The sequence below is a fragment of the Lynx rufus genome, unplaced genomic scaffold (assembly GCF_022079265.1).
Source record: "Lynx rufus isolate CCGP_SWC_20201006 ecotype Redwood Valley unplaced genomic scaffold, mLynRuf1.p SCAF_3, whole genome shotgun sequence".
In the NCBI taxonomy this organism is placed as follows: Eukaryota; Metazoa; Chordata; class Mammalia; order Carnivora; family Felidae; genus Lynx; species Lynx rufus.
In genome coordinates this window covers 91,257,166-91,539,851 of record NW_025814845.1, presented here as the reverse complement: position 1 = coordinate 91,539,851, position 282,686 = coordinate 91,257,166, and the positions used below count along the sequence as shown (strand labels likewise).

The following is a 282,686-nucleotide window of genomic DNA, read 5'->3' as shown; positions in this document are numbered from 1 at the left end:
TGAGATCATACAGTATTTGTCTTTCTTGGACTTACTTAATATTATGCCTTCAAGGTCCATCCATGTTTTCACAAATGGTAGGATTTCCTTGTTTTTTATGGCTAAATAACGTGATATTCATATATGATGTACATTCATATTCATATTTACATATGATATATGTATCACAGCTTCTGCCTTTTTTAAGTAAACTCTGCACCCTTTTTGGAGTTTGAATTCATGACCCCAAGATCAAGAGTCACATGTGCCACCAACTGAGCCATCCAGGCGGCCCTATATCACAACTTCTTTATCCATTCATCCATCAATGGACACTTAGGTTGTTTCCACGTCTAAGCTGCTATGAATGGTGCAGATGACTTTTTGAGTTAGAGTTTTCATTTCCTCTGGATATATCTCCAGAAGTATATAATCGCTGGATCATATGGTAGTTCTATTTTTAATTTTTTTTTTTTTTTTTTTTTTTGAGGAAACTCCATGCTGTTTCCATAGTGGCTATACCAATTTACAATCCTACAAACATGCACAAGGGTTCTCTTTTCTCCATATTCACACTAACAGTTGTTGTCTTGTCTTTTTGATGATGGCTATTCCAACAGGCATGAGGTGATAGATACCTCATTGTGGTTTTAATTTGCATTTCCCTAATGACTAGTGATGTTGCGCATCTTTTCACATACCTGCTGGCCTTTCATATATCTTCTTTGGAGAAAAGACTTAGTTCTTTTGCCCATTTTTTTTTAACTGATCTTAGAGGAACAACTTTCAGCCTTTTATCATTGAGTATGATATTAGCTGTGGGCCTGTCATATATAGCCTTTATAATGTTGAGATATGTTCCTCTCTGCCTAATTTATTGAGAGTTTATTGTGAATGGATATTGAATTTTTGTCAAATGCTTTTTCTGCATCTATTGAGATGATTCATTTTTTTGTTCTATTGCAGGGTATCACATTGATTTGTATATATTAAACTGTCCTTGCATTCCAGGAATAAATCCAACTTGATCATGATGAATGATCCTTTTAGTGTGCATTTAAATTAGGAAAACAATGTATGAACAAAACAAGAAGTTCAACAAGGAAATAGGCACCATCTAAAACAAAAAACAAATCTAGAGTTAAAAAATACAACTGAAGAATTCAATAGAGATTTTCAAAAGTAGACTTTGCCATGTAAAAGAAAGAATTTGTTACGTAAAGGACATTGAAAGGGATATTGACAATTCTCCAGAGAAGCAAAAACTAAAAAAGATTGAAGAAAGCCTTTGGGAATTATGAAACACAAAAAAAACACTATTCACATTATGGGAATTCCAGAAGAAGAAAAAAGAACAGAAACTGTATTTAAAGCAATCAGAGAATGCGGGGAGAGAAATGGACATTCAGATCTATGAGGCCCAAAGGATAAAGGATCCCAAGTAGGTCAACACAAATAGGACTACGCTGAGACACATAGTAATTAAGTTGTTAAAAGTCAAAGACAATTTTAAAAGGAGCAAGAGAAAAGAGAGAAGTTATATACCACGGAAACTCCATAAGACTATTGACCAGTTTCAGTTTCTCAGTAGAAACTTTTCAGGCCAGGAGAGAATGAGATGACATATTTAAAATACCAAAAGAAAATAACTGTCAACCAGAAATTCTATAGCCAGTGAAGTCCTTCAGAAACAAAGGGATAAAGAGTTTCCTGAACAAACAAGAGCTGAGGGGGGTCCTTACCACCAGACTTCCCTCCATAGGGAGTTCTTTGAGCAAAAGTAAAAGAATGCTAATTAACATAAACACAGGTAGTGTAAATCCCACCAATAATGGTAAATATATAGTCATAGTTAGATTCTGCAACATAGTAATAATGGTACATAATTCACAATCCTAGTTTTAAAAAGGGGGGTTATGTCTCTGTTAATTTGTTTGATGGTTGCTATTCCTTGTCAAACTTCTTGTGGGTTTTTTTCATGCATTGTTTTCCTAATTTCATTTATTTGTCTGTGTTTTCTTATAGTTCACTATACTTTAAGAGGATTATTCTAAACTCTTTGATAATTTATAGATTTCCATTTCTTTAGGGTCAATTATTGGAGCTATATTAGCTTTCCTTGGTGGTATCGTATTTACCTGATTTTTCATGATCCTTGATTCTGTATGTTGTACCTGTACATTTGAGTAATCAGGCTCCCCTTCCAGTCTTTAAAGATTTGCTTTCGCAGAGACAGTTCTTAACCAGTCAGCTCAGTTTGGATTTCTTGGCGGTGTTGTTGGGCAGGTGGGGCATGCTATTGTCTGTTTTGGGGTGAGGTAAGGGTTTGAGCTCTGAGGATTAGGTGGGGGGTTGTGCCACTGGCAGAGAACATTTGGATAGAACGGCTGGCTCAGTCCCCTACCCAAGCGAGGCTGTAGGATGGTCTCTGGGTTGCCTGCGCAGTAGGAAAGGATCCAGGGCCCAGACGGCTCATCGCTGAGCGACCCAATCAGGTCAGACTGTACACTGAATTCCCTGGTCAGGTGAGGCCACTGGCTCTTCTCTGCAGAGGGTGGAAGCCTGGGCTGCACTCTCTGTTCCAGTGCCACAGTAAGCAGTGCTGTTGAATGGACTGTGTAGCATCTTGTGTATTAGGTTCCTTGGTCAGACGTACTAAAGGCTATATTCAGCAATGAGCGGAGTTGTGAATTAGATTCTCAAATGCCGTGGGAGATTCTCAGATGCTCTTTGTTGTCTTAAACCAACCCACATCCCACGTTCCCTGGATGAACAGGACCATGGCTTTGCTTGTCAAATTATTGGCTCTGCGGTCTACCTCTCAGTTTGAGTTCTGCTGGGCCACACAGTTTCCAGGAGTTCCCACAGCGCTTCTGGTCAGATGGGGTCGAAAGCCACTGTTCACAGGGATGGGGCTATGTTGAAGCTCCTTTGTCTGGGTGGGAAGGGGAGAGGCTACTTCAGGCTACTCTGAAGTTTCACGGGGAAGAGCCAGAAGTTACCCTCAGTTTGGGCTGTGAATTGACCCCTCCGCTTGTGTGTAGTGTGGGAACACTCCACTCCCAGTACTGGCTTTGTTCCGGGGACAGTCAGCTCTGCCCATCCACTTCTCTGCTCTACTGCTGCTGCTGGACCGCAGATTCCAGTTGTGCCAGCCCTTCTGGTCAGATGGGGCCATAAGACACTCCACAGAGGGTGGAGCTCTGATTCAGGTCCTTGGCTTGGGCCTGGGGCAAGCCAGGCTTTAGAGCTGGCAGAATTCATTTGAGGAACTAAATCAGGCAGATCTCCTACCTGCTGAGCTCCCTGGTCAGGGTTTTGCAGGTAAGCAAAAACCCCTGGTTGGGATTACTTCTTGGGCTCTGCAGGTGTGAACTCAGTCTGACTGTCCTGTTTGTTGTAAGCCTCTGCCTCCTTTGTCACGGTCAGATTCCCAGTGGCTGGGCCCTGCAGATTCCCCAGCAATCTCCATGGAGTGAGATCAGAGTAGGGACTTCCTTAAAGTGACCCAACGCTGGGGATGACTGGCTATTCCTCTTGGGTCTCTTCTCACTGGAAGATCCAGAGGTTCAGGGGAGACCTCTCCAAGTGGTGCTGTGCTATCTCAGGGGAGGGGCAATGTGGTCAACATGTAGTCACTTCTTACCCTTTGAATGCAGTCTCTCCCGGTGTCTGTGATGTGGGGGTGTTTCAGCCTCATTTTTGTGTTCTAGGATTCTCTCAGTGGGTCTTATTCTTGAGTGGTGGTTGTTCTGGTGTGGGGGAGCAAAGTCAGGAACAACTATGTCACCATCTTGTTGACGTCACTCCTAAATTTTTAAAAAAATGTTTATTTATTTATTTATTTAGAGAATGTGTGTGCTCATGTGCACATGAGCAGAGGAGGGGCAGAGGGAGAGGGAGAGAGAGAATCCCAAGCAGGCAGCATGGAGCTCAATGTGGGTATTGATCCCACCATCATGAGATCATGACCTGAGCCAAAATCAAGTTGGACTCTCAACCGACTGAGCCACTCAGGTGCCTACCCCCTCCCCCAATTTTTTATTATGAAAAGAATACATTCTCTTTGTAGAAAATTTGTAAAATACAGCAGAGTATACAATAGAAAACAAAAAGCACTTAGGGATCCACTACCCAGAGATAATCGTTACAAACAACAGTGTATATATGTGAATAAGTTAACCCATTTGTGGTATGATTTTAAACATTAACAAAGGAACATTTACTCATTCTATATGGAAAAATGGCAAGGGCTTGATTATAATTAATAGCAATGAAGTGTTGTCTTTATTAGTTAAAACAGAAAACCGCTTACTTGAATTATTTTATAATAAAAAATGACCAGTCTACTTCTATAAAACTATTCTTTTATGTTTGGGAAAGAAATAAAGCCACTGAAGAAACGAAACTTGTTTCATAATTCTCCAAGCCTTGTCCCAAATGTGTTCCTGAGTTTAACAGCAATTGCACGCTTAAACATTCATCCAAACTGTGAAGAAATCAGATTGTTGATTGCTCTTTGAAGGTCTTTGAAGGTCTACATTTGCTACTAGGATCCACTTTGCTACTTAATGCAAGAAAAACTGATTACCAGCAAAGAAGTTTAATAGTTGAGCTGGTGATTCCTAAAATCCTTATTTTCAAAAGTTGACTTAAAAAGAACATATATGTTTCATACTCTGCTGCCAACCCCTGTCCTTAGAAATATGCATTTCAATATTTGAGTCGTTTGTGAAAAATCACAAGTTAAAATCTGAGATTATGAAGCCCAGCTTAAAACTTCACAGTAAAATGTAACGTTTGGTATTGTTCTATGATATTGGAACAAAAAGAATGTTTGATTTGGCAATGTTGCGTGCTCTTGACTATGGTTTAATTTAAAGACAGCTGTGAAATAGCTTTCTACTAATTTGATTTTTTTATATTAAATAAGAAGGAAATGGAAATTGGTGATTTACTCGACAGATATTGGACCTTGAAAATTAAATAATTGTTCTAAAAACATTAGCTTAATGCTGACTTGAAATGCCTGCTTCGTAATTAGTCATGAGTGAAATGTGTGTTTAGCTCAAGTTGTGTTTTTGGTTTATATTAGCATGACTTGATGATAGAATAAAGGAAAAATACAATACAAATATCTCTGCAAGGCCCTGAGTTCTTTTCATCCTGAAATACTAGATAGGTTAATATTTTTAACTCTTCTGTTTTATTTTTATTTTTTTAATTTAAAAAAATTTTTTAATGTTTATTTATTTTTGACAGAGCATGAGCGGGGGAGGGGCAGAGAGAGAGGGAGACACAGAATCCGAAGCAGGCTCCAGGCTCTGAGCTGTCAGCACAGAGCCTGATGCGGGGCTTATCCACTGACCGTGAGATCATGACCTGAGCCGAAGTCAGATGCTCAACCGACTGAGCCACCCAGGCGCCCCTAACTCTTCTGTTTTATTTAGTCTCTTTATTATTGATTTTCTCTCCTATTCTTTTCTTCTCTTTCTTTCTTTTTTTGTTTTTTTGTTTTTTTTAGTTTATTTATTTATTTGGAGATATAGAGAGAATGAGTGGGGTAGGGACAGAGAGAAAGAATCCCAAGCAGGTTCCATTCTGTCAGTGCAGAGCCCAATGCGAGGCTCCATCTCATGAACTCTAAGATCATGACCTGGGCTGAAATCAGGAGTTGGACGCTTAATCAACCAAACCACCCAGGAGCCCCTAGAGTACCTCTTTTACAACAGAAACTTTGAGTACACTTATTTTATTGGCTGGATTATAATGGATTCGTGGCTTTGGGGAATAGAAATCATTTCTTGATTCAGTTGAAGTCAGTGCATTCATTGAGCATCTACTCTGTGGCTGGCCCCATATTCAATGGAAAGCAGGCTGGTTCAGTATTCGGGAACACGTGTGTGCAGCTTGTCTTATTTGTGAGCCCAGGCATGGAGTACAGGTGAATTAGTTATGTACCACCTTGCGCCTATGTGGGGCAGGCTAAAGCTCTCCCTGATAGAGAAACTTGGCAGAATTCTTGAGGTAAAAATATCAGGCTTCTTTGACCATTCTTTTGGAGTGTCTATTTCTAAATAAAGCAAGAACTACCATGGCCATGATGATGTTGGGAGCTCAGATACATTGTTACCTACATTTCCAGATTCCTTACTCCTAGAGTAAGGCAACGAGAAGTAGAAGAGGGCTGGATGTGCATGGAGGGGGGTAACTGATAGGGAATATTCAGGGTTGACAAATTCTGAGGCATGAAAAGATACCAAGTCTCACAGATGGGGTGAGTGTGTGTGTGTGTGTGTGTGTGGTGTGTGTGTGTGTGTGTGTCTAACCAGATGGCATCTCCAAGTAGTCTATGACTCTTTTCACGTATCATGGGCCATATCCAGTGTTTTGAATGCATAATGATGACCTTCCACATGGAGACATCACATGAGTACAGAATCAGGGCATCAGACGAAGTATAATGGACAGCATTTCAGGGAAATTGCTGAGTCTAGACATTGTTGTATGAGACCTGCTTTCACATATCAGGCATACTGTGTAAGCAAGCTGACTGAATACAAGGGGCTAAGGACAAAATAAAGAACATATTGCAAAGGGTGCTATATTCATAACTTTAGTGCCTGGCTTTTCAAAAGTTATTCTGCATTTCTAAATTAGGATCAGCACCACCACAATAGGTTCTCAGTGTTTACCCATTGAATAATATAAAATCTAGAATGTCCAGGTCGTATGTTTTCCTTTCTTCTTTTTAAACATTTTCTTCTATGTTTTTAAACAAATCAAATTGAGCTTATTTCTCTCACCTTCTAGTATTTGTCCATATATATGCCTAATTTGTATACTTAAAGCATGAATACCTCACTTTGTATTCTGTGTTTATTCATTATATCATATTTTCTTTTCCCTTCCTTTTGTCTAGGCTTATTTATATATTTTTGAGCAGGTAATAACATACACATGATTCAATATTCAAGAGGAACAAAAGGGAGTAGAGTGAAAAGTCTACCTCTCTGTCGTGTCCCTCAGCTACCCAGTTCTCTTCCCCAGAGTCAACCAATATTATAAGGTTCTTAAATTTCTTTCCAGAAATATTTTACTAGCATACAATAAATATTAGTGGCGTTGCCCTCTGATGGTACTCTACTATACACACTTTCTTGTACCTTGCTTTTTTTTTTTTTAATTTTTTTAACGTTTATTTATTTTTGAGACAGAGAGAGACAGAGCATGAACAGGGGAGGGACAGAGAGAGGGAGACACAGAATCCGAAACAGGCTTCAGGCTCTGAGCTGTCAGCACAGAGCCCGACGCGGGGCTCGAACTCACGGACCGTGAGATCATGACCTGAGCCGAAGTCGGACGCTTAACCGACCAAGCCACCCAGGCGCCCCGTACCTTGCTTTTTTTACTGAACAGTATTGTCTTCCAGTTCATGCCATGTTCATACTTATAAACAATCACCTGAGATTTGTCATCAGCATAAATTACTCCAACATGCCACTGACCACAGTCTCTCCTCACTTCCCCAACATGTACTCCCTGGCTTCATCATGATCTCTCATCTCCTGACTCCTTACTGTTCTGCCAACCCTATTGCATCCTTTGATCTTTTCCTGTCTGCCTAGACACCATTGTGTTAATCACACTCAACTGCCTTGGTACATTGACTCTTCGCTGTGGGTTTTTCCAGCTGACAAAACTCTAACATCCTTTTCCATTTCTCATACCTGGGCTGCTGCTGGGTGCTCTTGAGAAAATTATACATGAAAAGATGAAAATTATACTAATATGCAAATGGGTGCCACAACATGGCTTGATAGCTTATTTCTTTTTGTCATTGAATAATATTCCATTGTTTGGATGTACCACAATTTATTTATCTACTTACCTACTGAAGGACATCTTGGTTACCTCCAAGTATTGGCAATTATGAATAAAGCTTCTATAAACATCCATGTTCAGTTTTTTGTTTGGACAGAAGTTTTCAACTCCTTTGTTGAAACCCAGCAGTGTGATTGCTGGATCATATGGTAAGAGTATATTTCGTTTTGTAAGAAACTGCCAAACTATCTTCCAAAGTGGCTGTACCAGTTTGCATTCCCACCAGCAATGAATGAGAGTTCCTGTCACTCCATATCCTCACTGGCATTTGGTGTTTTTGTTCTAGATTTGGGCCATTTTATAGATGTGTAGTGCTCTCGTTTTTTTAATTCACATTTCCCTGATGGCATATGGTGTGGAGCATCTCTTCATATGCTTATTTGTCATCTGTATCTTTTTTTTGGTGAGGTGTTAAGATCTGTGTACATTTTGGATACTCTTTATTAGATGTGTCTTTTGCAAATATTTTCTCCCAGTCCTGTGGCTCATCTTCTAATTCTCTTGATCTTTTCTTTTTGTGTGTGCCCAAGTTTTTAATGAGGCACAGATTATCATTTATTTCTTTTATGGATCATGCCCTTGGTGTTGTATCAAAAAAGGCATTGCCATACCTAAAGTACTCTAGGTTTTCTCCTATGTTATTTTCTAGGAGTTTTATGGTTTTGCATTTCACATTTAGGTGATGGACCATTTTGCAGATTTTGTGGAGAGTGTCAAGTCTGTGTCTACATTCATTTTTTTGCATGTGTATGTCCAGTTGTTTCGGCATCATTTGTTGAGACTATCCTTTGCTCCATTTTATTGCCTTTGCTCCTTTGTCAAATATCAGTAGACTATATTTATAGGGGTCTATTTCTAGACTCCATCTGCTCTGTTGTCTATTTTTTTTTTTTTTACCAATACCACACTGTCTTGATTACTAAAACTTTATAGCAAGTCTTGAAGTTGGTAGCATCAATCTTTCAATTTTGTTCTCCTTCAATATTGTGTTGGCTATTGTAGGTCTTATGCCTGGCCACATAAACTTTAGAATCAGTTTGTCAATATTCATAAAATAATTTGCTGGGATTTTGACTGGGGTTATATTGGATTGGCAGATCAAAGTGCAAAGAACCGATACCTTGATAATATCGAGTCCTCCTGTGCGTGAGGATGGAATACCTATTTATTTAGTTCTTTGATTTTGTTCTTCAGAGCTTTGTAGTTTCCCTCAAATAGATCTTATATTTTAATAGATTTATACCTAAGTATTTCATTGAATCGGGTACTAACATAAAAAGTATTGTGTTTTTAATTCCAAATTCCACTTGTTCATTGTCAACATATAGGAAAACAGTTAACATTTGTTTATGAACCTTGTAACTGGCAACCTTGCAATAATTGCTCATTAGTTTCAGGAGATTTTTGTGGACTCTTTTCTACACAGATCAATTATATTATCTATCAACAAAGACAGTTTTATATCTTCTTTCTTAACCTCTTTGCCTTTTATTTCCTATTCTTGCCTTATTCCATTACCAAGGACTTCCAGTATGATGCTGAAAAGCAGTGGTGAGAGGGGACATCCTGCCTTGTGCCTGTTCTTAGTGGGAAAGCTTTGAATTCCTCACCATTATGTATGGAATTAGCAGTAGGTTTTTTTGTAGCTAGGCTTTATCAAGTTGAGAAAGTTCCCCTCTTTTTCTAACTTACTGAGAGTTTTTATCATGAATAGGTATCGGATTTTGCCAACTGCCTCTTCTGCATCTATTGAGATGATAATGTGATTTTTCTTTCCCAGTTTTTGAAGTGGTGGATTATATAAATCCCACTTGGTTGTGGCATATAATTCTTTCTGTTTTGGATTTCATTTGCTCATAATTTGTTGAGGATCTTTGCATCAATGTTCATGAGAGATAACTGTTTTGTAGTTCTCTATCCTTGTTATATCTGACTGGTTTGGATATTAGGGTAATGCTGGCCTCAAAAAAAAAAAAAGAATTAGGAAGTATCCCCTCTGCTTCTATCCTCTGGAAAGAGATTGCAGGGAATTGGATATTTGGTATAATTTCTTCCATAAATGTCTGGTAGAATCCACCAGTCAACCCATCTAGGTCTGGTACTTTCTGTTTTGGAAGGTTATTAGTTATTGATAAAATTTCTCTAAAAATATAGGCCTTTTCAGATTGTTTTTCTTCTATGAGTTTTGGCTGATTGTATCTTTCAAGGAATTGGTTCATTTCTATGGGATCAAGCCCCACTTTGGGCTCCACGATGAGCAAGGAGTCTGCTTAAAATTCTCTCCTTCTCGCTCTGGCCCACCCTTGCTCTCTCTCTCTCTCTCAAAATAAACAAACATACTTTAAAAAAAAGTGTATTGTTTAGTCTCCATATATTTTGGGATTCTTCAATTATCTTTCTGTTACTGATTTCTAGTTTAATTTCACTGTGGTCTGAAAGTCAATATTGTATGATTTATATACTTTTAAATGTGTTACGGTGTTTTATGGTCCAGAATATGTTCTAGCTTGGTAAGTGTTCCATGTCTGAGAGAAATGTGTATTCTGCTATTGTTGAATGAAGTAGTCTAGAGATGTCAATTATATCCAGTTCATTGATGGTGTTGTTGAATTCAACTATGTCCTTACTGATTTTCTACCTGTTGGACTGTTCATTCCTGAGAGGGGTGTTGGAGTATCTAATTATATTAGTGGATATATCTATTCCTCCTTACAGTTCTATAAGTTTTTGCCTCCCTTACGTTGATGCTCTGTTGTTAGATGCATATATATTAAGGATTGTTATGTCTTTTGGAGAATTGATTCCTTTATCGTTATGTAATGCCCTTCTTTATCCCTGATAACTTTCATTACTTTGAAGTCTGTTTTGTCTGAAATTAGTATAGCTACTCCCACTTTCCTTTGATTAGTGTTAGGATGGTGTATTTTTCTCCTTCCACTTATATTTAATCTATAATTTGTCTGTAGTCAAAGTGGTTTTCCAGTAGACAACATATAGTTGTGTTCTGTTTTTTCAATTAGCAATAATCGCGCCTCGGATAAACCTCATTGGCTATGATACTGCCACTGCGCAAAGCGTGTGTTCTGTTTTTTGAATCACTCTGACAGACTCTGTTTTTTAATTGGTGCATTTAGGGCATTGACATTCAAAGTATTGTTGATATATTTGGATTAATATCTCCCACATTCATTATTGTTGTTGTCCTTGATCTTTATTCCTGTTTTGTCTTGTCTTTTTCTACCTTTTATGGTTTCAATTGAACATTTTATATGATTACATTTTCTTTTCCTCCTTAGTGTGTCAGTTAGACTTCTTTTTTTGTTTTTGCTTTTGTTGGTTTGTTCTTACTTTTTTACTTTTTTTAGTGATTGCCTAGAGTTTGCAATATGTATTTATGACTAATCCAGATCCATTTTCAAATAACATTATACCACCTCACAGGTAGCATGAGTACCTTATAATAACAAAATAAACCTAATTCCTTTCTCCCATTCCTTGTATCTTTGCTTTTATTCATTTCACTTATATATAAGCAGACATAAGCATATACACATAAGTATACATAACTCAATACACTGTTGTTATTATTAATTTGAACAAATTGTTTTCTGTTAGGTCAATTAAAAATAATTTAAAAAAATAGGACCTAAAAATAAATAGGTCAAAAAAAAAAAAAAAACAATTTACCCTCACTTATTCTTTACTTGGTGTTCTTCTTCTTTATGTAGATCTGAATTTCTGAACTATATCATTTTCCTTCTCTCAAAAGAGCTTTTTTTTAATTTAATTTTTTATTTTTTTTAATTTACCTCCAAATTAGTTAGCATATAGTGCAACAATGATTTCAGGAGTAGATTCCTTAGTGCCTCTTACCCATTTAGCCCACCCCCCCTCCCACAACCTTTCCAGAAACCCTGTTTGTTCTCCATATTTAAGAGTCTCTTCTGTTTTGTCCCCCTCCCTGTTTTTATATTTTTTCTCTTCCCTTATGTTCATCTGTTTTGTCTCTTAATGTCCTCATATGAATGAAGTCATATGATTTTTGTCTTTCTCTGACTAATTTCACTTAGCATAATACCCTCCAGTTCCATCCACGTAGTTGCAAATGGCAAGATTTCATTCTTTTTGATTGCCGAGTAATACTCCAGTGTGTGTGTGTGTGTGTGTGTGTGTGTGTGTGTGTATATATATATATATATATATCACATCTTCTTTATCCATTCATCCATCGATGGACATTTGGGCTCTTTCCATACTTTGGTATTGTTGATAACGCTGCTATAAACATGGGGGTGCGGGGCGCCTGGGTGGCGCAGTCGGTTAAGCGTCCGACTTCAGCCAGGTCACGATCTCGCGGTCCGTGAGTTCGAGCCCCGCGTCAGGCTCTGGGCTGATGGCTCGGAGCCTGGAGCCTGTTTCCAATTCTGTGTCTCCCTCTCTCTCTGCCCCTCCCCCGTTCATGCTCTGTCTCTCTCTGTCCCAAAAATAAATAAACGTTGAAAAAAAAAAATAAATAAATAAACATGGGGGTGCATGTGTCCCTTCAAAACAGCACACTGTATCCCATGTATAAATGCCTAGTAGTGCAGTTGCTGGGTCATAGGGTAATTCTATTTTCAGTTTTTTGAGGAACCTCTATACTGTTTTCCAGAGTGGCTGTACCAGCTTGCATTCCCATCAAAAGAACTTTTTTTTTAACATTTCTGACAAGGCAGATTTACTGGCCAAAAAATGCCCTCAATATTTGTATTCCTGAGTAAGCCTTTATTTCACCTTCACTTTTGAAGGATAGTTTCTCAGGGTACAGAATTTTAGGTGAGTGGTATTTTTTGTTTGTTTATTTTTATTTTTATTTTTTTGTCTCAACACTAAATATTTAGTGTTAATAAATAATATTTAGTCCAACACTAAATATTTCACTCTACCGTCTTCTTGCTTACATGGTTTCTGAGGAGAAGTCAACTGTAATTCTTATCTTTGCCCCTCTACAGGTAAGGTATTCCCTCCTGCCCCAACCCACCTTCTTTTAGTATTTTTTCTTCATCTTTGATTTTCTGAAATTTGAAAATGATAAAGCCTCGGTGATTTTTAGCAGGAGGTGGGGGGGGGGTGGGAATGGGGCATTTATCCTGCTAGGTACTCTCTGAGGTTCCTGGATTTGTGATTTGGTGTTTGGTATTAATTTGGGGGGAAATTTCAGTCATTGTTTCAAATATTTCTTTGCATTTCTCAAGGGAAGGGCATAGGCTTGGAGTTCTCAAGTCTGGGTATACAGTGTGACAGATCTAGTCTGTGACTGGGATCCTGACCTTTAATTAATATGTGACCTTGGTGTGTGTGTGTGTGTGTGTGTGTGTGACAAAATAAATAAATAACTTAAAAAAAATGGAGCACCCGGGTGGCTCAGTTGGTTAAGTGTTAGACTCTTGATTTTAGCTCAAGTCATGATTTCACAGTTTGTGGCATTAAGCCCTATGCTGACAGCATGAAGCCTACTTGGGATTCTCTCCCTCTCTCTCTCTCTCTCTCTCTGCCCCTCTCCCACTCTCTAGTGCTCTCTCCCTCAAAATAAATAAACAGGGGTGACTGAGTGACTCAGTCGGTTAAGGGTCCAACTCTTGATTTTGGCTCAGGTCATGATTTCACAGTTCATGAGTTCAACTCCTACACTGGGCTCGGCATTGTCAGCGCAGAGCCTGCTTGGGATTATGTCTCCCTCTCTTTCTGCCCCTCCCCAACTTGCTCTCTCTCTTTCAAAATAAATAAAAATAAACTTGAAAAAATAAATTAACAAAAAAAAGAAGTAGTTTCTATTTTCTCAGTTTTCATCAGGTATCAGCCTGAAAACACTGTCTTCCCTGGCTGTTCACTACAACCAAAAAATATGGGGAAAGATTAAGTGGAGAAAAAACTGCCCAAGAAATCATTCCTTTAGAACACAGTTTTGGGGCATCTGGGTGTCTCATTTGGTTACGCATCTGACTCTTGATTCCTGCTCAGGTCGCGATCTCCCAGTTTGTGAGATCAAACCCTATGTGGGGCTCTCCATTGACAGTGCAGAGCCTGCTTGGGATTCTTTCTCTCCCCCTCTCTGTGCCCCTCCCCAGTCATGCTTGCTTGACTCTCTCTCTCTCTCTCTCTCAAGATAAACAAATAAACTTTAAAAAAAAAGTTTTATCAAGATCACTGATGTTGATCTGACACAGCCTTGATACATCTATCAACTACATATTATGTAATCAATATTGCTTAATGAAAAGAAACAAGAAGAAAAAGTGATGGTCCTCATCTCTGTGAATGCTGTGTTAACCTAAATTTTGACTTGACTTTCTACAATGATTAAATTTACTCTGTGTTCTCTAGTTACAGATTTATTTCTCCATAAATATTAAGTTAGAATTTCAGTTGCCAAATTATGATTGAAATCACCTAGGTATCCTTTCTTGGCCAAATGCTTGGAACCAAGAAATGTATTACTGACTTCTTATTAGACTGTGTGCATATATTTTAATTTGTTGTATTTATTATTTAAAAAATCTGTATGTCTTACTTGCTTTTATTTCTATTTTATGAGAAGAAGAAAAAGCACTTTGAGCTTTTCAGTTAAGAGGGAAGGAAAAACCTGTTACAGTAAAACCTTAGATTGCAAGTAACTTGTTCCGCGGGTGTTCCACAAGACGAGCCAACATTTCTAATCAGTTTTAACTTGATAAATGAGTGATGTCTTGCCATACAAGTAGTAAGTGCTGACAAATGTCACATGATCACAACTGAGCCAGTGGTTCTCTCTCTCTCTCTCTCTCTCTGCTACATTGTGGGTGATCTCCCCTGCTCGGATGCTCAGTCTCAGACCGAGGTGTTTGGCAGATATCAGTTAACATTTTCAGAACACTGGAAGGTGCCCACAATTGGCACTAGTGTATTTTTTATCACTTCAAAGCACCTATGGACAGTCCTTTGTTTTCCATACAAGAGGAAGCTTAGGAATGCTTTGCTTCATTCTGGGTCAGGCTGCCTATAGATATAGACCCTTTCCTCTGCTGCCTTGTTGCCAGTTACATTAAATATAGTATATGACAAGCGTTTATTAATACTGTACTCAACATCCGTGTTAGCATATACAATGGCCCCCATGTAGAAAAAAGGTGAAAAGAAAGGCAGTAAGGAGATGATTATGGTGGAAGTTAAGAAGGAAATCATCAAAAAGTATGAACAAGGTATGTGAGTGGCCGAAATTGCAAGATTTTATAAGAAGTCTACATCTGTGTCTTTTCTGCAGAGAAGGAGAAAAAAGCAGAGGAACCCCTCCCTTCAAATGCAATTAGGGAGATGTGTAAAATGTGGGAAACAGTGCAAAATTTTGTATAAAAAAAGCACCACCAGAATAAGGCTGTAGCAGTGTGAGTGGTGAATCTGTTTAACGACAATGCAATGTCACATTTCGGCAAAATCCTCAACAGGAGGCAAAAGCAAATGTCCTTGGATAGGTTCCTTGTTAAAGCTGCACAAAAAGAAAAAGATTCCACTGAGCCAAAAGATAGCAGTGATTCCATTAGTGATAGTGAAAGTTGTCCTACACAATAATCCTTCTCTCTCTGTCTCCTTCACACCAGCCACAAAGGTTTTCAAAGATAAGTACAGGTTAATTTGTTTATTTTTCTTTATATTTTGCATTTTAAAAATTATTTGGTATTATATTACAGTATTGTAATCATTTTTTATATGAATATTTTTGGGTTGTGGAATGAATCATCTGAGTTTCCATTATTTCTTATGGGGAAATTCACTTTGATACACAAGTGCTTCGGATTACAAGCATGTTTCCTGAACGACTTATGATGACAAACCAAGGTTTTACTGTATTTTAATAAGACACTACTCCTTGGTTAGCTTATTTTGAACAAAGAATTGTTTCCAAGCATCACCATGGGGGTAGGTGAGCACTGTTTATGCCTATTTTGTGAGACCCTGTGCCAAAGGAATATTCGGAGAGAAAACCAAATACCATGTGATTTTTCGGGAGCAGCCAGCAATTTATTCTCAGAAACAATGCACTTCGTCATAAAACAACTTCCTTTAAGCCTTCCAATGACTTGTTTTCTGAGAAACTGTTGATCTCAAATCCAATGTAGCCCAAATAATTTGAAGTATAAGGATAAAAGGTGATCAGATTCATGCAAAAAATAAACTGTATTTTCCTCCAATTTTCAGGGGCATATTAGATCCAGTGCAGCTGGGAAATTTAAAAAAGTTTTCTTTTTCAGAAATTTCTTAACAGACATTTACCATAAAAAAACTTTAGAAAATATCTCTTGATTTTTTCTGCTTAATATTGTGAAATTATTCTTTTCCTTTCACCAAGAGAAAATGAACTCTCAAATCCTCAAAAATAAAAAAACCTTGGAGAAAAAGAATTTGCTGAGAAGAATGCCATTATCCTCTGGCAAATCCTTTCCTTTCTCTTATTCTCAGTCATGCTGCCTCATACACAGACAATAACACAACATAGTTTCAGTGTGATGATTGGTGCTATAAAAATGCAAAGTTAAATAGAAACCCACAATAGTCTCCTTCAGGGTAAAGATGGCTTCTGTCAATAAAGCCAAAGCCCTAATAGCATCAGAAAGCAAAATTCAGAATTAAACAATTTCTGGATCCCGACTGTTTTTTAAATAGAAGTTTTAAAGGCCGTATTTTCAAGCACAGAATGTAAGAGGAGGAAAGTTTTTAATCACTACTAAGAACAGGTCAAGAAGAAGTACATTTAAGGAAGATTAGACACAAAGAATTTTCTGTTAACAAGTGCCATTTAAAAGGGGGATATATTACTTTGATACATGGTTAAAAAATCTTTCTTTAGATATCCATCAAAACACTATCTGTGATGAGATCTCATCTCTTTGGGAAAATTATATGTGATTTACCCAGAATATAGAAAACAATAGCATCAAGGAGATTTCCTTTCCCTATCCAACCCCAAGAATTGTGATTTACAAAAATATTGAAATTAGCACTGAATGTTTCCTATACAACAATGTTTACACTGTGGTTCAAGAGCAAGTTTTAAATGCTGGTTTTCAAGTTACAGAAGCCAATATCAATCAATATCAATCAACCAAAGATGGATCAATCGATCCATCTGTGTGATCCTTAATTTTAACCGTGAAGGAGTTCTATGATCTAACTCACCCCGGTTCAGGCATCTCTGATCTGAAATTTACCCCCAATCTTTGACAAACACTACAAAAGACAAAGGTGAACCCCAGAAGGTCATTAGCTTTTAAATAATAATTTCTGATTATAAATGTCCCCAAATTTACCTGGCAAACACAAAGAAGAAAATTTCAATTACCACTACCCAATGGCAAAAAAAAAAAAAAAAAGCACTATGAATATTTTTCTTTCCAGGATGTATGTGTTTTTATGTCCCTGCAATCCTTCAAGTATACATATTGTCTACAAACTAGGTCATACTAAGAATTATGTCATGATTTTAAAGGTGAAATATCTGCCAAAAATATGTTAAAGTTTGCACGACATTTTGTTATTGTGGTAATACTATAACTTATTATTAGTCAGACTCTACATTGGTAAATATGGTCAAACTTAAAAGAATCACAGGTGAAGTGCTAAAATTATAAGTCCTTAAGTTATCTTTGACAATTGGAAAAGCCCAATTTGCCTGACAGAGTTAAAGACAAGTACATTCTAGTGGGGAAGAAATGAGAATGGGTAGCAGAAATTGGAATTTGAGCCTCTGAATCCAAGGGATGAAGCTTAAGGCAATTGGCACTGTGTGTCTCACAGCCCCCTCTCCCAACATACATGATATCCAGCTAAAATGTGTATCGAATATCAATTTGGAAGAGAAAAACATATACTAGGGGAACGGCAAGCTACCTGAGAAGGAGTCTGGAAAGTGGCTCTTTGTGTGTCAGGAGAAACATTCATCTACACCCTTTATATAATATACAGATATAGTGTATGCTCAATAAGTGCATATGAAGTCCTTTCAACAGTCTGGAATTCAGGCCTTTTCCTTAGTCTACTGCATCTTGGCGTCACTTCTAGCTGGTGAATAGAGAAATCCTCAAAACAAAAGTCTTGGGGCCTAGGCCCCCTTGTTCTCAAACTTGGCCGCCATCAGAATCGCTGGGGGAGGTGCCTTGTATGTTTACTTCGGCTCCGAGGCGCACACACACTACGGACGCTTTTGAGTCTGATGGTTAGAAGTGGCCGGGTGCCATGCGTTTGTAAAACAAGTCCAGGTGAAGGCACCAGAGGGTACCACCGGAGGAACTGCGAAGTGACGGACAGCCCAAAGTCCTGTTTGCAGCCGGCGGACCCCGGGCCCCGCCGTAGTCCGCCCGTAGTCCCGCCAGGGGGCGCCAGGACCTCGCCGCGCGCCCAGCTCCCCTGGACCCTCTGCGCTTAACTCTAGGTGTGACCGGAAGGGAGCCTGACCCCGGGGGTGCGGCCGGCGGTAGGGGGCGCCTCTTCCAAACCCAGCAGCCGCTCGCGTTCCCGCGGATATCGCCCTCGCGTGAGATCTTGTTTTGTGTTTTGTTTTAAAAGCCTTCTCCGTCCCGGTACTGCTTGAAGGCGTAAATGAGAGACGGTGGGAGGGGTGGGAGGGGGAAACGGAGAAAAGAGGCGCTGGGGGACTGAATGCCTTCTTTAAATTACTGCTGACACCTCGGTTCCAGGCCCCTAAAATCTCAATCAACAATCCATTAGAACTCAACAGGAGTAAAACGAAATCCTCGTTTAAGTGTATTTATCCGATCTCCTTTCTCTCTTTCAAATGCAAAATCCATTTCAGCATATGCCCCCTTCTTTCTCTGGCCTTTCTCTCAAGACTGGCAGCCCATACCACTCTTGTAAATATGAAAGATGCTAATCATATGACATATCACGTCTCCGTCGGAGCCGGAATAAAGCCTTCAGATTTGGGATCATTGCCTCCAGACAACAGCTTCATCAGCCGGAAAGTTGGTTTTTTTCTCCTTTCCTTCAACTCTCAATCCCTTCTTTGTCTGGAGGAAAATGCAGCCGACTCGAGCCACCCAGGCCATATGGTTCACTCTGTATTTTCTTAGTTGAATTCTGTATTGTTTCTGTGACTTGCGAAGTTTTTTTGGAAATGCGTATAAAGACATAGACGAGCTACTTGTGCAGGGAGCGCTGCCCGGGCGCGCCGCGGCCGCCCCCTCCCGGCCTGGAGACCCGGCCGTCGCCGCTCCGCGGAGTGCGGTGTCAGCGATGGCATTAGCACACTGACGTGACCAACCACCGAGCCGGCCGCAGCTGTCTGGTTCGCTCGAGGTGCGTACTCTGCGCCTTGCACGGCGCCTGGCACACAGTAGGCGCTCGAGGAGACTCGGGGGCAATGAAAGAATGAATACATCAGCGACAAGGGTCGACCCCGAATGTTTTCGGTTCTAAAATATACTTTGGGTCTCTCAAAAGAAAACGTAGTCTCGCTCTCTCTTGACACTAATAACACTGTCTTGTCCCCACAACACACGTTTTCCTGGTTTCTGCAACTCTCTCTCTCTTTTCTTGCCTACTTATTTGAATGCAAGCTTTATGGGAGTAGAAATCGTGTCTGTCTTGCGCGTCGCACTGTTCCCAGGGGTTGGTACAGTGCTTGGCACACATAGGGTACTCATTAAGTGTATTTTGAACGTAGGAAGGAGGGATGATTGAATGAGTTAAAGCGGTAAACGGATCCTCCTATTCCCCAAAGATACGATTAAAGAAACTTCTCTCCTAAAGATTCGAATTTATTTAGTGCAATCTCACCCTTTTTAAAAATCTATATCAGCAACAATGAAAAATGCATTTATCTCCAGAAGAGAATTCGGTGTTTGGGGGGTTTTGTTTTTTTCTTTAGTGGGGAAAGCAGAGGGGAAAATCAGCTTTCAGATCTTTATCCATCGCTCTGAATAAGTTTTGTGTTTTCCAGGTTCGGTACTGTCCGGGCGAGGGAGCAGGCTGCCAAATTTCCTTTCTCTCGGTCTAACTCCTTATACAAACCCAAAGGGCCCTTTCACCAAATCATTAAATTCTACAGAGGTGGTCAAGCTCGCACTGCTTTTCATGAAACGGAGAAAGAAAAGGGTCCTTGAAGTTTAGAAGATGCCCAAGGAAAACTCCTTGAATGACATCAAAAGAATGAGTTTCCATAGCTGTTGAAGCACGAGGGCCGTGTATCCGCACAAAGGGGGACCGGGGCACCGGGACGGGCCCAACGCTCTGTCCCAGGACAATTGGGTCACTGAAATAGGGAATTAATTACCATTGGAGAGTGGGCAGCCCATTCACCACTGGCTGAGTTTTATTAAACGCCAATATAAATAACAAAACAACTCTTGTGGCTGCACTATTCCTACACGCCAAAGGAAGGATTATGCTGGGGATTAACATCTTAAAGTCTATGAGACTTTCTGACTCAAGGCTCGGAGCTGGTAATCGTGTTTGTCTCCTGGTTCAGCGATTAGTGCTCTCTTTCTTGCACTTTCCCCTGGATAGCCAATGTCCCTTTTTGCAGGCACGGAGGGTTAGGGTGGGGGAGCCTTCTTTCACTAGTGGGCCCCCAGGTCCCCATTCACGCGCCGGCTGTTCTTTTCCTCTTACCTGAAGAAAACAATCAGAAAGCTGGCGTGGATTGGCAAAATCTTCTAACAGGGATTTCTTTCCTTCCCGGGAAAGCAAAGGGGCACTTGGGTCGTTTAAGGAGTGAGGAGAAGCCTGTAGGGCACTGCCTTTCCAGAGCTGATGGGGACAGGGTTAGGGTCCGGGCGGAAGAAAGGGAGCCTCCCCTCGCTTGCCGGGCAGATCTCGCCGCCTTCAAGACGACCTCGTGCGTCAAGATGGGTTCGCTGAATATTTGGCTTGAGGGACCAAAGCACTTTGTGCGGGCTTGGAGCGAGGATCTCGGGAATGGGGCTCCGACAGGAAGTAGGGTGGGGTCGGTCGGGTGGGGAGATGGTCTACCCTGCCCTGGATCTCCTCCCGTCGATTTCTCCGCGACTACCAGTTTATGGAAGAGAGGGGCGGGGGCGCTGGCGTGGTGAAGCTCCTAGCTTGCACCTCTCCAGTACGGGGGTGATGCCCAGTCCTCCCCGGACAGGATCCGAGGGGAAAGCCGGGGAAGACTGGGAATTCCATGCAGGGGTCCAGGACGAAAGTGGGGCGTGATTTCACATAGTTTTGTTTTGTTTTTTCTTTTTTTTTTTCCCCCGGAAGGGGACCGCCAATATACCCGAGCTCACACTAGCTGCCAGCGCTTGTCGTCACAAATAACGAACTCTGGCAGCGCGAGGAGTCCTCGGCGAGGAAAGCTAACCTTTTCCAGCCCGGCCTCCCCGGCCCCGGAAAGGGCGTTTGCAGCCCCCCAGTGAAGAACTAACGATTTTCAGGATTGGCTAACTTTTTCTCTCCATCTTTACGCCTTTCTGAGCGCTCCCTCGGGGGATTAGGCCATTAGGCTATAAAATCCCTTTGGCAGGCAAGGCACCCTATCCTTTTAGCAGGGTGTAGACGCTCCCTCTCCTTGCAGGCAGGATGGTTTACTGGGAATTGGGGGACAGCCTCGCTGGGCAGGCAAATTTTTCCTCCTGCACTCTGGGAAAAGAGCCCTCCCTCGCGGCCTCTCCGCCCACCCTCACCCCGCATTCACCTGCAGCAGCGTGAGTTTGGGGAAGAGACCATTTGCCCTCTTTGGCCACTTGTGAGGTCGAAGTGTGGATGGGATGTAGCCTATGGCCCCACAGCAACACCTACCCTAAACTTTAGGGCTTTTGGGTCGCCTCAAAGTTCAAGCTTCTTAGAGGCAACAAAGACTTTCTAAAGATCTCCACCCTCTCACCCCTCCCCTTACTTCACTTTTCTCTCGCTACACGATTCGACCCCCTTTCTTTCGACGGCTTAGGGATGAGTTTAAATCATTGTGCTCCCATCTCTTGATAACTGCCTGCTTTGAGCTTTTGTTCTCTTAAAGTAGGATTGCACACTGAAAGAAGGGCTGAAGATGAACAGTTTGACCCTTCAGGACAGTTCACGCAGTGGACAGGAGCGGCCCTCGGTCACCGTCCTCACTGATGCTATTCACGCGCTCCCCTCCCCCTTCGCATAACATTTCAGCCTCGTTTCATCTGGACAATCTTTTAGACCACACAAGTGCCTCTTGAATTTATTTAAGTTAAAAGAGTGCTAGAAGAGTCCAGCTAAGGATATTTGGCGTCGGTCACGTCTTCGCACATCTGAGTACAAATTAAAATTTCTTTCTTTCAGCAAAACTGAGCAAAATGCTGAACAAAAAGAATTCTGCAACTGAGTGTGAATGGTTGGTTTCTGGACTTCACTAGCGTTGTTAGACTGTTCTTGGAGTTGTTTCTTTTCTTTTCTTTTTAAAAATAATATTCTTCATAGTGGGAAATATTTCCAGAAGTGCTCTATTACTGAGTGACGATTCTCTTGAAAGCTATAACACAAACATACAACCAAAATTCTTAGAATTCCAAGATGATATAAAGGGTGATTTTTAAAAACTCTGTACTTTGCACAGTAATCTAAGATACACCACTGCATACACCCAAAGAAGCCCTTATTTTAAAGAAAAAATTCTATGAACTCCATGATATCCTTATATTTATAAAGATTAGAAGCTGATTTACGTCTATGTTTGAAACCTTAAGTTTCTCCGCAGAATTTTTCCTTTTCAAGGAAATTTCTGGAATCCAAAATGTGCAGTTTACCCTCATGATATTTTATCTTTACTAAATATCTGCACAGAACATGCTTAAATATGTATTATTAACTTCTTACAGCGTAGAAAGTTTGGATTTTGACAAGAGAAAGCATGCACCCCTTCGGTGCATCATAAAAACATAAAACCTGGGAGAACATAAAAGCTGGGAAGTCAGACACCCAAATGCTGTTAACAATCAACTAAAGAAATCCATTGTGTGTTTCACTAGCACTAAACATTAGACCCAGTTTGATCTCTGTGTAGAGTTATACAAGATTTACCAGATTTTCCTTTAAGCTTCTTCTTAACTGGATTCTGATTCTGTTCTTCACCCAAATATATATTATCGTATCAACCCAGCACTTTCTAGCCAAACCAAAAATTTCCAACAACCTGTCCAAAGGGTACGTTTCTACTGATACCGAAATAAACCTTCCTTTGCTTTCTGTTACATTAACCAATTGGCTTGTCATTCTTTGTGGGCAACTCCTACATGAGATGTATCTATCTAAAGACTGACACTCCGTGCGTGGTTCCTCCCATCATCCCAGTATTTCTTTTTAGCAGTCTTTGATCATTTCCTCAGAACCCAGCATTCTCATCCTCTGTTTCACTCAAATTAATACAAAAATCTTGCATCCACTGCAGTGTTCCTGTGTTCCTTCAATCTTTACCTGCTAGCCATGACTTTGAAGGCTTTCTTTTAGAGGGACTGTGAAGAGTATTCACTTGTTTGGTATCGGTGAGCATCACCTACAAAATAATGTTAAGATATACATGCAACCATGGTAAAGCACTTCTGGTAACTTTTACTACTGACCTATCTTCTGCTTGATCAAACTCTTTTACGAAGTTCTGATTCTGTAGGCTCATGATCCAGAATCAGAGACCCGAAGAAGTGTGAGAGAGGCAGATGCTGTATTCTGGAGACTGAAAGTGTCTCTCTTCTTTATAAATGTTTGCACTGCTAACACATGAAATCAAGCTGTTCTGAAAAGATTGAGGGGGCATCTGGAGAAATAATGCTTTTAAGCGTAGGGAACTTGCTCTTTCCAAGGAGAAGAGAGGCAAAACACAAATATCAACGAGCAAAGTGAAAATTGAGGCAGTTTTCAAATCATTTCAAGACAGAAGGGAGTCTGGAGGTTGGAGGGCTGCAGTGGGCACAAGTCTCTTTCACGAGATTCTAACTTTCATTTTCTTTACTTTGCACCTTCCCATCCTGCAGTTACTCCATGCAGAAAACATTAAACAAATTGAAACCATGCCAAAACACTAACAACCGCTTTCATCATGCCCTTCTCTGAAATAAATGTTTCCAATTCCTACAACCTGAGTGACACAGAGACCTGCAGACAAGAATCTTTTCTCTCTTGTCACTTTTCAACTTCCACCATTCCAAATACGCCTTGCTTAAACTGAATTTGCAAAAGGGAACTCAAGGGACTCCTCTCGTATCTACCGCAGTCCAGATTCTTGTCAGCTACTCTGGCACGGTCTGACGCTCCATCCGGCACACACACTTCTAGGGACTCTGGTTCTGTCTCTAAGAAAAGTCAGTCAAGGCGACAAGAGGGTGGGCGTGAGCGTGGGGGAGGAGGAGAGAGGGAGGGCCGACGAGCAATTCAGAACAAGTTCCCTCCGAAGTCCAGTAGCCCTCGGCTCTATTTTCCCGTTGAAAAGCGCCGAGTATCGGGAGGACGGGCCCCTTGTCCCTACAACGCCCCCCAGCGCGGAGCAGAGGTCACGGAAATGTCAGCTCAGCCCAGGCGCTCACAGGCGCTGCAGGTCGGCCGCTCCTCCCACTCCGCTGGCTGCCACCCTTGCAAGGAAGCCACCTTGTTGTCTGGCTCTGCCGTAAACCGGGGTTAACCCCCAAAACAAAACAAACAAAACAAAGCAAACGAACAGACAGAACCTGCGTCGGTTCCCGGAGACTCCGTTTGTCACCGGCAAAATGAGGAGGGTTTTAGCTTTAACCTGTGAGTGCGTTTATTCTCACATCCTCTAAAAGCCCATCTACCGCTCCCGCACTGGATCTCCCCTTCTAGGAGACGCCTCGATGAACCTTCCAACGTCCTCTTCCTTCACCCTTCCACGCCATTCTCTCTGGAACCTAAACACGTTTGCCCACCATGTGCCCACAACTCGCCACCCACACCCCACTCCTCCCTTGACCAAATGAATGCGTTTTAAAACCATTTACTATTTGGTACAGCTCCTAAGAGGCTTTGCCAAGAGACGCCGGGTAGCACCAGAGGGTTGCTGCTTTCCCCGAGATTCTGACCCCCATTAACTAATTCCTCGGAGCTCAACGTCCGGGAGCTGAGAGGCCGGGCAGCGCCTGGTGCGGTGAGCGAGCGCGCGCCGGGCTGGGGGTGGGGTGCGGCCGCAAGGACGGGGGCGGGGGGAGGTAGCCTCCGTCTCCCCAACGGCCCCCGGCGCCCCGGCCCCTAATGAGCTGCTGAAAGGGAGCGGGCTCCGGTGCGCGTGGCTCGCAGGCCTCCCGGAGTCCGGGGCGCCCTGATTGGCCAGCTGCGCCTCGCGACCTCCATTCATTAATAAATTAGCGGCACGCTCCAGCCGAGCGCGAGCCACCAATCACAATGGGCAGCGGCGGCGACAACAGCCGCAGCTTGAGCTGAAGCTGCCACCGCGGCTTCAGCCGCTCCGACCGCAGCCTCGAGCTCCAACAGGAGCTTTAGAACCATTTTATGCTGATTAGATAAAGGGGGAAAAGAGAGGCGGGGGGCGATGGGAGGAGGAGGATGGATGGCAGGGCCAGGGAGGGGGGAAGTGGGTGAAGAAAGAGAAAGAAATGAATGATGATAATGCAATGAAAAGAATAAGCCGGGGGAGGGAAAAGCGGGGGAGAAGGGGGGCCTGCACAGGGGGGAGGAGGAGGCGGCGGCAGGGGTTGAGGGGGAGGTGGGGGCCCTGGGGGCAGATCTGATTGTTTTCTTGGTGGTATATAAGGGGTTTTAAGGAGAGTCGTGTGCCAGACACGCAGCCACTGAACCACAAGCAGCTTCGCTTTAACTGGAGTGCCCGGGAGTCGCGTGCCAGGAGCTGCACGGCCGAGGACTGACTGACAGACAGACACGCACCACCACCACAACACACGAGACCCGGGCGGATCGCCGCGGCCTCCGGGGCTCTTGGCAAACTCGCCAGTCGGAGAGGTCCCCCGCGGAGCCGCGCCAGATCCGCCGCTTTCACGTTAAGAGAAGGACGCAGCGCTGCGCTCCCGGCAGCGCGGAGAATCGCAGCACACGCCAAAGTAATAGCTTCGCCGAGACGCACTGAGGGAGCGAACTACGTAAGTATCCGCCGGTGTCTTCCAACTTGGAAGGGTGTTTCCGGCACTCTTTTCCGGCACTCCGTTCCACCACGTCCGAGCACCCTTTGCAGGCACAGAATCTTTGTCCCAGGGGCTGCTGTCTCTTTCCGGGCGGGAACACAGCCGCGAGGTCGACCAGCCGAGGGCGGGACCCTGTTGGCTGGCAGCGGGGACACAACGAGGGGCTCTCCTGAGCTTGGAGAGCACTGGCGGGGTCTCCTCCCTAACTACGTTCCTCCTTGGCGCCGCCCTTCCGAACCAGTCCTAGTGGGTGCGCGCAGGAGTACTTTCCGCTGGCACCAAGAACGTGCCTCTACTTCTGTATTTACATCTCGTTTGGTTCTTTCTTCCTCCCCGCTCTCCCCGGTAGGATGTTTGTCAAATCCGAGACCTTGGAGTTGAAGGAGGAAGAGGACGTGCTGGTCCTGCTCGGCTCGGCCTCCCCCGCCTCGGCTGCCCTCACCCCGCTGTCGTCCAGCGCCGACGAGGAGGAAGAGGAGGAGCTGGGCGCGTCGGGAGGGGCGCGACGGCAGCTTGGGGCCGAGGCCGGGCCCGGGGGGCTGGGCGGCCCGTCGGCCGGAGCTGAGGGCTGCCGGCCAGCGCGGCTGCTGGGTCTGGTGCATGAATGCAAGCGGCGCCCCTCCAGGGCGCGGGCCGTTTCCCGCGGCGCCAAGACAGCCGAGACCGTGCAGCGCATCAAGAAGACCCGTAGACTGAAGGCCAACAACCGTGAGCGCAACCGCATGCACAACCTCAATGCGGCGCTGGACGCGTTGCGCGAGGTACTCCCCACGTTCCCGGAGGACGCCAAGCTTACCAAGATCGAGACCCTGCGCTTTGCCCACAATTATATCTGGGCGCTTACCGAGACCCTTCGCCTGGCGGACCACTGCGGGGGTGGCGGCGGAGGCCTGCCGGGGGCGCTCTTTTCCGAGACCGTGTTGCTGAGTCCGGGAAGCGCTAGCGCCTCCCTGAGCAGCAGCGGAGACAGTCCGTCGCCTGCCTCCACCTGGAGCTGCACCAACAGCCCGGCGCCGTCCTCCTCGGCGTCCTCCAACTCCACCTCCCCCTACAGCTGCACTTTATCTCCTGCCAGCCCGGCTGGTTCTGACATGGACTATTGGCAGCCCCCACCTCCCGACAAGCACCGCTACGCACCTCACCTCCCCATAGTCAGGGACTGTATCTAGAACTGCCATCCTTGCTACCCGCGCCAGGCCTTAGTGGGTTCCCTTTCCTGTCCTGGACCGAGCCCTCCCACCCCTCTCCTGTCCCCACTTCTATGCCCTGGAAACCATCTCATTTCACAGGGCAGATGTGGCCGTTCTGACTCCTGGGTTGTTTGCTGCATTCCTTGGCCAAGGGTTTCCTTCCGTCAGACGGTCTCTAATTTATTGAAGGTGTGATGGAGCTTATTGTCAAAGAGGATGGTAGAGTTTGGGGGGGGGAGGGGGCGTTTCTTAAGGCTAAAAAGATGCTGGGAAGCAAAGAAGGTGGCCAGTCTAAAGAGTTTGCAGAGCGGACTGACGCTCCTCCCCCTCTCTGTAACACCAGAGGGACCCGGCGCAGTGCGTGTGAATCTCCCTGGGGGAATGCAACTGGTTCCTCTGATCTCTTCACCTTTGCTTCTACATAGAGATGTTAATGTCGAGTAGAAAGAAATGTATCTTAGCATCTGAATGATTTTACCGGTAATAATATTATCCACAGATTTGCAATGGCTGGCATCTGCTTTATTCCCATTGCTGTCTGCGGGCTGTGGGAATTTCACCTGTCAAACCAAACTTTCCCTCTCTGATGTGCACTTTGTTCTGTTTCCCAGATTCGTCACAATGCCTATTGTCCCGTCCTTCTCTTTCCTTTTTCTTCTCCATTTTGCCATCTGTCTCTTATGATTTATAAGGGGGAAAAAGTTGTTTTGTTAGAGGGCCAGGTTAGAAGTCATTGTATAATTTGTAGGCTTTGTAATGATTGAATGCAAGCGTGGAAATTTAGGCTGAACTCTCTATCAAAAGGAAAAATGTGGAGGAAAAGGGAAAAATCAGGAGGGAGGATTGCTTCATGCATTATTTATCTCGACCTTTTAGGGGAGAAGGAACTCCCCCAGTCTTTCAAGAGATTAAAAATAAATCAACAGACTGAAAACCTAAGCAGACACGGAGCATTATCAGGATCAGCCACACACGTGTTCCCTTCTATTTATTATAAAGAAATTTTTCATGGGAAAAGTATGTATTTTTTGTATATTCAACAGAGTTTATTCTAGTATGTATTTACATCTTGAACAAAAAAATTGTTCTTGTGATTAAACTATAAATAAAATATATAATTTTCATAATTTCTGTGTGTTGTAACTTTTGCCTGCTTATGTGGTTTTTAGAAGAATGTGTTGTGTCTTTGTGAAATTCTCCTTATAGCAAACTGAGCAGAGTCCTTGTATTTTTCATCAGTGTTTGTGTGTAGAATTTCACTGACATATAAGGTCTAAGAAATCACAAGAAGCTGAATCATATTTGAGACATTAACACTGACATCAGAGTGTTGCTCTGCATACAACCAAAATTTGATTTTTAAGAAATCAATTTCTGAGTATACGAGATCAGTAAAAAAGGGGTGGGGATTAAAAGATAATTAAATCACGGTAATTTCCAAAGTTCAGAAACCTTGATTTAAAAAGAGACAGTGAAGTTGAAATTTCTTGTTAGAATGTGTAAAAATGTGGTGCCTACACTTTGAGTCTCAATTATTATCTGTAAATTGTAGGAATTAGACAGTGACTTCTAAGGAAGGCCCCTTCCAGTTCTAGCATTTGTATTGTATTTATAATTCATTATCAGAAGCTGATTTTGTATTAGCTGCTTTAACAAGCTTGTTGGTTTGAAAAGCAAACTCCTGGAGAAAAAATACTCAGAGTGAGCTGGGATAAAATTGTATCTAAGGGAAATAGCTCAGCTTTCATTTTTTGTTAGAATAATTACATAGCCAAAACTTCTTCAAAGAGAAAGCAAAAATGGTTTCCTAATCTCCAAAGCACAAAACTCTATAACTTGCACTTCAATCTCCAAAGCAGAAATGAATAGCACCATGGGTCAAAGATGACCGACCAAGTGGGATGAGCACTGGGTGTTGTATGGAAACCAATTTGACAATAAATTATTAAAAAAAAAAAAAGATGACCAAGTGAAGGTTGACCCCATTCTAGATTTAAGTCCCTTCCTTGGGGGGAGGGTGTCCACTGGACTACACAAGCTTAAAAAACACCTTAGCAAAGAAATGGTCATTCATGTCCAACTCCCCCACTGCCCATGAACTTCATATCTGCTTCTGGTTTGGTTAAATCCTCCAGTCCTCTGCTTCAAGCAACAATAATTTCTCCTGAGATATCTATATGAAATGACTCCTCCTGTCTATCCATATGGAAAATATTAAGTGTTTAATATCTTAATGACTCCATTTTTTATCAAAGGAAGAACCGAGCCAGGGTTTTGCTTTGTTTTCATAGCTGGACATAACAGAGACCTGTTGGAATACCTTTCTATTTTCAAGCCTGTTATTCCTAGGCACTCTTGATTATCTGATATGAGAAAAAAGTGCCATACCTCATATTTACATTTGTAATTCTAATGTTTAAGAAGCTAAACAATTGTAAGGAAAACAATTGTAGTATGTATGGGCGTTTTAAAATGTCAGTGTTAGTGCCAAATAATTGTTCTCATCATGACGCGGCTTATGTTGATACAAGATGCTGCTTTCAGAAATTTGCCAAAGAAACAGTTCATGGCACAGGTCTGTGGAGGCAAACTCTCAGGTGCAGTTACTCTCCCAAGACTAGGGGAAACCTCCTCAGTTGGTGAGGTGACCCCATAAACAGGTGACACTCATTGTTTACTTGGAGAGGCATGGTCAGATGGTCCAGTAATCACAGCTTTGAGTAAGAGTAATACAGCCAATGACTAGACCCGCTACTTTGCTCAGCTTAGCAGCCACCTCCACACGGCACCAGAGAGACCTGTTTAGCTGGAGCTTGTCGGTCCCCATAGACGTCAGTGGTCACACATGGCCAGAATTCCATCCACCATTTGTGATCTACACTCAGGCTTTCCCTTCCCCATCTAGAGCAGACCTTATTTTACACTAAATTGGTGTGCAATTATTTTTTATAGCGTCCAATCTCTCTTAGTGCTTAAGAATGATGTTCTTTCTGCCTCACTTCGCGCTGGAAGTTCTCCTCCCCAACCTACAGCAACTTCCACAGCGCGTGGGCTGAGGCCCCACGGCCCTTTCCTCGCCTCTGTAGGAATGAGAATTACACGGTTGAAGCCGCTGCTTCTGCAGTAGCGAGTGTAGTCGCTCTTCCAGTTTCTCCATTTCCACCCCACGCTTTGACCACACCATGAAGAGCTGGTCTGTCTACACCGAGAGGGCTCGTGGGCCGCCGAACGGCCATTCTTTTCTGGCAGCTATCTGATGGCATACGTTTCAAACTAGGCCAAGGCGATGTTCTTCCGATGCCAGTCCCGCACCAGCAGAGTTGCTAGGTCTTTCCAGCGCGCCAGCCCGTGAGCTGCGCGTGTTTACCTAATGGCTGAGAGGTGTGAAGCCTGGTTCTGTCCTCTTTGGAAACGTGGCTTCGACGCCGTCAGGTTTCCGGCACAGGTTATATTTATTTGCTCTGAACTGCCCAGGATTTGTTAACAGCCTTATTATTTCTTCACCAGATTTTAAATAAATCCAGCTGAGGGCCAACAAGGAGGAAAAAAAGCAGAGAAGTGGGCTGCCAACTGCTGGGACCGCCGCGGGACCCCGGCCCAGGCCCAGCCGAGGTTAGAGGAGCCCGGGGTCCCGCCGCTCCTGAGCAGGAGTTGAGCCTTGCAGGCTGAGGCTAGGGCAGCCGAAGGCCCAGGGCGGCCTTGGCCCGGAGAGGGCGAGGGGTCGTCGGTCCTTCTCCGAGTTTAGCCCGATTACGCACGAAGGACATCCGGGCCCAAGGCCCGCTTTAGCCGCGCACACCCCCGGGTCCTGATGGCAAGGGCTTCTGGCTGCGGCAGGCCAGGGCTGCGGGAGAGGCTGGGAGCTGCGAGTCCCCCACCCGTCTCGCCCTCCGCCTGCCGCCGTTCGTCGGGCGCACCCCCTGCATTGCACAGCCTTGGGCAGGTTCTGACTTCTGGGCACCGACACCTGGAACCCGTTAAAAGCGCCTCCTCCGCGTGCCGGGCCTCCTCACCCCCCGCCCCCCACAATCCCCCGGCGCAGCGCCCCCTCAGTTCTTGGGCTCCCAGGCGAGCTTTGAATGTATTAATTAAATAAAGCAGGCAGCCCTTGAATCGCACCGATGCAGGGCGCTCCCGGGAGCGTGAAAGTCCCGGCCTCCGAATCCGCAAAAGAAAATGTGTGAAAAGAGAATTAGTGAAATTAGGTTAGACCAATAAAACGTGAGGGCTCCAGCACCCCCCTTCCCGCTCCCCCAGCCTGGGGCTAGAAGGGCTATCTGGTCTGATCTATTGTTTCCCTCCCTGGCAGGGGGTTCATTGTGTGATAAATAATTCCCCTTCCATTTTATTCTTAAAAATAAAGGGGGGGGGTATTTGCATAATCAGTGCTTTGATGTGGCCAGAAATCGGAGGCTTGGTCTCCCCAAGTCTGCTATTGGTAGCGAAGCAACAAAGCTCGGTCCACATCTTTCACTTCGCTAACAGTGTGTGGGGCAGATTGTCAGAAACGGCGGCAGCGTTAAGCTGCTGCCTCCCTTTTTTAAAAATTCATTTTAATGATTACACTTAAGGAATGTCAAAAAAGGGGTGTGTGTGTGTGAGTGTGAAAAACGAGGGTTCTCACCCCCCACCCCCTCTCCCTATCCTCTAGGGTTCATTGCTCTGGGCAGTTAGTTTCTTTTCCAAAACCTTTGGGGGTGGATGTGGAGGGAGGGGGGCGGTGCGGCTCGCTAGGGGCCGCCCCACGTGGCACACAGTGGGCACCCGCAAGGTCCGGCCGGGCGGGGAGGAGCGAGAACTGCAGGAGCAGTTCTCCTTGCACCCCCACCCCACCCCTACCCCCTGGTTTTCTTTTTCCAGTTTGCTTTATTCAGCCTGGATGAGCTCCTCTTACCGAGGAAGATGAAGTGAGTTACTCTTTAGTCCCCGAGTCGGATCCGGGGGGTCTCCTGGGAACACCACTTGGGGGCAGTTTTAGATGGTCCCCGACAGGAGAGAGGAGCAAAGAAATGCAGTCATCCGGAAAGCAGAACTGGAAAGCCAGTGTGGCCGAAGCTATTATTTTCCTGCAAGGTGGCGTGAGTCGGGAGGATGGAGTGGGAAAGGATCCCGATGGTGTGTGCACTACAACAAATGACCCCCCCCCCCCCCGCCCCTTGGTGCCACGGGCGGAGGAAGAGGGAGGGCGATAGGAGTGCTCCTGTCTGCTTTCGCTCGCACCAGGCTTCTCCGGCCACTCACAGCGCAAAGGGGCAAAGTCAACTTGGATTATCGACCGGGAACACCCAGTGAAGGCCGGGACTCCCTGAGCACCCGGACAGGGGCCAGCTCTGCGCTCCACCCAGCAGATCTCTCACCTTCCAAAAGGGCTCAGCCTCCTGGGATCAGAGCGCCGGAATCCCTTAGGGTTGGGGGTGGGGAGCTGCAGGTGGGAAGGAAGATCCGCAGGGCTTTCCTCTCCCTCTCTAGCCCCCGCCTCTCACCGAGCGGACTCGGGGCCATTACTCATCAGGTGTTCTAACCAGCTTTGGGATCTCAGAGCTTCAGTGGTGGTTAGCTCATTATCAATCCTCTTTTTACTTATTTTTCCCTTGTACTTGTCAAGGCTGTAACTGTGTCAGCATTAGGTTTTCATGTCAAGTTTCTCACCGTACAAAAGTCGCATTTCTTAAGAAATAAAAGGATTTGGGATCTAAGATTCCTCCCAGTGGAAGCATACTTTTAATTTTGGTTGGACTTTGGGGGCAGTGCTTTTAGATTCATGTGACCTGGTGGGCACTGTAGTTAATAGTGTACATTGAATTCCAGGGGTGTAAGAAATCTAGTTGCAAAAAGTTAAATTTCTTTCAAAGGACACGTCTCCAGGAGAGGCTGTTTGCACTGTAACTGGCTTTTCAAAGGTCTAGAAACGAGGGCGTATCTTCTCTGATCTTGTTGAATTGCAGGGAGCAGACTGTGCCACCAAGGTCTTTCCACATTCCTCCTTGCTTTCTCGTGATACCATCACCACCTCTTTCTCTTCCCTCCAGTGCCTGGACGAGTACCTGGAGATGGTCAACAGCGGCGCCAAGAACCAAAACCTTTCACCTATTTTATTTGATCCAGCAACAATTAAATAGAAGTGCTGAAGTCCATGTAATATGGAAACAGGAACCTTCAAAATAAGCAGAGGGAAACTCAGGGCTGGTTTCCATGGCAGCAGCTTGCAATAAAGCCTAATTCCTTGTGACAAAGAGGTCATCTTCCTTTTCAAACGTGTTTATGATCCCTTTGTGCATTGTATTTTGGCATAAAAGCTTCTCCGCACCGTCAGGGCTCCACGGGCAGCTCCATGACTCTCAAGGGGGTTTATTGCCTCCTCGGTATAAGAATAGCAGAAAGAAGCCAAACTAGTGCCAGTGTGACAAAAGAGTAAGCCCACAGGCTTGCCATGGCTTGCTTTCTGCAGTACATAAATCTTGGTGTGCCTTGAAACAATTAAAAATGAGGGATTCTGAGTATAACTTTAATTTGATTTTGCTTTTTCAAGCTTGTACTTCTAACGAAACACAACATGCAAACAAATACAAGAAGACTGATTCAATGTGAAGATATAATTTTTTTTCCAGCTAATTTTGAAAAAAGAAATCATGTGGGGTTAAGACCTTGAACATATCTTTGAAACTATGTGGAGGAAAGTGTAACCATAACTTTGGGTAAGTATGGTATTAATGCATTAATACTTCTTTCATATCACAGTGCCTAGAACATGATCAAACATAAAAAAAAAAATCAAAAAAAATCAAAAAAATAAAAAAAATCAAAAAAAAAATCATCTGAACTAGTTTTATTTTCCTTAACTCTCAAAGATTGCCATGGCAGAAACTTGGAAGTAGGGAAGTGAAACATCGTTTTCCTGGTGGAGCAGGAAAAAGAATCTTGAAAGTCCTGAATTCAAATCCAGTGCTTCTCTTGAGTTGGAAGAAAAATGATTTCACCATATCCACATGGCAGGGAGTATGTACACAGGCAAGCCTTTCCCAAGCTCTTGTTGGCATTGACAAAAGACGCTCCTGTCCTGTGCAGGAAACTTAAAGAGTCCACCTGACAACGTCTTCGGTCTGGGAAGTTCAGAAAGAATGCAGTGAAAAATGAGTTTTCTTTTTTATGACCAAATCATTTAAAAAGCGTTGAGTTCTCCTCATGTAGAACAGTTCTAGAATCTTAGACTATTCTGCTCTCTCATACCGGGGGGAGTTTTCTAGACTCCCTAGAGTTTTTTCAAAGCAAAAGGTTCTAAACTATACAGAGGAAGCTGATCTAATGATTATTCAAAGCCCGTTATTTCATTTCATTCCATCTGACAAAACCCTGCTGCTGGATATTGTGGAGGACGTGCCTAGTCTCCACCAGTATCTGATGTTCTAACCTTATTGGGCATGTTCAGGGCCCTTACCATTGGGTGGGGCCCCATCTCTGGTCTCTAGCTTCCTCTTCTCTTGACATGGTGAGGACAAATAGTAAAGCTGGTTGGGCTTTTGAATGGCCATATAAGCAGCAGTGGTCCTCCCGAGTCACCTAAACTTGCAGTGGATGTTGAGTGACAGAGAAGAAACTTGTGAGTTAAAAGCCACTAGGACTTGGTGGTTGTATGATTGCATTGTAATAGCCTACTCTGATTAATACGCATGTATATTTATTTGGGGACTACATAACTTACTTGCAGCAAAACAATGTCTTATAGTTGACTAAAACTTGGTAACTAATCTCTGAAAAGCTTGAAGATTCTGTTACAAAAACCATTCTAATTTTTATTTACAGCCATACAAAAAAAGCTTTAATGCCTGGAAATCTATAGCCATCCTAAAAGTGATTTTTAAAATCATCTTAGCCATTTTGTAAGCCTAATAGCTTTAAGTATATTTACATTGTTGTACAAGTAATCCCCATACTTGTGCATTTTGCAAAACTGAAACACTGTACCAATCAAATAACAACTCCTATTTTCCCTACCCTGGAAACCACTATTCTTTCTATGAATTTGAGTATGTTACATACGTTATATAATAAAAGCTGTTTTCATTTTTGAAGCACACGTTATCCCTGTCCCTACTTTTCTCTATCTCATTTTAATAAGATTTAATTTTATTTCTCCACACTGCTGATGTAGAAACGAACATTGTATAAAGTTCTATTGTTTACCACACCTGCTCTTTCTGCTACATTGTGGGAAATAATTATTAATATGGAGCTGTGCTCTCCTTTGTGTAGTAGTGACTGATTGAGGGCAATTTTGCAGGGAGGGCACCCATTATCTGGGTACCTGTCCCTCTTGAATGAAGCCACCTATTCTTGAGAGAGCGTATGTTTTTGCCTCATTCTATCAGAATGTGATTGAAGTGGTTTGATAGGTTCTGGAGATTCATTTGAAGAGTAGATTGATTCCTGGGACACTATGGATAAAACTCACTGTCATAATGTCATTTGATCCTCTTGTACCCAAGCCTAATAAGGGGACACACAGGTAATTAAAAAAATTTTTTTAATGTTATTTGTTTTTGAGAGAGCGCTCAAGTGGGGGAGGGGCAGAGAGCAAGGGAGACACAGAATCTGTAGCAGGTTCCAGGCTCTGAGCTGTCAGCACAGGGCCTGATGCAGGGATTGAACTTGTGAACCATGAGATCATGACATGAGCCAAAAGTCAAATGCTTAACTGACTGAGCTACTCAGGCACCCTTTATCTCAATGTATTTTTTAGAAAGATTTACTTTTTTAAAAAAAATTTACTTTTTAAAATTTATATCCAAGTTAGTTAGCATATAGTGCAACAATGATTTCAGGAGTAGATTTCTTAATGTCCCTTACCCATTTAGCCCAGCTCCCCTCCCACAACTCCTCCAGTAACCCTCTGTTTGTTCAGCATATTTAAGAGTCTCTTATGTTTTGCCCCCTCCCTGTTTTTATATTATTTTTTCTTCCCTTTTAGCCCAGCTCCCCTCCCACAACTCCTCCAGTAACCCTCTGTTTGTTCAGCATATTTAAGAGTCTCTTATGTTTTGCCCCCTCCCTGTTTTTATATTATTTTTGCTTCCCTTCCCTTGTGTTCATCTGTTCTGTGTCATAAAGTCCTCATATGAGTGAAGTCATATGATTTTTCTCTTTATCTGACTAATTTCGCTTAGCATAATACCCTCTAGTTCCATCCACGTAGTTGCAAATGTCAAGATTTCATTCTTTTTGATTGCCGAGTAATACTCCATTGTATATACATACATTTGTATATATATACATATATACCACATCTTCTTTATCCATTCATCCATCGATGGACATTTGGGCCCTTTCCATACTTTGGCTATTGTTGAAGGTGCTGCTATGAACATTGGGGTGATGTGCTCCTTGGAACAGCATCCTTGTATCCCTTGGATAAATACCTAGTAGTGCAATTTCTGGGTCATAGGGTAGTTCTATTTTTAACTTTTTGAGGAACCTCCATACTGTTTTCCAGAGTGGCTGTACCAGTTTGCATTCCCACCAGCAGTGCAAAAGAGATCTCAGATTTATTTTTAAAAGAGCCATATTGATTTCTAAAAATGGATGGAGAAACCAAATTTTAAGTTGCCTTTAATAAATGGGTCTTCAAAAATGGAAACTGGAGGTTTGAGGAAGACAATTGAAAAGTCCCTCAAGCTAGGCTATTATTTCACACTGACACGTAAGACTTGCCATGCACCTTGAATCCGATCTTTTTTTTTTTTTTTTTTCCATTCAACACTTGGCACTGAACAGAAGCCAATCATTTTAGGTGGGGAAGAAAAGCAAACCTTTAAAAAAGATTTCTGTCTTTTAAGCTGCGTCCAGGCAGAGGATGACTATGTCTTTTATTCAGGGACTCATATTCCTTCATCTGCCTCCTTTATTTCTCATCTTTAAAGGCGTCTCTTGATTTGGACATCATGGATCTATAAACACATCACATAAGTAATTTAAAATTGTTCTTCTTGGGGGGAAAACAGATTAAGTCTCAGGTCCCCATGAATAGCTCTGCTCTCTCCATTTTAATAAAGAAGAGTTGGACCAGTGCTGATGGCATATTTACCTTCATGAGTTAAAAAAGAAAAAGAAAAGAAAAAAAAAGAAAGAAAGAAAAAAAAAGTTAATTACTGCTCCGAGCAAGTTAGTCTGGCTGTCCTGAGCTGTCTTTTATTAGCTGTCCCCTTCATTAATTTCCCTCACTGGATTTGCTGCTAATAGCTGCCTGGTCCCAGTCAGCTCAAAGCCGCATCTGTGCCATTGAGCAGAAAAGTAGGAGCCTGGCCAAAGGGGGGTAGAGATGGGGTGAGGGAGACGCTATTTACAAATCAACTCTTATTAACATGACGGTCTGGTTTGCTGAAGAAGGGAGAGGGTGGGCCTCAGCGCAGAGAGTTGTAGAACAGAGAGAGGTAGTGAAATCTGAAGTAACCAGCCCCAAGCAGGTCAGTTACGGTTTTTACTTCACTCCTATGAACTAGTGTTCACCTAGCATCAACTTAGAATAATACTTTGTTTCCAAAGGTTAGATGAAGTCCTCTACTCTGTCACTGAACTTCATGAAAAGTAACAAAAGTATCCATCTTTTCCTAAGGAGGTTTGATTTTCCCTTCATGATGCAGAGACTTGGAGAGCTCCAAGTCAATAAATGACCTTTATAAACTTGTAGCTTATTTTTAGGTACTGATTCAGTTAGACAATATATGAAATACATCTATGATTTTTTGTACTCTTGTTCCAGTTACATTGTACCCTTACTTTGGCAACGCCCACCCATCGTTATTTTTCTTACATGAATCACCAACAAGTAACTCGTTTACATTGTCTTCCCTCATTAGAATGCAAATGCCAGGAGGACCCGTGTTTGTGCGTGCCTACGTGCATGCGCGTGCTTTGTTCGGTGCTATCTCCATCACCTATAGTAGTGCCTCCCACACGGTAGGAGCTCAATAAATATTTGTTGTGTTAATGTTGATGAAGAAATTTTTTTTAATGTTTATTTATATTTGAGAGAGAGAGAGAAAGTGAGCACGGGTGAAGAGCGGGGGGAGGGGGGGCAGAGGATCTGAAGTGGGCTCTGGCTGACAGTAGAGATCCCAACGTGGGGCTCAAACTCAAGACCTGCGAGATAATGACCTAAACCGAGTGGGATGCTTAACTGACTGAGCCATGCAGGCGCTCCATGAAGTAATTTTTTATAGACAAAGAATAGTCAGTTCTAAGTTCCTATTTATCTATATACTCAATTAAGACACATCTCAATGTCCCTTCCCCCCATTGATTCCTTGATAAGAAGAAAGTTTGTTCAAATGTTAACATTTCACCCAACCTCTGTCATAGATGTGGTCATAAGTGGGTCTGCCTAAATTCTAGTTTTTCTTCTTTACACAATAGTTCATCTTTTCAAGCTGCATCTGGAATCTTCCAGAGCTAAGAAAAGCATACTTACAATAATATTGTGAAGTAGTGAATGAGGTGGGAGTTAGGGGCTCAGATATATTCTATATAAACACAATTGTTTGAAGACATTAAGAGTCCATAGCAATGCCTTTCTACCTGCATTTTAATATACTTGAGTTTCCATTCACATTGCTATCACAACAAAATAAAGTTAAATTTGAGGGGTGCTTGGGCAGCTCAGTTGGTTAAGCATCTGACTCCTGATTTTGACTCAGGTCATGTTTTCACAGTTTTGGGATTGAGCCTCCCCCTTCCCCATGGCGGGCTCCATGTTTGGTGTGCAGCAGGCTTAGGATTCTCTCTCTCCATCTTTCTTTGCCCTCCCCCCACCTTGTGCTCTCGCTTTCTTTCTCTTAAATAAAATAAATAATTTTAATACTGTGAGTATTACATGCTTGGTTTGGGAATCAATCAGCTTGAGTTCAAATCCCACTTCTAATGTATATTGTCTTTGTGGTCTTAAGCACCTTAATTTTGAGCTTAGTTTCCTATTTCTTTTTAAAAACATTTTTTTTAATGTTGATTTATTTTCGAGAGAGATACACACAGAGTGCCAGCGAGGGAGGGAGAGAGAGAGAGGGAGACACAGAATCCGAAGCAGGCTCCAGGCTTGGAACTGTCAACACAGAGCCTGATGCGAGGCTCAACCCACAAACTGAGAGATCATGCCCTAAGCCAAAGGTGGACGCTCAACCGACTGAGCCACCCAGGTGCCCCTAGTTCCCTATTTCTAATAGTTAAATGAGCTAATGCATGTCATGTGTTTGGCACATAGTAGGTCCTAATAAATGATTGCTATTCCACTATTTTCTTGAAAATTATGAGTACCAAATGTACATGGTATTTTAAGTATAAAATTATACAGGCTTTAGAATTTTAGTTGTTTCAAAAATTACATCAGGTTTATGAAAATATCAAAGAAAAATGTATACATTAAAATCTTGGATTGCAAGTAACTTGTTCTGCTAGTGTTCCTCGAGACAGGCAAGCATTTCTAATAAATTTTAACTTGATACATGAGTGATATCTTCCAGGAGTAGTATGTGACACCAAACACCACATGATCACAACTGAGCCAATGATTCTCTCTCTCTCTCTCTCTCTCTCTCTCTCTCTCTCTCGCTGCTGGGTTGTGGTGATGGTCTCCATGCTCAGATTCCCGGTCTCAGGCCACAGTGTTTGGCAGAAATCAGTGGTTTTTCAGAACATTGGTAGGTGCCCACAACGGGCACTAGTGTATTTTTTGTCACTTCAAAGCACTATAGACAGTCCTTTGCTTTTCCATACAAGAGTAAACATAGGAATGCTTTGCCTCATTCTAGGTCAGGCTGCCTGCAGATATAGACCCTTTCCTCTGCTGCCTAATTGCCAGTTACATTAAATACAGTCGATGACAAGAGGTTAGTCAATATCTGTGCGAGTGTATACAATGGCCCCCATGCAGAGAAAGGTTGAAAAGAAAGGCGGTGGTGAGAAGGAGATGGAGGTTAAGTTGGAAATTAAGAAGGAAATCATCAAGAATATGAATAAGGTACGGAAGTGGCCGAAATTGCAAAATTTTATAAGAAGTCTACATCTGCCTCTCATCTGCAGAGGAGAAGAAGAAAAAGGCGGAGGAACCCTTCACTTCAAATGAGATTAGGGAGATGTCTAGAATGTGGGGAACAGTGCAAAGTCTTGTAGAAAAAAACGTACTACCAGAATAAAGCTGTAGCAGTGCGAACAACGAATCTTTTAACGACAATGTCATATTTCGGTGAAATCCTCAGAAGGAGGCAAAAGCAAGTGTTATTGGATAGGTTCCTTGTTAAAGCTGCAGGAAAAGAAAAAGATTCCATGGAGCCAAAAGATGCAGTGGTTCCATTAGTGACAGTGAAAGTTGTCCTGTACAATAAACCTCTCTCTTGTCTCCCTCACACCAGACACGAAGGTTTTCAAAGTAAGCACAGGTTAATTTGTTTACTTTTCTTTATATTTTGTATTGTCTTTGTTATTTTGTATTATATTCCAGTACTGTAATCATTTTATATGAATATTTTTGGGTTGTGGAAAGAATCATCTGAGTTTCCATGATTTCTTATGGGGAAATTCGCTTGATATACAAGTGCTTTGGATTACAAGCATGTTTCCTGAACAAATTATGTTTGCAAACCAAGGTTTTACTGTAGTAGTAACAATTTAGAATAATTGTAACTACCACTGACTTTATATTGAGGTAATTTACAGTTAATAACTACAATGAATATAATTCTTTGGAGAGGTGAAATAAAATACTTCATCCTTTGATAATATATTATGGGACAAGATAGGAGTCTATATAATGTGGTTCTGGACGAATTGTTTCAAAAATCAAAAAGCATATACTGTTAGAAGCAGAAATTCCATTTTTAGGAAGTTATCCTACAGGAACTCTCCCATTGTCCCTCTGTTCTTCACACACACACACACACACACACACACACAAATATTTATGATAGTGTTGCTAATAAAATAAAAAAGTTTGGAAGCAATTTAAATGTTCATCAGTAGGGAATAAGTTACCTCATGCCTGGCACATTCATGTGCTGGAAGAGTATACATCATCACAAAAGAATGGAGTATTGCTAGGTGAACTGACTTGCTCGGATAATCACGAGCTCATCTCCCACTACTAACACCAGTAACATGTTCTCCAGGAAACACTGACGGTTTCATTATCTACAAACCTGGCTGATTGCCAGAATCACTTGTGTTATATTTTGTATTTATATGTGTTATGTTTTATAAATTCCCAGCCCTTTCCTCAGAATTATGGGATGACTTTTTTGAAGCAAGAACCCAGAATCTGTATGGTTTTTAAAAAACTGAAATGATTTTGAGGCAACCAGTTTGGCATCAGTCTGGGATGGACATTCAGGAACTGTGAAATAAGACAATAAAGACACATATGAAGGGCTATTCCCAGATGGCTTTAGTGGAACTACAGGTATGCAATTTGGGAGGGCTCTTTTGCAAGAAAGTTGTATTAAGTTATGGTAATGCTTCCCATTTACATTATTCCTGGGAAAGTCTACCTTGGGATAAACTGGGAAGGGGTAAATTGCCCGCAATATCTTAGTAGATGAAAATACCAAGTTGTAGAATATTATGTATGGAATCATCCAATCTTTATTTTTTTAAAGAGAACTTTTATTCACATGTATTCCATGGCATTCTAGCTAAGAGTACAGAATAGAGGCTGGACAAACAACAAAGCGAACATAGCCCAGGGGCCCTCTGCCATCCAGAAAAATAGAACAGCTTCTAAATCGCCATATAATCCCCCAGTTAAGGGAAACCACTAGAACACACTAGACCCTTAGCATTTGGGGATTTAGTATTTCCAGTTCCATCACCTGTGAATGACTCCAAGGGTTGAAGACATGTTTTTGAAACCTAAGTGCTGTAAGGCTGGAATGTGGACAAATCACCAAGCTGATGAAGAACAGACCCACTGTCAACATGGACTTGTTACTTTCTACCTGTCTTCACATGTCAGGAGACCACATTGTCACTATAACCACGCACCTGAGAATTCACAAAGAACTAGATGATATGCTGCCCATGAATGTCACGAGCAACTGGAAATCAATTGGTTCCAGTTGGTCATGATCTCACGGTTTGTGCATTTGGACTCTGTGCTGACAGCTCAGAACCTGGAGCCTGCTTTGGATTCTGTCTCCCTCTCTGCCCCTCCTTCGCTTGTGCGTGTTCTCTCTCTCTCTCCTCCCACCTCAAAAAAAAAACCTTTTCAGATGATAAACACACTCCCATGATAATATCCTCTCTATGTGGATCCACTTGTTGTGGTCGCAAAGACCTTGACCCTATGTCAAGCATACGCTCAAGGGACATTACATACACCTTAACAAAGGGAAGACACACAAGTGGAATAAGTGTCCAGAAAGCAATGACAGAGAACTAAACTTAAAAAAATTTCGGGGCGCCTGGGTGGCGCAGTCGGTTAAGCGTCCGACTTCAGCCAGGTCACGATCTCGCGGTCTGTGAGTTCGAGCCCCGCGTCAGGCTCTGGGCTGATGGCTCAGAGCCTGGAGCCTGCTTCCGATTCTGTGTCTCCCTCTCTCTCTGCCCCTCCCCCGTTCATGCTCTGTCTCTCTCTGTCCCAAAAATAAATAAACGTTGAAAAAAAAAATTAAAAAAAAAATTCCAAGTTACTTTCAACAGCAGTTTCCAGAACAAGGCAATGTTTCTAATTATATTCTGTGCTTTTTCGTATCAACTCCAGACTACCACACCCTTTTCCAAAACTGTCAGGGACACACATACACATTCATGTCCTGCACTTTGGATCTGCCTATCAGGCAATTTTAGCCAGCCATTTCTCCAGGTCCTGGTTATCAGTGGAGCCAGTGTCCCTTCTTTCCACCCTCGGGCATTGCACTCCAGGAACTCTGGTTTGAGGGGCAACTGTGAGAATTCAAATTCTTTGCCTTTCTTTCCCTGCGGGGGGGGGGGGGGACAGGGGGAGGGGTGGGGGAGAGGTGGTGGGCAGTGCAGGGAACTGTCCGGTGTGCTGGGGGCAGCGGGAACAGTAACTCAGTAGTGTTGAGTTCTTTCTTAAGCTGCGGCTGAATTAGCTTTGTGGATTTTGTCATTGTAATGTCTCGCTTAATGCAGGCATGGGATCATCCAATCTTAATAAAAATAGCCACATATTTTTATCTATATCCACTTGTTCACATGAACATAGGAAAACATATGAAAGAATATACACCAAATAGTAACAGTAGCCATTGGGGAGTGGGATTGCATTGGTGGGGTAAAGGAGGCCCGTATCCTTTGTACTATATACAATAGGGTATACAATCTTGTGAGGTTATATCACCCAGGTAATTAAAAAGAACCAATAAACACATGAAATATAGTCAAGACAAGCCTCCTAAGCTTCTGTCAGCACATATATTTGGTCCTTGCGAGATTGGGGTATAACTCTCTCTTTTTTTGTTTTTATTTACTTTGAGAGAGAAAGAGCATGTGAGGGAGGAGAGGGGCAGAGAGAGAGAATCCCAAGCAGGCTCTGCACTATCAGTGTGAGCTGGGTATGGGGCTTGAACTCACAAACTGTGAGATAATGACCTGAGACAAAATCAAGAGTTGGACACTTAACTGACTGAGCCACCCAGCAACCTGGGGTTTGACTCTCTTCTTTAAGCCAGCCTTACTTTGCTTTGACAATTAATAAAGGGACAGCAATTTCAGGACACCCGGAGACCTGGAGACCAGTCAAGGGATAATCTTGCTGCCCCTTTATTTCCTGCTTTAAAATATTCAAATTAATCCAATCAGTTTTAGCCTCTTCCTTGAGAAATTTCTTTCTTTCTCATCTATCTAAGCAAATCTAGACTCTCCAGTAGGGTTTGCTCTTAACCTGGCATCTGCTTCAAAGTCACCTTAAAGTCATCCAAATGCTTTTGCTCCAGCAAATAGGATTAGCAATGAGAACATCTAGTCCAAACTTCATTGCCTCATTTGAGTCAAGGTGAATGGACAGGTTACTCTCTCTCTTCTTTGGCAGTCACATTAAGCTGTAAGTTGGTATAGTTTTTGGAGAAGAATTACTCAAAGGAACTCGACAAATATTACATTCCATTTGTTGCCATGTTGTGAATTATTTTTCTTTCTGAGGAATATGCACAGTGATCATGGTGGGATTATCCTGAAAATAGTTTACAATGTGTTATTTCATTTTTTTATGAAAAAAGGGAAAAAGTCATTACATATATTTTGAATATTAAGGGGACTTTAGGCCTATGAAGGGTTATTTGACAAAAGTTCTTCCAGGATAAGGTGAACACATATTCAAAACATCTGTTGTGCACAAGGCTTCTGATCTGATGAGGATTTGAGAATAAAGCAGGTACATGTGTTGGAAGAAGGCTCTAACAATGGGTTTCTGCTGGGACAACAGGTAGAGGGGAGAGTGAGAATTCCTACAAGCTGAAAAAAGTTCTAAAGTTTTATCTCTCAAAAAATTCGATGTCTAACAAAAGGCCCTTTTGCCTATACTGTACTGATGGTTAAAGTTTTGATAATCAAAAGGAGTATATTGAGAGAAAACGCACAGCATTTGTAATGAGAAGGTTGGGTTTGGGTTTGAGTTCTTTGTGTAATTCTGAATAAGTTCTTTAGCCTTTCTGAACTGTTGGTTCTACACCTGTAAGCTATATTTCCTATCACAAGGTGTTTAGACTATTTGCAGTTTTTCTCTAGTTGATACAAAGCTGTCATAAATAATAGCACTGTAGCTGAACTATGCACTCACATTAATTTTCTTACACTGAAGAGTGCACAGGAATAAGACACCATGTGTCTTTATATTCACATCGAAGTTTCTTTTCAATATATCATAAGATTAAAAGGAACAGATTACAATAATGTGTGCAAAATTGTCACACACTAGGTGTAATAATATCTAAATTTCATCATGTGCTTACCACGTGTGAAGGCCATTGCTAAGTCTTTTACGTAGATAGTTGTGTAAAAAATCTTCGTTGAAAAAAAAAATTAAAAAAAAAAAAAAAGGGGCGCCTGGGTGGCGCAGTCGGTTAAGCTTCCGACTTCAGCCAGGTCACGATCTCGCGGTCCGTGAGTTCGAGCCCCGCGTCAGGCTCTGGGCTGATGGCTCGGAGCCTGGAGCCTGTTTCCGATTCTGTGTCTCCCTCTCTCTCTGCCCCTCCCCCGTTCATGCTCTGTCTCTCTCTGTCCCAAAAATAAATAAAAACGTTGAAAGAGAAAAAAAAAATTAAAAAAAAAAAATCTCACAGTAGGCACTATTGTTATTCCTGCTTTATAGACGAAGACATTCAAACTTTATATATTCATAGTAATCTGTTTGGATTATGAATGTTTAAAAATTTATAATTTTTGTTTATTCGACATTTTCTATTTTTCAACATTGAACCCATATTACTTTTTAAACATAAAACCTATATTGTAACCACTTTTAAGTACAATTAGCAGCATTAAAAGATTCACAATATTGTGCGACCATCACCATTATCCACTTGCAGAACTTGCCCATCATCCCAAACAGAAACTCAGTACCCACTAAACAACAGTTAAACTCTCACCATTTTAAATTTTTAAAACATAACCAGAAAGACAGAACCTCTGTTTCCTTACAGGCTGATAGAGGAAGTACTTTGTACCAGATGAACCATAACAGAACATGGCTACATAGAACTCTCTGTATCAGCTCTATAGCCATTAAAGTGATTGAATGTGCATCTCACAACTTGCTCGCAAAAACAAACAAACAACAAAAGAAAATTCCAGGCACAGTTTTTACTCATGAGTTCTTTCAAACATTTAAGGAAGAAATAATCTCAAATCTACACAAACATATCCAGAAAATAAAAGAGATTGGGATACTTCTCAACTCATTCTGTGAGACCAGGATTGCCCTGATAATAAAACCAGACAAAGACATTACAATAAAAGAAACTTATTTCTATTAGATAATTAGTTTTTAAAATGTATTTTATTAAATACATAATTAAGTAAAGAAAATAAATGACAAATACCCTGATGGATATTGACACAAAACAGCTTTACAAAATTTTAGTAAATTGAATCTAACAATATATATATATAAAATACCTCAAGACCAAATAGGGTTTGTCCCAAGATTGCAAAGTTGGTTTGACATTTCAATATTCATCAATGTTATTCACCATATAAAGAAACTAAAAAAGAAAATCCTCACGACCATTAATAGATGCAGAAAAAGCATTTGACAAAATTCAACATCAATTCATCAGAAATGTTTCCAGAAAACTAGGAACAGAAAGAAATTATGTTGGCAACCCAATAAAGGACCTCAACAAAAACCCTACAGTAATTATAGTTAGTGATAAAAGGCTGAATGTTTTCCTTTTAAGATTGGAACAAAGCAGGGATATTTACTCTCACCACTTCTATTCACTATCAAACTGGAGTTCCTAGTCAGTGCTAATGGCAAGAAATAGAAATTCAAGGCATAATGATTAGAAGGAAAGAAGTGAAATACCACTATACACTGTTGACATGTTACCTCTCTACACAAAAGCTACTAGAACTAAGAGAATTTAGTAAGATCAGAGGACATAAGCACATTCTACAGAAGTCAGTTATATTTCTTTTTTATATTTTATATTTCCTTTTTTATCTTTATTTTACTTATTTTATATTGATAGTAATCTGTACACCCAATGTGGGGTTTGAACTCACGGCCCAAAGATCAAGAGTCTCATGCTCCACTGACTGAGCCAGACGTACGCCCCTCCTTTTCTCTTCTTGTGGTGAGAACACGAGCTTTACTCTTAGCAAATTTCGAATATACATATTGTATGATTAAGTATAGTCGCTATGCTGTATATTAGATCCTTAGAACTTATTTATCTTATAACTTCTACCCTTTTGCCAGCATTACCAACATTTCCACACTTCTTCTATCCCTCAGCTCCTGGAAAACACTATTTTACACTCTGGTTTTATGAGATTAACCTTCCCCCCCCATCCCCCACATAAGTGATAACCATACAGCACTTATCTTTGCCTGGTTTATTTTACTTAATGCCCTCCAGTTTCATCCATGTTGTCCCAAACAGATGGGCTACATCAAACTAAAAACAAAAGGAAAAAAAAAAACCAAAACAAAATTAAAAGGTAACCCATGGAATGGGAGAAAATATTTGCATACCATATATCCAATAAAAGGTTAACATCCAAAATATATAAGGGATTCATACAACTCAGTAGCAAAAAGATTCTCATTTTTATGACTGAACAATACTGAATTTTCTGTCTATTATCTTCTTTATCCCTTCATCAGTAGATGGGCATTTAGGTGGTTTCCATATCTTAGCTATTGTGAATAATGCTGCAATGAACATGGGGGTGCAGATATCTCTTCAAGATACTGGTTTCATTTCCTTTGCATATACACCCAAAAATGGGATTGCTTGATTATATAGCAATTCCAATTTAAGTTTTTTGAGGAACTTCTATATTTTTTCTATAATGGCTGTACCAATTTACATTCCTATCAACAGTGTACAAGGGTTCCCTTTTCTTCATATCCTCACTAACACTTGATAATCTCTTTTTGATCCTAGCCATCCTAAGGTGTGTGAAATGATATCTTATTTTGGTTTGATTTGCATTTCTCTGATGATTAGTAATGTTGAACATCTTTTCATACACCTATTAGCCATTTGTATATCTTCTCTGGAAAAATGTCTAGTTCTGCCCATTTAAAAATAGTATTATTCTTTATTTATTTGCTTGTTTTTTGCTACTGAGTTGTATGAATCCCTTATATATTTTGGATGTTAACCTTTCATTGGATATATGGTATGCAAATATTTTCTCCCATTCCGTAGTTTACCTTTTAATTTTGTTGATTTTTTCCTTTCCTTTTTAGTTTGATGTAGCCCACTTGTTTATTTTTGCTTTTGTTACCTGTGTTTTTGGTTTCCTATTCAAAAAAAAAAATCATTGCCAAGACCAGTTTCAAGGAACTTTTCCTATATGTTTGTTTCTAGGAGTTTTATAGTTTCAGGTCTTATATTTAAGGCTTTTAAGATCCATTTCAAGTTAATTTGGGGAAGTAGAATAAGATAGAGGTCCAGTTTCATTCTTTTGTATGTGAATATCCAGTTTCTAAAACCATTAATTGAATAGACTATCCTACCTCCATGTGTGTTCTTGGTACTACTGTTAAAGATTGGTTGATTGTATTTTATTTCTGGGCTCTCTATTCTGTTCTAGTGGTCTATGTATTTGTTTTTATGGTACTAACATAAAATCATAAAATGGTAACATACCCTAGATTACTATGGTTATGTGATATAGTTTGAAATCAGGAAATGTGATGCCTCCAACTTTGTTCTTCTTTTCCAGATTGTTATAGGTACTTGGGGTCTTTTGGGGTTCCATAAATTTTTTAGGATTTTTTTCCTATTTTTATGAAAAATGCCATTGGAATTTTAATAGGGATTGCGTTGAATCTATAGGTTACTTGGGGTAATATGGACATTTTAACAATACAAATTCTTTCAATCCAAGAATGCAAGATATCTTTCCATTTATTTGAGCTTTTGATTTTTTTCATCAACGTCTTATGGTTTTCAGTGTACAGATTTTTTTACCTCCTTAGACTTATTCTTAAGTATTTTATTTTTTGATGCTATTTTAAATGAGATTATTTTCTTAATTTCTCTTTCAAATAGCTCGTATTTCTGCTGAACTTTTTATTTCATTCCTGTGTTGTTTTACTGAGTTTATTGTATTATCTATCTGTGTTGTATCTATCTGAGTTGTACTCATTGCGCTTCCTAAAATAATCATCTCATTGAATTCTTTGTCAGGCAATTCATAGATCCCATTTCTCTGGGGCCAGTTGCTAGAAAATTATTGTGTTTCTTTGGTGGTGTTGTGTTTCCTTGATTTTTCATGTTCCTTGAAGTCTCACATTGCTGTTTTTATTTTTAAAGAAGTGGTTACCTCCTTTAGGAAAACGACTGGCTTTTGGAGAGAGATACCGTCACGTATTAGTACAGCTAGGGATTCTGAAGCTGTTTCAGATCTCCTCTATGGGTGTGCCACTCCATACGTTTTGTTCCCTCCTAGGGACAAATTACTAAAATTGTATGCCTTCTCTTAATCTTGCAAAACTGGGTTTTGGGTGCTGAGAATCTCCCATTTTTCCCTGGGACGGTGCCCTGAAATGCATGCAAGTGTACTCCTAATCTCGCACAGAGTTAGTCTGGCTTTCTGTGCTTGCTTGCTAGTCAGCTGCAAAGTCTCCTCACTGTCCATGGAAGCTGGCCATGCAGGGAGAGAAGAGTGTGGATGATGCATGAGAAACATTAGAGATGGATGTGGGGCAATTGGGGCCCACGTTTGGGGCATCCACGGTTTTTTGTGAGTAGGCTTCCTAATGGAGTTTGTGAATTGGTTAGTAGCAGAACTATGAAGCAGTTAGTAAGATCGTTTTGATGAGTTCAGAGCCCTGGCCGCTTATACTCTTAACTTCTTCCAATTCCTGAGGCTTGCAGATCACCTCAGTAATCTGGGTGAGGTAAGAAAGAAATGGGTCTCTTGGGCAGCATCCTGCATGGCTAGGGAAGGCAGGAACTCCGTTACCTATTCTCAGTTTTCCCTGTGGGAGGAATCACATCTGCAGAGGTGTCTCCTGGCACTGAGCCAGCCTGCCTTGGGGGACGAGTGTTGAGGGCAAAGTGAAACTGTTCCTCTTACCTTCTTCAATGCATCTATTCTTGGATTATTCTGCTCTAATTGTATGCAACTTCTCTGCTGGACTCCCAGACTGCCATGAATGGACTCTTGTCTATGGGTGACCGCCAAAATTGATGTATTATGGAGGGATGAAGGTAGAAAATGTTTACTCTGCCATCTTGCTGATGGCATTTGAAGTATCCTCCATGAACTATTAAAGAACAATTGAAGTTGACATAAGAAAATAACACTATGTGCAATACCATAAAAAATATAAACGACTCAAAGACAAATATAACAAAATATAGGCAAGATGTGCATGCTGAAAGCTAGAAAACTAAATGTTTTATGGGAAACATTAAAGAAGAGTTAAATAAATAGAAAGATGTGTGGTACTCATGGATCAGAAGATTTGATATTGCTACGATGTCAATTCTCCCCTATTTGTGATCAGCCTGCAGATACAAAATTTGGATGTAGAGACTGATGATGCCACACATTCACCAAGAGTGTGAAGAGAGTATCACTCATATAATAAAACTTTCTGGGGGAAACAAGTCAGGCTTCCAAACGTGTCTAAAATGGCTTAAAAGAATGGGCTTAAAGTTATGTGGTGTTTAGAGGGAGGGGCTCGTTAAAAATCCTTTTAAGGGGTGCCTGGGTGGCTCAGTCGGTTAAGCGTCCGACTTTTGGTTGTGGCTCCCGTCATGATTTCACCGTTCATGGGTTCAAGCCCCGTATTGGGCTCTGCTCTGGCAGTGCAGAGCCTGCTTGGGATTCTGTCTCCCTATCTCTCTGCCCCTCCCCCTCTCACCCTGTCTCTGTCTCTTTCCAAATAAATAAATTAATTAATTAAAAATAAAATAAAATAAAACCCCCTTTTTTTTTTAAAGTTGGAATTGGCATACTTTTAACTTCTTGCTGGTGCCAAAAGAGAAAGCACCTGGGCTTTCTGGTTGCCTTCTCTGGATGGGAAGCAGAAAGGTAAGAGAGTGGTGGGGCTTCAAAGCGGTCAAGTAACAGCTCAGAACCTGGAGCCCGCTTGGGATTCTGTGTCTCCTTCTCTCTCTACCCCTCCCCTGCTCATGCTCTCTCTCTCAAAAATAAATAAACATTTAAAAAAAAAAAAGGAAATCATCCTTTACATATACATTTATATTTATTTATTTCTTCTTAATTAATTAATTGATTATAAACATTTCTTCCACTCTTTGGTTTTTGTAGATTCAGCTTTCTGTCTGTATCATACTCCTGCATGAGGAAATTCCTTTAACATTTCTTGCAGCGGTTTTGCTTGTGAGGAAATCCTTCAGCTATTGTTTACTTGGAAGTATCTGTCTTCATTTTTAAAAGAGATTTTTGTTGGGTATAGAATTCTGTTTAACTGTTTTCCCCCCGTACCTCAAATATATTTCTCCATTGTCTTCTGACTTGTATAGTTTCTGGCCAAAAATCTACTATAATTCTCACCTTTGTTTTTCTTTATGTAACACCCTCTCCATCCCACCCTACTCACACTATCTGCTTTCAAGACTTTATCTTTTTTTTTAAGTTTATTTATTTATTTTGAGAGCGAGAGAGCAGGGGAGGGGCAGAGAGAGAGGAAGAGAGAATCCCAAGCAGGCTCTGCACTGTCAGCACAGAACCCAACGGGGGGTTCAAACCCACAAACCATGAGATCATGACCTGAGCTAAAACCAAGAGTTAGATGCTCAGCTGACTGAGCCTCCCTGGTGGCTCAAGGTTTTATCTTTATCTTTGGTTTTAGCCATTCTACTACAAGGTGTCTCGCTGTGACTTCTTTTGGTATTTATACTTTGGGGGATTCTCTGGGTGTCTGGATCTGTAGAGTTTTGTCTTTTATTAATTTTGGAAGTTTCTCAGAACTTATCTCTGCAATATTTCTTCTGCCACATTCTCTACTACTTCTTTTTCTGGAAATCTAATTACATGTATATTATTAGTTCTTTTTTATTTTTTTTTATTTTTTTTTCAACGTTTATTTATTTTGGGCACAGAGAGAGACAGAGCATGAACGGGGGAGGGGCAGAGAGAGAGGGAGACACAGAATCGGAAACAGGCTCCAGGCTCTGAGCCATCAGCCCAGAGCCCGACGCGGGGCTCGAACTCACGGACCGCAAGATCGTGACCTGGCTGAAGTCGGACGCTTAACCGACTGCGCCACCCAGGCGCCCCAATATTGCATACCATTTCAACGAAGTCTTGATATCATTTATCGAAGAGTAAAGGGAGCTGAGGGAAATAATATTTAACTCTGAAAATAGACATGCCTCTTTTGTGAGGCTGTCATGTCAGAAGTTGAGTTAGTCTGGTCAGAAGCTCAGCTGGTTTTGGGTTTCGTTGTTACTCTCATTTTCTTCATTGCAGAGGTGGCTCCTGCGCTTTGTGCCTGGAGCTGGGCGGGCCTGGGCTCCTGGAGGACTGTGGGTTTTCATTTTTTGTTCCTACTGCTCCTGCCCCATTTTCAGCGTCCTGTACTCCCTGCGTGCCTGTTTCTCTTTCCATGTGCTTCGTCCTCCTTCTACCGTGAGCTAACATTTCTTGTTACTATGCACTAGTGTTGCAGGATTTTTTACCTCCATGCCCGGGGTTCGTTGTCTCCCCACTTCGAAGAATGGAGAGGTGGACACAAAACAAAATGAGCAGCAGGCAGAAGTTTAGTAGAGTATAAGATCAGAAGGGAAGAATAGTATGAAAGCTGTCTTTACAGAGAGGGGGTATTTGAAAGTAAATGCCTCGGCTATATGCAAGGGACTTTGCTCTATAGGATTTTGGTCAGGCCCCTCTCTTTCCCCCTTGTTCCTCCTCAGGTTTTACCCCTATTGGCCAGGTAAGTCGAAGTGCCTAGTCATTCCTTTTTGATTGGCTCGTTTCCATTGTATGAGGGGTGGTCTATGGCCATATTGTTCCTTGTGGGTCATATATCTTATGGTCTACTTATTTTTAGCCAGGTCTTTTGTCAAATTCCTGAGGGAAACCTGAGGGGGATAGGCAATGTCTGTCACATTCTTAAGAGGAATTTACACCTGAAGGAGTTTGCTTGAGGATGTTTCCAGAGGAAATATTTTAAAATATGTGTTTTTCACCACCCAGGGACCTTTAAGCCCTAGCCTCTCTCTTTCTGTCTACTGAATCTTATCTTTCCCTGTCATACTAGGCTTATGGTACGAAAGAAGGAATCTTTATTTTTCTGGGATTTTAGTCTTTGGCAGACTCCCTGTGCCTGATTGTCAGGAATAGGATTTTATCAGCATTTCTTACCCCTCTTGCCAATGCCTGCTGAATTCTTACTTGTAGGTAATGGATAGAAAAGAGTTTCTTGTGTATTCCTGGAAGTAGTACACCCATCCTCACACCAGGGCAGGATCCTGAGTCCAAGAGTTTTCCTGCTTTTGTGTAGAGGCATAGGACCTTTGCTTCTATTTATTCCCTAGAAGCAATAGGTTTGCCCCTTCCTCCAGTAGGTTCAGCCTTTTTGCTTTTTATGAGAGAACCAACCAGGTTGCTGGGTGGGTTTTCACACTTTTGCCACAGTGACAGCCAAAAATTTCCTATATGTCTACACCACTGATCACCTCCTGCATGCCCGCTCTGACTCTAGCTTTTCTCATGAGACTCCAGTGGAAAAGAACTTGTGGATTAGGGCAAAGTCCTCTTGTCTTCAACTCCCAGCCATTCCACACTGATACTCTAGTCCATACTTGTCCTTTAAGACTTTATCAAACTTTTAATTTTTTCCTTACTGACTTATATAGTGGTCATGTATTTCTTTTCTGTTTTGCCAAAGGTAAAGGAGTTTGTGTTTCCTGTCTCTCCTTGGAAGGGCTTGCAATTATTTGGGATTTAACTTGTTTGATTGGCTTGTAGCCTCAGCTCTCATATGGGCTCAAGAAAAGTTTGTAGATTTTCTAGCTTTGTTTGGTTGCTAAGGTGGGAACTGTGTTTCTCTTCTGATTTTCCACCTCCTAAGTAGAAGCAAACTCTAGAAATCTAAGCTTAAAGACAGAAAGAAGTCAATCAGTGACTTTACATGAAACTACTTCCTTATCATCTCATGTGGACCCAAATTAATTATCTTTAAAGAGTGTCTGTTCTTTGCAACTGAAAATTTTAAACAATGTCATGACATCCAGCATCTCAAAATCAGGAGAACCAAACTCACATTGTGTGGTATGCAGGATTTTAGAGACAGACTCCCAAGTTTCTCATACCTTGGCTATTCAAGCCCTTATCTAGGTACTGCTCTAAAGAGATTTCACAGATATAAAATCCCAAGGCAGCTAACATTAAGATCTGAAGATTTTCAAGGTGAGCGTGACTCAATCAGGTGACTCTTTTTCAAATAGAAAGTTTTCTGCAGCTGGTAGCAGGAGAAGTTGGAGAGATTTAAAGCATGAGAAGGATTTCAGTGTACTTTTGTGGGCTTTGAAGGTGGAGGGGGCCCTGTGCAAGGATTGGAGAGTGGCCACAAGTAGCTGAGTGCAATCCTTAGCTAACAGGCAACAAGGAAATGGGATCTCATTTCTACAGCTGCATGGAACAGAATTCTGGCAATAACAGGCATGAGATGGGAAGAGGGACTTAATCTCCAGATGAGAACTTACCTAGCTGACACATTGATGTTAACCTTGTGAGATCCTGAGCGGAGCTCCTAGCTACACCATTCTGTATTTCTGACCTATAGAACTGTAAGATAACAAATTGCCTTGTTTTAAGATGCTAAATTTGTGGTAATTTGTTACATAGCAAAAGAAAACTATCACATGTTGATTTCAGGGGAACGGAATCCTTAGAAGCTGTGCAGTCCTGCAGCCCTGATCATAAATGACTGTGTGACCCTATATTAAACGACCCTATATTACCAGAATAAGAGGCTTTTGGAAAGACAGGTTTTCATAATCAGGATGGAAGATTCATGATGTTGAATGGGCTTACAGCAGAGACTGAATCATAGCAAACATGCAGGAAATACCATGAAACCATATGTGGATGACTGGGGAGGTAACTATGCAGAAAGCAGATTCTATCAGTAAACGAGAACTAGAGCAACTGGCCTTCATCTAGAAACTAGCCTTAGCTCTGGAGGAAAGCAAAGCTAAAGTACATAACGGTGGTTCTGCTTTGGTTTAGAGAACGAAAATATGGTGAATAAATAATGATGATGAAACAAGAGCAACCATTTATGGAATATTTACTCTGCGACAAACACCGTTGTAATAACTTTATGTATGCTTTTTCTAATTCTTAAAATCTTTCAGCTTGATACTATTCATCTTTTAACCCTTGGGTGTAGGTAATGAAGAATGATCCTGAGATTAACCAGGAAAAAACCAGGAAACAATGATAACATCTTGGGACAGAAAATTTAAGTGCCTGTTGTAGTTTTATAATGTGCCCTTAATCTCAGTAATGCTTATCTCCTCTGGCTAAAGAAGGAAGTGAATTCTTTAATTCTTAAAACTGAAAAATACCCTTCTTTTTTATTATTTATTTATTTATTTTTTATTTATTTTTATTTAAAAAATTTTTTTTAACGTTTATTTATTTTTGAGACAGAGAGAGACAGAGCATGAGTAGGGGAGGGACAGAGAGAAGGAGATACAGAATCTGAAACAGGCTCCAGGCTCTGAGCTGTCAGCACAGAGCCTGACGCGGGGCTCGAACTCACAGATGGCGAGATCATGACCTGAGCTGAAGTCGGACGCTTAACCGACTGAGCCACGCAGGCGCCCCTCTTTTTCATTTTTTAAGTTTTTATTCATTGATTTCGAGAGAGAGAGAGAAAGCATGAGTTGGGGAGGGGCACAGAGGGAGAGAGTATCCCAAGCAGGCTCTACACCGCCAGCACGGAGCCCAACCTGGAGCTTGAACCCATGAACTAGAGGATCATGACCTGAGCCAGAGTAGTTCATGCAACCGACTGAGCCACCCAGGCGCCCAGAAAAATACCCTTCTTAATGCACTTAAAAGCACTTGGTGTCTGAGCCAGCACCAATAAATTAGGCCTTCTTTATTTCTAAAGCAATTCATGCTTTATTGAAAGCATATCGTATAATACATATAATGTGAGTTTATAGCAACATTTATTGATCACCATTTGTTTTTTAAGAACGTAGGGCTCCCAATGTAGGGCTTGAACTCATGAGCCTGAGATCAAGAGTCACATGTTCTACTGACTGAGCCAGTCAGGTTCCCCTATTGATCATCTTTTTTTTTTTTTTTTTAACATTTACTTATTATTGAGAGACAGAGAGACACAGAGTGTGAGCAGGGGAGGGGCAGAGAGAGGGGGAGACACAGAATCCGAAGCAGTCTCCAGTTGAGCTGTCAGCACAGAGCCCGACACAGGGCTTGAACTCGCAAACTGCAAGATCATGACCTGAGCGGAAGTCGGTTGCCCCACTGACTGAACCACCCAGGCGCCCCCTTTTTTTTTAATGTTTATTTTTGAGAGAGAGAGAGAGAGAGAGCATGAGCAGGGGAGGAGCAGAGAGAGAGGGAGACACAGGATTCAAAGCAGGCTCCAGGCTCTGGACTATCAACACAGAGCCCAATGCGGGGCTCGAATTCACGGACTGCGAGATCATGACCTGATCCGAAGTCGGGCACCAACTGACTGAGCCACCCAGGCGCCCCTCCCCTATTGATCATCTTAAAAAATTAGATCACTAACACGTTTTGCCCGCACAGTTGTAGAATACACCTAGAGATAATTACACCTTATCATTAGAGTCCAAGAACAAATCATAATAAATTCTCCAGAGTTATCAAATTTGCAGATATACAAAATAATAATAAAAATCAACATTAATAAAAGGAGCCATTGTCTTTTACCAAGTTTAATTTGTATACCGCAAATAGTTCGATTTTCTTAATTAAATAAGTAACTAAAATCAAAATCATAGATAATAAGAGGGGACTGAATCTCCCTAAATGATGGAGCACTCAAGCATTTTTACTTTTGCATGCAGACAAAAAATCCAAAAACAAATAACAAATAAACAAACAAAAAAAACCCCTGTCCACCCAAGAGCTAATCCATTTTCCACGCTCATTATCATTCAGATGAGTCTTTTGTAAGACAAAGATGTCGGCATAGCTTTTTCAGTGTCTGAGAACGCCTTTCTTATTTGGATTGTACAAATAAAGAGGACCCTCTGGATCTAATTAAGAGATTTTTCACCTGCCATCATTCATTCATTCAGTTCACAAACATCTATGGAACACGTGCTATGTGCACAGCACAATGTTAAATACTGTATTACACTAAGAGATATGCCACAATGGGCCAATCATAAAACTACAGTCTTAATTAATCTTGTGATTTTTAATGATTTACTTCTTTCATTCAACAAGGCCTTATTAACAACCAAGTGCTAGGCTAAGCCTTGAGGCTGACGAAATGAACTTGGTCCCTGCTTTCACGTGCTCATAATCTGATGGGGGAGGCAGATACATAAACAAGAAGTTACTGTGCAGCTGAGGTCCCACCATAGTGGTTTGTGATGGTGTAATGGAGCCTCTGTGTGTGTGTGTGTGTGTGTGTGTGTGTGTGTGTATTACTGGAGGGAAGTAGGAGAAGAAGGGCCAGGGAAGGGCTCCCTGAAGAAGTGACAAGACCAGGGTCTTGACTGACAAGAATTTCCAAGGGGAGGGAGGGGAAGATCTCCCAGGCACAGGAAAGGGCCTTGGGAAACATTTGTGGGAGGGCAGGTCACACGTGGGGAGCTGCAGCCAGGTGAGGCTGGAGGCTGTAGGATAATCTGGAAATGAGGTTGGAGAGAGATCAAATGAGAGGATCATGTTTGGGGATTATTTAGGTTGAATCATATGAACTTGCCAATATAAATTATTTAGGCTTAAAACAGCAATTTGATATGGTTTAAATGATATCTCAAGATGACATAATGATGAATGAGCATCAGTAAATAACTACCTGAACTCTGATTCTATTGTTGGTGGTGCTGTTATTTGCACTTCTCACTCCCCAGTCTGATCAGAAAGGGCTCGTCCCTAGGACCAAGACTGTTCTGGTGTCTGAGGGAGATTCTGAGGTTACATGGAAGGAAGTGGTCTTGGCCGCCAAAGTCAGTGAGAGTGGGACTGGGAAAATGAATTCTGCAGGACTGTACTGGAGAAAGAGCGCGCGTAATAATGGCGATAAAACCCTATTCCTTACCGAACACCAACGTGTGCTGGCTACTGTGCTAAGTCCTTCACATGCGTTATCTCTTATCCTCACAACAGCACCCCTAGGAATGTCCTCTTATACCTATTTGACATACTGGAACTCTAAGGCTCTGAGAGACTGGGTGCCACCTTCCTAGCACTCAGCAGAGCTAGGGTGCCTTCCTGTGATTTCACTCACCTTACCCTTTGGGGGGGCCTCGCGAGAGTGACCGCACGTAGAATCAGAAGGGACTGAGCACCAGTTAATGTTTATGTATTGCCCAGAAGAGCGACGATGAGAATACAGGTGTAGCCACATGAATAACTTCGGTGTCAGAAGTCCATACTTTTTAATTTGAATTATTTTGGCCCCAGGGAGGTAGAAAGGGGCAGAGGGGAAGCAGCAAGAGATGAGGATGCGGGTGTATAGGGTGTATTTTGGTGATATGGGAAGAAAAGGGAGGCAGGCTGTTCTTTCCTCTCTAACCTCCCTGGCAAGCCACCAGCTGGCTCTATAACGTAACTCTTTGTTTACCGTGGCAAGAACAAAGCACATTCTGCTTAGTGAAGTCCTTCCTGACAACAGCTACATAACAGGGGGAGAAAACTGTGTGGACATCATTTGATGAAACCATTTCCCTCGATTTATTGCCCTAATAAATGTGCATAGAAAGGAATAGGTTGTCAGGAAAATGCAAGACCAAAACTTGAAACATGTTACTAAAGGAGTGTTCTCAGCTGGGAAATTGGAAAGTCAGACGTCATTTCCATCACTTTGGGATGGCCATCCAGTTGAGACTCTGTGGTTCCCTGTGGCCTTGTCATCTCTAAGCCACCCAGCACACTACAATGCACAGTGGGAACAATGCCTCAGGGGGCCCTTGCGACCCATGAGTACAGCATCTCATCTATTATCCAAGTGGCCTATTCGAGAAACCATCTTTTGGGTGTGTCTTTTCATTTGTTTCTTCTGTCCCACATGCTGAGAGTGATGACAAGGGTCATTTCTAGTTAATGTTGTGGACAGTGCACTCAAAGTGACCTTTCCAACTGTGAAGCAGCCATTCATAGTCTGGATTTTTAAACAGTTTTCTCAAAAAAAAAAAAAAAAGAAAGAAAGAAAGAAAAAAAAGTGACTGTATTTTCTTAAAGTTCACGTGTTTGGATTGAGACTTAGGTGCCTGTCTGAAGCTTATCTCTTTTCATAAGAAACATATGATTTTGTGAGAGTTTGAAAGAGAAAATCACTGTAGGGTTATTTTGCAGGGGCAGAAGAGAAGCCATTTTCAGCGGAGTGAATATATAATTAATTCTCCCAATGGAAAACACTACAATAAATATGCAAACTTCTGAGTAGGGTCCTTCTCTCTTCTAGAAATTCCATGAACCAGCTATACCAAACTATAAAATGCTTTCTGAAAACAATATTTTCTTGATAACTTGAACTTCAAAATTTATAAAACATTAACTTTCCTAAGTACCTTTTCTAGTTCATTTTTTTTTTTTTTAAGCACTCGAGATATACTCTGGTTGATAGATGTTCTGAGCATGGTAGTTTGGGCACGTTTTTCAAACACCGTCAAGGCAGTAGAATAGTTGACATATACCAAATGACCAAGCACTTAATTCATCTTGATCTGTATTTTAATTTAATTTTTAAGTTACTGATGACAAACCCTGGCATTCTCCTGACGTTCAGAGTGATTTGGAATTTTCTGTCTCCCAGTCAGCACATACTGTGTAGCCATTGAAAAACAAAATTGTTGTCAGCCTATGTAGGATGAATCTGTTTTTAAAAAAAATGTTTGTGTGTGTGTGTGTGTGTGTGTATGAGAGAGAGAGAGAGAGAGAAATGTGCTAGTTGGGGGGGGGGCAGAGAGAGAGAGAGAGAGGGACAGAGGATCCAAAACAGGCTCTGCACAGCACAGAGCCCAATGTGGGGCTTGAATTCACAAATCGCCAGATCATGACCTGAGCCGAAGTCAGATGTTCAACCAACTGAGCCACCCAGGTGCCCCTATGTCGGATGAATCTTAAACAATACTCCTCTTTTTGGTTGTTTGCATTTCCCCCTCGTTTCTGGTAACCAAGAGTTGAGTATAAAAAAAAAAAAAAGCTAGTGCTTGGCAATGCAGTTTCAGAGATGTCAAGTTTAATTCACTTTTATATGTGATCACACTGTCTCCAGATACTTAGGAATAATTTTTGTTTGTTGAGTGTATGTCCTTCTTTAGCTCAGACAATGCAGAGGCTGTGTTGCTGGGATGGAGGGACAAAAAGAGATGGGGGGGTGGGGGGAAGGGGATGAGCTTAGATCTGTTTTGCAGTAGGTTGCCATGCTGGATTGTAAAGCTTGCTCTAGTATCCAGCTCAATTTCTGGTCATCTTCCTTGGTGCCTGTTGAAAGTCCTAGGACTTGAATATTAAAAAAAATTTTTTTTCAGTGTTTATTTTTGAGAGAGAGAGGAAGAGAGACAGCATGAGTGGGGGGGGGGGCGCAGACAGAGGGAGACACAGAATCTGAAACAGGCTCCAGGCTCTGAGCTATCAGCACAGAGCCCAACACGGGGCTTGAACTCATGAATTCGCAAGATCATGACCTGAGCTGAAGTCAGACGCTTAACCAACTGAGCCACTCAGGTGCCCCTTAGGACTTTGATATTTTAAACTGCCTTTGCCAGAACAATTTATGGCTTTGAATCCTTGCACAAGGCATGTTTTAAAGGCTCTTGGGCTCCATTGCTCTTAACCTTTATTTATACCCATTGAGGGTTCTTGCTAACTTGCCTATGGTGGGGCAAAGAGGACAGCCACCCAGATGGATGCCCGTGTGCCGATCTGGCCTGGCCTGGCTCCTGCACAAATATGCCCTGCAGGCTGGGGAAGGATACAGCTGGCCAGAGGCTCCTGTCCCTCATCTACCATCCTCTCTGATGCAGGTGGCTCAGTGACTGCTGTCCAGCCCAAGGGAACGCTGCACACGACCCAGGTGCTCAGCTCAGAGAGAATGTTTCCCATTGAAAACACATTTGGGAACACGGCCCCTCAAAGCCAGTCGCTGTGGGTCCTTCTGTTATTTGGAAAAGACCATGTCAAATGTCTAACAAAAGTGTTTAAACAGTCCTTCTCCTTTCTGGTGATTTGTGTAGAAAAAGAAGGTTAAATCTGGTGTCTGTCCTTGGCAGAGAAAACTTACATATTCCAATGCTCTCATGTATTCTTACAGAACACTTACATAACATATAGCTGGTTATGGATGCACAATGTTTGAAAATTTAGTTAAAAGTAACAAAAGAGGGCATTCTCTGATTCTAAATCCCTTTGACTAGAAAAATGGTCTGTATTTTAAGAAAGCATTTGGCAACAACAGTGCTTCCTAAAATCCATCAGAACCTGAAAGAAAACACAGGTCTTTTCTCTTTAACCTGTGTCATTTACGATGTAAGGTCTAAATGGCAAAACACATATTAAACTTTAAAATTATTTTAAGTTAAAAAAAATTTAATTAGAAAGAAATGGACTCTTCATATATTAATTTTTATTAATACACTTATTTAATCTAAAATTAAATAAACCTTTGATACTTATCTTTGTCTTCTCCCTTTTGAAAATCACTTTTTAAAAACAAATCTAACAGTTACGCATTCAATTATTTCAAAAATACTATTTCTGTTATATGGTAAATATCTGCCTGGGCTTGGTAAATGAAGGCAGTCCATTGTGAGCTCATTTCTGTATGAGATTCATCTAAAATTTTATTACTGTGTGGGTCACACAATGGAATAACAGTGTTAATAACTTGATTCTGTAGCTGCAACCTTCTCTTATGAAGCAAACTGCCTCAGGGCCAGCGGCTGCTCATTTATTTCACTATATTTAAATCAATTGCGGAGGCAGTCAGACAATAAATTGTGTGTGCTCTCTGGTCATAAAATTGGCATCTCAAACTGCAAAGGCTTCTACAAAGATTTAACAGCTCCCCCTTTCGGGACGGATTCTTCTTTGTACCATCATGTGCAGGGAAGGTGTGGAGATGTAAATAACATTCTTTTTCTGTCTTCTTGTTAAATTCTGTTTTACCATTGTATAGTTGGGTCCAACTTTTCAGCCTCCGTAAAGCTCCCACTTATTGCTTGAGGCGAATTCTTTTGTCTGGGCAGCGGAACAAGATAACCGACTTAATCTTCCTAGTAACACGTGAGTCGCCATGTATCATTTTAATCTGCAAAACACTAGGGCTGAGTAGTGTCACATGCTGATTTTACTTTTCTATGAGAAAGTGACTCCCTGGTTCAATGATGGATTGCTTGTTCTCTTTAAACAACAGTCAAGATGGTGAATGCCCTGGGGTGATAGACAGAGTGTGCAATGGGAATGGGGGCAAATCTGATGGGCCGGTTCAAGTTCACCTGACAAAGCTGGAGCAGTCTGCAAGCAGCATTCGAGAAAGGATTATTCACACTGGCATTATGGTTTTGAATGCATTTTTCTCCTTGTGCAGCTGCGAAGCTCCCTCACACTGAAGGTTTATACACCATAATAAAGAGATTTATTTTTTTTTCTCTCACTCTTGCTTCTTACACTTTACACCTAGTTTCCACTGAACCGTTCAGGCAGAGGACATCTGTATAAGCAAACCATACAGAACAAACATCCTCTCCAGACAATAGCAGTGCTAAAAGACAGTAACAAAAGCCTGATATTTCTGATGTCTGAAGGGACAAAAATTACATCTCCTGAAGTTGAACACAACTCCTGAAACTTAGCATTTTATATATTGTCATGTGATGCTACACACAAAAGATTAAACTGAAAGGTAATTATTTATTCAGATTTAGCAACATGATAATGGAAGTTTTCTAGAATTGACTTGAAAATATCCCAGTATCCGTTTTGCTGTGGGCAATAAGCATTAAAGAATAGGAGTGGGGGAAGAAATTAGAAAAGTTTAAACATAAGGAAGCAAAATAACTTTCTTTATAAATTAGAAGTACAACTGAGGAAATTCTATTTGTCTTTCTTTCCTTCCAATTTTCCATCCTTGTCCATCCGCTTATCTATCCTCATCCTACCTCGTTGTAGAATGGTTTCCTGAAGTCTGGAGAGCTCAGACATTCTTCTGTAATTGGGACATAAATCCTTATTGCCTCTTGCCTTATGTAGCAAGAAGTAGTTAGCTAATAAGCAGTTATTGGGTATATAAAATGCATAGAATTAGCATTTGCTTATTCATTTAATTTACTTATTCATTCAATTATTTAAACAGAAATGAACTGTTTAAGCACCAACTATTAAGCAGACGCTAACATAGGCAAGTGCTGTGGTACAACGGGGCACAGGGCTCCGTTTAGGCTGGTCAGATAGTATACCCTCCAAGCCAGCCTCTAATGATCCCTGATCCCTGCCTCCTGGTATTCATGTGCTTTTGGTCTCTCCCACATGGTATCACAGTTGGTCTGTGTGACTAATAGAATATAGAAGTGATGGCATGTCACTTCTGAGACTACATTATAAAAGACTTGTGACTTCTGTCTCTCTCTCCTTTGGATTTTTCACTGTGATTGAAGCCAGCTGCCATGTTGTGATATGGACTGGCCCAGGTGATGAGGAACCGAGGCCTCTGACCAGCAGCTAGCAAGGAAGAGGCCTCCTGACCACAGTCACATGAGAGAGCTTGGAAGTAGATCTTTTGGTCCCAGTCAAGCCTTCAGATGACTGAAGTCCCAGCTGATATTGTGATGGCAACCTTAGGGAGACTCTGAGTCAGCACTATCCAGCAAAGCCACTCCCCAATTTCTGATCTGTGGAAACTTCAAGAGAATAGCCTTTTATAATCTTCTGTATATAATGATCCTTTGTCATTCAAAGCCTCTGAGTTTTGGGTTAATTTGCCATGCAGCAATAGAGGAATAATATAGCCAATAGTTATAATCCAGCTATAGTGTAGATAATATGACATAAATGTATATTAGCTTCCATGATAACTGTGCAGTGATAGTTGCACAATTATTGTGGTAGATCAAAGGAGGGGTACTTAGGTTGTAGAGAAAAAAAAGAATGGGAATAAAGGATATCAAGGAGGATTTTTTTGAGTTTACTTATTTATTTTCAGAGAGAGAAAGAGAGTGCATGTGCCAGCATGAGTGGGGGAGGGGCAGAGAGAGAGAGGGAAAGAGAGAGTCTCAAGCAGGTTCTGCCCTGTCAGTGCAGAGCCTGATGTGGGGCTCCATCCCATAAACCCTGAGATCATGACCTGAGCTGAAATCAAAAGTTGGACCTGTAACTGACTGAGCCACCCAGGCACCTCTCAAGGGGGAGTTTTTGAAAGAAGTGTTGGTTGAGGTGAGTCTTCAAAAATGTGAAGACATAGGGGTGACTGTCCTTGTAGGCATAAGCATGAAAACAGTCACCAAGTGACAAAAAACACTGTAGTGGGGTGGGCAGAGGCAGGGTGCCTTTGGACTGAAACCATTAAGAGTTCAGTGTTTCTACAGAGAAGACTACAAGACTAGGAGGAGTGTTGGGCTAAAAGAGAAAGCCCTATATCCTCATCTGATAATGTGGACTTTCTACTAAAAAAGAGAACCATTCGAATTTCATATTAAATACATTTTTTGGCTTAAGTAGTACCTGCTTAATCCAAAAATTATGGAAAATATAGATGACAGAGAAGAAAATATAAGTCCACTGCCAGAAATTCACTAGCCAGGGAAAACTACAATAACCAACCCATACATTTGTATATTTTTCTATTTACATATACATACATACTGATATTGGGAGCAATACTATAAATTCTGCTTTATAGATTGCTAGTTTTTACTTTAAAGTTTATATACAATTAAATATTTTTGAAAACATAAAAATTTCAATGGATGAGTAACATTTAGCCATGTGGATGCATTATAATATCTAATACTATTCCCCTACTCTTTAACTTTTAAATTATTTCATTTTTTACTATCATGAGTAAAGATATGATAGACACATTTGTATTTGTTCACATTTCTGTTCTTTCCTTGTTAGAGATTCATGGAGGTACTAGTGGGTCCAAGAATGGACAACATATGTTGTCAAATTCCTTTCCATAAAGGCTGCTGTAATCCATATTCCCATTGTCAGAGTTTCTTCCAACCTTTCCAGAATTGAGTATGAACTTTTAACATATTTGCAATTTGATAAGTGAAAGTAGTATTTCCTTTTTGTGAATCCTCTGTTCACATCCTTTCTCTTTTTCCCCTTATTTGCGTTTCATAGTAGGAGTTAAAGCAAGTTAATGACCTAGGAAGATTTGTATTTAAGAGAGACCACCAGTATCTCGGAGGACGATGTGGGGCAACACCGGAGTCTGAGATCATGCAGATCTCAAAGTACTGGTCATAGAGATAGAGAAAGAACTGTATTCGAGAAGAGCTAGACTGAAGAATGCAATATAGGGGCACCTCTGTGGCTCAGTTAAGCAATTGACTGTTGATTTCAGCTCAGGTCATGATCTCATGGTTTGTGAGATCAAGCCCCACCTTGAGCTTCTCATCGACAGCGTGGAGCCTGCTTAGGATTCTCTCTCTCTCTCTCTCTCTCTCTCTGCCCTTCCCCCACTCACTCACACATGCTCTCTCTCTCTCAAAATAAATAAACTTAAAAAAAAATAAGAAGGACGTGATCAATTGTGTCAAATGCTGCTTATAGATAAGAAGAGTACTATGAATTAAATTATTGGCTAGTAAACTTGAGGTGAGCAGATATAGTTGAGTACTAGATGATAGACCTTCTCCATGTTTCCTCCAAATCTTATGTTCTTTCTTTTGCTTTTTCCAACCCTTTATCTTTCTTCTGCATGTTGGCTAGTTTCTTCACATTTACCTTGCATTTCAATAATTCTTTCTTGAATTATGCCTAGTTTGTTGTTTAACCTTTCTATTAAATCATAAATATCAATGACTGTATTTTTCATTTTCTCTAAAGTCAATCTGGCTCTTTTTAAACCCTTCTGGTCTTTATTGTATTTATACAAACCTTAAAAATATTTTAAAAAGTCCCTTTATTATTACTTTTATATGAACATAAATGTATAACAACATTTAATAAAAGTAAATGTGTAACAACATTAAAGGGAATGATAACCAACACTTTCTAGGTAGTGATTGCCTCTGGGCAGAAGAGGAGGTGTAGATTAGGGAAAGGTCTACTGGAGGCTTCAACATTAGTATTACATTTAATTTCTTAAGCCAGATGTTGGATATATTGGTGTTGGTGTAAATATATAACAATTTAAAGAGATTCTTAAAATGTAATTTTCTGCAAATTCCCCTCAGTAGTACAATTTGTACTTAAAAGAAAAAGTTTATTTATTTTGAGAGAAAGAAAAAGCACAAGCATAGAGGAGGGGCAGAGGGAGAGAGGGAGAGAGAGAGAGAGAGAGAGAGAGAGAGAGAGAGAGAGAGAATCCCAAGCAGATTCTGCAGTGTCAGAATAGAGCCTGACAGGGGGCTTCATCCCGTGAACCTTGAAATCATGACCTGAGCCAAAACTAAGAGTCTGACACTTAGCTGACTGAGTCCCCCCAGGAACCCCTATTTCTGCTCTTTTTGATATAGAAATATGCATTATTTCACAACCTTCCCTCCACTCAAATCCCTCATGTTGTTAGCCTCATCTCATTCAACAGATAGCCTAGACTTTTGACTTCACAAAGGAAAGGGTGCTCTGATACGTGCTTTTCATCAACTTCCTTCTTTATCACCTCAAATTTCCAATTTCTTCATCCATTTGTGTTACCTGTTTTTCTTTTGTGTTGGTAGAGATACTCACATTTTCTTTGTAAATGTAAAAACCTGATCTTTATTCCTGATCTCTTCTTCTACAACAAGGGTTAACAAACCTTTCCTGTAAAGGCCCAGGTAATAAATATTTTTGACTTTGTAGGACACACAGTCTTTGACGCAACTCCTCAGCTCTGCCATTGTAACACAAATTCAGCCACAGATAATATGTAACTGAATGAGTGTAGCTCTGTTCCAATAAAACTTGGAATGGTGGCAGGATTTGACCCAAGGGGCCATAGTTTGCTGATCTCTGTTCTACAATATCCAGAGGGTCATTCTGTCAATCAATGGCTTGTTTTAGCTGTCACCAATCTCTTCGTTATCCTCAGGCCCTCACTCAATACATATTCTATTTTTTCTTGATTTTTCTGCAGGACTTCACACTGTTGAACACTCTTTCTTATATTCTTTCTTGATTAGCTTGTTTGACAAATCACAGTTTTCATCATCTCTACCAACCCATTCTTTGGTTTATCTTTGGTATTTCTTCCTTTTTATCACCTTCCAATGAAAAAAAATGACATTTAAAAAATATATGCAAAATGAGAAAGGCTAATATAATGAATACTCATGTACCTGTATCCCTGCTTCAACATTACCAAAAAAGAACCAAGCTTTTTTCACTTCCACCTTCACTTTTTTTTTTGGCTTTAGTATTGTTTTAAGATACCACTTCACTAATTTTATCTAACACTTAGTAAACATTAAAAATCCCTTATTGTCTCCAAAGTGTTATTATATCATTGATTTATTGTCCCGCTTTTAGTGATACAGTTGATTGAGGTGTAACATCAGCCTGATTCCTCCATTGTAAAGTTCTTCTATCAGTGATCTATCAGTGATTTTTTTCCCAGGTCTATTATTTCATTAAGGGGTGTATGGTGATTTCCTTTTGTTTTTTTTCTTTTTTTTGAGAGAGAGAGAGAGAGAGAGAGAGAGACCGTGCATGGGGGATGGGCAGAGGGCTAGAAAGAGAAAGAATCTTAAGCAGGCTCCATGCTCAGTGCAGAGTCTAATGCGGGGCTTGATTCCATGACTACAGGATCATGACCTGTGCTGAAATCAAGAGTCAGATGCTCAACAGACTGAGCCACTCAGGCACCCCCATGATATTGCTGTTTTTTAAAACAAAATTAGGGGAGCTTAGATGGCTCTTAGTTTTGGCTCAGATCATGATCTAATGGTTGGTGGGATTGAGCCCTGAGTCAGACTCTGCCTGCTTGGGATTCTCTCTCTCCCTCTCTCTCTGCCCCTCCTCTGCTAGTGTGCATTCTCTCTCTAAAAATAAATAAACTTAAAAAAAAGTTAAAAAAAAACCCTTTATCAGATCCAGAAAGCTTTCCTTTGTGCTTAGTTTGCAAAGAGATTTTTACCATGAGTTGATTTTCAATAAATAACCTTTTTTTTGCATCTTTTGAGACTATGATTTTCCCTCTTTATTTTTTAAAAAAATTTTAATGTTTATTTCTTTTTGAGAGAGAGAGAGGTGGGGGGAGGGGCAGACACACACACACACACACACACACACACACACAGGATCCAAAACAGGCTCCAGGCTCTGAGCTGTCAGCACAGAGCCTGACGCAGGGCTTGAACTCATGTAGCACTGTAGCACGAGATCATGACCTGAGCTGAAGTTGGACACTTAACCGACTGAGCCACCCAGGCACCCCTCCCTCTTTATCCGTGAATAGGATGAGGTTTTTCCCATTTCTTTAATAAACTTGTGTTGGTTTGGGTTGTTTAGGAGGCAGATGCCAAAAAGGGATTAGACATATATGATATTTATTGGGAGAAATGACTGTACAGCCTCAGCAGTGGGAACAAGAGTACACAGGTCTGACATCTGTGAAAGGAGAAGGCAGACAAAGGAGGGTTTGGCAGGAAGAGTCTTAGAGGACAGCAGTGTTAAGAAGTTTTTGATCAGGCCAGTGGGAAGACTTCATGTGCAGTTACCTGTTTAAAGTGTCCTGGCCTACTCCCTCTCTCTCTGCCCCTCCCCCGTTCATGCTCTGTCTCTCTCTGTCCCAAAAATAAATAAACGTTGAAAAAAAAAATTAAAAAAAAAAAAAAAAAAAGGTGCGCCTGGGTGGCGCAGTCGGTTAAGCGTCCGACTTCAGCCAGGTCACGATCTCGCGGTCCGGGAGTTCGAGCCCCGCGTCAGGCTCTGGGCTGATGGCTCAGAGCCTGGAGCCTGTTTCCGATTCTGTGTCTCCCTCTCTCTCTGCCCCTCCCCCGTTCATGCTCTGTCTCTCTCTGTCCCCAAAATAAATAAACATTGAAAAAAAAATTAAAAAAATAAAAAATAAAGTGTCCTGGCCTTGCTGAGTCAGTGGCTGAGAGCACACTGGGGAGCGTGACTTCACCATGAACTCAGCAGTGGACCCAGTGGAGTGGAAGCTGGATTCCCAGTCAACCACACTCCCACAGCAGCAGATCTGAACTGTTCTCACTTGCCCTGACGCAGTTGTGAACAGATGTGTGCAGTAACCCCTGAGAAAGCTCTATCAAGCATCCAGAAACTTCACATATGTAAGTCTGAGTCACATCACCAGGTAAACACTAAGACTTGCAGAAGTAATACTAAAGAATGAGGGAAATTTAGAATGAATTGTGGAGGAGGGAAAGGGTGAAAACTAGTTGCAGCCCCAAAGCCTAACTTCAGGAAAGGAACATCTCACCAATATCCATATCCATTTTCTAAGTTTTTTTTAGCAAGATCCTGGATGAGCTGCCCCCCCCCCACCTGTGTGAAGAAGCAGATCTGTGTGCTGTAAGGAGTGGACTGTTGTGGCTGTTAAAATGCACTATTCTTCATTCACACCTTTCACAAATGTAAATGCACTAGAAGAAAATATGGTGGGGGAGGGCCCTGGGTGGCTCACTTGGTTGAGCCTCTGACTCTTGATTTTGACTTAGGTCATGATCTCAGGGTTGTGAGATTGAGCCCTGCATCTGGCTCAGCAGAGCCTGCTTGGGATTCTCTCTCTCTGCCCTTCTCCCCTACTCTCATGTGCTCTCTCTCTCTCAAAAAAAAAAAAATATATATATATATATAAATATAAGTATATATAAATATATATATAAGTATATATAAGTGTATATATATAAGGGTATAAGTATATATAAGTATAAATATAAATATAAATATAAATGTGTGTGTGTATATATATATATATATATATATAGTGGGATTAAAATAAACCCATGGTCAGGAGGATCTACATATGACATGCAACCTAGGAGCCATAAAATAAAAGATTAATGAATTCAACTGTATTAAACAAATTCTGCATGGAAGAAAAAGTTTCATATGAAGTCAAATGTCAGATGACAAAGAGAAAAAAAACTGTAACTTCTATCACAATGTCCTGAATTCTTTAATATGTACAGAGAACTCCTAAATATTGCAATAAGAAAAACACTCATGGTATCAGCATTGATAGTGACAAAAAACTCCAAAATCTCAATGGCTTAAACACAAAAGTTTATTTCTCATCTGTTTTGTGTCCATGATGGGTCACTTGGGGGCCTTTCCTGTGTTGCCCTCATTGTAGTACTTATGCCGCTAAGCAGCTGTCTCCTGACATATTCTTGGTAATTGTGGCAGAAGTAACTCCATAGCAAGTCACACTGGCAATTAAGTATGGGCCTGAAATGGATAGGCACTAATTCCTCTCACAAGTCATTGGCCAGAAGTAGTCCCACAGGCCTGCCTAAGTCTGAGGGGACAAGGCTTCACTATACCATGTGTGCCTGGGGGAAGAGGAAGACCCAGCTCCCGTGAGTGGCACCAAGCCCATCCCATTACCACGCCAGATAGTCTATGACTTATTTGGTTTCTCAGCTGAAGGTCTTGTCAAAGAAAGACGATGGCATATTTCATTACATTTCAAATGCTGGTGATTAAAAAAGTAAAAAATTCCCTTCTTTCCAAAATTGGTAGTGACATCGTTCTGATCAAGAGAGTGAATCTGGGGATCTGTCAGATAGATAAGCCCTTTTCCATTACTAGTCACCCAACCTAAAAGAGAAATAAATATGTATGAGAATTAAATCCTCTACAAATGTCAGTAATGTGTTTCAGAGAAATAAAATGTATATGCTTAAAGAGATATTTTAAAAACCTGGTCATAATGGTTTACTTTTAATAAATTTCTGCTAAGGGATTTGGTATTGCATACTCCAATAATTGGTTTAAAAAGGGAAACTAAATGCTGAGTAATTAAATTTGTCAGCTATGACATACCTAGATCACCAATTTTCAAGGAATTAGAGAGCAGTAAAATGCACTTAGTTTAATTACTAAGATCACAATATATTGAATATTTATTTCATGATGCATAAGTTTATTTAGTGCCTAACTCATTAATTCATATATTCATCTGTTCATTTAACAAATACTTATTGAGTATACATGCTGTACAAGACACTATTTTGAGTACTGGGGATTTAGCAATGAACGAGTGAGTCAAAAATTCCTACACTTGGGGTGCCTGGGTGGCTCAGTTTGGTGAGTGGCTGACTCTTGATTTTGGCTCAGGTCATGATCCCAGGGTTGTGTGATGGAGCCCTGAGTCAGGCTTCGCACTGAGTGTGGAGCCTCCTTAAGATTCTGTCTCTCAGGGCCCCCGGGTGTGTCAGTCGGTCGGTCCGTCGGTCTGTAGGTCGGTAGGTTAAGGGTCAGACTTCAGCTCAGGTCATGATCTCCCTGCTCATGAATTCAAGCCCCACATAGAGCTCTGTGCTGACAGCTCGGAGCCTGGAGCCTGCTTTGGATTCTGTGTCTCCCTCTCTCTCTGCCCCTCCCCTGCTCATGCTCTGTCTCTCTCTCAAAAATAAATAAACATTAAAAAAATTTTAAGATTCTTTCTCTCTCTCTCCCTTCCCCACTCATGCACATGCACTCTCTTTCTCTCTCTCAAAAAAAAAAAAAAACCAATAAAAAATATCCCTACACTCATTGAGCTAATATTCTGGTGAAGTGGGACAGATTAAGAAGCAATATAAGGGGGCGCCTGGGTGGCTCAGTCGGTTGAGCGTCCGACTTCGGCTCAGGTCATGATCTCACAGTTCGTGAGTTCGAGCCCCACGTCGGGCTCTGTGCTGACAGCTCAGAGCCTGGAGCCTGTTTCAGATTCTGTGTCTCCCTCTCTCTCTCTGACCCTCCCCCGTTCATGCTCTGTCTTTCTCTGTCTCAAAAAAAGTAAATAAACGTTAAAAAAAATTTTTTTAAGAAGCAATATAAGTACGTAAAATATATAATATGGCAGAGAGTGATGATAAATGCTACAGAAGGGGAGTAGACAAAATCTTGGGGAATGGTCATGGAATCATTATTAAAAATAATTATAATAAACCTCATTTATCATTTAAGTGAAGTGGAGAGTATTGGCTCTTATATCAGTATAATAGTTCTGATAAATAAAATACTAGATGAACTGAAACAAAATTAAAATATAAATGCAGAAAATTTTTAAAAAGTCAGATTTTTGTACACACAACTTTCTGTTCCATAATGATCACCATTTATGAAACCCAATATCACACTTGTAATAAGGGTAAAGGGCTGAAGAAATGAAAGAGTGGAAAGATTTTCACATATTAAAACATGCAATATTAAAAAACCTACATCACTCAAATACACTTAAGTGAAATTTTAAAAAGCTGTTGTGGATTTGCTCTAGAATTAAGCTCAACAGAATGTGAGGCAGATCTTCTCACTGATTATGTATTACTCTAGACACTTGTAGAACCTTTACACATTTTTTTTCAGACAGCACTTGCTACATATAGTAAAATCAATTTATTAAATTTATTTATTTATTTTTAAGTTTATTTCTTTTGAGAGAGAGAGAGAGAGAGAGAGAGAGAGAGAGAGAGAACAAGTGGGGAAGGGAGAGAGAAGGAGAGGGAGAGAATTCCAAGCAGGCTCTGCACGATCAGCACAGAGCCCGATATAGGGCTTGAACTCACGAACCATGAGATCCCGACCTGAGCCGAAATCAAGAGTCAGATGCTCTTTATCCACAGGATACAGGTGTGCTGTTTTGAAGGGACACATGCACCCCCGTGTTTATAGCAGCACTATCAACAATAGCCAAAGTATGGAATGAGCCCAAATATCCATGGATGGATGAATGGATAAAGAAGATGTGGTGTGTGTGTGTGTATATACACACACCACCCCCCCCCACATACACATTGGAATATTACTCGGCAATCAAAAAGAATGAAATCTTGCCATTTGCAACTATGTGGATGGAACTGGAGGGTATTATGCTAAGTGAAATTAGTCAATCAGAGAAAGGCAAAAATCATATGACTTCACTCATATGAGGACTTTAAGAGACAACACAGATGAACATAAGGGAAGGGAAACAAAAAGAATATAAAAACATGGAGGGGGACAAGACAGAGGAGACTCATAAATATGGAGAACAAACTGAGGGTTACTGGAGGGGTTGTGGGAGGGGGGATGGGCTAAATGGGTAAGGGGCACTAAGGAACCTACTCCTGAAATCATTGTTGCACTAAATGATAACTAATTTGGATGTAAATTTTAAAAAATAAAAAAATAAAATTAAAAAAACTAAGAAAAAAAGTCAGATGCTCAAGCGACTGAGCCACCCAGGCACCCCATAAAATTGATTAATTTAATTACACATAGTAGTCTAGGCACTGAACAATCTATTAAATAATGACTGGAAGAGCTAGTTACAAGATCTCATATTTACATATGAATAACACTAAAAGTAAAAAAAATAATCCCCAATTTCACATACCTTGTAAATCGACCACAACATCTCTATGATTAGAAAACTCGTAGGAAAAATGGCCGTATGCCAAGCCATAGTCTGTAGCTTTGTATTCTGTTTTAACCACTTTCGCATTATTTGATAATTTTACAAATTCTCCCAGGATATAAGGTTCCACACTTATACATCCCTTTATTGTCTTGCCTTCCAAAATCTGAAAAATAGAAATGGGAGACAATATACCACAATGGCTAGGAAGGCTGCAGGCTCTGGGGTCCAGCAGACCTCACTTTGAACCCAGGCTTTGCCACTTAGGAGCTTTGTTATAGATTTTGGTTTGCCCGCTTGTAAATCAGGTATTATAATAATAGCCCCTATAGGAGTGTTAAAAGAATTATATGAGAAAAATGCATGTAGGGTGGTTAACACATTATGTGATATATAAGAGAACCTAAAATTATTATTATTCTTTAAAATGCTCACATAAAAATGAGGCCATGATGGGACCTATCCCAGGGAGTTAGCCCGTTAGGATATGTGGATAGATCATGTGCTGGGACACGGGACTGGAATGTCAGCTAAGCATTTGTGTGTATCATCTATTTTTCAGAGTTGTTTCAAAGGTTAATGTGTTAAATGTCTGGCATAGTGCTTGACATAAAGAAAGTGAAAAATGGATGATAGCTATTATTAGTGGTAATAGAATATGGGTCTAAAAATGTCTCTGGCCAAAGTAAAACAAAATCCTTTAGGTGTGAATGAGCTAAGGATTCGATATAGTTGGGGAGGCAGAATATTCTTGATCCAAATAAGAGAAAAGTCAGTGGAGGCGGATTGTTGCCTATCTATATTTAAAGAGATATCCTAGTGAAAACACATTGGTTTCGATGGCCCCAGAAGGTAGAGCTGTAATTCACAGGTAGAATTCAGAGGAAGACAGATTTGGGCTAAATCTAAGAGCTTTCTAACAACTAGAATTATTTGAAAGTGAAAAGGTAATAATTATTTGTCCTTACTAAAGGTATTTAAGCTATGACTTAGTAATCACTTGGTCACAAGGGGTGGGGTCCAACAGATGTGAAACAGGGAATGAATGCATTGTGCTGAGGGAATAATTTGTACTACATATGATCTTCAGGGTCCTTCTTCTCTCGTTGAAAGTACAGACAGTACACAAAGAAAGGATACTACAAATGCCAACTTGACCATGTATGCAGACCAGATACCAAAATTAACAGAGTGATTTGGGAGATCCAAGATCCAAATTGTATATTCAGGGTAGAGAGGGTCTTAGTTCTGACATGTCTAAGTGGATAAAGCAGACGAAGTAGATGAAGGAGTCTGGTAACTGAGTTTACTGGATTTTACCAGAAATCTCACCTGACATATATTTATAGGCCTGTTTAAGCAAACCCTTACTCCCTTTAATCTCACCAGTAATACTGTGGATGGGATATAGAATATCTGTGTTGGGATCTTTTGTTCATAAAGCCTCTTGTTAAATTCTGTCACGTAGTGCTGTGCGGTCATTTGCCGTTCCACATCAGCGAAGTGGTGCCAGAGCCCCTTCTGCTCCTTATATTCTTTCCCAACATACCTATGACCAGAGGAAAAAAATACAAAAAGAAATGCAAAAGTGATCCTACCATAGAGTAAGACAGCAAAGACCAAAGAAGATACACAAAACTGCTTGAAAGATGTTACTCTTTCTCTACCTTAGTCAATATTATCTTGAATTCTCCTATGACTCAAATAATCTTGTGAGAGCCTCCTGAACAACAGAACATAATTCATGCTAGCTGACTGTGATGGTTAATTCTATGTGCTACCTTCACGTGGACATAAGGTGCCCAGATATTTGATCAACCGTTATTATGGGTGTTTTTGTGAGGTTGTTTGGGGACGAATTTCACATTTGAATCAACGGACTGAGTAAAGCAGATTGCTCCCCCTAATGTGGATAGGCCCAATCCAATCAGCTGAAGGACCAAATAGCAAAAGACTGACCTTCTCCCAAGATAGACATTCCTCTTGCCAAACTGTCTTTGAGCTGGACATGGGTCTTTCCTGCCTTTGGACTTGAAGGGAAACATCGGCTCTTCCTGGGTCTTCTGCCTGTTGGCCTTGGCAACTACACCATTCGTTGTCCTGGGTCTCCACCTTGCCAACTACACATTTTGAGATTTTCCTGCCTCTATAATCATGCAAGCCAATTTCTGACAATAACTCTCGTCTATATATGTTTGCATCTTCTTGGCTCTGTTTTTCTGAAGAACCCTGTCTGATACACTGCTCCAGGATAATACTGATTATAGAGGAAATCTCCCCTTAACGAATCAGCCTGCCAGGCTTCCTTGGTAAGTCAAGGGAGCCAGGATGGGCACCAGAAAGTGCAGACTCTGCAACCAGATCTTTTACTACCTGCAGCGTGGTCTTAAACAGGCTAACTAAACAATCTGAAGCCTTCCTCTACCCCTTCCCCTTGCGAGTCCTTCATCTCTACAAATATTTGTTTGCATCATCACCTATTACGTGTATAGCATTGTGCTAGTCAGACCTGAGTGTTTCAAAGAAAGTATGAAATATGTATATTTCAAGGACTTATGCATACTTGGAGACAAAATAAATGAGGCAGTAAATGATTAAGTGTTGAAAGGAGCAAGAAGTAACTATCACACTTTACTGTGGTTTATATTTGCTATACGTTGGTGTGAATTCATGAGTAATTCACATGCGTCCAGAGCGACCTCCAAAAATCAAAGGGAACTGTTAGAGTTACAGGCCTCAACTAGAGAAAACTCTCTCCAGAAGTTTCTGCCAATAAGATAATGAAATCCACGTTGGCTGCAGTTTTGGCCATTCAGCCTCCTGGGGATCCGAAAAGAAACCTGACAGGGGTGGCTGCAGAGGAGGAACCCACATGGCATCAGAAAGCAGGCTGCAGGGGACCAGCTGTCCTAACAGAGGTATTCCGTCAGTGCTGTGAGCATTTCTGCTACAGATGGACCTCTGGGCTGCAAGAACTTTGAACCCGTTTGGAACTTTGAGCAAACCTTGGTACAGGATCATTTCCCAAGCATTCTTGCAGAGGACCTCCAGTGCTAGGCACAGGATCATCAATCTGGGAATGTAGACCCATTCTTTCTGGCATCTTATGCCATTTTGCTGGGGTCATTTTTCTTCAGTAAAGATTTGTTAGTAGTAAACTCTTTTTTCTTTGACTGCTTTTTAAGATTGTTTCTTTGTCCTTGGTGTTCTGAAGTTTGACTACAATGTGGCTAGAAGTGGACTTATGATTGTCTCCCTTCCTCCCTTCCTTCCTTCCTCCCCTCCTCTCTTCTAGTTTCTTCCCTCATTCCTTTTCTATCCTGCTTAGGATTCATTGTGATTCCTGTATTTGAAGATTAATGGGTTTTGGCAATTCTGGAAAATCATCAGATATTATCTATTCAAATAGATATTTGCTTTGTTATCTTTTTCTGATCAGACATATATTGGACCCTCTCACTCCATCTTCCATGTTTCTTATTCTCTTTTATTTCCCATCTCAGATCCTCCTATGATGCATCCTGGTGTATTAGCTTCTTAGGGCTGCTGCAACCAAGTGCCATAGATTGGGTGCCTTATACAACAGAAGTAGATTCTCTCACAGTTCTGGAGCCTAGAAGTCCAAGATCAAGCTATCAGCAGGGTCATGTTCCCTCTGAAGGCACTAGGGAAGAATGTTTTCCGGTCCTCCCTCCTGGCTTCTGGTGGTTCCTGCCTTATGGCAACAATAACTACAATTTCATATGCATTCTCCTTGTGTGCATCTCTCTCTCTTGTTTTTTAATGTTTATTTATTTTTGAGAGATAGAGAGACAGAGTGTGAGTAGGAAGGGGCAAAGAAAGAGAGAGACACAGAATTGGAAGCAGGGTCCAGGCCCTGAGCTGTCAGCACAGAGCCCGACGTGGGGCTCCAACTCACCAACCGCAAAACCATGACCTGAGCCGAAGTTGAATGCTTACCTGACTGAGCCATCCAGGCACCCCCACGTGCATGTCTCTCTTTAAATTTCTTTTTTAGAGCGGTGCCTGGGTCCCCTCTGTCCCCCTCTCTCTCTGCCCCTCGTGTGTGCAGGTACATGCACATTCTCTCTTTCTCAAAAATAAATGAACATTAAAAAAATAAATTTCTTTTTTATAAGGATACCAATCACAGTGGACGAAGGGCCCACTCTACTCATCTTAACTAATTAATCTGCAATGACTCTATTTCAGTAAGATCCTAGTCTGAGTACAAGGGGTTAGGGCTTCAACGTATGAATCTGAGGCTGAGGGCACACAGCTGTTAAAAAGTCATTCAACCCATAACACACGGCTCCATCATTGGATGCAAGTTTCTTAACATCTCTGCACCTCAGTTCCCTCATCTGTAAAATGGGGATAATAATATTAACCTCATAGGGTTTTGTGATGATTGATTAGATTAGTATAAAAATGACTTAAAATGAGGCTTGGCAAGTATATACTTGGTAAATATATTTATTGTTTCTACTATTATTATCATCAACAACCTTTTCAAGAAATGTACTTCCATTTTTTAAGAATCACCCAATTTCTCTCTCTCTTACTTCCTCTCTTCCTACTTATTTCTTAAATTATTTGGATTTGGATAAAGAGCAGGGTTCACCTTAAAATTCTTGGCTGATAGGTCTTTTCCAATACACAGATGATGTAAAAGTAGGCCTCAGACTCCACGGGGAAAAATAGTAACATGGTTACAAATTTTTCAAGTAAGTTTTTGCTTAAAGTTGTTGTCAAGAACTAAGGCCAAATTAAAAATTTTCCAGGTGTTTACCTCAATGGGGTGAGTATTTTTTTAAGAAAACTTTTTCCTTGGGGCACCTGGGTGGCTCGGTCGGTTGAGCGGCCGACTTCAGCTCAGGTCATGATCTCGCGGTCCGTGAGTTCGAGCCCTGCGTCGGGTTCTGTGCTGACAGCTCAGAGCCTGGAGCCTGTTTCAGATTCTGTGTCTCCCTCTCTCTGACCCTCCCCCGTTCATGCTCTGTCTCTCTCTGTCTCAAAAATAAATAAACTTTAAGAAAAAAAAAAAAAAAGAAAACTTTTTCCTTGAGGACGTATCCATTCCTGAATCCTTGCTCTATATGGATGGATGGTATCTAAACTCACTCCCTTCCATGTGTAATTTTTATCACTAGCTGCCGTCTCATCCTACCCCACTCAAAACTTGTACAGAGTGTCCTAGGGGCTCGGTATACATTTATATCCCTGGATATGCTTCATATCTGTAGGCTCAAAGGATTTTCCTACCTTTTTTGCAGGCTCACTTATTACTTATAAGTGGGGCTTTTGTAGTTTAACTAGATTTTTTTGTCAGCATTTGTTAGTGGGAGCGCTTAAGGCTCTCTGTCCTGCCACATGGTCAGAAACTCCATTTTCTTATCTGTACGATGGGGATAATAATGTTTCCCTGATAGGTTTGACATCATGTATGTCTATGTAAAATGGCTGACATAATGGTGGTCAATGTGTGGTAACTGCTATTAATTAATTAATGAGTTGGAGGAAGGAGTAGACATCTGAAATATGTATTTTGGCCAAATTTTTCAGCTCTTTCAAAATTTCATAAATGATTAAGAGAAAGGCATAATTAGCCCATTTTACATTAGTGGTATAGATGTTTTAAAGAAATACCTCCCCAGAGTTTCTTCTTGATGAAGATGATGAACCCAGAAAGCGTTTCTTTGTCTGCCTTTCTTCTTCACATTCAGGTAGTTCCCCAAATACACAACAGTTTCCTGGGCTGTCCATAATTCTGATTTTTTAGAATATTTTAATAAAAGAGCATCTGGAAAAAAGGTAAGAAAAAATGGATGTTATTTGTATTTTAAAGTTTATTTTAATTTTTTAATTTTTATTTTTTTATGTTTATTTTTATTTTTGAGAGACAGAAACAGAGCATGAGCAGGGGAGGGGCATAGAGAGAGAGGGAGACACAGAACCCGAAGTAGACTCCAGGTTCTGAGCTGTCAGCACAAAGCCCAACATGGGGCTTGAACCCATGAACCGTGAGATCATGCTGAGCTGAATTCGGACACTTAACTGACTGAGCTACCCATTTATTTTATTTTGAGAGAGAGAAAGAGAGAGAGAGACTGCACACACACAAGGGTGGGGGGCAGAGAGAGAGGGAGACAGAATTGAAGCAGTCTCCAGGCTCCAACCTGTCAGCACAGAGCCTGACGTGGGGCTTGAACTCATGAACCAGATCATAATGTGAGTGGAAGTCAGACGCTTAACCAACTGAGCCACCCAAGCGCCCCTGGATGTTATTTTCAAAGGGATGTTACAATTCATGAATAAATTTGAAGTGACACAGATCCTAATCCAGCTTGTCTGAAATCATTAGCTTCTTTAGACATTTTCTCAAATTTTAGCCTTCTCTATGAATACTACTAAAAAGTTAGTGAAGTACAATAAAGAAGTAAAGCTTTGCAAATATAATGAAGATTCACAAAACCTTTCTCTTGTGATGGAGAGGGATTAAGGCTAGAATTTCTGTATGAAAGCAGTGGAGGGGCACCTGGGTGGCTCATTCGATTGAGCATTCCACTCTTGATTTTGGCTCAGGTCATGATCTTATGGTTCATGGGACTGAGCCCTGTACCAGTTTCTTCACTGTCAGTGTGGAGCCTACTTGGGATTCTTTCTCTCTCTCCCCTGCTCCTTCTCTAAAAAAAAAAAAAAAAAAAAAAAAAAAAATATATATGTATGTGTGTGTGTATATATATATATGTATCTCATATATGTGTGTGTGTATATATATATATATATACACATATATATATACACACACACATATATGAGATACATATATATATATACACATATATATACATATATATACACATATACATATATATACATATACATATATATACACATACACATATAAATGTACACATACATATACATATACATATGTACACATATATATACACATACATATATATACACATACATATATATACATATATATGTACATATATATATATACACACACACATACACACATACATATACGAGAAAGCAGTGAAAAATAAAGGGCTTTTTAAACAGTAAAATGCCAGAGTTCATATTGGAACAGTGATACATGTTTGCATCTTCTAATTATCTGGGGGGCCCAGATAATGGAGGCTACTACCTGTGCCAGACCACATAGATAGAAATAAATGAAACAATTATACCTCAGAGATTCCTGGAAACTCCAGAAATCATGGTTACATATTAAAGTGCACCTTAATTTTCTCTGAGTTGTTTTGTTTAAGCTGGGAAAGTCCAGGAATTACTTGAGAAAATACAGCTACTGTACGAAGATGCTACTCAATTGAAAAAGGAAAAGATAGGAAGGAAAAGTAAAAACTGTCTCCACCAGAAGGAAAGGAGGAACAGTGCTAGCAAGAAAGCATTTCTTTGAGGGGGAAAGACATGAGCCCTAAGGAAGAAATGCAACATTTTGGGATCCAAGTTAAGATAAAGTGAACAAGGACCTTCTGCATCCAGGTCATGTTAATGGATGAATGAACAGAAGACTCAGGAGAAAAAGTACTTAAAATAAGATAAACTCATGGGTCTGGGGTTGGGGAGGGAGATGACTGGAGGCTGGGGAAGATAGTGACGAGGGCTGGGCAACTCAATCAGAGAAGCTGGGGTTGGAAACAGAAGGTGGGCCTCTTGCACACATACATAGGAAGGCTAAGTGAATTGAGGGAAGAAGAAAGGAGGAAATGTACAACTTGTTTTGTTTTTCCAACTTTGGGCTTCCTCTCTTTTTCTTATCTGTACACCGGGGATGATAATGTTTCCCTAATGGGTATGAGATCATGTACATATGGCTTTTCACCTGTAAACTGGCACATAACAATAAAGCAGTTACTTAACTCTAAGGAATGTGATTCGGAACCTTCAGAGTCCCTAAATAGGGAATAGAAAATAGGGAAACCCTATTATAGTGGAACGTTTTGCCCTTTTTTGTAACAACCTGAACTGTCTTTTTAGTCTGAATTCAAGGCAGCAGGCAAAACACGGGAATACCCTGAAGCAAAGGTTATTGACATTGGCTTTATACAAAGCCACTGGAGGGCTCTTAAAAAATACTCATGCCTGGATCCAAACCCCAGAGCTATTCGATCAGAATCATAGATACTTCCTGAGGCTGTACCTACTGGAAAGGTTGTACTTACTGTATGCTTGGTGCAGTTGATTGGGCTTAAAAACTCCTGTATTCTCCAGTCTCTGTAGGAGCCAATCATGTCTCACCCCTGCCAAAAGTTTTTCAAAGTCATCAGGGAGCAGGGTTCGAGCCTCTAGGATCTCTTGCCTTGTCATTCCCGGCAATGAAACAAAAGAACTTCCACTGGAATTCAGAAAGGACTGCGGGTTTTCCCCCTCAGAAGAACCGCTGGAAAATGCTGGTGATTTCAACCACCCTGCCGAGGACGAGGTGGAGTTCTGGCTGCAGTTTAGCATGTTTCCTAGTTTGTTTCCCTCCTCCATGGTAGTGCAGTCCTTGCTAAAATCAGAGGAGGGAATGTTACTGCTTACAGAGGAGTTGGGGGTTTCAGGCCATTGACCATGCGACTGTCTCAGAGCACATAGGCTGTAAGAGCCACGTCTGCTTGTGGGGTGAACATCTGTGCTCTCGAGCCATTGGCCCTCCTCATCCACTGTGGAGGCATCAGGGTCGATGCCCTGCTCTTTGACTGAGCCACTGCTCTTTCCTGAGTCAGGATTTTGAACAGGCCAATGAAGAGTGGAAAAGCTACGTGCTGTCCTGGAACGTTGGCCCAGGGGATCCTCCATGACTATGTCAGAGTCTAAGGGCATATCCTCTTCTTTTTCTGCTGTTTCTCCTTCCGGGTCAACCCAGGCGGAACTTTCTTTAAATGTAAGGCCTGTGCCTCTTTTGATTTCCTCTCCATGCCTGTCTTCGGCATCATAGTTGATTTCTGGAAATTCATCAATTAGTTCAAAGGTTTCTTCTTCTTGGACCAAAGGGTATGTGGCCGTGTTCTTGGGCCAACCAGCATCAAAAGAGGACAAAGAAGCAGAACCAAACGAGGGTCTGGAATGAGCAGAAGTATTTCTGGATCCCCTATTTCTGGCTTTCTGCACATCTTCTGGAACTCCTTCTAACAGCCCCGCCCCAGACGCTGAGAACATGCCTGTTGTGTTATGAGGATGGGAGGTTTTCAAGGGCACGTGGCTGTGTCGTTGACTTTGCAAAGACTCTAAATTGTCATCCTTGGACATTTGGAGAGAGAGACCGTGAAGCTCTGAAGATAGTGGATGTACAGGTCTGGTTTCCTCATTGATGTCTTCAGACGGGGCAGCGGAACACTCAGTATCCACAAGGTGCACTTCTTTGCAAGGCTCTTTTCTGGTTGACCTATCGTCCACATAATTCACTTCCTCCCAGCTGGTAGAAGAGCTAACCACCGATAATTCGCTCCAAGAACTGGAGCACTGGCTGTCACTCAGAGACTTGTTCAAAACAGCTCCTTCACCATGGCTGTGATCTGATGACTCAACCTCAGTTCCCCCATCTTGATCCAAGGAGACTCGAAAGGCATCAGAACGGGTCCAGTTTTTCCTTGCTATCCTCCTGAGTTTCTCCTGACCATTCTTAGCCTTGTGGGAGGAAGATATTACGGTGCTTTTTTGAAAATGTGGTTTGTCTTCAGTGGTACACACAGTATCTATGTTTTTTGTCTCTGTTTCTAGAGTAGTGATACAGACTCCCGTTTTCATATCTTTCTGTTTATCTTTGTTGTTCCCACAAGAGCCCTCAAAAACTTCGCACACTGAAGTGTGGTGCTGTGAATAGGTTTCAAGGATTTTTTGGAAATCTACTTGCCCATGCAAGATGGGTTTATCCAACCCGTGCTTGAAACTCTCTGGAACATAAGACTTGTCATCTAAGTTTGAGAAGCTTTGAATTTGTAAATGATCCTTTACCTGGGTGATAACTGACATGATCTCCTGAGAGAGAATTTCTCTCTCCTGACTTTCAGAGGAAGTACTGAAACTGTACAGCTTTCCCATAGCTTCATGACAGAGCTGACTTGCTGTACGGACCACCTCTGTCTCCCCATACAGTCTTTGGTGCACAGTGGTGAGGCCAAAAGCAGCTTTGAGAAGACTGTGAAGCTCTTGTTTTCCACTAACTCGTTCATCATATCTCTTGGTGAGGAGGCCAATTTCAAAGGCCTCTTTGGCTTCACACAGATATGAATTTTTCATTTCCACAGGACAGTCATTAGAGCTAGTATAGGACAACAAGCACGTGCCACGGATATTCTGAGGAAAAAACCAAGCACATAATCAGACACTGAAATAGAAACTGGAAGTGAATCAGGAAACACTTCATTCCTGGAGGACAGTGATTAGAAATATTATAGGAAAATAAACACGTGGCACAGATATTCTAAGAAAAATACACAATCACATATTGAGTCGAGGACCTAAAGTCTCTTTGGTGAATCAGGGAAAGGGACTGGGATGGATGTGATTGGCTGGCATGAAGGTGTAAGAGATTAGTTTTAACTACCATCTTACTATAGGCCTGATACTTTTTTTAAAAAAGTTTATTTATTTTTTTAGTAATCTCTGCACCCAAAGTGGGGTTCGAACTCATGACTCTGAGATCGAGAGTCACATACTCTTCTGACTGAGCCAGCCCAGGTCTGATACTTTTTGATCAAAGATGATAAACTTGTTGTTGTTGTTGTTACTGCTGTTGTTAGTTTCAGCAAACAGTCTATACATGGGACAGGGACACAGTAAGTTTCTCTATGCAAAAGAGAAATAAGACTGCTATATATAAACACATCATTTATTTAACAATAATCAAAACAACAGAGTAGTGGCTTCCAAACCCCTCTGTGCACCTGGGCAGTATTTCAGAATAAAAGATTTCCGAGTACTAATCCCAGACATTTGCATTTAGTGGGTCTAAGGTGGATCAGGAATGTGCATTTTGAGAAGACTCCTTGTGTGATTCTGCTGTGCTTGGGAACCATTGGCCTCAGGCAGACAACATCAGACCCGCAGGCTGAATTAATTTAGCTTCCACCAGGATGTCCCTACCCTGACTGATAAAACCTTTCCATACATGAGGTCTGATTACAATTCTCCAATGAAGTGCACAAAGCCTACTTTAGGTTAGCCCTTTTCCTCTCACTGGTAGCTTCCATCACTGGGGAGAGGTAGAGTGTGGGGCTGTACCCTGCTTACCACAGCCGTGAGCACAAAGAGGGGTGTGTAGGGACTGAAGGCAGCTGCCAGTTTGCAGGCTTCTGCAGCTGAGAGCAAATGGTGGTCAAACTCCTTCAGCAAACCCTGTGAGAAAACAGGCCAAGTGTTGTGTTGACAATTATTTATCCATTAGCAAAAGTCAGGCTATGAAATTCCTTTACTTTTCTTTCAGGATTCTGAGGGACACCCTGCCCTTTACCACAACAACACCTGAACAGTGCCAAGAAAGAGTTAAGCGTCTCAAAGGACCCTAGGGAATTGAGTGTCCTATCCCCCAACACCCATACACAGTCCATCCCCCTCCCTCCCCAGAGTGGGCCTAACGTGTGCAAAATAATTCACACAAGTTTCTCTGCAGGATCATGCAACTCTTTGTTCACAGAAATCCCCCACATTTTGCAGCCAAATTAGCTGATGATTTCTGCACTGTTCTTGGCAAAGAGCCTTTTAATGTATGATTTCACAGCAATTAAGATTCATTCATTCATCCTAGAAATATGCATTGAGAACCTCCATGTGCCAGGCACTGTTCTAAACACGAAGGAGATAGCAGACAGTTGAGCCTGCAGTAAATAAGCTTGCTTCCTATTGAGCGGAGGGGATCAGTCAATACGCAAAATGAGTAAAATGCATATTATCTGACACGGTGACAAATAGTCAAGAGAAAAATAAAGCAGGAAAAGGTCAAGGAGCTCCACGGTGGGGAGGCAGTTAGCAATTTTTTAAAAATTTTCTCTTTCTTTCTTCCTTTCTTCCTCTTCCTTCCTTCTGTCCATCCTTCCTTCCTTTCTTTTTTAAGGTAAGCTCTATATCTAACGTGGGGCTTGAACTCATGACCCTGAGTTCAAGAGTCACATGTTCTACCGACTGAGCCAACCAGGTGCCCTGGCAGTTTACAATTTTAAACAGTCATCAGAGACAACTTCACTGAACTAGAGATATAACCCTTTTCTCGTGTGTTGGTCTGACAGCACAAGCAACATTTTGTTAAAACTCAGATTGTTAGCAGCAAGCTGCAAGCCTTCTTACGCCACACTCATTACTATTAAGTATGGTTACTATTGTCACTTTAGTATTTAACAAAAAATGCCAATCTTTGTGATACTATTAAAAATCTCAATATCGGGGTGCCAGGTGGCTCATTCTGTTAGGCATCTGACTCTTGATTTTAGCTCCAGTCATGATCTCACCATTTGTGAGTTCGAGCCCCGCATTGGGCTCTGTCCTGCCAGCGTGGAGCCTGCTTGGGATTCTCCCTCTCTCCCTCTCTCTGCCCCTCCCCCATTTGTGCTGTATCTCTCTCAAAATAAATAAACTTAAAAAAATAATTTCAGTATCAGTGCAGTGCAGGAGAGCAGCTCAATGTCTATGTTGATGCTCCAAACTGGACAGAGACCTGAGTTCTGCTCCTAGTTTCCTTCCTACCTAGTGTGCAAACTATAGAGGTCACTTAATTTGTCTGGACCTCAGTTTATTTTTCTCTAAAATCGGAATGATATATTTTGCTCTACCTACTTCATAGGGTTTTGTGGAGCTCATATACATATATACATGTGTGTGTATATATATATATATGTGTGTATATATATACACACACACACACATACACTCACATACTTTTTGAATTATAAAGGAATATATAAAAATTAGTAATCATTATTTAAATTTTTTTAAATGTTTGCTTTTTGAGAGAGAGAGAGAGAGAGCGTGAGTGTTGGGGGGGGTGGGGGGGAGGAGCAGAGAGAGGGAGACACAGAATCTGAAGCAAGCTCCAGGCTCTGCTCTATCAGCACAGAGCCCAACGCAGGGCTCAAACCCACAAACTGTGAATTCATAACCTGAGCTGAAGTTGGACGCTTAACCCACTGAGCCACCCAGGCGCCCCAGTAACCCTCATTATTAAGAATAAGAATCTAGACAAGTGACAGATGCTCTGATTTGAACAGAGGGTAATTAAAGTTTTATAATTGTTATCCCTTTACTTTATCACTGAGATGGGCCAAGTGTGGAAACTGAATTGTGTGATAATCTGAATTAGAGGTCACTTAATTTGTCCGGACCTCAGTTTATTTTTCTGATTTCTTTCTGAAAGAAATTAGTGGGGTTCAAAGCATTTATCACTTTGATGATATTTATTCATTCTTTTACTTGTCATTTTTAATTTTTTTAGTACCCTCTGTATGTGTGGTACTGTGCTAGGTGCTAAGATAATCAAGCCAAATAGGACACCATAGAAATTGTCCCCAGGACTGTTCATGTTACTTGAAGAGGGGAGACACTGTGCTCCCTGACTCCCGGAAAGAGAATGAGATTGATAAACCAAGCACCAAGAACGTTGGCAGTTTTGTAGGTGATGCCATTCTGGACCAAGTGATAATTACCAAGTTAATTTGTGGATTGTTTTTAAACTTCTCATAATCATTTTTGCTCATGGAAACGAAGATGTCTGCCAGTATACCTAGTGATGTGGAAATACCCTGTAAGAAAAATACAAACAGAACACAGATTAGGAATTCAAGGTCCATTACTGGTCTCATCTCAAGGCCTGAAGGCCATGACTAGTCCTCCATATGAAATATTATTGCTGCTGTTGCTGCTTCTGCTTCTCCTCTCTTCCCCCTCCTCCTGCTCCTCTCCCTCCTCCTCCTCTTTCCCCTCCTCCTCCTTCTTGTTATTCTGACAGCGGAAATACTTCTAAACTGGATGCCACAGGCTTGAAAGATCATCAGATCCTGAGTGTAAACACAGCTATTTCTTAGTTGGGCTTTACTGGACTGTCAACACTAACTTCTTCATACTGCTAGAGGCTTAAAGGATTGGCCCAAGCATGCGTCCTCGCATCCCATTCTGTCTGTGTGGGAAAAGGGTTGTAGGCGGTGGCATTGCTGATACAGGTGATAACGCAGTGCTCCAGTTAACGAGGAGAATACTCTTACAGAGCTACAGAGAATGAAAACATTAAGTAGGGAAGCAAATGGTGCCTCTCAAATTTCTTGGATTGGAGTCTGCTCACTCAACGGAGGGAAAATGATTTTACATATAAGCAGCTTGGTTATCTCAACTTTGCTGTGGAATCAGGCAAAGGCTAAATATATAATAAAAGAAATGGATAAGTGAATAATAGAAATAAAAATATAAATAGATTTGGCTCAGTCGGTTGAGTGTCCGACTTCGGCTTGGGTCATGATCTCACTCTCCGTGAGTTTGAGCCCCGCTTCGGGCTCTGTGCTGACAGCTCAGAGCCTGGAGCCCGCTTCAGATTCTATGTTTCTCTATCTCTCTGCCCCTCCCCCACTCTGCTCTGTCTCCCTCTGTCTCAAAAATAAATAAAAACATTTAAAAAAATTAAAAAAAAAGATAGTTAGAAATAAACGTGAAAACACTACATACATGCCAGGAGTCTGGCTGTGAATGGGGATGGAGCAAGACACAAGAGGAAATTACCAAGTGTTCGTGGTCCTATGCCCATGTAGAATCAATAAAAATAGGACCAATAAAATTGATAAACAATACACTGCATTATGCCACAAGGAGATAATCAGCCAAAGACAAATGTAGGATAGGAGAGGAAAAAAAGCACTAGATAAACCACCTTTCTATCTGGCTGAGGAAGGGTCAAATACCCTATGATTGAGGCCCATATTACCTCTGCTGCTTCGTACCACATCCCTGAAAAAAAAAGGGAGAGAGATGAGACAAACTGCTAGTATCTGTGCATTGTGCTAGAAAATATTTTTTTTTTTAAACAATTTTAACATTTATTCATTTTTGGGACAGAGAGAGACAGAGCATGAACGGGGGAGGGGCAGAGAGAGAGGGAGACACAGAATCGGAAGCAGGCTCTAGGCTTCGAGCCATCAGCCCAGAGCCTGACGCGGGGCTCGAACTCCCGGACCGCGAGATCGTGACTTGGCTGAAGTCGGACGCCTAACCGACTGCGCCACCCAGGCGCCCCTAGAAGATACTTTTGAAAACTAATACAGAAAGAAGATTCATTGGCTCCCGTTAGGAAAATTTAGGGCTGGATTAGATTGAGAGCAATCAGCAAATGCCAATCTGCTGGAAAAACAGCAACATATTTTTCCAGCTGATTTAATACAGATAATGCTTCCCTTTCACAGGAAAACAGTGAAAAATATTACATATCATATATAATACTACATTAACATAAAAATAATTAAATACACTATTTACAAGAATAATTACCATTCTATGCTAACATTTTCAAACACCTTAGTTTGCATTTTATTTAATTAAGTAATTTATTTAAGCACCTACAGCTCCTTTTTATTTTTCCTTTTTGTTGTTTTTTAAAGTCTTCTACGTTCAGGTGAGCAAAGGGCTTGGGGACAGTCTAAGAAGCCCACAGGGCCCCCAGCGGCTCCCCAGTAGTTCCTTCTTCCCTCCAGCTGACAGCATAGCCGCTGCCCTGTGTCCCTCCTCAGGACCCCTCCTTGGAACCTCTGATGTCCAGGTTGCCCTGTCTGTGGGGACAGTGCCAGAGACCCTTTCGTGGGCTGTTGGCAAGCCACTCAGGCTTGATGGACCATAAACAACAGGGTAGGGCCATGCATTTTAAAGCACAACTAGCATTCTACGCATTTCAGGTGTACTTGCCTCGTGGCCCATCTGAACCTGAGGTCTAACAGTTCTGAGCCTATTACCGCAGAGCTCTTGGTAATTGCTGGCCGTATTATCTTTTTTCCTTGTTTGTTTTCCCTCCTTTTAACCATCCTTTGGGAGCTTTAAGGGCATTTTTTTTAAGGTATACCCTTAACATTAAAAGAGAGAGAAAAAAATAAAGCACAACTAGCATTCTATAAATTTTGCCTTACAACCTGAGGAATGCCCTCTGAGGAGTGAATGGGTAAGGTGTCAGGGTGGTTTAGAATAAGGTGTCCCTCTTATCACATAGAGTCCTGTAGAACTGAAAGTCAGATGCCAGAATTATTACCAAGAATCCTACGGTTAATACCACAGTGTACAACTGTACATTTCTTTAACACAATTCAACAGAAAATATTTTGTTTTATTAATGTTCATAACACTCCTGGGATCCCAAATGTCATTTTCTTTTCGATGAGGAAACTAAGAAAAGTGAGGATTAGCAATTTGAACCAGATACAATGAGAAAATTCCACAGTAATATCTCGTAGCCAGACTTTGTAAATGAGCCCTGAGAGCAGCGAATGTTTGATGACCGTACCTAGCTTTTGCAGAATTTGCCCTCTGATCTGTATGCAGACTGACTGCACCAGGATCTTGTCACTTTCGTTTCGGTACAGCCAGGTACCTACAACAAAAGAGGGAAAAAAGAAAAATAGTTTCAGCTCCTAGTTATCAAGTAAAGAGCCTGGTAAAACGAAACTAATTTCACCGAAGCCTTCATGAGCACATGTGATACAGGTTTGAGAGACGATCTCTTCTCTACATTGAGAAAGGTCCAAACTCCTTGCTATAACATACAAGCCTTCACAGAACTTGTATGTGAATACCAAGAATCCTAGTTCTCACTTGAACTCCTGTCTGGTCTCCAAGTCTCCCAACTGACTGTGCTCTGCCATGGCATGGTTCCTGAGGAGACCAGCTCCTTCTACTTCAGGTCTCAGCCTCAATGCTATTGCCTCCAAGCCCCCCAGATTGATTTACCATAGTACTACCCCACTGTCTTGTGGTTGCCTAATGGAGGGTGGGATCCTTCCTATCCACCCAAAATTTAGTTTGTAGGTTGAGACTGATGGTTGTGCGTGCTCACACACACACACACACACACACACACACACACCCCAAGATATGAAAAGATTTAGTACTCACATAATGAGTCTTTCTGAGGAGAGGAGACAGGCACCCAAGCTGGTTCATTTGACTTGTGTGAAGAGAGTGGTGAGTGGCTTTGGTTTTTATTGTGATTAGGGTGTGGGCTGGGGTAAAGTCTCCCACAAGCTATGCCTGGTTTACTGCTGAGTAGGTTTAAAACAAACCAAAAGACAACCCTCCCCCCCCGCCCCAGCCTGTCCAGTTGTGGAACAAAGTGGGTCGCAGAAGGCTGGGGTCTGAAAACTGTCAGTGGGCAAACACCAAAAACAGAGTCAAACTCATTACTATACCCCCTTGATTCTCTATCACATCACCCTTTCTGTTTTCTCCCCAGCTTTTAATCTGTGTGTGTGTGTGTGTGTGTGTGTGTGTGTGTGTGTCTGCATATGTGGTGTAGAAGATGGAAGTGTGTATATCATAGGTTAGTGATGGTGGACACAAATGATGGGTATGTGGTCAATATCGATATTCCAAACCGCCTCTCCACTGGAATGTCTACAAGTTTCAAGGTGCTTGGGACCTTATATCCAAGCAGACTGAGCTTAAAAGTCTACTGGAGGTTGTGTTCAACTTACTGGGAAACTTGTTGTCTTTAACGCCCAGAATTTCAGACAAGATATCTGAAGGAATAAATGATTTGTTGCCCAACTATTAGTACTTGCTTCCTTTCATGTATGCTTAAATATTGAAAGAAATCCATTTCAAAATAAGTTTTTCTGAAAGTACATACATAGCAAAATCAAATTTACTTTCCAAACCATTTAAATACATAAAGCCATAAATATATTTTTCTCAACTTACAGACTTTATCTCCATTTACAATTCTCCTAAAGGCTGCTACTGAGCCCCTCCTGAGGCCCACAGAGTTACCTGCTTTAACAGCATATTGTCCTTAGATAGTACACTCTACAATAAGCCCAGAAGTTTAGGAGCTTTGGTTGTTCTGTTTTGCTTTCATTTTTAATTACAGAAAATGAAGACACAGAGAAATAAGCTCCTTGACCAAAGCCACTTCATTCACTAACGGCAAAGTCAGTCCTAGCTAGTTCTGGAGACATCTGGTCTACAGCAACTATTAGGTCATTCAGGTGCTTGTAAACTAGAACTCCAGAAGGGACTGCAGGTGAAGGTCGTTGTGAAGATAGGAAAGCACCTTACCTGTTGCTCCGTTGTTGCTTATTAGACTGCTCAGGATATATTCTGCTTTTAAAAGTTTCCCTGAAAAGAAGCAACCAAATGCCACACAATTAGTACCTGAACATGTGCCTTCAATACTACTAGTAGTTTAAGCTCTAAGGTTAACACACTGTTACCTCTCTTGGAAACATTCTATTTTAAAATTTAACAGCAATAACGACATCATTGTTATGTGAATTGAAAGTGAAGAGAAAGATGACATTTCCAGGAATCGGTGAGATGGGAAGTTGCACAGTATCTGAAATGGCAATTAGATTTACACACACACAAGCACACACACACACATTCATATAGAATGAGGCTTGAAAAGTAAAGATAAACCATTGTAAAACATTGTGTCTTCTTTCTGTGAACAAGACTATTGAAAAGAAGGAAGGAAGGAAGGAAGGTAGGAAGGAAGGAAGGAAGGAAGGAAGGAAGGAAGGAGGGAAGGAAGGAAATAAAGACGGAAGGAAGGAAAGAAGGGGAAAACCACTTTCTGAAATCATGAGTTAGGTCCTGATTAAAATTTATTCATTCCAATGTTTGGAAAGAGAGCAATAACTTGAAATACCTATGTAAATAAATTTTACCAAAGGTATCTTTCTTCTTAAAAGTTATATTTTCTAATTAGGTTTTGCTGATATATAAGGATGGGTAGTTTTAAAACATATTGATTTGTATTCGCCACATTTGCTGAATGTCTTAATTCTAATAATCTGTGTATTTCTTGAAGTTTTCTATGTGGGCAATCACACTGTGCACAAATCCTGCTAATCGTGTTTATTCATTTCTAATCTTTATACCTCTTATTTCTTTTTCTGTTTTCATTGCATTGGGAGGACTTCCAGTTTACGATCAAACAGAAGTGATAACAAGATGCATTTTTTTCTTGACTTGATTTTAAAAGGAATATTCCTAATTTTCCATCAGTAGTTTTGCCAAAGGTTTCCAGTTGCTTCCTTTTTATCAGGTTAAGAAGTTCCCTCTTGTGCAGCTATCAGCTTATTGCCTTTCAGCTTCAAATTCATCCTTTATTGCCTGCTTTGCAATAATGGGAATGGACCTTGTAAGTATTTCTCCTTTGCCAGCTTTGTCATTAGATGGTGTGGAGAGAGGGGGCTCCTGGGTGGCTCAGTCGGTTAAGCGTCCGACTTCGGCTCAGGTCATGATCTCACAGTTTGTGAGTTCGAGCCCTGCGTCGGGCTCTGTGCTGACAGCTCAGAGCCTGGAGCCCACTTCTGATTCTGTGTCTCCCTCTCTGCCCCTCCCCTGCTCACACTCTGTCTGTCTGTCTCTCTCTCAAAAATAAATAAACGTTAAAAAAAATAAAAGATGGCATGGAGAGACACTGCAAGGGGAAGATGCTTCTCTTCCTCATGTAGTGTGCCATTCTTGCCAGGCTCCTGCCGTGCATACAGCTTCTCCAATGCCTGCCTCCTGCAGCGATCCTGGCTTCTCCTGTGCCTTCTTCCTACAACACAGGTGGCTTCTCCAGCACCTGGCTCCTCAAAGGTCAGCGGCACCCAGCAGCCAGCAGGTTCCTGCAGCATCCTCTCAGGTGACTTCACAGTGGAGTGAGTGCTGCCTGCCAGTGAGGCACGGCTCCATGAATGTTTCCCCCTGGTGTTCCATAAAAGCTGCTTTGTGGTGGCACCTCTCTGTGGATGGCGTCCCTCGGCACCCCAGAGGGTGGATTTCCAGTGAGTTCTGCTGGCATGGAAACTCCTTGACCTCTCTACCATCCAGTGAGTCATGGCGGTGCCTTCTCCAACAAGGTCTTGATCACGGCCCTGGTGTGACTGGCTGTGCGCTTGTGAACTTTTTCTCATATGCTTTCAGTATAAGGGATAGTGGCTGCTCCTTATAACTGCTTATCCTGTATTCTTCAGAGTCTTCTTTACTACTTACTAGCCAATCCCTCATTAATCTCCTGATATAGTTAATAACTCTTTTATACTGAACTTTCCTTTTTCAAATTATTGTGTTGTTTCTGACTCCTGACTGGAAGCTGACCAATAACATCTCTAACTCTAGTTTGTATTTTCAATCTAAATGGGTTAACATTTTATAAAACACTTCTCACATCAATTTAGGTGAACACATAGTTTTCTTGTTTATTCTGTCCATTAGGTGAATTGAATGAGTCAATTATTATTATTATCATTTGTAGTAAGCCCTACACCCAATGTGGGGCTTGAACTCATGACCCCAAGATCAAGAGTCACATGCTTTACCAACTGAGCCAGCCAGGCAACCCTGAATGAATCAATTTTTATTTTTTTTTAAAGAAATTTGTTGTTTATGTATTTTTGAGAGAGAGAGAAAGAGAATGAGTAGGAGAGGGGAAGAGAAAGAGGGAGACACAGAATCCAAAGCAGGCTCCAGGCTGTGAGTTGTGAGCACAGAGTCCAACGTGGGGTTTGAACTCACAGACTGCGAGATCCCAATGAGCTGAAGTATGATGCTTAACCAACTGAGCCACCCAGGAGCCCGTGAATGGATCAACTTTTAAACATTAACCATCCTTATGTTTCTGGAATAAACAGATAATAGCCTTCCTTTACTGTAATGTATTATTATTAATTTAATACAATACTGGTCAATTTGATATTAAGATTTTTGCACCTGATAAATTATGTAAATGATACTACCATATAATTTCCTTTTATTTTGCTTTTAGTTAGTTTGACCTATGCATTTACCAATTCTTTCTTTACCATTGCTTTTTGAATCTCCTACTCAATCTGTATAGATTCAACTTCCTCCTTAACAACACACGTTCTTTAATGTGTGTGTGCGTGAGAGAGATGTCTTGAGAATAATAATTATTTTTAGTCTTTGTCTGAAAATGTGAATTTTGTCCTCACTTTTGAATGATGATTTTTGCTGAGTATAAAATTCTAGGCTGAAAAGCTAGTTCCTCTCAAAAAAATTTTTTTTTTGGTAGATTTCATTGCTTTCTGGACTCTTATTCCTGATAAGATGCTTTTTTCAGTCTAAATATAGTTCCCATATAAATAATCTGTCTTTTCTTGTTTCCTTTAAGATTTCCTCATTGTTTGATTTTCTGTAGTTTTGTGTCTGGGTGATTTTTTATTAAAAATTTTTTTTGCTCAAGGTTGGGTCCACCTTTTCTGCTCAAAGACACATTTTTTCCTTCGATTCCAGTCAATTCTCCCAGAAGTCCCATTATGTTTTTTACATTCTATTTCTCCAAGTTTTTAAAATGCCGCTTTCATATTTGCATCCACCTAACTCTATATGCTTCATTCTCAGGATTTTCCTTAAATATAACACCCAGGTCCATCATTTTCTCTCCCACCGTTTGACCTGCTGCAGGAACACATTTGAGGTAGGTCAGTTAGGGGGATGGAACACCTGAGAAACTGGCCTAGGAAATTGATCTTTACTGGGTGGTTGTTACCACTCACCGGGAGCAGGTGGGCGCATATTTAGAGTCTTTGGATAGTCCTTTGCTGGTCAAGTGAGGTTCCAGGAACAGCAGCATCAGTGTTGTCTGGGGGCTGGTTGGAAACGCAGACTCTGAGACCTTGACACAGACCTACTCAATCAGGATCTGCATTTTCAGGAAGCTCTCCAGGTGCCTCATCAAAGTTTAGGAAGCACCACCATTTGTGAGTTTTTATCATTGGTCTGAGATGAGATTAAGTGAAAAATGGAGAGTGAACATTTAGAAATTTTTTTTTTATCTTTTGCCAAAGTAATGTTGTGACTCTTCAACCTAATAATAAATACTTTGGACTTAAAGTTTTAGGTCTCTTTTTTTTTTTCCTTTCATTTTTCTAATAATCTATTTTATTGAATTCACCTCAGTTTAAGCAGCTTGTTTGGCAGGTGGTGTCCTTATCAGCACTTGAAATTCGGAAAAGCATCACCACCAACTGGGAGAGCTGCTGGGTTTTTGGCTCTTTCTAGCCATCACTGTATGGTTGCACTCTTGTAGCCTGTAGCTACAAAAAAAGAAACTTATATGCTGTGCCTGCCTTGTAGGCAATTTCCTACCAATTACTAAACTTTCTGACAACCACACTGATTTTTAATTGCTGTATTTTTTTTTCCTGAAAGCTCTCTTAAGTTCTTTTTAAAAACAGTGAATCATTTTCTTTTCCTGTTGTGTTCTTTTTATTATTATTTTTTTGTTTATTTACTTTTTGAGAGAGAGAGAGAGAGAGAGAAAGAGAGAGAGAGAGGCAGAGTGAGAGTGGGCTAGGCGCAGAGAGAAAGGGAGACACAGAATCTGAAGCAAGCTCCAGGCTCTGAGCTGTCAGCACAGAGCCTGACACGGGGCTCGAACCCGTTAACCATGAGATCATGACCTGAGCCGAAGTCAGACACTTAACTGACTGAGCCACCCAGGCACCCCTGTGTTCTATTCTTTAAACATATGATTTTTTAAAGTCATATGAGTCTTGGGGCACAGGGGTGACTTGGTTAAGCATCCAACTCTTGATTTGGGCTCAGATCATGATCTCATGGTTTGTGTGTTCAAGCCTGATCCACGTTGGGCCATGCTGCCAGCACAGAGCCTGCTTGGAATTCTTTCACCCTTTCTGCCACTCCCCCACTCACACACTCTATCTCAAGATAGATAGAGAAATAAATAAATAAATAAATACATAAATAAACTTAAAAAAAAAAAAGAAAGCCATACAAGGGGCTTTGGGCTCTGTGCTGACAGCTCAGAACCTGGAGCCTGCTTCAAATTTTGTGTCTCCCTCTCTCTCTGCCCCTCCCCTGCTTGTGCTCTCTCTCCAAAATAAATAAATAAATAAACATTAAAAAAAAAAGCCATATGAGTCTTTTAAGTTGTTCTACTTTTATATTTTGTTCTGGAGTGCCACGTTTCCTGTGTATGGTACACAATGTTCTTCTCTCCCATGTTTCATTTCCTTCGTTGCTTATACAGTTTAATCCGAGGGCATCTTCAGCAAGTAATATTCTCCTGTGGAATTCCTACGCTCCTGGACTGTGGATGTTTCTCTAGAGCATAGTTTTGTACTTGATATTCTGCTGGGACCCCAAAATGTAAGTACTAAACTGTTTTTTTTTCTGTTAATTACTTGGGGGGATTCCCTCTCTTACGGGTAGGGTAAATTGAGACTCCATACTCATGTTTGGCACACTCACGTCTTGGGGTTTTCATTTGTTTGGGGAGATTTTTTTTTGGCATCTACCCAGAGCTTGGGCAGAGAGCAAGCTTCCTTGCCACTTCCGTGGGAGAGCTGGTAGAGCTGTTCAGTCCCCACACAGAGCTGTGCACACCTTTAAGAATTCCAGCTTTATGTAAATATTTCACTCCTCACATAGGCCCAAGGTGCTGTCTCTTGTCCTTGCATGAGGATTAAAATGACAGTCCCTTCCCTTAGGACCACATCCAAGTGTGAACCCCTCCAGCTATAGTGTCATAAGCAGTAGTCTACTGTTATAACTTTGAACACTTTCTGTATTTCCAGCGCTTAAAAAAAAATTATTCACAATATTTATGTAATGGGAGAAGATTCTATGCTTGCTTACTGCTCCATGTTGATGGAACTGGAAATTTTAACCTTTATCTCTAATTATGGCTTAAAAGGTTTGGCCTCCTAATTTTAGGCAAGGGTGAGCTGAGCAGGCTCACGATGCCATCCATTGCCTCTGAAACCCCACATGTTGAAATGCCCCCAACCTTGGAATGTGTTTTGGGTGGATATCAGGAAGGGTAACAGTAGGGCTGTGCCGTCCCCTCATATTACCTTTATTCCTCTTCCTTACTCCTTATAATATCATATAGGCATCTTACTCTTCTGACCCAAGAGTCCCAGGTGCTGAGGATGGAGACCCCTTTCCATGGCACCTTCTTTACCAGGACACCACCCCTGCTCTAAGTCTCTCTCTCTCTTTGAGACATCTGGTGTAGGGGGAGGCTCAAGAGTTGTTTGAGGGCAGAAATTCACAAATACAGTAAAACCTTGGATTGCAAATAACTTGCTCTGCGAGTGTTCCCCAAGACAAACAAACATTTCTAATAAAATTTAACTTGATAAATGAGCAATGTCTTGCAATACAAGTAGAATGTCACATTATCACAACTGAGCCAATGGTTCTTCTCTCTCTCTGAGGAACTGTGGGTGATCTTCTCCTATGGTCGGATGCTGGGTCTCAGACCGCAGTGTTTGGCAGAAATCAGTGATTTTTTAGAACGTTGGAAGGTGCCCACACCTGGCGATAGTGTATTATTTGTCACTTCAAAGCACCTATGGACAGTCCTTTGCTTTTCCATACAAGAGTAAGCTTAGGAATGCTTTGCTTCATTCTAGGTCAGGCTGCCTGCAGATACAGACTCTTTCCTCTGCTGCCTTATTGCCAGTTACATTAAATACAGTATATGACAAGAGTTTATTAATGCTGTGCTGTAGTCAACATCCATGCGAGCATATACAATGGCTCCCATGCAGAAAAAGTTTGAAAAGAAAGGTGGTAAGAAGAAGGAGATGATTATGGTGGAAGTTGAGAAGGAAATCATGGAGAAGGTCAAATGAGGTATGCGAGTGGCCAAAACTTCAAGATTTTATAAGAAGTCTGTGTCTTGTCTCATCTGCAGAGGAGGAGGAAAAAAAGGCAGAGGAATCCCTCACCTCAAATGAGATTAGGGAGATGTGTAAAATATGGAGAGCAGTGCAAAATTTTACAGAAAAGCACCACCCGAATAAGGCTGTAGCCATGTGAACGATGAATCTGTTTAACAACAATGGGATGTCACATTTCAGCGAAATCCTCAAAAGGAGGCAAAAGCAAGTGTCCTTGGATAGGTTCCTTATTAAAGTTGCATGAAAAGAAAAAGATTCCATGGAGCCACTAGATAGCAGTGATTCTGTTACTGATAGTGAAAGTCATCCTACACAGTAACCCTCCTCTAGTCTCCCTCACATCAGCCATGAAGGTTTTCAAAGTAAGTACAGGTTAATTTGTTTTTCTTTATATTTTGTATTTTCTTTACTATTTTGTATTCTATTCCAGTATTGTAATCATTTTTATATGAATATGTTTGGGTTGGGGAACGAATCATCTGAGTTTCCATTATTTCTTATGGGGTAGTTCGCTTGGATATACAAGTGCTTTGGATTACAAGCATATTTCCAGAACAAATTATGCTCACAAACCAAGGTTTTACTGTCTTCACTTAACCAAGGCTGTGTTTGTGTTCTTGTGGCTCTTTTGGTAGCTTCTTTGAGGAAAAGACAACCCAACTGTTGGGGAGTAAGATCTAGGATTTTATCTAAGGTGTACGATATGTGAACAGAGGAGCATACTGCTCATGACGATATCTAGGCTTAGTTGTTATCATAGTTGGAAGCCTGAGAGAAACAACAAAATGAACCAGCGAAAAGTTCGGTTTGGCTGTGTAAAGCAAAGCTATCAACAGGCCTGCTTACCACTTGACCTCAATTTCTATGTCCCACCATAGCAATTCCGTATACCAGAAACGAGGTCACATTAACTCTTCCAAGTTCCAACTGAGAAGAACCAATATGGAAGTCTGCCTGTGCACGCCCAGCCTTCATCATTCTGTCCTCCCCACAGAGTGCTACACACACACATCATCGCCATCTGATGCCATCAGAAGGAACATTAGTTGCTAGGTTTTCCTCATCCCCCAAACATTATAAACTCAAAACACTGTAAAATGTCCAAGATCAGGGATTTTGGAAGGAAGGAAGTTTTCCTAAGTTCCACTCCGTCCCTGCAGTTACTCTAGAAGAGTAACCAACATGGACACAATTTACGCACAGCTGCAAGAACTTGAAAGTGAATGAACTTGGGCTTTTGAAAAGTTAACCTCCACAAGCCCATTTCTCTCATGTCCTTTTATCTCTGTGCCTCTCTGCATCCAACAATTGTCCCATTTAGTATAGTTAGTACAGTTCCTTTTCAAAGGAAGTGAAGTAAAGATATTTTAACTCCTTGCAGGCCAGGCTTATTAAAAACAGCAACAATAACTAAAATCAGTTTTAAAAAGGGAGTGAAGTAAAGATATTTTAACTCCTTGCAGGCCAGGCTTATTAAAAACAGCAACAATAGCTAAAATCAATTTAAAAAACTGAGCCAGTCCGGGAAGGGCAACTTGCTTTCTACTTCTGTCCTTTATTCTTTCACTCTTAGAAGTGAGAATAGCAGGCTACACATTTCTAAACCTCATGGTTATCAGTAACTTAAATAATTCAAAAATGCTATAGAAGTAAACTTCACTGTAATGCATAGCAGGTCTCTTTCCCCTCCAATCCCCCTCTACATTACATCCTAAGTTAGAATGTCAGCCTCATTTTTCATTTCATTCAAAGTGACAGAAGGAAAAAAAAAAGATACTTTAAGGCCTAATCAGGTACTGTACCGGTGTTCCCAGGGATGGAAAAAACCCTCAAATTACTTCAGTGGGTTTGTCAGCTCTATTGTTAGCATAGTCAAGTGGCCCTGCAGAAAGGAGACAGGAGAACTAAGAGAAAATAGTAGAATTTTAATCTGCTTTTTAAAGGCTCTTGGTCAGAAGTATAGCAATTCAGATACCCCTGTTTGAAAGCAGCAGGACAGATTTGTTAGAAGACAAAAGCTCCAATTAGTATTTTCCACACCCTTTCACAATTTTCTCTACCGCTTTTGGCTCTGAAACCCTTTATGCCAGGGCCTTTGTGCTGGCAAGAGGCGGGTGGAAGGGCATCGCGGGCCGGGGGCGGGGAGAGCCCGCAGCTTGAAAAGATGGCCCGCGGGCCCGGGTGCCCGCCGCACTCCCCCGCGGAAGTCAAGTAGTCCCGGAGGGAAAGCGAGCCCGCGGCTGAACGCCCCGGGCCGGCGGGAGGAGGCCTACCTGCGTTGACCGAGAGTCGGGCTTGGCGAATGACCACCTGCGGGGCAATTGGCGTTCCGGGCTGCAACTTGTGGAGCCTTTTGGCGACCTGCAGGAGCTTGCCCGACACGTCGAGCCCGTACAGGAACCGGTCGCTTAAGAACACAATGGCAGCAGCCGTGGCGCAGTCGCGGGCGAGGATGGAGGCTTTCAAGGACGCCTGGAGGGACATCCACGGGACGTCATGAACCAGACAGAAGCCGCGCCCGGCGCAAAAAGAAGGCAGCCGTGACACCAAGCTTAATCTCTAGGTGTTTTTGTTGAAACAAGAGAAAGCAAACCTAGAACTAGGGGAGAGACATACTTTCTTGGGCGGCCGAACTAAAAGAAAAAAAATAAATTTTTTGGAAATGGAATAATGGAAAAAAGGAAAAATCGAATTCAACTGGGACAGAAAATATTTCTTTCATTTCCCCCACTACGGTTCTAAAATTATACAAGTGCTAAATGCATATTTCCTGTTATTAGAACATTCAAACACAAGGTAAAAATGAAAAGTGCCCTTTAGTTAGTTGACTCTTTACATTAGTTTTTACCCTCCTTGCCCCCAAGCTCATTCTCATTCTTCCTCATAATGGTGTGAGAGCGATCCTTCTAGAAACTTCTACCCTTTTATGTGTGTTTAGGCATTAATTGATTCCTTGTCTTGCCTTGCTTTCTCCCCCCCCCCCTTCTCTTCTCCCTCCTTTTCTCTCTCATAAATGAGATTACACTACACATATTGTTATGCTAGCTGGTTCTTTCAGTCATGGTAACATCTAGAAGAGGGTTCCACATCAATTCACCACACTCTGCTTCATTTAATGCCTACATTGTAATTAAGAGGAAATACAAAATTTTAGGTAACATTTTAAACATTTGATTTATATGTAGTTAACGAATACAATAAGAAAAAGAAGAAAACAGGCAGGAAATGAAAGTGTAACATAAAGAATGAGATAAATGAGGCAGAATTATGGGAAACATCATCTTTTGGTCTTGTGAGGTGTTACATTAAAGACACTCAAAGCCTTGTAGCTACTAGCATAAATGAGTTTCCCACCCAGCAGTACTTTCTCCGTTTACTAAACTAAATCAAGCTGTGTTTTCTGAACATGTGAACTCACATATAAAGCCCTGAAAGCCTTGCTTATTTTCCTAGCACGATGTTACTACATGAAGCACTGCTACATAATCTGAAGTACTAACATTTCTTGGATAAAAACTAGGTACTGGGCACAGTGCGAAGTGCATGCCATGTACTAATTCACTCACTCTTTACAACAATCCTAACAGGCAGGAAACCTGAGACTCACAGGGGTTAAGTAACATGCCCAAGGTCGCATGACCTCTGACTAAGAGGGAGGATTTGAACACAGGAAGTCCAGGTCCAAATCCCACATGCTCAAGTCCCATGTTGCACTGACTTTATTTTAAGAAAACAGGAGTTGGACATCAATTATCTGATACTTGCAGTGATGCCATACATACCAAATATGTAATCAATGTTGTTAGAGTTGTGGTCTGAAGCATGATTTACTTTAACAAATTTAAATTTTTTAAAAATGTTTATTTATTCTTAAGGGAGAGAGAGACAGAGTGTAAGTGGGGGAGGGGCAGAGAGAGAGGGAGACACAGAATCCAAAGCAGGCTCCAGGCTCTGAGCTGTCTGTACAGAGCCTGACGCGGGCTTGAACTCACCAGCCATGGGATCATGACCTGAGCCGATACCGACTGAGCCACCCAGGCACCCCTACTTTAACAAATTTAAGGTAAGAGAGGATACATTCAAACTGGGAGAGAATAATCTCTGCTTTTCAAAATCTGCTTGGAACAGTGCTTTCAGAGTTGTAATTTGATACTTGTGTATCTGTGAGTAACACTGTTCTAAACTTTTATATCTGGCCCATTCCAGAATTCTATCTATGGTGCTTACTCATGTGATTTGGCTTTCGGCATATATGGTTTTATGTGCTTATCTATAGCATATAGAAAATAACATTTGTATTTATAGGTATTCATCCATCAGGTAAAGCCTACCAATAACCAGTACAATAAGCCCTCTATTTTCATACTGATGCTCTCAACTCATTAAAGCTTTTAAGCTATCGCTGTGTTTATGAAGTCTGGAAAGTGATAATTTGCATTTATATTTATCCTTTTGTTAAAATTGATCACTGCTCTCATTGTGGTATTGATGCCATATTTTAGGGGGGACGATGTCTTCTTTTGATGTTTTTTTTTCCACGTGAAGGGAGCTTACTTACTGTAGCACACCTGGCCTCTTTCTTTACCCACTCTGCCCCAGGGGAGGTGGAATGACTAATCTGGTAAATTTGGGAAGAAGAAACTGGGCATGTCTGGCTTACCTCCTCTCTCTCTCTCTCTCTCTCTCTCTCTCTTTTGTTTCCTTGGGAACAGGTGTCTAAGGGAAACAGGATTCTCTGCTCTTTCATATCATAAGTCTAATCTAGAAAGCCACCCTTTATGTGGTGTTCTGCTTGCCTCAGTAATTTCTGTGATTGAATGAGGATGTCTACATAATTTAGGGGTTCAGCTAGCAGACCCCTTGTACTCTAATATGAAGCTATATCTTTCTTTCTTTCTTTTTTTAAGTTTATTTGTTTATTTTGAGAGAGATAGCCCGAGTCGGGGAGGGGCAGAGAGATGGGGTGGGGGTGGGGTGAGAGAGAAAGAGAAAGAGAGAGAGAGAGAGAGGAAGAGAGAGAATCCCAAGCAGGCTCTGTGCTGGCAGCACATGGGGCTCAAACTCACAAAACCATGAGATCGTGACCTGAGCCGAAACCAAGAGTCAGAGGCTTAACTGACTGAGCCACCCAGGCGCCCCTGAGGCTATGTCTTTCAATTTAGTCTTTATCAGAATTAAAAGTAATGTTTAACCTGATTCTGCCTACCTTTTTTTTTTTTTTTTTTTTTCTCTCAGCTTGCTCAGAATCCGGAGGGAAGGAATCCTGGATCCTCTCAAAGATCCCAACATTAATTATTGCCTGATATATCATAACCCTTTCTGAGGAAAACTGCTTTGCCCAGGGTCCCTGCCTTTGAAATAAGCTATGCATTTTGCTACTTGCCCTTGACTCCATTTCCCCACCCACGCACCAGCTCAAAGTTAACCCAAGAGTACCTGGCCCCACGACTCTGTGGCCTGGCTTGAAAAAATGAACTTTCAAATCTGAACTAAGAAATATAGAAGGGTAGAAAGAAGCAGAAAATAGAATATAGCTAAGTCATATTTATGGGCAATGGCAGAGTGAAGATTGAAGAATGATGGCTCTGAATCCAAATTTACCTTTTCATGAGGGCCATTTTTAGAGTTACGGGACTCCTTTATTGTTCCATTATGTTTTCATAATAATGTACACCCCATTTTGTGAATATGTTTGAGTGAACCTCTGTTCTTTCCAACCAAAAAAAAAAAAAAAAAAAACCCGAACTAAAACTGCAATGCTCAAAACTTCTATTGAGAATTGTCAAGTAAATCATCAATCTGAAAAACACAAATCTTGAAGCAAGAACAAGTCAGCCATTTGACATGCAGAAACTGTAAATCAAATGGAAAGGAAAATGTATGGTGTTATGTATGCCTTACTCTCTTCAGTAAGGCCTGTCCCTGATCAAGAGTCCTTCCTATGTGAGGTGTACGTGATACAGTCCATGAGTTTGCAAACTCAGCTGTTCCCTGCACAATTGGCAGCCTGTTCCACTTCCAGGCTTCCTTACAGGTCTGCTTGGAAAGTGCAGCACTCTTCCTGCAACCCTGCTCATGACTATGTATCCTGCAGGGTACTCAGCAAGCTACAGTGGGTTCCCTCTCTTTGACGTTGCACTTCGGTGTATGCTCAATGTTTAGTTCTGTTCTCCCTTCTCGTAGGTGCCCCACTTCAGCGTTAGGGTGATTGTTTACCTACATGGGATGCAATGTTTAGTGACAGGCTATTTTCCAAGGGTGATTCTCAATCCTTACCTCTCTGATAAAAATGGTTTCCATCATTGTAGCACCATCCAGTTTATGAAAAACATTCACGTGCATTAGCCCAGTTAAACTTAGAGTAACTATAAAATCTAAGTAAGGTAAGGAAACTGAAGTTGAGAGGTTAAGTGACTTTCCAAATTTATAAAGTCAGAGGGTCAGGGTCAGGCAAGAACCCAAATCTGCATCTTTAAAAATATTTTTTTTATTGTGGTAAACAATATGTAACATGAAATTTACCATCTTCATCATTTTTAAGTGTACAGTTCATTAGTGTTAATCCACATTGTTGTGGAATAGATCTCCGGAACTTTTCCATCTTGTGAATATGAAAGTCTATACTGATTAAACAACTCCTCTTCCCTGTCACAACCCAGTCCCTATAACCACCATTTTACTTTTTTTTTTTTTTTAAGTTTATTCACTTTTGAGAGAGAGAGGCAGGCAGAGGAGGGGCAGAGAAAGGGGGACAGATGATCTGAATCAAGGTCCATGCTGACAGCAGGGAGCCTGATGCGGGGCTCAAACTCACGAACCTGTCAGATCATGACCTGGACCAAAGTCAGAAGTTCAACTGACTGAGCCACCCAGGTTCCGCTTACTTTCTATATCTATGAACTTGATTATTCTAGGTACTTCAAATAATTGGAATCATACAGTATTTGTCCTTTAGTGGCTGGCTGGCTTCATTTAGCATAATGTCCTCAAGGTTCATCCATGTTATAGTATGTGACAAGATTTCCTTCCTTTTAAGGCAGAATTTTTCCACTGTATATATGTACCAGACCTTGTTTATCCATTCATCTGTTGATGGACATTTGGGTTGCTTCAAACTGTTGGCTATTGTGAACAGTGCTGCTAATGACATGGGCATACAAATATCTCTTCAAAACCATGCTTTCAATTACTGTGGCTATATATCCAGGAGTGGGATTTATGGGTCATATGGTAACTCTATTTTTAATTTTTTGAGAAAGCTCCAGGCTGGGTTTCCTTAGAGATTCCACCATCTTACAATCCCACCAACAGTGAACAGAGTTCCAATTTCTCCATATCCTTGGCCAACACTTGAGGAATTCAAATGTCTAAAATGTCAGTTTTTCTTCTGTTTTCTCCTTATAGTCTGATCAAGGTGATTTTGCTCAGTGCTTGATCTGGGCATAGGATACTGGGTCTTTGGAGCTAGGGCTACACTCATCACTCACTGAACCCAAACAGTAGCTCTAAGGAAACCATATCCTTTATTATGATGAGAAAATTCTAAGTGGGGGGGGGGGAGGGACAAAAAAAAAACCCACAACAATTGAAAAGAGTGTTTTTGTTATGTATTTAAAAAAAGAAAGAAAAGAAACTTTATGGGAGATGGCCTTCACTGTCACTGTTTTGAAATTCTCTAGTTAAAGTTGGTGCCATGAGAGCAAATGATGATTTGGTGATTAGCTAGAAATTATTCCAGCTGGACATTCTTCACACTGAGCTGCAAAGACACTTTGCAATTCCAGTAGTAACTTCTGTGAGGTGGTCTTCCTGTGTTGGAAAGATGGAGTTTCTAGGAGTCTGGGTAGGTCAAGGTGGCCAGAGTTCACAGAGAAAGGAGCACAAAGCAAGAAGTCCAGAGATCTGAAAAGGTCCTTCAAGTTTTCAGGAGACCTCATTCATGGAAAGGCACCACACCAAGCTGGAGAAAGAACTACCTAAAAGGACTAGAGGAAACAGTCCCCAGGCTTCATGTAGGTCTTATATTTCCACCAATCAGAAATGAAAACTTTGTTGTCCACAGGGCATGGAGTATTCAGAAGGGTATCACTTCAATAGTGAGTTAAAATTAGAGTAAAGTGGCTCTTGGTCTACTCTGAAAGTTTAGAAGCAAGCTTGAAAAAGAGCAATTTCCTAACTTGACTGAGTCCCAAAACAAACCTCGAAAATATTTACAGGCGGGACGCCTGGGTGGCTCAGCGGGTCAAGTGTCCAACTCTTGATTTTGGCTCAGGTCATGATCTCAGGGTTCCTGAGTTTGAGCCCCACATCAGGCTCTGCACTGACCACATGGAGCCTGCTTAGAATTCTCTCTCCCCCACCCTCTGTCCCTCCCCTGATTGTGTGTGTGCTCTCTCTCTTTCCCTCCCTGTCAAAGCAAATAAATAAAACTTAAAAAATTAAGAAAAAAGTGTTTATGGACTTGCAAAATACCCACCATCCAATGTGGTAAAATTTACAATGTCTGGCATCCAGCCAAAAATTGCCAGGCATGAAAAAAAAGCCCAAACTGCAAAGAAAAATAAATCAATAGAAACCGACCTCAAAATGACAGTTACGATAACTGTATTTCGTAAGTTTCAGAAGGTAGAGTAAAAATTAGGTAGAGTTAAAAATATACAAGGGAGATGTGAAAGTTGATCCAAATCAAACTTCTAGAGATTAAAAAATATATAATGTCTGAAATGAAACCACAGATATCTGAATTTGTTTCTTAGCTGGCATTTATTTGTCAATGGCAAATTACTTAACCTCTCGGAGTCTCAAAGACTTCATCTGTGAAATGTGGATAATGTTTATTTTCAGTGCTGTATCAGGATTAGAGGAAATGTGAGTCAAATGCTCAGCACAGGGCCTGGCACATGGTGGGTGCTTAATAAATGACAGGGAATACTGTGTGTGTGGGGGGGGGGGATAGGAAAAAGAAGTCAGTTCATGCACTCCTTTTCTCCTTATGGCAAAATAACAAGAAAAGACAGGCTCTGAAAATAACCGTCAGCAGAACTTTCAATAGAGTGAAAAGGAAATAATCGATCATGTGTATAACATCTATAAGGCTCATCTCAGAATACGACTAAGCCTCTAATTTCTTTTAATCTCTTTCTTCTCTTCGCCAACTCTAAGGAGGGATGTTGCTAGAAACTGAGAAAAAAAAAAAAAGGAAAATGAGCACGCTTTATGGCAGTTGGTGAAGGAAAGCGGGTTCCTGAAAGGGAGCCTTCCTAGCACGTGCGAGTTGCTTTTGGCTGTCGCCAATGGAGGAATCCCTCCCCAAGCACCTGTAAACTGATGCTGCAAACACCCCATTCTGCATCCCGCATGAACACGCCATATATTTGAGCAGAGAACATTGCCTAATCTATTTTTCCCCCTTCTACTCTTAATAGATTGGAGCACAAAAGCCTGAGAGAGGGTGACCTGCCAGACAAAGGCCCTTTGAGTTCCTTGGAAAAGTAGACTTGGAGGAGGATGGAAGGAATCCAAGTGGCCCTATTATTTCCACTTGCACTAATTAGACATTTTTCTGTCAGCTATTGAGCACTGCTGAGAGGCCAAACTCACTGAATTCATTTCTAAAGTGTTTACAGAAGTTTGCATCTGTTTGTGTCTCTTCAGGAGGAAAATAAGCACTTCAATAGCATTGTGGAAAATCTAAACGAAGCATCCTATTCTGGAGGACCTGGCATCCCCACAGCTGCATAATTTAACTCCGTTTGGGGCTGAGCTTCTCGCATCTCTCTCCAAAACCTAACGATGCAAAATGCAGAGAAGTCAACTCAGGAGAATCTTTTCTTTCTTGCCATTGTCTTTTCTCTCCCTCTTTTGAAACCTCGGCATGCTGTGCACTACATACAGATTTAGGTGGGTATCATTCTTGTCGCCCCTCTCTCGCATTTCTACCAGCACTCTGAGAAATTAATACCCACTTTCATTTGCTGCCAAGTGAAGGGATAGTAAATTCCTCAGCGGCAACGCCGAATACATCACCATCCTGGGAATCTCCCCCAAATGTACGCCCCGGGAGCACTCTGACTTCAGGAGGAGGGTAATGAAAGGAGGCCAGAGTGTGTGGCAAGGAAGGACACTAAAAGAGAAAGTTTCCCTACATGGTAAAATGTGCCTGGGTTATGCACAATTAGATTAACATGAAAGAGAGTCCCTCCCCCACCCCCACTCCCCAAAAAAGAAAGAAAAAGAAAACAACACAAAAACCCTAACCCACTGCCTACATGGGCAGTGCCTTTGAAATGCATATTGGTCTACATGGAATTTGATTCAGGGTTCTTTTGTTTGGGTTTGTAGGCCTATGACTGACCTGCCATCACAGAGCACTCAAAAATATGATCTTTTTAGACAATCTCACAGTAGCAGAATTTTAGTTGTTGGAATCAACATAGGATAACTCAAGGAAAAAAAAAAAGGAACAGGAATTCTATTCCTTTATCTTTCTTCAGAGCCTGACTTAAGGGCTGTCAGATTGTTCAAATAGCCACCAACTTGTGTTTTTCTTGTTGAGTGATCATGTTCAAATAAAAATATGTGGATGTAGATAAGAGAGTGCTGGATTTCTAGAGACAGGCTTACAAATGAGTGTGTGCGTGTGTGCGTGCGTGTGTGCAACAGCCCCACAGTTGTTTTTTCACATCTGTTTTCAGAATGGAAAATATGGGGTTCTAATTGAGTTTATGGCACAAAGGGAACTTCACGGCTAGAAAGCTGAGTCAGGTGGTAAAGGAATTAAACTCCACAATGAGATTTCAATACACAGATGATTGAAAAAATGCTAAAGAGCCTTTTCTAAGGGCTTTTGCTGAACAGCAGCAAGGAAAAGTGTGTGCCGTTTTCATGGTTCCTTGCATTAGTGCTAGCCCCTCCCGGCGCTGAGCATCAAGTTTGGGTCCCAGCTATGGGTTCAAAGCCATGATGCGTTTGCAGCAATGACAATGGCAGCTGTTCTCTAGGGGGGCTGGGTGAGGGGACTCAGAACTGAAGCCATCTGGCATTGCAATTGGCAGGAATAGTGGAAAGGGAAATTATTGCTGCATAGCAAATTGGGAGATTGGAAAAAGGCAGGGGAAAGTGGGGGAAGATGTCCTGAGGTGAGGAATTAGCAGAATAAACAAATGAAAAATGATGATGCCTGCATAGTTATACATCAATAAGGAAAGCAGAGTAAGAGTAGAACCTGTCCAATTGGACTACTCAAGGTCAACGGAGGACCAAGCATGTCATGCTCTAAATTTGTCCACCCGCTGAAATGTGAGGAAAAGAACCGAACTTTCCTAAGGTTTATGCCCAAGGCTAGTTAACATTTCACGGATCTTCTTTCATTTTACCAGTAGAACATGCAAGTCCTTTTTGGAAAATAGTTGCATATCTTTTTCTGTATATACCTAAAGACAGCATTTGCAATCATCTCTCCCCGCTTTTCATCCTCTCTCCCTCATATCTACCATAGATGGAGTTGGCTGTCTTTTAGAAGAAAAAGAAAGCAGTTTCAAAACAGATGACCACTTGCCCAGGATCCTAGTGAATCTCATGGTCCCTGAGAACCAGGGACCTGCATGCCTTAGTCTCTTCCAGGTTATGATGGCCACTATCACTCCAGTCACCACTGGTCATTTCAAAATCCACATCGATGATTCACTTAGCACACTGATCTCTCTTGCCACAGCCTCTTTATCTCCAGTGATCTTGCTCTACACCAAGCCTTAGTCCCTATGACTACGATACTCATGACTCCTATGGTCAGTCATAGCCTAGAACTTAAAATTTTGATAACAGCCCAGTTGGAATCTCAACTTAACCATCTGATTCTCTGATCTTTATCTACTATTCTAACTGCCTTTCTCAGTAGCTCAACTCCAACAATTCTGCAACCCTTCAGGGACATCCACACAATCCATTGACCCCTACTATTGTTGTGTAACCAATCCCCTCATGTTCTCGCTTGACTCTTTAAATTCCTGAGGTGCATTGGGGCACCTGGGTGGCTCAATCATTTAAGCCACCAACTTTGGCTCAGGTCGTGATCTCACAGTTTGCGAGTTCAAGCCCTGCATCGGGCTCTGTGGTGACAGCTCAAAGCCTGGAGCCTGCTTCAGATTTTGTGTCTCCCTCTTTCTCTGCCCCTCCCCTGTTTGCACTCTCTCTCTCTCTCTCTAAAATAAATAATAAACATTAAAAAAATTTAAATTCCCACAGTGCATCCAAGTAATGACTTAAAAAAAACCCATTCTTGATGCCTTTGTCACTTTCTGCTTCTGTCACATAAATCTGGCAATTCCAACTATATTTATTGTTAAGGAAAAATGTTGGCCTCACACTAAAATCACTTAAGGGAGGGGCTCCTGAGTAGCTCAGTCGGTTGAGCCTTCGACTTCGGCTCAGGTCATGATCTTGGGATTCGTGAGTTTGGTCCCCACATCAGGCTTACTGCTGTTAGTGTGGAGCCCCCTCTCTCTCTGCCCCTCTCCTCTTGCACTCTCTCTCAAAAACAAAATCTCTTAGGGGAACTTTAAAAAGTTCAGATGTCTAGATGGCACCCCAGACCAGTTAAATTGAACTCTCTGGGAATTGTATGCAGGCATTGATTTCTTTTAATATCCCCAGGTGATTCAATGTGCAGGCAGAGCTGCGAATCCCTGGGGTAGCCTGACTGTTAGCCACTTTCCTCATCCCTCAATTCCTTCTCCTGCTAAAGGTGGAATGAGTTATCTGATGGGAGGGGGCATACCTGGCTCAGACCTTTCCTCTCCCCTCTCTTCAAAACTTCCTCCCTGTTCGGGGTTCCTGGGTGGCTCAGTCGGTTGAATGGTTGAGTGTCTGACTTCAGCTCAGGTCATGAACTCGTGGTTCGTGAGTTCAAGCCCCACATCAGGCTCTGTGCACAGAGCCTGGAGCCTCGTTCAGATTCAATGTCACCCTCTCTCTCTCTGTTCCTCCCCTACTTGTACTCTCTCTCTCTCTCAAAAATAAATAAAGATTAAAACAAAATTTAAAAAAAAGGGGGGAGGGCGCCTGGGTGGCTCAGTCGGTTGGGCGTCTGACTTCGGCTCAGGTCATGATCCCACAGCTTGTGAGTTCAAGCCCCGTGTTGGGCTCTGTGCTGACAGCTCAGAGCCTGGAGCCTGCTTCAGATTCTATGCCTCCCTCTCTCTGTGTCCCTCCCCTCTGTCTCTCTGCCTTTGTCAAAAATAAATAAAGATTAAAAAAAAATTAAAAAAAAAATCTTCTCCCTGTTCTACAATAAGGGAAGGAACTTGCCAGCAACAAAATCAGTTTGGGGTAGAGAATTTACCAACACACTTGTCTGAATACCTAAAGCTACATTCTCCTATCCATTTTAGAATAATGAAGGCTGCTCTTTTGTATCTATCTTTCAGTTGGCTCTGAACACAGGAGGTGACAATGAGTGTTATTTGTTGCTACTTACAGTCCCCAAATTATATCTACTTTTCTGCCTAACCTGAGCTTCTACCCAAGTAATTGCATGTGGCTGGAGAAAAACACACAACCATGACACTTTGAATTTATGACCTTAACATGAAGTTGGCCCTCAGCACATCCTGACAGTCCAGCTACACTCACACCTTCTGCTCTCTTCTCAAGGTGCCACACTTTCTGTGGACAACCTGGCTTCTTCTTTCACTGAGAAAACAGTCAATGAGAAGAGACCTTTCTTATTGTCTTACCCGGATTTATCAACCCTCTTGCAGTGGAACCCATGTTTCTGCCTACTGTCCCTTTGCCACGGTTAAGGCCAACCTCCCATTTATATACTCAGTTCTATCCCTCCCTCTTTGCTCTAGGACACGATTCCTGTAAACACCCTTTTTCTCTTCCACATCATTAATTTCCTCGTCTCTACCGGATAATTCTCATCAGCATACAGACATAGTGTCTTCCATCTTAAAAAATTTTCCCTTAATCATATGTCTTTGTACATCTTTGTCTTAGTTCAGGCTGCTATAACATAAAATGCCATAAACTGGGTGGTATAAACCTTGTTATAAACATCAGACATTTATTTCTCACAATTCTGGGGAAGTCAAAGAGCAAGGCGCCAGCAGATTCAGTGTCTGGTAAGACCCTACTTCCTAGTTCACAGACGCCATGTTTTTCCTGTGTCTCCCTGGGGCCTCTTTCATAAGGGCATGAATCCCATTCATAAGGGCTCTGCCTTCATGGCTTAGTCACCTCTCATAGGCCTCACCTGATAAAAACTTCACCTCGAGGGTTAGGAATTCAACATATGAATTTGGGGTAGGTGAGGGGATACAAGTACTCAGTCCACGGCAATCTCTCCCCAGCTCCTATGCCATGGTCTCTGTCTCTGTTTACAGTCAATCTCAAGAGTTGTCTAAACTCACTGTGTTTACTTCCTCATTTCTCATTATTTCTTAAAGCTATATCTTTCATCCCCAACACTCCACTGAACCCATCCTTTTCAAGGTTGCCAACAGCCTCCAAATCCAACGACCATTTATTAATCTTCATTCAAACGCCTAGAAGCATTTGGTTGAGTCAGTTAATCCCTCCTTTTTATTCAAGTGACTTCTGGCATTTCGTTCTCCTGGTTTTCATTCTACTTCAATTGCTTCTTTTCTTCACTCTACTTTGCTGGAGTATCCTTCTCCAGCCTCTGAATGTTGAATGCCCTAAAAGTTCTAAAGCTGCTTCTCTTCTCTAGCTGCACTCACTTAGACTCTCCCATAGCCTCAAATATCATTTCTGTTGGTGAATCCCAAATTTGAATACCATCCTTGGTCTCTTTCCTGAAATGCAGCCTTGTATATGAGATTGCCTAGATAACAGCCAACTTGTCAATTAGGTATATCAAACTGAACATATTTATTTTCTTTTTTAATTTTTTAATGTTTATTTATTTATTTATTTATTTTGAGAGAGAGAGAGAGCGAACAGGGGAGGAGTAGAAAGAGAGAAGGAGAGAGAGAATCCCAAGAGAGAGAGGGAGAGAGAGAATCCCAAGCAGGCTCCACACTCAGCACAGAGCCCAACATGGGGCTCTATTCTACAACCTTAATATCATGACCTGAGCCGAAATCAAGAGCCAGACACTTAACCAACTAGGCAACCCATGCACCCCTATTTTATTTCTTAAGTAGGCCCCACACCTAATGTGGGGCTCAAACTCATGACCCTCAGATCAACAGTTGCATGTTCTACCAACTGAGCCAGCTAGGTTCCCCTCAAACTTAACATATTTAAAACAGAGCTTTTTATTTTCTATACTTGCTTGCTTCTCTCTTGGTGTCTCTATCTCAGTAAAACAAATCATCCATTCATTTGTTTAGGACAAAATTTTAGAGCTTTGACTCCAAGTTTGTGACTCTTCTCCTTCTCTTTTCCAGTATATCAGCAAATCCTATTGGCTCTACCTTTATGTACAAATGTCTACAATATTTATTATTGATACCAATGTCATGGTTACATGTAATGACAAAGAAATGTCAGAGAAGCCTGAGAAATTAGAATTCTTATTCCTTCTTTTTTAACTATGAAAATATCTCTAAAATCATAGCAAAACTATTTTCTTGGAGAGTGCTTAACCTGGAAATAAACGAAATGAAAAGAAAAATCAAAAGTCTATATTAGTTGATGTGACACTTGACTGTGGACAGAACTCAACTGATTTGGGGCCCATGAGCTTAATCTCAAAAATGAAGGGGAACTCATTATTGCAATACACTCCATTTATAGGGGAAAATTTTGCACGTGAAGCTTTATAATGTAGCAAATGATTCTTCGCATATGATTTACTGAGAATTTATTCATTCACCCAACAAAATATTTAAGATATAAGATGTATCTTATAGGCATTGGATATACAATACTAACAAAGACAGACATGGTGTTATCTGATCTTCAAACATTTTGAAGATGAAATTTCCCAGCTCAGTGTATTGGGTAGTTTTTAGAAAATACAGAAGAGATGAATGTCAGAGTTAAAAACAAAAATTTGGGCTGCCTGGGTGGCTCAGTCGGTTAAGCGTCTGACTTCAGCTCAGGTCACGATCTCACGGTCCGTGAGTTTGAGCCCCGCGTCAGGCTCTGGGCTGATGGCTCAGAGCCTGGAGCCTGCTTCCGATTCTGTGTCTCCCTCTCTCTCTGCCCCTCCCCAGTTCATGCTCTGTCTCTCTCTGTCCCAAAAATAAATAAACGTTAAAAAAAATTAAAAACAAAACAAAAATTTAATATTTAGGGGTGACTGGGTGGCTCAGTCAGTTAAGCATCTGACATTAGCTCAGGTCATGATCTCAGAATTCATGAGTTCGATTCCCATGTTGGGCTCTGTGCTGACAGTTTAGGGGCTGGAGCCTGCTTTGGATTCTGTGTCTCCCTCTCGCTCTCTCTGACCCTCCCCCATTCACTCTCTCTCTCTCTCTGTCTCTCTCCCTCTCTCTCAAAAGTAAATAAACATTAACAAATTTAAAAAAATTAATATTTAGACCAAACATTTAGCATTATAATCTGAGTCAACACATTGAGTTCAAGTCCAAAAATAGGTCCCCAGAAGAAGAGCTATTTGATGAAGAAGATGCATTCTTCTCCCTTGTCCTAACCACCATGGCTCCTGAGGAGATGTCTCCCTTCTCAAAGAGTACCAAGTCAGGTCAAAAGCAAAAGTTCTTATCTAACATGGAACTGGAAGACCTTTGTAACTGATGTTCTTTTGTTTCCTGGGAACCGTGTTCACCTCATGTGGATATTACTCCTCTTAACAGCTAATGGGTTCCGTGAGTGGTAATAGCAAAGGAGTCTCAGGTTTTGCCCTTAAGGCACTCCAGGGAAGAATCCAGAATATCGGTTCATCACCGCTTATGATTCTTCTATCTCAGTGGCTGTCATCAATGGTTGCAGAGGAAGAGGCCAGCTTGACAATCAGTTTTGTAGTCTGGGGTTCTTCCACAGGTACATTATTTTCTCTCCTTTTTTTTTTTTTTTTTTTAATAGTGGTGGTGTGTGACTGCTGGTACTGGGAGAGGGACTCATGAAGAAGTTCAACTGTCAGATTCACTAACATACTGTTTGGAATGTTAAGTTCTTTGCATTGTCTGAAAGGTTGCCTATATACATTAATAGATAAATCTGAAAAAATTTCAGTCATTTTTGATATCTTGATAGCAAAATTCAGCTAGAGTCTTGATTACTCTATTTGATCTTAGCTTCTGTCTTTTTTTTAAAAAATTACATTTCATTTATTTTTTTGTGGAGGTAGTATATTCACATAGTTCAAAATGCACTTGGGGATATAGTGAAAAGTCCGACACCCTGGGCCCAGGCTCCTTCCTCCCCTCTGAGAAGGTGATTGACATTATCTATTTCGTATATGTCCTTCCAGAGAATTTTTTTGAATGATAATTCAGTTTCTTTTTTTTTTTTTTTTTAATTTTTTTTTTCAACGTTTATTTATTTTTGGGACAGAGACAGAGCATGAACGGGGGAGGGGCAGAGAGAGAGGGAGACACAGAATCGGAAACAGGCTCCAGGCTCTGAGCCATCAGCCCAGAGCCTGACGCGGGGCTCGAACTCACGGACCGCGAGATCGTGACCTGGCTGAAGTCGGACGCTTAACCGACTGCGCCACCCAGGCGCCCCGATAATTCAGTTTCTTAACAGCTAAGTGGTATTTTTAAAAATATAAATTAATACTAAAGGTAATACTGTAATGTCAAAAGGTTTAAAAATTCATAAAATATTTTATATTTGCTTCCTTTTTTTATGTTGTGACTTTTATTCTTGTGACTTATTCATTCCGTAACTGAAAGCCTATATCTCCCTCTCTCCTTCACCCATTTTTCCCATCCCCACACTCCTCTTCCCCTCTGGCAACCAACTGTTCTCTGTATTTATAGGTGTGATTCTGCCTTTTTTTGGTTTATTTTTTCTTAAAGATTCTACATATGAGTAAAACCATATGATATTTATCTTTCTCAGTTAGCATTACACCCTCTAGGCCCATCTAAGTTGTTGCAAATAGCACAACCTCATCCTTTTTATGGCTGAATAATATTCCATTATATATAAATATAAATAAACACATACACACACACACACACACACACACACACACACACCCTGCATCTTCTTTATCCATTGGTCTATTGACAGACATTTAGGTTGCTTCCATATCTCGGCTATTGTAAATAATGCTGCAATAAACATAGGGTTGCAAATATCTTTTTGAATTAGTGTTTTAATTTCTTTGGATAAATACTCAGTAGTTGAATTATTCGATCACATGGTATTTCTATATTTTTAACTTTTTGAGAAACTTCCATACTGTGGTTGTACCAATTTACATTCCCACCAACAGTGTGAGAGTTCCTTTTTTCTGCATATCCTTGCCAACACTTGTTATTTCTTGTCTTTTTTATTTTAGCCATTCTGACAAATGTAAGTGGATATCTCATTATGGTTTTGGTTTGCATTTCCATGATGATTAGTGATGTTGAGAATATTTTCATGTGTCTATTGGCTGTTAGTATATCTTCTTTGGAAAAAAAATGTCTATTCAGGTCCCCTGCCCATTTATTTTTCCATTTTTAATCAGACTACTTTTTCTTCTGGTGTTGCATTGTATAAGTTCTTTGTATATTTTGTATATTAACCCTTGCAAATATCTTTTCTCATTGAGTAGGTTGTCTTTATGTTTTGTTGATGATTTCCTTTGCTGTGCAAAATCTTTTCATTTTGATGTAGTCTCAATTGTTTATGTTTGCTTTTGTTTCCCTTGAGTTTCTGTCTTGCCTCATAACTATAAAAATCTCATATCTGGCCCTAAGCCATGTCCTTTTGTCAATTAGCTTATAGTAGAATAATAGCTACCATTTATTGAATGCTAGGCACAATTCTAAACATTCCATGTTATCCACTCACTTAATCCTCCAAACAATCTATGAAGTAGGTACTGTTATTACTATCATTGTAGATGCTGTTTACATAGGTTGCCCATGATGACAAAGCTAATAAGGGGCAGCTCTTGGATTCAAACCCACGCAGTCTAGATTTTTCTTTTAAAGTACATGTTCAGAGGTCTCGGAAGATGGCGGCGTAGGAGGACGCTGGGCTCACCGCGCGTCCTGCTGATCACTTAGATTCCACCTACACCTGCCTAAATAACCCAGAAAACCGCCAGAGGATTAGCAGAACAGAGTCACCGGACCCAAGTGCAGTCGAGAGGCCCACGGAAGAGGGTAGGAAGGGCGGCGAGGCGGTGCGCGCTCCACGGACTGGCGGGAGGGAGCCGGGACGGAGGGGCGGCTCGCAGGCCAAGCAGAGCCCCCGAGTCCGGCTTGCAAAAGCGGAGGGGCCCGACGGACTGTGTTCTGACAGCAAGCGCGACTTAGCGTCTGGGAGGTCATAAGTTAACAGCTCTGCTCGGAAAGCGGGAAGGCTGGAGGACAAAGGGAGGGTGAGCTGCGGAGCCCCCGGACGACAGAGCTCAGTTTGGCGGGGAACAAAGGCGCTAGCCAGCGCCATCTCCCCCGCCCATCCCCCAGCCAAAATCCCAAAGGGAACCGGCTCCGGCCAGGGAAATTGCTCGCTCCGCGCGAACACCCAACTCTGTGCTTCTGCGGAGCCAAACCTCCGGCAGCGATCTGACTCCCTCCGGCTGCCACAGGGCCCCTCCTGAAGTGGATCACCTAAGGAGAAGCGAGCTAAGCCTGCCCCCCCTGCCGCCGTGCACCTTGCCTTCCCACCCCAGCTAATACGCCAGATCCCCAGCATCACAAGCCTGGCAGTGTGCAAGTAGCCCAGACGGGCCACGCCACCGCACAGCGAATCCCGCCCCTAGGAGAGGGGAAGAGAAGGCACACACCAGTCTGACTGTGGCCCCAGCGGTGGGCTGGGGGCAGACATCAGGTCGGACTGCGGCCCCGCCCACCAACTCCAGTTATACACCACAGTACAGGGGAAGTGCCCTGCAGGCCCTCACCACACCAGGGACTATCCAAAATGACCAAGCGGAAGAATTCCCCTCAGAAGAATCTCCAGGAAATAACAACAGCTAATGAGCTGATCAAAAAGGATTTAAATAATATAACAGAAAGTGAATTTAGAATAATAGTCATAAAATTAATCGCTGGGCTGGAAAACAGCATACAGGACAGCAGAGAATCTCTTGCTACAGACATCAGGGGACTAATGAACAGTCACGAGGAGCTGAAAAACGCTTTAAAGGAAATGGAAAACAAAATGCAAATCACCACGGCTCGGATGGAAGAGGCAGAGGAGAGAATAGGTGAACTAGAAGATAAAGTTATGGAAAAAGAGGAAGCTGAGAAAAAGAGAGATAAAAAAATCCAGGAGTATGAGGGGAAAATTAGAGAACTAAGTGATACACTAAAAAGAAATAATCTACGCATAATTGGTATCCCAGAGGAGGAAGAGAGAGGGAAAGGTGCTGAAGGGGTACTTGAAGAAATAATAGCTGAGAACTTCCCTGAACTGGGGAAGGAAAAAGGCATTGAAATCCAAGAGGCACAGAGAACTCCCTTCAGACGTAACTTGAATCGATCTTCTGCACGACATATCATAGTGAAACTGGCAAAATACAAGGATAAAGAGAAAATTCTGAAAGCAGCAAGGGGTAAACGTGCCCTCACATATAAAGGGAGACCTATAAGACTCGTGACTGATCTCTCTTTTGAAACTTGGCAGGCCAGAAAGAATTGGCACGAGATTTTCAGGGTGCTAGACAGCAAAAATATGCAGCCGAGAATCCTTTATCCAGCAAGTCTGTCATTTAGAATAGAAGGAGAGATAAAGGTCTTCCCAAACAAACAAAAACTGAAGGAATTTGTCACCACTAAACCAGCCCTACAAGAGATCCTAAGGGGGACCCTGTGAGACAAAGTACCAGAGACATCACTACAAGCATAAAACATACAGACATCACAATGACTCTAAACCCGTATCTTTCTATAATAACACTGAATGTAAATGGATTAAATGCGCCAACCAAAAGACATAGGGTATCAGAATGGATAAAAAAAACAAGACCCATCTATTTGCTGTCTACAAGAGACTCATTTTAGACCTGAGGACACCTGTAGATTCAGAGTGAGGGGATGGAGAACTATTTATCATGCTACCGGAAGCCAGAAGAAAGCTGGAGTAGCCATACTTATATCAGACAAACTAGACTTTAAATTAAAGGCTGTAACAAGAGATGAAGAAGGACATTATATGATAGTTACAGGGTCTATCCATCAGGAAGAGCTAACAATTATAAATGTCTATGCGCCGAATACCGGAGCCCCCAAATATATAAAACAATTACTCATAAACAGAAGCAACCTTATTGATAAGAATGTGGTAATTGCTGGGGACTTTAACACCCCACTTACAGAAATGGATAGATCATCTAGACACACGGTCAATAAAGAAACAAGGGCCCTGAATGAGACACTGGATCAGATGGACTTGACAGATATATTTAGAACTCTGCATCCCAAAGCAACAGAATATACTTTCTTCTCGAGTGCACATGGAACATTCTCCAAGATAGATCATATACTGGGTCACAAAACAGCCCTTCATAAGTTTACAAGAATTGAAATTATACCATGCATACTTTCAGACCACAATGCTATGAAGCTTGAAATCAACCACAGGAAAAAGTCTGGAAAACCTCCAAAAGCATGGAGGTTAAAGAACACCCTACTAACGAATGAGTGGGTCAACCAGGCAATTAGAGAAGAAATCAAAAAATATATGGAAACAAACGAAAATGAAAATACAACAATCCAAACGCTTTGGGACGCAGCGAAGGCAGTCCTGAGAGGAAAATACATTGCAATCCAGGCCTATCTCAAGAAACAAGAAAAATCCCAAATACAAAATCTAACAGCACACCTAAAGGAAATAGAAGCAGAACAGCAAAAGCAGCCTAAACCCAGCAGAAGAAGAGAAATAATAAAGATCAGAGCAGAAATAAACAATATAGAATCTAAAAAAACTGTAGAGCAGATCAACGAAACCAAGAGTTGGTTTTTTGAAAAAATAAACAAAATTGACAAACCTCTAGCCAGGCTTCTCAAAAAGAAAAGGGAGATGACCCAAATAGATAAAATCATGAATGAAAATGGAATGATTACAACCAATCCCTCAGAGATACAAACAATTATCAGGGAATACTATGAAAAATTATATGCCAACAAATTGGACAACCTGGAAGAAATGGACAAATTCCTGAACACCCACACTCTTCCAAAACTCAATCAGGAGGAAATAGAAAGCTTGAACAGACCCATAACCAGCGAAGAAATTGAATCAGTTATCAAAAATCTCCCAACAAATAAGAGTCCAGGACCAGATGGCTTCCCAGGGGAGTTCTACCAGACGTTTAAAGCAGAGATAATACCTATCCTTCTCAAGCTATTCCAAGAAATAGAAAGGGAAGGAAAACTTCCAGACTCATTCTATGAAGCCAGTATTACTTTGATTCCTAAACCAGACAGAGACCCAGTAAAAAAAGAGAACTACAGGCCAATATCCCTGATGAATATGGATGCCAAAATTCTCAATAAGATACTAGCAAATCGAATTCAACAGCATATAAAAAGCATTATTCACCATGATCAAGTGGGATTCATTCCTGGGATGCAGGGCTGGTTCAACATTCGCAAATCAATCAACGTGATACATCACATTAACAAAAAAAAAGAGAAGAACCATATGATCCTGTCAATCGATGCAGAAAAGGCCTTTGACAAAATCCAGCACCCTTTCTTAATAAAAACCCTTGAGAAAGTCGGGATAGAAGGAACATACTTAAAGATCATAAAAGCCATTTATGAAAAGCCCACAGCTAACATCATCCTCAACGGGGAAAAACTGAGAGCTTTTTCCCTGAGATCAGGAACACGACAGGGATGCCCACTCTCACCGTTGTTGTTTAACATAGTGCTGGAAGTTCTAGCATCAGCAATCAGACAACAAAAGGAAATCAAAGGCATCAAAATTGGCAAAGATGAAGTCAAGCTTTCGCTTTTTGCAGATGACATGATATTATACATGGAAAATCCGATAGACTCCACCAAAAGTCTGCTAGAACTGATACATGAATTCAGCAAAGTTGCAGGATACAAAATCAATGTACAGAAATCAGTTGCATTCTTATACACTAACAATGAAGCAACAGAAAGACAAATAAAGAAACTGATCCCATTCACAATTGCACCAAGAAGCATAAAATACCTAGGAATAAATCTAACCAAAGATGTAAAGGATCTGTATGCTGAAAACTATAGAAAGCTTATGAAGGAAATTGAAGAAGATTTAAAGAAATGGAAAGACATTCCCTGCTCATGGATTGGAAAAATAAATATTGTCAAAATGTCAATACTACCCAAAGCTATCTACACATTCAATGCAATCCCAATCAAAATTGCACCAGCATTCTTCTCGAAACTAGAACAAGCAATCCTAAAATTCATATGGAACCACAAAAGGCCCCGAATAGCCAAAGGAATTTTGAAGAAGAAGACCAAAGCAGGAGGCATCACAATCCCAGACTTCAGCCTCTACTACAAAGCTGTCATCATCAAGACAGCATGGTATTGGCACAAAAACAGACACACAGACCAATGGAATAGAATAGAAACCCCAGAACTAGACCCACAAACATATGGCCAACTCATCTTTGACAAAGCAGGAAAGAACATCCAATGGAAAAAAGACAGCCTCTTTAACAAATGGTGCTGGGAGAACTGGACAGCAACATGCAGAAGGTTGAAACTAGACCACTTTCTCACACCATTTACAAAAATAAACTCAAAATGGATAAAGGACCTAAATGTGAGACAGGAAACCATCAGAACCTTAGAGGAGAAAGCAGGAAAAGACCTCTCTGACCTCAGCCGTAGCAATCTCTTACTCGACACATCCCCAAAGGCAAGGGAATTAAAAGCAAAAGTGAATTACTGGGACCTTATGAAGATAAAAAGCTTCTGCACAGCAAAGGAAACAACCAACAAAACTAAAAGGCAACCAACGGAATGGGAAAAGATATTTGCAAATGACATATCGGACAAAGGGCTAGTATCTAAAATCTATAAAGAGGTCACCAAACTCCACACACGAAAAACAAATAACCCAGTGAAGAAATGGGCAGAAAACATGAATAGACACTTCTCTAAAGAAGACATCCAGATGGCCAACAGGCACATGAAAAGATGTTCAGCGTCGCTCCTTATCAGGGAAATACAAATCAAAACCACACTCAGGTATCACCTCACGCCAGTCAGAGTGGCCAAAATGAACAAATCAGGAGACTATAGATGCTGGAGAGGATGTGGAGAAACGGGAACCCTCTTGCACTGTTGGTGGGAATGCAAATTGGTGCAGCCGCTCTGGAAAGCAGTGTGGAGGTTCCTCAGAAAATTAAAAATAGACCTACCCTATGACCCAGCAATAGCACTGCTAGGAATCTACCCAAGGGATACAGGAGTACTGATGCATAGGGGCACTTGTACCCCAATGTTCATAGCAGCACTCTCAACAATAGCCAAATTATGGAAAGAGCCTAAATGTCCATCAACTGATGAATGGATAAAGAAATTGTGGTTTATATACACAATGGAATACTACGTGGCAATGAGAAAAAATGAAATCTGGCCTTTTGTAGCAACGTGGATGGAACTGGAGAGTGTGATGCTAAGTGAAATAAGCCATACAGAGAAAGACAGATACCATATGGTTTCACTCTTATGTGGATCCTGAGAAACTTAACAGGAACCCATGGGGGAGGGGAAGAAAAAAAAAAAAAAAAAGGACGTTAGAGTGGGAGAGAGCCAAAGCATAAGAGACTGTTAAAAACTGAGAACAAACTGAGGGTTGATGGGGGGTGGGAGGGAGGGGCGGGTGGGTGATGGGTATTGAGGAGGGCACCTTTTGGGATGAGCACTGGGTGTTGTATGGAAACCAATTTGTCAATAAACTTCATATAAAAAAAAAATAAAAAAAAAATTAAAAAAAAAATAAATAAAATGAACATATATTACATAAAAAAAAAAATAAAGTACATGTTCACTTTAAAAAAAAAAAAAAAAAAAAAAAACCCACGCAGTCTAGCTAGCAAGTCAGCTTCCTTACCCCCTACCTATACTGTCTTAATTTTATCAAGATTGTCATTGTCATTGTTACCAAAAACATATGCTAGAAGAGTAGTGGTGTATAGCACAAAAAGAACAGTTTGGACCTCATTTCCCTTAGGGCTTTCTACTGGTTCTTAAACTATTAATTATCAGTGAAAGGATTAAGAGTTTACTTGTCCTGTTGTAATTTTAACAGCTATGCATACTTAGAGAAACAAATGGACTCACCTGTCACTTTAGAGTCCTATAGTCCAAGGGAATCACATTCACATAAGCACAGCAGAAATAAATGTCCAATCAGTATGGGTTAGCCTTGCTTTAATAAAACCTCATTAAGGAAAAAAATCTCAGATTACTATACTAGGAAATGTCAACCTAAGGAATGGTTATGCATTACATGAGGTAGTCTTCATGATTCACTATAATATTCTTAAATAATGAACGTCTATAATCTATTTAAAATATGATTCAATTACAGAAAATGTTATTAATGACAAATAAGATACTTAAAAAGGGGAGTAAAATAGTGGTACTTCAACCAGGTTGTACATTAGAATCAATAGTGATGTTTTATTAATACAAGTTCTTAGGTCTCAATAGAGATCTAAATCAGGATCTCCAGGTTAGAGGTGCCTGGGTGGCTCAGTTGGTTAAGCGTCCGACTTCAGCTCAGCTCATGATCTCACGGTTTGTGAGTTTGAGCCCTGCATTGGGCTCTGCGCTCACAGCTCAGAGCCTGGAGCCTGCTTTGGATTCTCTCTCTCTCTCTCTCTCTCTCTCTCTCTCTCTCCCTCTCTCTGCCCCTCCCCTGCTCAGGCTCCATCTCTCTCTCTCTCAAAAATAAATAAACATTAAAAAAAAATAAAGAATCTCCTGTTATATTTTAAAGAAGCTGCCCTTCTTTCCATCCCCCAACCCATAATCTTGATTCAGTCAGCTCATTAAACAATGTTTGTAATCTCTGGCATAAGCCATTAAAGTCTTAAACGGGTATAAGTAAGGTGCATTTTAAGCATATTAGGCAAAGATATGGCCTTATACAAAGAGTGAAGGGAAGCTGTCCACAGTCTTATGCTCAAAGTAATAAAATGAGAGAGCTATTGAGAAAGAATGTTAAGAGTATGACCTCTAAGCAAGCCCTTTTAAGGTTCTACCTGACAATGATTCCCGAAAGCCCAGAGATTTCTAATTCTTATACAGTGCCAGTGGGAGTAATTTACGCCTACTATGATGTTTTCAATGTCCATGAAAGAAACATATTTTGCTTCTAGTCTTTAATGGTTAATAAATATACAAAGTTCCATGACTGAGTTGGTAATACTTCCAAAATGTGACAGATTGTACACATATAGAGAAAAAGGAGCCAACTTGTTGAGGCTATTCTCATGAGGAAGCTAGTCATAGCAGTTGCTACAGGGAGACACTGCAGGACAGTGCAAAAAAAAGGGGGCTTTGATTGTACTGAGGCACTACCCCTTTGGGGTAACTTTTTTTAACTTTTTAGTTTCAACTTCTTATATATTAAGATAATAATACTGTACAGATTACTGAGAAAATTAAAGAGAACTTATGTAAAATGCTCCATAATAGATGCTCAGTAAATAGGAACTCATTATTTTGAGAGTGGATTGGGAGTAGATCTGTGGAATCACTGTTTCAGTTCTCCCATCCAAGTACTAACCAGCCCCGACACTGCTTAGCTTCCGAGATCAGATGAGATCAGGCACGTTCAGGGTGGTATGGCCGTACACAGTCTCTCTGTTCTCAAAACAGAAAGACAATTCAAAAAGACTCCTCTGAAGTTTACCAGTAAGAAAGAAATTAAGCTTTACTGACATTTTAAAAAGTAGATGGACACCAGCTCCTTACTTTGCCTGTGTGTCAGATGGCCACTTAGTACAGATGTTACCTGAGGAAGCCCTCATCTTGGAGGGGCCAACAATGAGAACTCTGAACTCAATTTTCAGTTGCTTGTATTGCAGTTTCTACATATCTGGTTAAGTAGATTGACAGATGATAGTATTATAAATCATGGCTGCTTTGAAATAACTCATAATAAGAGGGAGAAAGACTATAAACATCTCAAGACAAAGTTCTTTAAAGAATTGTCAACTTTACAGGGTTTAGATTTTTTATAAACAGACAAGTTCTCCAAAATTTCCTTTCCTGTGATAAGTGGCTGACAACAGTATGCTATCCAAAAGGTATTTTGAAAATGTTTTTCAGATCATGAGGGCTGGAAATGTTTTCATCATTGTGACTTCATACCAAATAAAGCATCACGTAAAGATAACTCACACAAATGGGAAATTTTTAACCTGTTTAAAAATCTTCTGCATGAAGAAGAGCTTTTACATCCTTTGTGAAAAAAAATAGTATCTTCTGATTAACTTGCAAAATGTGGAAATTTGCAGCTGAATTTCAGCACATGATGTTTCAGGATTCATGGATGGATTGAAATATGGGTAGTATGGATTAGCTGACCTCTTTTATTTGGATCTGCTTATGTTGGAAGCATAAGGTTTTTCAACTATGACAGCCATTAAAAAAACTAAGTGTTAAAAAAACCCTATCCTACCCATATCTTCAAGGCACAGTGCTAAGATGTTCAACATAACATCTAATTAAACATATTCAATTATAATTTTAAATTGAACAAGAAGTTCTCATGCCAATAATGTAATTTAAAAAATTATTCTAAAGTGGTCATTTAATCTTTGTGTTGTTCTTAACTTTCCATTCTATAGAAATATATATACATATGCATAGTACGTGCATATAACTTATTAAATGAAAAATTAAACGGGGACGCCTGGGTGGCTCAGTCGGTTAAGAGTCCGACTTCGGCTCAGGTCATGATCTCACGGTTCGTGGGTTCCAGCCCCGCGTCGGCCTCTGTGCTGACAGCTCGGAGCCTGGAGCCTGTTTCGGGTTCTGTATCTCCCTCTCTCTCTGCCCCTCCCCTGCTCACACTCTGTCTCTCTGTCAAAAATATATAACCATTAAAAAATATATAAAAAAAGAAAGAAAAATTACGTGTATATCAGGGTGCCTGCTAAAATGTTTTTCCTGATGGGGTGGGCAACAACAACAACAACAATCAAAGGCAACTGATGCAGAATATATTCATCAGCGGGATAACATAAGTTTTTCTTCGGTGCTGTACCAATATAGTCTAAAAAAGAAAGGGCTAATCCCAAATATCTGCGAAATTTGTTGAGCTTAAAAATTTTTGGTGTCTGCCCTTGAGAGTGAGGCAAGTTGGTTTAATAAGCTGGGTAGATGATTTCACATCATGATAGGATGATGGCAGGCAGAGGGAGGCGGCACGTGGGGAGGTCTGGATTATATCTCAGCCTAGCCACACTCGGTAATATAGTTTAGGAGAGTCTCTTGAGCTCCCTGAACCAATCACCTCATCTGCAAAATGGGCATAATCAAATCTACTTTTGAGGGTTTTTCTCAAGATTGTATGTTGTGAACATGTCAGATTGAATCCTATGAAACTGCCACGGTTTGATGTTTGTTGACATACAAAGACGATATTTTCATATTGTTTGAGCTAATAGAATCCGTGTCAGATATAGGGAGATGTATTTTTAGAGATGATATTTGTAAGCTCCTTAGTTTTTTCACCTATAAGATTTAGGAGGTGATGTTATTCTTACTTGCTGACAGGACTGAATAAACACCCCCCCAGGATTTATCCTTTTCTGAAGGTCACTGCTTTCTTCTGTCTGCCCGGGGACTGCAACGTGTTAATTTCCTGCATTTTGAACTTGGCTCCTCTGTCTGCTCATCTTATTCGGATCAACTCTTCCAAGACTTGGCTCAGCCTTGGGGTTTCATTATGGGGAGACATGAAGCTCATGCCATAGGGTTAGCCCTCATCAAAGGGATAACTCGCATGCCCGATTCTGTGGCAGCTGAAGTTTCGTTGGTAGAATTTTAAAAACAAGTCATCGTTTTAATTTAAAACTTGAAAGTACCGTATTAAAAGGGGCGGTTTTTGGCACAGTTTTAGAGCAGGGTTTAAATCCTTGGTGATTTTAATCAGACTCTATCTTAAAGTCTGAAACTTCATAGGCCTTGGGGCTAATATTTGTCTTTTAAGGACTCCATTCTCTGGGTGCCTAATTTTCACTTATTGAATGAAATTTATTTTTGATGAATCTGAACATTTTGTCTGGTTGCTTTTCCAAAGAAGAACTATGAGGTTCAGCAGATGAAGCTAAGGTTTTAAGTGTTGATAATAGGAAATTATAAAATTTCTGTCTTAATTAATTCTGCTCTGAGTAAAAAAGTCCCATGATGTTAGCAGAGGGAGCTCAAGGCAGATTATAGGGCAGCAGAAGGGATAGGAAGGCGGCAAGGAAAGGCTGGTCCAGTTCTACCACAGGCCCGTGTGAAGTATGGGGGTGTGCAGATTCAGGGAGATTCAGGGACCTGGGTGTCATATCCTGTGGCTCTTGCTGATGGGGTCTGTGACTTACGGTGAGCCACCTCTTTCTTTCTCTGGGTTTAAGTTCCCCACTGACCAAATGATGAGCTTGAAAGAAATGATCTCTAAATTTCCCTCCAGCTTCAATGTTCTATCATTTGATAAAGAAAGAACTTGTATTGGGGCGCCTGGGTGGCTTAGTAGGTTGAACGGTTGACTCTTGATTTCAGCTCAGGTCAAGATCTCATGGTTGGTTGTGAGATCCAGCCCTGCTTTGGGCCCCATGTCGAGCCTGCTTAAGATTTTCTCTCTCCCTCTCCCCCTGCCCCTCCTGCACTCACACATGTACTCTCTTGAAAAAAAAAAAAGAAAGAAAGAAATTGTATTCATGAATACCAATTATGTAGATATATACACATATATTTTCCATATGTGTGTATGTGTGGGTACACAGCTGTGTGCTAAAATAATCTCCAAAAACATAACAGGAGAAGAATGATACTTAGCTTATGGCAGGCCATTAAATGGGAAGAGAAGATTCAGAAATAAGAACGTTGCAATTTCAAATCCTTCCTTTATCGGCAAAAGATGCTTTGTCCGAGTCACTTAATTAATCACCTTAGCTTGTTCATTGTTAAGATAGAAGCAATTCCGTATCTGTACTTGGTGTGAGAGAAGTGGTGCAGCATAACCTTACTACCCTTACTTAAGTTTTTCTGAACATTTGACCTGATCTGGATTTAACCGACTGAGCCACCCAGGAGCCCTTGACCTGATCTGGATCTAAAGGGGACTGATCAACAGATACTCTTCTCTCTCTCTCTCCTGCCTTTTTCATAATGGTAAGAGATGTTTATGGTGAAGAATAAAAAAATGTATAAAGAATAAAAGTCAAGTAAATAAAAGTAAAATCCCACCACTTTCATGGAAATGCTCATCCAAATTTATGTAGATTTTGTTGTTCAGGATTAGTATTAGGTAATTTTGTAAGATGTACAGTTTAAAAGAGTCTTGTTTTCAAATTAACTGAGATTTCCCCCAGAGATTTAAGCCAGAAGAAGTAGCGGATTGCCATCTTAGAAAGATGGTTTTGGTTGCAGCGTAGAGTAAAGCTGGTGGGTCATGGTGATAATGAGTACTACCTGCCAATCTATTTCTGTGTCTTCCCCTCCTGAGCACATGGTAGAATGGTGTTTTCCAGCCTTCTTGACGTCAGTTGTGACTGCATTGCTTACTGTGACCTATGGTCATTTCTGTATGCACGTATATAGAGCCACTGTGCAATTCATCATTTCCTTTTCCTCCTGCCATGGTAACTAGCAATATTCTAAATGGTAGGTATTCCATCAAGCTGGGTCCCTGAGGGGAGTGACATGAAGCAGAGCTCTCTTTCCCCCCCTCAGATGGACATAGAGAGACATGAAAAATCAAACCTTTTTTGCTTTAAGTTTTGGCATTGCTTTTTCTGCAGCCTAACCTTACTATTCTTGTTTATACAGGGGACATGACTAGAGGTAGGGGAAGGGTTGGATATAATCTGGGAAGGAGGCGTCATGGTCTGAACCAGCACAGTTGCAGTAGGGTTGGAGAAAGGAAGATGTATTTGAGAGATATTTATGAGGAAACGGTGGGACTTGATAATTAATACGACATGAGGGTTGATGGGAAGATAGAATTAAAGATGATTCCTAGGTCTTGACTTGGGTAACTGGGAGGTTCATGATACCATTTACTGATATTGTGATCACTGGAGGAAGAGACAATGGGGTGGACGGAGCGAGCAAAAGTGGGGAGATGATGAGCCAGTTTGGGCCCTAGGGGACTTGAAATATCTGGGACATCCAAATAGAGATGGTTAGTGGACTGTTGACTGCTCGATAGCCCTGAAACTGAATGAAATAGAAAGAGTGATTGGCTTTTTCCAATCTGTTTTCTCCAGCCACGTTTAAGGATGAAATAATATAGTAAATACCCTACCCTACTTTTTTTTTTCTTTTAGAAACCATTTTTTTTGAAATGTCCTTTTGAACAAATTCTGTTCTTGATTGTGGACTGTGGTATATTTTGCCTTCTTCTCTATAGAGGCATAGGACCACATACTAAGAATCTTGAGGTCATTTGAGAGTTTTTTTATTGCATTATCTTCCACATGTACATTAGCCAGCTTTCCTTTAGTGTATTAGTTTCCGGTGGCCGCCATAACAAAGCACCACAAACTGTGTGGTTTAAAGCAACGAAGATGTATTGTTTCAAAGTTCTCAAGGCTAGAAGTCCAAAATCAGGTTATCAGCAGGACACACTCTCTCTAAGGTTGCACGCCTCTCTCTCGGCTTCTGGTGTTGCCAGAAGCCCTGGGCATTCCTTGGCCGATGGCTGCAAAACCCAACCTCTGCTGCTGTCCTCACATGGCATTCTCTCTGTATCTCTGTGTCTTCCCATGGCCTTCCTCTTCTAAGGACACTAGTCAGATTGGACTGAGGGCTCACTCTACTGCAGTATAACCTCATCTTAACTAATTACATCTGCAATGGCCCTATTTTCAAATAAAATCATACTTGGAGGCACTGAGGGTTAGGACTTCAATGCGTCTGGTGGGGGACAAATCAACCTATATCACTTGATAAGACTGTGATAACCCGAAAATTTCAGTACCTTTAACAACAAAGTTATTTGGCTGTTGTTCATATTTAGAATTGGCTGCAGTTTGGCTCTAATTCTGAGACTCTGCTCCATGTATTTTGCCCTTTTCAGAAGCCAGGCTGAGGGAGTAGCCATGATCCTGTTCATGAGGCAAAGGAAGACTTCCAGTGGTAGAACTACACAATGGCTTATAAAGCTTCTGCTTGGAACTGGCATATGTTACTTCTAATCACATTTCATTGGCTAAGACAGGTCATATGGCCGAGCCTGTAAGAATTAGAAGAATATGTATCCAGCACCTGCCACATATTAAGTGATCGATAAATGGGAGGAACTGTTCCAACCAGCAGGGCTTTTGACAAAGGTTGGTTGACCCATCTCCTCATTCTGGTGGTTTTTCCAGGACGTAAACTAGGTCTTCCACTTCCTTTGCCTTTCTTTCAGTGTTCAATATATCAAATGTGTGGCACATGTTAATACTCAATAAAGTTTTCCTGAGTAAATGAATGAATATGCAGCTTGCATTCATTTTGCCTTTTGCATCTTAATGAAAAAGATCTCCACTATTAAAACCCCAAGGCACATAGTTGAAGATGAAACTTCATTTGAAAAAATCACTTGCTGAAAGAATCACAGTCCAAAAATTACCTATTACTGCTTTTGAATTCTCTATTTTTTAAAAAATATTTTTTAAACATTGATTCATTTTTGAGAGACAGAGAGAGACAGGGCATGAGCAGGGGAGGAGCAGAGAGAGAGAGGAGACACAGAACCCAAAGCAGGCTCCAGGCTCTGGGCTGTCAGCCCAGAGCCTGATGTGGGGCTCGAACCCATGAACTGTGAGATCATGACCTGAATCATGATCTAAGCCAAGAATTCTCTATTATTAATATGAAAACTGACACCTGAAATAAATGTTTTAAAATTAGTTTTAAGAACTTCTTAAACCCAGAGCTTATTCATGGAGAAGAATTTTATTGCTTCCAGGGATAGCATCTCACCTTACCTAGTCCTCACACAATGTATCTTTCTTGAACTTGACTTTTCATTTCCTAATACATTTATAGTCATCTTTTGCTAAATACTATTCCTGTCCTCTCTGCTCTTAGGTTAATCACACTAGCCATTTTAAAAACCTTTCCCCATAATATTGTAATGAACAACTCTTATCTTTATTCATTTTCATTTATGTTTTAATTTTTTTATATATTTTCTAAATGCTTATTTATTTTTGTGATAAAGAATGCCAGCAGGGGAGTGGCAGAGAGAGAGGGTGACAGGATCCAAAGTGGGCTCTGTGCTGACAGCAGCTTACCTGATGCAGGGCTAGAATTCATGAACTGTGAGATCATGACCTGAGCTGAAGTCAGATGCTCAACCAACTGAACCACTCAGGAGCTCCTATTTATGTTTTAATTTTTGACCTCTTAGTACTTTAAGTAGTTTAAAAATAACAATATCAGGGTGCCTGGGTGGCTCAGTTGGTTAAGCAGTCGACTTCGGCTCAGGTCATGATCTCGCGGTCCGTGAGTTCAAGCCCCGCGTCGGGCTCTGTGCTGACTGCTCAGAGCCTGGAGCCTGTTTCAGATTCTGTGTCTCCCTCTCTCTCTGACCATCCCCCGTTCATGCTCTGTCTCTCTCTGTCTCAAAAATAAATAAACGTTAAAAAAAATTAAAAAAAAAAACAATAACAAGTTAAAGGCAACAAGATTATCTGCAGACATATAAATATTCTGGAAGTTAAATCTATCAAACTTTGTTCATCCACAAAGCTTTTTCACCCAAGATCACATAAGAAAACAACTACTTATTTATGTAGTCTCTCTTCAAATTACTGGTAGCACAGATATTTCCAAAAAAATTGTGGAATAAAAGTTATCATATTATCCATTTTCATGGTTATACAGTTAAAGAGAAAATGGGGAAAAAAATCCTCATTTTGAGACTGCTTTATCTCCTTGCACCTTACTCTAGCCAACCTCTAAAAATTACCCCATATCTCTTTGCAGAGACACCCCACTAAACTTAAGTTCCCTTTCTCCACAGAAACAGGGCTGAGGAGAGGCCAGATCCTTGCCAAGATCAGGATGCCCAAATCTGCAGGAAGGCTCCAAAGCAGGGCCTGGCCAGCAACTTCTCTTAGCCCGGCAACCCAGCCTGCTCTCAACTGCGACAGACATGCGAATCCAAACATGTCCTTAATCTCCTTTTTAAAAGTTTTGTTTTCATATTTTCTTTATTTGTGCAGAAAGCATCCTCTTTAGAAGTGTAAAAGTTACTGGAAAAGTTACAAAAGGTGGCATCTACACAGAGGCCGGTGCCTTCGTTCCCTGGCATCTCAGAAGCAAGGAGAGTTTTACTAGTAAGAACGCTACTGTGCCCGCCCAAAACCAAGCTAAACAGAAGCTAATGGTAAATGCCTTCAATACTTTTTGGAAAAAAAAAAAAAAATCCATCAAAGGTTTTGCTGAATGATATTTATAAGGGCCTTACTGTTCTCTTTCAAAAACTGAAATGCCCTTCTCCGACACTTGAAAAAAATTGCTTGTGCTTTTCATCTTTTCCTCTTAGAGTGTAAACATTGTTTTGAGTGAAAAGAGCTGAAGGAGCGCTCACTTTCCCTTGAAATTTTATTTTTAAATAAGAGAGGGAGAAAATCCTTTTTCTGACTAATACTAATAATACAGGTCAAAGTGTCAGGCGATATACAATTAAATGGAAAACAAAAAAGGTTCCCCCTCTTTTTCCCACAGCACAATGGCACTGGAATATAAATTACCAATGGAGATGAAATAATACTTCAAAGCCTGTAGGGCAGGGCAGTGCAGTGTTTACAAAGTATTTTCTATGGCATGATGAGACATTAAAGATGATGGTAACCCATGGACTTGAGGGTGTTATTGAATAGTCTAAAACTAGCATGAGGTAGGATTTTAGGTCCCTATAGCCTGTGACCCCGTGATAGGCTTTGTTTCACAAGGGCAGCTGCAGTTATCAACAGATGTTTCAGCAATAAATAATTGGTATCATCTCGGAAAAGACCCATCTACCTGGGGAGAGGGCATAATACCAAAAACACTGCCCAGCTATTACAGCCACATTAATCTCCCATCTCTCCAGGTTTCTTGGGGAGCGTGCTGCAGGTGTTTTTTCTGGGAGAGAGCGAACAAACTCTCTCAAGTCAGAGAGCTTTGTGTGGAGTGTAAAGGAGGTTGGCCCCTGCCATAAATTTCTGTCTGTGGCCACACACCAAAGGAGAAAAGGTTGGGGGTGGGGAAGGAGGAGGCGGGGTGGGGGGGAGCATGTGGGGAGGGAGGAAATGGGAGAGGCTGTGGAGAACAGAAAGCAAAGCATAAAACACATATAATTTTTCTTGATTAAGTTTAGCCTAAGAGAGTAACATTATAAATGACCCTTAATTTCACTAACTCAGGCACTCAACATAATTCTGTGCTTAACTTTGATATGTTATTTGTGGAATTAACTTAAATTAAATTAAACTTAACAGTGGCTAGACTCTAAGTGTAATGCTAATTTTAAAAATGGAGGGGAAACTTTTTATGGGAAGGATTCATTGCAAGGCAAAGAAAATCATGGCAAGTTTAGATTTGTGGAAAAAAGCATAAGAAGACATAACTCGGCTGAACAGAAAACTCAGCAGCCTTTAACCAATTTTTTATGTAAAGAAGAGAATCTCGTAATGAATTGATTATTAAAACATGGCCAGCCCGCTTCAGTAAAGAATAATATTGAAACCAACAGATAATGGGACAAAAACAAATCATGGAATTCACTCAGGATACTTTTGGCAAGCTAAGATATCGAAAGTAGCATGAGTTCACAGAGTGCTATAGTGCTCTATATTTACAAAACAGAGTGGTTTAGTAATTGTGCACTTGGGGTCTGACACAATAGGAAAGCATCCTAAGAGTCTTTAGGAGGTGTGGTTACTTAATTTATAGCTTGCTGGGGAAGTGAAAGAAAATGATGCTCAGAGTTCAAAAAGCTCCCAGGTTAAATACATCAGGGACTAAAGAAGCCTAATGGACTGATTCTCAGAGCTGCCACTAGTGATCTCGTGAGCCGGACACAAATGTCTTAAATTCTGTATGTCTCTATTTTCCCAACTGTGACATCCGTGCAGTATGTAGAGGGAAAGTAGAAAGAATAAATACAGTCTAACAACTATGAACAGCTTGTCTGCCAACTCACATTAGCCCCCAAATGCAGCAAGACCCAGTTTTTAAAATACCATCTTGAGTTTTTCATCTAGAGTCACTAACAGCTTTGCATGCGGTGAGGGGGATCTGGTGATTGCGGGATGGACCAAGAGGAGTAAAACCCTGGTTGTCGTGGTGTGATGTGTCTCCTTCTCTCAGCCTATGTTTGGAATTCAGAGGAACTTTCTAAGCCCCAAAGGTCAAAGAAGAGGTCCTGTTCTCACCTTCCTTGGAAGCCTTGAACGTTCTATGCCACCAGCGGCCAAATCACACAAGGCTTTCCAAGCAGGTGAAGCAACTATGGCTTTTCAGGAACTGGCCCAAGTTTAAACAAGTTCCTGGAATTAATGGGAAGGAGATTGCTTTTACGGTTGGTCTCCTGGAAACTTCACATTGGAGTCTCCTTTTACCCCTTACCTTGTTCCTTCTCCCCTCACATCCCTGGTCAGGCTCTCTGACTTTCCTCCTCTTTTCTTTAGAACGTTGGTTCTCAAGCTCTAGCATGCGTGAGAATCTTCTGGAGGGCTTGTCTATGCTTATTGCCAGGCCCAGAGTTTTCGATTTAGTAAGTCTTGGGTGGGGCCCAAGAATCTGAATATCCCACAAGTTTCTAGTGCTGCTGCTGTGAGGTCTCATTTTACGTATCACTTCTCCAGAGCTGCCCTGTGCCATAAAACCGTAGGCCTAGCACCATGTGGCTATTTATATAAAAAATGATTTTTAAAAATTAAATAACACGAAAAAGTTCAGTTCTCATGCTTGCCACATTTCAAGTGCTGGAGAGCCAAAGTGGCCAGGGCCTAACGCACTGGGCAGCAGAGCTATGGAACATTTCCTGCGTCGCAGGAAGTTCTACTGGATAGCCTACATCTTGCTTGAGAGTAAACAAGGCTTGGGGATTCTACCTGTGCTTTCAAGTTCCTCACATGGGGCTTTCTGAAGGAGAATCGGTAGCTAGATGGAGGAAGGGGTAGCTCCACCACTCACCGGTCTATTCCCCTGGGCACGTTAATCTCCCTGCACCTTAATTCCCTCATCTGTAAAATGGGGATGATAATGGTGGTAATTACAGGAGGGCCATTTTGAGAAGTAAAGGAGATGATATATGTGTGAGCACTTTGTAAAATCTGCAGTGATACGCAAACCATAGTTATTATTCCATTCCCCTTTTCCACATATACCAAGCCTGGTCATTTAAAATCGCTGGTTCACCACTGCATTCTTTCCAAATACCCACTTTCCTTTTCCTGCAGTCTCCAGTCTGCTTAACCTCAGTCTGTTTGTTCATATTTTTGGCGGGGGTAGGTCATGGGAAAAGTGGGGGCTTTGCTATTTATACTAAGTCTCCAAAGATGCCATTATATGTACATAGATCAGGGAACCTTTCCCAGATTTCTGTTTCGGTAGGCAAACACAATACCTGTACACTTGTTTTGGGGGTGACCCCAAAACACATTCTCATGTAAACTGATGCAATAAAAATGTTAGGATATTATCGTTGCTTGTAATGCCTGGTGTCCAGACAAACATATATTTTTACATGAGAAAAAATACATATAAGCTAATAGACTCTCTTCCTTGACAATCATCTGAGAGAATGTAAGTAAAAAAACAATGCTATTAAAAAGAACAATGACACTCTGTGTAGCATCCCTAGAACCTAAGGCTGAAATCTGAGCTCAGATCTGAGTTCATGTGCTGTTCCTGAGGTCCTCTTCTATCCAAGGAAGAGATAGCAGTTTGGTCAATTTCCAAGAAGTGATTTGAGGAATAAGCAGGTCAATGACTTTGATTTAATGCTTCCTGAACAGCCCGCATTGTGAGGAGACAAGGGAATGAGGAGGATCCCAGGTTTGGGAAGGGACATGGTGGACAGCATGTCATATTGATGAAATAATGGTGAATGATTTTTTTTTCAAGTTACTCAACCCTTAAAAAGGAGCATTTCAAAATAAAAATGCTAAGAGACATGGCAGAACCAAAACCAGTGCTTCTGGACTACCAGGGATATAATAAACATTTCAGGATGACAGTTTTCTCGATAGACCCACTGACCACTCTTCTTCACTTTTACTTGCTTTGGCTTCCAACAGAAGGTCTTACAGGCAGGCAACGCTTTCTAAAAGCTATTTCCCCCACATTAGTCAATCTGGCAGAGCTGACCATAAGGGTAGGGGCTGTCTTATGCTTCAAAGAAATTTAATCTATTAGACCACTTAGAGGCTAAATGCCTCACTTCAGGGTGTCAGAGGAACAGGTGGTGTGGCTCTTCCTACCAGTAACTGCTGCAACCCGGCGCCAATCACATCCTGCAGGTTTGTTTTGTCCTCTGGGCTCACAGCTTGTTTGTACTGCCACTTTTCAGGCACGAAGGGCCACTTCATTTCCTTTGCCTCCTGGATCAGGGTCCTTAATTCACTGGGGAGTGAAGCTGAAAAGGTCAGAGTTCAGGTAAGGAAATTGCAGTCAAAGAAAAGGCTGTTGAGTTACCAATGTTATGATGAAGCACCTCCGTGGCAAAAAAAAATTTTCCTACCTCTTGCTGGCTGGTCTGAGCTGGTGGTTCTGACTCAAAGAATAATAGCGCAAAGCTATCTGTCAGGGGTGGCCCTGGTCTACTTTGCCCTTCAGGTAAATTGGGGTAGTCAGGCATTAAGAAAGGTTTTTAGCAGGAAGTAAAGCACTTCAGTGACTATCTTTGCATGAAGAATCAGAGAAAGGAATGAAGGAAATATTATTTTCCCTGTAAAATGAGAAAGGGACTGAGATGGAATGACATCTGGGGTTTGTGGCAGCTGGGTAATGCAGAGAGTCAATTTGTACAACCTCTTTTTACCTCTCCAAGACCTCGCCTCACCTCATACTTTCACTATGGACTACATCTGAATATTGACGATGGCTACCAAAAAATGAAATTTGAAATGGTATCGACTTATTGTGAGACGGCTTTGTATTACATTAGTAGACATATTCGATCTCTTCCTGGGCACCAAACCTCATTATAAGAGGTCCACAATATCCTGTCCAAACTTGGAAAACCCAAAAAGTTCTGAAAACTGGAAGGTTTTTTTCTTAAGTTTGGCACCCAAACCAGACTTGAACCGACTAGAGGGTACTTATGGTCTTGTTTATCTTACTTAGTGAGAATCCAAAAGTTTTGTTGTAAAAATTATGTTTGACTATAGGTGCTGTCCAGCTTCCACTGGAGTATGAATGTAGTAGATGGTATATGTTCCATACTACCTTCCTAACTTGAAAAATTCTGAATTCTGAAGCACATGTGAACCCCAAGTGGTCTGAATAAGGGATTATGGACCTGATTATATGACTGCCAGCTATAAATCTCTATCTTACAGACATTTCATACTCAAAAATATCTAAAACTGAACTCACTGTCTTTTTTCTAAATCTGTTTCTTTATTTTGATGAATGCTACCGCCATTCACTGAGTCACCAAGTCTGAAACTTAAAAGTCAGTCTAGATTCTTTGCTCTCTCTTCCTTCTTGAATCTAACTGGCTATTGAAATCTGTAGATCCTAAAAAATCCATTTCCTTCTTTTCATTATCAGTAATTCTTGCCTGAACCCCTGCTTCCTATCTTGCCTCATCCACTCCAACTTCCACACTGTTGATCCCCATTTTGCTTAAAAAAAAAAAAAAGATGGAGCAGGCCATTGCCCTGCATACAGTTCTTTAATGACTTTGTATACTCTGTCCTCATTTTTGCATTGCCTTCTCCCAGTCCTTTCATGATCAAGTTCAGGCCCACTGGCTTTAGCACTCAGTGCAAACTTGGGTACTTCTCATCAGCCTGCCATGAGATGTCCATCCCACAGAATTGAGATGTCCCTCCTGAGTGCTCCCAGGTCCCCAAATGCAGATGCCCTTTCAGTGTTCATCCCACTGCTCTGAAACTATACTGTCCTCTCATTGGACTGTGAGCTCCCTGAAGACAGACATCGTGTGTTATCGCTGTTGTAATTCACACCCTGATGGTTAAAAGGATTTGTCTTATATCTACATGAGACATGCTAAATAGGACCAAAGTGATATGACAGAGAGAGTAAAACACAAAAAGAAGAGAAGGAAGAAAACCTAACTCTGCCTTGGTCCATGATGCCTTTCTGTGTCCTTGCCAAGTGGGCAAATGTATGGATGACTGCTGGTGAGGAGACACTGCTTGGCATTGAGAGGGTATCAGATGGGCCACACCAGTGAGTAATCCATACTGACTATTGAGGATGATTTATAAATATCACACTGAAATCATTGCTTCCTGATTCATCAACCCAGAACTACGGAGCACTGACTGTGTGATAGCACTCCTCTAAAGAAAGCAGAACCATGGCATTAGGGACCTATGTGGTCATAATCTGCTGGAAAGCTTGGCCCTCTGATTGCCAGAAATGCTCCAGTATGTATGTAAAGAAAGTTTCTTAAATGATATTTCTAAATAGTTGGGAACAGGATGACTATTCAGTCCTGTTCACTTAGGACAGTTCTCTGTGGTCCTCCTGTACTTATTAATAGTGCTCCTTCTTGTTCTCAAGTGTCCCAGTTTGACCAATAAATTTGGACACTCTGCCCACGAGTATCAAGCTCTGGAGTCAAATGAGTAGTCAAATGACAACAAGAATCTGATATCTGGATTCAAAGAATTTCACCTTATATTGGCACTGAATGGTCTCAATATTTTCAATTTTTTTCATGATGATGGAGAAAATCTGATTCTGTACAAATCATTTTGCCTCCTCCACACTACCCTTTCCTTACAGATCATGCCAGAACATGGATAGTCCAGTGTGGCACACTGAAATAAATGATGCTTCTGAAATACATTTATTTTTGAGAGAGGGAGGGAAGCAAACCATAAGAGACTCTTAAATACAGAGAACAAACTGAGGGTGATGGGAGGATGGGAAGAGGGGAAATATGGGTGATGGGCATTGAGGAGGGCACTTGTTGGGATGAGCACTGGGTGTTATATGTAAGTGATGAACCATGGGAATCTACCCCAAAAACCAAGAGCATACTTTACACACTGTATGTTAGCCAATTTGATAGTAAATTATATTATATAAAATATACCATATGATGTAATAAAATATACCATATACATATGGTATATATATACACATATATACGTATATATGTGTATATATATATGCATATATATGTATATATATACATATATATGCGTGTGTGTGTGTGTGTATATATATATATGTGTATATATATATATATATGTGTGTATATATATATATATGTGTATATATATATATATATATATATATATATCTGTTTAGATTTCAGTTCCTTCTCTATTTCTGAGGAAGTTGCTAGAAGTAGTCACCCATGTTGGCAAGGACAATTTCTGAGGGAAGAGAACAGGGTTGTGAAGAGGAGGGAAAGAACAAAAACCACAGTAATCATGTTTAGAGTTCTCTGGCTTGCCCTGTCACCATAAGTTGCCCTGTACTAATACCTTTCTCTTGGAGCACATGTGAGTGACCACTTAAGTCACTAGTATGGCTCAGAAACCACCTGCTAAGGGAGGGACTCTGCACTCACACTGCATTCAGTTGTACTGATGGTGCTTGGGGTGGATCACGAAGCCTGCCTCCATGCGGATGGGTTAATGCTGAGATTATCAATGGCTCAGCACAAATTTCCTCCCGCACTGGCTTATCAGATTCAGCCAACCCCAGCAGTCAGCCCCTGACGGAGCAGTATCCTCTTCTGCCTCTCTGATCACTTACTTCCCCAAGCAGCGTACCTGAAGGGCCGTTGCTAATCGAATGATTTTGTAGCCCTGATTTGCCCTATCTGGAACTAAACTGATTATTTCTCCTCTTCTGTGGCACTTGGGAAGAAAAGAGAAGAAAATGCTACCCAAGTTGGGGCTCTGAGTTTTCACTAGGGAGAACACAAAGCTTGAAGGAATTTGGGCTAAAGAGACAAAGGATGCCATGTAGTAAAAGGACAAGAGAAAAACTTCAGTAGAGAGAACACAATACGCTGGCCCTGAGGGAACGAGAACCAGCCCTGCAGTGTGTTCTGGAGGCGCCAAGTACCCGCCGTTCCCTGACGAGGGGCTAAAACCTGCCAGGGTGTGCCCAGGCTGATGGGCACGTATAACTAGCAAGCAAAATCACGCAGTGGTGTATCTGGCTAATAAAGAAGGAAAACACATAAACTAAGGTGTTGTGAAACAATGGGACATGGGGCATTTTACCTTGAAAGGGGCACAAATAATGGATTACAAAAATTTAAGACGCCTCTAGGTACCTGAAGTGCCTCTGTGTGTGTGTGCCAGTATACAAGAATGTGGGAGAGACTCCTCCAGAACCTTTCCCATTACATAATCATCCACAACAAAAGAAATGGGGAGTGTGCATTTTATGTAATCTTATCTCTGCAAGGAATAGCCAGTCACTAAAAATACAAAAAAACCAAAAAAATTAAAAGCACATAAAAGGGATACACTTATAGAAACGCAGGAAAAATTACTCAAATGCTGAAAGGAAAGAAAATTCCCTCTCCAAAACTGGCTATGGAAGAAATAAATGTTTTAACTTTCTAGACTTTGTGATCAAAACTTCTCAAACAATGACTCATCTAAAACTATGAATGGCATAAACTATGAAATGAGCAAAAGGCCAAATTCTTAAACCCTGATAATGATGCAATCAGTATTCATCGGTATGAAAGGATTTATTTTACAAATGGCATGTGAATGCAGCATGAGAAATGTATTGATAATAAAAAAAAAGAAAGATTGGACCAATGAGATGACATATTTATGGAAACCGTAGAAGCCTATGGAAACTGATGAGGCACAAAAGCTTAGTTTGAAAAAAGTACATGCCACCATTCAGAAGTTGCTTCAATTTTTTAATAATTGAAATTTACGAGCACCAGCCTACTTGCACCCTTTGTTCTTCTTGAACTAAACTGTTTTCTTGTAGCCTCATGTTTACTGAAGCCTAAAATTAGAACTGACAGCAATTCACTGCAACAAAGTGGGCTTCCTCCCCTGCCCGTCCGCCTGTAGCCCATGTCCCATTCATGCCCTAGAAATCCACTCATCTCTCGGTGGTCATCTGCCAAGAGAAGAAAAATAGGGCAGAGATGAAAACATGTCGTTCAGGCAGGGGAGTTGAGAGCAAACCTGCTGGCTTCTCCCTCCCCCCAGCGCCTCTCCTCAGGACCTCACCTCTGCACTGCTGGTCCTTGCTCTTGTCCTCCTCCGACACATCTGACGCCTCCAACAAGAGCCGGTCCAGCACTTGCTTGCACTCTTGCAGTAGTGTAGCTACGGCTTTTTGATTATTCATGATGATTACTCTTCCTCAACGATGAGTCAAGTGTCCCTGGGTCTATGGTGATCAATTACCCAGAAGAAGACATCGATTCTCAATAAAAGAGCCCCTTCAAGGCGAAGGTACCTGGTGAACAAAAGCGAGAGAAAGATGATTAACTGAAGCATCATCAATTATCTGTAAGACTCAAGCAGGGAGGGATAATAGGGCAAACACATGAAAATACATGACAGCCCTGGAGGACTTTATTAGGGGAGTGTGTGAAATTACTGCAGGGGCTGGTCTAGATGGGCAGCACCTCGAAGGCGTCAGAGAGCAGAAGGGAGAGGGTCTTGGTGCAGACCTTGGTTACCCGCAGTGATGTCAGTGGAATCCCATGAAGCCAAATGAAATGAATATACTCTGTGATTTATGTATCTTCTGCATACTTCCCATCAGTGCCTCTGGATCCCAGTGGCACCGCACTTTCTGTCTCTCCGGAAGTCTACAGGAAGCATCTGGCTAACAGTTCTAATATTCAGATACAAGCACATGGTGATATGAAGTTTACCATTCTCATAACCCACTACTGATTTCCCCTGTGAAGTATTCTTCATGGTATTTAGCATCATATAATTTGGACCAAGATAGGCAACGACAGATGCCAAATTTAAAGCTCTTCACCGCTAGGCGTATTGCCAAATAAAATAGAGAAATGATATCCCAGAAAGCCCAATTTCCTAGATCTAGTGTATGGATGAATTTTTGGATGACAGATTGCATATGTAAATATGAATATACTATAATGATCTATTGCAGTCAAGGTAATTTCACGAACAAAATAAATTACTAACAGTACAAAAGTACCTGGCAAATAAATACCATAAAATTACTGAATTAACACATCTTTATTATCTTACAGATCATAAACAAATAAATAAATAAGAATACTATCTTATTATCTATAAATCTTCCCTTTATTAAGGAATGTACACTGTAAACAAAACAAACTTCCTTTGTTTACAATGAACAAATGAAACAAAGAAACTCTTCCTGAGTTTGCCAGAATAGAGTGGAGCTGCTATAGGGCTTAGACATTCTTATAGAGCACATAGAATTAAAAAAAATTTTTTTTAATCTTTATTTATTTTTGAGAGAGAGACAGAGTGTGAGCAGGGGAGGAGCAGAGAAAGAGGGAGACACAGAATCTGAAGTAGGCTCCAGGTTCCCAGCTGTGAGCACAGAGCCCAACACGGGGCTCGAACTCACAAACCCTGAGATCATGACCTGAGCCCAAGTGGGATGCTTAACCGACTGAGACACCCAGGCGCCCCTAGGGCACATAGAATTTTATTACTAAAGCAAGAGAGTCTGAAAGGGAAGGAAGTAACAAATGTATGGATGGCTCATGTTCCTTCATCTCCTGGCTTATACATGCAGGGAAGTAATCATTAAAAATATTAAAGTCATGAATTATTGCGTAGGTGTTGGGATAAAAAGTCTCATTTTAAGAAGCTACTCTTGAATTTTAAATAGTAAGAAAATATTTTTCTTTCTTTCTTTTTTTTCCTTAACGGGAACGGAAAATGAAAGATGAACTAACTGTGTAATATAAACTTTTCACTTTTTCATTCTAACCTGGCTGGTATACTTTATATACTTTGGGTTTGAAAACACACACACGTTCTTTAGACAGAAAACTGCCAAAGCAAAGTTTCAGGATGTTACAGGCTTGTTTCCTTAAAATAATGGTGTATTGTTGGTGAAGAACACAAGTACAGTACTTGGATACAAAATTCCTGTTTCTTGAAAGAGAATTCACAGAAGTGAGATTGTGATGAATTAGTTACTGGATGCATTTAAGCATAAGTAAAATTAAATCTCTCTTCTGTTTAAGATGTTTCAGAAAGTATTCCTGCCTGGATTGGGTTGTGGTACTAAATGGTTTCCAATGTCCCTTTTAGCTCAAGTATTTTTAAGTGAATGTTGTGTGGTAAGAGCTGGCCATTAGCTTGCCTTTCTACGAAAGGAACCAAGAAGTAAGGGCTGGTCAGAGAGCTAATTAGTGGAATAGCACGAGCAAGAAGCCATGTAGCAATGGAATGGCCCACCATTCCTGAAAAAGGGAGCTGTGCTCTAATGGAGGGTTAGCATGGAGATTGAGAAATGCAGTTGGTAATTGAGAAACTTAACAAACCTTGCTTGAAATTAACTGAAGGTGAGTAGGACACACTCTTTTTTCTTCAAAATGAAAGGAAGAAGGGGGTTCTCTTTTTAGGATCTTTTTTAGGACCTCATATAGAAAGAGGAGTATAATAAGAAAATATGAAGAACTCATGCACAAAGAAATAATCCTGTACTGTGATGTAATGTTAATAGCATACCATTCCTTTGTCTAAAGGCTTAGAATAATGTTTTGTTGGTGCCATATCATCCTCTTAAGGTAGGAGGTAGTCTTTTGTTATACTGACAAATTAAAATAAACTTTAATTGCTCTGTTTCTATAAATGTTTAAACAGAAAGAGCATGTAGTAATGAATAGAGGACTTGGATATAGGAAAACTGTTACACATAATAGTGTTCAACAGATATTTGTGACTAATTCCACTTCATTCTCTATCGTCAACTATTTGTGAGACCTCTGAGGTTCACTGTGGAGACTCATTTTTCTTATCTCTATTTTAAGGGGGTTAAGTGGGAACAATTGCTAATATCTTTCGAGGTCTTAAATTACATACTCAGCAGATTGTCTATTTTGCCTAAGAATATCTGATACTTATTTATTGCATAATTCTTGGCTCTTTTGAGAACACTTAGGTATAATATTCTTATGCATACTTTTCTCTGTGGTTTAGAAATGTTGGCTTGAATCTTAGAGGTTGATTACTAAATAAATATAACTCTGCTTTTGTTCCCTCACTTGAAACCCTAATGTCTACAGGATCATAAATCTCTTCCTTTTGTCTAAGTGCTGTGAAAGAGAGATAAGAAATGTGGTTCTGTGAGGGCAAACAACAGGACTTGTCCTAATAATTTGGGTGAAACTAGAGCAGGTTAATGGGAGATTCTTTGAGGATATGATGCTTGAATTAAACTCTGTAAGAAGAACGGGGCTTAATGAAATTAAAATGGTAGGGAACAGCCGTAATGCAGATAGAAATATAGAGGAAATGAAAGAAGGCCAAATTAGTTTAACTAGAGATAAAAGGAGAAAGTTGATGAGGTGAGTTTGGAGAAGTAGGTAGGGGCTGTTCAGGGCCCTGTGTGCCAGGTAAGGAATCTTGTGTTTAACCCAAGAGTCATAGGAAACTACTGGTAGCAGGAGGAACATGACCAGATTTGCATTTGGAAAAGTTCATTCTGTTTTGGCTATAGGGTGTTTTGGGGGCAGAGAGGAAAAAGGTGATTGCAGGTAGATTAGTTAGGCATTTATTGTAATAATCTAGATGAGAAATATCAGAACTTTGGGCCAGAGTCATAGAGACAGAAAGTTGGACAAATTTGAGGGCTGTTTAGGGAATAAATGCAGTGTTGCTGTTGGATAGATATGGTCTTAAAATGAGTCCCAAGATTGTGGCTCACCATAGCTCAAAGTTGAATGGACAGTTACCATACTCTGAGACAGGGAACATAAAAGAGACCTAGGAAAAGGCATAAATGCATCTTATATTTTATATTTCTAGCAATAAAGATAGAAAGATAAGTCATACTGTCCAGAATAAACAATTGGATTCTAACCAAGAAAGCATTTCTAAGAAAAGAAGATTTCCAGGATAATTAATGTTTAGTACTTGGGACTTCCCAAAATATATTGAAAATATTCTTTATACTTTTTGAAAGTTATAGCATTTTCTCATTTCCCTGCAGAATTCAGGAGAGACAATAGGAAGAAAATACTGTAACATGAGAAACACTTTGGAATCCAACCATCTGTCCAGACTTGTATGGTTCATTGTTAAGCATAACAGAGGCTGGAGCCTAGAAAATTTTCCTTCAGGCAATGATCCTGCTGGAAATTTTGGTCAGCTTCCTTTATAAAAGAATCATTTTCAATTTCAACACATATCAATTTTTGCTCCCTGAACTGTGGCATTCTGTGAGCTGTACCTATTCCTAAATTGAATAATGTTAATTTCCCCATATTTTTTGTAATCTAAGAATTATTTTTTCTATTTTGACATCCCCTATATACATTTTTTCAAAAAATTAAATAGAAAGAGGCCATCAAGAGCAAGAGAACATACAAACAGATACTTCCAGGATAATATTAGATATCCAACAAAGTTAGAATCTATGGCACACATGCACGCACATAGCCAAATGGTCATGTGTTCATATATTCCATGTTTGGAATTTTGATATTTGTGTATTTTATTTCTATTGGTGACCTAGAATACAGCTGAGTGGATGAGTTGTGAGATAATTGAGAAATCAGCCATCATTAAGAGAAGGCAAATCAGTGTATTATTCAAAACCCCATTTCTTTTGGCATTTGTGAGTCTTTTTCTTGGACAATTAGTACTCCTTTGGGGGTAAATCAAAGAAAATAAAAGAATTCCAAAGGCATTCCATGGTCTACTAGCTGCCACTTCTGTAATAATCCACCAGCCAGCTAGTCATAATCCTTAAGCCAAACGATGTGGGGAAGCATAAAGAAGTAGAGGCATAAAGAAGCCTACACTGTCAAGGAGTTATAATATAATTATGGGAATAAGACATAAGTACATTAAAATATTAAACAGGATTATAGTCCAAAGTCTCAGTTTAAAATATCTTTGTTGGAATTCAATTAATGTTTGGTTAGACTCACAAGTGAACATACAGAGCTCATTTGATTCACATATAAATGAATAATTATACTCAAATTACTTTTTCATCTACATTCAAAATCGTTTATCATATTGTTCTATTCTGGTATCTAACGAAGAACAACAAGAATACATTTCTCTGATCAGTCACCAGCAATGACAATGCAGCTTTTTCCACCTTTTCACCTTCCCCTGAGCAACCCCACACACAAATTCTGTCCATAGTGCCTCTGGTACTGGTCCGTGCAAGTGGGGACACAAAAGTAGAAAGAGAACTGATTGGAGAGTAAGACAACTGTAGGGCTTGGATAGATATTTTTGGATAACAGCCATTGTTAGCATTTTAAAACTGAATAAAAAGAGAAGGAGAAGGCAACTTCTAAGTCACCAAAACCCAAAAGGGTAGACTGGTAGACTTCTATTCTAGTGGTATGGAAGACTATACATTCTGAACAACATTCCCACTAAAAACAAGTAAAAATGCTGCAAACGCCCTTTATCACATCTACAATGTATCAGTAAAAATGACAAGAAAAGGGGGTGCCTGGGTGGCTCAGTTGGTTAAGCGTCCGACTTCGGCTCAGGTCATGATCTCACAGTTCGTGAGTTCGAGCCCCGCGTCGGGCTCTGTGCTGACAGCTCAGAGCCTGGAGCCTGCTTCACATTCTGTGTCTCCCTCTCTCTCTGCCCCTTCCCTGCTCATGCTGTGTCTCTCTCTGTCTCAAAAATAAATAAACATTAAAAAAAATGATAAGAAAGGAAGGACTACTCAGAAAACAAACCAAGAAAAAGCTGGAACCCAGAAGGTTAGCCAGTACAGAAGTTAGCTTTTGCCTTGAGTGTATTTGCAAACACTGTAAGCTGAAACTTTGGTTTTCACGATCTTGGAGTGTGGGAAGATAGGAAATAAAACCGAAGGTCTACCCAAGTTGGAATGTATAAGAAGACACTGTTCCCTTGCATAAAACTGATGTCCCAGTAAAGGTTGATCCTTTAGTGTAAGGGCAAGCTAAAAGTGAATCCTCATCCTCTCCTGCCACCTCTCAGGAAATTTGCCTGTGGCAAAACATGCTGCCTCTTGAGGGAGACCAGATTTTTTTCTCTTGAGAATTTCCACAGATCTACAAAACTTCTGGCTAATAATTACTTTAAAACAAGTTATTTAAAAATGATCCTAAAGCTTCAGGAGAACATACCTTGTAAAGTCCACTTATAACATAATGACATCCCGACCCAGGCAACATGCAGAGCTCATGTGAATTTTTTAATTAACTGTTTATTGGAAACATGTCAAATACCAAATCGTTTTTTTATTCATTCTTTAGCTTTTATATGATGTTTTTCAAGATCACATGTGTTTATTGAAAACATGTCAAATACCTAATCATTTTTTTTCATTCATTCCTTAGCTTTTTATATGATATTTTTCAACATCATGAGAGATAAATAATATTCTAACCCTGTGCTTGTTATTTAAAATAGCTACAGCATGGTGCCTGGGTGGCTTGTTGTTTAAGCATCTGACTCAGGTCATGATTATCATGGTTCATGAGTTCGAGTCTGACAATGGGTGAGTGAGCCCCGTATCATATGAGCATGAGCCTTGCTTCAGGTGAACATGAGCTCTGCCTCTCTCTCTCTCTCTCTCTCTGACCCTCATGGGATTCTTTCTCTTTTTCTCTCTGCCTCTCGATCACTTGTGCCCTCAATCTCTCTCTCTCTCTCTCAAAAAAAAAAAAAAAAATGGCTAGAGCAAATAAAAGGTAGTTTTACATACGCGAATTTCATGAAAAAAAAAAAAAAAAAAGAAAGGTCCTAGGTTGGTGGTTTTCTCAGGCAACTGGTGGAATGAAACATAATCTTCTCTAAAGGAATCTGACTTCAAACTAGGCTTCAAAGAATTTCCACCTATAAAATACCAAGAAATATGAGTCCCTGGCCAACTCACAAAATGCATGAGGTAAAAGGAAACAATAGATGAAAGAAGAAACAACAGATAGTAAAATCAGACCCACAAAGAATTTAGTTAATGGAATTATCAGATACAGACTACAAAATATACATGCTTAAAGATGTGAAAGAATATATTGAGTATATGAGTTAAGAACAGGAAACTATACAAAGGTATAGGCAGATTGAAAAAGAATCAAATAGAATTTCTATAAATGAAAAAATAATAGTTAAAAAAATTTTAAATCTATGAATTAAATAGATTTAGTCAAATATTAGTTCTGGCTGAAGATAGAATTTTTAAACTGTTGATAAATCAGAACATATCTAAACTGCAACAACAACAAAAAAGGCAGAGAGAGAAAATACAAAAGAGAGGTTCAGAAACAGGGAAAATTGATGGAAAAGCTCTAACATATGCCTCATAAGAATCCTTGATGGGAAGAAGAGGGAGAAGCAAAAGAAATGTTTGGACAGATAATGACTAAGAACTTTAAGAACAGGAGAAAGACAGTAATTAAAATACCCATAATATTCAAGCAGATTAAATAAATAAATAAAAATCCATATTTAGAAATATCATAGCAAAACTAGGGAATACCAAGGGCACAGAGAAGATCTTTAAAGTCACTGGAGAGAAAACACAGCACCTTCAAAGAAACAACAGTGGATTTATAGCTACCTACCTAAAAGCAACAATGGAAACTAGAAGACAGTGAAAGGATATCTTCAATATATTGGGGGGAAACCTTGAAAAATAAAAATATTTAAAAATAAACATCAACAGATTCTTACTAAAGAAATCCCTAAAGTACATAGTTTACATAGAAGGAAAGTGATCACAGATGAAGGGCCTGAGACTGAAGGGAAAATAATAAACAAAAATAGTGGTGAAATGTTGGCTAAATATAAATACTGATTGTATAAAGCTACAACAATAACAATGTCTTATGAGATTAAAAAATAGGAAAAAAAACACATATAAATACAAACAACATATATATGAGGAGGAGAGTGATTGATGTCAAAGTGTTTTTAGATCTTGGAATTGACAGGAGGTAGGGAGATTTTAACTTTAGACTGTGATAAAAACTTCTAAGATAATCTTTTAAAAATAAAACATGTAAGTTTCAAACTGGTAGAAGGTAAAACATGAAAAGAAACAAAACAATCCAAAGGAAGGCAAGAAAAGAAAAGGGGAAAAAAAACAAGGAAAAGTCAGTATAAATTTAAAATACAAAATATGATGACAGAAATAAATTTAACTATATCAGTATTTCCAATAAATATAAATGAACTAAATGCTAAAGATAAAGGTTAAAAGATAAAGGTAGAGTTGATTTTAAAAATAGTCACATGGATTTACTTAAAGCATAAGAATAAGGAAAGTTTAAAGGTAATAAGAAAAAGATATATTAGAAAAATACTAACTAAAAGAAAGTTAGTATATTGGGGCGCCTGGATGGCTCAGTTGGTTGAGTTTCCGACTCTTGATGTTGGCTTAGGTCATAATCCCAAGGTCACAGGATCTAGCCCAGCATTAGGTTCTGCCCTGAGCATAGAGCCTGCTTAAGCTTCTCTCTCTCTTCTTTCCTCTGCCTCTCTCCCCTACTAGCGTGCTCTCTTTAAAATTAAAAAATTGGGGCCCTTGGGTGGCTCAGTTGGTTAAGCGTTTGACTTGGGCTCAGGTCATGATCTCACTGTTTGTGAATTCAAGCCCCACACTGGGCTTGCACTTGACAGTGCAGAACCTGCTTGGGGTTTTCTCTCTCTCTCTCCCTCTCTCTCTGCCCCTCCCCTACCTATGCTTTCTCTCTCTCTCAAAATAAATGAATAAACTTTAAAAAAATAAAAATAAAATTTAAAAATTAAAAAAATTATAAAAATTATAAAAATAAATAAATAAAAGAAAGTATATTAATATCAGGCAAAACAGACTTTAAGGCAAAAAGCATTAATAAAGATAAAAAAGCTACTTTACAATGATACATGGTTCAGTTCACCAGGAAGGTATAGCAATTCTAAATGTACATGCATCTAGGAGTATAGCTTTTAATATATATGAAACAAAAAGTGAAAGAACAATAGGGGCACCTGGGTGGCTCAGTCGGTTAAATGTCCAACTTCAGCTCAGGCCATGGATCTCATGGTTCTTGGGTTCGAGCCCTGCATCGGGCTCTGTGCTGACAGCTCACAGCTAGGAGCCTGCTTCGGATTCTGTGTCTTGCTACCTCTCTCTCAGCCCCTCCCCTGCTACCACTCTCTCTCTCTCAAAAAAATAAATATTAAAAAAATTTTTTTTAAAGGTTGCTTAATGTTTCTAAAAAAAAAAAAAAGAACCATGAAGAAAAATATGCAAATACATAATCATAGTGGGAAAATTTAACACACCTCTTTTAGAAACTAATACATTAAGCAGACAAAAAAAAAAGTGGTAATGATATCACTGATTTGATCAACACAATTAACAAACTTGATTGAATAGATATTTATGAAACAACATATCAATGGCAGTCTATACATTACTTTCAAGCATGCCTGGAAGGAACATTTATAAGAATTTAAGGTTTACTGTGCTATGAGACAAATCTCAACAAATTTCAGAAAACAGATTAATGTTTTGAATATGACATTGTATGACTGAAAGGCAATTAAGGTAATCAATAACAAAAAGATGACTAGAAAAATATTCAAATAGATGGAAATTAAGAAATACAGTTCTAAATAATTTGCAGGTCAAAGAAGGAATCATGAAAATTAGAGAGTATTACAATGGATTTTGGCTCAGGTCATGGTCTCATGGTTCATGGCTTCAAGCCCTGCATCAAGCTCTGCACTGACAGCATGGGGCCTGCTTGGGATTGTCTCTCTCCCCCTCCCTCACTTTCTCTCTCTCCCTCTCTCTCAAAATAAACTTAAAAAAAAATAGGTTAATTAAAAACTGAAGTGTAGTCATATACTGGGATAGAATAAGCAAGTAAGTGAATGAATTACAGTTACATATAGCAATATGGATGAATCTTAGAACTATAAAAAAGCACGTCACAGACGAATATGTGCATAAAAATGTTTATAGCTAAACAATATATTATTACAGGATACAAATATATATGGTAATATTACAAAGAAAAGTAAGGGAATGATAAACTAAAAATTAACAACAGTGGATTTATTGAGGGGAGAGTGAAGAAGATGAGGGGGAAGCATATGAACACAGGAAATGTCAAAGAAAGTGGTACGTTTTTTACTCAGACTATTTGATTTATGAGCATTCATCATGTTCTCGGTATACTACACCTATTTTATAATTTTGTAAAGTTTACTTTGAGAGAGAAAGAAAAAGCGTGAGTGGGGGAGGGGTGGAGAGAGAGAGAGAGAGAGAGAGAGAGAGAGAGAGAGAGAGAGAGAGAGAGACAGAATCCCAAGCAGGATCCACACCGTCAGTTCAGAGCCTGATGAAAGGTTTGAACCCACAAACTGTGAGATCATAACCTAAACCAAAGTCCGACGCTTAACCAACTGAATCACCCAAGTGCCCCTATTTTATAGTTTTTTGATACCTATTTGACATTTAATGAAAAAATTAAAAAGCGGAAAATAGAAACTCAAGCCTAGGAGTATTGCACAGGTAATAAATATCAGTTCCTGCCCTTAGGATTGGAGTCAGTGATTCCATTGAGAGAGAGAAAGAACCTTTCAGAGTAGGAAGGGGCACTTGCACTGGGACTTTTCAAGGAGGTAGGATCTGAAATAGTTGGGGAGAGAAGTGAGGAAAAGAAATCTAGTTGGGGAGTGGCATGACAAGAGACTCCAAGGAGGAGATCCTCATCTTGTATTAAGGATTCATGAGTTAGCAGTGACTAGTGAAATAATAAGACAGGCAGTTTGAACCATTAATTTCACAAACACTAGATGGCCAAGAAATTCAATTCACCTTTTCTTTCCATTTACAAAGAAAATGAAGGAGTGTATGTAATTAAAAAAAGAAAAGATTTTCGGGAATTCTATAAATGAAAGAGTTTTTTCCTGTGGCTCTTTTATATCAAGACTTCCAGCCTAAAGGCCACACCTTGTTAGAACAGGAGACTGGAGGCCAAAGTTGTCCCTTCTCTCAAAGTTGTCTCTGTCTCTCTTGCCCTTGTGCCCCACCCTCTTCAGTTGCTGACTGCTGAATGTGTTTATCCAACTTGACTGCACAGGAAAGTGCAATGAGAGTGTTCCGGGTCATGAATGGGTTACCTGTTGGCCTCAGGAAGAAAGAGGAGGGGAAAAAAAAGGTCATCATCGTGGGGGTTGTTGCTCACACTCTGCAGCTACAGTTACCCACTCCATCAGCCATGGTGACATCCGATGAATTGGAAGCCCGGCCCCCATGGCTAGAAGAGTAACATCTCAGGTCAAGGTGAGCCAAACCTGCCATCTGGTCTGGCTCAAGGATCCTGTACTTCCAAGTGGTGCTTCCAGGAAGAGTTTTCTTTGTAGTTTTGCACCCGAAATAAGAGAAGAGCTGCCACATTTACTAACTCCATACGTCCCCAAATCCAGAGCTTCCATGACACTGGGGGCATTCACAGAGCAAGAAAAAATTATTTTACAAACTTTGAAGGGCCTTCAAAGTGACAACTATACTCTAGGAGGCAGATATTGCCCACCCAAACTCTAGGTGACGAATCAGAAGGAGGAGGAGGTTGAGTAACTTGCCCAAAGTCCCAAGCAATGATCAGGATAGGAATTCTGGACAAGTAGGATAGGAATATAACAAGTTTTAAGGACTTGTCCTTAAAACACACCTTCTCATTAAATGGATACCAGAGTTCCAGAGAAAAACACAGCAAGAATAACTTCACTGGAAGAGAAATCTTTAAAAGAAAAAATGGAGCTGACTTGACCATTAATGTAGTCTGTGTTTTGTTGATGAGGCAACTGAGATGCTCTGTGTGACAGACCCAGAATAGCAAACCTGCTGGATGTCCCCGGGGTGGACTAGGAGGAAAGGCCAGGCGATGGTGCCGTATGCAAATGGAAATGGCATGACGTATACTATGATATAAAATTGCCAGGGCTATGAAACATTACAGACTTTTGATGAGGCCAGCTGATGTGGGGATTAAAGTTATTTTTGCAACAAAGTATTTCAAATTTGTATTTGTAATTCTCACAGCCAGGAGAGTTGTTTTGATGTAGATTCGGATTGAGATAGCCTACGAAAGAACACTGTGTCTTGGAGGAAAGGGATGAGGGGGCTCTGAAATTATAGAAGCAGAAAAATGAAGAGAGTAAAATGAGGAATTGCCCTTTCAGTGTCTAAGCCATCACTGGGTAGCCAAGCACTTTGCAGTCAGGGTTCTCAGCTTTAAATTTCAGTACTGCTGCTTGTTAGCTGAGCCGCCTGAGATAAATCATGTCTCAGTTTCCTCGTCTGTAAAAAAGAGTAATCATAGAACCAATCTCACAGAGTTTTATAAGGATCAATTGGATTATATTATGATATTAGATAACTATAATAATGTAAATATAATATATATAGAACACAAGGAACATTGCCTAGCATATGCAATAAGTGCTCCATAGTGGTCAGTTATTGTTATTAATAAAATTTTCAAGAAATAAAATTTCATTTTTTAAAGGGTCACCTAATTTCTCTTCACCTTATTTGGATTTGATTTCCTTATTGACTTAATTAGCATTTATGTTCTTAAGAGAGAAAATTGCTTGGTGATGCAAAGTTTTCAGATTCTTGATATGTTGCTATTTTCCCCAGTATAAAGTCCTGTAGTAATGGGACTATTCCCTAAATAATTCTCCAGATTCACATTCATTAATGAATAAAAATATGTTAGAGAATTGAAATATTATAACCAGTTAGATATTTTCAGGAAGAAAAATGTGAGTTTTACTTGCTTAAAGAAAAGCCCTTAAAACCCAGGCAACTTGGTTTAATCAGCCTTTGCCTCCAGTACTCAGCCTTTCCCCTATCTGAGGTGGCAGGAAAGCGAGCCCTGACGTGGCTAAGGGAAAGAACGTCTATCGGATTACAGATCAGACAGAAACACCCCCAACCCCACATCTTCTTCTTCACTCTGAGATACACACAAAGCTCTTTATTTATTTTTTACTTAAAATGTCAAAGGCGCCAGGGGGTGGGCTGCTGGATTGGGGTTTGGCAGACCACACTCCCAGGCCGACATAATAAAAGTCCACCATGTGGCCATGTGATTCACACAGCGTGTGCATGTCACCAGCAGCCGATGGGTCTTGGCAGGGAGCCTCCTACTGGCCTGGGAACAAATACAACTTGAATTTTCTCGAGTGGCAAGAGACTGTTGAGGGAGAACCGCCGGGATATCCACACACTTGGATATCCACACACTTGGAGGGCACAAAGGCAAAAATATCGCTCGATGAGGCAAATATTCACACACCAAACTAATTGAACATAGTGACAACCACGTACAGCCGCGGGGTGAGGGGCCCTGTAGGAGAGTTTACAGCAGGATTTTACCACTCCTGTGTGGTCTTAAGGTGGGGGGAAAGGTGTCTATAAAGAAAAGGTAGCACGTTTAATTTTTTGTTTACTTACTTGTTGACAGCTTATATGCATCCTAAGGTATATACAAGTGCACAGAGTCCTTAACGGGAGTCATTTTAGGAGCCAGAAAGACTCTATTAGAAAACCAAACCTGCTTCTGCTCTCTCTGTAACCTATAGAGAGCTTCCAGGCCCTCCTTTCATCAGGCTGACTTGGAAAATGAGTACAGTTTTACAATTTCAGGATTCTTCACTTTCAGTAAGAGTTCTGTTACTGGATAAAATGTTGCTCCGTCACAGAGCAAATGTGCTCAGAACATCAATCACCTGATTTGGGGATATAATTTTATTGCTTTTGAACTACTCCACTCACTTTCTTTGGTAGCTCCTCAAGCAGAAGAACTCACATTTTCTCTTTCCCCTAATGAGAAGGATGGAGATCTGAGACTTAGTGTTAATTCTATTCTTTGCTTTTAGCTAATGAAGGAATATTTGCCAGTGTAGAACAGAAAATTTTTTTTAAATAAGTAAATCAAAGTAAGCAACTGAAACACATTAGTTTTTATACAATCTTTTCCTGGCAAAAATTAATGATCTGTTTCTTACTATTTCCTTAAGGTTTAGCTTTGATAGCTAACTTACAGGCTTAAAATATAAAATAATATGTACTGCATTTGCAAACTTCTGAATGGTAGTTAAGCATATGTTGAGTATCCATTATATATTGTACTTGATACTTCTAAAGGTTGCCAAGAAACAGAATAGACAACCCTCAAAGACAGCCTCATTGGGAAAGTAAAATAAGTATATAATTTAGCTTATGAAAAAAACTCCAAAGCAATATTCTGACCCACCAGGATGAGATTACTTACGTTTAGACAAGTTAGAGGCAAAGACATTCATATTAAAACTGGACAAAGGAAATCGGAGAATTACCTTACTTTTATAAGATTACAGTGAGGAAGATAGCTAGTAATATGGCCCCCATTTGAAGATAAAGTCAGAAATTCAGTGGTTGTCCAAGTTCAAATGGCAACTCACTGGGATTATCTGCAGGTGTTAGACACAGGCTTTTAAACATACAATCCACTGTGGTTTTATGTGAGACAACTCTGTGTCCCTGGATTTTGTGGGAAAGAAACTAATAAACACACTGAAAAACAGAATGCATTACTTTGGTAGAATATTGATTCTGTGACAGAAATGTATACTCCAGGCTGTTCAAAGAAGTAACTCTTGGGTTGATTGTCAAATTTTAAAGCACTGAAATAACAACGGCTGTGTTTTTCCTGGGGAAAAAGTATCCTAATTTTGACCTTACTCAAGCTGTAATATAATTCCAGAGGGACCAATGAAGGGGAAGGAAAGAACTGATGAGGTCTAAGTGGTGATTGCATTTATAGATTAATCCTGACAGGGAGCAAATACATCTCCTCCCAGGAGGCCCCAGTATAGTCAACTAAGAAGTGGGGCCATTATTTATGAACACAGTAGATTTTTCCCATTACAATAAACATTTTAATTACTTTAAGTGAAACATTCTTTTTAGTGGTAGTAGGCTTAAAAATTAAGTATGTTGTCATTTTCTTGTCGTTTCAGCTATGTATGCAATCCTCTCTTATTCTTTACATTGTTTCACATAGCAATTTGTCTTGCCAGAAAATCAGAATGGGAAAATGGTATACATTTATAAAAAAGCATTTCACTTACCAAAACCCCACATGGGGAAAGAATGGGACAAATGAGAGGTCGGCAACATGGCCCCAGAGCAATTTCATTTCCATCCGTTTTATATAGTGGCTTTCCATGCATAATTTCATTTGAAGCTAATAAGTTTGGAAAACACTTACCCAAATGAATCAATGAAGGTAGGTAGGAGTAGAATAATGATACAATTTTTATTTTCCAATAAAATGACAAATTTTCATTCTAGGAAGATACTACCACATATCACAAAACACACCGACCACATAAATCAACATTAAAAGTTGTTACAAAAGGGTATTCATGAAACTCTTGTGTTGTGGGAGCAAAATAACTAATTTGTAACATGAAAGCCAAATAATCCACCAAATAATAATCTTTCAAATAATAGAGGGGGGCCTTCCATTTTCTCACTAATAATATTAAGTTGCAATAAATGATATTAAGGAATTAGTGTTAATTTTTAAGGTGAGATAATAGTACTGTGCTTTTCAAAAAGGAGTTCATTTAAGAAAGGAAAAAAAGAAAAGAAAAAGAGTTCATATATTTTAGGGAAACACTCTGAAATATTTATACATGAAATTGCACGCAGTTTGAAATTTGGTTCAAAAATCATGTGGGACATGGAGGCGGGGAGAAAGTGAGGGTATAAATTAGGCAAGATTGGCTACAGATTGTTAGACGTTGAGACTGAATAAAATATATCAGATTTCTTATATTGCCCCCTCTAATTTTGTACGTTTGAAATTGTGTATAATGAAAAATTTTTAAAGATTCTGTTTTAAAGACTGTAAGCAAAAAAGAAATGATAAACTCTGAGAAGCGGTAAAAAACTATTTTGAAATTATTTTAAATCTGCCTAGTACAAAGTTTGGATAGCCAACAAAACTGTGCTTTGCCCTCGTGAATGTGAGCCCTACTCTCTAAAGTGAAGCCACTGCTTCATCTGATTCTGTAATTAAGTCCAGACTATGACTATGTGTATTTGAAGTGTCTGCTTAATGAGTTACCAACAACACATAATTTTAATTACGGCCCATTCCACCTCCATCCTCATCATATAATCTGGGCTTTTTTGCTGCACTTCCCTTTTAACAGTACGTGCTTAGAAAGCACAAGGCAATTTGAATATTATCCTAACAAAGATATAAACAAAAAGTTAAATGTGTGCAAAAATAATCATACCAATATTTCAAAGCCATTAGCATGGGTAAATGAGCACTGTCTACAAAAACAAGAGAAGCACGCCCCCTATTAACACTGTCTTGGGAAATCACAGGCTAGGACTGAATGAGTAGAGAAGCCAAGCCTGCTTTTAACAAAACTATGTAACACACTTCTATTATTCTACTTTCTACAGGATTCAAAAGTTAAACAACTCAAAACAAAAATTGCAAACTGGAAAGAAAATCTCCAACTTCATGTCTGTTTAACCTTTTTAAAAAATATGAAAAAGTAATCTGATGATTTGAATGCTTAGAGTTTTTAAACCAAGTTAACTAACAGTTTTAATCTACAGTTTGCTGTCACAGACACTGCCAAAAGGCAGGATGGAGAAGGAAATTATCACAGGTTGAATATTTTCTATCTTAGGTCCTATGCAAGATACTTAAGACACAAAACCTTATAATATAGGCTTTATTATCCCCACTTTAGGGATGAGAAAGTTGAGGTCATGGAGGTTAAAGTAACTTGCCCATGGTCATATACTTCATAAAAAGCATATTCAGGCTTTCCAGAAGATTTTGACCTGATGGGTGTTTTTTAAAACTATTTGCCTTCCAGCTTACTGATACCGTCCTGAATATTTCAAAATGTATGGAAAGACAGGATGAATGGAAGTCCTTTTAAGCACTCGTAGGCTCCCAATAATTTTATAAATACATAAGTATGTATCACGTATGTACTCTTCCACTTTACTGATGAATCAATTTCTACCCAGCCTGGTCCAAAGAAAGTTAATCGAATGCCATAATTTCCTCTAAACATACGAGAAAGAGACAACTGAAAAGTCAGAGACTAATTCAACTGGTCACCACTACTATTTTCACATTGGAAAGACAATTGCTTACAACTGAATTCTCCCTAGACTTCAGGCCAGAACACGCTCTCCTGTCACACTCTATCTTCTGCAAGTGCAGGGGAGTTTTGTCTCATAGCAGATAATTAAAGACATGGCAGTGCCACTTGCTAGGATTTCTCTCTCTTTTACATCTTATAAAAGAAGAAACTTTAGTTTAAAGATTAGATTTTTTTTTTCCTTTTTCTAAAGCTGGGTATACCAACTGGCATCGGCTGTATTAAAATCAGGAGAAACCTCAATCAAAAAGCCCCTCTCGGAAGGCAGGCTTTCTTGTTAATATGCACCAACATGAAAGGCTTTCTTTTCATCCTATACAACTACAGTGTGTGTAAATTGCAGGGGGCTCATTGGCATAAATCTCGGCTGCGACCTCTGAGGTAAACTGGATTTACATTACTTTCTGACAAGAATTAAATGAAGGCCTTGTGGATATATGAACAGCCTTCTAGGCTGCAACAGATGGGCATGAATGTGCTCCCTAGGAAAACTATCAGTGACATCTGTGTCCTCCAAATTCTGGTGGTCTCAGCCAATTAACAGGGGGGGAAGAAAAGGTGGGGGTTGGGAGGCCACTGCACAGCCCCCAGCCAAAACCGAGGCAGAAGTGTTTGTGTTTGGAGATGGGATCAGGCTGGCCCTGGCCCGGCAGCAGTGAGGTTAGCACTTTATTGTTATCATTCAAATGGAGAATGTGGCTTACAAGCTATTTGTATACCACAGTGAGGATAATATGATTTTTCTCATTTGACCAGAGGAGATGGCCCTCTCTTGCAGCTGATATCATATTTCAGCGCAATCTCTTTGAAACGGGTGTTTACTTTTGTCTCCTCGGAGGCAGGCTGGTGGTGTTGCTGCCTGCCAGTTTCTGTGGTGCATTCACGTGTTACAGAGCAGGTGAACTCTAAGACAAAACAGAGATGTTTCTCCAAAACATTCTTGCTCAAAAAGTACTTCTTTCCTCCTCCAAAGTGGCACTTACTGATTTCACAAGGAAGTTAAAATAAGGTTTCCTGGTTAAAACGAAGTCAAGACAAATCACATCAGAGGTCTATAATGAAGGGGTGGAAGGTTCCTTGAAAAGACAGCACAATGAACCATGAACCCACTGTCTGAATTTATCAGATTTTGGCATGTCAGCACCCCTGCGTCTGACACACGGGCAGAAGGAAACCTGGATCAGCCCCCTTCGCATTATTGTTTCCTACTCTCTCTTCCCATTTTCTTGGACTCTGTGGAACAAGGGCCCAGGACTGGGGAGCTGAAGGATGGGAGGAAGAAGAAAGCTAACATTTACTTGTTCAGTACCAGGAGATATTCCAGATCCTACGTCTTCTAGGACCTACCATTAACAACATAAGCTTTGCATCCAAGTACTCAAGTCTGGGTCTACCACTTACTGAATATGAGATAATGGCCAACTTACATAACTTCTCTGCACCTCAGTTTCTTTCTGTAAAATCGAGTTAATAATAGTATCCACCTCTTGATAAGGATGAAATAACTAACACATGGAAAATGCTTCTGACATTTTGTTTTGAGGGCTGTTTTTAATCCTGACTTTATGGACAGGAGTATTAAGGGCCTAAAGATAGAGTCCCAAACCTCTAAGTGAGTTTTTCAGAATGAAAGACATGTTCTACTGGTCTTTGGAAATTCAGAAAACTGACTTTTTAAAAGAAACAATTTTTATTGCCTTTAGGAACCTAAGGTCATGCTTTTAAATTACATATTTCTTTTAATGTGTAAGATTTTAAAATGATGCTTCGCTAAAATGAAATAATTATCAAAACCATCTGGATATCTCTAAATTTTAAAATAGCCTGACAAAAGGCTAATAAAATAACACATTGAGACAAAAAAAAAGAAAAAAGAAATGAAGCCATTTGTTTTAACCCCCTTTTTCCAGTTGCAGAAGTGGGAGTGGCTTGCTCTGTCCTAAATTGAAGTTATTATAGGTGAAGCATTAGAAGACAATGGTTAATCGTGATAGTTTAGATGTAAACTATTTACTTCTTTGTCCTAGGTGTTGTTTAAAACACAATAATTCCGCATAACATCTGTTTAGAACAACAACAACAACAGCAAAAGGAAGGTGAAAAGGCTAAGTAGACCTTCTAAATAAGAGAACCTAGTATGGAAGCTGTAAATGCTCATCTTGCTCGGCTTTTCAAGTAAATTTTCACATATGGATTCATCATCTCTTATTTTCTGCTCTCGGTGGCAGTCTAATGATCCAATTTTAAGAATTTTGGCAAGCTGAGCCTCAGTACAATGTAATATTGCTTCTAGAGGAAGCCAAATTATTGGTCCTCAAAGAAGTCACTTGCTCTTTCTCTGTTACTCTTACACAGGCTTTTGGAACTCAAGTAGTCAATGGTGAGAATGAAAACAATTGCAGGCATAATTTTTACACAAATTGCGGGGTTTTTGCTTTACTAGGTTATAATATCAAATATAACTTTGTCTTATCCTGTTGGTACTGATATCTTTATGTTGAGTGATAAACAGCAGAGGGGCCTTTGTCTGCATGGGGATTCAGAAGAGAATCGACACTAAACAAAAGCACCTGTTGTTTCATTCTTGTAATGGCCTTAGAAGTGACCAGTTGGCTGCATTTTCCCCACACTCCTCCTTAGGCTTTTCCCAACACTACCATCTCACACATCATTACTGGACGTAAAAGGAGAATAATTGAGGAGAAGATCAATAAATTTAAAAGCTCTTTAAGGAAAGACATAATGAATTTGGTACAGCACATATTTTTAGATCAAAGATGCCTTTGAAGTGACAAAACCCTAATCCATAAACTACTGAAGCACTTCCTTTCTCTCCCAAACTGCTTGTTGTCAAATAAAATGGAAGTTAAGGAAATTATCTTTATCTGAAAATGGCCAAAAGAAGCCATCACCTAATGACAGCCTTGTCACAAGCGACAATTGGGGAAATTGTCAGGAAGGCAAGGCCTAACAAGCAGAGGAGTGGGCTTGCTGTTTGCACTAATCTGGCCATGCAGCCCTCACACACAATCCCAGTCAGCTTGCTGTGTGAAACAGCTAAGGCTTTGTCAGAGGTAGCAGGGCCTGGAAAGAGTACTCTTTCATGAATATGTATTACCATTCCTCCTCAGTGTCTACAGAGACAAACCCTTCAAAAACTGAGGTATAAAATACACACACACACACATACACACACACACCACTGACCAACAAAATGCAGAGAACCTAAACTACTCGGTTGAGCATAGTGAAAATGCTAGTAACTAATGAAAGATCACACAAGCACCCGGTTCCATGTGCTTCCTGGGATCTTTATTTCCCAGCAATTGAGAAGAAATTCTTTAAGGGCTTTTTAATCTTTGGGAACCACGTGTGTGGAGTCCAAGATGCTATACACAGTTACATGGATTGCCAGTCACACACCTCATATAATGAATTCACCTTCCCAATGTCAGATGTGTTCTAAAACTCTAATATGTGAAAATGACCTTAATTTAATTAAGTACATATGTAGCTTTAAGAGATGAATCAAATCTCATACTGGCTTCCTAGTAGTAAAAAAACTAGATGGAAAATTATGATAGAGACACAGTATTTTTCATTATTGAACAGAAGGACATGATGTAGAAAAAAAAAGGAAAAATTACAAATAAAAATTTTAAGGTGAAATGGGGGGAAACCTTGTGAAGCCCTTTGTAGACTTAATATAGTGTTTAAAAATAGTGTTGAAAACAGTGTTTAAAAAAATCCATATTATGCATATATCCTTTTCTACAAATATGGATTATTTCACATCCATCTCTGGGCACAGATCTATCAAGATATTTTTGAATGACTTTACTTTCCCCACTGACTTTAAAATTTAATTTAGTTTAAATATAAATATACATGTGTATATATATTTAAATTCACTTTTTACAGACGCAGATACATAGGGCAGAAACATATTAGGGTTGTTTCTTTTCTACTTTTTCTTCTGACATGATAAAGTTTGGTTTCCCACTGTGCAAGAGACAAAGCTCAGTTTTGAGGGGTTTCGATATTACGCAATGTTTGCCATAGACATTTACATTTCATTAGCATATTCCACTCTACATGAAATCCAGCTTTGAATGCTCCCAGCCGCGAAAGCTAATCCTCTTTAAAGAGCTACAGGCTATATTACATGTGGCCACAGCAGCGGCCGTGCCATCGCTGCATCACTTTGAAGAAGATGAACAGAGTTCTCTTGTACGTCTGTCTTGTACCCAGCCTCATAAACCACTGCTTTCTGTGCTGTGAAATCCTTCTGTTTTCATCAAGGACAATTATGAAGAGGCTGAAATCCAAGTTACCACTCTGAAAGCTGGACTGCACTTGAAGAGGAGATATTATGCTGATTTCACTTTCTCCTAAGTGTCTATCCACAATCTTTTCAACTAAGATTAAAATGAACTATATCCACGTATTTTGGGTCCTTTGATTAGGATCAAATGCTGACCACATCTTCTGTCTAGGGAATCTGATCCTGGATAATCAGGGGAAAGAGACCTGGTGATGTCACAGGTTTTTTTCCTTTACCTTATTTTTACAGAAAAACATTCAGATGTTGCAGGATAACATTTAGATGCAGTAATTTGTAGGTAGCTCTTACAGACAAAGATGATTCAGCTGATGATACCCAACTAAAGAGCAGACAGATAATCCAGTACCCAATTTCAATAAAATATAATAAACAATAAAAATTGTACAACATTGCAGAAAATGTATGTAATTTTTTATTTAAAACAAAGGAAAACAAGTAAAGTCCATTATTCTATTGATGATATTCCCTTACTAACGCTAGGATTTTTTTTAAAGGAAAGCACTATGCTATAAATGAAACTGATTTTGTTTTCCTTATTTTATGATAATTAGTTATAAAAATATAATTGGTTTATAAATTGTAATTTTAAAAATAATGTTTTGTAAAAATTGCCATTGAAGATGTTTACTATGCTGCTTAGAGTTATTTTTACTTAAAGTCCCACATAATAAATTCTTCTATGGTTAAAGCAGGAGACATTCTGATTTTCATACAAAATGGACACATTTCTTTTTATTAGATTGTTAGGATCTAAACCTTATCTTATTGTTCCTTTTTGCCTTTACTCCCAGGAAACTCAGAGCCAGATTTGGTAATTAGTTCATGGGTGTCCTTTACTTAGATACTCTTATACCATTCTTCAACCCAGATCCTTCATTTTTTGGTCCACATTATTTGCCCTAAGTTTAATAGTTCTAGACACATCTATGTGTCTCATTATAGGTAATTTCAAATAATTTTGAATATGTGTACAAGTTAAAATACATTTCACAATAGTATTATTTATTTATTTTGGCCATTTTCTTTATAAGCATATGCTAGAAAGGCTTTATGGCAAATGGAAAGAACTCAGGGTTTGGAGTTAAGTAGGCCTGGATTTGTCATATACCTACTATGTGGCAGGTATTATCTGCCAATTATTCTGAGGTGACTAAGCTATGAGACAGGTGACCAATTATTTATCTTGCTGTGAGCCACTTGGGCACTTTCAGACACTAAAAAGAAACTTTGCTATGAGTTGTCATGCTGTATTCTCTTCAATCCTGGCACCAAAGTCTCATTTATAATTAGTATCATTCTCTACTTAATTTTATATCCCAATCATTTCCAAAGTAAAACATACTCTGAAAGATTTTATTTCCATCATCTAGACCTTAGCAAATGTCCTTCCTAGGTAGTGTGTCTCCTCCATGTTTGTAGCACTTTAAAAGTTACTAAAGCATCTCTGTCATGTGATTCTTATTCCTTCTTCTACCTCCTCCTGATTGTTTATTATCACCTTCTTCCCACACTTCTAATTTAAACAAGGTAGGGAAATAAGTACAGGGTTAGGTACATTTAAAGTTGTTTATGATATTTTACTCAAAACAACTGTCTCCTCTGCCCTAGCCCCCCTAAGTATAATTATACTTAAGAATAAAAATTAATATAAAATAGTTCATTAATCAAAATGATTTTATAAATGCACCCTTCATCTCTTATCCAAAATAAATATATATTTAAGTGTGCATTACTGTTGAACATTTATAAAGATGAATAATGTAGTAGGATCAAAAGAAACTTCACAAACCCTCAAAAGGAAAAACTCTTTGACAATGCATAACAGTTCTAATTATTAACAACAACAAAAAGAATTGTAATCGGCCTGCTTGGAAATTCCAATAGCACTTACAAGTCATCTTACTGTGTTTTTCCAAAACATTTCCAGACATAAGGATGCAACCAAAATTATACCTGGAAAAAATTCATAGTTTGATAACTTTTTATAATAAAAATGAAGAAGTATAAACTGCTTTCATATTGAGGAAATGGAAAGGGAGTAACAGACTAAGTCATAGGGAAGTAGGAGGAGTGAATAAACATAAAAAATTTAAAAACAGTGATTTATGAAATAGCAGATACATCAAAATGGTAGCTATTTGAAAATACCAATTAATTGGCTTTCAGAAAAATGCAATGGAAAAAAAGAAGAGAGAATCATTTCAGAATGGGAAAAGTGGTATAAACACCATTATGATTAAGATTTTAGAAGTATAAGAGACTATCATGTACAAATCCATGTAAAAAATGCAAATATTTGGGGTGCCTGGGTGGCTCAGTCGAGTAAGCATCTGACTTCAGCTCAGGTCATGATCTCACAGTTCATGAGTTTGAGCCCCACACAGGGCTCTGTGCTGATCGCTTGGAGCCTGGAGCCTGCTTCAGATTCTGTCACTGTCTCTCTGCCCCTCCCCTGTTTACGCTCGCTCACGCTCTCTCTCTCGAATACAAAATAAAAATTTTTTAAAAATGTGAATATTTGCTTATAGTGTATATTTTCTAGGACAATTTTGATACACCATTAAAAGTGAAGAAAAAGGAGTGCTGGGTGGCTTTGTCGGTTAAGTATCTGACTTCGGCTCAGCTCATGATCTCAGGTCTCAGTTCAAGCCTCACATTGGGCTCTGTGCTGACAGTTTGGAGCCTGGAGCCCGCTTTGAATTCTGTGTCTCCCTCTCTCTGCCCCTCCCCGACTCGCATGCGTGCACTCTCTCTCTCTCTCAAAAATAAACATTAAATTTTTTTTAAGTGAAAAAAAATCTAAGATATAATTAATACTAAGAATGGGTAAAAAAAATCTATTATTTAAGAAAAGTGCTGGGGCGCCTGGGTGGCGCAGTCGGTTAAGCGTCCGACTTCAGCCAGGTCACGATCTCGCGGTCCGGGAGTTCGAGCCCCGCGTCAGGCTCTGGGCTGATGGCTCAGAGCCTGGAGCCTGTTTCCGATTCTGTGTCTCCCTCTCTCTCTGCCCCTCCCCCATTCATGCTCTGTCTCTCTCTGTCCCAAAAATAAATAAACGTTGAAAAAAAAATTTAAAAAAAAAAAAAAAAAGAAAAGTGCCAGTTTCAGATGATGTCATAGTCAATTTTGATTAATTCTTTTAGAAATATGTATATTATTTCTAGGAAATTTATATTATTACAGAGGGTAGAAAAATATGAAAGACATTCTCAATTCATTTTATAAGACTGACATAACACTATAACTAATACCTGACCAAGACAATGAAGAAAAAGTAACTAGAGTAGACATAGTTTTTTCCCACCGATATCTCCAAAATATAAATTGCCAAGTATAAAATTAATAAGAAGTGGATTCAGGCTATTAGTGGGAAGAAAATTTTACTGAGGTAACAGACAAACAGCAAAGAACCAAATAATATTTTAATGGTATGATTCTCTCCAAAATCATCTACACCTTTAATAAACTTAATTAAAAAATACCAACAGGATAAATTTAGACCTGGTAAATATTTAACAACCACTTCTCTAGGAGGGAAAAAAAAGTACTGGTTTGTAGCATTTGCCAACTTCTGTGGTGTAAATATTCCTACCATGGGTGATTTCAAGCTATCACTGTGGGATCACCGAAAATAGCGTTGGGAAGAGATGTGCAGTATCACACCATTATGTAATGTGTCCATGATGCAAATGTAGTAGACATAGGAAATCTCAACACCATAGATAGTCAAATGCTGCAAAATAAGTAAGAAATAAGATCTGTGTTTGTCTTTAAGTAACTTATTAGCTTTAAGTTATATATTTAATTTTTAGTGATGGTTGTGTTTGACAAATGGCTCACAAAATTCCTGAAAATTTAATAATTGGTTCTCATAAGGCCCAGTAGGAGACAACTCCAGGAGACTACTGAGAGAGTCATGAAGAGTTTCTAATAGAAGAGGGAAAAAAATCTAGAAAAAAGTAGAGCTTGAAGAAGATTACCAGGATGGCAGAGAGTTTTTGCTTCTTTTCAAGTTTTATAAATTCCATTCCAAATATTTTAAATGATCCCAATCCTATCTTAGCTGTCTTTATTTCACTAGCAATACAGCTGGCATAAGGAAACACAGGTGGCTGCTTTTTCCTCATAAAATTATATTCACTATTGTCAAGAAGGCAGAAAATAACAGAAGTTGGCAAGGATGTGGAGTTTGTATACTGTGTTAGTGGAAATATAAAATGTATAGCCACTTTGGAAAAACAGTGTGACAGTTTCTTAGAAAGTTAATCAGCTATTTACCATAAAAACCCCAAAATTCCACTCCTAGGTATTTATCCAAAAGACATGAAAACACATGTCTACCCAAAGACTTGCCCACAAATGTTCACAGCAGCATCATTCATAATAGCCCCAAAGTAGAAACAACCCAATGTCCATCAGCTGGTGAATGGATAAAGAAAATGTAATATCTATTAAATGAAATATTTGGCAATAACAAGGAACTTGCTACAACATGGATGAATCTCAAAAAGATGCTAGGTGAAAGAAGTCAGACACAAAAGACCAAGTATTTTGTGATTTAAGTTCTTAGAAATTTTAAGAAAAGGCAAATCCAAAGAGATAGAAAGTAGATTTAATAGGGTGGGAATGAGGGTTGGGATGAGAAGAATAGTTAAATGTAAATGAGCATAAGGGACAGTATTTGGGTGATTAAAATGTGCTAACACTGGATTCTGATATTTGCACAACTTGGTAAATTTATTTTTAAAAATTCAATTGTACACTTAAAATTATTATGTTTTATTAGTATATAAATTATATCTCAATAAAGATGTAATAAATTTAGCTAAATTTCATTCATTTATTTTTGGGTATCCCTATTTACAAAGGATACTCACTCAGGGAGAATAAGTAACTTGCTTGCAGTTAAAGCTTTTTATTTTTTTACACATTCGAATTTATACCTCTAAATGTAGTTTCTGTCTGCCTGTCCTCCCCTGACTCAATATTGAAAGACATCTATCTGAATCTCATCTTACTCTCTGTGTCAGTGAATCTACTTTAATTAATCTACTTTCATCTACTCTAATTCCTTTACTATCCTTACTGTATGTGGCTGTTCATTTGATTATTTTTCTGCTGGGGAAACTATACCTAAAAGGAAAAAGGGAAAGCCTAGACTTTTGATTCATTCACCTATTTACTCAGTCTTTCATTTAGACAGTAAGCAAATATTTATTGAGCACCTACTATGTGTCTGACACTATTCTAGGCATTAGGGATACAGCAGTAAACAAAATAAACCTTAATAGTTTTGAAAGACAGACTCAAGTCAAGGGCCTAGATTTGTTGGTTGGTTGTTTTTGTTTTTATTTATTTTTCCAAAATGCAAAGGCACATGAAAAATTCATAGCAAAGGACTATAAACAATAAACATTTTCCTCACCCATTCAGGTTAGATAAAAATCCTAAAAGCTCATGCGATGAATCAAAGATGTTCGACTTACCCTCTGTGAAATCTTCCTCAGAAGAAGTCCAAGAAAACCTGAAATTGTTAGAGAAGAACCTTTGTTACTGGAATCTGCTGGGACTTAATTAGTTCATGCTTCCCCTTATCCAGATGAAATAGCATAATAAGATTGAAATTACATTAAGTCATTGAAAAATACAAAAATTATATTTTTACCTCTTGATTATGTGGGTTTAATATGTTATATCCACTATGCAGGTCTCCCAAAGATGAAATTCTGAGACTCATCTCATACTGATATTAGTCCCTGTCCTGCCTCAACTAGAAACCCACTGAGTTCATTTGTTTCTATTCAAGATGGCACCAGTTTCCACTCCTGTTAAAAGCATTCAATATGCCAGGAGGCCAGGACCCCAAACATCCCAATCACCACAAAGGTATTAGTATCCACCTTTTGAAGAATGAAAAGAAACTTAACCATTGGGCTTATCTTTTCCTTTCAGACAAGACTACATCTCAGTGATTAGAGTCACAATAATAAACCACCAAAAGCAAATGGCCTTTTTTTTTTCTGATTCTTACTATCACTACTATGAAGCCTTCCCCATCTCCTCCTGGAATGTTACAGGACTGGCAAAAAGAAATGCAAAGATCTTCATCCAGTCTGCTTCCCTGGTTCTATCAGGAACTGTATACAAGCAACAAAGATTTATAAAACAAATTATCCCAAGAATTTTTTTCATCCAACTTATAGCAGAGTAATCAGATTCAAAGGGAGCCTGTAGCACAAGGATCTGGGTAACTTAGAAAAGCCTCAGAATTATCTGGTTTAAAATAAAAGAAATATTCACCCTTATCCTGACTTTCCACTCTGAGATATATATTTCCTGCTAATATTCTAAAATTTCTATATATCCACAACCAAACTGATCACTTTTTTTTCTTTTAATTTTTTTTTTAACGTTTATTTATTTTTGAGACAGAGAGAGACAGAGCATGAACAGGGGAGGGTCGGAGAGAGAGGGAAACACAGAATCTGAAACAGACTCCAGGCTCTGAGCTGTCAGCACAGAGCCCGACGCGGGGCTCGAACTCACGGACCGTGAGATCATGACCTGAGCCGAAGTCTGACGCTTAACCGACTGAGCCACCCAGGCGCCCCTAAACTGATCACTTTCTAAAACTTTATATATTCAAAGCTTATGCTACCTGAATAACTGTTTAAATACTTACTAGTTTTGACAATGGTCTTAACAAGGGGAAACAGTGTTTCCCCTTGGGACTGTGGCATGCAGCTAAAGCAGCGCTTAGAGGGAAATTCGTTCCATATCCTAATTGTGGTGTTGGTTATTACACAGATCTATACATGTGTTAAAATTATAAAATAAAGACCAAACAAATGGTCAATTTTACTGTGTATCAAGTTAAAGAAATAAAATAAATAAAAATAAAGCCAATATATGCTGTTTACCCAGAAAAGGAAAGAAGGAAGGAAGGTAGGAAGGAGGGAAGGAAGGAAGGAAGGAAGGAAGGAAGGAAGGAAGGAAGGAAATAAAAAAGAAAGAAAAGAAAAAGAAGAAGAAAAAAAACAATCAAGGGGCTTCAATGTCTTACTTCTTGGAACTTTAGGGCTGAGGTATCTAAATATCAGGAGAGTCAGACCAGATCATACCTAGAGAAGAGAGCTTATATATCAAAAGAGTTGTATGACTTTTTTTCTAATTTATACAGCAGAAGCCAGGGGAATATTTGTGAAAATGAATTCTAAAATGCTAGACTAAGGAGGAAAAAAGGAACATAGCTCCTTTGGGTCAAAATTATTAACATGACTACAATTACCAGAGATTCTGGGTTCTTTGTGCTAGTGCCAGTATGTGGGATTGGTTATTACAATTAGGTCAGAAAGTAGCAAATACATAAGACACCTTGGTAAGACACTTATCTGATTGAAGATAAGAGATGAATTCTATGAAAGTTCAGAGATCTACTAATTCACTGATTTTTCTGGGAGTCTAGAGATCTGTGATATATAAAGGTATCCCCTCCAAGTTAAAGACAATTTGCTTCACCTTGTATCCAGTTCCATAGAGAAAGAGGCATACACATATGGTGGGCTTTTAGTATGAGAGAAGCAAAATAATGTTACGTTGGTGTTGTTCCTTCTTACTTATTGAATAAACCATAAGGCTCTATATTTAAGGAAGCCCCAAAGCAAAAGAATATTCTTCAGCCAGTTCAGTTTAAAGAATAAGCCACGCTTGCTACTTAGATCTTATGATCCAGGAAATCTAATGTGCACAAAGTGTCTGCAACAAACCATTGAGCCTCTGAAACTCCCTAATAAGAGAATCATAGTATAGCCCCATAACTGAGAGCAAAGCCCTACATCTTTGACAAATAACTACTTTCATTGAGAAACAGCTCTTGATTTTTGCTGTTAGGTCCTAACAGAGACTGAATATCTGGCCATAGGAAATGGACTCTTTGTTAGACCCGAGCTGCCTTCCAAATTAAGCGCTATTTGATTGACCTGTTCTCAAATTTGGATGTACAAAGCAGCTCTCCATCCTCAACTTGAAGTTGCATATACAAGATCAGACTTGAGCAAGTTCTAAAGGCACAAGGAAGTTTCATGAGAAAATGGCTCCAACTCTCATGGCACTTAATCCTGCTCAAATGCCACCACTCCTATACCCACTCATATAGCCTCATGGGATTTCCTGTAGGCAGGGAAGAAAAGATTCAAGACTGATTCACTAATCATTGCGCATGTAATATACTGGCACCAGCCATAAATAAGTTGATCCCAGAGCTCTTCTCACTGTTGGTCATGAGGGACAAGTAGGAAGATAAATCTTCAAACTAAGAACTTGGATAAGTCAATCAAATTGCACAATTGACCTAGAAATAAAGATTCTTATAGTGAAGATTTATACATAGAACCTAAAGGTTTGGCTTGATGAGAAGTTAAAAGGAACAATATTGGATTCTAAGAAGGTTTAGGGTAGAGGTGCACTCATGGGGGTCTTAAAATAGGTTGATGGTATGAGAATGCTTGTGCCTCATGTTAAAGCTCATCAGTGGGCTCTCTCTGCAGAGAAGACCCTCCAGAATCAGGTAGGCAAGAAGACCAGGACTGCACATGTCAGCTGTCTTCTTTCCCCAGCATCACCAGGATTACTCAGTAGGTTCAGGAACACAGTGGCCATAGTGACAGAGGCGGAGGTTATTCATGAGTTCAACCTCACAAGGCAGATCTGGCTACTGCCACTATTGAATGCCTAAGCAGCAGCAGAGACTTCTGCATTCGGTTCAATACGTGAGCCATGTAGATGGCATGACCAGCCTCCTTTGACTGATTATACTGAACCCTTTTCATTATGGACTTGGTAGCAATTTTTCTCAATAAAATGGATATTTGTTCTGGATAGAGATTTGACTTCCCTGCTATGTTTCTATTAGCAATATATTCTGTGGACTTCCTGAAGGCTTAATTCACCAACAGTAATCCACATAACATTGCTTCTGGTCAGGATGTTATAGGTAATTTCCCACAGGACTCACTGGTCTTACCATAGCCCAGGAGCAGCTGGCTTTTTATAGCAAAGCAATAGTCTATTGAAGACTAAGTTACAGAGCCAGCTGGAGGATATCTTATGAGGTAGGGGTACTGGTCTAGTGAAAATGGTATATGTTCCAAATCAATAACCAATATATGGTGTTGTTTCACCCAAGGGCAGATTACAGGGGCTCAGAAACTATAGGGAAGAAGAGTCTTCCTCCCGTTTACTGAAAGTGTAGTAAGGAACTTACAAATGTAGTCTCATAACTAGTTGCAAACATGGGGACTGTGGTCAATATTTGTATTTCCTTGCTTGAGCGGCAGGTGTGTATGTTCATACACATTACCCTCTCTGTCATCTATTATTTTACATAGGGTATGTTGGTGGTGGTTACCTTTAAGTTTAGTCAATGAATAAGATGTATGTAGCTGATGAAAAACTTATTAAATGTCTTCTTCCTCTTATTTAAGTGTCCATGCAGTAAACTCTTTCTAGAATTAAGTTCCAAGAATAACTCTCCATTTCCAGATGAATTTACAAACTCCCCTTTACTGGCTGATGAGAATGTATGATCTAGCATGTTTCCCTTTTGAACTGGTTGTCAGGAAGCTCAGGGCTTCCTATAAGCTCCATTGTAATGATTCTCTCACCTCAGGTTTCCAGGCCATTGCTTTCTTCCTTTCTTCTAAATGGTTTCTGCTTTAACTTTTCCTACCCTGTTTTATGTACACTTTAATAGTGCATGTCACTTTGATTCCTTTTTACATGTACCTAAGTAAATATATAAGTAAATAAATAAACCCTGCCTTTAACAAAGCAGTTCATGACTTCCCTTAACAGCAGCTCGGGCACACAATGGCTTACTCATTCAACCAGCATTTATTGAGTGTTCACCATGTGTAGACATGACAGTCCTATACTCTCCATCACTAGGCATGGTCCTCATGTCTTTGGCCATCCCTATTATTTCATGTCAGATGTCCCATTGTCAACTCTATGAGTAAAACTTTGGGGTAATGTGTAGCTCCTCTTATTTGAACTGTCTTTCAGAGTCTGTTTCTGATTGTTCCTCGTTCCTACCTTCTAGTGTATGGCTTTTACCAGTGGGTATCTTTAAATCTAAATCTACAATTTCTGAACATTCTGATAACTTCTCTACCTACCATATCTTAGAGTAACTGCAACTTTTTAGAAGCTTTTGGAAGATACCTGAAAACCAGAACTGCCCCATCCTGAAAGTTAGGGACTTTCTTCATTTTGAAATGAATGAAGACACGGAGTCAGTGGAATTGGTTAAGGGCAATGCTGTAACCTGGACACAAAACTTGTAATCTCTGAAGAGATGTTCTCTACAGGAAATGGTGAACTAGCACATTAGTTTATAAGTCAACCTCTCAAGAATTTGGTTAGTAAAAATAAATGTATTTGGCTGGACACAATCCACTGCTGTTCTCTCTTTTTCTATACTTTTGGAATGAAATTTGTCTAATATAGGCACAATTCCTTATAGGTGGTTAGCTTATCTTCCTCTTTTTGTTTTTCCTAAATTGATACTTCCTCCTTGCTGCCTTCTCTTGTTCTTCCAAAGCACATATATCATTGTTTAATCCACTCAACATTTTCATAAGTAACTACCATGTGCCAGATACAATCTGTTTAAGGATAAACAGATAAATATAGTATAGTTTCTGGACTCCATAAGTACATGGTTGTGGGGAGGCCAATGTTTAGGCAATAATTACAGCCTTGTGATAACTGACAGGGCAGAGGCACCACAAAAGTTTAGAGATGTTCCTTTACCTGATCCACAAGCTGAGAGGCGCTTTGGGGACAGTGACCCTTTTATAATGCAGCAAAAGGTCATCCGTCTATCATGTTGGGTGAATTACTAGGCTTTTTCACAACTGAAAGAACCAACAAAACATCTAAGCCACTGCACGAGCAGACACAGTTTTGGAAAGTCACACAAATTTTACTACAAATTCACATATTATATGTAGTTGTGATCTGGTAAAACTAGTAAATATGCTAAAAATAGTACCTCATGGTAGAATTTTAAGGAAGAAAATGTTTCTCAAGCAGGGCATATAGATCATATAAAGTACCACAGAGCTCCCTTAGGAGTCCTGAATGCCCAGTGTGGAACTCTAGAAATCTCCATCAGCCAGTGAGATGATGTCAATAAAGGATGATAATTGGTCCCTAAAGGATTGCCTTGGGAAGTGTACAGAACAAATACTCAACAGGGGCAATAAGCGAGCAAGGGAGGATATAATTATTTATACAGATCAAAAGATGGGGATACTTTGGACATGTAAGATGGGTTCAGATAATTAAATAGTGTTACATATGGATATTCTGAGAGGGTAACATTTCTGTACGCCTCAAGAGACTTGTAAGAAATCTATTTATATTCCCTACTTGATACTGTTCTCCTGTATCAGTGACTAGCAGCCCGTATGAATTCTGAACCAAAACATTTCTTTCAGAAACTAATGCAGGCTTGTCCCTCAACAGCACATATGACTGAGGGTAGACTCACTTCGACAGGCAGATGGACGGCCCCTTTAGAGGAAGACATCCAGTGTGTCAGCAAAGTATTGTCTTGGGTTGGTAGAGTGTACAGCCTTTATCAATGTAGCAATCTAACTTAGTCCTTCCTTTAACGAAACAAAAACCATTGCTTTCTTCTCTAGGTAGTCATTGCTTAGTATTCACCCTATCCAAGTTCGCCATCTAGAGGTCATACAGTTTGCAAGTGTATAAGGTCAGAAGACTGCATGTGAGAATTCACACGTGCCTCCTATTTAGGGAATTTCTCCTTCTCCTTCTTCTAAGGAAGTTTATACTTCTGTTGAGTGATACCACAATTAATGGCGGTTTGCTGTATAGCTACCATCTTGCTAGATATTTACTGGTCTCTTCTTTTACATTTCTCGATCACATAGGGATTTATATTGTAAAAGTAACAGTGAAGAAGAGCTGTTAAATATATGTTTTAGTACAATATTTCTTCAGTTAAAAAAAAAAAGTTTTCAATCTCCCTTTTGGTCAACCTAAAAGTAACACACTCTTCATTATTGCTTAAATTACTAAGCACTAACAATCCTAATCATCCCTACCATTTACTGAGCACTTAGCATGGTACCACTGGCCAGGAAACTTGAGACATCTAAGGTTATGAGTTTAAGCAGCTTAGCCCAAGACACAGAGCTAATCAGTAAGTTGGTGAATTGGTTTTGGAGATCTGTCTCACTGCCTGTGTTCTTGCCAAACCTGCCATATTGCCTCCAGGTATTTTGTTTTTCTGTTTTTCAAACCTAGAATGTTTACCTCTGGCTTTTTCAACCACCTCCCTCCTTCTATAGCGGAGTTTATATGTGCCCTGTCTCCCTGCTACTTTAGTGAGCAGGAAAGACTAACCTTTCTCCTCCACATGCTGCGTGATAATCAAGAAGACAACCAGAAACTGCACAGAAATTTCCTGCATCACCAAGTTTAGTTCAACTGCATTTCAGAAGTTGAGGTGAAGCCATGACCTACTCCCCCTCGTCCTGGAGCTTAGGTTGGCAAGTGTCTCTTGATCATGCCTGATCTACCCTGTGGACCCTAAATAAAGTCACGTTCAATCAACAATGCATAAGACCTGGCCCTCTCTACAAAAGGATCCTCAAGTTGGAGTTTCTGGAGTTTTTCTTCAGAGGTTGCTTTTTTTTTTAAAGTGTATTTATTTATTTTTTTAGTAGTCTCTACACCCACTGTGGGACTCGAACCCACAACTCCAAGATCAAAAGCCATGTGCTCCTCTAACTGAGCCAGCCAGGTGTCCTGAGATGTTGCTTTAATTTTTTATTTTGTTAATGTTTATTTATTTGTGAGAGAGAGAGAGTGAGGCAGTGGGGGGTGGGTAGCAGAGAGAGAGGGAGAGAAAGAAAATCCCAAGCAGGCTCCCTGCTATCACCCCAGGAACTGCAAGACTATAAACTGAGCTGGAGTCGATGCTCAACCGATTGAGACACCCAGGTGCCCCAAGAGGTAACTTTTTAAGAAGACCATCAAACTTTATTTTTGGAGGTAATTCTTTTATTTTCAGTTGAATTTGCGTTTCTACTCTTTTCCCTGTCCCAACAATGTGAGGTTCACATCAAGCAAAGTGGAGGCATGCCTACGTCTGGAATTCAGTGACTTCTGCACAAGTCATCAAGATTTCTGGCTTGCGTGAGGAACTGTAGCTCCCTGGGGACACAGAGACATTAAGTTCTAATGATTGGAACCCTTATATTAAGAGATTCTTAGGTTTAATGTAGCTGTAAGGAACATAATACACCCAAACTAGCTTTAGCATAAAGGGAGATTTATTGGATGGACACAAGGATCTCTCCTGGACATAGGACAGGAAATGCAGTAGTCCTCATGAGGGATTAGAGTCAGGAACCGAAAGCTGTTGGAAGCAAAAGTAATCTCTCTCTCTCTCTCCCCCTTTAAGAGTCTGTTTTATTTATTCCACCAAGACTTACTGATAGCCTACTATGTATCAGGTACCATGCTAGATGGTAAGAGTACAGAGGCAAACAGAACATACAAGGTCTGCCTTATTCTTCTCTGTAGACCATCCTTATCTGATCCATTTATCATGGCTTTACATGACCTCCTGATTCAAATCCTCAGCAGAAACTAATTCAGTCTCAGCATCCTTAGTTCAAAGACAAAGTCTTAGCACAACATATGGCTTGTTACCTCAGGCATCAGCTATCTACTGGTCCTTTCGGGCACAGCAACAATGACGCTGATGGCTGGGGGAAGGGGACCTGTTGTGACCTGTTGCGTGGGACAATCTCAGCAATCAGGGAAGAATAGAGCAAATGGTATGAAAATGGGATGTTGGTAAAGAGGATAAGACCAATGAAGGAAATGATGATCATCTCTATTGTAAAGATTTTCCAAGACAAAAGGATGATGAAGCTTTCTATAAACTTGAGGAAAGAAAAGGAAAGAGCCTCAGGAAAGCTGAGAACTTGCCTTGGGGTAGGGAAGGGTTCCAACTATATGACATATCTGGGGATACCAGTTTGAGTCTGAGTGAAGCACAGGTTACTCAAAAGCCCTCTAACCCTGCTTCCTTAGAGGAACCTGGGTAACATTCCTTGGGAGAGGAGAGAGGAACTCTAGATCTTAAAAACAAAACCTTCCTGTAGTAGCAATTTAAAAATTTGAAGTATATAAGGTTGCTAGAAACACTGTGAATCCTGGAGGCAATCAATCTCCAATTGTGAGAGCAGCAGATGGAGAACAGCGACACTGCAACAGTAGTTTGAAAAGACTGGAAAGCATACAGGAAAAAAAGGAAAGTAGAGAGGCTAAACATTGAGATATGCAATCACAAAATTTTGTGACTGTAGCCTAAGTATTTTAGTCACTTGGACTAATGCGGTCTTGAGAAACAAGAGTTAAAATCATCAGTGTAAAAGCAAACTTCCCTCACAAATCTGCACTTCCAACCTACACGTCTCAAGTACCTCATTGTTACACTCTGACAAGATATTTCAGGTTAATTCCTTTCCTTCAAGAGAATCTTGACCCACTAGATTGCCTTTTTGTTTTATTGATGGTTTTCTAAAGCAACCTAGTGAATGGGAAAAGATATCTGCAAATAATATATTTGATAAGGGGTTAATATTCAAAATATATAAAGAACTTATACAACTGAACACCAAAACAAACAAACAAACAAACAATGAACAATTTGATTAAAAAATGGGCAGAGATCCTAAATAGACATTTTCCAAAGAAGACATCCAGATGGCCAACAGACACATGAAAAGATACTCAACATCACTAATCATCAGGGAAATGCAAATCAAAACCACAATGAGATATCACCTCCTACCAGTCAGAATAGATAGTATTAAAAAGACAAGAAATAACAAGTATTGATGAGGATGTGGAGTAAAGGGAACCCTCATGCACTGTTGGTGGGATTGTAAATTGGTGCAGTGTGGAGGTTTTTCAAAAAAATTAATAATAGAAACACCATGCAATCCAATAATTCACTGCTGGATATTTACCCAAAGAAACTGAAACTACTAATTCATAAAGATATATGCACCCCTATGTTTATTGGCAGCAATTTTTACAATAGTCAAGATACAGAAGCAATCCAAGTGTCCAACAATAGATGAATGGATAAAGAAGTTGTGGTATGGAGCATATGATGGAATATCACTGAGCTAAAAAAAAAAAAAGGATCTTTCCATGTGCAACAACATAGATGAACCTAGAAGGTATTAGGCTAAGTGAAATAAGTCAGATAAAACAAGAAAAATACCCTATGATTTCACTTATATGTGGAATCTAAAACATAACAAAACAAAATAAATGAAAAAACAAACAAAAACCAAACTCTTAAATACAGAGAAAAAAACTGGTGGTGGCCAGAGGGGCAGTAGGGTGGGGGGTTGGGTGAAATAGATAAAAGGGATGAAGAAGTACAAACTTCTAGTTACAAAATAAATAAGTCATGGAGATGAAAAGTACAGAGTAGGGAATATAATCAGTAATGTTGTAATAACTTTGTATGGTGACAGATGGTGACTACACTTATTGTGGTGATCACTGAGTAATGTATAGAATTGTAGAATCACTATATTGTACACCTGAAACTAATACAGTGTTTTATGTTAATCATACTTTAATTTTAAAGCAAGAGAGAATCTTTTAGAGGGTAAGGTATTTCATTTGTTTGACTGCAACTTTTGAAGCAAGTATTTAATTCTGATCAAATTCATTAGAATAATATATGTTGATTTGTAGTTCAAGTCACCATTTTAAGGAAGTAAAACTCATGTGTGGTAGAAGTTCCCAAATGAGCATAATGTCTAAACTTTCAATGAAATTTAGTGTGTGACAAAAACACTGCAGATGGAAAGAACTATAGTTACTGTGATACTAATTCAGCAAGCTACGGGCATTGCCTTAGGTTGTTTGGACTTAATCAGTGATTATTTTGTATATGAGTCCTTCTCACTTTCCATGAGGTAAAGTTTTTGGAAATTTTATTTGTTATAAGGCTAAGTGGTCTACAAAGTCTTAGTTCTCATAACCCTTTTGACTTTTATTCTGAAAAAGATCTGAAATCTGGAACTGTTCCCACAGGGATTCACTCTATTTGCCTTTTTAAATTCCTCAGTGGTTCCCCTTCTTCTCATTAATTAATTAATTTGATTCAACAAGTATTTATTGAGTCCCTCTGTTGCACCAGGATAATCATCAGTCATTACTCTCACAGAATGTTTTTGGGAAAGGCAATCCACCATGGGCTGTGGGCATGCATCTCTGCAAGCTCTTGCTGAGCGTGTCAAGAATGTCAACCCAATTTCCCTTGCTTGGCCTATTTATCAGGTTTGTATTTGCAGCAACCTTGAGAAATGAGGTCATAGAACAATTTTGTTATAAAAGCAGTGGCTTCCTCAAGATCAATGTTCCTTGACTGCAACACAAACCCACCTGCATCCACCTTGACTGGTCAGTATCACTCCTTTGGGACTTAGAGGACATAAGAAACAGATGTCTACATGATGCACATGCTTGCTGTGCTCTTGAATAATAAAGTCCCCTGTCTTTGACCCAAGAGGCTCATCTCATGTCTTTTGCCAGCATCCATGAAACAGTAGCAGGCCAACTTACTAACTTTATTTTTATTATTTAAATGTTTATTTAGTTTTGAGAGAAAGAGACAGAGCATCAGCAGGGGAGAGGCAGAGAGAGGGGGACACAGAATCTGAAGCAGGCTCCAGGCTCTAAGCTGTCAGCACAGAGTGCAACGCGAGGCTCGAACTCGAGAACTGTGAGATCATGACATGAGCACAAGTTGGATGTTCAACTGAGTCACCCAGTCGTTCCCAACTTAGTAACTTTAAGGAAAGTAAAATAAAATCCCAGTCCCTGAAATTTAAATCTTGATTTCCAAGAATTAAATTACCCCTAAATAAAGGCCCTTACCGAGTGAAATTTTATGTAATCCTCTAAAAATCTGCCTCAACTGAAATAGGAAAAATGTCAACTATATTTGATGTAAATTTGATTTTTTAGATCCTATATTCTCCTAGATTTGTAGCCTGCATATTATAAATTCCATTTTCTTCTCAATTCTTAAAAATCAAGGTTTGTGGGGTGCCTGGGTGGCTCAATAGGTTAAGCATTGACTCTTGGTTTGGGCTCAGGTCATGATCTCAGTTTGTGAGTTCAAGCCCTGCATCGAGCTCTGTGCTGACAGTGCAGAGTCTGTTTACGATTCTCTCTCCCCCTTTCTCTGTCCTTCCCCCATTCATTTTCTCTGTCCCTCTCTCAAAATAAATAAATAAACTTTAAAAAAATGAAGGTACTTTTCTTCCAGCAATGCAAATTAACCATAATTTCTAGGTTTTCTGCTATGTGTCAGGTTCTGCAGGGGATCTAAAGAAGAATAAGACATAGTCCCAGCATTTTTAGGCCTCAGGGTTTAATAGAGATGACAAACACAAATCTGTATCTCAAACACAAGACTGAGGGGGATCAGATATAGTTGAATTCCAAGCAAAGAATGGGTGAAGAGTGGGGAAGGGGAGATTTAGTTAAGTAATTGCTTGTTAAGAAGGACAAATATAAGCTAAACACTGAAGGATGGGTAGGACTCCAACAACTGGAGAAAATGGAGAGGCAGGGACTGGGGAACAAGGAAAGTGGTACAAAGAGATGCATTTCAGACAGATGGGGTGGGATGGAGACACAGCAAGAGCAAATGCAGATCATGATTAGAATTAGCAGGAAATCCAGGGTGTGTGGAACACTGAGAGATGATGAGTTCAGACCAGTTCTGTTTGAAGTGCCCATGGAATCTTGTAGATAAATGAAGCTCTCTACAAAAGGTGGGAAATGTGAGTCGGATTCAGGAGAGAGATTAGGGCTGGAGAGGAATTTGGGGATCATCCACGTCGGGGGCAATAATAGAAGCCACTGTATGAGATTAAAGGAGGCAAAGGTAAAATATGAAGAAGACCGGACTTCTACAAAATGCCTCTACTCGGGAGCCGAACAGTAAAATTATGGCCTCCAATGAAACAGCCAGAACTGTGAGAACCAAGAACAGCAGAGACATGATACTGAGCAACAAGTTCCACAGGAAACCCCAGAGTAACTGCTGGGAAGAGGCAACTAGATTAGGTGATTGTAAAGTTCTGGTTGATCTTGTAAATAGACATCATAATCAGAAGAGGGCAGATCAGAAGTAGATGCATGAGTGCTAATCAAGGAAGTGAAAGGGATAAATATAGACTACTATTTTGAGAAGCACTGCTGTTAAGGGAAGGAGAAAGATGGATTGCAGTCTCAGGGGAAATGAATATTTCATAAAAATCATTAGATTTGAACACGTGTGTAGGCTAAGGAGCTATTAGAAGGCAAAGGAAAAATAAGGAAAGCAAAGAAAAAAAATGAAAGAGAAAGAATATGAATGAGAAAAATCACAAAAGAGGTTTAAGAAGTCAGAAGGAGTAGGCTTAATCCATGGTAGACTACCATTTCTCTGAGGCATAAGGGAAGGAGAAAAAAATGGCTAATGACCGACAGAAAATCTGAGAGTTCACCATAGATAACCCAGTATCCTAAGTCAAACAGATGGAAATCTGGGAGGTAGGGTGGCAGCAGTGAGTTCAGCTTGAAAAGGGGGGATCCTGGATTGAAACAGGGGCTGTAGAGAATTGGAAAGACAATTAAGTAAGGATAAATAAAAGATTCAGTGGGGCCCAGCTACAGTTCATCAATAATGGATGCCATCAGTCAGTTGAGGGGCTACCCCACCTCTACTCTAGACAACTGAGTCAATCCACATCTGGAAAGTGTATACAGCAGAGGGCAAAGGAACATATCAAAAGTCTAAAGTGCCTGTGAACCAAGGGGTCCAGACTCAGAGAGGCTAGAGGACCTAGAAGTGGGCTCATAGCCTGGGCAAACTGAGAATCTGGGATGTTGGAGATGCTGAGACGAATGAACAAAAAAGAGGAGGTAGGGGATTATATTTACACAAGTGTTTTTCAGGTTTGGGACCTGGGGTTTTGAGTGGATCAAGTGAGGACAGATTCTCAGTTGAAGCCGCAGCCAGTCTGATGACTGACATGGTTGTTTAATCAAGTTCAGGCAGCAGAGAAGTCTTGGGGTATTTTACTACACTTCAAATCGGTGGTGTTTTATTGCTGTATATCAACTACCCAAATACTCTTGTGCATTGTTATTTTTACTATTATGTAGATTTTCCCTTATCCATTTTATTTATTGTTAAAAGAAATATGTAATGTAAATAGGTATTAAGTACTTCAAATAAGTTGTTCTTACGTCCTATTTTCAGTTTTATCTAATTTCCAATTTGGGGAATGAACCTAAACTAGTTTACTTGTAGCCCTGTGGTAGACTGCTTTCCATTCTTTTCTCAGTTGTAACTATGAGTTAATTTTAGTGGTTTTGTTAATGTCTATCTTCCCCACTATAATATATGCTCCAATAGGACAGGGTATGCATCTGTTCTGTTCTTCTCTATAGCCGGGAATGTTTAGCACATAGGATAATTCCTAGCATATATGATGTACTCAAAAAGTATTTGTTTTCATGAATTGTTTATAAAAGGAGATATCTACTGAATCTGGACATCCTCTCTCAGTTGCTTAATCCTACACTTTGCTTACCATATATTTGATAAATTGGAAGTATTTCTTTTTATTTCAGGAATATCTGTAATATTCAAAGAAAATAGGATTCCTTTTGTTGTCTCTATAAGCTATTAAATTCTCTGCCTACGCTCTTTAACAAGAAACAATATGTTTATTCTTAATTCATCCTCTAATTGTTTTCCTTTCAGACTGATGTAAAATGTTGAGACTACTTCTTAGTGTTACTTTTTGCATTATAAGGACATCATCAGATGTTCTGAAAATTCTGTGACAATGTTTATGTCATAGTCTCTGGCTCAGAAAATGAGTCAGTTAATGAGTTGTCAGTCCCAACAAATGTTTGTGTCATTTACATGATGATCTTAACTGCCTTTCTGCAATTTTAAGGGTCTGTTCATGCTTTCTAGTGCCTCACTGCCGCCCTCTTCTGGTTACATATAACAGCACAGGCATAAAAGATTCCACTTCTTAAACTAGATGTGTATCTTTACTTAATGAAAACAAATGTGGCTCTACAGAACAAAAAAGAGCCAAATAAATTACAAGACTTAGAAATGACCTAATAAAATGGAAAACTTTTATGAAACATTAAAATAGTGATGCATATTACTTATCTACCAATAACCTTTTTTGAACCCCATTTCAGAAAAAAAAATACATTACTCTTTTTGAATTTTATCATAGAAAAACATCACTAGTCCATTGTCTCAAAATCTATGATGCTCCAATATAACAGCAATAAAAATTTCACTTGTACTATCTATGTAGAAAGAGTTTGCTAACAGAATTAATAGTGTACATAGTATTGCAGGCCATGGGCAAACTGGGAGAAAAAAATCTATTCAACTATTAAGGGTATTTTAGCATGGCTAAATATATGAAATAAACACTGATAATCCAAAGAGCATTCATTACCTACTTATGAAGTGCTGAATGAGTCCTTCACTTGCAAATAATGCAGTGGTTCTGAACATATATATGACCTGAAGCCTTTGTTTACACTGTTCTCTTGACTCCTATTCACACTACACATCCTATATTGGATGAATTCTGCCATCTTCTCCTTGCAAATATGGTCTCTGCTCTCACAATCTCTTCTGTTATTGTCTTTCCCAGGTCCCCTCCATCTCTAGTTGGGACCATTAGCCTCCAAACTGGTTTTCCTGCCACCTGTCTCTTTCCATATCCCCATAACTCTATACTTCACACATTGCCAGGTAGCCTCTTAAAAGCAGAATTAACCTTGTTACTCCCCTCCTTAAAAATGTCTGCTGGGGGCCATCTGGGTGGCTCAGTCGGTTGAGCATCTGACTCTTGCTTTCAGCTGGGGTCATGATCCCAGGGTCCTGGGATTGAATCCTGCATCAGGCTCTGTGCTGAGTATGGAGCCTGCTTGAGATTTTCTCTCTCTGTGTTCCTTCCCTGCTTATGCTCTTTCTCTCTCTAAAACAAAACAAAACAAAAATTTTAAAAAATGTCTGCTGTCTTGCTGTTGCCTATAGGATGAAGTCGTCCAAGCACCTGAACTTGGAATCCAGTGTGTGGTACCCAGCATAACTGCAATGCAGCACAGCTTCTGTCACTGTGCACTTGCCCTTAGTACCCTGTAATAGCGTCCCCCGGCACTCGGTTTTCTCCTCTGTGGCAGAGCTTGGCACAAGGCTCTATCATATATCAGTTACTTAACTGTCTCCCAAGAGACTGACTCCTGAGAGTGGGCAGAGCCTCACTCATTCTCTTTCAAATCTCCAGTGCACAGCTGGTACCAGCCGTGTGACTAGCACACAATAGAAGCTCAGTGCGGATTTGTGAAATAGAAGCTCAGTGCGGGTTTGTGAACAGATGAATGATAGAACGCTGCTCTTTCCATTTTTATCTAATGAAATTCTCAGTTTCCAAGTTTTAAATTATAGTGGCATTTCTCTAAAGCCTTTTTTTACTCTTTTCTGGCAGAATTCATAGCTATACGAGTTTTTGTTCACATTACACTTAGCTATATGTACTCCTGTCTCTTGTGCTATGTCATTAGTCCCTAAAGGCAACTTGGGAGAGTGAAAAGGGCATGAGCTTTGGAAGCAGACAACCCTGAACTGTATCCCAGCCCTGCTATCCACTCTCCATGTCACCTTAGACACGTTTCTGAAATGAATGTTTTTTCCCCTCATCTGTAAATGGGTCTAACACCACTTCTCCATAAGACGAATACAAACACTAAAAAAGAAAGTGAAAACCCATGACACATACTACACTTTCACTAAATTTTAGTATTTGTTCCCTTTCCCTGAGGGTGAAGATCATATCTAATTTATATCTAGGTTCCCAGTGTATTATAAACCATAGAGACTCAGTAATATTTGCTGAGGAAATAAATGAATTCCAGAGTTGTAGTTGGTCAAAAATAATATAAGAATCACAATCTTGAATCATATGTTTCTCATTTTTATGATTATAATATCTAAAGTATATTCTAGTCACATAGTTTGAGGCACAAATATTTTCTAGTCTTTCAGTTATACTTCCATTTGTTCATTTTCCTTTATGTAGTCATGTGAGATATGTTTATGAAGTGTTTAAATAAAAAGACCTAATGTTTATTTTTAACAAGATAAATATAATGTTAAGGAGGAAAAAACAGAATATACCAGTGTTCACAGTGTGACAGCTACTATGTTTTTAAAAAGATGAAGATGAATGATGTTTTTTTCCAGAAATAGAAAAAAAATCCATCCTAAAATTCATTTATAATCTCAAAAAACCCAAATAGCCAAAGCAATCTTGAAAAAGAAGAACAAAGTTGGAGGTCTTGTACTTTCTGATTCTAAAACTTGCTACAAAGCTACTCTAATCAAAACAGTGTGATACTGGCATAAAGACAGACATATAAACCAATGAAATAGAATAGAGAGCCCAGAAATAACCCTTCACATCAAGTGATTTTTGATAAGGGTGCCATGACCATTCGATGGGGAAAGGACAATCTTTTCAATAAATGGTGTTGGGAAAACTGGACGTCCATGTGCAAAAGAATAAAGCTGGACTTTTACCTTATACCAAAGCCAAAAACTAACTGAAAAGTGTAAAGCCTAAAATAAAATAAAATAAAGCCTAAAACTATAAAAGTCTTAGAAGATAACAGGAGAAAATCTTTATGATACTGAATTTTGCAGTGATTTCTTGGGTATGATATCAAAAGCACAGATAACAAACAAAAAAAAAACCCAAATAAATTGGACTACATAAAATTTAAAAACTTCTGCTCATCAAAGGTCATATTAAACAGAGTGCAAAAGGAAGCCCTGGAATGGGAAAAATATTTGCAAATCGTACAGCTGATAAGGAATTAATATCCGGAATATGTAAAGCACTCCTACAACTCAAGGGTAAAAATACAAATGACCTAATTTAAAAAAATAGCAAAGGACTTGAATTGACACTTCTCCAAAGAAGATATACAAATGGTCAATAAGCACATGAAAAGATGCTCAACATCACTAATAATTAGGGAATGCAAACAAAAATCACAATGAGATACCACTTCACACCCATTAAGATGGCTACTAAGAAAAAAAAAAGGAAAAAAGAATAGAGTACTGGCCGGGATGTGGATAAATTATAATCTTAGCACACTGTTAGTGGGAATATAAAATGGTACAGCTGCTATGGAAGAAGATATTATGGTGTTTCCTCAGAAATTAAAAATCGAATTATCACATGATGCAGCAATTCCACTTTTGAATACATATCCAAAATAATGGTAAGCATGGACTTGAGTTATTTGTACACTATGTTCATAAACATGATGTAAACAATGTAAACAGATAAACAAATGTGGTATATACATACATTTCCTTAAAAAAGGAAATTTTGACAAATGCTATAACACAGGTAAATTTTGAGGACATTATATAACATGAAATAAGTGTTACAAAAAGACAAAATTGCATGATTCTACTTACTGCCTGAGGTGCCTCGAGTAGTCAAATGCATGCAGACAGAAAGTAGAATGGTGGTTTCCAAGGGGCTGGGTGGGGTGGGGGGAGTGGAGTGGGGTATGAGAAGCTATTGTTTGATGGTGAAAACAGAGTTTCAGTTTTGCAAGATGAAAAGCATTCTGTGGATAGATGGGAGTGATGGTAGCACAAGAATGTGAATGTAAATTAATACCACTATACTCTACACTTAAAATGATTATGATGGCACATTTTATGTGTATTTTACCACAATTATCAAGAATGACTACAAAAATAGCAGGAAATACACCAAAATATTTAGCATCTTTGGCTCTCAGTAATACTCTTTGACTATTTTCCCCTTCTTTTTATGATTTCTACAATGACTATTATAGTTCTATAATTAGGAGAAAATAATTAATTCAAAACTTCATGTGAAAACTTACCCAAAATTGGTGTTCATAGATTTTGATCCAGTTCTAATTTAGAACTTTCTAGGTTAAAAAAATATTAAACACAGAGGACTTTATTATAATAAGAGAATGGATAGAATAAGGAATAATCTATATTTATTTCCTGCATTATGTCAGAGGCATTGTTGCATGATTTCTACTTGAAACATCCCAGGTAAGAGAACAGAGGAAACTCACTGACCATCCTGAGTCCCAAATGAGAGTAGAGAAGTTACAATTGGTCATCACCAACCATCACGTTAGAAACACATGGAGGGGCACCTGGGTGGCTCAGTCGGTTAAGTGTCTGACTTCAGCTTAGGTCGTGATCTCATGGTTCATGAGTTTGAGCCTCGCGACGCGCTCTCTGCTCTCAACGCAGAGCCTGCTTCAGATCCTCTGTTCCCTTCTCTCTCTCTGCCCTTTCTCCATTTGCACTCCCTGTTTCTGTCTCAAAGATAAATAAACCTTAACAATAAATGAATAGGGGCACCTGGGTGGCTCAGTTGGTTGAGCAACCGACCTCGGTTCAAGTCATGATCTCAAAGTTCATGAATTCAAGCCCCACATCAGCCTGGCTGCTGTCAGCCCAGAGCCCGCTTCGATCCTCTATCCCTTCTCCCACTAGCACCCTCTCAAAAATAAATAAACATTAAAAAATAAAAAGTAAAATAAAATAAATAAACATTAAAAAAAGAAACACATAAAGGAAAAATGTCAATCACAGAAGACCAGATCCTGTCCAAAGTGGTTAACAGGGGACAAACATCTCTCTCCATCCTCTTAAACAGAGGTAGGGGTTTCAAATCTCTCTTTAGACTTTTTAGAAACTTTACTATCAGAGGTCTAAATTATCAGGGTTGGTACTCTCTGACAGTTTCATTATGAGAAAATAAAGAGACTTTGCTGAAAAAACCTTTCTGAATGATCTCTTGTCTCAGTGACTTTAAAAGAAGTCTATTTATTACTTTTGGGGATTGCCAGGGGAGGAAGTCCTCCTGGTTATTTATGTAAATATTTTGCTGAAAGAATTTGCAATAATAGTACTATTTTTTCATACACTAGAAATAGCAATACATGACATTTCATAGTGCTTTACATTTTCTTTCTTTTTTTAACGTTTATTTTTGAGAGACAGAGACAGAGCATGAGCGGGGTAGGGAGGGGCAAAGAGAGAGGGAGACACAGAATCTGAAGCAGGTTCCAGGCTCTGAGCTGTCAGCACAGAGCCTGATGCAGGGTTTGAACTCACGAACTGTGAGATCATGACCTGAGCCAAAGTCAGATACTTAACCAACTGAGCCACCCAGGTGCCCCCATAGTGCTTTACATTTTCAACCACCTTGAAAAATCTTTCAGGGGGCAGCTTATGCCCTTAAGTCCCTGAACCACTAGCTCTAAATGAGCAGCCTCCTGGCCACTTTTTAGACCTTGCTTTTGCCTTCCTTGTTTATTTTTTTTTTAATTTTTTTTTCAACGTTTATTTATTTTTGGGACAGAGAGAGACAGAGCATGAACGGGGGAGGGGCAGAGAGAGAGGGAGACACAGAATCAGAAACAGGCTCCAGGCTCCGAGCCATCAGCCCAGAGCCTGACGCGGGGCTCGAACTCCCAGACCGCGAGATCGTGACCTGGCTGAAGTCGGACGCTTAACCGACTGCGCCACCCAGGTGCCCCATTGCCTTCCTTGTTTAATCTGCATATGCCTTCCCCAATCTTGGAATCTTACATCATGACCCACTGCCCGTCATTGTTAATGTCAACAGCCTGCTCCTAGGGCATTTTAGCTCCCACATCATTGTTACTCCAATGACCCCCATTCTTGGAGATTGCAATAATTATTTAGCGATCAGGGACTCTTGGTTTCTTGAATCCTTTCTTCCAAAGATCTTGCCCTTCACCCAACCTCGGGCATTCACTTTTAAGGCAACTCTTTCATACTTTCAAATTGTATCTCACTTTCTATCCACTACCATCCATCTTGTCCCCTTTTATTCTCCCAAATCCAATAATCCCAAAATCTCACTGGGACCTAGAATCCATTGATCCTACCACCCCCCCTTGAGGCCCTTTCTCCTCGCTCTACCCAATTTAATTTCCATGGTCAATCATGATCATCACCACATGCATACACCTTTGACTCCCTTGTTTTTTTTTTTTTTTTTAACGTTTATTTATTTATTTTTGAGACAGAGAGAGACAGAGCATGAACGGGGGAGGGTCAGCGAGAGGGAGACACAGAATCTGAAACAGGCTCCGGGCTCTGAGCTGTCAGCACAGGGGCCCGATGCGGGGCACGAACTCACGGACCGCGAGATCGTGACCTGAGCCGAAGTCGGCGCTCAACCGACTGAGCCACCCAGGCGCCCCATGACTCCCTTGTTTTTAACATGTGCATGTCAAAATCACAACTCTAGTTAAACCCAAACTTTACACAGCTGAATGATGCTGGGGGAAAAAATATCCCTGCCCCCTGATTCCACTTTAAATTTCTGCCTCTGAAACTCAGTGATGCCATTAATGCTGCCAGGCAATCACATTGTGATTCTCAGGTCCATCCACCTTTCACTCTGTCAGGGCCGATTTCACACTTTGTCTCCTTTCCTCCTCTACCCTCGTTCTCAGCAATCAGAAGAGGACTTTCACCTCTAACAGTGGCTGCAACCCATATTCTGCCCTCCCATTTGCTTTCAGAGATGAGTCACCCATTCTCTTATCTGGAAGCAATTACTCCATTCAAACAATAATTGCACCCTTCTCCTTACTCAAACTCAGTGCTGAATTTTTTTCTTCTCTGAGTTTTTGCTCTCCATTGGTTCATTCCTATCCATTTATAAACATGCCATTATTTCTCCCATCTTAGAAGAAAAATCTCTTGACTTCACTTTCATCAATAGCTATTGCCCTTTGCAGCACAATTCCTTGAAAGAATTGCTCCTACTTAAGCTTTCAATCTGTCTCTTCTCATTTTCTCTTAAATGCACTTCAATCAGACTTCTGCTCCATCACACCACTGAAACTGCCATTGTCAAAGTCACTGGTGAACTCCACCTTGCTACATCCAAAGACCAATTCTCATTCCTCTTCTTTTTAACCTACTAAAATATGTGATAGATAGCATGTGACACACACCTTCCCTTCTCCATTGCCTTCCAGGATACCACATGCTCTTGGTTTTCCTCCTACCTCACTGATCTCTCCTTCTCAGCCTTTTTGGCTGGTTCATCCTCCTCTCCTAGACCCCTTAATGTTGAAACGTGCAAAGCCTCAGTCTCTGGCCTTCTTCCTTTCTCCATCTAAATCCACTCCTTGGCTTGGGGTGCCTGGGTGGCTTAGGAGGTTAAACGTCCGACTCTTAGTTTTGGCTCAGGTCATGATCTCACAGCTGTGAGAGTGTGGAACCTGCTTAAGATTTTCTCTCTCCCTCTCTCTGGGTCCCATCCCTTCTTGCATGTTCTCTCTCTCTCAACAATCAATCAATCCACTCCTTGGTGATCTCATTCAGTTCCTAATTTTAAATATCATGTATTGGCTGACAATCACCAACTTTGTATCTCCAGTCCAAACTTCTGCCTTGAAATTTTCCGATGGATATTTTCAACTGTTCATTGGGTATCTGACTTGTATATCCAGTCAGCATCATATTCTCAACATGTCCACTTTGAACTCCAAATCTGCCTCAGCTAATGACTCAGCTAATGACCTGTCCAGGAAAGTGAAATGAAAGGCCAGCTCTTAGATGAGCTGTGCATTCAGAAGAGGCTGAATGGGAGCAGATAGGGGTATTTGAAGGGAAAACTTGCCCAGAGGGAACCCCCTGGTTCCCTCGTGTCACTTAGACTTTCACTTTGTGCATATGCAGTTGTGGTCTAAAAAGCTTTCCCTTAACAACTGTGATTTGGGGAATAACTGTGTTGAGATACTGTGAGACTTCTAAGATCTATGTTGCATAATAAGTAGTGCTTTTCTTTTCTTTCACTATAACTTACTTTTTCATACACGGTGGTTTCTGGCTTATGAGTGAGAGGTATTACTAGCCTACTGGGTGTTTTCCAGTATGTTCTATCAAGAAGTATTTAAGTCATGCAAAACTTTTTAAAAAAATTTTTTTAACATTTATTTATTAAAAAAATTTTTAATGTTCTTATTTATTTTTGAGAGAGCAAGAGAGAGAAACAGAGCAGAGTGGAGGAGGGGTAGAGAGAGGGGGAGGCATGGAATCTGAAGCAGGTTCCAGCCTCTGAACTGTCAGTGCAGAGCTCAACATGGGGCTTGAACTCATGAACTGTGAGTTCATGACCTGAGCTGAAGTCGGATGCGTAACCAACTGAGCCACCCATATGTGCCCATAACATTTATTTATTTTTGAGAGAGAGAGAGTGACAGAGTATGAGCAAGGGGGTGGCAGAGAGAGAGGGAGACACAGAATACTAAGCAACTCTAGGCTCTGAGCCGTCAGCACAGAGCCCAGCGCAGGGCTTGTACCCACGAACCACGAGATCATGACCTGTGATGAAGTCAGCCGCTTAACTGATTGAGCCACCCAGGCGCCCTGACTCATGAAAATCTTGAAGATTGTACCATAGTGATTTCTGATGTATTTTTATTTTAAAAAAAAAATTTTTTTTTCAACGTTTATTTTTGGGACAGAGAGAGACAGAGCATGAACGGGGGAGGGGCAGAGAGAGAGAGGGAGACACAGAATCTGAAACAGGCTCCAGGCTCTGAGCCATCAGCCCAGAGCCTGACGCGGGGCTCGAACTCACAGACCGCGAGATCGTGACCTGGCTAAAGTCGGACGCTTAACCGACTGCGCCACCCAGGCGCCCCTGATGTATTTTTAAATAATTTAAATTTTTGAAACATTTTATTTTATAATGAGAGCCAAATGGTGATTTTATTTAAAATTTTGGAGAAAAAATACAGCAAAAAAGAAAATAAGAATTACCTATGGTCCCACTAAGAAATAAGCACTATAAACCTTTTGATATCATTGTTTCTGTGTACAGTTATAATGTTTATATATATATATATGTATATACATATATATATTTCTATATGCACATATATATTTATAATGAAGCTTTTGAAAGTGTAAGTTTCAAAATTTAAGTAAGTATTCTTGGATTATAATTGAGCAGTCTGATTTTTGTCTCTCAACTGAGGTGCCTAGGTGTAGTCAGAAGTAGTTTAACAAAACACTGTGACACTATATATATATTTTAGTGGCACTTCCTTTCCCTCATGACTTATGGTTAACTTAGGGATGCTTTCTGCATTTATTGTCTTCTGTTTTTCTTTCAGCCTTGCTTTGGAACTAGACATTTTCACCACTCTGCCTGCCCCTCCACATCCCAGCTAACACAAATGACAAATCCCAGTAGCCAACCCTCATCAGTGAGTGTTAATCTTTATCAAAACTTCTCCTAGGATGGGGCACCTGGGTGGCTCAGTCAGTTGAGTGTCAAGCTCTTGATTTTGGTTCAAGTCATGATCTCATAGTTCATGGGATCAAGCCCTGCATTAGACTCTGCACTGACAGTGAGGAACCTGCTTGGGATCTTCTGTCTCTCTCCACCTCCCCCCTCAAAAAAGATAAACTTAAAATAAAGTCTTTTCCAACTCTATAATCCTGTAATACTATTCTACCTTCTCAAAATTCGGCAGCAAATAACTGAAGATAGTGCCCACCTGGTGTGCTACCATAGGATCTACATAGACTCCACAGGACTTAAAAACAGCTAGCATTTGTTTTTTTCAAATATTGTTTTAAGGGCCCTAATGTACTAACACATTTGATTCTCATAAAAACTGTAAGAGATAATTAACATAATTATCTTTATGTTAGGGTGGAGAAAATTGAGGCCCATAGTGACTAGGTAACTTGCTCATGGTCACACAGCAAAGGGACAAAGCTGACTCTAACAGGGGCAGTCAATTGACAAGATCAAAAGCATCCTGTACCATAGGATAGCACTTAGACTTGATAAAAGCCTAGAAGAAATTTTTTTTCTTTTTGAATAGACAGTAAAATCTTTTTAAAAAAATAACCTAATAGCACAAAAGCAAAAACTTGGCCATGCTATGGACAAGCTGGTTTAAAATGTGAACTGGTTCTCTCTCTCTCTCTCTCCCTCTCTCTGCCCTTTCTCTGCTCTCTCTCAAAATAAATAAATAAATAAACATTTTTTTTCTTAAAGGGGGTGCCTGGGTGGCTCAGTTGGTTAAGTGTCTGACTCTTGCTTTCGTCACAGGTCATGATCTGAAGGTTCATGGGTTGGAGACCTGTGTCAGGCTCTGTGCTGACAGCGTAGAACCTGCTTGGGGTTCTCTCTCTTTCCCTCTCTTTCTGCCCCTTCTTTGCTCTGTCTCTCATAATAAATAAACATTTAAAAATATGAGCCTTTTAATACAGAATATATGGTATTCCTTCTGGGAATCTTTAAATATATTTAAATGGAGCAAAGATTCAAGATTTTTAAAAAACAATACCAAGTCAGAAGGAGCATTTGCCAGGGTCCAAGACCTCTCAAATGTCACAACCTTCTACAGTCTCTAGTTGAGAAGATATCATTATACATGTGTGAAAAAGTAGATGTAATTATTCAAATGTTGAATTGATGGATTTTTTTTATTAAATTCTGGGGAAAAATTATGCCCTTTGTGAGCTAGGGAGCTTTAAGTAGTGGTAAATCTCACTTAAACAAAAGAAATAGGGCAGAAAAGTAGGGACTCATGAAATTTTATTTATTTAGGAAACCCATATTGGATACATACAATGTCTCATGCATTGGGTTAGGTACTGGGAATTCAGAGATAGAAGATACAGTCTTAGTTTTCAAAAGTGGTTATTGCAAAAAAGTTCTGGGAAAGAAGAATACTCTGGGTTCTAGGAAATGTCTAGTCCAACAGGACAACGTGGCCACCTGCTTTGGTAGAGAGCAGTAAAGTCAGTCAAATCTTCCCAGAGGAATATGCTTGAGGTGTACCTTTCAGAAAGTAAGCCACCAAAGAAAGGAATGGTCTTTCAGGCAGAGCAAGCAGTAGTTGGGATAAAGAATGGAGGAGCATATTGGGAATGAATGGGTACCGAGGTATCACTGGAACTTAGATTCATCTAGGGTATTGATTGGTAAGGGCTGAAAGATGGGGCTGGAAAATGATGCAGATCACGGATCATTAGGGCTATTAAAATACATGCTAGGAAAATGGGAAGTCTCTGAACAACATGACCCAAAATAACTGTTAAAATGTTGCCTGCAGGCAGACTAGAGGCTGAGGAGATGAGGATATGGTGTGAGATGTTGAGGGCTTGAACCAAGAATAGACATACAGGTAGTTTCCAAAGATATTTAAGAAACGGAATCAATGTCACTTCAAAACTGATTAGATGCTGTTGATACATAAGGGGTCTAGGAGAGCCCCAAGTGTTTCGCTTGAGCAAGTCCATGGCTTTTAGTGCCAGATATCAATATAAAAAATACTGATGGAGGTGAGAAATGATGAGTCCAGGGTTGAAAATTTTAGATGCGAGATGCCTGTGGAATGCAGAATAAACATATTTAGTAGCAGATTTACACTTGGATGTAAGAGTCCAGAACTCTGGAAGAGGAACCACAGGGCCTTCGGTATATGAGTGTAAACCGATATAAACGTAGCAATGGGCATCACCCAATGTAAAAATACAGCAGGAGCGAGAGGAGGCAGAGAGCAGAGAACGGGAATATAAAAGGGGAGTGCAGCCAGAGAACTAGAAGAGTCAGAAATGCATGGTGATATGGAAACCAAAAAAGAAAATTTGGAGAAGTCAATAGTGTCAAAATTGCAAAGAAATGCAGAGAGAAAGATGAAGTCTAGAAAGCATCCTTTGGATTTGAACAAAGTAATAAGAGGTCATTTTATTAAGTGGAAATATATTCAAAGAATATGCCCCCAAGAAATCCGCCAGGAGAGCTACAAAGATGAAGTGCTTTGCCTCATCTACATTAAGAGGTTGGAGCCTGCAGCCCAGAATTAACGGGATAAGGGTGTTTCTGTCTGCTTCTCAGCTGCCTGGCAAGCTGTGCCTTAAGAAGCTTTTCCCAGTCCCTGGTGTCTGCCTACCAGTCTCTCTTGCCCACTGGAGAGGAGCGGAAGTACAGGGTGGGAGGGAATCTGGGCTCAAAAGGCTTCAAATATTTCTTATTAAATAACCTGCAACATTAGGAAACGAGCATCAGACCTGACCGATTAATATCTCACAATAGATGCTATTCACTTACATGTTACTATCCCTCACAATAACTTGGGCATGATTTAGGGAAGCAAATTTCTGGGTAGGAATACAGTTATCTTGGAGAATGATACCTGCAGCATCCAGACTTTAATCAGAGATTAAGTTATTGTGAAGAAGTCGTCAAGCAAAAGGACATGTGATGAGGATCTAAGCACTTTTCTTACAGAAAAGAAAAACAATTATGAATGGATGAGGCTTTTGTTGAAAATTGTGCATATTTTTTAGTGCTTATAATGCACTAATGGGGAATGCATCACAGTAACTATATATTCTAGGGTTAAGATTCTAAGCAAAGCTTCCTGAGCAAGCTGATGACACAATATACTTTGAGGTACAATAGGAGTATATGCAATAATATGGAAAAAATAGATGTAATTACAATATGTACAGATATAAATTTATGAATCCAGGTTATAGGAATCCAAAAGGATGAGAAACAAATCAAGAAACTAACAGCATACATATCATGTGAAGTTCCCATTCCTCTTTCCTGCCTTTTTTCCTCTCTTCAAAATAAAAGAATAAGTTGACTTCAGTAAAAGCCATGGCTGACATTGAAGGCAACCAATGTAAGAAAAATCAACTAGTAGTAACTATTTCAACTGGTATTTCCCCCTCTGTTCTTTGATTCTGTCATGCCCGTTCACTCTAGCACTGAGACTCAATCCTCCCTTTTTTCAAATAGCAAGTTATTTGTATGTCAAACAAAGAAAAGGTAAGATTTATCTCCCAAAGACTGAACAATTATATTTACTATACAGCAGCATAGTTTATTTAACATATTGATTTGACAGAGTTTTGTCAAAAAGCCCCATGCATCGGGCTCTGTGCTGACGGCATGGAGCCTGCTTGTGATTCTGTCTTCCTCTCCCTCTCTCTGCCTCTCTCCCTACTCTCTCTCTCTCTGTCTCTCTCTGAAATAAATAAACTTAAAAAAAAGTAATATAAATATGTTATATAATAATATAAAAAGTCAATCTAAAAATATATTATATATACAAAAGTAGAGAAAGGAAAAGGAATAATTAATCTACCACTGTAAGACAATAACCACTTTCAGAATATTTGTGAATTTATATCTATATCATTTTATGTATGTGTTACATAATTGTAAGTACGATTGTTAATCAGCCTTGAATCCATTTTTCACTCAGCATTTTCTGTGCTGGTACTATTCTTCATCTTGTTTTACAGATATACGGTAGTCCCCCCCGCCCACCATCCTTGTGGGATACATTCCAAGACCATGAATGCCTGAAACCATATTGAACCCCATATATATCACCTTTTTCCCATGCATACATACATACATAAAGTTTAATTTATAAATTAGGCACAGGAAGAGATTAACAACAATAAAAATAACAATAATAAAATAAAACAGTTATAATAATATACTGTATAAAAACATATGTGAATGTGGTCTCTCTCTCTGAAAATATCTTATTGTAGAAGCATATTGTGAAGGTATTTCAGGTTCAGTTTCCAGACTGCTGCAATAGAGCAAATACTGCAATAAAGCGAGTCAAATGAACTTTTTGGTTTCCCAGTGCATATAGAAGTTATGTTTATACTATACTTTAGTCTACTAAGTGTGCAATAGCATTATGCCTAAAAACATGTACACACCAAAATGAAAAAAATACTTTATTGCTAGAAAATGCTAACCATCATCTGAGCTTTCGGTAAGTTGTAATCACTAATCACAGATCACCATGACAACATCACAATAATGACAAGGTTTGAAACTTTCAAGAGAATTACCAAAACATGACACACCAAAATGAAAAAAAATACCTTATTGCTAGAAAATGCTAACCATCATCTGAGCTTTCGGTAAGTTGTAATCACTAATCACAGATCACCATGACAATATCACAATAATGACAAGGTTTGAAACTTTCAAGAGAATTACCAAAACATGACAGACAAAATTGTGAGCAAATGCTGTTGGAAAAACAGCGCTGACAGACTTATTTGAACCAGGGTTGCTACAAACCTTCAGTTTGTAAAAAACTCAGTATCTGAAAAGCGCAATAAACCAAAGCATAATAAAATGAGATATGCCTATATACTACTCACTGTTCTTCTTGTGATGATGTGAGACAGTAAAACGTCTATGTGATGAGATGAAGTGAGGTGAATGACTCAGGCGTGTGAGGAAGCGTCATAAAGAAGATCATCTGCTTCTGGCAGTGGTTGACTGTAAGTAACTAAAACTGTGGAAAGCAAAACCATGGATAAGGGAGGGACTGTTATACCATAATTTGTTAATCTTTCCCTTTTTTTTAGAATGCTTGTAATTCCTTGTATCATAAATACCTTTATGATAAACATCTTGTGTGGATTTTCTCCATATTTAGAATTACATCCTCCCTAGAATGGATTCCCTGAAAGAAACGAACAACATGACCATTTTTAATGGCCATTGACACACTACATGATACACTGATGGTCCTTGACCTAGATGATGTTTATGTCCCCTCCCCCTCTCTCACCCTTTAGTGCACAGCACCCCTCCCTGCCCTTCTAAAATATCAGTGTCTTGGTGAAACAGGCACAACAGAAGTATAATGCTGACTCTGGGATGATTCATCCTCTCTATGATTCTGATTTCAAAAAATATGGGCTAATTTCTGCATCCCTTCAATGTTATGACAATTCATGAGGACTGTAGGTCTGATAAACGTTTGATAAGGCATTTTTTATCCAATATTTTGTACATCTATAATTAAGAAATTTTAACAGATTGTATTACTAATTGAGCAGTGTAACCAAGGACCAGTGAGGCTCACATTTCTGCAGCGGTTCAGAAAATATTCACTTAGCAAACACATTAGTTCAATATTTCCAAAACTTTAGCCATTTACATGCCACCTTCACAATTGTTACCTTGTTTACTCATTTCCTTAAAATCAGTAGTGAACAGTTTACTTTCATTTTACTTAACATCTTCCTGAGCAATAATATCTATGAAGTCATAAATTTTATGAGCTAGTTATATTTTTAATTCACATTAAAATAAGCATCTAACTCAAATTTTCAAAGACACATGCTACCTAAAATCAGTAGTTTGTACACCATACTTTGAGAAAATTGTATTAACATATAACTGATGTTAAAGCTATGATCATCTCTTTCCTTTCTTTAGACATAGAAGAATAATAGCCCCAGACAATATTCTTATTTTTAAATTTGTCTATCTCACAGAACTCTATAAACAGAGCAAATCACAACATCCTGCAAAAAGATGTCACTGTCAATAACAAGAAACAAAGACTTCTCCATATAGAGAGGCAACAAATAAAAATAACAAAAATATAGAATGAATTTACACCAAAGGTTTGAATGCACATTCCTATTAAAGTTCTTCAAACCATAGATGCTTAACATTTCAGGAAAACAGGGGAGGCTGGGTGGTTCAGTCTGTTAAGCGGCCTACTTCGGCTCAGGTCATGATCTCGCGGTTCATGAGTTCGAGTCTCGCATCAGGCTCTGTGCTGTCAGTTCAGAGGCTACTTTAGATCGTCTGTCCCCCTCTCTGTACCTCCCCCATGTGTGCACACACATGCTCTCTCACTCTCTCTCTCTCAAAAATAAATAAACATTAAAAAAAATTCAGGAAAGCATTTCCAAAGAGCATTTTATGCTAAAAAGCCATCATCATCTGAAATAGATTAAGGGACAGTAACAGTAGTATGTGTATTGTGTTCAGGGAAAGGGGTTACTGAAATTCTTTTGCAATGGGAGGAACCATGGAGTTTCAGAAATATTTTGAAATGAATACATTTATTCTTAAGGAAAATTCTGGGTTCTAAACTCAAACTTAGATCACATAGGACCTAAGGGGAGACTGTTACAGCTTAGTATGTCAAGTGTGCTCATTACAAGTATTATTTTATGTGAGATTTTATAACATTCATCATGATTTACATATGGCTTTAATATATAATATTAATATTAATTAATATTAACCAATATATTATAATTAATTAATATTAATTAATATATTATAATTAATATAATATTAATTAATATATTATAATTAATTAATATAATATTAATATAATATATAATATGTAATATATTATATAATATATATGTATATATGTGTATATATTTTAAAGTTTAAAGTAATTATTGGCTCCTTATTTGACAGGAATCTGTTCACAGCCCCTTCCCTTGCCAAGTTTACAGACAAAACTCACTAGTATTTATACCTGGCACTCTTAGTTTTTCCAGATCATGGTACCTTGCATTCTCAGCAAATAGACCCCAACTACAAAACATACTCTTCTCTAGCCTGACCACAACTCACATCCCAGGTGAGCCCTGGACAGAGAAACCTGTCACCTCCTGCTCTAACATGCCAACAATACATTCTGTCCTGCTTGATGTTCTACTCTTTGTGCAAGTCTTTGCCACCTGCATCACCGGTCACCCTAACATCACTCATGCCCATGGAGGATACTATAAAATTCTGGTGTCTTGTTGGAAAAGAACTTGGAGAATTGATTCAGCTCAGATTCAAAAGATATTTAAAGTGGAGAGTAAATTATTGCCAGCATAATTTTAAGTATTTTATTTCTTTTGAGGTTGTAGGTTGACAGAGTTCAGAAGGAGGAGGTGGAAAAAAGAGAAGTAAATTATTTTAGTCAGTTGGTATAAAGGCTTGACTTAGCATTTGTTCAGGTCTGGTATGTCTCTTAGGTGGTAAGTTAATCTATACACACCCCTATCCAAAACTGTGCTCAATGTACAGATTTGTAATCTGCTGATTTGTAATCTGCCGACGCACCATCTAGACAGGGCCGCATGGCTCTATGGTGCGATCACACTAATGCACCATGTCGTTCAATTGTATTTGAGGTCACGGAGGAAAGAGGAAAAACAAAAGAATGTGGAGACTATGCTGAAGTATCATGTATAGGCTTGAACAGCAACAGTGATTATGTGTAAGGAATTTAAAATGTTCTTAACAAGGAGGTATCAGCCAACCAAAAGCAGATATTGTTTCTCATAAGAGTACTAGCTACACTTACTAAAAAGAAAAGGCAGAGGGAGATAGCAAATATTAGAAATGTCAGTATGTTGTGACACAAATACCCTCCTTTCTGACCCTGCCTCTGTACTCTCACCCACCTGGAAGTCCCAAACTATTCTTTTTTTTTTTATGTTTATTTATTTATTTGAGAGAGAGAGAGAGCACACCTGCACATGAGTGTGAAAGTGGGGGAAGGGAAGAGACAGAGGAAGATAGAATCCCAAACAGGCTCCACACCATCAGCACAGAGCCCAGTTTGCAGCCTGAACCCACAAACCTGTGAGATCATAACCTGAGCCCAAGTCAGATGCTTAACCACCTGAGCCACACAGGTGCCCCAGTCCCAAACTATTCTAAAGGTCATAATTTGTGGCTTTCCAAAGTAGTTTATAGCCCTAATTTCAAATGATAAAATTTGTTAATGAAAGGACTCTTTTGAATAAAATATGAAGGAATTTAATTTTTTAAAAATTATTTTTTAATATTTATTTATTTTTGAGAGAGAGAATGGGGTAGGGTCAGAGAGAGAGACAGGATCTGAAGCGGGGCTTAAACCCATGGACCATAAGATCATGACCTGAGCCAAGATCAAGAGTTGACCGCTTAACTGACTGATTCACTCAAGTGCCCCAGAATTTAATTTTTCTAGATGCTTTCTGTCTACATAATGCTTCACCACACCCGGAATTCCTGTCAGTTGTTCCCATATGAAAAGAGTAATTCTCCACTCTTATCTATTTTCCTGGCAAAATCACTGAGGCCATCCTGCAAGTGATGGTTTCTGTTATGACTAATGTACTCCAGGCAAAAGTCCTAGGGTCAATTTTTCACATAAGTAATCCCACTTCGTTAATGCTTTAATCAAACATCTCCATTCAGTGACAAAGCCAGATGTTCAGTAGCTAGGTTCCTGACATATGGACTTTGTTATTAAAACCTGCTAAAAACAAACAAACAAACAAAAAAACAAAACAAAACAAAACAGGTTCCTTTTCTCCTTTCCCTTGTAATCTAAATTTACTGTTCCCTCCCCTTCCCAACCCTTATTCCCTTTGTATAGCGCTTTTAGAATTGCAAATATTCTTAAAGCTCTCAAGTTATTTAAATGCAAACAATACTAGGAAGTAGAAACAAGGTCAGAGTCTAAAATAATACCTCCTTATATATAATGCCATCTTTTGTACCCACATCTACTGTTTTGTCATTTAAAAGCTTATACTCACCTTTGTCTCGAAGATAAACACTTTTAAGGCCAGCAAATCTCTGAAAAAGGTTAATTTTAGCACAATTTCCCTGAAATACACTATTTATCATAAAGAGCCTTGGTTTCAGGAAGTAGAAATTTGAAGGAAAACAAAGTCTGTCACTGCCTCAGAATCTGATTGTGTAATTCACCTCTGGGACTTTCAGCAGTTTTGCACCAGAAGCCACACCCCTTTAGGAATTGCTTTGGTGAAAGGTATTCTGGGAGTTGTATTACTACAGGGAAGTTACTTCTTTTAAACAACGTGCAAGGAAACCTCTTATGTGGACCAAGTCAAAATAGAGAGTCAGTCCTCTGAGAGCCAAGGAAAGAGAATGTCACTAAGAAATAACATGACGTTTTTCATCTATTATAAACAGACAAACTCATGTTAGGGCTCCGTATTTCAAGGCGGGAGTAGTCAACAGTACTAAACGATGCAGAGAAATGATGAAAGATAAGGTTAGAAAAGTGTCCACTGACTTGGCAAATAGGTCAAAGATAGCTTTAAAATTTTTTGAAATTTATTTTAAAAATTAACGAAGAAACACAAATGAAATGTAAAAATAAAATATTAAAGGAGAGGGAAGGTTTCTGGGTTTTGTTTTCTTTTTTACTAAAAATTACACCAGTGAGGAGTACTAGATGACACAGTTTAGATTCAACAAGGGCAAGATGAAGTTACCTGGTTTGGAGGTTATGTGACCGGTAGAAATAATGCACACCCCCCAAAAAAAACTGGCCCTTCTTTTCCTGCTTACATAGTCTATAGCTCTCATATTGGGTTATTAGGATCAGGATTACTGGGGACTTTCATAATCCACAGGGATCCTCTAACAAAAAAACCTATATTATTGTTCTATTGTTGCATAAAAAATTACTACAAATTGAGCAGTTTAAAAGAACACCCATTAAATTATCTGTTCTATAGACCAAATGTAAAATATTTGTAAATGAAGATGCATTTTAAATGTATATAAATGGTGGGGTGCCTGGGCTTAGTTAATTGAGTGTCCGACTCTTGATTTTGGCTCAGATCACAATCCCAGGGTCATGGGATGGAGCCCTGTGTCAGGCTCTTTGTGGAGCCTGCTTAAGATTCTCTCTCTCTCTCTCTCTCTCTCTCTCATCTCTCTCTCTGTCTCTCTCCCTCTGCCCCTCTCCCGGGCTCACACACTCACTCTCTTTCTTAAAATAATGAAATGAAATGAAATGAAATGAAATGAAATGAAATGAAATGAAATGAAATGAAATGAAATGAAATGAAATGAAATAAACAAATGTCTAGGGGCACCTGGGTCAGTTAAGTGCCTGACTTCGGCTCAGGTCATGATCTCACAGTCTGTGGGTTTAAGCCCCATGTTGGGCTCTGTGTTGACAGCTCAGAGCCTGGAGTCTGCTTTGGATTCTGTGTCTCCTCTCTCTGCCCCTCCCCTGCTTGTAGTCTGTCTCTCTCTCTCTCTCAAAAATAAATAAACATTAAAAAAAAACAATAAACATTAAAAACTGTCTATAAATGGTATCATACTTAGAACATGGATGTTATATAAGACTTAAGAATTGAGGCGGAAAAATAATAAAGGTTCTATGATATACAGAAACAAAAAACCCAGCACCCATTTATTATTTCTATGTTTCTGTCAGTCAGAAGTCTGGGCACATTATCATTGAGAATGCTGCAGATCTAATCTGATGCTTGGGGTCTCCTTCAAGGCTCAGATTGTTGGTAGAATTCTAGTTGTAGGACTGAGATCCCATTTTCTTGCTAGCTGTTGGCTGGGGACCACTCTGACCTCCTAGATACCACCTGTAGTTCCTTGCCATGTGGTCTCCATAGGCAGCTCCTGGCTTGGATATTTGCTTCCAGGCCAACAGGGGTATGTGTCTCTGTGCTCCTTAAAAGTGATCCATCCCTTTTAAGGATTCATGTGATTAGGTCCAGCCCAGCTAGATAACTTTCCTTTGGATTAACTTGAAGACAACTGATTAGAAACCTAGTCATAGGGGTGACAGCCCATCATATTCACAGGTTCTGCCCACACTCAAGGGGAGGAGGTTATATAAATTGTGTACGCCAGTGAGTGGGAATCTTGGGGGCCATCTTAGAATTCTGCTTTACCACAGAACTACCCACAACTGCCTCCAGGGAGGGGCAGAGCAGATGGCCCTAACCAGGCCCACTCCTCCCCTTCCTCCACCCTCAGGTGCCCTGCCTTTGTGGGCTCTAATTTTTACCTCACCATCTGACCACTCTCTTGGGAGCCTGAATTCTATTGCAGTCCTCCACCTTATGAGAAATACTGAGGCATTAGAGCATTGAATCTGTCTCTCGGGAGACTTCTCTTACTTGGCCCTTCTTTAAAAAGCTGGGGTTTTTTTTTGGTGTGTAACCACAATGCATGCAAATGAGACAAAATCCAAACAGTATGAAAAAGTGCACAATAAAAAATATCTCCCCATGTGGACCTTCTGCCTTCTCTCTCCCAATTTCTTTTTCTCAGGTTAATCAGTATTATCAGTTCTATTTCTCGGATTTCTTTGCAGAAAGTTCATGCATTTACAGACAGGGTTTGTTTTTTTTTTCCCACAAACGGCAACATTTTTGTTTAGCACTTGGTTTTTCCATTAGTAATGTGTCTGGCAGATCTCTCCACATAAATCTAAGTGGCTCATTTTAATTGTAGTCACTTGACTCCAAGAATAGGGAGGAGGAAGAGAAGTCCACGCTAGCTTTCCTTTGTTCCAGTCCCAACTCTTTGGGTTTCTGCTTGTCTTCCATTCAGAGAATAATGAAAAAAGAGTTGAGTGAGGTATCTCAGGTAATTCGGAGTATTTTCAAAGGTTGGTAGAAAGCATCAGCCATGAGGTGGGGCACTCCCGAACTGAGTTACAACTGAGTTACCCCAAATCTGAGCATCTGAGCTTGGGAGTGGAGAGTTAGATGAGTGTGTATCCAAGGGGTTTAGAGTGCACCAGACAGAAGGTGCGTATCATATAACCCAATTCCCAGCAAGCAACACAAACGAGCAACACTTTCTTTTTTCTATAAGGGGTGATCGTATTACCATAAATTAGCTTCCTCTAGTTTTAAATGAAATACAATAGGCTCAGGTACATCTGCTTAATTAGGGGGTAGTGAAAGTATCTAAAACCTATTTTTAATATTCTATTCATGGAAAAATAGATTGTGGGCATTTTATGTTATTTTCACATTAAATGATTCATCAGTGATAATTCAAACAGTAAATCCCTCTTTTTTAAATATCAATAACATACCTGCCTACTGTTTTCCTCCATTTTGCCTTGATAAACAATTCCAGCCGGACTTTTGGGGTATCCATTTCTCTGAAGGGTTTCTCTCTCTCTCTCTTTTTTTGTTTATGTATTCTTGAGAGAGAGACAGAGCATGAGCAGGGGAGGGGCAGTGAGGGAGGGAGACACAGAATCTGAAGCAGGCTCCAGGCTCCCAAGCTGTCAGCATAGAGCCCAACGCGGGGCTTGAACCCACAAACTGTGAGATCATGACCTAAGCCGAAGTCAGGCGCCCAACCGACTGAGCCACCCAGGCGCCCCTGAATGGTTCCTCTTAATCTCTTCCTCAACTGGTAGCCTAGGAATACTTAAAAGGAACAGAAAAACGAAATAATATTCAGCATCATAAATTTTAGCAGTTGTTGCATTTTCTTTACTAGTGTTATTAATAACATCTACTACACTAGTCCTTTGCAGCTTACACAGAATTTTCAAATCGTGCTTAACTTTAAAGAGTGAATATCAGAAACTCTGATAAAATATTTTACTGTGTATGTTTATTGGTATAGTCAGATTGCATATCTTACCGTCCACGTGGTCTAATGTTCTTCACCTGAAAGAAGATACTCTGGCTATATCCACTTCAGAGAAGAAATAATAAATGTTGATGATTAACGAACAAAATTGCAGCCTTACAGGAATCTGCCACATTTGTAGTTGTACTTTTCCTTCCCTGTGTTTATGGTTCCTTATTATACGTAAGTGACTCGGAGACGTCAAAACTTAACCCCTCTCACAGAACTTTTATCAGATGGAGAAGCTCCAAGTATCAGCGTCATTTTATTGCCAGTGAAACTGACCTGCGAAGGAACAACTCTCCTGCAAGCCCAGGACAGAATCCAGAGGAGCGTCTTCCATCTGACACCTACCCGAGTTGGTGGGTAGATTCCCAAGCTCTGAAGTAAGTGGGCCAGTTTGACCTCCTCAGTCACTGCAAGCTTGGTCTTCCCCCCTTTCTTCTCAGTCTTTTACTCCTTATTTAGAGTCTCACTCCTACCCCGCTCTAGACACCTGTTGTCTTCAGGTTCTCTCCACTTTTTTCCCTTCCAAACCTTTTTCCCTGACGCAGGAAAAAACTATTATCTTATTCATCCAAGGCTATAAAGGACTCGTGGGAGGTTAAGTGTTTTTCCTTGCATCATGTACCAGCTTTTAGTCGTGGAACCCCAGAGCCTGGATGTTGAGTGAGGGATCCCTTTTGGTGGATCCCCGGGTGGGAGAGGAAGCTCCTGGACTGGTCTCGTGTAAGGTCAGGGCATCACAGGTAGCCGCAGGTTGATTATGGGCTCTGTGGCAGGTTCAAATCCTGTCTCTGCTCTTGCTCAACGTGACCCTTAACCACTGGCAGGGGCGCAGTTTATCCGTCTGTAAGGGGGTCCTAGTCTCCCGACTGTGAGGATTAAATGAGATAATACAAGCCGTTCACCTGTCTTGTTTAGTAAATTAGAGCAACTCTCCTCCTATCCCTACCCCGTCCGAGGCCAACTCTTGGAGAGAGTGGCCCTTTAATGGGGAAGTGATTCTTTTCCCCTTTTCAAAATCTAGCTCACTTAGTCACATCCTCTTTGGAGGGGCCAACGCGTTTCGGGAGGTGCGGTCCGCACCAGTGCACGGAGCCTCAAACCGGTCCTGGGAACTCCGAAAAGGGGTGAGGGGGCTTGCCTTCCGGTCTGGATGTAGCGTCAGCAGCCGCAGTCGTCCGGCGGAGACAGGAGGAGGCGGGCGCGGGCGGGGCCAAGGCTGGGAACCTGCTCCTGCTGTCGAGACTCCGTAAAGGCTTCGGGGAGGTGGGTAGCTGGCGCACTTCGCGGGGAGCGGGAGCAGAGGAGGCGCGCGCCCCTCCTCCCCCCCTCCCCCCGGCTCGGCCCCGCCTCCTCCCTCCCCGAGCAGCTGCGGCGAGGCGGGCTGGCGCCCTCTCCCAGTGTGGTTACGGGCAGTGGGCGGTGGGCGGTGACCGTCCCCCAACTCGAACCTCCGCGGGGTGGCCTCCGTTAGTCTTCGGCAGAGCCGGGAAAGCGAAGCCGCTCTGGGACGGTTTCCGACTCTCGGGCCCGAAGGTACTTGGCGGGCTGTAGCCTGGGGGTGAGGTGGGGACTGTGTCTTGTCTGTTTATCGCCCCAAGAGGGAGGCTTTGTCACGGAGTCTTTCGGGGTGCCCTGTCGAAAGTCACACCCGCTGCTCCCAGCTCAGCGTACGGGCACGCTCAATTAATTATATACAGCATGGTCCCAGCTTTATGACACAGGGATGTCTGTAAATGCGAGGAGGAATACTGAAAAGGAAATACTGGAGATGGGATTTTTTTTTTTAAATACACTTTTCTGTGCTTTGCAAGGTCCCCCCCCCCATCAGAAAACAAAAAAGAATTTATCAAGTGTAGCTCATAGAGAAATTATGCGTGAACCCCTCCCCTCTCGTTGGCGGAGACGTTTCTGCGGGGTCCCGGGCTCCCCGGGGCTCTGAGTTCTCTGCTGAGGGTTCTTCGGGACCTGCCTTACTTGCTTCAGTGGTTCATTAGGAAAACAGAGTAATCGGCTGTTTTCTGGGACTTTCCCTAGCTTTCAGGTTGAAAGGAGGAATTTCCCCAATCCTCCGGAAGCCAGAACCGACGCTGTACCTCGTAGCGGCTGTCCACAGCCACCAAATTTGGAGGTGGAGTCTGCAAATTTGATTGGGTACAGATTAGTGAGGCTGAGTGGGAGAAAGAAGACAAGGTGTCTGAAAAGAAAGTGTTTTTCCTTAAGGTTTTTCTCTTGCTCTTTTTGCTATTCACGACTCCTTTGCCAAACCTATTACTTTAGTAGAAATTGATTCTGCTGAACACTGTTCACAGATGTCTTCAAAGCCACACTGCGGGGATGATGACCCGTGAGGGAGGTTTGGCGGCAGGATTACTGTGCCTTTTGCTGTGCTTCAAGTTTCTCTTCCCTCCTTATTAATAAGCTCAGTGTTGGGTGTTGGTCAGGGAGAAAGCCTTTGATCAAAGGCTACTTGCAACAAGGCAGAGACATACTTTGTCTTGAGATTATTAATAATCCTATTGAGTTGAGGAGGGATGAAAGTAAAAATTTTAGAAGGATACCTTCCTTAACACATTGCCCAGAACAAACTCCATTATTTCAGTAAATCTTACTCTAAAAAACAAACTCTTAAAGCATGAGAATCCTCTTGGCATGCATGACCACCCAGGGTCACCAAACTTTCTGTTAAACTGTTTGGACACCTGGCTCCTCCTTTAAGCAAAAATATCTGTGTATCTTTTTGTTCTTAACAGTTGAGGTCCAAACAGCCTTTTGCAAGGTTGAGGGTCATATGTCTCTTTACTGGCTTTGCCCAGCTTTTGGAGGGGTAGTTGGTGTGGTGTGGTGGGGTGTATGTGTGTGTGAAAGAGAGAGAGAGAAGGGTAGAGGGGGTGGGAGTGTGAGCAGGGGTGGAGAGCATGTTTTTTGCACATAACACCTCTCCACATATCTGCCCTATTTCCTCTGAGAGGAGCAGAAGCCAACCTCAGTCTAACCTTTCTCTTGCCAGCTCTGAGTCCCCGTAAGTGTGTGCTTCCTGGTGCCTAGGAAAGGAGAGGTTTACTTTTCTTCTGACAATGGAGCTCCCATGCCTTCTGTATTATGCTTTCTGTGATAAAGTTCTTGATGGCAGGGCTCATTCTCATTTCTATTTATTCATTTATTGTAGTTCATTTGTGAATACAGATATTACTGTGTTTCAGACATCATCACAGTGTTTTACAAACTTTTTTTTTTTTTTAAGTAAGTTCTACACCCAACTTGGGGCTTGAACTCATGACCCTGAGATCAGGAATCAATACTCTACCAACTGAGCTAGCCAGGCAAACTCCTTTTTTTTTTTTTTTTTTTTTTTTTTTACAACTTTTTGATGTCAGATACCACAATTTACCACTGAATACTTAGGTAATCTCCACCTCCATTTAATTCCACAAAAATTTGATGGTTTGTAAATTTGTAAAGAAAATATTTGTTAAATGTTTGGTTAGATATTAAGTGCACATGGTATACAATTTCAAAGGCACAGAGTGTGCAATGAAGTCTTTTTTCCATCCCCAACCCATTTCCCTCCTCAAAGGTAACCACTGTTATACTATATAAGCTCATTGTTCTTCTGTCTTTGATAATTTATCTCAAGCAGATTTCAATGGCTAGCAGTGTAACTGGCATGTGAAGGGCATAAACAGTAAGTAGTAACCCTATTAACTGTCAGGGTTTGTAGTCACTTCTTACCTTCATTAGATAGGTGAATGCATGTCAGCCCAGGTGATATTAGAATTCAAGAACAAATGACTTAAAGAAGGTTTGATTTCTTGCTCATATTCTGTGTCCTTTTGGGCTCTATCTTTGGCCTTTGCCTCTGGAATGGAGGCTGAGCTGCTTTTGGGGACTGCTGATGTGGCAGAGGCAAAGAAGACTGGTGGAACCCCACAGTGCCTTTTAAAGCTTCTGCTTGGAAGTAAGCTTCTATGTTACTTCCATTCGTGTTTCATTACATGGCTGTCAGTGGAGTGGGAAGTCTCATCTTTCTAAAGGAGCAGAACCAGTAGGGATTGGCCTGATAGGGAGGAGCAACAAGTATTTGACATTAGACAGTCTATCTCAGTGTTTGTTGAAGGGTCACAATTGTGATCCCTGAGAATTGATCTACACCAAGACACTTGTAGCCACTGATTTGATAAACCAGAATGCCAATATTTTTTCCCTTGCAGTGAATAATAGATCTACCCTGAGTAATAGGAATAAGAGCTTGTATGAGGCAAACTTTTCTTGGTGGCAAATTTGTTCAAAAGAATGAATTCTAAGTTCACAGGTTATATAAAGAACACAAAACAGGGGCACCTGGGTGGCTCAGTCAGTTGAGCATCTGACTCTTGATTTCAGCTCAGGTCATGATCTCAGGGTCATGGGATCAAGCCCTGCATCAGGCTCCACACTGAGAGTGGAGCCTGCCTAAGATTTTCGCTCTCTCTGCCCCTCTCTCCAACTTGTTCATGCATACTCTCTAAAATACACACACACACACACACACACACACACACACACACACACACACACCAAAAGTTGGGTGTAATTTGGGTGTTACCAAAAGATTATATCAATGGTTTTGAATCCAGTTCTCCTTTTGGAACTGTTATTGTCCAAAGTCCGAGAATGAACTAGAATGAGGGCAATGTATCCTAGACAAGACTGAGATCATGGACAGATTCTTGCTTTTCCTTTTATCTTTTTTGCTTGTTAACAGCTAATTGTTTTCTTGTCAACAACTAATTGCATCATCTAATGATTTGTTATAATTATTCTTTTTAATGCTGTCTGCTTCTTGAATAATGAGAATTTATTATCATAATTAAAGTATCTTCAAATCACAGTGTAGGATCTGTTAACCAATTCTGCCCATTGTTGGTTAATTGTCGCTACACTGGTTTCATAGTAATTTTTACTATCTTTGACCCATGATTTTGAGGGTTCAGGTCACTTTTTCTGCTTATAGCTAGGCATCTCTTGTCTACTTGGGTAATACAATATGATGTAATAATGTCCAAAAACAATCTATTACAAAAAGTAAATTTAAAATTAAAGAGGGGTGCCTGGGTGGCTCAGTTGGTTAGGTGACTGACTTTGGCTCAGGTCATGATCTCGCAGTTTGTGAGTTCGAGCCTCACATCAGGCTCTATGCTGACAGCTTGGAGCCTGGAGCCTGCTTTGGATTCTGTGTCTCCCCCTCTCTCTGCCCCTCCCCTGCTCATGCTCTGTGTCTCTCTCTTTCAATAATAAATAAATGTTAAAAAAAATTAAAAAAATAATAAAATAAAGATATATTTCCAAATCAATAAAAAAGAAATTTTGCTTAGCTATATTGTTTGTTGAAAAATGGAATAGGGGCGCCTGGGTGGCGCAGTCGGTTAAGCATCCGACTTCAGCCAGGTCACGATCTCGCGGTCCGTGAGTTCGAGCCCCGCGTCAGGCTCTGGGCTGATGGCTCGGAGCCTGGAGCCTGTTTCCGATTCTGTGTCTCCCTCTCTCTCTCTGCCCCTCCCCCATTCATGCTCTGTCTCTCTCTGTCCTAAAAATAAATAATAATAAAAAAAAAAAGAAAAATGGAATAAATTGAGAGTTTTGATTTGTAGCATCATAACTTTGCAAAATAAGAGGAAAGATTTATTTTAAAAGTAAATAGCAGCAAGCATAGAAAGAAAAGGAAAGCATTTTTTTTAAATCAGCATAATTCTGATACCAACATTTAATATAGATGGCAAACAAAACTACACACCAGCTTCACTCAAGCTTATTGATTCCCAAACTCTAAACGGTTTTTAAGGAATGCAGGAAGTGCTCAGGATCACTCTCTCGGTATTTTTTTTTTTTTTAATTTTGAGAGAGAGAGGGCGTGCGAGCCAGTGCTGGGGAGGGGCAGAGAGAGAGGGAGACACAGAATCCAAAGCAGGCTCCAGGCTCTAAGCTGTCAGCACAGAGCCCGACACGGGGCTTGAACTCACAGACCACGAGATCATGACCTGAGCTGAATTCGGATGCTTAACTGACTGAGCCACCCAGGCACCCCTCTATTGGTATAATTTATCGCCACACTAGTTTAAAGGAATTCTGTGTAGCTGTTCAAATGTAAGATATATTTACATGTGTGGATATAGAAACAAATCACCCATTTGTATTATTAATTTAAGAATGTAAGGTTTAGAACTAGATACAGTATGTTCCTGTTTGTGTAAGAAAATGTTTTCTCTTATGTGTAGAAACATAGGTGTTTGTTACTGAGCATACACATAGTTAAGCTGCTTGTGTAAAGAACATTTCTGTAAGGATAAAAGCAACTTTTACAGTGGTTGGCTCTAGAAAAGGAAACAAAGGACTAAGGTGGAGGGAAGATACTCTCTTTAAAATATTCTTTTTTACTGTGTCAATTTTTTAATCATGTGCATGCAATCCTTTTAAAATAAATTAGGGTTAAAATGGCAGTTCTGTGTGAGAATAATCTCTCAAAGATTTTGGCAATTAGTTCTCCTATTCTGTTATGCTACTTTATTGTACTGATTATTAAAGGCAAATGTAGGTGGAGGGCACTGTGGGGCCAAGAGCTCTCGAGGGACACCCTTAACTCTTAATGGCAGTTATATTGTGGTTAATGTCAGTTTGTCCAGTCATTAGGAACCATTGACAGAAATAAATAATTCCAGGAGGAGTACAGACTATGATATTTAGAACTAACTTCTGGAGATTTTTTTAAAGTATGTAATGTCTAATTTTAAAATTATGAAATAAAATAAACTTTTAAAGGATTCACTGTTTTTTTAATGTTTATTCTTGAAAGAGAGAGAGAGAGAGAGAGAAAGCATGAGCGGGGGAGGGGCAGAGAGAGAGGGAGACACAGAATCTGAAGCCGACTCCAGGCTCTGAGCTATCAGCACAGAGCCTGACACGAGGCTTGAACTCACAAGTTGTGAGATCGTGACCTGAGCCAAAGTCAGAGGTTTAACTCACTGAGCCACCCAGGTGCCCCTGAGTATAGTTGACCTACAACATTACATTAGTTTCAGGTGTACAACATGGTGATTCAGCTTCTCTGTACTTAATGCTTACCACATAGCTACCATCTGTCACAATACTATTACAGTATCATTGACTATATTCTCTATGCTGTGCCTTTTATCCCTGTGACTTACTCATTTTGTAACTGGAAGCCTATATCTCCCTCTCCCCTTCATTCATTTTGCCCATCCCCCTACTTTCTTTCCTCTGGAAACCATCAGTTTGTTCTCTGTATTTGCAGGTCTTATTCTACTTTTTGTTTGTTCATTCATTGGTTTTTAGATTCACATATGAGTGTAATCATATGGCATTTGTCTTTCTCAGTCTGACTTATTTAATTTAGTATAATACCTTTTGGGTTCATTCTAGTTGTCACAGATGGCATGATCTCATCCATTTTTATGGCTGCATAATATTCTTCTGTGTGTGTGTGTGTGTGTGTGTGTGTGTGTATGTATACCACATCTTCTTTACCCATTCATCTATTGATGGATACTTAGATTGCTTCCATATCTTTGCTAAGCATTTATTATATTTAACCCTTTTCCTACTAGAAATCTAAGTGACGATGTTAAGGGATAAATGTTGGAATTATTTGTTCATAACTTTTAAATTTCTTTAATCAGGTTTTACAATTCATAATACATCTAATTATAATTTCGTTAATAAACTGTAGGTTTTATGTGTATATTCTCCGAAGGCATTTAAAGCAAAGGGATTATTTATTCCCGATTTTAATGTACAGCTGTCATATTTTCTCTGAGCCCAAGTCATTCTATTTAAATGAGAAAGGAACTGAAGTTTCTTTTTGCTCCTGCCAAATCACTTTATTATCAGCAGGCATTCCTTGTTATTGTCTAGACTATATGTATGGTCTTGTTGTCAAACTAGAAATGAAAAATAGGGATAGAAAAAGTAATACACCAGATCTCATGGGGCTTGGTGAAAATTTTCACATTTGTGCTAGATAATTGAAAGTATTCTATGTATTCATCTTCTTTTTTTTTTTTTGGTTTATTTATTTATTTTGAGAGAGAGAGAGAGATAGTGCACAGAAGGGGCAGAGAGAGAGGAAGAGAGAGAGAGAATCCCAAGCAGTTTCTGAACCATCAGTGTGGAGCCTGATGTGGGCTCGAACTCACGTGCCTTGAGATAGAGACCTGAGCCAAAGTCAGACGCTTAACTGACTAAGCCACCCAGGTGCCCCTGTATTGTCTTCTTAATTTAAAGTCTAAATAAATGACCTATCAGAAGATTTTCATCAAAATATTAGAATTAAAGATATCAATGCCTGAAGTATAGGAGTCAACTAACATGCTGTTTTGATTGTTGCAGGCAGGTCAGATTTTGAGACACATCATGTCCAATTTTGAAGATGCTGACACGGAAGAGACAATAACTTGTCTCCAGATAACTGTTTACCATCCTGTCCAGCTGCAAAGTGGAATATTCCAATCCATAAGGTTTTATAACCGAGAAAAACTTCCCTCCAGTGAAGTGGTGAAATTTGGCCGAAATTCCAATATCTGTCATTATACCTTTCAGGACAAACAAGTTTCCCGGGTTCAGTTTTCTCTGCAGCTGTTTAAAAAGTTTGATAGTTCGGTTCTCTCTTTTGAAATAAAAAATATGAGTAAGAAGACCAGTCTGCTTGTGGACAACAAGGAGCTGTGCTACTTAAATAAAATAGACCTGCCTGACAAGTGCATGGTCAGATTTGGTGACTATCAACTCCTGATAGAGAAGGAAGATGGAGAGTCATTAGAATTTTTTGAGACTCAATTTATTTTGTCTCCAACATCACTCTTGCAAGAAAACAACTGGCCACTACAGAAGCCCATACCTGAGGATGGCTGTTACTCATCCTATTCTACCCAAAACACTTTTCCTACAGAAATGGATGAAAATGAATTGTGAACACAGAGGGCTAAGAGGAGAATCGTGAAGGATGAAGAAATCTGTAGACATTTTATAGATATTTCACAGTTTATTAGTATATTACTGTTATCTGTTATTAAATTTGGGATCTCTTATCATTTTGAAGTCTGTAAATTATATTAGTCATTGATTTAGTCGTCTGTTGCATTCCTAGATGTGTGAAGAATTCTTAAGTGTATTTAAGTGTACCTCTGTGAGCATTAATGAACAAAAAGCATCCTTGGTGATGAAGGAATAGTATTCTCAAAATAGTTATATTATTTTCTTTTTATGCTTGATTTTAGCCCTATGTTTTGCAAGGAACCACCTTTTAGTTTGGTCATATTATTTCACAAGCAGCTCTTTTCAATGTCAAGGCCATGGTTGAGTTGCTCCTGGTGGTGTAGCCTGTTGGTACTTGCAGTGCTAGAGTACTGCAACACAGCATGATGTGTTTTGGAGCAGTGTCTATGTGTCATTGTGGTTTTATTATAGGAAGCCTTATTTGAGCAATAATACCTTTTCTATGATTTCCTTTTTGTAGAATTGTGGTGTTTATTTCCAAAAGTAGTTCTCCGTATCTATATTCAGTATCTAAAACCAATATTTTAGACATTTTAATAAACCATTGCTACGTTTAGAATTTTTTTGTTTTCTTACTAAATATTACATTGATTTTTATGTACTACACACTTAAAAAAAATTTTTTTTTAACATTTATTCATTATTGAGAGAGAGAGACTGAGCATGAGCCGGGGAGGGGCAGGGAGAGAGGGAGACACAGAATCTGAAGCAGGCTCCAGGCTCTGAGCTGTCAGCACAGAGCCCGAAGTGGGGCTCGAACTCACAAACTGCGAGATCATGACCTGAGCCAAAGTCGGACGCTCAACCGACTGAGCCACCCAGGCGCCTCTACTACACACTTTTAAATTGCATGAATTCAAAATTTTAACAGCATCCATGCACATAATAAAGTTGAAGTTTAGGGGCACCTAACCGATTCCTCGGTTAAGCATCTGATCTTAATTTCAAGGTCAAGATTATCACGGCCACGAGGTTGAGCCCCGTGTCGGGCTCTGCACTGAGTGTGGAGCCTGTTTAAAATTCTCTCACCCTCTGCCCCTCCTCCATTCACTTTTTCTCTCTCTCTCCAAAAAACAAGGTCTAAGTTTAATTCTAAACATTTTTTTGAAACGTTTGAAATTTTTTTGAAATTCTTTCTGAAGACAGAACTGTTCTTAGACTGCTTGCTGTAAGGGAGGGGTGCTGTAGGCCTCAGGCAGAGGAGGCTGTGGCTGGGGATTAAGTCACCACCATCTGCCCCTCAGTGCCTATTGGCTCCAATTCTCGTCTTCCTCACTTCACATGGTGGCACATGGCCTGTGACACCACATTCTTTGGTTTCCTGTATTCTTGTGTTTGCTTCTGATGGCTGTTTTTCTACCCCTGTTCTCTAAATATCAGTAGTTGGACTTCTCTGCCTATATGCTTCCCCAGGGTGATCTTACCTAGTGTAATGACTTCAAATACCATTTACCTACTAATGACTCCTAAACTTGTACCTTGACCTCTTCTTCTCTGAGCTGCAGACATATATCCCATCTCCTTCTTGAGACCTTCATTCAGATTTCTCATAAACATCTCAAATTTAATTTTGCAAAACAGAACTCTTAATTTCCTCCACCTTCCTAAATCTGTTCCTGCCACTGCATTCATTAAGTTAGAAACCAAAAAACTATTGACAAGCATAGTTGCCACTCTTAGGTTGGCTGTCACACTTCCATAGATTTAGCCAGCAGGGAGACAATGAGCTCAAATAGACTTAGTCTATTACTTACACAGATAGCAAAAGGAAGATCAGCATGGAGTCAGTGTCCCACATCCCTGGTCCCTACGGATGTCCGTAGGACACTGGACCCCAGAGGCTAAATGACACATAAATGGAGGGTAGCTCTGTTGTTGAAAAAGCTGTCTCTAATGAACTCCAGCCAAAGAGTTTTATTAGCCTACATCTGTAGTGAATGGGGGTGAGGTGGAAATCCCATGCTTCACTAGAACCAAGGAGTTGGGTGAGAAATTGCCTCATCGCGGCCTTCTGCAAGACAGGGAAGCAGATGATAAATGGCTTTGTCACAGCTCCTCTAAGACTGCCTATCTTGCCATGTTCCAGGAAGGATCATAGGGCTTTGTCAAGACAGGCTGGACTGGGGTTGAGTGTTGCTAGGTAGATACGCAGTGAGCAAGGTCACCAGGTCACCGTGCTGGAAGCATTATCCTACAGTTATCTTGGATTCCACTCCTTTTTGGCCCCCATATCTAGCCCATTAGAAAATCTTGTTAATTCTTCCTCTAAAGTTTATCAGCTCTGCATTGGTATCATCATTATCAACCCAAGTCACACCATGTCCCATTGCAAGTATCACGCGTACACTCTTGCCTTCTTATAACCCATTCTCTACACAGCAGCTAGAGGAATTTTTCAAAAATGCAACTCTGATCACTCTACACTCTAGCTTACAAAAAGTCAGTGGCTTTATACATCAAATAAAATGAATTCTTAACCATAGTCTATAAGGCCTTACATGATCTGGCCCTAAATACCCCTCAGATATCATCTCGTATTACTCTACCTCACAATGCTTCAGTCCCAGTGGTCTTTTCATTCTCAGAACATACCAAACATTCTCCTTCACCTCAGGAACTTTATATTTGCTGTTCCTTTTGCTTATAACCTGTGTCACCAGGCTTTTTACATGGGCTGGTTCCTGCTCAGCAATTAGGTCTCAGCTCAAATGTCCTCTCCTTAGAGAAGGCTCGCTTGACCTACCAAAAGTAATCCGCTCGTCTCCAGCTATCCTGCATCCTCTCGTCTTGTATGTTTCCTAATTGTGATCTGTGGTTTTCTTGTTTAGATGTTTACTTGTTACTGTCTTGTCTCTCTCATCAGAATGTAGGCAAAAGAGCTTGGACATTTTATGTCTTTTTACCACGATATCCCAAATACCCTATCAGACACAGATTCTCTAATATCTGCTGAATAAATAAATGCTATTTCTAGTGTTTTTTATAAATATATAAAACAAGAAAATTTATATCCTCTTCTTAGCAGTTAAAACAAACATTTTAAAATTTAGTTCCACCCTGCTTTCCTAATTCACTCCTTTTTGTCTTCACAGCAGATTTAGTAAAATAATTATGCCCTAGGAGTCGGAATTATTGCATTTTTATAGAGTAAAACTAGTAATAATCAAATAATTTATTATTTTTAAATGTAAAAATGTGTTTATTCACAATCCTTGAGAGGTTACCATTCCTTCAAAAAATTTTTTATGAACAAAATGCCAAGAAAAATTACAATAGTAGCTTATGCCAAACCAAAAATATACATCTGATGTATACAAACTTTAAAAAGCGTAACACAGGCAATGTGAATATAGATTACTTTTAAAATATTTCCAGTGACAAAGCTACAACTTAAATTATGTTCAGACAATCATAAATAACAGCATTACCTAATATATTTACATATTTAAAGTATCATATTTATTTCTATGAGATTAAAAAAGATGAAACTATAGATGTCATTGCCTAGCAGTTCAAATATTGAAAGGGCCACATGATTTTGTTTTAAGTACAGCGAGAACTTTAAGTTACTATTTATATCTGGACCTTCCTATATTTTTGAGAACATGCACTGTCATTGCTGCAAGGAAAAAAAAAAAAAAACACACCAAGGAAAAATCAGAAAACAGTCTGTTTACTAAAATCATACTCAATCCTCAGCAAAATTAAGACAAGCAATTAGGGAGTGCTTATATCCTTGGCCTTTCAAGTTGATACATAAACTTTGGGGAAAAGAAGAGCTCAATGCATAAAACAAAATGCGTTTTATATGCTGATATGTTAGTTCCATCCCATTAAAGCACCTTGTATTACAAGGCAAAGGAAAGCTTAATAAAATCAATGGATCCTTTCACACCAGAAAGGATTTTACTTTGAAATACCCGTATTGCCTTTTTAGGTTTTCCTTTCTTAATAAATCATGCACAGAGAATATGTCCTGTGTAAAATCTTTCTAAGACCATTCATTGGAAATATAGAATTTTTAAAAAATGACACTTAGAAATTTAATATATCAATTAACTTAAAGTCAATATTCATTTATACTGGCAGCATGTAAAAGGAAGAGAAAAACCTAAATATATATTTTTTCTTCAATATTATTTTTGATTACCAGCTTCAAGTGTCCAAACTCTGAGAGTTTATTGTAACATATTATCCTTTGTTCAGACTGAATCAACATTATTATACTAGGATATGCAGTAAGTGTAGAAAGAAACGGATACTTCAGCATTTCCTTAGGGTCATCTACTCAATTGTGCTTACTATTAGATAATAAAATTTAAGTAAGTCATAGGAGTAAATAATGCTGGAAATGGGAACACTATTATATATCTGATCTGGCAGTCCCTCCTCATGCTCCCTTCACATCTGCTGAGAATTAACACAAAATGCCCTAATATTTTCACAGAGACCTACTGAAATAGGTTTGAGAAGCATTCAAAGTAAAATTAATGAAACTATTTTTAAAAGTGAAAATCTACAAATAGTAAACAGGAATGCTATAAAGATGAGTTAAAATAAATCTAATAACATGACAGAACCATTAAATTGTTTTTGAAAAGCAGAAGGCAGATGATGAAATTGCACTTAATTCTGAAGCAACTCAGATATAGCCTATCATTTCTATTCCTTTCTAATAAGCATTTACAACATGGTTTCTTATCTCCCTCTTACAAAACGGCTCAGCACAACCATGTATACATTCTAGTTGGTTTTTAAAATTTGGTCACAACTGATAAACCGGGTCACACGATTTTACCCTATCGTTTCTGTTGATCTGCATCAGATTGCTTTATGCCAGCATCAGACAGTTCTAATACAGGATTTACAAATCCAGAATACTCAGAATTGCCATTGCCGTCCATTTCGGCACTAACAAAATCATTCTCCCACTCCAGCCCGTTGGAATCCTCAGAGGCTGATGTAGGGTTACTTCCAGTCTTCTTGCTGCTGTACTTAAGTGCTGCTCGGAGAATGTCTTCCTCTGTTTTGGAACGCTCTCTCATCGGAAGCATGCGATTCATTCCTATTATTTGGAGAGTTGTTACAAATCTCAGTGAAAATTTAAGAAGCTGTGTCAAAAGACTTACCAGTTAGTAATACAGTTTTTATTTAACAATCAGACTTGGTTTGTTAATTAACTTCAAGAGTCAGTCCTATGGAGGCCTTGTTAAGGAAAGGTTTCTAGTTGGCTCTCTCTCCTACCTGGTCTAGTTTAGTAACTAACTGTGTTAATGACTAGAATAATAACCTCAAAAGTCATATTATCTACAAATCTGATTAGCATACAGTATGGATGACAGACTCTGGAATTGAAAGACCTCACAGGCTTTAAATCAAACTTAAAAAGATGCTACAATAAAAATAAAGTCTGCTGCTTGGGACCCAGATACAAAATAACAGAAGTACAGGACTGTGGAAAGTGTTTAGCTGAGAAGACGACTTAATTAAGTAAGTTAATGCAATCTTTGGTAAAGTTATTCAAGTCCCTTGTATCTTTGTTTGTTTCTTGATAAAAGAAATGGCTTGACTAGAGGACTAAGGTCCATTGCATCTCAAAATTCTATAAAATACTTAATGCTTACTATTCTTCTAAAGTCCTACATTCTATAATTGGTTCTTCCTTTTTGTGGATTACCTAGTTCCTAAAATGAAAATGAAAATGAAAACTTGAGCCTTATTCAGTGAAATAGCCTTTAAAAACCTCCCATGTTTTAGCTACAATTTTGAGTACTTACTATGTGCTATACTCTGTAGTGGGTATTTTATATACATTTTATTTCATCCTCACAACATTCATATGTTCATTTGTTCAAATATTTATGGACTGCTCATTGTGTGCCTCATTTCATTTCATTTCATTTCATTTATTTATTTTGTGCCAGGCATTTTAGACACTGTGTATACAATGGTGAATAGTCATCCTTTAAAGTAGGTTTATTATTCCCTTTTTATGATGAACAAACTGAAGCTCTAAAGAGATTAAGAAATCTCCTGAAAGTACTAGAGCTAGGAAAACATACCCGCTAAAATTCAAACCCATGTCCGTGTTACTTACAGCTTTTGAACTACACAAAAAAACCCCTACCATTTATAATGAACCAAAAGATAATAAAATTTTGGCTTTACGTAGACCACAAGGGGGCAGTAATTCTTCTTATTAAGTACTATAGGTTCATTAACATTTATTTTCTAAAGCGCAAGAAACACTAAGAATTAAGTAACTTTCTAAACCATTTATCAACAGATGATAATCACTAATATAGTAAGAGACTAAGAAATTTTTATACTGATTTTTCATGGTCTTGCACTCATTTCAGTTTAAAGTAAAATACCAAGTAGATTTCTATAAATTAACACAGATTAAAATTTTCAGGTATAATTGTGAATATAAAATACCTTCTTCATCTTCCCACTCTAGATCTAGGGAAGTGCTGTCATCATTTCCACTGGTGGATTTAGTTTTGGTCATTAAATCACAACTGCTTTCTGTATTTGGTGTCAAAACTGTGGCATCTGATGAGAGTCCTAGAATATACATTAAATATAATGTGGTCATTTATATTCTTTTATCACAACCATTTATTTTGTAATATTACCTTTCTCCAAGTATTATTACTTTTAACATCATAAGAAACAATTATTGAAATCATCACATTGGTTAAGTTTCTATTGGGAACAATATAAGGCTTTTCCCCTTTCTTTTTATTTATTTTTTTACCATGTAGCGTGATAAACATGCAAATTTAAATGAATTATATAGGGGCGCCTGGGTGGCTCAGTCGGTTGAGCGGCGGACTTCAGCTCAGGTCATGATCTCGCGGTCCGTGAGTTCGAGCCCTACGTCAGGCTCTGTGCTGACAGCTCAGAGCCTGGAGCCTGTTTCAGATTCTGTGTCTCCTTCTCTCTGACCCTCCCCCGTTCATGCTCTGTCTCTCTCTGTCTCAAAAATAAATAAACGTTAAATAAATAAACGAATTATATAAACTTTTCCAATACAATAAACTCTAGGCAATATTTTTAATAGCCAATTATAAAGAGGGACAAAAAAATAAATGAACAAATAAAAATGAAAAATGTTTTCAAGAGGAACTGCTTTTGGGGTTCCAACTTTTGAAACTTAGAGAAAAACATTTTAATCTTAATCTTTTTAATGTTTAAAACATTTAGTCTTTAATCAATTTGTAATAACTAAAATGAGTATACTTTTGTAACTACTTCTTCCCATCTTCCCTTCTTCTGGGAGATGGAGAGGTAGGACCAGAGTAGAAATAGAAAAACATGTGCTTGACTCTCCATCCAGATCTACAGTAATACCCTGAGATTTTTCTTTGCTCCAATTCCCTTTTGAAAAGGAAAGATACAATTGTATAATACAGAACTAGTTAATTGATATATCTGGGAAATACAATTTTAAAGGGCAGGAAGTTCTTCTATAGAATGAGAGTCAGGATCTCCATTTATCTGTTGTGGCATTAAGTAAAATTAAAATGTATGCATATATTTTAAAAGACTTACTACTACTTCGAAAAACTTCATACTGTGACTTTACATTTCTTAAACAAGATTCAAAGTCATCTTCTGGTCCTGAACTGTAATAAAAGTAAAAGAATTTTTTAATATATTCATAGTAGATGCAACAAAATGCATGCTTATGCTAATGATGGCATTTTAGTTTGAAGGTCTATCCCACACAAATTTATAATTACTATACAATTAGAATTACCTAATGAAAATAGGTCCTAATTTTCTTAATGCTAGCAATAAATTGAAAATAATAAGATTTTGGTTAATCTTGAAGTCAAAGTTTAGTCATAAGCCCATTTTTATAATTTATAATAATGAAGCACAAACAAGGTTCTTTGAATGAGTGGAAAATACAACTTTGGAATGTGTGTTCTAAAAAACAATCATACATAAACTTTGTTATAAGAAAAAGAGGGGTGCTATGGAAAACACAAACTAGCAAGGCATAAGCAATTTATCCAAAGGCATTTGGTCTGTTACTGCATTATTTTCTATATGGAAGATATGACCACTCTTAAAAACACAATGAAATTAATTTAAATAAATGAGCACTTTCCAATGTAAAGAAACAAATGTTCTCAGTCTTTTTACAAAGTAGTGTCTCTATTTTTTAGGGAACACATAAACATAGTATGTATACAAACATCCAGAGCTGAACTGTGTTCTCTTTGGAAATAACATTTTCTACTACAAAGGGAAGCATTATGTTTCACTGTTTACCTTTGATATTCTCCATTGTTCGAAGGATGGTATCGCTGCACAACTCTCTGCCTTTCTTGCTTTGGAAACATAATGCAATACAAAATCACTCTGTTGTAAAGTTATATTTAAAAAAAATCTTTCATGTAACACCAAAAGGTAATTTTTTCCTAGTTCCTAAAAAAAAAAAACAAACTTAAAATGTTATTCCATTGAAGTTTTTTTTTTTAAAAATGTATCACTGTTCATTTCTATATCCTCTTATTTATGGATAGAATCTCTATCCTTGTATAATCCTTGAGGGCTCAGAATATTTACAGTGTTATTAAAAATAACTTTTAAAACAGGTATATATTGGTGTACTCAACATTCTTATTATACCCAAGAACTTATAATAACTGGAAGGATGAGGGGTAAGAAAAAAATAGTTAAAACAGTGGATGAAGTTCTATTTTGGCTGAAATAAATAGCAATAAAACAAAAGATCTAGAAGACCTGGCTGAGCTGACTCAGAAATAATAAAAACAAAGGATTTAGAAAACCTGTCAAGAGTTAGGGCTTTGATAAACTTAAAAAAAAAAAAAAAAAAAAAAGTGGTGCTTGGGCGGCTCAGTTAACCATCTGACTCCTGATTTTGGCTCAGGTCATGATGTCAGGGTTTGTGAGATCGAGCTCTGCATTGGACTTTGCACTGACAGTGCGGAGCCTGCTTGGGATTTTCTCTCTCTCTCTCTCTCTCTCAAAAATAGATAAACTTTGGAGGAAAAAAGAGTTAGGGTTCTGACGCTTATTAGCTGTGTATCCCTGGCATGTTCTCTACTTTCTGTTTATCTGTAAATTACAGATGGCTATAATACTGCCCTAACACACTCATAATGCTATTGTGAAAATCGAATGGATTTGCATATATCTGTGTATGTTTGTGTGCCAGTGTATGTTGTACAGACTATTATGTGTTTCTGGAAAACTCAGAGAACCCAAATAGATGCTGCATATGGAATGCTTTTGTCTTTAAAAGGTGAGCAGTAGAGATTTTATTATAGTAAGAAGAGTTATCTAAAGTATAGCCAGAAAAATATTTTTATTTCCTAGTAGGTGAGTTAATTTTTAACCTTTTTCACAAGTTAGAATATATTGAAAAACAAAAACAAAACCAAAAAACCCCATTCTCCCACATAATCTAATTAATCTGCTGAAACAATTTAATAAAAACGGGAGGGGAGCGGGAAGAGAAAGAGATAGAGACAAAGAAAGAGAGAAAGGGCACTGGTCACATATAAACTCATGGCAATATGACACATGATTTTTCAGTTTCTCTGTTACAATAATTCTTATGTGACATGATCTTTGTACTACTTCAGTTAATATTACAGCACAGAGTTCACACAGGCAAAATATGGAGGAAGATGCTAAGTAGGATAACTGACCAAGCACTGCTGTGCTTTGAACTGCGGCTCTACCATTTATTAACTGCAGGATCTCAAGCAAGTTACTTAACATCTCTGTCCCCTGGTTTCCTCATCTATAAAATGAGGACTGAAAATGCTACCTATCTCCTAGGATTGTTGTCAGTATTAAACAAGGTAAAACATGTAAACTAATTAAAACACTTCCTGACACTTAGCCAGGGCTCCATAAATGCCTGTTATTAATAGTGGTCTGGCAATTACAGTAATGCCATATTAGCATACAGCATGGTGAGATATAATAAATCTGTTGCCTTCTCTGATAATACGCCAAAGATTTCTCAAGACTCAAACTCCCAGTCTCCCAAAGACACAAGAGTAAAGATGAGAAATATACAATATCTGAAGATGAGGCAAACTGCCTAGCTTACCAGATTCAAAGAAGTAGAAGAAATTCTAGCAGTTCAACGAATTGGTCTAAAAAATACTCACAAAAGTAAACTAAAAAGTGCTGTAGAAATTATTTGATGCTATTCCTAGTTGTTAAAGGCGAACTAATTTGCCTTTAAAATTCCTAAGAATGGGGGCGCCTGGGTGGCTCGGTTAAGCATCCGACTGTTGATTTCAGCTCAGGTCAAGATCTCACAGTTTGTGGGATGAAGCCCTGCATGGGGCTTCTGTGCTGACAGCGCAGAGCCTGCTTGGGATACTGTCTCTCTCTCTCTCTCTGCCCCTCCCCTGCTTGTGCGCTCTCTCTCTCAAAATAAATAAACTAGAAAATAAAAATGAAAATTCCTAAGAATATATGCATAAATACATTTGCTGTTAAACAAGAAGCCCTTGATTCTGGGGGTGGAAGAAGTCTCAACTGAGATTTGTCAGAGAAAATCAGGAGATGAGCAGCCCTGACATATGTTGGGGTCTTTTCCCCTCACCTCCAAGAGCTTTCGCTGCTTTGCTGCCCTGGCTGCTTCACGCTGTGCAGCGTATAAAGCTTCTTCTTCTAGTCTTAACTTCTCTTCTTGTAAGGCTAACTGTACATGAACAAAACAATAAGGATTAACAAAAACCAGAACCTGTCTGACTGCTCTAAAAATAAAATGTTTGTTTGTAAAATTAAAAATAAATTATTAAAAAAATAAATGACCTCTATAAAGCATAACAGAATTGAAATTTTTGTGATTTCTCATTTCAATTTCTCCTCTTACAAAATAATTCAAATGATATCAAAGATATTATAGAACTCTTTAGAAACTGAATTATGAAGTAGTAGCATTTAATTTGCAGAAATACAAAATTGTTTCTTTAGAATATATAGTGATCTTCATGCTCAACAATTGTTCCAATGCCTATCACTCTGACTAGTTTAATGGTTTTGGCTCTCCTGAGTCCAAGGTCTTTAAACTAAGGCCAATCATACCACCATCTATCAAAGTGAAGTAAGCTTTCACAAAGTTCATGTCTCATTGATGCACATGTGTCCTGAATTTTATTACCACCAAGCTATTCAGCAATTAGTTTCAAATTTAAATTCTTGCTATTCCTAATAGCATCCAAACGGCTTTAGTGATAATTCATTGCATGTCAAACCAAATTTAAAAATCAAATTTCAATGATTTTTTCTTTAGCCTAATATTAACATCTATTTGCATTGCTTAAATTAATGCTGTTGAAATCAGTAATTGGTACTAAACAAACTGTTCTTAAATGTATAACAGAATATGACTAATTCCACTTACTGATTAGCAAAACTATAATTATAGGCCATTTCCATCAACACATTAAAATAAATATAACATTTAGGATTATAGTTTATGGTTCACTTACTAAGAATAAATAAATCCAAGACAAACAAAAAGACTTAAAAAATACTTATTGTGAAACAGAGTAGTTTTTAAAAGTTGATTTTAAACACAAAAATACATGTATCTTGCCAGAGTCTCTACTTGTGAATTAAGATGTTATTTTTTAGAAGAATGTATTATCTTCATTTTTGGCAGCATATGATTTCTGATCAATTAAATCAAAATAAAAGAAACTATAATAGACTGGAACATTATTCCTTTACTTTTTGTTCTTCTCTTACTTTTAACTAATTTTCATCTGTATAATATCTAAATATAGGTTCAGTGACTGTTCATATGCCCTATACTAATGACAACTTTCTCCATACTATAAACTGAAGCTTTATGAGAACACATACTTAAGCAACATAAAAGACTATTTACCTCTTTTTGAATTTTCATATCAAGATCTTTCTGTTTTTCAGCAATAGAATCATAATGCCTCTCTCTTAGGTTAACAATTTCTTCCTCAGTAAGAGGTCTACAGAGAAAAATGAGGGAGAAAAAGAAAGAAAAGAAAAAATACTTCTGATGAGTTCAAGTCCAAATAAAAAACTCACAAACCAGAGAAATACTAAAATTTTACTGTCCAAAACGTATTAAAGCAATTTGATGGTATAATTTCAATTGTTAAGAGTAAAAAGGCATACATTCTAACACTTGCTATAATTTGGTATATATGTTGAATAGGATGATATATTCTCAGATTATTTTTTAGCACTACAACCACTTCTAAGATATGTGGACTCCATTTACCTTCACTTTGGCTCTGCTTCAGCCATCTGACCATATCCCAAAATATTCACCATAAAGCATAAAGCTATGCTTTGATAGCCCTCTTACCATTCATTCTAGGACTCTTAACTCTCATACCCGATACCCTCCCGATTTATCCTGGCCAATCAGTCAGTCTGGTCACCATAGGCCCTTGATCCTTCCCTTTTCTCCTCGTCAACCTATGCTGATTACCTGGCCATACTTCACATACAACCAATGTGGACACCATGGCAAATTTGAAGTACTTTCTTACCAACATACACACCTTCTTGCATTCCTATCATAATACCATATTCACCCAGCTTACTTTCTGACCTTGGATCACTTCCATGATTAGCCCTTTCTCCTGAGAGCTGCTAAAGAAAATCTAACACCTATCTGGTTTTCAGTCCCTAGCAATAACCCTTTTCTTAGACATGATCAACTACCTCTCACATCTTAAGCTATACTTCAAATCTTCAAGTACTCCTTAAGTTCCGCATTTAAACTCTTTTCTCTCAGAAGTTAACTTCACCCCACTCTGAGATATGAGGATATCAACCAGCAATTCCTTCAACTTCTTGCCACCTCACCTCTTAAGTCTATCCTCTCTTTTCTCCCCTCAATCCTCTGAAGAGCTGGCATTCCTTAACTTGTTCAAGGTCATCTGCTATACTTTTACTCTTGATTCATTCGACATGGATGCCACCCTCCCTCCCCCACTCCAGGGCATTCCCTGGGACATTGCCTATTAATTAGCACCTCTCTTTCAGCTTCACCCTACTTTTTATCTGTCTTTACCTTTCTTCCATGTGAAGGGAAGAGGGAAGGAAGAAAAAAAAAGAAGGAAAAATCTTCACTTTACCTATATTTATTTCTAGTTACTGCTCCCTCTCCTTCCCATTTCAGCCAAAATTCATGAAACTAAATGTACACTGATAGCACATCTAGCACTTAATTTGTATCAGGTTCTCTTCAATGTGCTTTATGTATATTAATTAATTTCAATCCTCACATCAACATTAGCAGGTAGAGACAGAGATGACACACACAAGGGAAATGAGATAAAGACAGATTATGTCCACCATGTTCTTTTAATTGTTTTTGCCCACTGAGTCTTGGTTGTCTTCAGAATCCTCTTCTAGTGTTTGCCTATTCAGTTCTCAGACCGTTGCTCTCTCTCCACACGCTCCAACCAACCCACTTCCTCCTGGTCCCAATCTCGGGTTGGTGATCTTGATAATGATCACGGTTTTAACCATCAGTATAAGGTAATGTCTCCTACTTCTGTTCCTCTAGCCCTAACTTCTGCCTGGGGCTTTTTTTTTTTTTTTAAGTTTTCTTTTTGAGGTCTCACATAAAATACAAATTTCAAGTGTTATTTCACTTAAGAGTTTTGACAACTGTATACACTCATATAACTTCAACACAAAGGAAGATACAAACATATCCATCCCTCCACAAAATTCTCTTGTAACTCTTTCCTGTCAACCCCCTTTGTTCGTGCAATTTCTTCTGTCTGGAATGCTCTCCTCCTCTGGATAGTCATCACTAGCCAACACTCCCAGGATTGACCTAAGTGTCATCTTAAAGAAGTCTACCACAACACACCTCTTCTCACACATTTTGGGCAAAGGGTCTCTCCTGCATTTTCCCTGCGTGTTTTATAACTGCTAATTAATCTCTTTCCCCATCTTATGTTGAAATTAGTCATCTACACAAACTACCTCCTAGACCAGGATATTCTTTCTTCTAATGGAGAGAACCATGTTTGATTTTTTAATCCCAGTGCCTCGTATAGTGCCACATGATAGTTGCCTAATGTTTGCTAAACTAAAAAAGATAAAGAACATTCATTCAAAATATGAAACAGTATATGAAAATATTCTCTTGATATTAAGAACTCTTGAGTTAAAGACAGATGGTTCTTTTTCAAGTAGCTCAGGAAGAATCTAAAGAGGCTGTTTAAACAAATTGAAGTATCAAGGTTCTAGTTAACCTTATTAGTAAAACGAACTTTAGAATGTCATGAGGAAGAAAAAGACAATCACATTTTAAAAATTCAAGGAAATGTAATTATTAATATTAAATAGTTTATTAAAAACTACAATATACATGACTTAGGTTCAATAGGAGAGCACTAGGCAATCATGTACATTCAATTCCTTAATGTTCAAAACAACAGTTTGAGACATTATTATTTGTCTCAATCTGACAGAAAGAGAAAACTAAGGTCCTAAAATGTAAACTGTTCAATCCCTCAAAGCAAACAAATGACAGAGCCTTGCTTCTTAGGGAGCTTCTTATGGTTCACACAGACATTATATTAAAAAAAAAAAAAAAAAAAAGCTTTACTTACCTATGACTGCTTCCTGGACTTTCCCCCTGTATAAAAATTAAACAATTAAAGAAATTTCACTAGGTGAATTCTATGCGAGGCAATTCAACAAATTTTTTATTTAATCAAAATATTTTCTGCTTATCTATTTTTATCATGTAAACAAATTTTATTATTAAGAGTGTTTTAAACAAAAAGCTTTAAAATTTTACTATTTCTCAAAAGCAAAATTAAATATTTAGCTTAATTTATATTAACTAATTATTGGACATTTCTTAACTTTTTTTTTTTTTAATGTTTATTTATTTTTGAGACAGGGAGAGACAGCATGAACGGGGGAGGGTCAGAGAGAGAGGGAGACACAGAATCCGAAACAGGCTCCAGGCTCTGAGCTGTCAGCACAGAGCCCGACGCTGGGCTCGAACTCATGAACCGCGAGATCATGACCTGAGCCGAAGTCGGACGCCCAACGACTGAGCCACCCAGGCGCCCCTCTTAACTTTTTCTAACAAATATATATTCTATACCAAATGAACTTCTGTGGTCAGGATGGTACTAGACAATATACTTTCTATGCCCTCTTCATTTACAGTTGATCTTCATACTTTGTAGATTCCATATTTGCAAATTTACCTATAAGGCTAAAATGTATTTTAACAAAAAAACTAATAACCCCTGCACTTTTGTCATCATGAACAGACTTTCACAGAGCAGCAAAAAACTTCGAGTTGCTCGATATGCACCTTCCCAGTTGAGGTAGAACATAGCAATGCTCTGCCTTCTTGTTTCAATTCTCCTACTGTCCTCTTTACAGTCTACTGAGTGCCATGTTTTTTGCCTGTTTGTGTATTGTTGGTGATTTCACTGTATGGTGCTGAAGTGCTGTCTAATATTCCTAGTCACATGAAGACTGTGGCAAGCCTTATGGAAAAAATGTGTGTATTGGATAGGCTTCTGTTCAGACATGACTTACAATGCTGTTGGCCATGAGTTCAATGTTAATGAATCAGTAATATATATTAAAATAAGGTGTAAAACAGAAATCTAAAACAAGGTAATTTACTGATTGGGTGATGAAAATGTTGTGGCTAGAAGCTTACAGGAATCTAACTCTCCATTTTTCCTAAGAGTAATTTCCAGTTGGTATTCAATAATTCAGCATTTACGGCAACTTTATAGGACATAACTACCACAAATGATGAGAATGAATTGTTTTTGTTTTTTTCTTCACACGGTTATGAAATTACCTATAGTTTTTTTTTCCTCCAAAGTAAACCAGAACTACTTACAAAACTGATTTGAATTTATGCATCTTTCTTACACACTTAAGCTATTCACATGTGATAGTTAACATATATGGGCAAATAACAACAGGAAACAGGTGCTGATAAGAAACAGCACCACAAAACAGGGTGATGTTCAACTAAACCAAACACAAAACATGACACAGAAGGGGAGAAGACCAGTTAGGAAAAACAAAAGCAAACAAAAAACTCAACCAAACAAAAAGCATCTTAGGAAAACACATGGAACCACATTCTTTTGAAAAGCAGTATGATGCAATAAAGGTTGAAAGGACTCTTACATTTAGCACTTCTAGAGTTTAGAAACTTTAAAAATATTATGTAAAGTGTTTGCTTACACTTATCTTAAAAAATAACATGGAATTAAAATGACTTGAAATGGGAAAGAAACTGGGTTCTATGAAACATAAATGTATTTGGGAGAAATTTTACTGGGAAACAAAGGCTATGCTAGTTTCCCAAATGTGTTCTATCAGAGGATAATAAATATGTATTATTATCTGAAAAAAGGAATCATACCCAAATTAATTTGGGAAATGCTGAGTTGAATAGGTTTAAATAATTTTCTTAACAGTTCTCTTAACAGTTCTTCTCAGAACCTTTACCATGTTAATTTACATTCTGAAATAGTATTCCATACACACTGGGAAATGTTGGGCTAAAGGATAATTTAAATTTAGTTTGATACATTTTCCTTTTTCCTTAGCAACAAAAAGTGATAAAAGGTCAGAGCTCTCAGTGTTCTTATAGAACTCATTTTAGAGTTGTATAAAGTTTGCCCAAGGGAGGTTTAGTAACTTGCACAAACTCATATAATTAGTTTAGTGAAACTGAAGTTTAGCTCACGATCTAAAGCTCTTCTAACTATAACCAGTGTGTAAGAAGTATACACCACAGTTCATTAATTCTACACTGTAATTTTTTCATATTTTCACACTTCTGTACTTCAAATGCATCTTAAATTTAAGTTTTAGATGAGATGAAATGCAAAAAGTCAACAAAAAGAATAACTGATAAAAAAGAGAATGGCTAAAGTCAGAAAGTGATTATAGAATGGGCATGCATAAATTCTACCCTCAGAAATCTATGAAAACTATGGTTAAAGAATGGATCTACCTTGGGTTGTTGAAGAATTTTACCTACCTAATGGCAAGAGGTTAGAAATATCCTTTTTAAAGTTCCTTGAGTTCTATAGCATGCTTTAAAATATGATCTATATTTATATATATAAAATACATGAAACCAACATATAAAACTATATGTAATATACCATATATATAGTATTATATATGTTATACATGAGAAAATTCTGAATGATATGCTAATATAAATTGGTAAAAGGACATAGTTAGGGACTAAGAAGTAAAAATAAAAACCAAAAAATAATAATCCTGAAAGACAATAAAATAAAAATTTTTTAAATAAAACCTAGGATTCATGCGATGATTCATGAGAACAAATATGGGTTTTGCACTACTGTGGAAATACTTACTTCATCACTTTCTACTAGATTCTCAAACTGAAAGAACAAGAAAGCAAGCGTTAGGGGGGATATTTTTCTAAGGTACATACCTCATAAAAAATTGTCACTTTTTCACTTCAAAAATAATATACCTTTATACTTTTAAGATATTTGAGTCATGTGTCCCTTTATACACTAGTTCATTTGATATATTCAACAGTCCTATAAGATAGCCAAAATAAGTATATACTGTTATTTATGATTTATATGAAAAAGAAAAAGGAGAATTAAAGCAATTTTCTTCATAAATCAGAAACTTTTTAAAACTTATAAACTATTTCACCTGAATTATTTCATATGGGTGTTTTAAACCCATACTACCAGAATTTTCCACTTGAATTCAAAAAAATTTAATGTCATAAGAAGGAGAATTTACTCAAGAAACAGGGCCTTAAAAGATACCCAAATAAGAATTTATCTTATAATGTTTATATTTATTCATCTATTCATTAACTGTTTACTGAAAATCTACCAAATGGTAGTCACTGCTCTCAAATATAGTGTCTGTCTTTCTACAGACAGGAAAGTAAACAATTTGTTGATGATGTGATGAACAGTATTATATCCAATGACTAAATGAAAGTCATTACTACTAAATTGTATTACTAAAATATTTGTATTTAAACTATAAATAATTTGATAACCACCAAAAGAAAAGAGTTTTATTGTTAACATTATCTACTATTAAATATTAACATGATTAAAATCAAGAAAACAATGCATTTAAAAGGTTTAGAATGACAAGAATTTAAAGAAGTGGCTTGGGGCACCTGGATGGCTCAGTCGGTTAAGTGTCCGACTTCGGCTTAGGTCATGATCTCGCGGTTTGTGAGTTTGAGCCCCACTCTGTGCTAACAGCTCAGAGCCTGGAGCCCACTTTGGATTCTGTGTCTACTCCTCTCTCTGCCCCTTCCATGCTCATGCTCTGTTTCTCTCTGTCTCTCAATAATAAACGTTCAAAAAAAAAATTTTTTTTTTCAAAAAAAATTTTTTTAAAGAAGTGACTTAAAATTGTTTAAAATTATTATCTTGAACTTTTTGTTTGTTTTTTGGTTTGTGATTTTTTTAAAAAAAACTAATTTCTGGTTTACTTGCTTCCTTATTTAATATAGAAGGCAGTGACGTACAGTGTTCAACTTTTGAAGCCAGGCAGTTTTGGACTGGATTTAGGTTTTGCCATTTATGGGCTGTAACAAAGCCCAACTTCTTCACCTGTCTAAGCCTCTCATTCTCATCCATAAAATGGGATGACTGCCACCCATTCAGCAGAACTACATTAAGAATTATGTGTGATGACGTTTATAAACTATGGTAGAGTAGGTGGGACATAGCAGGGACTGAATAGATTCTATTATTATATTTTACACACAAAGAATAAGAAACTCAGTGATTCATCCTGTGGAGTTGCTTAAAGTCAGCTTTCTGCTTTGATCCTGCTGTACTTCTTTACTGGGGCAGGCCAACCATCTATGTCTAGAATCACTGCCTACTGAGCCATTGTAACTGTACAAGAGTACCCTCTCTTTGAATTGTGCACTGTGAAAAAAAAAGACAAAAAACAAAAACACCACTTCTTAGTAGAAATAGCAATTCTATTAGAAGAACAGGACCGTAATCTTCTGCAAACTTCGCCTTATTCACCCCTCCCCTCCCCACCCCAATTCTTTTCCTTTTCATTGGCATCAATAATATTGAAATATAACAAGTCCATACTAAATCTTGGGCCCTTAATGAAAAGAAAAATGTCCCTTCTGCCTTCCTGAAGGGACTTTTATCCAATCAGATTCAAGACTTACTTACCTCTATAGTTAAGTGCTCACCTCTTGAGCATGTTCTAAAATACTTGGATCTGGGAAGAAAAGCAGAAAAACTTTAAAAATCACAATCAATACTAAAACTGAGCCAATGTAGTGACATAAACACATTTCTATAAAAACATTTCCCAGATTTTCAAACTTAGTTATGAGTTTAAAAGTGTTCAACCAACATTTACCTACCGACACCACTATTTACTCAACCTGTAATAACAAATTAATTTATTGTATTTACTACGTAGAATACAATTAAATTTTAACACTCATTATTGTTATTGTATCAAGGAAAGTATGTTAAAATATTGATGTGTTAAACAATGTATAAGAGTATGTCTCCAATTTTCGAAAACATATGCAAAACAACATAAATCTGGAAAGATATATGCCAATATGCTAAGAGTGGTTGTCTCTGGATTATGGGATCCATGTTTATACAAAGTTAGGCACTTTTTATTCTTTCCATGCCCATATAAATTTTAATCATTCTCTTCTGCTCCTATTAGTGAAATTTACAGGTTATCAAACAAGAAACTCCTTTGTTATATCTGCTCTAAGAACATGTCCACACTCTATTAACTATGTTTCTGTCCTCTATTATAGTATGAAAGTTGGTATAGGGCAGAGACACCCAAACTTCTTTACTACTGGAAATGCCAGGAGATTATAAGACTTTCACTTATAATGTGGTTCGTGTTATAGCTGCTTAAATTAATGGAGGAGTGGACTTCATGCCCCCACAGAGACCAAAAGTCACACTGAGGGTTTTTAATGGATCCTTGGACAGAAAGGATCCTTTAAAAGATGAGAAGAATCCTGGGGTTAGGATAGGTCAGAATGCTTTGTGAATATTATGTGTTTATGTATGTGTGAAAGGGAGACAGGTTTAGTGAAAGGGAATAAATGCTATATTATCATGATAAAATTTTTACTATTATAAAGAATAAAAAACAGTGAAATCATAGGTCCCATTTTTCTTAGTACAATCTTTATTTGCTAACAGATGCAAAGCAGTTTTATTGCCCATTAAGAGATAATTAATAAAAAACAGAGGACTTGGAATTGTCATTTTACAGATCTAATAATTTATGGAACATACCCAGAACAAACAAAATACCCTTAATTCTCTAAGCATGCAGTGTCCCCATTCTTCTATTTTCCCCATTTCTCAAACAAAAACAGAAATGAGTTGAGCCTTTGAATAGCGCTGTGTTCTGGTATTAGGATACGTACTTCAAGTACTGTATGCTCTCTCCCTGCAACCATCACTCTCTTCCCTGAATGAAGAATCTATCTCTGATTAATCTACTTCTCCTTCCAGGCTTACTGCGATGGTGTAACTGAATAATAAAGTAAGGTTCAGTAATACTAAGTATCTCATTATAGACTATCAATGTGACTTCATTGCTGAAGCAAAACCTAAAGCTAAGTGGTATACTGTCCAAACCAAGGGAAGTCATTGTACTATGCTTGTATTAAATAGCAGAACACTGTGTTTTATTCCAATTATATACAGATACACCCCTAACTTTAGGAGAAGCCAAACGTGCTGACTGTTGTAAATGTCTCACTTTTCTGTGCTTTCTGTCCACATTTAACTTTAGTGAGGATGATTGTGCCTTTGCATGACTCTAAATCCCCGATTTTCTGACCAAACTAGACCATAGTCAAACCCCAGACTCATGTGATTGGTTCAGGGTCATATGGAAACTGAGCGAGAGATATAATATCTTCCTGAGAGCTCTAGGGAGATGCTAGGAGTTATGCTTCTGAAAATCTTCAAAGAGGAATGAAACCAATCAAAAGAATGTTCTGACAGTGTTGAAGTCATCCCTAAGGATCAGGGGCATCCCTGCTCTGCCCATGGTTTTGCTAGTACTTGATAAATCGAGTATCCTTATAAGAAATTCTACCTTTTGCCTAAGATAGTTTGATCTGGATTTCTGTCCCCACAAAGTCCTGACTAATAAATAAACATAAGTCTATATGATAGAATGGCAAAAGAGCAAGTTAATAGAAAAAAAAAAACACCCTAAAACCAAAATAAACACAACAATTAAAATGAAAGGTATAAAGAAAAGCAAAACAAGTGAAAAAAACATTTAAGTTTTCTTTTTTTTTTTTTTAATTTTTTTTTCAACGTTTATTTATTTTTGGGACAGAGAGAGACAGAGCATGAACGGGGGAGGGGCAGAGAGAGAGGGAGACACAGAATCGGAAACAGGCTCCAGGCTCCGAGCCATCAGCCCAGAGCCTGACACGGGGCTCGAACTCACGGACCGCGAGATCGTGACCTGGCTGAAGTCGGACGCTTAACCGACTGCGCCACCCAGGCGCCCCAAGTTTTCTTTTTAAAAACAGATTAGATTGAGACCTTCAATCTAATCTGTTTTTAAAAAGAAAACTTAAATTAGATTAAAGGTCTCAATCTAATCTGTTTTTAAAAAGAAAACTTAGATTAAAGGTCTCAATCTAATCTGTTTTTAAAAAGAAAACTTAAATGTTTTTATTCACAAAAGGCATATATTGATTCCTACTATCATAAATGCCAAGATTATACTAATAGATTAAATACTCAATTTGGCAAACTCAGGGGCAACATTTTTTATTAGAAGAGTTTTATCCTGGGATTTATCCAAAAGGAAGTCGAGAAATATTGTAATACACATTTTAAAGTAATTAGAAAGCCGACTGCTTGAAAGTAGCATCTCAGATTTGAGAGAGCTCTCCATTACTTAAGTGGTACATGAAAGAAATTTAAATTAAAATCTTTACATATTATTGGATGCCTAAAAGTCTAATACATCTGGAATATAACTTTTTCAGGGTTTCCTGTAATAAAGTGCCCTGATTTTCTACCTTGAAGTGTTATTTTATTTATTTATTTAAAATATTTTAATGTTTATTCATTTTGGAGAGAGAGAGAGAGAGAGAGAGTGCAAGCGGGGAAGGGACAGAGAGAGAGGGAGACATGGAATCTGAAGCAGGCTCCAGGCTCTGAGCTGTCAGCACAGAACCTGTCCCAGCGCTCGAACCCACAACTGTGAGATCATGACCTGAGCCAAAGTCAGATGCTTAACCGACTGAGCCGCCCAGGCGCCCCTTGAAGTGCTGTGTTAGAATAAGGAGTGAGGTTCTTCACAATTCTCTACTACCTACTTCTAGGTAAAGATGATAATACAAGTGAGGGGGTCTGAGTGGCTCAGTTGATTAAGCCTCCGACTTCAGCTCAGGTCATGATCTTGCTGTTCATGAGTTCAAGCCCGGCGTTGGGCTCTGTGCTGACAGCTCGGAGCCTGGAGCCTGCTTCAGATTCTGTGTCTCCCTCCCTCTCTGCCCCTCCCCTGCTCATGCTCTATGTCTCTCTCCCAAACTAAATAAATAAACATTAAAAAAAAAAAAGATGATAATACAAGTGAAAGGTAAGTAGAACAATTGCAGAGAGGAAAATCATACCTGTTTTATTAAATGTGACCTCAAGTGTTTATTGTTTTATTTCATAAATATTTATTGAGTATGTAACTAAGTGCTTGGCATGGTTCTAAAGTGCTGGCAATACAACTGTCAATAAAACTGATAAAGACCCTACCACCTTGCAGCTAACATTCTTGGGAATGAATGACAATAAGCAAATGGTGGGAAATGCTACGAAAAAGTAAATACTTCAGAGCAAGCAAAGATAGTGACCAGGAGAGGGAGGTTATTTTATGTAGGGTGGTCAGGGTAGGACTTTCAGTTAAAGCAAAATTGGAACAAAGTTCCCCCAAGAAAGCCAGCCAGCTAGATAACTGGAGGAAAAGAATTCTAAGCAGAAGAAAGACAAATACAAACAAGCTCTGAGGCAAATTGTTCTTTGCATATTCTACGTAAGTGGGGGACCTGAATGAATGGCTGGAATGGGGAGAAAAAGATATGAGGTCTGAGAAACAGCCACGGTCAGACCACAGGCCTTTGTAGGCCATGGGAAGGGTTCTGGAGTTTATTCTCAATAGTTAAGAATTTACAAAAAAAGATTTCTGTCTTTGGCATTCCCCCCCCCTTTTTTTTAGCTTTTATCATGACAATTTTCAAATATGCACAAAAGTAGGGAGAACATATACACCTCCTTGTACCCATTACCCTACTTAAAAAAGTTACCATTTTCCCAAGCAAGCTGTGTATTGTCAGTGCGGGAGCCCGGCCTGGGTTCAGGCTCATGAGCTGTGAGATCATGACCTGAGCAGAAATCAAGAGTTGGACACTAACCAACTGAGTCATCCAGGCGCACCCCAACTTGCAACCCCCCTACTTCCTCTGTAGTCCTCTTTTAGTCTGTAACAGCCCTCCTTGCTGTACCATCACCTCTTCCCATGCCACTCATGTGTTGGAGAAATTGTGTCATTTGTCCTGTAGAATTTCTCAATTTCTAGGTTTGGCTGATTGTTCTTCTCTTGGTGCTGCTTGCTTCCTCTATCCTCTGTATTTCCTGTGTACTGATAATTTGATTTAAATTGAGTGCAATTTTTTAAGGCAAGAACTCTTCAAATATGGCACTTGCTGTTGAACTAAATTATGAGGAACTTTATTTTTGTCTGCCTCACTTTTACTAATGCTAAGATGATCTGTAGGTTCAGGTATTGTCAGCCTAATTCATTATAAAGTTTCAAACCAACCTAGAAAAGGGGTGACTGGTGTTTTTAGATGCCTTACGCTTAACATCCATACATAGTTAAGAGTCTGGATGAGAATTCTCTATTCAAATTCCAAGTCTAGCACATTAAGATAAATACCAGTCCCCAAACCCCTTATACTTTTTCTATAATTAACCCTGGGCCTACTTCTCAATTCCAGATCACTAAGAACACCATTCTTTTCTTCCTGGCTTCAAACCCAGGAAATTAATCTTTGTTTTCTTTTCCTATCCTAAGGAAGGTTTGCTGTGAACAAAGATACAATGCCAGTGATTTTTCCTCCCATATATATGCTTCATGCTATTACTAATACATACACAAGCCTATTGTGTTTAAGGAGTTTACTACCAATCACTGTGGAGAAATAGAAGTATAGCTTATTCCTGGGGAAAAAGGAAGAATGAGCTATTTCTCAAAAAGTTGGAAATACAGGGGGCGCCTGGGTGGCGCAGTCGGTTAAGCGTCCGACTTCAGCCAGGTCACGATCTCGCGGTCCGGGAGTTCCAGCCCCGCGTCAGGCTCTGGGCTGATGGCTCAGAGCCTGGAGCCTGTTTCCGATTCTGTGTCTCCCTCTCTCTCTGCCCCTCCCCCGTTCATGCTCTGTCTCTCTCTGTCCCAAAAATAAAATAAAAACGTTGAAAAAAAAATTTTTTTTAAAAAGTTGGAAATACAGAAAACAAAAATTAAAACTATAAAAGCAACACACAATGTATCTGTCACCTTGACAAGCTAAATTACCTTAAAGAAAAAGAATAGCTCCTGGTAAAGGAAAGAGAAGTAGTTAATATCTAAAACAAGAATGTGTTAAAGTGGAGGAAATGGAAGGGCAGAAAACAGGGAAGTAAATGTTGGCAGAGTTCATCCAAAGCCCATCTGCAGAACAGTCCCTGGTTCAAGGAACTGAGCTATCTGGACCCAGTGGTAGGTAGTGCTCCATGGTGATGGGTTATTTGAATTGTATAACTTTTTCTGAATTTATGCTAAGAACCTCCACCCTATTATTTACTCATAGTGAAAGAATGTGCTTAACTGAAGCTACAAGTACTATACATTTTCTGGACAGTTATATTTTACATTTTTAATCACCAAATACGCCTTCCGTTTTTCTATAATTGACCCAATAAAGCTGAGGGCAAGAGCCTGGGACAAAGGTAAATCACTGATGTGACTGTTCAAACAAAACTACTAGGTGTTAGGGGCTCCTGGATGGCTCAGTCAGCTAAGTGTCTGGCTGTTGGTTTTAGCTCAGGTTGTGATCTCACAGTGAGTTGGAGCCCCACTTTGGGCTCTGCACTGATGGTGCCGAGCCTGCTTGGAATTCTCTCTCTCCCTCTCTCTCTCCTCTCTGCCCCTCCCACGTCTCTCTTGCTCAAAATAAACTTAAAAAAAAATTACTATGTGTTAATGGAAAAACAAAACTAGCCACAGAAAAATCACAGGACTTGTCATCTTCAGGTCTCCCAAGTCCTGTGCAGGAATATTTCATTACAGTACATAGGTCCTAGTTGAGAATATTTTCTTCAAGAATGAAGTTCTAGTTGCATATAAGAGGCACCATTAAAAAAGAACAGTGGAAAATGAGATACAAAGAAACAGGATCAGTCTAAAACCAGAAATTTGATACCAACCAATTAAACTACATTTCCAACAACCTTAGATGAAAGTTAAATCTTAGAAAGAAAAATAAGAAACAAAATGATTGAAAGTAGCAATGTCTATTGCAAAGGCCTGGCTCTTTTTTTTTAAGTTTATTTTTATTTATTTTTGAGAAAGATAGAGAGAGCAAGCGGGGGAGGGGCACAGAGAGGAGACAGAATCCCAAGCAGGCTCCACAGAGCCTGATGTGAGGCTTGAACTCATGAACTATGATATCATGACCTGAGCCAAAATCAAGAGTTGGATGCTTAACCAACTGAGCCACCCAAACGTCCCACAAAGGCCTGGCTCTTGATTACTATCACTTGGCTTAAAGAAATAACGTTTTGCTTTCTTCAATTTGAAAAAAAAAAATTGACTTGAAAATTCCTAGTATGCATAATGTTACAAAAAAACAAAGTATAACAAACTATTACCATAATGGAGAGCAAAGAGAGACATTTATTGTCTATAATGGGCCAGGTATTATTATGCATGTATGGACTTTGTTGTTGTTTTTTTATGAACTTAGTTTTTATATGTATTTTTATATACATTTCCTTTCCACAATAATCCTATGAAGTACTGTAATCTTAGAGACAGGCACTGTTCAACACGATAGCCACTAGCCTACGTGTGGCTATCAAGCACTTAACATGTGGCTAGTCTGAAGTGAGAACTCAGTCTGAATATTTCAAATAGACACTGGATTTTGAAGACTGAATACCAAACAACAACAACAAAATAAAATGATCTAACTCCAATAACTAAGCTCTTTCAACATATATTCATGATCAAACATAGATAAATATCTTTTAGATCTTCCTCAATTCCTCTTCCTTCCAAGTTAAACTAATTACAGTTCTGCAGTTGAAAACACTGATGTGCATATTCCAATACTGTGTATGGCTTAGAATCTAAAAGTATGCTGATTTTATATGTAATGCTGCTTTGCAATATAGGCTTTCAGTACACTTTTAGAAGAAACAAATGTTTGTATTATTCATAAAGCATTTGTTTTATTATTCATAAAAAGTTCACTAAATATTAGGGGTTATTTAAAATTAAAAGACATTTAAATCTGACATTTAAAATGAAAAAAAAAATGTGGTCACTTTCATTAACTTCTTAAGAATCTAAAAATAAAGAAGAGCCATCCTACTTTTATAGACCTATTGTTAGTATATAAGTGGGTCATGTACAAAGTTCCCTAGATTTCACTAAAATTTTTTTAAGCAAATCAGAACAATTTAAGATTTTTCATTATGCAAACATAACTGCTTAAAAATAAAAACAGGAAGCTAAAAACCATATTCTCTGCTTTCATATTTGTAACATTTGACTAAAGTTTTGAATCTCAAATTCATTTCATTGACAATGATAACAAAACTCTAAGAGAAAACTCCCAAGCTCGTAAGACCAGAGATTCTCAAAGTAGTGAACGTTGGAAGTTATCAGAGAAACCAACATGCAAAAATGGCAACAGTAAATCTAGGAAGGCATCCATTCCCCACCCTAGGGCAACAATCAATTAATAAGTTATTATTACTGACAGGAAACTGATGTACACCTCTGATAGCTGAAATAAGAAAGAGAAAAAAGTATGTGTCTATGATCTAGACGCAATACATAAAAACATCTCTAATAATACATATTTAATGCTAACAGCTCTGTTTTAGTAAATCTGTCATTCTCTACTTCGGCATGTAACAATCACCTTGTTAAAAAGTGGAGATTATTGGGGCACCTGGGTAGCTCAGTCGGTTGAGCATCCAACTTCGGCTCAGGTCATAACCTCATGGTCTGTGAGTTGGTGCCCCGCGTCAGGCTCTGTGCTGACAGCTCAGAGCCTGGAGCCTGTTTCAGATTCTGTGTCTCCCTCTCTCTCTGACCCTCCCCTGTTCATGCTCTGTCTCTCTCTGTCTCAAAAAAATAAATAAACGTTAAAAAATTTTTTTAAAAAAAGTGGAGATTACTGAGCTCTGTCTCTGATTTACAGAGCTGGATATTATATTCTGTTCTACTCATCTATTTGTCTAGCCTTATACCAGTATAGCAGGGTTTTGATTATTAGAACATAAGGCAAGTCAGCTTCCTCAAAATTTGTAGGCCAGATTTGGTTTCTTGTGCTTTCATAAAAATTATTGGAATCAGCTTGTGAAGTTCAGTGCAACTGGTGGACCTGCATTCAATTCACATCTTTCTATCCATAAACATGGCACTATCCTTCATTTATTTCAGGCTTTTGTTTTTAAATGTTTTGTTCTTACACATCTATTATTGATTTATTTCTAATTTCTTATACTTTTCATTGCTAACATGGAAAGTAATTTTTAAAAAATGTGTATTTATTTTGAGAGAGAGAGAGAGAGAGAGAGAGAGAGAGGATGAGTGGGGGAGGGGCAGAAAGAGAGGGAGAGAGAGAGAATCCCAAGCAGACTCTGCACTGTCAGCAAAGAGCCTGACATGAGGCTTGATCTCATGAACCGTGAGATCATGGCCTAAGCTGAAATCAAGAGTCAGACACTTAACCAACTGAGCCATCCAGGTGCTCCAGAAAGTAATTTTTAAAACACGCATTATCTGTTTGTTTCTGGAATACAGGAATACAATAAAGTCTTAGTATAAACATTAGACAGCATTTCACATTAATACACTGGGAAAAATATCTGACAATACCAAATGTTAGGAAGTGGAACAATGAAAATCTACTGTTGGTACAAGTATAACCTGGTAAAATTACTTTGAAAAGTCTGACATTCTGTAATAAATCTGAAGATGTGCATGAGCTATATCACCCATTCCATTCCTAGGTATATGTACCTAAAGAATCTCTTATACACATGCACAAAGAGTTATTTGTAAGAATGTTAACTGAAGTAGTTTGTAATACCAAAAAAACCTCAAAATAATCTAAATGCTCACCAACAGGAGAATGGATAAATTAATTATAGCCTACTGATACAATGACACACCACTACACAGGAGCCTGAATGAATGAACCAGAGCCACATGTATGAAAATGGATATTTTGAATAAATATTCCAGGTAAGAACAATACCCTAAAGCAAAGAATTAATCAATCAATGTTTACTGTATTCAGAGTGACAACAGGGGAATAAAAACATCACTCTTTCTTTCAAGTGGGAGGAGTAAACTTAGACCCATATAAGAAGTTGCTCCTGCAAGTTCCAGGAACCATGTGATTACTAGAGAAATGAGTGGAGATAAATGCATAGAGAATAAGTGCATGCATGAATAATGTTTGCAATTAAAGTTGGATCTAGGTAAGAAATGATGACAGATTGTACTAAAGTGGAGTCAGTGAGTGAAATGGATAGGTTAAAGAGGTATTTAGAAAATAAAACTGGAAAATGAGATGATGGGGAGGAGAGTCAGAGAATCCCAATGGGGTTGTAATAGCAAAGAAACAGGAGTCAAGAATGAAGTGTACGAGGGGAGAAAAATAAATGTGGCCAATCCAAGTCCTAAGACTTAAATGCCAGAGGTGACAAGGATAAAAAACTAAGTGATGTGAGAAGCTGAAAGAAACCTATAGGAATACACCAGTATCACATAATACAAAGCTGAGCTGTAAAGAAAATGGTTAAAGTCATATCATGTGTGCACTTAACTTTCATGAATTCAGCCATATGCCCTGGAGGGAAAGAGGAGATTAGAAATAATGTAGGCAACAATTCCACTATTCTATTCAAGAGCATATATATTCAAGTGTATTATGGTGAAAGCTGAGCTGCTGAAACAAAGAGTCTCCAAAAACAATGAGTTAAAGAAAATAGAAGTCTATTTTCCCTTTGTTAACAGTCTAGAGCTCCCCAAAGTCATCCAAGGACATTCCTTTATACATAAGCCTTACGTCCCTATGTTTCCAAACAAAGTAAAGTTTCTGTATGTCCATTCTACTACTGCTGAAGATGTGAAAGTGGACTCAAACATATAAATGATATTAAAGAAGTAGAAAAAATAGGCTATCGTATTCTAAATGAAGGTGAAGTAAAAATTTTTGGAAGAGTTTAAAAGTAATGTTACACAAGTGAAAATTCTTGCATATATATATTCTTGCATATTTATCAATTTTATCAAGGCAGATATCAAGATAATTTTTTATTAAGGATAAAATCGGTCTCATCAAGAATAGGCTGAAAATGCAGTTTTTTATGCTTCTGCATGTTATTTTGCACAGCAAATACCCTTTTCACCAAAGTGACTTAAGTAAAAGATAACTGAAAATTTTTCATAAGTCCTACATTTGTACTGTTCCTTTTCTTCATATCCTGATGTCTAACATCTGTTAAAATAAAATAGGAAAGTCTTTCCCTAGATCTTCTGTTTGACATTATAAATAATGAAGAACCATGGTAAATTGTTACAAAGTCTATTAAAAATTAAAAGCTTCCCAAGACTTTTTTTTTTAATGAACAAAAGACTGGAAAGGTTACAAATCAGATGCCCCACAAAAGCTGTTACAATCAAGATGATAGACACATCATTTTTCAATTATTATCAAGTATTTCAATGGAAGTTTAATAATTCAAATCTCAAAGCATGATCCATCAGTAGACTTTCCAGGTTGGGATAGCATCGACATAGATGATAATAATAAATAATAACACTTATTGTTTAATAAGCCCCTCCTGAATGAAGGCAAATTTAGGAAAAATGAATGTGTAGAAAATTTATTTCTCAAAGAGAAAGACAACTCTTTCTGCTAAACATGGGTTAAAAAGAGTCATTGCCTTAAAAAATTTTTCATTCCAACATAGTTAACATACAGTGTTATATTAGTTTCGGGTGTACCATATAATGACTCAAACAGTTCCATACATCACCTAGTGCTCATCAGGACAAGTACACTCCTGAATCCCCATCACCTATTTCACCCATCCCCCTCATCCACCTCCCCTCTTGTAACCACAAGCTCATTCTCTGTAGTGGAGTCTAGACGCTTCTTGCTTTATCTTTTCTTTTTTTTTCCTGTGCTCATTTGTTTCCTAAATTCCACATATGAGTGAAATCCTATTTGTCTTTCTGACTGACTTGTTGCACTTCACATTATACTAACTCCATACATGTTTTTGCAAATAGAAATATTTCATTCCTTCATATAGTTGAATAATATTGCATTGTGTATATACACCACATCTTCTTTACCCATTCATCTATCAATGGACAGTGGGTTGCTTCCACGATTTGGCTATTGTAAATGAAAATAGGGATCCATGTATCCCTTTGAATTAGTGTTTTTGTATTTTTTGAGTAGATACCTAGTAGTGTGATTACTGGATTGTAGGGCAGTTCTATTTTTTAACTTTTTGAGGAACCTCCAAACTGTTTTCCATAGTGGCTGCACCAGTTTGCATTCCCACCAGCAGTGCACAAGTGTTCCTTTTCTCTATATTCTCACCAACACCTGTTGTTTCTTGTGTTGTTGATTTTAGCCATTCTAACAGGTGTGAGGTGATATCTCATTGTAGTTTTGATTTGCATTTCCCTCATGATGAGTGATGATGAGCATCATTTCATGTTGTCTGTTGGCCATCTGGATGTTTTCTTTGGCAAAATGCCTGTTCATGTCTTCTGCCCGTTTTTAACTGGATCATATTTTTCGGTGTTGAGTCTTATAAGTTCCTCATTTATTTTGGATATAGCCCTTTTTTGGATATATCAGTTGTAAATATCTTCTCCCATTTTGTAGGTTGCCATTTAGTTTTGATGATTGTTTCCTTTGTTGTGCAGAAGCCTTTTATTTTTATGTAGTCCCAATGGTTTATTTTTGTTTTTATTTTCCTTGCTTTCGGAGACATACCTAGAAAGAAGTTGCAATGGCAGATGCCAGAGAAATTACTGCCTGTGATCTCTACTAGGATTTTTGACTTCAGGTTTCACATTTAGGTCTTTAATCCATTTTGAATTTATCTTTTGTGTATGGTGCAAGAAAGTGGTCCAGTTTTCCCAACACCATTTGCTGAAAAGATTGTCTTTTTCCCTTCAGATATTCTTTCCTGCTTTGTTGAAGATTAATTAACCATATACTTGTGGGTTCATATCTGGGTTTTCTATTCTGTTCCAGTGATCTATGTGTCTATTTTTGTGTTAGTACCATACTGTTTTGATTACTACAGCTTTGTAACCTGAAGCCTGGAATTGTGATACAGTTTTGCTTTTCTTTTTCAAGATTGTTTTGGCTATTTGGGGTCTTTTGTGGTTCCATACAAATTTTAGGATGGTTTGTTCTAGTTCTTTGAAAAATGCTGTTGGTATTTTGATAGGAATTGCATGAAATGTGCACATTGCTTCTGACATTTTAACAATAGACATTTCAACAATATTTGTTAACAATATTTGTTCTTCTAATCCATAAACATGAAATGTCTTTCCATTTTTTAAAGTCTTCTTGAATTTCTTTCATAAATGTTTTGTAGTTTTCAGAGTGTAGGTCTTTCACCTCTTTGGTTAAGTTTATTCCCAGGTATTTTATTATTTTTGGTGCAATTGTAAATGGGATTGTTTCTTTAATTTCTCTTTCTACTGCTTCATTAGTATATAGAAATGCAATCAATTCTGTATATTGATTTCATATCCTAACACTTTACTGAATTCATTTATTAGTCCTAGTATTTTTTTTTTCGGTGGAGTCTTTTAGAGTTTTCTATATACAGTGTCATGTCATCTGCAAATAGTGAAAGTTTTACTTTTTCCTTACTAATTTGGATGCCTTTTATTTCTTTTTGTTTTCTGATTGCTGTGGCTAGGACTTCCAGTACTATGTTGAACAAAAATGGTGAGAGCGGACATCCTTGTTTTGTTCTCGGTATTAGGGGGAAAAGCTCTCAGTTTTTCCCCATTGAGTATGATGCTCGCTGTGGGTTTTTCATATAAGGTCTTTATGAGGTATATTCCTTCTAAATCTACTTTGATAAGGGTTTTTATCATGAATATGTTGGACTTTGTCAAATGCATTTCTGCTTCTATTGAAAAGACCATACAGTTTTTATCCTCTTATTGATGTGATATATCACATTGATTTGTGAATGCTGAACCACCCTTGTAACCCATGAATAAATCCCACTTAATCATGGTGAATAATTTTTTTAAAATTTATTGTTGAATTCAGTTTTCTAGCATTTTTTAAAGGGCTTTGTGTCTATGTTCATCAAGGAAATTGGCCCGTAGTTCTCTTTTTTTTTAGTGGTGTCTTTATCTGGTTTTACTATCAGGTTAATGCTGTCCTCATAGAATGAATCTGGAAGTTTTCCTTCCTCTTCTATATTTTGAACTAGTTGGGAGAACAGGGATTAACTCTTCTTTAAATGTTTGGTAGGGGGTGCCTGGGTGGCTCAGTGGGTTAAGCATTTAACTCTTGATTTTGGTTCAGGTTTGTGAGATCCAGCCCTGAGTTGGGCTCTGCACTGAGAGTGTGAAAACTGCTTGGGATTCTCTGCCTCTCTATCAAAAATAAACATTAAAAAAAAAAGGTAGAATTCCCATGTGAAGCCATCTCGTCCTGGGCTTTTGTTTGTTGGGAGGTTTTTTGTTTTTAATCACTGATTAATTTCTTTACTGGTAATCACTGTGTTCAAATTTTCTATTTCTTCCCGCTTCAGTTTTGATAGGTTATAGGTTTCTAGAAATTTATCTATTTCTTCTAATTGTCCAATTTGTTGGCATACAATTTTTCACAATAGTCTCTTATAATAGTATTTCTGTGGTGTTTGTTAGGTGTTATATCCTCTCTCATTTGTGATTTTGAGTCCTTTCTCTTTTTTTCTTCATGAGTCTTGCTAGAGGTCTATCAATTTTGTTGATTCTTTTCAAACAGCCCCTGGTTTCACTGATCTGTTCTATTGTTTTGTTTAGTGTCCATATCATTTATTTCCTCTCGAATCCTTATTTCTTTTCTTGTGCTGGCTTTGTGTATTGTGTATTGTTCTTTTTCTAATTCCTTTAAGTGTAAGGTTGAGATTTTTCTTGCTTCTTGAGGTGAGCCTCTATTGCTATAACTTTCCTTCTTAGAACCACTTTTGTTGGGGTGCCTGGGTGGCTCAGTGAATTGATCGTCCAACTCTGGATTTTGGCTCAGGTCATGATCCCAGGATTGTGGGATCAAGACCCAAGTTGGGCTCCACATTGAGTGTGGAGCTTGCTTGGGATTCTCTCTCTCCCCTGCACAAGCTCTCTCTTAAAAATAAAAATAAATAAAAATAAAAATAAAAATAAAATTAAAAATAAAAATAAAATAAAATGAAATAAACCGCTTTGGTGCATCCCAGAGATTTTGGACTGTTGTGTTTTCATTTTCATTTGTTTCCAGGTAACTTTTTATTTCTTTGATTTTTTGCTTCACTCATTCACTGTTTAGTAGCATGTTATTTCACCTGTATGCATTTGTGGTCTTTCCAGATTTTTTTCTTGTGGTTGATTTCTAGCTTCATAGCATTGTGGTAAAAAAAGATGCATTATATGAGGGTCACTGCCCTTTAAGAGGGGCCTGAGGAAACTAATAACTAGAAGGAACATTATTGGTCTTTTGGTTCTTTCTCATTCATCCTCTGCAATCTGTATACAGCATGTGAAATTGCTGACCACCTTCTTCTTCAGTAACTGTTGCTACTTATGTATCTATGATATTGAATTTTCTAATTATAATTGAACCTCCCTGGGTTACTGAATGATAGACATAGCTTTGTAGTTAAAACACAAAAGTGAATAAAAACTTACCCATGTAGCCAAGAGGCTTAGGGTCTAACAGGGTAGATGCACAGGTAAATTAACAACTGCCATGCTTTGAGAGGGATATGTTCAGATGAGGGGCATCAAAAATCAGCTGGAGGAGGGATCAGCCAGGCCCCAAGTAGTGAAAAAGAGCGTTTCAGAGAGTAGCAGTTACCAAAGGCAAGGGGGAATGAAAGAGCAAGATATATTTAAGAAACATACTCATTAATTCTGTCAACAGGTATTTAATGCCTGTATACCTTTTATCCAAGGCATAGAACTTGGAGCTAAACAGTCAATGGTCAGCAAAAACAGACATGGACTCCTTCCTTTACACTGAAAACAGAAAACAGGTATTAACCAAATAATCACACTATTTCAGGTATAATAAAAACCTGAAGAAGTGCTCAGAAGAAAAGGATGATGATTCCATGATGGTGTGAAGACTTATCCACTGAGGGTAGGAAGTGGTTTGGGAAGACTTCCGTGGGGAGAATCCTCGAGCTGGCGTCTAAAAGATGACTGAGTAGGAGCTACTTAAGTAAAAAGGGAAGAAATGGATGCAACAAAGTGTATGACACGGATGAGTACCACCTCCCCCCAAAAGCCTTGAAGTAATAATGCAAAGCCTTGAAATCTACATTAAAGATTTCCATGTTTATCCTAAAAGTATGATAAGCCACTGAAGAATTTTAAGCGGTGTTTATTCACAGATTTGCGTTTATCGTTACTTTGACTCCAAAATATAGGAGCTACTGAAAAGGATCAGGAATAGATGTGGGTAGACCTGCTGGCAGTCTACCCACTATTTACTGGGTGCCTAATATGTGGCAAGCACTGTTTGTATACTGGATGTATAGGAATAAACAAATCAAAGTCCCTGAGTTCATGAAATTTATACTCTGTTAAAGGGGAATGAATACTAGACAGACAGAGTTTACAAAGTCATGAAGTGGTAAGTGCTATGAAGGAATAAAGTAGCGTCAGAAAATGATGAATTAGAAAGAGTGTTGTTTTACCACATGGTACTGAAAATCTAGGCAAGAAATGATGAAACCTTGGACTAAGGTGGCAGTGGTGAAAGAAATAGGTGGGTTGAAAAACTAGGAGGTACAAAAAAATCTGGTTTGGGGGACAGACTAAGAAATGTGAGATGATGGGGGAATAGTGTCATAGATGCTCCTAGGTTAGTGACTTTAAGGAAGGTACAGTAGAAGAATCTAATTCAATTTTTAAGGACTCCAACATTTAATGACAAAGGTGAAGAAAATGAACATTCAGGGGCACCTGGGTGGCTCAGTTAAGCGTCCAACTTTTGATTTCGGCTCAGGTCACAATCTCACAGTCGTGGCATTGAACCCCACATTGGGCTCCGCACTGAGTATGGATCCTGCTTAAGATTCTCTCTCTCTCTCTCTCTCTCTCTCTCTCTCTCTCTCTCTCTGACCTTGTCTCCCACTAGTACTCTCTCTCTCTCTCTCTCTCTCTCTCAAAATACATAAACATAGGAATAAACAAGAAAATGAACATTCATAGGATATAGGGAAGATAGATCAATTTAAATCCACTACCCAGGGAGGTAGATAGCAAATATGGTATGAAATTACAGGAGTTAAAGGAGGAGCAAACAGCATCAAATGCAGCTAAAAGGTGAAGTACAGCAAAGATTACTAATACCCACTGGATTATGATGGCTGTTTTCATGTTATGGGGCAGAAGGAGGCAACAAAGGCAGCAGTGGCAGGGAAAGTGAACATTTAGCTTGCCTTGAAGACTGAGTGAGAAGTGAGGAAATTGAGATACCAAGACTGGATAATTCTTTAGGTTGTTAAAGGGAAAGAACAGGAAATAGGGTAGTAGCTAGCCGGAGATGTAGGAGTCTAAGTAAGGTTTAGTGTTTCTTTCTCTTTGTTTTTCAGATTAATGAGACATAGGCTCAAAAAGGTATCAGCGAGAGGGTCGAGGTACAAATATCCAGAAGATAGAATGGTCTGTTCTAAGGCAGGGAGGCTGTATTAGTTGGAAAGATGTAAGGGCAATTCAGAAGGTATCATCTACAGAACATGACAACCCATATCTGTAGGGTGATTGAAAGGGAGGAGTTCAATATGATTCTTAGATTCATGGCTTTAAGTGACGACACAGTGTTTACCACTCACGAGGTAGGGCACAAGGTAAAAGAAATGATTGGGGCTTTAAAAAATAAAAAATAGAAAATTGAGGAAAGGGCTGTGAGAAGGGAAGAAAGATGAGCTCAGCTTTACAAACTGAATTTGAAGTTATGTTTCATATCCAAGTGGAAATACTCAGTGGGTAATTACGTATTTCAGAGCTAATACTGAGATGACTGGGCTCATTAGTATGCAGGTAATAGGTAAAGCCATGTGTTTTCATGCCATCACCAAGGAAAAGTACATTAAAGAAGGAAAATATATTTAAAAAGAAGAGAGTAAGGTTCAGAGCCGTGGGGAGTCTTTAAGGTAAAATACAGAATATTCAGGAAATTCATATCCATTTAAGTCTACTGCTGTTCTCCTTCCTTACTCCTGAAATTTCAAAAGAAATGTCCTATACTTGTATATTTTTCTGACAAACATGCAGAAAACCAAACTGAATCTCTCAATGACACTATTGATTACTATTTTAGCAACATGTATTATGATAAAATATTCTCATTAGTGTTCTCTATGGTCTTTTTTTTTAATTAATCAATGTAAAATTGGTAGGATATGTATTCAACTCTGTGAACGAGTGACATTTTTGCCAAAGATAGACAATTACCTAAAAGAAAAAGGATAAGAGAAAACATTGTTTTCTATATCTTACAAGTACATAAGTAATACTCCCTGGTTATTTATTCAACAAACATGGGACACTGAGAGTAGACAGAGATAAAGCATATCCTTCACCTTGAGGAGCTCTCAACCCATATCACCTTTTATGCTAGAAGTCAGACAACTATGGTCAATGGGCCAAATCTGGCCCAGTGCTGTTTCTGAAAAATGACATTTTATTAGAATACAGTCACATGCAATTTGTTTACATATTATCTATGTTTTTGTGCTAAAACAGCAATGCTCAGTAGTGGCAAAAAAGCTGCACCTATGGCCTGCAAAGCCGAAAATATTATTATCTGGACCTTTACAGAAAAAGCTCACCTTATAAAGCAGATTGAAGCCTAGAGAAAATATTATTTCCTCAGGGAGGTAACATTGTCTCAGGGGGCTGGGCAGGTTTCATAAAGATAGCAATACTTGGGGCACCTGGGTGGCTCAGTTGGTTAAGCGTCGGACTTTGACTCAGGTCACGATCTTGCGGTCCGTGAGTTCCAGCCCCATGTCGGGCTCTGGGCTGATGGCCTGGAGCCTGGAGCCTGCTTCTGATTCTGTGTCTCCCTCTCTCTCTGCCCCTCCCCCGTTCATGCTCTGTCTCTGTCTCTCTCTGTCTCAAAAATAAATAAACGTTAAAAAAAAAAATTTAAAAAAAAAGACAGCAATACTTAAGAATAAGTAAAAGCTCACCAAGAACAGGAAAAGAAGAAATATCACACACAAAGGCAAGGATGAGAGAACACTGTAATTTATAACAGGAATGCATATAGTCCATCTAGTATCTAGGAATTTGGGGATGTGGCAAGTGAAAGAATGGCAGAGAATACTTTCGTTGGTTTTCCCTGCCTATGCTGCCAAGGTCATGCATGCAGGAAGTAAAATCTACAATTTTAATGCATATTTTAAGAAAAATATAACTGGAAAACACAATTAGGCTGGTAAAATAGATTAAAATTATATTGTTGGGAGTTTAAATTTGATACTACTCTCAATGGAAGGTTATCATTTTTCAAAAAAAGTTAAGATATTAAGGCTTATGAATGAGTTGTTTTTTGAAATTAGATTTATTGTTTTCCTTTTTATATTATTCTCACTGATTTGTATTCTGATATTATCTTCTGAGTGAGAGAACAAATACTGAGATTACACTCTTTACGCAAATGCAGAGACTACATATAATCTTGAGCAGACGTTATGTTGCACATTTGAGCTGTTGCCATGCATCTCATCATCTCTCAGAGAAGGGGAAAAAGGCTGAGCAATTTAGCTGTAGGAAATAGGACACACAGGAAGTGGTTAAGTAAGGGCCTAGTATGATCCAGTATGAATTTTAGAAAGCCTAACTCCAATGACAAAAGGCAAGATGGACTGAAGTATGACGGATACATACAACAGGGAGAACCATCAAGAAGCCAGTGACCTGGCGATAAAAAAGACAAAGTTTAAGGCAAAGTACCAACAAAGGAAATGGATTCAATATGTATAAAGAAGAGACTGACTTAGCTGATGAGACAGAGGTAGAAGACTGTGAAGTTTAGTCTGTGGCTTGGAAAACTGTGAATGCAGCTGTTAAAGGAATTAATTCATAAAGCAGTGAAAGAAGAAACCTTGGGGGAAAGAAATTATACTATTTTAGATATTTCCTGCAATATTAGATATTTTAGATAGGTTGATTTGAGGAGACTTCACATATCCAAGTGTATCTGTTCACTTAGCAACTGAAAATACAGTGCTGAACCTTTGAAAAGAGGTCTGTTCAGAAGACATGAGATTTGGAAGTGCTGGTGGTTGGGAAATCATAGGAATGGATGAAATTTCTTCAGGGGTGGGTTTATGTGTAAAGAGAACTAAATAAAGCATGGAAAACAAGGAGAAAAATCCCATACTTAATAGGCAGAGTAAGAACAGCCAGCAGAGAAGCAGGAAAATAAAAGTGATGTTGCAGAGGTCAAGTGCATAGTTTCAAGAACAGTTTATCATACAGAATAAAGAGTCAAGTTGTTAAGATATATGCATACATTACCTACAAAATAAAAAGCCGTGAGCTATTAGTGATTAAGAGTAAAGGCTCTGAATTCATAGGGACCTGGGCTCAATCCCAGTTTAGCTATCTTGAGTAAGATAAACTTGCCACACTTCAGTTCTCAATCTGTAATGTATGTAATAGTACTTACCTTTGTCACAAGACTGTGGTAAGGAATAAATGAGATAATGTAAAGTTATTAGAACAGAGCCTGCACACATAGGAAGTAATCAGATGTTGGCAGCTATTATTAAAATATTTTTTACCAGGAAAGAAAACAGCTGATCATTGTAAACTATTGCCTGAATTGAGGCAACTTTGTTGCTGAAGCCAAAAGGCCAACAAATATTAAATATAAAGGATACAAAACATGATCATACCTTTATATAAAACCACAGCACATTTTGGAGCACATGGGTGGCTCAGTGGGTTAAACATCTAACTGTTGATTTCAGCTCAGGTCATAATCTCATGGTTTGATTCATGAGTCTTAGCCCTGCATCAGACTCTATGGTGACAGTGCAGAGCCTGCCTGGGATTCTCTCTCTCTGCCTCTCTGCCCCTCCCCTGCTTGTGCATGCACTCTCTCTCATGCTCTCTCAAAATAAATAAATACACTTTAAAAAATAGTTAAAAAAAAAAAAACCTATTGTACATCTTAACTGGAACCACTGTGCAGAAATATATGGCAAGATAAAAATGATAATTAAAATATAACACAACAAAACATAACTGGATCTTCAGTTTTAGAAAGAAACTAACACTAAAAGTACATACAAAAAAGATTTCCAGTACTGCCCAAGAATTGACCAGCAGGTGGAGCCCTCTGGAATGTGTTGGTGGGCAAAACTTCCTATAGTGAAAAAGGGTGACTCATTAAGACGTCTAAATTTTATTCCTTAAAGATATTTTACTCCCTCTGCTTTAATCACTAAATAATTTTATTAGTAGCAATATTTATGACATATCTTAACGCTGATATTAATATTTTGACTAGTTGACAGATATCTTAGAATATAAAATACTAGAATTCCCTAATATTTTATAAACAAAATCAGTGGTATTCTGGTTTTGAAACTGGGTAATGAATACTGAGTGATCTGACTTTGAGATACCCTTGGGGAATCTATGAGGCTAAGGCCCTAGGTCATAAAGCATCCTTGTGATGTCCAGCTTAAAACAGTCTAAGAAAGCCCAGTTTTTTCCTACCTATGACAACTACAGTGACAAATATAAATTAAATCAAGTTTTTGCGATCACTCTAAATTTTTCATCTTCAGATGAACTACTAAGTTAACGATCTAACCCTATACCAAAAAGAAAATCAGAATTACCAGGGGATTAAAAACAAGCAACTAAAACGAGAGGCAAAGTGCAACTTTATTCTGTAAATAACAATTAGCTACATCCACTTGTCTCTGCATGCTTACTAGAAGCTTCTAAAACAATGTGAAAATTAATGTAAAACAATAAGTTATCAGTATATTCAAATAAGGGAACTGTCTTGTCCAAATCTACGTTTATGGATTGATAGAAAAAGTATTGATATCACCATTATATGGTTTTAGATGACAGTGTCCACACCCACAGAAGTTCATTCCTTCAATAGGACTTCCTTGTTCAAGGAGTTTTGCCCATAACAGAGGAAAACAGATCAAATCATTATGTTTTTATGGCATATCAACCGACAATTAACACACTGATTTCACTGATTTCCCCCAGCCCCTTCCCTATGCTGCCAAGCTTAGGTGCTTGGGGAGTAAAATCTACAATTTTAATGCTACACTCTAAGGAAAACATAATTAGTTTGTAAAATCATAATGAAAGATCAAAACAAAAACTCCAGACACCACAGTGTAGTCCAAAATCAAATACAAATGATTTCTGCTTACCCAATTAGATCATAAGACCCTATTTCTACAATTAGACTTTAACACACCACAACACAAATACAAACAGAATATTAACAAAGCCAGAGATTTTGTGGCTTCCAGTCCTTACTCAAACCTAGTTAAGTATATTTAACTATATTGGTGCACTTGCACACAAAAATTAGGAGTAAATTACAGGATTATGTCTGACATGATAAAAACAGCTGTCATGTTCCTCTTTGACAGTAATAGCCCTTAAGTCAGGGAAACCAAGATACTAAACTAGGCACAAAATCTTTAAATCCTAACCTTTCCATTCAGACTACTTAGTGCACAACCTTGGCTACTATGTATCAGTGAGGTGATGCAATGAACACAAAGAATATGCACCTGACGAACCAATGAGTGAATCATATATAAATAAGATCTCCATCACCAAAAGATCCAAATTATAAATCATGTGGCTTCCCGTTCGTGTATTCAGAACACCCTATTACCTAATAATGTTGGTTCAATGAGACAGAGACTGAAAATTTAGCAATCTGTTCCATAAAGTGCAAAAAGTCTTATTCCTTACATAAAGCGTCTTGGTTCATATTTTCTATTCTAAGTTTGAATTTCTGGGAAACATTTAACAACAACAAAGCCAAGTTCAAAGGAGTTTGTTCTAATTTTTTTCCAACACCGTAAGAAATAAAAACACAAAAATGGAATAATGAAATTCTAGTATTCTATGGATGGTGTGAGTAGAAAAACCTATGCATATGCCAGTTTTAATCAAGAGACGTGAGGTTCAGAAGGACTGTGATTTCCTCAGTATTCCAGAGTTCATAGGTAGCAATCAGGGTCTAGCATTCCTCTGGAAATAACCGAAAGAATTAATACGGAAAAGCCACACACTGCTCCTCTTGTTATCAGTACCAAGAATCCGAATGCCTATTGGGAACCCAGCAATTCGGCAAGTCTTTGTACATGTCAAAGAGTTACTCAACGTCTGGAACCTTATTTTACTACCTACAGCATCCAAATGACTTCTACTAACAATCCCTCTGAGATATCAACTTTCTGGAGCCAGATTCTCAGCGGCTCTGTCACAGCCAAAGGGAGGATCAAATACACAGCTATTACCCTTGGCATCAGCCCAAACTCAACGTAGGGTGTGTCCGGGTTGTTGTGAAGCCTGTTCTACTGCCCATTCGTAGAGAGTACCCCATAGCTTCCCAGAGAAGACGCCTACCACGACTCCTTCCCCGCGTGACATCGCGCCCGGAGGGAGTCTTGCTGGAGGCGGCAAGAGCGACACCCGCCCCCTTCTCTAGCTTTTTCCCTGGAGGACACCTCTCGACCAGGGCCTCCACCACGACAGCCCGCTCGACGCCGGGCTGAGGGGCTCCCGGCCTACTTCAAGACATAGGGGGAGGGAGGAAACGGAGACAGTGAAGGGGGTTCCCCGCAAGGAGCAGAATGGGAGGAGCCAGTGGGAGCTCGGCCCTTCCCCCCAGCGGGCTTACCCTCCACCGCCTCCTACACGTTGCAGCCGCCCCGCTTCCTTGCGGAGGAGCCCGAAGCACTGCGTCCAGCAGCAGTTCCCCATCGCATGCCGCCCAGGCGCCGCCGCTCCTCCTCCTCCCGCTCAAAGCCCACACTCAGGCCCGGCAGCCGCATCCGCGCGGCACGAGCCGAATGAGGCTTCGGGGACCAAGGGCGGGCCGGCCGGCGCGCAACGGCGTGAGAGACTGGGACAGGCGCTCGGAACAAAGGCAGCGGTTACTCCAGCAGCCACCGAGTCGCTGCCGCTCGAGGGAAGAGTGCCGGGCTGCGCGATCTGGACTCCCTCGCTGTCCGCATGGCCCCTCGCTCGCCTCAGGACCTCAGCCTAGCACAAGTGACCGCCTCCAGCCGCTGAAGGAAGCCAGTCCCCGCGAGTCGCGCACCCAGACCCCGCCCTCCCGAGCACCCAGGCCAGCGCCTCGCCGCCGACGCTGCCACACCCCCGCCCTCTCCCGGGCCCCAATAGGGTGCCCTCCCTCTGCGGCCCCGCCTCCTCCGGCCACCGGTTCTTACGTCACTTCCACAACCTCCCGCGTCCGCAGCCTCTACCTTGGAGCTAGTTCAATTCCTGGGTGTGGATGTTTGTTTCGTTGGACCTTGACCTAACTAGAAGTCTCCTTTTCTCCTTGCGTTTCCCGCGTCTGGGTCCCGAGCGTCTCCGCGCGTCGCAACCGTCAAGGCTCAGCCTTTGAACTTTGTACCAAAGCCTTGTGAGCGGCTTACCCAGAGCCCAAGGCCAGAAGTCATCGGGTATGAGAAGGGGCACTTCTCTGTGTGTTGTGTGCTTAGGTTTAGTTAATATCGCACCATAAGTGGCAAATAGAGTCAGGGGACTGAGGGAAATAGTTTTGAATGCACCAGGAATTTTTTTCTTTTCTGGCCTCTAGTTTGCGTTTCTGTCTCCGTACTGTCAATATTGTAGAGAAACTTTTTAATGGTGCCCTACCGGCCTCTTTTTGTTTTGTTTAAAATCAGAATTTCAGATCGTTTCGGAGAGGTGGTAGTGGTCCAGAGGAAATCAGTTCGAGGGCTATGGTTTTTCAGGGACATCAGTCCACGCCTTGCCAATCCAAGCGTGCTGCTGGGTTCTGTAGTAGATGCGAAGAGATAGCTACTCTGACGCGACTTGGTCTGCATTCTCAAGTGTTCCTGTACAACTTGGTTTTTGATTTGGGCCTTAAAATCGCATCTGAGGCGTGGATTAGTAAACTCCCAGTCCATTGCATAAAGTGCTTTTTTAAAACTATGTCTATTTTTAGCCTGTTGTAATTTAATCTAGGAAAATTGTTACGTTTTGGAAAATTGTTACTAATGAAAAAATCGTTTCTGAGCTATTCGTTTTCTTGTTTCCTGAAATCTAGACCGACCTAGGTTTCAGTTTTAGAACTGCCTCTTAAATAATTTTGACCTTATTTGGGTCTTGGTCGTTTTTTGTAACCAAGTGCATAAAGGATATGTTTGGCCTATTAGTTTGCCATCAGTGAATACTGGTGGAATGACTGAATGACTTATTGAATAGCAACCATACTTTCTATCCCTCTTTCAGTCCCCACAATCAAGCAAATTTATTAGTGAAATAATCTTTAAAATTCAACTATAAATGTTTAAAGAAAGCTATGCACTACTACTCAGCAACAAAAAGGAACATACTATTGACACACACATGTTAAGTGAATCTGCAGAAGATTATTCTGAATTGAAATGCCAGTATCAAAAGCTACATATTGTATAATTCTAGAAATGACAAAATTAAAGAAACAGAACAGATTGCATGGTTGCCAGGAATCAGGGAGTAGAGAATGGATTCTTGTGGTGATGGAAAACCTGTATCTTGGTTGTGTCAATGTGAGTATCCTGTTTGTGACATTGTGTTATAGTTTTGCAGGATATTACCATTGAGGAAAACTGGTAAAGGATACATGTAGTGATTTCTCTATATTATTTTTTTACAACTGCATGTGACACCACAATTAATGCAACTATAGACATTTTATAAACCTCTATTAAAAGTAGATCTGGACTCAGTTAAGGATATGAACGATCCTCAGAGTCAGTGCAAATGATTAAAACATTAAAAAATGGGCTTCACTAATCTAAAAAAATACAAATTAAAACACAAAGGAAAGTCACCGTTCACTTGTCAGGTTGACAAAAATTTCCTAATAAAAATGTTCAGTTTTTGAAAGGGTACAGTGAAGTAGTATTGTCCTGAATGGGGGACAGTGAAATTCGTTCTGAAAAATCATTTGGAAATATTTGTCAAGAGCCAGAAAGAAAGTAAATGCTCAACAATTGAAGGATGGTTAAATTTGCTGGTATGGTCTTATTCCATAACCATGTGAAATACTTTTTGAAAAAGCTTTAATAGCATGGCAAAATGCTGATGTATGAAAAAAATCAGGATAGAAAACTATATATATAGTGTGTTCCAAATGATATTTAAAACAAAGCACATATGTTTTCAAATACATATATACATTCTTTCTTACATATATTCCTAGGGGAAAATAAAAATTGGTAAATAAAAATATTAGCAAGATTGTGGATTTGGGAGATTTTTTCCTTGTATTTTTTCAGTTTTTTTAAATGATAATTTGAAACATCTGTAATTGGAGAAAAAAATTTTTTTAATCTGGCCTATCAGCAGGAAGGATTAATTAATAGCCAATTTGGTTAAGTTTGATAACAAGTGCAGACATTTAGAAAGTGATGAGGATTTTAATGTAGGTGGATTCCAATAAAATGAGTTGAGCACAAGTCTTGTTGTGTTTCCGCCATGGCACAATATTGCATCTCCAAACCTGCATTTGAGAATGGTTATGGAATCAATAAAGACAATAGTCAAGTATATTCTGGTAGGATTTTTATGCTTAATTATCACAGCTAGAGAAATCATTTAAATGGCAGTTTGCCCAGCAGACTAGTCAATGTACCAGTAAGAGACACACAAATTATCTACAGTGATGGCCACTTAATATCAGCTTGCTAGAGACGCCATCTACCCACCTTCCCGCTAGCAGGACTTTTCTCCTTTCTCATCCCTTGCAAAGTTCCTTTCTCTCTAGTGGTTTATTCTGAAGTCAAAGGAAGAAGTTTTTCTCATGGAAACTGCAGTCGATCAGGATACAATCTGTACCTCTAGTTGTCGTCTGGATTGTGAAGTTTCAAATATGAATCTCTTTGCTCAGAATTCCTCTATTGGCTATTAATTGCTTTTTGCTTTTTTGAGATCAGCTGCTGCAATCATGTTTCTCTGGGGGTTAGGGGAGCATTCTGTGCTCTCTGTTACCATAGTGGTCCAAACATGGACGTAAATCCATTCTTTCAATTCACTGGAACAGAGTTTAGATTACCAAAATTTACACAGGATACCACATAAGATGGCTATAAAATGTAGATAATGAGACAATTAAGTTTACCTCATGGGTTTGTTGTCAGTATAAATTATTTAAGCGTTTAAAAAAATACTTATTTTGAGAGAGAGAGCACAAGTGGTAGGGGGGCAGGCAGAGAGGGAGAGGGAAACAGAGAATCCCAGGCAGGCTCCATGCTGCCAGCGCATACCTAACACGGAGCTTGATCTCGAGAACTGTGAGATCATGACCTGAGCCGAAATCAAGAATCAGACATGTAAGTGACTGAGCCACCCAGGTGCCCCTAAGTGATTAAGCATTTAATCGAGTGCTTAGTAGAATATTAAAGGCAAGTGCTTAGTATAATGTTAAGAGCTTAGTATAATATGATTACACTATACTTTTTGCAATGTACATTATATGCCATACTATAACTATAATACCCTAAATATAATATAAATATTAGCTGTTATTATTATACAGATTGAAGGAGATTTTCTTCAACAAGTTTTTCCTTTGTATCTATATCCCTGGCATCTTGTGAAAAACACTAGGGTTTTCAAAATTCTGCCTCTTAGACCTGCACTTAAATGTACTCCACACCATTGCTTGAAGTAAGGCTCCAGGATATTGTGGCCTACATAGAGGAACGTGTTTTCCATCTCCTAGGCCTTTCTGTCCCATGATCTGCATCTTTTCAGGATGACTGAAAATAAGGCCATTCACTGGCTTATGGGGAGAACTTACTCCCTACCAATTAGGAGTATTTGCCTTAGGAACATAAATAGAACGGTCTCATAATACAATAATCTGGTATCATTATGGGTCCTAAAGTCCTATATATTCGATTTTAAATAATAATATGTGAAAGAATAGTCCAGTCCAGGTTTAACTTGATCCAGCATTGCCTAGTTCTTTTGTACATTATTTCTGTACATTATGAAGTGAAAATGTAGGTGTACTAAATCCGGTTACAGCTCCTTAGTGCTCAATAATGGCTCAACAAAGAGCATATTTCCATAATGATAAGTAACACTTTGTAGGCACATCACAGCTTAATTTCATACTTAAAAAAACAAACATTCCTATAAAAAAACAGTCCAAGTGAACCAACTCTGCCTATAATACAAACAACCTTTGCATTGTTATACAGAGTGAATTAGCTCCTTAAAAATCACTGCTCTCAAATGTTTTCATTTCTGTAATGGTCTTTTACTTTACATTTGTATAACTAAATTGAACATTTAAGTGATTTTCCAAGAATGAAGGTGTGCAAGGGTACACTTGAAAAGGGAAAGTCAAGGGGAAATTACTTAACTTATGGCTCAATCACCAGTGTCCCATTCCTTCTGACTTTTGGATGTGTGATGAGCTTCATTAGTTGGTCAGTGTCACTGACTACAGTATACACCAAGTAATTTGCTTCCTTTTTTGCTCACCCTACATTTACATTTCACAAAGAGAGGAACTAATAAGAATGGTTATATAATTAATATGGAGTGTTTCCAATTGGCAGAATTTGTTTCAGATCTCTCTTGCCTCGTCAGAAACTGAACTAGTAACTTGAACAGGGAACATGAGAAATTATTAAACAGATAAATGGTGGTTAATGCTAGAAGGAAACCAAGTTCTAACAGATGTAGGTACTGCTGGGAGCAGCCATCACCCCTGGGACTGAGGGAAAATGAACAGAAGAGGAATTTAGCCATTTAGAGGACAGCCCTACAAAGTGCACATTCAGACCTCGGAGAAGACTGTGGATGCCATAGAAACCTGCCCTGCTCCTCTGGTAATGGAGAAGCTAGATGGAAGGTGTCTGCCTGTGAGTGAACCCACCTCTATGGACTGGGGGGCACTTACCACTGGAGTAGGAGGGCTGTGCCACTGTGGTAACCACTGCCAGGACTCCTTCCTGCTGATCCACTTGCCATTACATGGAGAACAAAATAGCAAAAAAAGAATTAAGTTGCCTTTTTGAGTCTTGCACTGTCTCCTCAGCACCCTTATTGGAAGATCTCAACATAGAGCCTGCCAGCAAAAGAGAAAGGTATTCTGATGAGTCCAGTTCTACCATCAGAAAGTAGGGCTAGGAAGGGTAGGAGATAAAAAGCAAGTTTGTTAATATTGATGAAAGCTGGGTTAGGAAAAAAAATGGCTCTTTTTCTATTAAGAAATTGGGATTTACAGTAACCTCAGTCTTGGAACCCCAGGCTAAGAAATTAACATAAAAAGTGGTTTTGAGGCATTGATACTCTTGATATTTCTTGCAAAGCAAAAACATTCACTAGGGGAAGGAGAAAGACATACATACTTTCCATGTAAGTTTCACAGGATTTCCATAGATATAAAACCACATTGAAAGTGAGCTTGCAATCACAAATTACAAATGAACTACTATGGTACAAAGCAGACACACGGAATAGCAGAGAAAAACAAAACCATGAATTTAATACATTAAATATAAAAAGCAATCATGCTATAAGCATGTTAAAATTTTTATTTTAATGTTTATTCATTTTTGAGAGAAAGAAGTGCAAGCAGGGGAGGGGCTGAGAGAGAGGGAGACACAGAATCTGAAGCAGGCTCCAGGCTCTGAGCTATCAGCACAGAGTCCGAAGCGGGGCTCAAACCCACAAACTGTCAGATCATGACCTGAGCCCAAGTCAACGCTTAACTGACTGAGTCACCTAGGCACCCCTAGCATGTTTAAAATAGTTAATGTCATAAAAAAGAAAACAAGGAAATATGAAAGGATAGTTGATTAAAACAACTAATTGAAATGAAAAATAAAGACATTGAAATTAAACATGAATGAAGAGATTTCTGCTTCTAGTTAAAATATAGGACACGAAAGGCATGTGGTAACAAAGACTTCAACAAAATTAAACTCATTTTTTTATGAAGTCAGCAAGGAACAATAAATAGAAGAAAGCCTAGATGAACTAATTTTCAGAGAAATGAGATGTTCATACATGAACAAAAAGCTTCAGCTTCCTACTTGGGAGTAGATACCTGGGCTAAATATGGACAGTTGAAGAATTGGTCCAGCAAAGATGGTAATGAGGAGAAACCAACCAAGGTTTAGGCAGCAGTGTGGGTTTGTGAGAGATACCAGAATCTGGAAGAAATCTGACGCATCTGATGACATTCTCCCATCAAGTGGTAGTGTCCATGATCCCTCTTGAATTTCATCAAGTTTGCAACAATAGTGGAAATAATATGTGAGTTTTGAGACTAAGTCATAAAAGTGATACAGTTCTGTCTGGTCCTTTTAGGACCCATGCTTTTGCAGCTGTGAGTGCAGTGTATGGAGTCCATATATGACATGGTGTGTGGAGATGGTCTGGGTCATCCCAAGTGATATCAACGGTTAATATCAACCAATAGGCCTGTGATTGCAAACACCTCAAGATAATTCTTGAGGTTACTTCCAGCCAGATCCACATAATAAAATATTTTTTTGTTTCAAATATTGTGGGGCACCTGGGTGGCTCAGTTTGTTAAGTGTCTGCCTCTTGACCTTAGCTCAGGTCATAATCTCATGGTTGTGGAATTAAGCCCCACATTGGGCTCTGTGCTGAGCATGGTGCCTGTTTGGTCTCTTTCCCTCTCTCTGCCCCTCCCCACCCCAAACAAACAAACATTACTGTTTTGTTTCAACTCAAATATCTTCATTTCAAATGTTTAAACTGTTAAATTTGGGGTAATGTGTGATGAAGCAATAGATAACCAGAATAAGCTCCAGATCTGAAAATAAATTACCTTTGCAGCCCTCTCTCCACATGACACTTACACCCAAATATTGCCAAGAAAGCAGCAATGGAAGAAAGACTAGAAAACTGTGACAAACTGTGTATTTCTCTGCATCCTTGCAGTGCTTGGACTCTGGGTCCTATTAAAATTGAATCTGAAGATGAGCCAAAATTTTCTGAAAGTAACCTAACTCCCTTCCAGCTCAAATACTTTTTTAAAAAAATCAAAGGCTGGGGCGCCTGGGTGGCTCAGTCGGTTGAGCGTCCGACTTCGGCTCAGGTCATGATCTCACGGTCCGTGAGTTCGAGCCCCGCGTCGGGCTCTGTGCTGACAGCTCAGAGCCTGGATCCCATTTCAGATTCTGTGTCTCCCTCTCTCTCTGCCCCTCCCCTGTTCATACTCTGTCTCTCTCTGTCTCAAAAATAAAATAAAACGTTAAAAAAAATTTTTTTTTTTTAAAAATCAAAGGCTAATTACCGGTGAGTTAAAACTTTATATACAGTATATACATGGCTTGACTGTGTTCAACATGACTCTTGGAAGAATCTGAATAATCACTCTCACCGTAGCTGAGGAAAAGCCTTGTACTCTGGGAATAATCAAAATGGAACAAAAATTATACATTAGTTTTCACTGTTGTTTTACACACATTTAATATAAATTAATTTTTTAAAACAGACATGAAAATAAGCAGAAAAATGGGAGCCATAATCAAGGAAAGGACAGTTAATAATAAAAGACCTGGAGAAGACCCATTTATTAGACCTTGTTGAGAACATGAATACAACTACTATAAACATGTGAAAACATATACAAGAAAATATGGACATAATTGGTATAGATACATGGCATTTCAGGAGATAAATAGAAACATCAAGAAGAAGCAAATACATTTTGGAACTTAAAATTGTATTGAAAAATACAATATCAGAAATTTCAAAAATGTATCAATTGGGCTTAACAGCAGGTTTGATAGAAGAAAGGATTAGCACATTTGAAAACAGTTCAGTTGAAATTAATCCAGAGAGAAAAAGGATTGAGAAAAAATACCAGTGTCATCTTCTTATGAAATAATATCAAGTGGTCCAACATATTTGTGCTTGAGTTCCAAAAGTGGTAGAAGGAATTGGGTAGAAAAAGCATTTGAAGAACAAATAATGGCAAAAATTATTTACATTTGACAAGAAATTCAAACATGGATCCAAAAATTTCAACAAATCCTAAAAAGGATAAATAAGAATTTACACCTAGGCATATCATACCTATATTGTGGAAAATTAAAGATAAAGATAAAAATCTCTAAAAAAAAAATCCGAGGTAAAAAAAATATAGGGGAACAATAACTCCATCTGATCTCTCAGGACAAATGCAAGCCACAGTGGAATGATATTTTTAAAGAGAAAGAAAAAGGAAAAGAAAGAGGAAGGATGAAAAGAAAGGAAGAAAAGGGAAGGAAGAAAGAAGGGAGGGAGGGAGTAAGGAAACAACTGTCAACCTAGAATTCTACATTTAGGGTGAATAATTTTCAGAAATGAAAAATTAAATGAAAGCAAAATAGGGGCACCTGGGTGGCTCAGTTGGTTAAGTGTCTGACTTCAGCTCCGGTCATGATCTCAAGGTCTGTGAGTTTGAGCCCCACATCGGGCTTTGTGCTGACAGCTCAAAGCCTGGAGCCTGCTTTGGATTCTGTGTATCCCTCTCTCTGCCCCTCCCTTCTCATGCCACTGTGTCTCTCTTTATCTCAAAAGTAAATAAACATTAAAAATTTTTTTTTAAAAAATAAAAAGAAGTGAAAGCAAAATAAAGACATTTTCTGATAAACACTGAGAGATTTCATTACAACAGATTTTTACTACAAAAAAGGCCAATGGAAGCTCATCAGGTGCATGAAAATGAAACCAAATGGATACTCAGATTTACAAAGAATAAAGAGCAGTAGAAATGTAGATAAATATACTTTTTTGTTGTTTTGTTTTTAAAAGGACAGCTAGGGCACCTGGGTGGCTCAATCTGTTAAAGCGTCCAACTCGTGGCTTTGGCTCAGCTCATGATCTCGTGGTTCATGGGATTGATCTCCACATTGGGCTCTATGGGGGCAGCGTGGAGCCTGCTTGGGATCCTCTCTCTTCTCTCTCTCAAAATAAATAAACTTAAAAAAATATAACAAACATTAAAAAAATAAAAGGACAGTTGACCTTATAAAGCAAAAATTAAAAATAACAATGTGTTTTAGGAGTTGTAGCTGAGAAGTGAAATAAAGGTAACACAAAGGAAAGGAGAAGTTAGTGGAAATACACGGTTGTAACATTCTTCTACTAATAGAGAAGTGTTTTAATATAATTTCAAGGTAGTCTGTGGTTAATGAAGAGTGCATACAATAATACCTAAAGCAGGATTTCTTAACCTCAGCATATTGGGCCAGATCATCTTTTTCATGGAGGCCTGACTTGTGCATTGTAAGATGTTTAACAGCATCCTTAGCCTCTACTCACTAGATGCCATTTGCACTCACCTTTCCCAATGTGACAACCAAAAATTTATTCTGACACTGTCAGATGTCCCCCTGGGAGTCAATATTTTCCCCTGTTGAGAACCACTGCCCTAGAGCAATTACTAGAAGACACAATAAATAGGGCACACACACACACACACCCCAAATACATACAGCTATACAGTTAAAGAAGAGGTAAAAGGGAATATTGAAAACAAGGAAATAGACAACTCAATCCAAGAGTGCAGTAAGAGAGAAAAGGAAGAAAGAACTGATAGGACAAATGAAAAACAAATTACAAGATGGTAGACTTAAACCAACCAGATAAATAATTACTTTAAATGGGCTAAACACAACAATTAAAAGTTAGGGATTGTTTTCTCAGACTATTAATTAAAAAAAGAAAAAAAAAGGCTTCACCATATGTCATTCCCAAGTGATGCACTTTTAATATGAAAACAGATTAAAAGTAGGGATGAGGGGCACCTGGGTGACTCAGTAGGCCAAGCATCCAACTTTGGCTCAGGTCATGATCACACGGGTAGTGAGTTCAAGCCCGGCATCCAGCTCTGTGCTGACAGCTCAGAGCCTGGAGCCTGTTTCAGATTCTGTGCCTTCCTCTATCTCTCCGCCCCTTCCCCACTCACACTCTGTCTCTATCTTTCTCAAAAATAAGTAAACATCAAAAAACTATATTAAAACAAAAGTAAGGATGAAAAGGAGCACCTGGGTGACTCAGTCAGTTGAGCATCTGACTCTTGATTTCAGCTCAGATCATGATCAAGCTCTATGTCATTTGCAAATATCTTTTCCCATTCCGTTGGTGAAATAAGCCATACAGAGAAAGACAGATACCATATGGTTTCACTCTTATGTGGATCCTGAGAAACTTAACAGGAACCCATGGGGGAGGGGAAGGAAAAAAAAAAAAAAAAGAGGTTAGAGTGGGAGAGAGCCAAAGCATAAGAGACTGTTAAAAACTGAGAACAAACTGAGGGTTGATGGGGGGTGGGAGAGAGGGGCGGGTGGGTGATGGGTATTGAGGAGGGCACCTTTTGGGATGAGCACTGGGTGTTGTATGGAAACCAATTTGTCAATAAATTTCATATATATTAAAAAAAAAAAAAAAAAAAGCTCTATGTGAGTGTGGAGCCTGCTTAAGATATTCTCATTCTCTCTCTCTCCCCATCTCTCCCTCTGCCTCTCTCCCCCATTAACACTTTCTCAATAAAATAAAAATAAAATAAAATAATAAAATAAAATAAGGATGAGAAATGATATAACCATGCAAATACTAACCATAGAGCTTGTGTGATTATATTAATATCTGACAAATTAGACTTCAATATAAGGAGCATTACTAGGGATAAGAAGGTGTTGGGAGGAAAAATTTTTCTTCTACCCTGCTAGGTTCTGTGACTGGTCTAACAATTAAAATGACATAACACAGGTTAACAAGAGAAAAACAAATTTAATAACATATGTATGGGAGCCTTTAAAAGATATTAAATTCAAAAGGCAGCCAGGAAATTGAGGTTTCTGTAACATCTTGAGTTAAGGAAAGGTGTAGAGGTCTGGGGCTACAAAGGGAAGGAAGACCATTCATAGGAAAGTGAGAGTAGGAGATGTTTGGGAAACAAATCTTGCCCTGTTATGCACATAAATTTCTTATGTAAAAAATTATCTCTGGTAATAGATCTCTTTCTGGTACAGGCCCCCTTTCCAATATAAGTTTCCTTTATAATTGCAGAATTTCCCCACAAATGGGGACATTTTTACTTCTTTTTTATAGATAAGGCAGTGGTAAAGAGCTTTTCGTGAGGCCACTGGGACTTGATTGCCTTTAGGTCAACATGATCTCCATGTCACAGTAGCATAATTTGGGGAGACTTTTTCTGAGCCTCTTCAGAGGGGTGTTTCATAATGATATGAAGGCAAATTAATTAAGAAGGCATAACAGTCCTAATATATATATGTGTGTGTGTGTATTATATATATAATTATATATATATAATATATATATATATATAATACACACATATATATTATATATTATTTATATAAATAAAAATATATTTTATATATTATTTATATATAATATATTACTATATATATTATATTTATAATATATATAAATAATTATATATACATATAATTGACTCTGAGAATCCAGCTGCCATAGAGAGACCATGTGGAAGAGAGCTAAAATGTTCTGGCTGACAACGTCAGCTAAACTTCCAGCTGGCAGTCAGGACAAACTTCCAGCTATGTGAGTGACATTATTTAAGGCCCTCTGGTTGTCCAGGATCTTAACTGATACAAAGCAGAAGAACCATCCTATTGCCTCACAGTATATTGAGAAATAACAAATTGTTTGAAGACACTAGGTTTTGGTGTGGTTTTAGATAGGAATAGATAACAGAAATACTACCCACATCTGAGAAATCAAGAACTAGCAGTAAAACCATACTATTTAGTGATGAGGAAGTCATAACTAAAGGAATCAGTAAAAAAAATTAAAGCGGTTGCCTCTTTGATACTTTAAACTATTTGCATATATGAACTTGATACAAATGAGTATTTTTTAAGACAAAAAAGAGAACTTATGAACTAGTAAAAAATTTCTGAGAAAGTGACCCAAGATGTAGTATAAAGATGAAAATATGAGAGGTTAACAGACAAATATGGAATGAGCAAGTATAATAGGAGTTCCAGAAGGAAAAGCAAGAGAGAATAATTTTGGAAATATTCAAAGAAATAATACCTGAAGTAGTAGCATTACTTGATGAGATATGAATCTTCAGATCTGGAAAATGTAATTCCTCAAGAGAATAAAAAAAATTTATATCTAGACACATCATATCAAAACTGAAAAACATCAATCCAAGTCATAAAGACTTTAAAAAAGAACCCAAGAGAAGAAACATATTACATTATGGTAATGATGACCCTCAGCAGACTACTCAACAGCAGTAATGAAATCCAGAAGACCATGGAATAATATATTCCAAGTGTTGAGAGAAAATAAACCAATACCCAGCTAAAATATTGTGAGAGCAAAGTAAAGGTATCTGCTATATCTACTATCTAGAAAGTCACACAACTATGGCATTTACTATTGTTAAGATACTGGAATGTTTTCATACTGGTTGGTAAATAGCTGTTGTCCCTTAGGACTTTGACTCAGAAGCCATGGAGAAACAGAAATCAGTTAATAGCCGGTAATAAAGGCCACCTTTGGCCCTGGCCAGGTGCTACAAGTTTTTCCAGCATAGAAGACATTCTATAACGGATATGAGGCCATGCAGAATGAGCAGACTTAAATGGGTGTTTTGGAGCTAGAGGGTGCCCTTTTTATTACCATATTGATTTTCGGTTTTATTTAATTGTACGGTTTTGTTAAAACCTGTTTTAGACCCTCCCTCACAGGTGACATTTTTTTTTTATAATAAAACTTCTCATTCTCCATGAGTTATGTTAGATTACCAGATGAGAAAGCTGCAGTTAAAAGAATTAGGTGTCATCCAAGTTCACAAAGCCAACATGTGACAAGATTATGACTTGGGCCCAAATAGGATTTCTTTTTTTTTTTTTTTCTCTTCAAATATTTATTTAAATTCCAGTTAGTTAACATACAGTGTAATATTAGTTTCATGTGCAGAATTTAGTGATTCATCACATACAACACCTAGTGCTCATCACAAGTGACCCCCTTAATACCTATCACCTATTTACCCACCCTCCCCCCCATCTCCCCTCCAGTAACCCTCAGTTTCTTCTCTATAATTAAGAGTCTGTTTCCCGGTTTGCCTCTCTTTTATTCCCCCCATATTCATTTGTTTTGTTTCTTAAATTCCACATATGAGTGAAATCATATGGTATTTGTCTTTCTTTGACTTACTTATTTCGCTTAGCATAGTATTCTCAGCCTCCATCCACATAGTTGCAAATGTTAAGATTTTACTCTTTTATGACTGAGTAATATTCCATTACACACACACACACACACACACACACACACACACACACACACCATACCACTTCTTCTTTATCCATTCATCAGTCAATGGATATTTGGGCTCTTTCTATTATCGGGGTGCATGTATCCCTTCAAATCAGTATTTTTGTATCCTTTCAGTAAATACCTAATAGTGCAGTTGCTGGATCATAAGGTAGTTTTAGTTTTAACTTTCTGAGGAACCTCCATGCTGTTTTCCAGAGTGGCTGCACTAGTTTACATTCCTGCCAACAGTGTAAGAGAGTTCCCCTTTCGTCATCCTCGTCAACACCTGTTTTTTCCTGTGTTGTTAATTTTAGTCATTCTGACTGGTGTGAGATGATTTCTCATTGTAGTTTTGATTTGTATTTCTCTGATAATGAGTGATGTTGAGCATCTTTTCATGTGTCTGTTAGCCATCTGTATGCTTTCTTTGGAAAAATGTCTATTCATGTCTTCTCATTTTTTAACTGGATGATTTGTTTTGGGTGTTCAGTTTTATAAGTTCTTTATATATTTTAGATACTAGCCTTTATCAGATGTGTCATTTTCAAATATCTTCTCCCAATCCATAGGATGCCTTTTAGTTTTCTTGATTGCTTCCTTCAGTGTGCAGAAGCTTTTTATTTTGATAAAGTCCCAAAATTCCATGCTCATGGATTGGAAGAACAAATATTGTTGAAATGTCTATATTACCCAAAGCAATCTACACATTTAATGCAATCCCTATCAAAATACCACAAGCATTTTTTACAGAGATAGAACAAACAATCCTAAAATTTATATAGAACCACAAAAGACCCCAAACAGGCAAAACAATCTTGATAAAGCAAAGCAAAGCTGGAGGCATCATAAGTTCCGACTTCAAGTTATATTATGAAGCAATAGTGATCAAGACAGTGTGTTACTGCACAAAAACAGACACAAAGATCAATGGAACGGATAGAAAACCCAGAAATGAGCCCACAACTATATGGCCAATTAATCTTTGACAAAGTAGGAAAGAATATCCAGTGGGAAAAAGTCAGTCTCATCAACAAATGGTTTTGGGAAAACTGGACAGCAACATGTGAAAGAATGAAATTGGGAGAGGGTCTCTTATATTGCTTCCTCTTACACTATACACAGAGATAAATTCAAAGTGGATGAAAAATCTAAATATGAGACAGAAAACCATCAACGTCCTCGAGGAGAACACAGGCAGTAATCTCTTTGACATCAGCCATAGCAACTTCTTATTAGATATGTCTCCTGAGACAAGGGAAATAAAAGCAAAAATAAACTATTGGGACCTCACCAAATAGGATTTCAAAGATATTTTTTTCTTTATGTAGAGTTCTATGAGGGTAACATCAAGTTGGACATAGGAACTAAAGAACAAGTCTAAAATAGCACTTTTTGTGACCTTAAGAGGTTGTTTGGTTTGTTTGGTTTTTCAATGATTCTTAGGCTTTGGATTTGTTATTTTTAGTTCAGAGTACTTAGTGAGTTCTAAAATTGTGTTGAGGCTTTAGGCCAAGGCTAGATTTCTATATACACGTACAGTGTCTGTCACATAGCCTGCACTTTCTATGAACAAGTGTTACTCCATAGTGGACTTCTTTCCAGTCTGTAAACTCTTGATGGTTAGATCTATGCTGCTAGGGCTGGTTCCAACATAATGGTTCAGTGATTACAGGGAGCATCAGCTCATGTTTGCCAGTTTATATAATATATTTTCCTTAGCTGAATAAATTCTCACTGTTGTGGATATTTAGCTGTATATAATATAGAATATTTTATTTACTGTTTGTAATGATGTAATAGACATGAAAAGTACTATTCTAAAACAAGTCATGACATGGAAATACACATTTATCCATGGATCTACAAAACAATTTTATTATTCTAAAGGGAGTAATAGATAAGGAAATAAATTGAGTTAATCTTCAATGATGTTGTATTTGAAATTTACACAATGTAAAATAGGAAAGTGGGGACTTGTTCGGATTTTCGTTAGTAGAGAGGAAAATATTTTCAAATGCAGATTTTAAACTATCACTGACTGTCTAAGGAATACTGAATTTTTCCATGATTCTTCTTTCAGAGCTTGAGAACCATGTTGAGTACCTGTTAGCTATTGGAACAAAAGATAGTGTTTATTCCAAAGTCAAATTGTTTGGTTTACTTCTGCTTTCTTTTTCAGATTAAAAGACTTTTAGAACTATTCAGACTAGAAATTAACAGCCAATCACCTCATTTCATGGCAAGGAAACCACAACCCAAAAAGCTAGGAAGTAGAACTAAAACTAAATTCAGAAACCCAAATTAAGAGAGTTAACCTGGATTTCCCTAAATATTTCAGTTGCTAACTCCTATTGAAAATTATTTTGAAATTTTGGATTGTCTAATTCTTTCCAAGTCCACTGTTAATTTCTCAATCCAAGCTTTTAATACCCCTAGATATCTACAGTGTTTTATTTTATTTTATTTGTTTGTTTGTTTGTTTATTTATTTATTTATTTATTTATTGAGAGAGAGAGAGCATGCGTGAACATGTGGGCAAGCAGGGGGTGGGAGAGGGAAAGAGGAAGAGAGAGAAAATCCCAAACAGGCTCCATGCTCAGCACAGAGCCCAACCCAGAACTCCATCCCACAATCCTGGGATCATGGCCTGAGCCAAAATCAAGAGTTGGTTGCTCAACTGACTGAGCCACCTAGATGCCTCAATATCTACACTGTTTTTAATTGGACTTTGTGCTTCTAGTTTCTTTTTACTCCAATTCATCTTGTTTTTGTTTTTGAATTTATTCTCTGCTAAGTACCCTAAGTAGTCTTTAACAATTTTTAAATGATCATGAAATATTTTCTCTTTATAATATAATATTATCTTAGATCAGGAAACACACTCTGGGAGAGAGATTTATGCTTAGGGAGTTTACTGGGACATGTTCTTGGAGTCAACACCTGTAAGGGAAGGGAAGAAAGTTAAGTTTAGGGACAGGGTCTCTTATGTTGCTTCCATATCTTGGCTATTGTAAATAATGGTGCAGTAAATATAGAGGTCCATATATCTTTTCAAATTAATGTTTTTTTTTCTATTGGTAAATACACAGTAGTGGAATTACTGAATCATCTGGTATTTTTATTTTTAATTTTTTGAAGAAGACCCATGCTTTTCTCCACAATGCTTGCACCAATTTACATTCCCACCAATAGTGCACAAAAGTTCCCTTTTCTCCACATTCTTGCCAACACTTCTTATTTCTTGTCGTATTGATTTTAGCCATTCTGACAAGTGTAAGGTGATGTCTCATTGTGGTTTTAACTTACATTTTCCTGATGATGAGTGATGTTAAGCATCTTTTCATGTGTCTGTTGGCCATCTGGATGTCTTCTTTGGAACAATGTCTAATCAGGTCCTCTAGCATTTTTAAAATCAAGTTGTTTGTTTTTTGTGTGTATGTTGAGTTGAATAAGTTCTTTACATATTTTGGATATTAACCCCTTATCAGATAGATCATTTGCAAATATTTTCTATTCAGTAGGTTGCCTTTTTTTGTTTTTGATTGATGGTTTATTTTACTGTATGAAAGCTTTTTATTTTTTTAAGGCTTTATTTTTAACTAATCTCTACACCCATTGTGGGGCTTGAACTCACAACCCTGAGATCAAGAGTCTCATGCATTACTTACTGAGCCAGCCAGGTGTCCCAATCCCAATAGTTTATATTTGCTTTTGTTTCCCTTGCCTTAGGAGACATATCTAGAAAAATGTTGCTATGGCTGATATCAGAGAAATCACTGCCTGTGTTCTTTTCTAGGGTTTTTATGGTTTCAGGTCTCACATTTAGTTCTTCAATCCATTTTGAATTCATTTTTGTCTATGGTATTAGAAAGTGGTCCACTTTCATTCTTTTACATGTAGCTGTCCTGTTTTCCCAGCACCATTTATTGAAAAGACTGTCTTTTCCCTGTTACATATTCTTGCTTCCTTTGTCATAGATTACTTGACAGTATAATTTTGGGTTTATTTCTGGGTTTTCTATTCTGTTACATTGATTTCTGTGTCTATTTTTATGCCAGTATTATACTGTTTTGAGTACTACTACAGCTTTGAATGGATAGGGAAGATATGGTGTATACAGTGGAATATTAAGCAAGCAGTCATAAAAAGGATGAGATCATGCCATTTGTGATAATGTGGATAGACCTAGAGGGTAGATGCTAAATGAAATAAGTCAGACTGAGAAAGACAAATACCATATGATTTAACTTATATGTGGAATCTAAAAAAAAATTAATAAACAAACAAAAAGCAGAATCACACCTGTAAACATAGAGAACAAACTAATTGTTACCGTGGTGGGGGGATGATGGGTGAAGGGGAGTGAGAGGTACAGGTTTCCAGTTATGAAATGAATAAACCACAGGAATAAAAGGTACAGCATGAGGGGTGTAGTCAATGAGATAATAGCATTGTATGGTGACATACGGTAGCTACTCTTACGGTGCACATAACATAATGTTTAAACTTGTTGAATCACTATGTTGTACACCTGCAACTAATGCAATATGTGTTAACTACACTGAAATTAAAAAAAAAAAAGTAAAAGAATCTTAGAAACTTTACCAAAGGGAAAAAAGAAGACTGGGGAGACGGAAGAGTTGAGTAACTCTGGAGACCAGGCCTTATACTCCTATATACCAGTCATGGGATGCAGACTTAGTCTGGGGAAGGAGCAAGGCCTTGTGTGAGGTGACTCTCTTTGGATAAGGGCAATTCCTGGAGTGAACTCAACAGGGAATTGTCAACTGCCTGTTTTCCCAAAAGCCAGGGAAATGAATGCTCGAGGTCTGAACAGAGATCTGGGTGGCATACCACAGCATCCACTGCAAATATGTATATATAACATATACATGAGACCTACAGAATAAAGCAAACACACAGTATATTGGAAAGAATAGTGTATCCACCAAAATGTCTATGTCCTAATCCCTGGAATATGTGAATATCTTACCTTACATGGCAAAAGGGACTTTGCAGGTAGGATTAAGTTAAAGATTTTGAGATGGGGATATTCTTCTGGACGATATGTGTGCGCCTAATGTAATTATGAGGGAAAGTCAGAATCAGAGGAGATGTGATGATGGAAGCAGGGGGTGGAGCAATGTAGCAGAAATCAAGGAACGCAGCAGACTCTAGATGATGGAAAAGCCAAAAAAACATACTCTACCCTAGATCCTAGAAAGATCTCAGCTTTGACAACATTTTAATTTTTGTCCCATAAGACCCATTTCAGATTTCTGAACTTGAAATTTGCAAGATAGTAAATTGGTGTTGTTTTAAACTACTACATTTGTGGTAATCTGTTATAGCGACAATAAGAACTAATATACCCAGATATCAGAACCCCAGGTTAAGCAACAGAACATAAACCATGCCTCTGAGATGCCTTTGTCCAGTCACAGCCCTCTCCCTTTCTGCCAAAGGTCACAGCTATTCTGAATATTAATTTTATCATTTCTTCACTTTTCATCATAGTTTTACTGCATATAATATACCATTAATATTTACATATTAATACATTATTAACAAGTATGTATTATTATAAATATTAATATATAACCTATATTGTGTATTAATATATACTCAACATCATGTTTTTTGAGATTCATCAATACGAATGTGTGAAGTTATGGTTCACTTATTTACTGCTGTTAATACCTAGTTTTATGAGTATGTGGTAGTTTAATTATCCTCCTATTGGACATTAATTTACCTTCTCACACTTGATTTAATCTAGCACAACTTCTGCAGATTGTCTTCCAAACTGGTAAGGGAAAAGTCAGAGGAAAAGCACTTCAGGGTGATCAGTGTAGTATCACAACCTTTCCCTTTCTATTGACCTTGGTTTCTTTCCTGGCCGAAGAATAAATATCTTTCTTATTTTGATGACCTAACTTGAATGGTAAGTTCCTAGGTGATAGAAATTGTGATGCTAAACATATGTTTTATATTGTACAATACCTTTTACAATGTTTTGCTGGTGCTGAATAATTGTTAAATAATAATAGCAATAAATGTTGTGTACTACCTGCATGTTAGGGTCAGGACCTTTTGGTTGCAAACAACAAACTCAACTTACACATGCGGAAGTAGAAAATGAGTTGTTTTGGCTCACTTCTGGAAATCTCTCACACATCTGTGGGAGGAGCTAGAGCTTTAAGTCACATCCGGGGGGTTGAAATAATGTCTTAGGACTCTGTGTCTGTCTATTGCTCAGATTGCCCATCTCTGCCTTATGTCATTTTCAGAAAGAGAGTATCATAATGGAAAGACACCTATTGTTAGCTTCAGAGCTGCTTCATTTTACAAGTCATTTTTTTTTTCAGAAAAAGAGAACATTGCACTTCATCCTAGTGATCAGATATGAAATCTCTGATGATTCAGAGATATTTTGATTGGTCTTGCTTTATAACCAATCAAACCTACCTGCTTTATAAGAACTGAACATATTAGTATGGATTGGATGAGCGTCTTCCAGAGGAAAGGATGCTGAGTAGAAAAGAGATGTCCTCTACCACATATATCAGGAAGCTTTCTAGGCTTAATGCATTTAACACTTTGCTTAATGTGCAGATGCTGAGATCCTAATCTAAACAAAAATAATCTTTGTAAGTATGGATTCGCATAATTAATCTTAAAGCTGCAAATAAAGTTTATATTTAGAGCTTATTAATATTATATAGGTTTTATTTCCTCTTTGATAGCTAGAATGTTATTAAAGTAAATGGAAAAACCTATGCGGCACATGTCATTTTTTTAAATTTGAACCACAAAAGTTTTAAGCTTCAAATACCGATTTTCATAGTATCTATGCTGTGAAAAATACATGTGACAAGATTTATTTCACTTTTATTTCAGTGCTTCTCTAATTTGGAATATAGATGTATCTTTTTTTAGTCTGACGCTGATTTTGTGTGTGTGTGCGTGTGTGTGTGTGTGTGTGAGTGTGTGTGTTGGGCCATATGAATAGACAAAATGATTGACTAGAAAGAGCAGAGGACTGTGAATAACAAGGCCTGCATTCCCACAAAATTTTATTAATAATGCTTTATAATACTTATGGTGTTGCATTTATCCCCCATGTTGCAATTTATTCTTTTACTTATTCTATTTAATCATCCAGTAGGATGTAAACACCTGAAGCTCAAAACAAGGATTGTGTTTTAGTCATTTTAATATCCCAAGCCAAGACCAACATCTGGCATATAAAACTCACTGAATAAAGATATACCTAATTGTTAACATAATAGCATTTACCAAAAATAGCAATATTAGTCATACTTCTAATAAATACCACCTTTTGACTGACTGATGGGTGCTATGTTCTGCTAGGTACTTTTCAAGTTATTTTATTGTTCATTAAGGAATTTATTAACTTCACTGTTTGCATTAGGTTTTTTCATTTGTGAAAAAGAACATGGTTAGATAGTATCTAATACCTCTTCCAAATTGAATGTATATAGGACTTTATTTTCCTGTTTACTTTCATGCTAAGGTTGGAGATGAGTTCTTATGGAAAAGATTTAGACCTAGTACATAATAAAATTTCAACTGGTACACACTGAAATAAATAAATTCCCTATTTATTCACTAGGGACTGTATTCCATATTCTTCTAGCATTTCTCTGTGGAAGAAAGCTGTCTGCTGTTCTGCAGTGGTAGACTATTTTTAAAATTCCAATTGGGGTGAGAAGGACACTCTAGCACTGCTCTCCACACTTTCCTGCTACCTGCCATTTTTGGGGTTTTATACCCTGAGAACTTCAGAGCAGATCCATGCCTTGCCAGTCTGCTGCTAATTGTAACAGAGTTTAGAAAAACATTTCTGAGTTAGGCAGTAAGACATTCTATTTCTAATTTGTCTTGCTTTTATCATTTCTGTATCCTATTTGGTATCCAAGGTGATTGTTAAAAAAAATATTTATTTATTTATTTTGAGAGAGAGAGAGAAAGTGCACACGTGAGCGGGGGAGGTGCAGAGAGAAAGGGAGAGAGAATCCCAAGCAGGCTTTGTGCTGACAGCAGGGAGGTTGGGCTTGATCCAATGAACTGTGAGATCATAACCTGAGCTGAAATCAAGAATTGAATGCTTAACCAACTGAGCCACCCAGGTGCCCCAGTATGCAAGGTGACTTTTATCATAGCTGTAATGTAATAGACTTTGATGTTATTGTAACAGGTGTTCTAGTTGCGAATTTTCTTATCAATAATAATACAGTTGCTTCAAATAAAATTTCACAACATCATTGGATTATTTGCCTGAGAGTGCTTGTGTTACCTTATACTCAGCAGTTTTTAAAATATTTGATGTCTCATGATGAACCATCTTCATTATGCAAGGTTTTGATGGTAAATATGTATGTATTCGTATCCTTCTGCTCTTTCCCCTACTACACGTAATATTCCTCAACAACTAACTGCTTTCTTAGACTTTACTTTCACCAATGGAGGAATAGGTCTAACTTCTCTTATTTCAATTATAACAATTATGTTGTGAATTTTTTTATCCTTTATGTGTTCACTTTAAGTTATAATAAGTAGTAGGACTATAATATCATATTTGTCAAATTTCTTCTTGAACATATTTTATTTCCATTTGTAAGTTCTCATTAGTTTTTCATATGTGTAAGTACTTTAAAGTTATAATTGGGCAGAGAGAGTGAAGGAAGGCCATTCTGGTCAAAGGAATGGCATGTAAGATATAGCAAAGCTCAGAGAACAGAACATATTATGGTAGCATTTTTAATTTCTTTCAAGAGTTGTAGTGCTTCTTGTTTTTTATCCTTCTGGAATGACCTTGGTTTTTATCCATTTTTCAAGTCTGGTCTTATAATCTAATGCCCATTCTGTAATGTCCTTTTACTTTTACTCTGGTTGTTTTTCTTAAGCTAGTATAGATGCTGCCCCAGTGCCCTATATTGCATCTTCTCGATCCATCTCTGATTTCAGCTATAGCTGACATAAACATTTCTGTGCAAGGCCATACTCTCCTCACTCTGACAACATCCCTCAAGCAGGAGCCACTTGTCTTACAACTTTCTGCCCAAGGGCCTTCTCTGATGCTGCTGGAGTCCATTTACTCTCACATAGCATAGCTCAGAAGTGTATGGTTAATGCTCCTGGCGGGTAATCCTCAGCCAATGAGGAAAATAGCAGATGGATAAATCTGCTTCTTCTTGACCTTTAGGCAGATAATGTGGGGAGGTTTTCTATACATTTCTTAGGATGTCTTGGCGGTGAGCATTATTCCATGATAGAGACCTGATAACATGCCTTTAAATTGCCTTTTCATCTTTCCCATCACACTGTCTCCGCTCCATCAATCCTGCTTTCTGGTATCAACTCCCAGATAAATGATATCCAAATCAACTCCCAAATAAATGGTACCCAAGTCCTTATCTCAAGTTCTGCTTTCAGGGAAAGCCAAACTAACACACATAGCTAAAATTGGTTTCAGTTGCTTATGCTGATACACACCATGCCTGGTTACCCTTCCAGTGTCCCCTTTCACAATTAATGGTACCACCATTAATTTAGTGCACAGAAACTTAGGAGCCATCCGTGAATCCCTTCTTCTTCATCCCCATATTCAATTACTTCACCAAGTCCTGTTGATTTTGTCTCTCGAATATTTCTTGAATACATCCATTTACCCCCATCTTCACTGCCACTACTTTAGTTCAATTATGAACATATCTCATGTGTATCACTGCAATTATTCACATCCACTCTATCCCTCAATCCAATCTCTTTTTCATATCAAAACCAGAATAATATTTCAAAAGTTCTTCAACATCTTCAAAATTTCTATTATCCCCTACTTAAAATACTTAAATGGCATTCTATCACTCTACAATCTAGTTTAGAAGGTTCTGTTTGTTTAGCCACAGGGAGGGGCTGTGTCACTTCTGGTTAAAGGCCCAGGTCTTAGCTTCAAGGCAGAGGAATTCAATTTTTCAGTTATCTGGGACTTGGGTTTCAAATGTATTTCCTCCCAATAATAAAAACCACTTGGTATACTTAAAAGCAAAAGTGTCTAGGTGAGCCTGTGGAAAGTCGTCATCAAACTAGAATAGCTTCTTACTATAAAGACATAGTAAGTCTGACCCAGATATTTGAACTGATCAATCAGCATACCTTCTGCTGTGGATAAAGTGGATAAATATTGAGAAATCATGGCTCTTTGTCTCTCTTATTGTAGACTCTATAATGATCACCACTCTTCAGTTAGTTGCTTAGCATGACACCATTATAGACAACAATAAAAAATACCAAAAGCTTACCTTTATATTTATTCTCCTTCATTTTAAAATTAAGAGTTATGGTCTTTCTGATGGAATTTGGGGGACCACTCTAACACTGTAAAAGTTAACTCAGAGAATGTTTTTTATTAATTTCTTCTTCCAAATTCGGTGGAATTCATCCTTTTTATGAATTTAGTTTTCATATGTTCAACTTATTGTGAATGCTTAATATCTTTTGTGACAGTTTTTTAGCTGCATTTTATTTTCTTCTTAGCATGTCAATAACATAGGTAAGGAATATCAAATCATTAAAAATACAATTTTAAACAATTTTTTTTTTCAATGTTCATTTATTTTTGACAGAGAGAGAGAGAGACAGGGCACGAGTGGGGGAGAGGCAGAGAGAGAGGAAGACACAGAATCTGAAACAGGCTCCAGGCTCTGAGCTGTCAGCACAGAGCCCGACGCGGGGCTCGAACTCACAGACTGCGAGATCATGACCTGAGCCGAAGTCGGATGCTCAACCGACCGAGCCACCCAGGTGCCCCTCTCTTATTGTAGACTCTATAATGATCACCACTCTTCAGTTAGTTGCTTAGCATGACACCATTATAGACAACAATAAAAAATACCAAAAGCTTACCTTTATATTTATTCTCCTTCATTTTAAAATTAAGAGTTATGGTCTTTCTGATGGAATTTGGGGGACCACTCTAACACTGTAAAAGTTAACTCAGAGAATGTTTTTTATTAATTTCTTCTTCCAAATTCGGTGGAATTCATCCTTTTTATGAATTTAGTTTTCATATGTTCAACTTATTGTGAATGCTTAATATCTTTTGTGACAGTTTTTTAGCTGCATTTTATTTTCTTCTTAGCATGTCAATAACATAGGTAAGGAATATCAAATCATTAAAAATACAATTTT

General features: G+C 39.3%; 4 protein-coding genes and 1 non-coding gene across 10 annotated transcripts; 2 read left to right on the top strand and 3 right to left on the bottom strand.

Moving 5' to 3' along the window:
- Window positions 1-10,800: 10,800 nt before the first annotated feature.
- Window positions 10,801-10,940, bottom strand: LOC124521507 (U4 spliceosomal RNA). Its single transcript, XR_006964562.1, has one exon. It is a non-coding gene; the product is annotated as a U4 spliceosomal RNA (small nuclear RNA).
- Window positions 10,941-26,329: 15,389 nt separating this feature from the next.
- On the top strand, window positions 26,330-27,148 carry NEUROG2 (neurogenin 2). The gene has a single exon (XM_047090849.1). It carries the CDS (start codon window positions 26,330-26,332, stop codon window positions 27,146-27,148), a length of 819 nt encoding a protein of 272 aa, XP_046946805.1.
- Window positions 27,149-70,385: 43,237 nt separating this feature from the next.
- ALPK1 (alpha kinase 1) lies at window positions 70,386-206,627 on the bottom strand. Of its 3 annotated transcripts, XM_047090629.1 has the most exons (15): window positions 206,544-206,627; window positions 169,245-169,282; window positions 142,260-142,491; window positions 137,319-137,473; window positions 100,849-101,047; window positions 91,968-92,027; window positions 90,199-90,285; window positions 88,585-88,661; window positions 87,374-87,469; window positions 84,972-85,076; window positions 81,920-84,035; window positions 79,371-79,524; window positions 75,108-75,270; window positions 73,701-73,887; window positions 70,386-70,939 (listed from the first exon to the last, which is right to left on the bottom strand). In XM_047090629.1, the coding sequence occupies exons 3-15, from the start codon at window positions 142,378-142,380 to the stop codon at window positions 70,740-70,742; spliced, it is 3,720 nt and encodes a 1,239-aa protein (XP_046946585.1). In that variant the 5' UTR covers window positions 142,381-142,491; window positions 169,245-169,282; window positions 206,544-206,627; the 3' UTR covers window positions 70,386-70,739. The 3 variants fall into 3 exon arrangements, with proteins under 3 accessions (XP_046946585.1, XP_046946586.1, XP_046946587.1); XM_047090630.1 differs by lacking the exons at window positions 100,849-101,047; window positions 137,319-137,473; window positions 142,260-142,491; window positions 169,245-169,282; window positions 206,544-206,627 and adding an exon at window positions 95,420-96,117; XM_047090631.1 differs by lacking the exons at window positions 91,968-92,027; window positions 100,849-101,047; window positions 137,319-137,473; ... (1 more) ...; window positions 169,245-169,282; window positions 206,544-206,627 and adding an exon at window positions 90,807-91,944.
- Window positions 206,561-215,871, top strand: TIFA (TRAF interacting protein with forkhead associated domain). 4 transcript variants are annotated; one of them, XM_047090636.1, is made up of 2 exons: window positions 206,561-206,644; window positions 214,647-215,871. In XM_047090636.1, exon 2 carries the CDS (start codon window positions 214,671-214,673, stop codon window positions 215,226-215,228), a length of 558 nt encoding a protein of 185 aa, XP_046946592.1. In that variant the 5' UTR covers window positions 206,561-206,644; window positions 214,647-214,670; the 3' UTR covers window positions 215,229-215,871. The 4 variants fall into 4 exon arrangements, with proteins under 4 accessions (XP_046946592.1, XP_046946591.1, XP_046946590.1 ...); XM_047090635.1 differs by lacking the exon at window positions 206,561-206,644 and adding an exon at window positions 207,326-207,391; XM_047090634.1 differs by lacking the exon at window positions 206,561-206,644 and adding an exon at window positions 207,453-207,530.
- A 2,618-nt stretch (window positions 215,872-218,489) lies between these two features.
- AP1AR (adaptor related protein complex 1 associated regulatory protein) lies at window positions 218,490-258,257 on the bottom strand. The gene is made up of 10 exons (XM_047091367.1): window positions 257,833-258,257; window positions 234,548-234,596; window positions 232,718-232,744; window positions 229,943-229,968; window positions 227,212-227,308; window positions 225,919-226,017; window positions 223,599-223,657; window positions 222,870-222,943; window positions 221,751-221,879; window positions 218,490-220,377 (listed from the first exon to the last, which is right to left on the bottom strand). Exons 1-10 carry the CDS (start codon window positions 257,913-257,915, stop codon window positions 220,112-220,114), a joined length of 909 nt encoding a protein of 302 aa, XP_046947323.1. The 5' UTR covers window positions 257,916-258,257; the 3' UTR covers window positions 218,490-220,111.
- Window positions 258,258-282,686: the final 24,429 nt, after the last annotated feature.

Bases quoted from the DNA above. Each gene is read 5' to 3' on its own strand.
- NEUROG2 (XM_047090849.1), top strand. From the start codon at position 26,330: ATGTTTGTCAAATCCGAGACCTTGGAGTTGAAGGAGGAAGAGGACGTG.
- ALPK1 (XM_047090629.1), bottom strand. From the start codon at position 142,380: ATGAATAATCAAAAAGCCGTAGCTACACTACTGCAAGAGTGCAAGCAA. The intron at 85,077-87,373 runs GTAATTATCACT...GTTTTCTCACAG, and splicing joins ACAATCCACAAATTAACTTG to GGTTTGCTGAAGGAGTTTGA. The intron at 70,940-73,700 runs GTATGTGAAATT...TTTCTCTTTTAG, and splicing joins TGTTGTGGTCGATTTACAAG to GTTGGGTGACTAGTAATGGA.
- TIFA (XM_047090636.1), top strand. From the start codon at position 214,671: ATGTCCAATTTTGAAGATGCTGACACGGAAGAGACAATAACTTGTCTC.
- AP1AR (XM_047091367.1), bottom strand. From the start codon at position 257,915: ATGGGGAACTGCTGCTGGACGCAGTGCTTCGGGCTCCTCCGCAAGGAA. The intron at 232,745-234,547 runs GTAAGTAAGTCT...TTGTTCTTTCAG, and splicing joins GTGAGCACTTAACTATAGAG to TTTGAGAATCTAGTAGAAAG. The intron at 220,378-221,750 runs GTATTTTATATT...TCCAAATAATAG, and splicing joins AGAGTGGGAAGATGAAGAAG to GAATGAATCGCATGCTTCCG.